Genomic DNA, 288,358 nt, shown 5'->3' with positions numbered 1-288,358 from the left:
CCATCGACCGCTACCTGAGAGTGAAGATCCCCATGAGGTAGGGCCCAAAAGGTGAATCTTGTTTTTGGTTTTTTTCCCCCCCTCCACTTCCTTTTGCGCGCTTTGGAATGACTTGGTTTGGCTTTTTACGCACGGTTCTGTGATCGGCGGTCCCCGGGGGAAAGGGGAACGCTACGGTGCGTAAAAGTTGTGCAGGTCTTATTATCTATAAACTGTGTGGTACAAGAACTTTTATTTTCAGAAAAGTTAAAATTTGAAAAACCCACAGATAAGAGCAATGACAAATCCATTTCAATGTTTTTTGAATGTTAAAGGAATAGGCCACCGTTTTTACATACTGAGATATGTTCTTACCTTAGCTTTGACGAGTTCTTTTGGACCTGTCTGGTCTTCACCCTTCTTTAGGATTTCTGGTAGCTTTTCAGAATGGAATGCATACGTAACCACGGATACGGTTCAATGAGCAGCGAAAACCTTTAAAACAATAGAGTTCGGGAATGTGACATCATATCGCTAAGCATTATGGGATTAGCAGCAATTGTAAACTAATGGAGATTTTAGAAGTTAAAATACTGGAGATATTGTTCACGTTAAAACACTTGGACACCACAGAGTGTTAGATGGATTTACCAGCAGTAACTCAGCAGCTAACGGAGCTGTTCCACGGCTATTCTCTCCACTTTATAAACTGCTTTTAGCTAATGTTAGTCAATGGAAATGTATGTTAACAGCTGCAAAGATGGCCGATCTCCATGGTAACTGTAGACTTTCCCGAACTCTATAGGTAGCGTTCACGATTTAGAATGTGATGATGTCATAATGTCAGATGGAGGGCAGGGCCAATGCAATTCTATGGGAGAAATGCAGTTTTTGGAAGAAATCTCCAAAGCGAAAAATGACAAATGTTTTTCCTCTTCAGTATTTGATCGTGATTGGATTCACAAACCTGTGAGATTATCTTTATGTCTGAAAGTCCTTTCTTTTGGACAGCATCACACTCATGTTTTCGCACATTGTCACCACCTTTTGATGTTTTTCAGAGATAATAATTGGACATTGGCTCATATGTGCCGACAGAGGAGACTATGAACTTTGTGACAGTTTGTGTTTCATGTGGATTCCTCCAGTAATGACTGAGATATGAGCCAAAAAACAAAGGCATAAATACATGCATTTTGTCAGTTACCACAGTTACCATAGTTACCGTCAGTTGCCCTCCACCTCAATGTTAAACTATAGGCTCTTTAGAATGTTGTGATGTCACGTGAACGCCACCTATTGACTGCAAAACTTCAAATCATAACAACGCCGCCCAAGAAGTGACTTCCTGTTTCAATCCAGCGCGCCAAAATAAAAGCACTCAGCTCGTCTCATTGATTAGTTCAGAAGAATATAATTAAATACACGCGTTTTAAGTATTTTGTCTGCTAGCTAGGCAGAAAGAAAGTTGAACTAATGAACTGCGGAAGTCAATTGATCCAGGAGCGTCCTACAGGCCGTCGGGATGGTCGGAAAAGGGTCGATGTAAACCACCAAAGCATCTGCTGGGTCACTGAAAGGTCAACTACGTATTACTATCAACTCCTTTTTTTTAATTTATCATAAAGTTGCATAGGCCAGGCAAGTTTATTTGTAGAGCACAATTCATACACAGGGTAATTCAAAGTGCTTCACAGTTGCATAAAGAAGAAGAAGAAAGCAGATCAAGTCAATCCATAAAACATCAACATGAAAATGAATGAATTAAGAGCGCAGATAAAATATTTAAAGTTGTCATGTGCACGAGTTAAAAGAACTGTTTTCAGCTTGGATTTTGGAGCGAGAGACTCAAGGTGACTGATAACATCAAATTGTAGCCTCTAAAGGTCAGCACCCACTACACGACTGGATTCAGTGTGATTTTCGAACGTCTGGGGGTTCACACTTAACGACTGAGAATCGTAAGAGCGAACACACGATACACGATTCTGACAAACAGCTGATGTTTTATAACACAGCGCGTCTGTCCTCTCTACGGCTTCCAAAACTGACCCCAAATCCACAAAGACAGGCCTTTGTTTGTGAGCGCGGGATAACGTGTGTGTCCCGATTGGTCAACGGTGTCAACAATGTCACAACACCGCAGCGCTAGCTTACTGCTACTACGAAGCTTCAACCTGGCTATAGTTCTGTCAAATGGAGATAAAAGTTGGCAACAGGAAGAAGCGGGACGTATTTCAGTGGATTTAATAAGAAAAGGAGACCTCGGGCGTCAGCTTCGAGATGGAGGAGGTAGCGGAGGAGACGGAGGAGAAAGCGGGGAGAGGCGAGCGGAGAAAGGCTAGCCGAAGCTAAACAGTTCGTCTCCAAACTCAGTAAGAGCCGCTAAACTCTGTTCGTGGTTGAAATGTAGCTTGAAAAGGTGGTTGTCGTGAACTTTTGGTGATATAAAGTTGTGCTGTTTCGTGTGTGGGGCTGTGGCCATGAAATGAGTTGTTTGTGCCGCTGGTTTAACAGAGAAGTGAAAAAAGGAGGCGCGGCGGTGTTTTTCTGTCTTTATATCACTCTGTCATTCACATTTGTGTCGGTAAAATCACCCACGTTTCTCCCGTGCGTCCAAAATCAGGCTTAAAAATCAAACATGCTTGATTTCCTACGACTGAAGTCTAGTCGCGTCTTTCTACCGCCCACACTACACGACCCGACTCTGTGTGACCGCCTTCGACTAGACGCGACTCGATTAGACTCGGCACGACTGAGAATTAGAGCAAAATCGGGCATAAAAGTCGTGTAGTGTGTGCTGACCTTAAGCACTAACACTAGCAACTAATCCTTAACCTTTCATGGGGTAAACTGTTAGATCTCTGTGCAGTTTGTGAACTAGAGCTTCAGCAGCATTTTGAACAATCCGTCCATCCCATAGACTGTAGAAAATAATGGACGTCTTATGCTCACTCCTCCCCGTTTACCAGAATGACCACGGCCGTGGGGCAATTCATGGCGGATTTACAGGCTCCCCCTCCCCAGCTCTGACGAAGCATTTTCCTAAAAAGGACATACGGGCGGGATTTTCACCGTAGACTCGGCCCTTGCGTGACGTGTAGCTCGCGCTGCTCCAATGCTAATAGTCCGAGCCTCGTTAAATACGAGATTTCAAAAAATCATATTACGAAAACCAGCCTGGTTTCATATATTGTTATTAACCCAGCGTTATCTCAGGAGGAAGATCTAGCCTAGTCTAGCGTTGAAACAATTGAAACCAGGCTTTAAAGTAGTTTTTAACGTGTCTAAAGTCCAATGCTTTTCAATGGGGGCCTAGCGGCGATATGGAGGTACTGCAGCAACGGCGGAGCAATGGCGGCCCCCACGTTTGTGGTCAAAAAGCAGGGCAGCCAGCGGCCATTGGTCCATCCTTAAACAGGGGAAAGGGAAGTGACATCACCAACAGCTGTTTTTCTTCTTCTTTAAAGTTATTGGTGGAGTGCAGGCCAAACAAAAGTGCATGTCGCCCCCTACTGTACAGTGTCCAACAACAACAACATAGTGTCTAAACAAAGACATTTAAGGTGGAAAAAAAAATCCAAATGATCCAAACATTTCCCTTTAGTGTTATTTTATTTCAACAGCTGTTTCATAAAGCTACAGCAGCAAATGATCCATGTGGCTTAAGTTTCTACTAAATGAAAACAAAAGCATTTGATCCGTTTACAGAGTTTACTCTTTAACACTGACATGTGACTGAGCTGTGGGGACGACAACATGGATTTTGTCACTTTTAATAATAATAATAATAATGCATTGGTTTTATATAGCGCTTTTCTGGACACTCAAAGACGCTTTACATTGCACTATTCAATCACTCCATACTCGGTGGTGGTAAGCTGCTATTGTAGCCACAGCTGCCCTGGGGTAGACTGACGGAAGCGAGGCAACCAGTCTGCGCCATCGGCCCCTCCGACCACCACTCACTCACTCACTCACGCATTACATTCGCTAGGCTTCCTGGTTTTTTATAAAGTTTGGCTTGTGCAGAGTCTTAATTTGTAATTATTATTATTTTTATTATTAAATGTGCTCCTGTCAATCAACAGTGGTTGCGCATGAATCACTCGAGGGTGGGGGCGAGGGGGGTGGGGGGGTTTGGCGCAGTGGCTTATGGGATGGCACATAGTTCCTAATCACTGGTTAGTTAGCACCAGATGTCCCTATGCTAAAGTGGCTAAGATAGTTAGCATCGAGGCTCCTTTTCCTAACTCCTTCCTATAACTGACAGCCCAATTCGGAAACATCTTGTCATGGCGGACGCTGACGCACATCCGGTTTGGCGTAAGAGCTCTTATCAATCTGCTCGTTTCGGAAGCAGCCTTTGAGTCTGTGGGCCAAAGACAATGATCTCAGTTTAGTTGGAGGAAGTTGTTTTGCATCCACAGACTGATGTGGTGGATGCAGTGACAGAGTTTATCTACAGGCCCATCTTCACCTGCGGTTCAGTGACACATAGATCTGAGTGTCATCTGTGTAGTTGTGGTAGGAAACATTACTGTTGCAAAGTGCATCTTTAATTAGCACTGTAGTTTATAGTTTATAGAAACCTGACGACGGGTTGGCATGTTGCAAACATATATTTTCATCTTTTGATTTTACATAACGCACAAGAGGCTTCACTTGACAGCGGATCTTCTCACAGAAAGGGTCCAGTTTGAATGTTGGCTCTTTCTTTGAAGTAACACCATCTCAGAGTTCGTCTAATGGAGTGAAATCATTTTATGCATTAAGTTTGTTTTGCAAAATTGTGCAACGCCACCCAAACCGCAACACCTGACACTTTGAGCGTGAAGTTGCACCAACATCCCCTTTTTCTAAAATCTGCAGTCGATAAACTTTTAGTACTTCCAAATAAAAGTCAAAGCCGTGATAGAGGCAGAGGCTGGTGTGTGAGGGCTGTTGTGTCCCCTCTCTGCCGGTTTGAATGGAAGTGTGAGGGACTGCATGACTGCCCAATGCCCACTGTCGTGTATTACATCATTTCTGCTCCTTTTCGGAACCTCACTGTTCATTCAGGTTGATACAAAAGAGCTACAGAAGAGGAGCTCGTTGTCGGGATCTCCATGTCTTGAAAAAACACAAAAGTCGAAGATGAGTGCATGTACAAAAAGTGCAGGAAGACCAATTATTAGGAATTTTTAGGACCTGTGAAAACAAAACAAAAACATCTGATTGAGCAGAATAATGGCTTCTACTGGAGAAATACTGACTAATGATGTGTTTTTGTTTTTTGATCTGTTGTTATTTCACAAGGATAGTGACATAAAGTTGCTGTTTCTGCTGTGTTTGTTTGTGGGACTTTGCACAGTTTGGAAGTAGCTCGGTCGTCATGTGCGATGTCACACTCTGTGCATGGGATGTTTCAAAGCAACATGATGCGATACGCAGCAGAGATCATAGAGATATAAAAGAGAAGCGGCGTTCGATCCTAATGTACGCAGAGAGTTAGCAAGTAGGCTAGTCCGAGTCCGTTAGCCTGCTACCAGAAAGCCTTGTATCCCCACTGCTGTCAGACTGTACAATAAGAAGTAACATGTGCAATAATCTCTAATCAGCTCCACTTTATTAACTCTGAATCTTCTTGAACGCCGACTGTAACATGTGAATTTCTCCTTTGTGAGATCAATAAAGGTTTATCTTATCTTATCTTATCTATGTATTTTTGTATAGCAGTTAGCATTAGCCACGAAACATTGCAAAGTTAAAGCCTTGTTAGAAATCATTAATGAATGAAGAGACATTTCGAGATTTTATTGTAGATACAAATTAGTGTCTAAAAGTGTCCTCTGAGCTAAATGCTAACTCAAATTCAGCTAAGTTTCTGCTTTTTGTTTATTCTAATTTATTCTTATGGGACTTGAAACATCCCAAGAATGGCTTAAAAGCCCGGCACCGAAGAGATTTTCTATAAGATGCTTTGACCCATGTGACAACGCTGGGGCAGGTGAAATATTTTCAACCATGCTAGTTTTTGCTTATCAGCCCGAAATTTGGAAGCCTTTTCAGTACATTGATCTGTGGAGGCTCCGCCCACCCCGTGAGTACAGGGCTTCCCGCCTTTTTGCCCTTTTAAGGAACAGGCTGCGTAGGAGGAGACAGAGCGGCCATTAAAGTTCACACACGACTCAGGAATCTTTTTCAATCAATGGGGCTGAATGGGACCAGCTCATCTTTATTATAATGTATCTATGGGTCTGATACACATCCAATTGACCTTCCGCAAAACCACGCCCCAAAACGGTAACTGTCCAATCAGACACATTCTAGCAACCGTTACTATGAAGCTAGGTTCATCATGCCACAGGCCTCTAATGCAAAACAGTAGGACATACCAGCAATGAGCACTGAGCAGATGCACTTTTTTACTGCTAACCACCAAAAACCCTACCAGACAAAGTGGTGAAGCATCTGCCTATGGAGGATGTAAATCGGACACTAGGGACCACAAGAGTGTGTCTGGGGGAGTCCAGTTATTTTCCTTCTCAAAGCCGGAAACACAACCTGAACACTGCCTACAATGGATCAAACAATGTGGGCGGCCGACGCCCAGATAAATGTCTCCAAAACAAACAAGCACACGTCTGCTCTAAGGCAACATCTAGCTACTGACAGTCACATAGCAACAGAAACTAAGGGGGGCGGGGCTTGGCGAAAGGTCATTTGCCACTAGACATAATCTAGTTATATGTTAATCATAAAGAAACCACAGAAATGATATAAATGCCATGAAACAGACACAACTTGCCTTCCCTTTCGTTTGTATTGCGCCTGCCATCCAGATTCTAAAATCAGTTTTTGTACGGTAACATCAGCCTGCCCAGGAACTGCCGGTGGAAACTAGCATTTTTGCTCTAGCCACGTACAATGCATCTTTCCTTTTGGTCAGTGTTACATTGTGCACTGTGACTGTCCCAGTATAAAAACATACCATACCATACCATACCATACCATACCATACCATACCATACAGAATTGTGCACATTTGTAGGAACAGGCTCGGATAGCTAAAGGCATTTCTGTGATTTCTATTGCAGACATCGAGAAAAGAGATAGGAGTCTGCAAGAGATGCTTAAGGCCCAATCTCGATTCTCCCCCTCAGCCCTCCGCTTAGCCCTTTCCCTTCGTTTTGCGCGTTCACGAGAGATGAAGGGGTGTCCCAATTCTATTTTGCGGTGCGGGGTAGGGGTGAGGGAGAGGGCCACATAGCCCTTCAAGAGAGGGTTTTTCAGATGCACACTTCAGACGAAGGGGTAGGAGGAGTTTGACGAAACACTGAAATAAGCTGCGAAATGAATTCACGAACATCATTACTAAGCACTCTTACAACATTTATAAAGTTGCAGAACTCTTCGTTCATGACTTTATTCGCTTTGTGTAACAATTAGAACAGTCTATTGCGTAAAGCAGTACTAAGTAACGTGTTTACCTTAATAAATCCTTTTCCGTAGTCCCTGTGGGGGTAATACAAGTGTTTATGGGATGATTGGAGGGTCTTTCATCTCCCCCTGGTGTCTCTGGACAGAAAACCATGTTTGCAACTTGACTGCCACCGTTCCGGAGAAAGCAATACACACTAATGGAATCACGAAGAAGAGGCTAACATGCTAACGGGCAAAGCTAACAGCGGGCTAACATCACTTTAAACAGTATTTACAGCCAAGTTTGAGTGAAAACAAATATTTCCATTGTATAATTGGATGCACAGTAACCCTCTCTCCCTTCGCCTTTCCTGTCAGCGTAGTATTTACTCTCCAAGACAATTAATAAGTTAAAAAATCGTAACTTGCTACTACACCTGCAGTTGCGCTTATGGCCTCTAGGGGGAAGAGTTACTTAGTACTGCTTTAAACGTGTCAGTTCTACGTTTTACTGTTTGTTTGCTCTGTATTGGCTGACTTTTGCAATTTCTTTCCAAACTTTTGATACGTTGCTATTGACGTGACACACGGGGTTCATCTCTGCTGCGGCCACTGTCTCCCCGATGTCTCCCCGTTCTCTCCTCGCTGTCTCCCCGCGGTCTGTCTACCCGTGCCGCTGTGCTCTGAGGGACAAGTAGGCTTGATTTTTTTGTTTATTTTTTACATAACCTTAATCATCTGTGTTAATAGTAAATGCAGTCAAATGGATTGGCTGTCCCATTTCTTAGGGAGGTCTTTTCAACCCTCGCCCTTCGCCCTTGGTTTCAGGGTGTAGGGAAAGGGCAAGGGCTAGGACTAGGGGAAGGGGTAGGGGTAGAAAAGAGAATTGAGATTGGGCCTAACAGTGCCTTCCCCAACATTAATACTTGTAAACTCGCACAGCTACAAAGGGACAAAGTGGCTTTGAAAAACAAACAAGGTTATAGCCTTCATCGACGGATCCAATATCTCCACCATCAACATACATGAGCAGATGGTACCAATGCTCGTGGCAGGGAGGACTTACACACTTAAGAACTACAAAAAGCTAGAGATAAAAAAAAAAAGAACAACAATAACAAAACAAACTGGGGTAGGACAGTTTCCAGTGGCAGACTCCCTGGTGGAATCTGGAAGAGAGTTGTTCTTTCAGCCTGAGAGGATGCTACCAAATGGAGAGTAGGTGGAGAAGGAACTGGTAACCGTGATTGACAGACTCCGAAAATATCTTCACAGCAAGGTGGGAGGTCAAAACAAATGTTCCCAATCCCATCAGGGAAATACTCCTGGACCATGAGAGGAGACCCTTGAAAGTGACGTTGAAGAGAGGAGGCATATTGATTCCACCGGAGCAGATATGGGCAAAGTTTTTGATGCGAGGGCCACATTGGGTTATTGAACTTTCCACGACGGCCAGACCAGTTGCGAATCAGTCAAGTATATCTTTCTTTATGTCAATGAAAACATTCCTTCATTAGGCAATGCACATCAGGCCCGGTCATGTTTTGAGGGCCGGACTGAAGGGCTCGGTGGGCTGCCTCTGGATCCCAAGTCTCAGTTTGCAAAAAAATGCATAAAACTTGGGACATTCGATGCTAAATGCGAGCAACACCAGTCAGCCATAAAAACTACGAGAGTCGTTTCTGACAGCGCCGCCGCTAACCCCGCTTCACCCAGCACCGGTCGTCAAGCTTCACAATGTCTTCCAGCGCCACGTCCATCAACAGCCGACCTCCGGACCTCGTTTGAGTCTACGCCGAGTCGACTCTAGAGGCAGAGGTGTTGTGGGTTTTGCATGCGGTGACAAAACACCAATCCTACACTTCAAATGAAGACATCGGGGAGCTCTTTGGGAAAATGTTTCCTGACTCAACAATAGCGAGGACTTTTAAATGTGGAAAGCACAAAATATCATAGATAATACGTTTTGGATTAGCTGAATATGTCAAAGCACAAGGACCATTCGTGCTGATGTTGAACGAGAGTCTCAACCACACGGCCAAATCAAAACAGCTTGATGTGCACATGAGACTTTGGGAGGGGGCAAGTGCAGTCCTGACACCTGGGATCTCAAGTCCTGCGCCTGTCACAAAATAAATAAATAAAACGTTTTTTCCTCGTGCATTTTGTGGATCCCCTTACTCAGGCCAAATTCCACTTCTTTTTGACCATGGCCAGGACCTTTCAGCCGTTATTGAAGCAGTACCAATCAGATGAACCAATGATGCCCTTGTGGACTTGGCTGAACTTGTGAAGGTAATATAAATATAATCCAGGTTTTGAGTAGGGATGCACCGATACCACTTTTTCTAAAACCGATACGAGTACGAGTACTTGGATTTAAGTACTCGCCGATACCGAATACCGATACGAGTGCAAGGCATTTTCTTCAACATTCTTACTTTTTTCACAGCAGATTGGTTTGTAATTAGTTAATTTACTCATGTACATTTCCTGAAGTAAAGTAGGCGACACATTTAAGAGCAGTTATATTAGAATTGTGCTGATGCCATTTATTTATTTCTTTTATTTTCATTCAATATAATTTTTAATTTTTATTGCACTGTCCATCAAATGGACAGAAAAGCCCACGTCCAAAAGCTCCTCAATGCCTGTGCTTTATTCATTTATATATTTTTATTTAACAATAGTATTGAGATGTTACTTAAATGGTCTCTTTTCGTCTTTACTTCAGCTCCTGTAGATTTTCTCGTGTGTTTGTAGTAACTTAGCGAGTAGCTACAGCGTTTTCACTGTTCTGCTGCAGCTCATTTTCACTCAATATAAACATGCTGTATGTCTTTAATTTGGAATTTCTGAGGACTTTTTAGTCGCTGGGTTAGTTTTTCAGATGAATAAACCCCTGGGCATAAAACGGCATCAGAATGGCCAAAACTGTTAGCCGCAAGTTAGCATCGTTAGCCTGTATGTTGTAAACACTGCAGACGCTGCAGCACTAACAACATTTAGCTCTGGTTAAATCCAGCTCAGACTCTGGTTTAGAGAGCGCAGTCTGTAATAAAGTCAGCTCTATGTGGAATATTTTATTTACACTAAACAATTCTCCAGTTTGTTGTTTCTTCTCTCCTCAGCTGAGAGCTGCGCCTCGTAGGTGCGCTGGCCACACGTCAAATGGTATCGGTTTCTGGTATCGGGACCTCATGAATGAGTACGAGTATGAGTACAAGCCTGTGGTATCGGCCCGATACCCGATACTGGCATCGGTATCGGTGCATCCCTAGTTTTGAGATTTTAATGTGGAGTGGGGATAAATTGTTGCATTGTCTAATGATGAGATGACAGTAAACTTTAATAAAACAAAAGGATTGTGACACTATTGAATCAAATTTATGTCACAATATTGTTTAAACAAAGGCATTATGAACTAACAAGCAGAAGTACTGTAGGACGAAACGTGAAAGTTATTTTTGACAGATACAAAATAGAAACATTTTAATGAACACAATGTTGACGCACTATTTACATTTCTAAGTTAATTACATTTCAGAGTCTGCAAAGTGATGTTCTTCAGGATGTTACACCATGTCAGTTTACACAACTGGATGTTGCAGACTCAAACAACAGGCTTCCATTGTCACATATTGACATTGGCCTGGGTGCTGAGTCAATACTAAAGCTATGGCACCAAGGGGGTTATTCACAAAGCGTTTGCTCATGTGCAGATTTGGGTCCCCAATACTGTAATTATTGTAGATCACGTGCAAAATGCCAACAAAGTAGCACATTTCATTTTTCAGAAATTGTGTTACTGGGAGAATGCCAAGCTTTAAGTTGCACATACTTTAATTCAAATTTGATCATTGTGTCTAGAGTTGGTGAGCTCAGCATACTTGAGTATAGAAGCGACTGCATGCAGGGCCTATCAGACATCAGAAAAGTGCAGCTGAAGAGTCCACTGAAATACCAGTCAGACACATGGAAGTCCTGGATCGATGTTCAAACAATCAGACAAGAGCAAGACACAGATGAAAAGCATCATCAGTCATTTCTTCAGAACAGACGACTGATGAGAGTTTGTGCTGGTATTCTGAACATATGTCATTTATATTTCCCCGTATCAGACAAGTATTTCATATTAGAGTATGCAAAAAAGGAAAATACAATAATTAAGCTTTTATTATTGCATTGAATCCGTTTCTGCGTCAGCTGAAAGACCCAGAAGTGAAACTTGCTCATTGAGGAAAACAGCACAAATTAAAGTTTTGTACATTGAAGTCTTAAGGCTGTGAGATAAACTCCCTGACAGGCTGTGGCTCAGCGGCCAAACACACTAAAACTTCGTAACGTTCATTGTGTCTACTTGCGTTCTAGAATCACTTTTTAGGTTCGTTTTGTCAGACACTAAGGTTAGAGATGTTAAAGATCTTTTACCTTTACATGTTTCAGCCGCCATCTGCAGGCCGTCATCAGAAGTATCACCGATCGGAAACCAATAAATTCAAACGCTGGAATAAAAGAAGCCATAGAAATCAGGAAACGGAGCACTGACACCATCAACCGTGACGAAGGAGCGTGTCTCCTGTCCCACACCTGGGACACCCTCCTCCAATGATTACGCCCCCTGTCGCCCTGAATCCTGATCTTTTATCATTCTGCAAGACCCTGCCGCTCCTCTGCCATGGACAGGCAACAGTAGAGAGAGATGCTTTTCAGGAAACAAAGCCATTGAAACGGTCAACATGCAAGAAGAAACCATGCCTCATCAAGGTACCGCCTCCATATTGACTCAGAAAGAAGTCAAATCTTATTTACATTTGGATGATCTGGAAAAGAGAAAGACTGGGCAGAAGTTGAACGTCTTTATAAAGATGCAGATTCATTTGCAGAACAAGCTGAGGGCAAATCGGGAAGTTAAATGGCCCAACTGATTGCCAAGTCCAAAGCCCTAAGGAGGTGGCAAAAGGTGAAGCACTTTAATTTAAATGTTAAAAGTGAAGTTTCAGAGTTTCATTTTATGGATTGGATTAAAGATGTGGAATATAGTGTTTAATGGTCTGTGTGTCAAAATGGTACCAATAAACAACAGTTTGACAATTTGATTTTTGTGACTGTGACTTTCTTTACATTCCACTTGTAGTTTTAAGACCTTTAAAAACAGGTCTTAAGAAGTCTTACATTTGACTGTGTCCATTCCTATGTGGCCGTGGAGGAAATGAAGGAAGAAGAAACAGCCGAGGAAAGGAGAGAAGGCCCGGAGAAGGAGGAGTTCGAAGATGGGGATTCCTTTATCTTGTGCAAAGATGGAAAAGTCTTCGAAATAGAGTTAAACAATACAATACAATACAATAGAGTTATTCAAAGACTGGATCTGCTCAAATGAAGATGGCCAGGAGAAGGAGGCCCCTTTTTTTCTCCTATCAGTTAACATTGGACGGGAGGAGTCCAGATAAAATCAGTCACTACAGGAAAACAAAGGCGTTTTTCGGCCGTGCTGAGAAACGGTGCAGTGTTGACATGTCGGTGCAAATGAACACTGGAGATTTTACACAGATCAATCGACTAAACATCAGATTTGAGCGGAGAATATTTTCCCTCATTCTCCGTTAAAATGAACGGGCTTCGCGCTCGACCGGAAGTGTCTGTACATCGGAAGTGCCGAGACAACGCAAAAAGTGGCAAAAGTGGCAAAAGTGGGCGGGGCAGAATAAGGTGAATACGATAGATACAGACGGCATCTCTGGAATTGCCCATATATGGTCATGTTTGAAAACAGTTCAAATCTAAACTTTCTCTAATTATTCTAAAAACGACTTCTGAATTATGAATATAGTTTCAACTAAATAAAGATACAAAGACATGGAGAGGAGCAAAGTGGTTCAACAGCCCAAAAATACATTAAAAAAAACGGAGAATGCTAACATGATGCGACATGTTAGCACAAGCTAGCACTTGCTATGACTGCCGTTTTTTCACTTCTACTGAACAATCTGATGTGAGAAAACATCCATATGGACCCGATTTATACTTTACTTTATTTGTATGTGAAAAATAAGTTAATATTCCACCAGAAAATGGCTAACAAGAGTGAAATATTGTGTTTCCCAAAAGATCCCTGCACCCCCTCCCCCACCCCCCCCCACCCCCCTCGGCGAGGCCACGCCCGCTTCTATAACAAGATGCCGTCTGTATCTATATGTAGCAAATACCATTGAAATATAGAAGAGAAGCAACGTACGTAAGCTAACGTACTCGGACAGTTAGCAAGTAGGCTAGTCCGGGAGAATTTATAGAGTCCGCTAGACTGCTCAGAGTATTGTTCCTTTAGCCGTTAGCATTAGCCATCGAACATCCCAAACAATGAACGATCCAGATGTTGTCAACCCATCGACCACATTTAGGTGAGGTTAAAGCCTCACTACAAATCATTAATGAATGTACATTTTGAGTATCAATCGGTCAAATGATACCACGTCGCCATTGCAAACGCAAGTCATGTGACACCGATATTAGCCTATCAACACACATGACTGATTCAGCGTAGTATCAATTGTGTGTTGGCTAATATCGAACTGGTCTGTACATACTCTAGCTTTAAGAATCAGAGTGAGGCAGAGTTAGAGGCACTAGTCTCCTCCATCTCCTCACTCCTCCTGCATCACACGGGCAGAGTTTGTTGTTCTTTGTATTGGTTGCATTAGTGTCCTATTTGAGAGATTAGAGCCACTTAGGGCTCGTACATCCGTCACTTTGAGATGATTTGCTGAAAGGAATTGGAGAAACTAAATGCAGCCCATACTCCAGAGAAAAGCACAGGCAGGTTTAATAAAGGAGAGGCGAGTCATTTGTATGCAGACAGGAGCTCGATCGCAGCCAAGGCAACGCAAGACAAGCAGCTTTCAACCGTTTCAGCGCAGATCTACGTAAAGGACTTTGATAAAGGCAACAAAATATTACAAACATTATCTAGGGCCCTGGGCAAGAAGGTGTCACAGGGGCCCTTTTCCCACCATTTTCTCATTTTTAATAGAAAATATGCTCCTTCATGAACCCCCAGGGCCCACTGGCCTCTTTGTCCCCGGGCAACTTTGCAAATGAAGAAGAAGATCTTTATTTATATATCGCCTTTCACAGACATGGTCACAAAGCGCTTTACATGAGACAATTGTACATTCACTCCACAATGTACAATTGGTGGTGGTAAACTACGTTTGTAGCTTCAGTTTCCCCTGGGGGAGACTGTCAGAAGCGCTTTTGAGACTACACACGTCTTCGCCAACAGACCGCAGGAAACCTACGCAGACACGGGGAGAACATGCAAACTCCACAAAGAAAGGCCCCGTCCAGGTGGAAATCGAACCCGGACCTTCTAGCTGTGAAGCGCCCAATTTTGTTCCGTGCCGCCCAATTTTGTTCCGTGCCGCCCAATTTTGTTCCATGCCGCCCAATTTTGTTCCGTGACGCCCAATTTTGTTCCGTGCTGCCCAATTTTGTTCCGTGCCGCCCAATTTTGTTCCGTGCCGCCCAATTTTGTTCCGTGCCGCCCAATTTTGTTCCGTGACGCCCAATTTTGTTCCGTGCTGCCCAATTTTGTTCCGTGCCGCTCAATTTTGTTCCGTGCCGCCCAATTTTGTTCCGTGCCGCCCAATTTTGTTCCGTGCCGCCCAATTTTGTTCCGTGCCGCTCAATTTTGTTCCGTGCCGCCCAATTTTGTTCCGTGCCGCCCAATTTTGTTCCGTGCCGCCCACTTTTGTTCCGTGCCGCTCAATTTTGTTCCGTGCCGCCCACTTTTGTTCTCATTTCCTGGAGCCCGACGGCGAAGGATGGTGGCGTACCACTGAAGCCACCAGAGCTACAGGCACCGTCTGCATCACTAACTCATACAGGAAGTGTTAACCCATCTCCCACCCTCACTCACGCAATTCCTTTTCATCTCTCATGTTCGCTCATGTGACATTGACCAATGACTTAAAGGGACTACACGGAGTTTAAAAATGTTAAAACTAAGTATTTTCCTCCCCCTACATGTTCCAGCCATGTCCTAATGTGTAGAATGAGCTCAGACCTGTTCACCACAACTGCCTCTAAAATCCTGTCACTCAAAAAGTTGTTACTTCAGGCCAAAAGTGCCGTCATGAATAGGCTTAATATAGAAGATGCAGTTACACATATGACCTGAGGTGGCAGTAGTGAGTATAAAATGGCCAACTTGCATTTAGTCCTTTTAATATACACATTTGTTGCAGACCTTAGCATCCTTTAACAGTTTTGTTTGGAAGGAGTGTATTTGTGGGCTGGTCCAGAGTGGTTTTATGACAGTAAAGCACAAAGTTGTCTAATCATATCCTATTCTCTGTTACAATCTTTCTCACCAAACTAAAAACTCCTGTCATTATTTTGACAACAGAAAGAAGAAATTGCATGTTTCATTGTTTTTTATAGTATATATCAGAACGAATTGCCTCATGTCATTACTGTGTATAAATAATCATTGTAGCTTTATACATCTGATCAGGATTTTTTACCACAAGAACAAAAAAAAAGGACTAGTTTTGATTAGTCAGGAGAACATATACAAATATGACAGTGATCGATAGATGGCAGTGCCACATGGTCTCGAGTATACAGGTGAAACCCGGAAAATTAGAATATAATGAAAAAGTTACAGTCCATTTTCACAATATTCTTATTTTCTGAGATGGAGTTTTTTTCAAGCTGTGTGGCATAATTCTCAAAATGAAAACAAATAAATGATGCTCTCATGTCATTGTGCTTTGGGTCTATGCATTTTCTAGGTAATAGGTCTAGGTCTGCTGTTTAAATGACGTTATGTAGCTGTTTGCCGTTGAAACTTTGGCCTTGTTGTGTCTGCAGTCATATGTCTCATGCCCTGAGCTCAAGGAAATAGAGTTGTCAGTAATGCTAGTTCCGTGGGTATTTGCTAATATGTGGTTACATGCTTGTTTTTAGTCTGACAAGCAGCAGTAAATGTAGTAGATCTGATATCTGGTATCCGCCCAAACCACAGAATAATGGTGACAACAAAGCACGCGAGATATGGTTTGTGTGGAAGTGATTCAAGATACTCTGATAAGGATTACATACTTCTGTGCTCCAAACCTTTTACATGCAGAAGTGCAATATATGTGCAGCACCACTGACAACAAAATCCCATAGTTTATAGGCCCAAACTACATAATTGGTTGGAATGATTTCGTGGTAAAAAATGGGGTAAATGCGGCAGTATAAGTACAAGGAGTATTTAGGTGTCGATTCGGCTGCAGTAGTTTGTAACTCGCTGTTGTTAAGATCAGCATAGTTTGAAATATCATGTCGACAAAACTTTTAAAAGTGACCTTTGAGAAGAATTCTACAGGAGTTGTGGTAGTAATCAGTGGTATACTACCTGTAGCCAGTGTTTGTATGAAGCATGCAGGACTTTTGAGGGGTGTGTTAACAGTGGTGACGTCATTCAGATGCTGCATTATTGGAAGTGCCACCCGGCAGGAGCGCAGTCACGGGACGATGTGCTCGCTTTGCACAGGAGGAGAAGCTACAACAAGCTCGACTCCGGGAACAGTGCCCCTGGTGTTTGAGCTCTTGCTAGTGTTTGACTGAACTGATTCCAACCAGTGTTATTTTTGACGACTAAAATTGGACTAAAACTAAATTAAAAGTTTTTCTATGACTAAAATGTCCAGAAATTTTAGTCGACTAAAATAAGACTAAATAAAAATGAAAAGGAGAGACTAAAATCATCCAAACGTCTGTTGAGCGTCTGAAAGAGCCTCAGATCATGTAAATTCACTGCCAAAGGATCAGCTCTGAGCTTTGTTCATGTGGAGCAGCTCCATGAAGCAGAGGAACAAGATTATTTATGATTATAATGAATATTATAAATGCAAAGTCGACTAAATTCGTCTTAAATTTAGTCGACTAAATTTACTTGCAATTTTAGTCGACTAAAACTAGACTAAAATCGAATTACATTTTCGTCAAAAGACTAAGACTAAAAGTAAATTTAAATATGTTGTCAAAATTAACACTGGTTCCTACATGACTCTGGAGCAATGTTGAGGCGAGCAGCAGGGTCCAACACTTTCATGTCCCACAGGAGTGGATGGTTGAGGGTTCGTCTGGAGCACTGTTTAAAAGAATTTTCTCACCAATCTAAAAGAGCATTACAGTAATAAAAATAGGCCCACTCCAGCCTATTTTGTCATACGGTCAAAAATGACATAATTATGCAAGTGCTGGGTAATATACTCACTTCTTGTACACCAATGGCCCTGGCTGGTAATGAGGTAGCCCCTATCCTCCCGATCAGCCTGCACATCTCCTCTTCAAGTGTGCACTCTCTGTCATTCTTCCTCTCTCTAAAGTCTTCTTCAGAAAGTGATTGAATATTTGAGAGTTTTACATAGATTTGTAGTCGTAGTTAGTTAGTGGTTAAAGTGATTTATGCAAAATGAATGAATGAGTAACATATGAAAAAAGCCCAAAAAACAGCATTTCCTTCATGAACTCCCACCAAAATGGTTAACCTCTTCCCCTCCACCTATTCTGCATTTCCTTCAGTTCGGCTTTACCCAAATCTAAAAACCTCTCAACTGGAGAATGGTAAAACACCTCATTTGAAAGCTAAGGCTTACAAAACTGATCGTCATCTTTTTGCCGTGCTTTCATAGTTATTTTTCTTTTATGCATTTTTGTTGATTTTTCATTGTTTTCGTTGCTATATTGACACTTTTTTTCCAAGAAGCTTTTAGATTTGGGTAAAGCCAAACCGTAGAAAATGCACTCGGATCAGGCGGGGGTTAAGAGGTTAAAAGAAAAGTCAAGCAAAATGTACCAACATGTACACAGGGTGGTTTAAACTACTACCTGCACTACTACTGCACTTTGAAATACTTCTACTTAGCCCAATTATTTGCACTAATGGTGAAAATACCAACTATACACTATCAAACTATACACACATCAAACTGTAACAAGTCTCTTTTTTACATCGGTTCACATTTTATGCATTTTATTCTATTAAGTAACGTGTTTACCTTAATAAATCCTTTTCGTAGTCCCTGTGGGGGTAATACAAGTGTTTATGGGATGATTGGGGGTCTTTCATCTCCCCCTGGTGTCTCTGGACAGAAAACCATGTTTGCAACTTGTCTGCCACCGGACCGGAGTCACCAATACACACTAATGGAATCACGAAGAAGAAGCTAACATGCAAAGCTAACTGCGGGCTAACGTCACTTTAAACAGTATTTACAGCCAAGTTTGAGTGAAAAAAAATATTTCCATTGTATATTTGGATGCACAGTAACCCTCTCTCCCTTCGCCTTTCCTGTCTGCGTAGTATTTACTCTCCAAGACAATTAATAGGTTAAAAAAATCGTAACTTGCTACTACACCTGCAGTTGCGCTTATGGCCTCTAGGGGGAAGAGTTCCTTAGTACTGCTTTAAATCAATTTTCATTACATCGTTACATCCCTACAGGAAAGCCCATTGTCTCATCATCGTCTCCTTGGTCCAGACTCTGATTATTTGCTGAGCTCAGCAAAGGGAAGGACTTTAGAATTCAATAGAGGCAAGATGGGTGACGGGTCTTGCCCTAGGACATAACAACAGTGTGCGCCTGTGGGATTCAAACCGCCGGTGTACAATCGAAACAGACGGCTTGTCGAGTTGCACTACTTTTCGTTGCTGCGCATGTGCAGAACTATCGAGTCATTTTACATTCAGCCATTGAGTTCCGCTTTTTCAGCAAATAACATGATTTCATAAATTTTACTGTAGAATTAGGCAGTCTATTCTACATGTAATTGATAAATGACGTAGCTGCTAAAGCAATTTGCCTTTAAATATCTGTCTGTTGAAAGTGTAGGCTTTAAAAACAAAAAAAGTACAAGTTTTGTCAATAATCAGAAAGCATGACCGTTTAAATGTAATAAAAGTTGCTGAGGAAAGAGTCGTCTGCTCTTTAGTTACGTAATATTATGCAAGACAAAGCTGTTAATAACTCGTTTTTAATGAGAGACAAAGACATGTGCACATGCGCGTTGATACTGTCAGTGCAGCTTGACAAAGAAGTGCATCTCGACGTTACACTGGCCCTCTGGTCACATGATAACTCTTGATCCTCAATCTGCGCAACCGTCGCCCCATAAGGTAATAGGGTGCCCCAGGGTACTAGAAGTTGCAAGAACGTAGTGTAGATATACTACTATATAATAGGCTGAAGTAAGCGTAAAAGTAAAGGAGCACCATCAAGCAGTTGCAAAAAGTATTAGTAGTGGAAAGAAGTGGTATTATCAGTTATTACAGTATAGAGGCAAAGTATTAGTGACTGCAGTGGTACGAGTCATTTTGTACAATAGTGCATCTCTACATTAGTGTCATCAAGATAAATGCTTTGTCACTTAAGGCCTAAAGTACAAACAAGAAAAGTGTTCCTGTTGGCAAATGCTCTTGAGTCTCCGTTACAGAGATATTCAGAAGTTTATGTCTAACTAAAGTATCTGTGATTTCTCTCCACGGGTTTGTTTGAACCAGCAGCTGTTACATTTATAGTCAGGCATTTCTGCTCATAAAAAAACATACAAGCCTTCTGGATAGTAGCTATGATTCATTTGGGAAAGAGCTGCTGAAAGACTTGCTCATTTAGGAATTGAGTTATTTAAGGTTCCGGTCTGAATACAAATAGACCACCAATGAAATTAAATCAAGTCGTTCAAGCAAAGAGGACTGCTTCTGACCTTAGCAGAGATGTGGTTCCTCAGAGGTTAACCAAGCTACGAATGAAGACATAGGAACTCCCTCCGCAATAAGTCATGGTTGGTCGGTTCCAATTTGATTCAACGAAGTGGGTACATTCAGAGGGAAAGTAACGGCCGTGACTGTCAAAATTCTGACTTGTAGAGGCCATTTCACTGTTGTCTTTTTTGCGATGAGGCTTTGTGAACAATGCAATTTCGATTTGCTGTTGCCAATGTGGTTTACATGTGTTGGAACTGAAGATGTTGCTAACTGCATGGAACGGAGCTGACATTCCTGGTTAAGCTAAGATCAAATGCCTTTGTAGGAAGGGGGGGGAAAAAGCCCTTGGAACATCTGGTCACAACGGGTAAGAAGTCGATGACCTCCGCAGGTGGTTGGACACATCCCCCATCACTATTGGATACAACCAGAGGAAGAGAGCGCCGGCGAGACATGGTGTTCTCTCAAATGTTTTCAAACCTTTGTCAGAAAAGGAGCAGTGAGGTTTTTTAGCTAAGTTCGTTGAGGCCTAATTCTTCTCGTCGGTCTCTTCTTCCCTTACAGTTACAAGCGAGTGGTGACGGCGCGCAGAGCCGGGATCGCCGTGTTCCTGAGCTGGCTGGTGTCCATGGTGGTGGGACTGATCCCGATGTTGGGCTGGAATAACCTCCACCAGCTGAGACTAAACGGTTCTCTCTTGCCCCCCGTGGCCTCTGAGCCCCCCGGCGATGGCGAGCTCTCCAACCCCATGGTGACCTGCGAGTTTGAGACGGTCATCAGCATGGACTACATGGTTTACTTCAACTTCTTCGGCTGGGTGCTGCCCCCCCTGCTGCTAATGCTGGGGATCTACGCCGAGATCTTCTACATGATCCACAAGCAGCTCAACAAGAAGGTCTGTAGTCTTCTTTTACCTTAAAGGAATAGGCCACCGTTTTTACATACTGAGATATGTTCTTACCTTAGCTTTGACGAGTTCTTTAGGACCTGTCTGATCTTCCCCCGTGCCTTCAGTCACGTAAACACAGCGCAGACGGCGTTAGCATTTAGCCTCTCCCTCTCCCTCTCTCATCTATAGCTCCAAAACTGGTCAAGATAGAAGCTACCAAGCTCTTCCACGTGTTCCCTATTTAAATACGGTTACGTGAAGTGTTACGCTACAAAGTATAATTACACAAAATTAACAATGTGGATTTTCTAAGCGGATAAAAGGGGGAACTATATTGCAAGGCGTAATTATACCAGGAGTAGTTCGAAATCCGCGCAGTAATCTTCACTTTACTGTGCAGTAATCTTCACTTTACTGTGCGGATGCCAAATTACTCCTGGTATTATTACGCCTTACAATATAGTCCCCCCTTTTAAGGTAAGCTAAGGTAAGAACATATCTCAGTATGTAAAAACGGTGGCCTATTCCTTTAAAGGTGCACTATGCAACTATGTAAATAAAAGTTGATATTAATACGTATTTGACCTTTCAGTGACCCAGTGGATGCTTGGGTGGTTAGCAAAGCGCCTTCACTTACCATCCCGATGAACCGTATCCATGGTTACATATACATTCCATTTAGAAAAACTACCAGAAACTGAAATAAAATTCTTTGTAGAAAGTTCATACTGTCTTCTTAGGTTAAGTCTATTACAGTTTTGTTTCTTATAGTAAGACAGAAGGCTTAGTTTACCTGCTTGACTAGTTTCGATCACTTCCTGTGATCTTCCTCAGAAGCGACACCTGGTGGCGGAGGTGCCGTGTCATAGGCAGCTTACATGGATTTTCCAGTCAGTAGGGAGAGCTTACGCCCCCTACTGACTGGCGCCAGAGAAGCCATCGAGATCAGGAAACGTGCATCAACATCTATGAACCGGGACGAGGGAGCGTACACCTTATCCCACGCCGTCCTGGAGAAGGCGCAGAGCAGGCTTATGGACTTTTAAAAGTTGCCCAGACTAGCTGACTTGCTAGGATCGAACACCGCTTTCTGTGGGTCCCCACCCAATCCAGAACACAATTGAAGTTTAGCGTCCAGTAAGTAAGGATTAAACAACGAGGAGCCGTGCATTAAACGGTTATAATGCACGACGCGGAGTCAAGAACACCACGACGCGCAGCAGAGTGCATTATAACCGTCTAATGCACGGCTCCGAGTTGTTTAATCCGCTTATACCAGGGTCCCACAAACATAACATTTATAATAAATGTTTTTTTCATTTACTAAACTCACTAAATATGCCAGACCACCGGGACTATTTTCTGTGGGTTATTAGCCGGTCACTGAAGGCTCGTCTCAGAGCGAGTCATTCTCCGCAGCTATTACGAGGATCTCAGTCAGGCTCAACGACACAACATCAGCACAGAATCACAACACAACAGGACTAACCCGGAAACACTTTTCCGTGGAAGTAAACACCGATATGCGGCACTCGTGGGCAGGAGTTATTTCACTTTTACGCTGTTTAACCTGAAGCTAAAGCTAGCTAGGTCAACCAGCTCAACGGTTAATGGAAACAGCTGCGGTGGAGTCGCTCACACCTGGGCCCCCCCAACTGAAACTTTTATGTTTGACTTTACTAATCCAGAAAAACATGCTTAAATGCCGGATCATTTTAGGTACGCCTGAAAATGATGAATAGCCTTAACCGTTTTCAATAGAAATGTAAAGCTCATATTTTATTAACAGTAGCTAACCTAGCTGCTCACTCTCCTCTACTTCACATTTATCAAACGTTTTGTTTTGGCCAAAAACGTTGAAATTAATACAAAATCCATCTCATGCGTTCCTGTCAGTCACTAATTACGCGTTTATCTGATTCAGCTGTGTTGCTATGGCGATGCCCACAGCGGAGTGATATCCCAGTGATTTAACTACCGGACTACGTGTGCAGTTATACGAAAATAATGCACGCTTGTTAGCCCCCACCAGCCAATCAGAATCGAGTATTCACCCAGACCATGGTAGAAAGTGTGAGAAAGTCAAATTGTTGCATTAGTCAATTTAGCTTTTTGTGATTGTGGCAACTGTTACAAATTAACTGTTTTCCCCTTGTCTCCAGGTGATGTCCTGTCACTCAGACCCGCGGCGCTACTTCGGCAAAGAGCTCAAACTGGCCAAGTCCCTGGCTCTGGTCCTGTTTCTGTTCGCCGTGAGCTGGCTGCCCCTCCACATCCTCAACTGCATCACGCTATTCTGCCCGGGCTGCTCCCCGGTCTCCCTCATCTACGTGGCCATCCTGCTCAGCCACGCCAACTCGGCCGTCAACCCCATCGTCTACGCCTTTCGGATCAACAAGTTCCGCACAGCGTTCCGCAAAATCTGGCAACAGTACATCCTGTGCCATGACCCGGTGGGCAGACTGCCGCAGAAAGGCAGCCAGAGGAGCCACTGCAGAGAGACCCGGCTACGGCAGAACGATAACGACGACGACGACGTGTGAGTGTTAGCCACGTTAGCTCGGAACTGCTAATGCTAACGGCTAGCGCTAGTGTTTACATGGGAAATGTACAGACTCCCAGGAGGGCAGAAGAGCTGCGTGCACAGCCGGGCTGGAGATTAACGCCGGATGCCAATCAGTTTGATGAGACAATAAATGGGCTACATTTTGACTTTTGTGGACCCCTGAAAAGGCCCGCTGACATTTGTATTTTTGTTAGAATCTACAATGGGTATGACGCATCAAGATTTGGGTACCAGCCTGATTTTTTTTTTTTTTTTATTGAAGCAGAATTTGTTGTGAAATTGTCAAACTATTGGTCTGCTATATGAGTATACGATGTTTGGTGGCTAGCACAAATATTTCATTGAAAAGGCCTTTTCTATCCAGTTCCAATTCTGTTTACAAACACTGAAAGGGTCTACAGACATATTTGGGAGGAAGATAGTGTTTTTGATGCTATGGTGTGGTTGGTAATGGTACTCAACTGGTATGGTAATGGGGCCCTTTTAAGATCTGGAATTTTACTTTACATTACAATTTCATTTATTATTATTACATTTAATGTCCAACTTTATTCAGGACCTCATTTTTGTTCTGGTTTGTGCTTTGTTCTATAAAGGTAAATTACAAGTTCTGAGCTCAGAGCTTTCCAGCTAAACATAAATGTAAATACATGTAAACAACTTTTCTGATACTAAAACGAGCCGCTAATAGATACAGACAGCAATGCGTTACATACTGGGGCCCAGGGGGAAGAAAGCTTGTTATGGTAATCACAAATATTCACCCTTCATAGACATTTTCTAGTTGACTATAATGTCACGTTCAGACCAAACGCGTCCAATGCCTCCAAACCGTCAAGTTTACATTCAAAATATATAGTGGACATGCTTCAGGGAGCGTCGTTTGCGCGTTTGAGATCAAGCTTTTGATGCACGTCCAACGCTAGAGATGGGATTGTTGAGTTTTTGGAGAAATTTGCAAGCGTCGACTAATCTGGAGCTTTCCCCAACAGTGACGTTGGAGCGGAGCCACCACAGGTGTAAGTAGTCATGGAGGATTAGCTTCATTGTGATGTGAACCGGAGCTGCAGCAGCTCTGGGACTTTTACAAAGACACACATCAGTGCACTTAAACACCCAGGATTAAAAACGGCAACAAGAAATTTCAGTGGCTGGATCTACGCTGGGAATGTGTTTGGGCCTTGATGATGCACTGAGCATTTCCATCGGAGAAGGCCAAAGCTCCGATCGATCATGCGAAAACAAGAAATATGCACAAATAAAGTCAATAAAACCACCGTCTACATAAAGTAACCGTTTAACAATGATCACACACGCTTGTTGATTTTGAAGTTTATTGCAGATGCTTCATCTACAATTGGCCGTTAGCACCCGAGTAGGCTAACTAGCCGCTAGCTTGCATCGATCATGTGAAAAGTAAGCACTAATAAAGCCAATAAAACCACCATCCACATAAAGCAGCCTTTAAGATGATCACACACTGAGCCCGGCTTGTTGATTTTGGAGATTATTGCTCATGTTTCATCTACAATTAGCCATTGCCGATAGTTTATCACCCGGAGTAGGCAAACCAGCACTAGCTCGGTAACCGGTAACTACATAAAGCAATCCTTTATGATCACACACCAAGCGAGGGTTGACACATTTGTGGCTTATTACAGACTTTTCATCAACAATGAGCTATAGGTCATTGTAAGAAGCTAATGACGGAAACTTGGAATAACAATTGTCCACCTGCACAGATAATAACTCTCCAGTGAAGCGTATGGACTGGATAATAGGCTTGAATACTGGGGAGATCCTGGTGTAGGTCATGGGGGTATAGTTAAAGATCCATAAGACAGTAGCAAAGATCCATAAGACAGTAGCAAAGATCCATAAGACAGTAGCAAAGATTCATAAGACAGTAGCAAAGATTCATAAGACAGTAGCAAAGATCCATAAGACAGTAGCAAAGATTCATAAGACAGTAGCAAAGATTCATAAGACAGTAGCAAAGACTCATAAGACAGTAGCAAAGATCCATAAGACAGTAGCAAAGATCCATAAGACAGTAGCAAAGATCCATAAGACAGAAGCAAAGATCCATAAGACAGTAGCAAAGATCCATAAGACAGAAGCAAAGATTCATAAGACAGTAGCAAAGATCCATAAGACAGTAGCAAAGATTCATAAGACAGTAGCAAAGATCCATAAGACAGTAGCAAAGATCCATAAGACAGTAGCAAAGAACCATAAGACAGAAACAAAGAACCATAAGACAGAAGCAAAGATCCATAAGACAGTAGCAAAGATCCATAAGACAGTAGCAAAGATCCATAAGACAGTAGCAAATATTCATAAGACAGTAGCAAAGACTCATAAGACAGTAGCAAAGATCCATAAGACAGTAGCAAAGATCCATAAGACAGTAGCAAAGATTCATAAGACAGTAGCAAAGATCCATAAGACAGTAGCAAAGATCCATAAGACAGTAGCAAAGAACCATAAGACAGAAGCAAAGAACCATAAGACAGAAGCAAAGATCCATAAGACAGTAGCAAAGATCCATAAGACAGTAGCAAAGATCCATAAGACAGTAGCAAAGATCCATAAGACCGTAGCAAAGATCCATAAGACAGTAGCAAAGATCCATAAGACAGTAGCAAAGATTCATAAGACAGTAGCAAAGAACCATAAGACAGTAGCAAAGATCCATAAGACAGTAGCAAAGATCCATAAGACAGTAGCAAAGAACCATAAGACAGTAGCAAAGATCCATAAGACAGTAGCAAAGATTCATAAGACAGTAGCAAAGATCCATAAGACAGTAGCAAAGAACCATAAGACAGTAGCAAAGATCCATAAGACAGTAGCAAAGATTCATAAGACGGTAGCAAAGACTCATAAGACAGTAGCAAAGATCCATAAGACAGTAGAAAAGATCCATAAGACAGTAGCAAAGATCCATAAGACAGTAGCAAAGACTCATAAGACAGTAGCAAAGATCCATAAGACAGTAGCAAAGATTCATAAGACGGTAGCAAAGACTCATAAGACAGTAGCAAAGATCCATAAGACAGTAGCAAAGATCCATAAGACAGTAGCAAAGATCCATAAGACAGTAGCAAAGATTCATAAGACAGTAGCAAAGATTCATAAGCAAGTAGCAAAGATCCATAAGACAGTAGCAAAGATTCATAAGACAGTTGCAAAGATCCATTAGACAGTAGCAAAGATCCATTAGACAGTAGCAAAGATTCATAAGACAGTAGCAAAGATCCATAAGACAGTAGCAAAGATCCATAAGACAGTTGCAAAGATCCATAAGACAGTTGCAAAGATCCATTAGACAGTAGCAAAGATCCATAAGACAGTAGCAAAGATCCATTAGACAGTAGCAAAGATCCATTAGACAGTAGCAAAGATCCATTAGACAGTAGCAAAGATCCATAAGACAATAGCAAAGAGGGACTAGTTTGCTACAAAACAGCAGTTAGAGCTGTTTTGGGGCTCCTTCCACGCCTGAGGGTCTTGACGATCCGTGACAAACAATTGACTTCAATGCATAAGCGTCCAAGGAATGGCTTTGGGTGCAATGTTGACGCCTGAACAGCACGTGGTCTGAACAGAGCATAAGGATATGCAGCACACACAAAGAGTCAGAGTCAAGATCAGGTCATTATAAATGTTTTGTCTCATTCTTGCTTTAGAAAATTACACAGATTGCCCTATAGAAGTGATGAACTGGCACGTTAGAACATTAGCGTTCTCCATTCTTCATGTTTTTTTTTTCTTTCATTTTCAGCACTTGTTAAAGTAATGATGGATTAGTCGGTGAAGTGAGCAGTTGTTCTTCCTGTTTGTTTTCACACTCGTTCCCAGAGATGCCGTCTGTATGAAATGCTAATGAATGTTTCTCTTCAACAATTATAAATGAGTGTGCATACCCTCTATAAAGGTTCTCATTGTGGTCGCTATTGTTGTAGTCTGTCATTATACTACTCATATTAGACCTCGGACCACTTTGATCATCTCCGAGTTTGCAAGTAGAGTTTTTTTTCCCGGGGCATCCGAGTTCCCAGTTTCTTGGAATGCAGTATTAGTCCAGGTTCAAACGTTTTGAGATTCTGCTCAGGAAGGTTATATACTTTAGCTTCAGACCAGGGGGGTCCAGAATTAACTAAGCCTCTTGGATGTAATTCGAAATATCTTTAAGTCCGTGTTTACTCACAGAATCTTGTCTAAAGCCTGGTTTAGTCTTGGTATTAACTTGGTTTATGCCTCTACAAATCGTTTAAAGGTGGAACTTCAAAATGTAAAACTTTTTTTTTACATTGGTGTAAAAGGGCTTCTCTCTGGTGTTTTCCACTGGAGAAAGGTGGACATATCGAGAATGGGCTTTTGGGAAACTAACCTGCAGAACTTGAAACCCGTTGTGGAGAGGGCCACGCGAGTCATTCAGTAACACGATTATTAAAGTGAATGGACTCAATACGTCATATAAGTATGTTCATATATGCCGTGTTTTTGTGGCCTTTATCAAGTTCATTAGTAACTTTAGTAATGACCATTATTAGATTTTGAGTTCAGTGCGGCACGATTTGGGTTTTGAGTTGTGTCCACACCTTTTAGAAGATGGGGTGTTTTATTTGAAGGTTAAATGAATGATCTTCATCTGTTTTGTGACAAACATACGGCCTTTAGCTGTAGCTTGTAGTTGTATAAACTCTTTAAATGTTCTACTCAGGCGCTCACATGATCTACACTGCTGATGTTTGCTGTTTGGGCCTGAACCATTTTGTACATCTCCTTGGCAAGGGCAATTTCAGGGCAAAGGGCAAAGCTCTATGCTCAGTCAGAGACACATTTTTTCCTCATATTTATATATATATCTCCAAACAACGTGTTTTTAAATAATGTTTTTATAGCCGAAGAAGCAGTTGTCACAGTGCCCCCTAGTGTAGCAGGAAAAAACAATGGGACAACATAAGAAAATCCAAATGTTAATTCAGGATTTAAGGAAAGTGTGATATTACTTTTTTGTTTTTTTGCATTTCACCCATACCGACTGGTGCACACTGACTCTCCCTGGATCATAGAGGTATTTAACTGCACTTCTGTGTTTTTCTGCTGTTGTTGTTGCTGTTGTTGTGAATTTATACTGTACTGGAAGACTGTCTGAGTTTGGATCGGCTAAAAGTGTTTAAATGTGTTCACCGCAAAGACAAAGACGATGAAAATTTGTCGAAAGTAGAGCTTATAAGTGTAAATCCAACAACGGATGGATCAATAAAGTAAACACAATTTTAAAAGGTGTTTTGTTGTTTGTGAGCTTGGTGAATAATCCTGGTAATTTAGCTTTGTCCAGCAACAACTGCTCATGAAACTCTTAGCAAAACGGCAAGACAGATGAGTCTTACCTTGGCTTACAAGTGAGCAGGAACCGCTACTGTTTTTTTTTTCTGTTTTCAAAGGGGAAAAAGTTCACTGCATCTGTCAGGAGATCCGGAAAGACATATAGCAACAGCTCCTTCTACATGCAAATGCACAAGGAAAGCATTTTATATGAAAATACAACAAATACACAATAATGCATGATCGAAAGGGAGTGGAAAGAAGTACAACTTATTTGAGCTTCCACCTCATAAATGATGTAATGTATATGTAATACGATACAGTCGCCTTAGCCTTTATAGTTACTGTTCCTCTTTAAGCAAAGTACTAGGGCGAGACAGATTCAGAGATATGAATGTGGAGCTTTACGAGTAAAAAAAAGTACCGGCATAAACAGTTTAGTAAAGCTGAGGTTTTCCAGACGGTTTTTGCGCACCTTCTGCTCTTGCGGAATTTTAAACACCACATTTTTTTGTCTTTTTGGCCCAATCTGCAGTCTTTCTCCCGAGAGGCCTGCGAGTGAAGTTGTCTGAGAAACCACCTGAACTTTGGGTCAGTAAAGCGGCGGCGGAGCACAGATCTGTCAGACGAGATTCTCTTTCCGTCTCAGCACCTGAAAGCCCCGTGGACCTGCCCTCCCCTGACCCCCTCGCCTGGACTTAGCAGCTGTGCAAATGGAGGGAAACAGACTCAGAAAGGGGAGAGTGTGAGTCTGCAGTAACTCTGTAGAAGGCAGGTCTTCTGAAGAAACCTGGCACAGATTTAATCCCCTTTTTTTCAGTTTCACATGTTGGGAAGACCGGGTATGGTTGCAATATGGGAATAGTCAGGGGCGGACTGGCCATATGTCCATTCTGGAAGAGCACAGAAGGGCCACTGGCTCTAGGGCCACCGGTCTTGGCCTCTCACTTTACCTTACCCTTACCCCCGGGCGAAACCGAGCTTTACCCAAATCTAAAAGCTTAAAAGAAAAGCATCCAAAAACAAAAAGGTGCTGGAAAAGCAACAAAAAAGTGATAAAAAAAACACAACAAAATGTGACAAAAACGTGACGACAAAGCAATGAAAAAAGCGATGAAAAAACAACAATAACATGAAAAACCCCCCCCGAAAAACACGAGATGAAAACACAACGAAAAAAAAACATGACAAAAAGCCACAAAAAAGTAATGAAAAAGCAACAAAAACATGACAAAAATGCAGCGACAATGTGACAAAAAGTTACCGTCACTTTTCTAGATTTTAGCTTTCAAATGAGGCGTTACACGTGAGGTAGGTTAGACAGGTTAGAGAAAGAAAGAAAAAAAGAAAGAAAAAAAGAAAGAAAAAAAAGAAAAAAGAAAGAAAAAAAGAAGGAAAAAAAGAAAGAAAGAAAGAAAGAAAGAAAGAAAGAAAGAAAAAAGAAAGAAAGAAAGAAAAAAGAAAAAAGAAAGAAAGAAAAAAGAAAGAAAGAAAAAAAAAGGAAAAAAAAGAGAGAGAGAGAGAAAGAGAGAGAGAGAGAGAGAGAGACATTGTTCTGAATTGTTCTTTTATTGAAATTAACCTCGATTTCTTTTATTTTTTATCTTTATTTGAATTGGGACAGTGCACATTAATCAACATGTGTTTTTTCAACATGTAAATGTGCCGGAGTTAGCCATATATAGGCTATTTTTTAAATTTGAAGCATATCACATGACACGGCCTTTGTTTTTATTTCTTTTGTCTAACTGCTACAACTTACCCCATCATGTGTCATAACCAACCCCGGTAGTGGGGCAGGTTGTAACACATGAACACCATGTATTTGACATCGACTCAGGAGGTCTGTGATATTCTTGCTCCTTTTCGACAGCCAACAGACAAACAAGAGCAATAAAAGAACAAGCGATGCAAGAAAATCTCAAATCAGCCATATCAGACCACTGTAAGAGGGAGAACCACATCATGAATTGGGACAATGCCAGGGTCATCCCTGCCGAAAGGAACAAGCACCACCGCTGGATCAGAGAAGCCATCGAGATCAGGAAACGTGCACCAACATCTATGAACCGGGACGAGGGAGCGTACACCTTATCCCACACCTGGGATGCCGTCCTGGAGAAGGCGCCAGTCAGTAGGGGGCGTAAGCTCTCCCTACAGTAATAGACTGTAATAGACTTAACCTAAGAAGACAGTATGAACCTGAGACCCTGTAACTGTCCGACAAATCACTTTGACTTTTTAGTGCAGAAAGCTTTCACTCCCATCGTTGGGCTGATTCTTGTGTTCATTCGGGGGAGTTCTGGGTAAAAAACTGTTTTTGATCCAGTTCAAACCGTTCACCATAAAGAGCCGCTTGGTCATGAACGTCACATCACTAAATGTCAAACCAAACTATTGCTTTGTGGACATTGGGTCTGGAGATACAAACTGATGAGTGGCTGCTTGTTTTTCCACATCTAAAACCCTCAATTGTCCCACTTTGCCTGGACTCACTTCAGGCAAACTGAGCTGAAATGGTTTAGAAAATATATCAAAACAAAACAAAAGCAAAAAAAAAACCCGAATGCCTCCAAATAATAAAACATGACGACATAAAACCATAGACTGTAAAACTCAGAGCTTTTGCCTAGGTACTCATTCCCGTGCCAACAGCGCCATCTTCTGGACAAAAGCTGTATTTTGCCACAAACATGCCCGTACACTGCAAAAAGTCATCTTGAAATTGACACTCTAATTTCAACTAACCTGTCCATCTTGTATTAAGATAAAACGACTTAAACAGTTTTATTAAGTATATTCAGATTGATCTGGTTTCAGTGCAGAGATGTCTTACTTATTAAACATATTTATATAAGTAGGCTTTAAAGGAATAGGCCACCGTTTTACATACTGAGATATGATCTTACTGTAGCAATAGGAATTGCTTGTTTATGTTTTGTTCCTACCCGGACGGATTAGAGTGTGACACGCACCTGGAGAAATGTGTCTGCCGTATGTTAAAAGGCAACTGTTAAATAAAAGTTCCCTGTGAGTAGGGTAATGCTCAACCGTCCAGTTTGTATAGTCATTGAAGGACAGAACAAGCTGAAACACTTACCTTAGACGAGTTCTTTAGGACCTGTCTGATCTTCACCCGTGCCTTCAGTCACGTAAACACAGCGCAGATGGCGTTAGCATTTAGCCTCTCCCTCTCTCCACTATAGCTCCAAAACAGGTCAAGATAGAAGCTACCAAGCTCTTCCACGTTTTCCCTATTTAAATATGGTTACGTGAAGTGTTCCACTACAAAGTATAATTACACATGACTAAACAATGTGGATTTTCTAAGCGGATAAAAGGGGGGACTATATTGTAAGGCGTAATAATACCAGGAGTAGTTTGAAATCCGCACTGTAATCTTCACTTTACTGTGCGGATGCAAAATTACTCCTGGTATTATTACGCCTTACAACATAGTCCCCCCTTTTACTTTAAAATGTCTCAGTATGTAAAAACGGTGGCCTATTCCTTTAAAGGTTGAGGTAGAAATCCACTTTTGCAGCAACAAAACAGTAAAGCAAACAAAGACTCTTATATTCAAAGTTTATTTAAATAATAGAAAATTACAAAACAGCACATCTTTGTTTTTCCGATTACAAAACGCACTTTCTTCCCGCATGCTGGTGATGGACGAGCACGAAACATTCCCATACATCAAAACACACACACACACGCTCCAATGTGCACAAACATGCATTTGTGTTTCAAGTTACGTAAACATAACACCATTATGTGCTCTCAACTTATAAATACGCCTTGTATTTACACACAGCCATCATTTAAGGGACTTGGAATGACTTGTCAGAATTACATGATTTTAAATAATCATTTGGGCGTAGAAAAAAAAAAAAAAACACATGGGTTCACATGGGTCCACAGTTCATTTAGGGACTATGTTTTTTTTACCTGTGAAATGTTATTTTCTAACATTGTTTTAATAAAATGTGTCACAATTTATTTTGTGTCATTCCATTTCAATATTAAGGCTTTAATAAACCACACAAGGTCTAAACTATAATAATAATAACCAAAACGTTCTATTACACAGGCATCATTTAACGTCTACAATGAGTGACGGCTTTGGAGAGGTCAGTAACCAAGTACAGGGAATAAATGAAACTTCATTTCATCATTTAAGGCGAGACACTGCAGGTGAATAGGGAAAAAAATTATATTTACAGATATCAATTTGAAGCTTTTGCTGTAAATCACTGGCATAAATGTGAGAAAAAAATACATTGCAAGTTTTCTGTCATTTTATCTTTTCATACAAGAACAAGGTGTTTCATGCCTAAAAATGCACCAAATGTCCCATCTTTTCGGCGACGAAATCTGAATAATGGATAGAGCTACATTCAAATTTATGGTTTCATTTTATTGATGAATGAGTTGCCAAGACTTTTTCCGAGGGGATTTTGGATTTCTTGTTTAGTTTTAAAATAAGCTGTTTTTTAGTGGAAAAAATTGTAAAAAATAAATTTTCGCCTTATTTTTTGACATTCAAAACTCAATAAATGGGGCTTAGGGATTAGATAATAAAAATCCTTCTGAAAAAATCTTTCAAATATTGCTCAGTCCAAGGCTTTAGGTCCGACTGACGTGGTCATAGTGTCGCCACAATGACAGAAAAATGTGTTTTGAGAAAAAGGCCCTTGAAATTGCATTCTCCCATATAAGTCTATGGGGGAACATTGAATCAGCGCAATATTTAAACATGTTATTGTGAAGATTAGGCATATTTTCTGTTTCCGGGTGAAAGCTTATATGTTCAGAGACTAATTTGGCCCAAAACCTGAAAACTGAAAAAATTGAGTTTTGCCTGTAGTGTCTCCCCTTAAAGCCACACTGTGGAACATTTCAGGTCATATGTGGGGACACACACATCTCTCATTCAATCCACAGGAAACACAACCAACTCCTTCTCCTATGCTTTTAAGTTCCACTTCGCGAGAGAAAAACACCCAGATTCACGCGACAGTGTTTACAGTTAAACCAATAAGAGGCGTCGACCCCGGCAGGGAGGACGAGGAACACGTTTGAATTGGTTTGCACGAGCTGATAGTCATGCTAAGTCCGTGTGTGCAGTGAAATTGGTCAGGGATTTTTTGTTGTTTTGGAAAAATAGTACCTTGTTGCACATTGCAGTGTGCGATAAAGAGAGAGGTAAAGGTGTGATGGTTGTGGGGCTGAATGAGAAAAACGACAGGTGTATGTGAACACGGTACGGCTACATTTATGACGATTCTGAACTGGGCAGCTACAAAAAAAGGGTCTTCGACTGCTTAATGCATTACAATAAGGGAATGGGTGCTTCATCTTAACTTCTGGGTTGAAAGAAAATAGGTTATCAGCTTTGCCAAAGGTACAATATGAACATATGTGCCTGCGGTTGACATTAGAAAGTGTAAAACAGCGTGATATAGCTCCTTTAAGATGTAATGTGACTTCTCTCTCTGTAATGTGATTGTCATGTATTAAACGCGTCTTTTGCAATAACAAAATCTCTTAAGACTGTGAAAACCCCCCCCGTGTATTCCCAGATGAACGTACCAGACGCGCCCCGCCCAGTAACTATCGGAGCTTGAACTATCGCTCTCAGCAAAGATAAGAGTCACGTCTGAAGAGAAACGAGACACTCGCGGGAAAGACGTGGGTTTGTTTGAGGTACTTTTCATGAAGAAAACCCCCATAGTTACATTAATGCTTGTATTTGATGGTACTTTTTGTGTTGAAAAGCCGCACAGTGTGGCTTTAATGCTACATGTACATGATATCTATGATTCCCCAAAATAAAGCTTAGTTCAGACACAATCAAGTAATGGACATGGTTGAAAATACATAACTATTTAGCATTATATCATGATGAACTTAAAAGGAAGAGTGGGGAAAAGCTGTTGTGGCTGACTTCATAAGTTGTACAAAATCATGGGGCAAGCTGAAACCGCTAATTTAAAGCTGAAAATGACACTTAAATAACACACTGCAAAAAGTAATTAACTAGACTAGTATAAACATCTCAATTTGAGCATAATAATCCAATTTTTTGTTTTTTTGACTAGTTAAGAAGATCTTGGGCATTTGTCCTAGATTATTTCACTTGTTCTGAGATGTTTCTGACTCGTTTCGATACATTTCGTCCTTATTTCAGGTCATTTTCTTTGCCAATGGGGTAAGAAAATTGTTCTTATCTCACTGGCAACTTTACTTTCTTATTTCAAGAGAGATTTACCCTAGAACTGGTCTGAAATGTCCTCAAACAAGCAAAGTAAACTTGGCCCGATCAGGAAAAGTGTCTAAATGAGTGAAAACCGCTCCAAACAAGATACATTTCCTCAATTCCAGTCATTTAAGCCAATGCTTGATATTTACTTTTTGCAGTGCAAACAAACAAAAAAATCAATATTCCTTTTTTTTTTTTTTAAATACAGTGGAAATCAGCCTTTTTTTTCCTTTTTTTTTCCAAATTAAACTTGTTTACTTGTAACAAATGCTTTAGTGAACATGTCAAAACTTGTGTTGAAAGTTCAAATTGTGTTTTTTTTCCTTGCTTTCATCGAGAATGTTACATGAATCCGCTCTGACCCACTCTTGAGCTTTTCACTGTGTCATTACCTCATCTAAAATCACTGGCGTTGTGTTCTGCCTCGTTCACGTACAACTTTTTGCGCATTGTCTTGAGTTCTGAAAACCTGATAAACTATTGCTAAGGTGAAGGACCTTCAACGGGAGAGGTGGGGCTTGAACAGCTGAGGCCTGAGTTTGAACTGAAAGCAGTGTAAAGTCCGCTGAGTCATTTAGGATCCTGAGGTGGTTTCACAGCTGACTCACCCGCGCCTAAAAGAAACGACAAAAATCACAGAGGTATGAAAAGAATACCAAATCAATACCAAAACTTACAGTGTGAATCCGGTCAGTCAGTTATTACCAAAGTGATAGAAAAATGGTTTTAGCCACAACAAGTTATTTTTGTTTTTTTTCAAACATATTATGGGCAAAAAAAAAGGGAAAAATAAAAGTTTGGTGAAGTTGAATTTGTTGCATCTACATGTCTATGTAAAATAATTCTATGGCGGTAACTATGGTGACGGTCAAAATGTTGAACTCTGGACTTGGTTTACGGTTAATATCTCTGTAATGGCTAGACCTATCCCCATGAAACAAACACTGCCACAAAGTTCAATGTCTTTTCTCTCAGCACGTATTAACTGAGGTCAAATCGTTGTCTCAAAAAGGTGTAAAAAAGTGGAGATAATGTTACTATTATATATTGATGTTGACAAAACCATAGGTCTGTATGAGTCAAAAAAATAGGTCTGTATTAGTCAAAACAATAGGTCTGTAATAGTAAAACAATAGGTCTGTAATAGTAAAACAATAGGTCTGTAATAGTAAAACAATAGGTCTGTAATAGTAAAACAATAGGTCCGTAATAGTAAAACAATAGGTCTGTAATAGTAAAACAATAGGTCCATGAAAGTCAAAACAATAGGTCTGAATGAGTCAAAACAATAGGTCTGTAATAGTAAAACAATAGGTCTGTAATAGTAAAACAATAGGTCTGTAATAGTAAAACAATAGGTCTGAATGAGTCAAAACAATAGGTCTGTGATAGTAAAACAATAGGTCCATGAAAGTCAAAACAATAGGTCTGAATGAGTCAAAACAATAGGTCTGTAATAGTAAAACAATAGGTCCATGAAAGTCAAAACAATAGGTCTGAATGAGTCAAAACAATAGGTCTGTGATAGTAAAACAATAGGTCTGTAATAGTAAAACAATAGGTCTGTATTAGTCAAAACAATAGGTCTGTAATAGTAAAACAATAGGTCTGTATTAGTCAAAACAATAGGTCTGTAATAGTAAAACAATAGGTCTGTATTAGTAAAACAATAGGTCTGTATTAGTCAAACCAATAGGTCTGTGATAGTAAAACAATAGGTCTGTGATAGTAAAACAATAGGTCTGTATTAGTCAAAACAATAGGTCTGTAATAGTAAAACAATAGGTCTGTATTAGTCAAAACAATAGGTCTGTAATAGTAAAACAATAGGTCTGTATTAGTCAAAACAATAGGTCTGTAATAGTAAAACAATAGGTCTGTATTAGTCAAAACAATAGGTCTGTAATAGTAAAACAATAGGTCTGTATTAGTCAAACCAATAGGTCTGTGATAGTAAAACAATAGGTCTGTAATAGTCAAAAGAATAGGTCTGTGTGAGTCAAAACAATAGGTCTGTGATAGTGAAACAATAGGTCTGTAATAGTAAAACAATAGGTCTGTGATAGTGAAACAATAGGTCTGTAATAGTCAAACAATAGGTCTGTATTAATCAAAACAATACGTCTGTAATAGTCAAAACAATACGTCTGTAATAGACAAAACAATATGTCTGTAATAGTCAAAACAATAGGTCTGTAATAGTCAAAACAATAGGTCTGTAATAGTCAAAACAATAGGTCTGTAATAGTAAAACAATAGGTCTGTAATAGTAAAACAATACGTCTGTAATAGTCAAAACAATACGTCTGTAATAGTAAAACAATACGTCTGTAATAGTAAAACAATACGTCTGTAATAGTCAAAACAATACGTCTGTAATAGTAAAACAATACGTCTGTAATAGTCAAAACAATACGTCTGTAATAGTAAAACAATAGGTCTGTAATACTCAAAATAATACGTCTGTAATAGACAAAACAATAGGTCGGTAATAGTAAAACAATACGTCTGTAATAGTCAAAACAATAGGTCTGTAATAGTAAAACAATAGGTCTGTAATAGTAAAACAATACGTCTGTAATAGTCAAAACAATACGTCTGTAATAGTAAAACAATACGTCTGTAATAGTCAAAACAATACGTCTGTAATAGTAAAACAATAGGTCTGTAATACTCAAAATAATACGTCTGTAATAGACAAAACAATAGGTCGGTAATAGTAAAACAATACGTCTGTAATAGTCAAAACAATACGTCTGTAATAGTCAAAACAATACGTCTGTAATACTCAAAACAATACGTCTGTAATGGTCGGTAATAGTAAAATAATAGGTCTGTATTAGTCTGCAACAGTCCATCATAGCAATCAGCTCACAAGTATTGAATAAGTAAGCATGTAGTAAGTGAACATTTTCACTCACCCATCCCCCCTGCTGAGTGATCCAGGTGCCCACGTTCTGGTTGAGAAAGTTCCCTATGGCCGACTGCAGCTGGATCCTCATGTTGGGGTAGGTCTTCTTCACGTAGCGACCGAGGGCCATGGAGGCTTGGATGATCTGCAGCTCAGGTGCGACCTCCGCCCTCTGCCCCACCTGAGAATTCACCAGGGACGCGACGCTGGAGCTCACAGCCTTGGCCAGCGCCTAACGGAGACACGAGACGCAAGACACTTCAGTGACAAAAATGACGGGTTAGTGTTTTACTGATTATGGGATGCAGGATGTGAGGTAGAATTTCCTTCACTGTTTCCATGAATACTGCACATGGGTAAAGTGTTCCCTCTTCCTATGTCACTACTGTTTTAATGTAGGTCAGAGGTTCCCAACTGGTTTTGTTTTGTTTTCCCATTGGGCCTTTTCTCAGGTCGGGGGAAGGAAATGTCAAACCCCTGAGTGCATCCTCTAGCCTCCAGATGATTCAGAGAAATATAAGTACAGCCAACAAGGATCAAAACAGTTGATTAAGTACACCAAAAACTGAAATATTGTCAATTCTTTTAAAAATGTACTGGGGAGGACCAGGGGCGGACTGGGACTGAAAAACAGCCCTGGACTCTGGCCAGCCCGGCCCAAATTAGCGTAAATGCGACACTTCCACAAATACATATGTTAACCTCTTACCACCCGCCTTAACCGAGAGCATTTTCTCCAGTTCGGCTTTACCCAAATCCAAAGGCTTCTTGACTGGAGAGCAACACTGTAACGTCTCATTTGAAAGCTAAAATCTAGAAAAGTGACGGTAGCTTTTTGTCACGTTGTCGCTGCATTTTTGTCATGTTTTTGTTGCTTTTTGCTGCTTTTTCATTACTTTTTGGTGGCTTTTTGGCCTGTTTTCGTCACTATTTTGTCTCTTGTTTTTTTGTTTTGTTCATGTTATTGTAGTTTTTTCATCGCTTTTTTCATTGCTTCGTCGTCATCGTCACATTTTCGTCACATTTTGTCGTGTTTTTGTCACTTTTTTATTGCTTTTTCAGCACATTTTTGTTTTAGGATGCTTTTCTTTTAAGCTTTTAGATTTGGGTAAAGCTCGGTTACGCCCGGGGGTAAGGGTAAGGTAAAGTGAGAGGCCAGACCGGTGGCCCTAGAGCCAGTGGCCCTTCTGTGCTTTTCCAGAATGGACTTATGGCCAGTCCGCCCCTGGGGAGGACTCACTGACTCCCTTCTAGGACTATGAGTATGGTAAACTACCATTACTACAGTATACAATAGTAATAGTAATAGCACACCATTACAATACGCCGCTATCTGTTGACAATTGGCCCACAGCTGAACAAAGATGGCTGTCCCTGCCACGTCAAGGTTGCTCCTGATTATTTAGTTAATGATCAGTTAAACTGCTACTTACAAGTAAAAAGATGAGATGTTCAAAGAAAGGTCAAATTCTTTTTACGGTAAAAAATAACAATGTAATACTTTTATGTTCATCCCCTTAAAAGGGTGCATAATGGAACTTTTTATGAGAAAGAAATACATTAATATTAGTGCGTATTTGACCTTTCAGTGACCCAGCGGCTCTATGACGAGTTAGCACGCCGCCGCTCCTGGTGGCCTCCAGGACGCTCCAGAACCAATCGACTTTTTACGTTTGCTGGTAGGTTTTCACTGCTGACGGTTAGTCTTGGAGCGTCTTAGAGGTCATCAGGATGGAAAGCAAAGGTGCCAAGCTAAGCACCCATACAGTCACTGGGCCACTGGGAGGTCAAATTGCTAACAGTCGTAAACGATTAGTCACCTTGCCAGCTCATATCAAGTGACTTCTTTCCAGAACCTTCCTTCAATAAACCACAAGCTAACTCGGAATTTTCATAAAACCGAAACTGAAACCATCTCAAAAGCTGGTTGAAAGGTATTACTATAATTACCTTACAGTCATTAAAACACCTAAGTACGTCTTTGCTCTTTTTTAATTAAAGACTTTAAAAACTTTTGTGTTTGTGACGTAGATCAACAGCTTTTACGTCTTGTTCCAACAAGCTCGATGATGAGTCACACTGGCATCACATTTATAGAAGCAGTTTCTCTTTACTGAGCTATGAACACAATCTGCAAACATTTAGGTCAATTCAGGCACGAATGATGCTCTTCTTCCTGTCGCCATCGAAATGACTAAACTATATTCATCTGAGAGTGATGATTTAACCTGATAATATTTTTGCCAACTGTCCAGGACGTACTTTACCCAAGTCCCATAGCTAGTCAAGAACTCTGATATTGCTTTTGTCAAAGGGGGTACATTTAGGGATTATTCTGCCCAGTCACAACCCACCACCTCCCTTGTATGAACCACGAGCCAGCTCAGCATGTTTTTAGCATAATCAGTCTCATAATAAAAACATAAAAATGTCAGAGACGCCAGTCGGGCTAACAGTTGCGCAATGTCGGCATACAGGTCATTCCTTGGTTTGTTCCAAGCATAAAAATCTAATTCATCTCATGACAGATATGACGCGAAAATGGCCATGACATTATATTAATACATGTGATTGTCTTTGTATGAAGACTGTAGGCCTGTTTTTCCCCCGATGGGGCATTCAAAGAATTAGATGCCGTCACATTTCCCCCTCAACCACTCAATGCTAGATTTAGACAATGTAAAGACCAAATCACTATTGGTTATCCTTATTAGCAGACGGGAAGCCCATGCCAGGTGAGTCCTTTTATAAACCAGCTCAGCTCTATGAAAACTTGGCATCTATTGTTATTTCAAAAGTTTGCTTGATCGTGAGTCTTTTGAACACTGTGGTCTAAAGCGCAGTGGTGTTTTTTCCTCACACAAAATAAGGAAAGAATTGACAGTATTTGAAGTATTTTTTGGAGCAGGTGTGTATGTGTATGCGCTATTACAGCATTTATAACAAGGAACATGAAAAAAAAATACCTCTTGCTTCATCTCTTTCACGGCGGCATCGAGTTCGTCCACTGTGGCCTGGATTTGGGGATCTTTATGAAAACTGTCGGCTATCGCTCTGAGCTTGTCGGCGATCAACACTGGGTCAAAGCTGTCGTCTTCGGCTGGACACAAAACAACACGTTTTCACGATTATTGCCGGCAAATATAGCCACTGAAGATGCTGCCTAAATCAGGAGATCTCAAACGGTGGTGCTCGTGCTCGTGTTTCTCATAATCTAGCTCAATTGAGATCGTCTTCTGACACTTTTCAGACCAGGTTTAGTCCTGCTTTGATCTTGAACGAGGCCCTGTGGAACTGTAAGGTCACACACAGGGAAATGTTTGAGAGCTATACAGGAAATAAGTCTCATTAATCTAATACCTGTATAGCTTTTCCATCTGCTCAAAGTTTACTAGACTACTGAGCTCAGCAATAAAAGACTTGGGTTAGGTTAAGCATGTCAAGCTGCTTCATGTTCGTTAATTTCATTCATAATGATAGATTGATGATCTATGGTTATTTTTGCCTTTCGCATGGCGTTTATTTTGAAATAATGGCCAAGATTGTATCCTTCTGGATCATGGAACATATACCGAAAATCAATCCAGTGTTAATGTAATGAAAACGAAAGCACCTATTGTCACACATAACCCAAATATCCTGATTACACAACGTTATCGAAGATAGCCATAAGCAAAACATGAGAAGGAAATACTCACGACCGTCCGCTTCTATTTCTCCATTGTCAAAGGAGCGACAACCTACGAGGTCATCTTCAAATAAACAATTTAAAACTTGAAAAGTCTGCTGTTCGACCTGCTTCTGATCAGGAGCCATTGTCAAATGAATTGTAAACACGCCGTACAGAGCTCAAGTACAGGGCAGGGCTTCAGGGCTCTCACGCTCTCACGCTCACTTCCGGTATTTACGACACTTACCTGTTTGCGTTGCAGTTGCTTGGTACCATTTCCGGGAAAATAATAATAATGATGATAATGATGATAATGATGATAATAATAATAATAATAATAATAATAATAATAATAATACTAATAATAATAATAATAATAATAATAATAATAATAATAATAATAATAACAATAGCAATTAAGCAGAAGTGGGTACAAAAGCCATATTATTTTCCGAAGCCAGAGTACTGTTACTTAAGTAGCCAGCAAAATATTTTTTTTTTACTGAAATTGAATTGAATTTTTTTTAAGTCGTAGGCATCTAAATCTTTTTGAAAATGTAAAACGTTAAAGACATGTTGGTGTAAGCAAAGACACAGACACACACACTCTCTCTCTCTCTATCCCTCTCTCTCGCTCTCTCTCTCTCTCTCTCGCCCTCTCTTGCTCTCTCTCTCTCTCTCTCTTGCTCTCTCTCTCTCTCTCTCCCTCTCCTGCTCTCTCTCTCTCTCTCTTGCTCTCTCTCTCCCTCTCTTGCTCTCTCTATCCCTCTCTCTCGCTCTCTCTCTCTCTCTCTTCCTCTCTCTCTCTCTCCCTCGCTCTCTCTCTATCCTCCCTATCCCTCTCTCTCTCTCTCTCTTTCTCTTGCTCTCTCTCTCTCCCTCTGTCTCCCTCTCTCTCTCTCTCTCCCTCTCTTGCTCTCTCTCTCTCTCTTGCTCTCTCTCTCTCTCTCTCTCCCTCTCTCTCTCCCTCTCTTGCTCTCTCTCTCCCTCTCTTGCTCTCTCTCCCTCTCTTGCTCTCTCCCTCTCTCTCTCTCTCTCTCTCTATATATATATATATATATGTATATATATATATATATATATATATATATATATATATATATATATATATATATAGCCTTCTTAATAATGGAAGTATTCTGTTTCATTTGTAGGCCTATTGCCTAATAAATGTGTCCCTAAGCCTGACGCTTTTTTATTTTTCCGACTCACATTTCCCTTTGTCAAACTCAAGTCGAAGAGCTGTTTGTGACAACCGAGCCTGATTTTCCCACTTCAGATGAGCTTCCAGAAGATGGCGCCATTTACCAGGGAGTAACTTCGTTTCCTCTTCTCCACAGACGCACCCTCCTCTACATCAGCAACACTTACGTTTTCATCATATTAGATTGCAAAATGTGGTCATATTGGGATGTATCACTGCAGAGTCAAGTTATTTTCTCATTGTTAATTCGTTGTTTTTAAAGTTTGCAAATCGTGTTCAATTTGTCAGAGAAAATAACCTTGTGCAAGCTGGAGTGTCACGATATCTCTATTTTCAGTCTCTTTTAAGGGCCGTGCTGTCGCTATTGGGCTCAGATCCAATGCTAGATCAGATTTAAACCACCTGCATGCTAACTGAGCTACCGCTTTGTTGTTTTGCACTGTAATTCATGGAAGAAAATATATCTACATTTTATGGGATCCTATCGATACCTAATATTTGTTACAGCCCTTTTCAGTACATTGTAAAAGTATGCATTTGTGAAGAACATCTGTGCATCGAAACACTCCAAATAATAGTCACCACCTTGATGCGTACTTGTCTGGTCTTTATGCGTCCCCTCAGTCACACAAAAAGACCAAAGATGTTGTTAGCATTTGGCCTCTCCCAGTATATTCCTATAGCTCCAAACGGGGGTGAAGTTAGAAGCTACCACGCTCTTCCACGGGTGTGCACAAAGACCAGACAGGTACGCATCAACTCGTCTAAGCTCAGGTAAGAACATATCAGTATGGAAAAACGCTGAACTATTCCTTTAAAGCAGTACTAAGTAACTCTTCCCCCTAGAGGCCATAAGCGCAACTGCAGGCGTAGTAGCAAGTTACGATTTTTTTTACTTATTAATTGTCCTGGAGAGTAAATACTACGCCAACAGGAAAGGCGAAGGGAGAGAGGGTTACTGTGCATCCAATTATACAATGGAAATATTTTTTTTCACTCAAACTTGGCTGTAAATACTGTTTAAAGTGACGTTAGCCCGCAGTTAGCTTTGCCCGTTAGCATGTTAGCTTCTTCTTCGTGATTCTATTAGTGTGTTTTCTGGCCAGAGACACCAGGGGGAGATGAAAGACCCTCCAATCATCCCATAAACACTTGTATTACCCCCACAGGGACTACGAAAAGGATTCATTAAGGTAAACACGTTACTTAGTACTGCTTTAACACAAGGCAGGGCCATGTAAATGAGGAAATGAATGTGAGCACCACTCTCAGCGCCGCATGTAATAAACCACACCTCAGTCCTCTCTCTTTGAAAGCGTCTCGCCTGGAAGATGACCACAGCGCTTGAAGCTTGTGCTGTCCTTGCGCCAGGCACACGATCTGGCCCCTAGACTTATTTTCCTGATCTGACCAAGATTACTTTGCTTGTTTGATGATGTTTCACACTAGGTCTAAGGTAATTTTGCTTGAAATGAGAATGTAAAACTGCCAATGGGACAAAGCCCGTTTCTTACCCCGTTGGCAAAGTGGCAAAAATACCTGGAATAAAGACGAAATGTATTGAAACAAGTCAGAAACCTCTCAGAACAAGTAAAGTAATCTTGGTCAAATTTTGTTTGTTTGTTTATTAAGATCCTCATTAGCCATTGCCCTTGACAATGGCTAGTCTTCCTGGGGTACAGATTACAAAATCACATTTTCATACAATGATCACAGATCACAACCGCATAAAAATCTAAATACACAATTACAAGATATTACAATTGTTGCAGTGTGACAACAGAGTCTTTTTAAAAATGTTCATGTCTGCAATGTTAGAAATGTCTTTAGGCAGAGAATTCCAGGATTTCATTCCTCTGAACATAACAGCCTTCTGTCCAGTCTGGGTTTTACATGATGGAAGAGTAAAATGACCATTTAGTGCGTGTCTTGTGTTAAACCTATGTATGGAGCAACTGAATACAAGTACATCATACAAAACCTTAGGGAGTTTTAACACAAGAATCTTTTTAAAGAAGCAAAGAATGGCAAAGTGCAGTCTATTCTTCACCAATGTCCAGCCTAAAGTCTGGTGCAACCTTAGAATATTTGTATATTTTGAGCACCGTAGCGCGAGACGTGCTGCCTTATTTTGCACTAACTGTAGCTTCTCAATATCTCTTTCGGAGGCACTGGACCACACCATTGGGCAGTAATGTAAATGGGACAGAACAATGGTCTTGATCACTAGTGAAAGAACATTTTGGCTTAAATAATTTGAGCATCTTCTGAAAACCGCCAATTCTCTTCCCATGACAGTAACAGTGCGATCAAATGCCCAACGAAATCTCATTATGCTCAAATTGAGACATTTAAACTAATCTCGTTAATAACTTTCTGCAGTGCGACGACCTGAACATCCTGAATGACCAGGTTATTCCACCAATGGATTTCTTCTTCCCTGATGGCACGGGCATAATCCAAGGTGACAATGCCAGGAGTCATGGGGCTCACATTGTGAAAGAGCGGTTCAGGGAGCGTGACATGGATTGGCCGCCACAGAGTCCAGATCTTAAGCCCATTGAGAATCTTAGGGATGTGCTGGTGAAGGCTTTGCACGGTGGTCACACTCTCCCATCATCAATACAAGATCTTGTTGAAAAGGAAAGCAACACTGAATCTTTTGACATCGCAGAAGCTAAATATCGAAGCAACACCACTGCCGTAAAGCTAAAGGCCTCCAAACAAATATCAGAGCGTTTGACTTTTTTTTTTTGTGGTGACTTCTTTGGGCCATTCAGTTTAATTCTAAAACCCTGTCCCCGCAAAGCTGTAGAGACGCTCCTGGGAAAACATGCTAACCACCGTGCATGCCCCGAGCTCCACACTGTCTCTCCGTGTGCTGGTGAAAGAGCTCTAATTAAAGCAAACGCAGCGAGATAAAGGTGCCGTGTCAGGAACGAACCAACCAATTATGAAAATGACAAGAATTAGCGGCGACAAGGCAGCTCCACCGTGAACGAGACCCACGGTGGAGAAAGCAGCTGCACGGGAGAGGGTTGGAAATGCTTTTTTTTTTTATTTCACAGCAGTGAGCGGTTATGACGGACCTGTTAGACCGGTTTGGACCTGGTTTTGGTTCTGTTTAGTTGTGTTTTTTCTCTTCTTTCGAGGCTGGATTACAGGGAGTTTTCATACACACATCAGTGCCCATATGTGGCTTCAGAACAAACGGTGGTCGGCTGACGTACTGGTACATGTTCACACATAAGGGACTCGTGGGGCTGCTCCCTCTGTACTTATGTATGTACCGTCAGCGCGGGACTCATGGACCTTATGTTTTTCGCACTCAGGATGACTGCACACTGACAGAGAGAGGGAGAGTGGCTTTTCAGCATCGTGTGCCTACAATAATACTCCCGATGCTTATGACACCATTCTGAAGGGTCTTTTCTGATTATGACATGAAATACATTTGATTGTTTTTCTGAGACTGCTGCCTCCTTGACCCGGACCTGGATAAAGCGGAAGAAAATGGATGGATTGATTGATGGATGGGTGGGTGGATGGATGGATGGGTGGATGGGTGGGTGGATGGATGGATGGGTGGATGGATGGATGGATGGGTGGATGGATTGATGGATGGATGGATGGATGGATGGGTGGATGGATGGATGGATGGATGGATGGATGGATGGATGGGTGGATGGATGGATGGGTGGATGGATGGATGGATGGATGGATGGATGGATTGATGGATGGATGGATGGATGGATGGGTGGATGGATGGATGGATGGATGGATGGATGGATGGATGGGTGGATGGATTGATGGATGGATGGGTGGATGGATGGATGGATGGATGGATGGGTGGATGGATGGATGGATGGGTGGATGAATTGATGGATGGATGGATGGATGGATGGATGGGTGGATGAATTGATGGATGGATGGATGGGTGGATGGATGGGTGGATGGATGGATGGATGGATGGATGGATGGATGGATGGATGGGTGGATGTTTTTCAGTTTTTTTTATCCAGGGCCTAGTCACGGAGGCAGCAGACTGAGCAGAGATGCCCGGACTTCCCGATCCTCCTCCTCCAGCTGTTCTGGGGGGATCCTGAGGCGACACCTGGACGGCTCAGCTCACCAAGTCCCTCCAGGACACGCTGGAGGGACTTGAGGATCTTCTGCGAGGCCTATAGGACATGCCTGGAGCACCTCCAGAGAGAGGCGTCCACAACAGATCTCCTCCTTTCGATGTGGAGGAGCAGCGGCTCTACTCTGAGCTCCTCCCGGGTGACTGAGCACCTCACCCTATCTCAAAGGGTGCCCCCAGCCACCATGTGAAGTCAACTCATTTCGGTCGTCTGTATCCCTGATTGAACATAGATCGATCGGTAAATCGAGAGCTTTGCCCCCCCGGACTCAGCTCCCTCTTCACCACAACCGATCCGTCTATTGATCTCACGCTCCATCCATCCCTTATTGAGAACAAAACCCCGAGATACTTGAACTCTTGAACACGTGAGGCAAGGACTCTCTCAAGCCACCTTTTCCCCATGGAGAACCATGGCAACCATTTAGAGGCCTCTTTGGGACATTCCTTGTTACATGAAGATTAAAGGGACTATACAGAGTTTCAAAATGTTAAAATTATGTATTTTCCTCCCCCTACATGTTCCAACAATGTCCTACTGTGTCGAATGAGCCCAGATCTGTTCACCACAACTGCCTCTAAAATCCTGCACTGTCACTCAAAAACGTGTCGCTTCAGGTCTGAAGTGCCGCCATGCATGAGCTTAATATATTATAGAAGGTGCAGTTACACGCATGACCTGAGGTGGCAGTAGTGAGTAGTAGTAGTGAGTATTCACCTTATTCCGGGAGTTTGCGTGGGCGCCGCCATGAATTGTGCCCGCCCCTTTTCTCCTATCTGTTAACATGGGGCTGGAGAAGTCCACATAAAATCAGTCGCTACAGGAAAACAAAGCCGTTTTTCGGCTGCGCTGAGAAACGATGCAGGGTGCAAATGAACATTGGCCATTTTACACAAATCAATCGACTAAACATCAGATTTGAGCGAACAAAATGTTCCCTCGTTCTCTGTTTAAATTAACGCACTGTGCGCTCGACCGGAAGTGTCTGTACAACGGAGGTGCCGAGACAAAGCAAAAAGAGACAAAAGTGTGCGGGCGGAATAAGGTGAATAAAATGGCAAACTTGCATCTAGCCCCTTTAAATTAAAATAAATAAAAAAAGAGCACTTGTAACAGTCAGTGAGATTCTAGTTTAGTTTTAGATCAGGTTCAGACTTGATTTAGAGCTGGTTTAACCCTGGTTTAGCTCATGTTTTATTCCTGGGGCTATTTAATAAAACTGGCTAGGCTGGACTTATTTGACCAAGTCTGATTTGTTGTCAGTTTGGTTTTGTTTCATAAACCCGACTCACGGTGAGTCTGGCTCAGTTGCTGTGGTCATTTTGAGTTTCACTCACAAAGAGCTCACACATATTTTTAGAAAGGTCTTGGCTTTCAAATGAGGCATCACGCTGGCAGATAGGCTGTAAGCTCTCCAGTCAATGCGCTTTGAGATTTGGATATGCAGTACATGATTGGAGGAACTCTAACCCTAAGATGGCAGATAACAGATCAACACTGCACTTTTAACACACTCTGAGGATCAAAAACCAAACAAAAAACATTCATTACTGACACTAATGTTTTTTTTACACAGACATGCATTTGTGGCCTGGACTCCTGCTCTATCAAGACAGAAGTCCGGCCATGAGCCTCACTTTTTTGTGCCAGTTTTATGAAACAGCCCTCTGGTTCTAAGCTAGTTTGGTTCAGTTTTGTCGTTTGTTTTAAGTGGAGATCTAGAGTTGATTTTGTCTCGATTTAGAGCTGATTTTGTTGTGTTCAGTTCTGCATGTGTGGGAGCGGGTTTATTCCACCCTTAGCCTTGGTTCAGTCCTGTGTGGTCTTGCGCTGTCACATGTCCATGATTATGACTCATCCTCGGTAAATCCTGAATGCTTCTGCGCAATTCAGAGCTGCACGACTGGACAAGGCCATTTTCATTTCCCTCTCATCGTAAAACCTCGAAATGCAATTTTATATTTGGCTCACTTTGTCTGACAGTTCTGAGGAAAAGCAGCTTCTTGAAATAACGCAGACTTTTTGAATTTTAAAATGAGTTTCTGGGCGGCTTTAAGGACATTTGTTGTTTGTTTTTTTCCCACCTTTTTCAGCTGGAGTTTGACCTTACTGTGCCTGTAAGGAGAACTAGACACAGAAAGCGAACTAGTCTCCACACGGTCTGGGAATCGAACCCCTGGACACGGGCCTTCTTGCTGTGAAGCATGTGTCCTGTGGGTGAATGGGAAGTTTGTGATCTCGCATCATGTCTGTCATTTATCAGAGTGGTTTCGTCTGTGGGCTGTGTCTCCAAACAAGTCATCGCAGGCCTAGCAACAAAAAACGAGAAACAAAATGAGACACAATCATAGGCTATATCCACACGAAGACCAAAAGCTTATATTTCAGAAACTTTCTTTGTAAGCATGAAGCCAGCTTAGTAAATGTGTGCGTCCACATGGGTCGACTCAGGTCTATGAAAACGGCGCAATTCATCTTCCAGGCCTGTGTGAGGCGCTGTGATGCTAACCCAGATAATAGAACAAGATGAGAGGGCGCATTTAGTAAACTTTCGTGGAATGTAAACAGGCCATACCGCCTTTGCTCTGCCCAATCCCGTCAGACCTTGGAAGCTAAGCAGGGAAGGGCCTGGCAGGACGTGGATGGGAGACCGTTTGGGAACACCAGGAAGCCTAGCGAATGTAGTGAGTGAGTGAGCGGTTGGTGGTCGGAGGGGCTGATGGGGCAGACTGGTTGCCTCGCTTCCGTCAGGGCAGCCAGGGCAGCTGTGGCTACAATAGTAGCTTACCACCACCGAGCATGGAGTGAACGAATTGTGCAATGTAAAGCATCTTTGAGTGTCCAGAAAAGCACTATATAAAACCAATGCATTTTTATTATTATTATTATTATTATTATTAAAAATGAAACTGATTCAAACATTTAGGATCTACAGAAGAGATGAGGAGGTGGGTTTATTCTTCAGACGTAACGGGACTAAAGCAGAAAAACCTGTCAGTGACTTTTACTCAGTCCAAAAACACAGACTGACTCCGTGTTTTTCTACTTGTCACCTGTGGCTTGTGGACTGCAGTGGAACAAAGAGGAGCGGAGTAAAACCATCATAGATCCATGAGTAAAACTCATAATAAGGTCAGTAGATCATGGATAACACAGACACCACTCTGGTGCTGTGATGTCATAATTTTACATTGTAACAACGGTGTAACAACGGTGTCACGTAAACAGCGTTTTGAGATCTTTCCACTCTGGGACCTATTTTGGAAAACGTTCGTTTACAGACCCCCAAAACACCCGGCTCGTATGGACGATACACTGGATTGATAAAATATCTTTGCGTTTGGTCCTCAGCTTGACTTCGTATGGACAGGGCCATAACGAACTGAAAGTGTCCCTGGAAACACACACAAAGTCTTAACACAACACAAAATGTCCTGAAGTGTGGCCGTGGCTGTAACAGGGGGGCGATTAGGGGCTGGGTGTTCAGATGCCGAGCCAATCAGAACCAGGAACGAGCAGTGCAACGTGCAATCACTTCTGTGCAAAATCACGTGCAATAACCTCTGTATCAGCGTCACTTTATCAACCACCTGCACTATAGGGGTTGTTTCTCCTTTCAATCGTGCAACATGAAACATGAAACAAATAACACATAACTTAGATGAATAAAAAACTATAAAAGCTTAAAACTATACGACTCTAAGGGCATGTATAAGAAGATTAAAACTTCCAAGCATGATCTAGATTGAGATCAAATCAAGACTGGACTAAAATAAGGTCTAAATCATGTCTTAGCCAGGCAAAAAAACACAGAATGTATTACCAAAGCATTAAACGATTATCATTAAAAGGAACAGGCTTAACATTGCAGACGGACCTCTAAACAAAAACCCCAGTTCTGCTTTTTTTTTCCTCTGTTAATTTCACGCAACATGACCCAAACAATTACAGCTGAAGTGCTTTGCTAACTCCTACCTGAGTTGTGTAGTTTCCTGAGTGTTCCCAGTTCTGACAGTTTCTCCCCGTGGCCTTGTCCTCCCGGATGTTCCGCGCTCTCCTTATGCCCACACACCACAGGGTCATAGTCCAGGCCTTGCGAGGTTAAATTTCGCCCTGGGGCAGTTTGCTCTCTACACCGAGTTTGTTTCTGCCTCCTACATGTTTTATGATATTGAGCTCGACAACGCTCTTCCGCTCTATATCGGCCACAACGCATCGACTTCATGCCACACCTGAGTGAGGAAAATAGATCTTCTTCTTAAATTGGACCATATTTTCCATTGTCAATATACTTTTGTATGTGGTAAATGAAAAACATGCCAGACAAAACGGGCTTCACTCGCTCACACTTTTTGGAACTGTCCTAAAATAACCGTTTACTGGACTAAAATGTTTGAGGAACACAGTGACACCCTGACCATGTGCTTGCACTTTTTGGAGGACCTCCAGTAACTGCTAATCTTATTAACAAGCAGGAAACTGTTATCAAATTGATCTTAGTGGTGTCTAGAACACTGATATTATTAAATTGGAATTAAAAAAAAACTCCAACCTTTATTACTTTGCTACATGATGTAATGAAGTTCAATTGAAAAAAATCTAATTTGAACTAAAAGGGAAGGTAGATGATTTCCAGAGGTGCAGAGCCACCTTATCCAATGGACTAGAAGGGGCTGAAGCCCAGGGGCCTACCAGTCAAGGGCCTATCAGAAAAAAGAAAAAGAAAAAAAGGTAATTTTTTGATTTCCATGTCAGTCACTTCACTTTGCGGCATGACTAACTGTATGAGATGATTGTGCTGCGCTCCTATGTGTGCACCTGGAGTAGACCCACCCTCAATTTAAATGTTTACACCTCTCCTTTTCGAGAAAGATTTAGATCTAATCTAGCGATAGCAGGGCTATCAATTACCTGTACTACAAAGAATATCATTTTTCGACTAAAATGCCCCTGTGGACTTGGCTATGTGTGTAAAACCACACGATCATTCAAAACCCGGATAGTAGAGCACAGGTGTAGCATTCAATAATCAAGATAATGACATCAAGCAATTTCTTTAATGTATCTTTATGTACGAATTATTATAATGGGACTTATTTTATTGTATTTCAATTATGTTTGTCTTCCAATGGACTTTGTCAGTAAACAGCACCTAAAATGTTCTTCTAACGGTTGTAATGGTTTTATGGATGAGCCGACCAATCAGTGGGCAGAAGTTAGCAGCAGAAGTTAGCAGCAGAAGTTAGCAGCAGAAGTTAGCAGCAGAAGCTAGCAGCAGAAGTTAGCAGCAGAAGTTAGCAGCAGAAGTTAGCAGCAGAAGTTAGCAGCAGAAGTAGCAGAAGTTAGCAGCAGAAGATAGCAGCAGAAGCTAGCAGCAGAAGTTCGCAGCAGAAGTTAGCAGCAGAAGTTAGCAGCAGAAGCAGCAGAAGTTAGCAGCAGAAGCAGCAGAAGCTAGCAGCAGAAGTTAGCAGCAGAAGTTAGCAGCAGAAGTTAGCAGCAGAAGTTAGCAGCAGAAGTAGCAGAAGCTAGCAGCAGAAGTTAGCAGCAGAAGTTAGCAGCAGAAGTTGGCAGCAGAAGTAGCAGAAGTTATCAGCAGAAGTTATCAGCAGAAGTTATCAGCAGAAGTAGCAGAAGCTAGCAGCAGAAGTTAGCAGCAGAAGTTAGCAGCAGAAGTTAGCAGCAGAAGTCAGCAGCAGAAGTTATCAGCAGAAGTAGCAGAAGTTAGCAGCAGAAGTTAGCAGCAGACGTAGCAGAAGTTAGCAGCAGAAGCTAGCAGCAGAAGTTAGCAGCAGAAGTTAGCAGCAGAAGTCAGCAGCAGAAGTTATCAGCAGAAGTAGCAGAAGTTAGCAGCAGAAGTTAGCAGCAGACGTAGCAGAAGTTAGCAGCAGAAGCTAGCAGCAGAAGTTAGCAGCAGAAGTTATCAGCAGAAGTTATCAGCAGAAGTAGCAGAAGTTATCAGCAGAAGTTATCAGCAGAAGTAGCAGAAGTTAGCAGTAGGAGTTAGCAGCAGAAGTCAGCAGCAGAAGTCAGCAGCAGAAGCTAGCAGCAGAAGCTAGCAGCAGAAGCTGGCAGCAGAAGTTAGCAGCAGACGTTAGCAGCAGAAGTTAGCAGTGGCATACTCAGTGAAAATATAACCTGAGGATGGAAACGTTGTCTGAATAAATTCAGTTCTATTGGACTTAGTGTTTATAAATACTAAAATATACGTTTTACTCTTGGAAGGCAGTTTATATTTGATTTAAATCAAGCCTAAACACGTTACATTAATAACCTTTTCAATGCCGTCTAGTTGGTCTCTAGACATTTCTCTGACAGTCGGTCCTTGTTTGGCTGTCCCCATTATAATGATGGACAGCGGAGTTGAGCGTTCTAAATGTTGCGTTCGTTAGTTCATTTGTGGAAAAAGCCATGGTTAATTAGTGACGAGGTTTACAGATCCGGACTCTCACCAATTATCCCCGTGTTTCAACACAAAGCAATCCTGGATGTAAAAGTGGGGTAGGCGGTTCTTTGCAGAATCATCTCAACTTAACCTTGGTTGGTCTAAAAAGATATTCCAAAGCACATTCCCCACAAATATGTATCACTGCACCCATATTCAGACCCATGTGTCCCTCTGATGTGACGTGGCCAATAAACGAAGCCCAGGAGTGCCCTTTCTGCGCCGCTCTGTGCCCTTTGGAAATGACAAAACCAAACCTTTTCCAGCTCTGCGTTTGCATTGCGAGGACCGGAGTTGTGTCTTCACCTATAACAAGGAAAACAAGGCAAGAAATCAGATCAACTTGAGCAGAAATGTCTGTGTGTTTATTGCATTTACTCCACAGAAGACCAAAATCGCTTTCTGACCTTTTTAAGAAATCAATATCTGCCCATAATCTCAAAATGAACACTGACTATAAAACATAATGTTGCTTGGATCCGAACTGGGATGAAGGGTGCAGTCTTCACCTCGATGGCTGGACTGAAGAGGCGGTGGGATGGGTGCAGCCATGTCAGACAATTTTTGGATTGATAGGACTCTGTGATCCACCCGGGTTTTGCGTGGGCGATCTACTGGTACTGGATAGTCGCCACTGACGTTGTAGCGGCTATTTTAAACAGATAAACAGCCACAGAGAGCCGGATGTGGAGGTTTCTCAGACTGAAGACCAGGGAGATGTAATCCGTTTAACTCTTTTTATTGGAAAAGGGAATGCAAAAGAACATTCAATTCCCTTTTCAACAAGTAGAAAGTCTGTCAGGTCCCATACCTGATCTCCACTCAAAAACGGCCTCATGACTTCACAGGTGTGCATATAAAGGTTGTGTCAACAAGCAGACTGTATCAATTTTTTATTTGCCTGTTTTTAATCAAAATCTTAAGATCACCTTTCTCCTTTCAGCCCATCCGTCCATTTTCTTCCGCTTTATCCGGGGCCGGGTCGCAGCAGTCTCAGCAGTCTCAGCAGAGATGCCCAGACTTGCCGATCACACCTCCTCATACAGCTGTTCTGGGGGGACCCCGAGGCGACACCAGGCCAGCGCAGAGACATAGTCCCTCCAAAGTGTCCTGGGCCTTCCATGAGGCCTTGTCCCAATGGACATGCCTGGAGCACCTCCAGCAGGAGGCGACCCGGAGGCATCGGAAACAGATGCCCTAGCCACCTCAGCTGGCTCCTCTCGACGTGAAGGAGCAGCGACTCTACTTTAAGCTTAAGATTGTAACCTAGATCACGTTACACGCCTCTACTTGGTCGCTTGAAACGATTGCACTAAACGCAACAATATTACATCAATCCAGCGTATCACAAACACCAACTTGGCGTTTTGGGGGTCTCTAAACAAACATTATCCAAACCCGGTCCCAGAGTGGAAAGATCTCAAAGCGCCGTTTACATGGTTCCATCAATTACATGGCTCCATCGTTTACATGGCTCCATCGTTTACATGGCTCCATCGTTTACATGGCTCCATCGTTTACATGGCTCCATCGTTTACATGGCTCCATCGTTTACATGGCTCCATCGTTATGGCGTCTCCGTGACTTTTAAGCGATGACATCACAGCGGCTTAACCATAATCTACTGAGTCTATAATGACTTTAACTACACAATCTTACTCTGTTCCAACACGAGCCACAGGTGACGCTGAAAAACACCGCAGAGTTAGACTCCATTCAGTCTGTGGTTTTGGACTGACAACGAAAGGCCCGTCACTGACACTGAAATTCACCTCCTTGTCTCTTCTGTAGATTGTTATTCCATGAAGCAGTTCCATTTTCACCACACCGTTACTTTCCAAAACGTTTACTGCGCACCCGCTATCTACTGTCTTGTTCTGTTATCCGTGGTCACAGCGCCACATGCAGGCCTGGTGGATGAATTGTCGCGGTTTTACACATATGACCGGCTTTATGTGGCTACACACATTTACTGAGCTGGCTCCGTGTTTATGGAGAACGTTTTTGAAAGTATAGCTCTTTTGTCTTTGTGTGGATATAGCCTGAGAAAATTCTCTTGGTTTTGCCCAATGTGCTGTTCCTGAGCACGGAGTTGTGAATTCCTGGTTCTTTGTTTGCGCTTTGGTGACAGTAGAATAGTTTCAATATCTTCCTCCACACTCCACACACTATGCAAACCTCGCCCAGCGTCGAACCCTCCTGTCTCTCCCGGAGATCAGTAGATTCACTGTGCGCAACAGAAGGATTTACCATAGCTGCATGGCTGATGGGAGTCAACCATTTGGCACTTGCACATGGAGGGCTGAGGTGCAAAGCTTCAATGGCAGCAGTGATTCTGGTCAGAAGAAGGAGGAGAAATCAAAGAATACGTTGTGAACGAGAATTTGAAACAAGTAAGGGATAGACATACTTGGGATGAAATTGCAGACACCAATCGATTTCCAAGAGATTATCATCATAACCTCCGGCTTCTCTTCATTCCTGGCATCACAATCATTCCAGAAAACTGTTGGTACTGTGGCTTCTTCTTCTTCTCCTGTATATTATCGGAAGTGCTCACAGCTGTGCTAAGAACAATTTACCGTGACCGTACATTTCCACACAATGAAAACACAATGTTTGAAGTCAAGCGTGCATTTCACGCAGCGGCGGCGTTTCCAAGAGTCCTCGGAGCTGTTGATCGCACCCATGTACAACTAATTCCACAAGCAGAGACCGAGCTCAGAAATCGTAAACATAACCGTTCTCTCAACGTTCAAGCTGTTTGTGATGCTACTGGTATAACTACAAATGTCAGGTACCCTGGAGGCAGAGAGCACGAGATGGGAGACTTGTGAAACCCCATTGGATCTCCGCTCTAACATGGCCCACATACAGACCAGGGACATTGTGGACTGAACATTTAGAGTTCTTAAAAGCAGGTTTCTAAGTGATTATATCTAACATTATTTTACATGATATTAAATTGTAAAGGAACAAACAAAGAAACAACTACATGACCCTATATTAAAGGTATAGCGGAGGATGTTCTATTTCCGGGTGGATCATCAAGACGATTGGTCCTCCTAATTGTCAATCATTCGGGTGATATGCTTCGTAAGGCCGTCGTGCGTACTCGCCCCTTGTTAGTTTCTGCGCATGCGCACTTTCAAGCCTCTGTGAGTTACGCTGTTAGCCGTTCATCGCTGCTCGCAGAACGCACCGAGTCATTTGAAAATGGCAGAGGGTCTGTTACGCTCTCTTTGGTCTAGGGTACAAAGGACGGAACACAGTAGATTGAAAACTAAAACTGCAGCTTTTATTCTTACAAAAATAAGGAATAAGGGAACAAAAGGAGGCCCAACGGGTAAAACAAAAATAGTACTAATAAAAACCAAAAGATGAAAACGAACAAAATAAGAACTTCTTAGAAAATTTACCAAACAAAGATTCAAACAACTATTCAAATGAGTTCCTAAAACAAACACAACCTAAGGAACTAATACCAAAAATAGCGTCTTAACTAAAACAAACAAGTCACTAACAAATTGAGGCTAGCCATAGAGACAGAACATAAAGACGCAAAGGCGAACTGGGTTGCTCAACTCCCCAGCCGCCTCGAACAAGGCGAAAGTCCTTGGCTTTAACGGTAGTGGCCTTCCAGGTGCTGAGCCCGATTGGCAAGCCGGTTGACGAGCCTGGTCTGTGGATTTGTCCGCCGTGATGGAGGTTGTCCAATCCGTGACGAGCCGGCGGAACAGGAGCGGACCAATCATGCGGCGGGCCTCGCCAAGCGGTTTCGCATATATTAAAACAAAACAGAGATTTTGAACAGAAATAATGGGAGTGCAACGGGGCTAAAAATCCCCATCCGTAACAGGGTCGCAAGAGAAAAAGTGTCTTCGAAGTGTATGAGAAGAAGAGAAAGGCTTCAGAAGAGAGAAACAAGACCAGAGTGTTTTTGGGAGATTCTTCCTCCTCGGAGGTAGGTAGAGCGTTGCGCATTTTTTTTTAAAAGTGGAGAGGGCGGTTCTTTCCTAAAATTCGGGAAAATCCTCCTGTATACCTTTAAAACGGATTTGACATTGAATTTATTGACTTGATGGACTATTGCCTTACACTACATCTCTGTAGTACAGTCATAACCTTGATTTCCTGACAGATAAAGAAATAGGCAACAGCATGACCCAATATGATATATTAAGACGCTGTTAGACTGTGATTCCCCGTCATGCAAATATTTCTACAGGCACATTTGCAACGCTGTGAGACAGACGTCGTCCCAACCTGCGGCCACTTGTTTATTTTTACATAGCACATGGGCCTATTACCATGAATGGGTATATTTATCTACGGTTGCACATGAGGACACAAGCACAAGTTTGACAATATGAGAACATGCCATTCCTTTGTTGAAAGCCAAGAACTTCAGTCAGTGAGCTAGAGGCTACCGTAGCGCTATAGGATCTGATGGGGACAGGTGCTGAGATCGTGGAAGTCAGTGAGAGTCCCTTTACGTTCATTTCCAAACTGGTTTTGACCATAGGATCAGGCAACCGTATTCTAACCAAAACATTCCAGTTGTCATCAGTAAAATATTTGATTTGGGGACATGTTTGAGCACACGTTTCCAACAAACATTGCAAACCCCACTTTGAGGTCTGTGCGAGTCACACGCAGTTGAGTTCTGTTGTTGCCGAGCTCCCGACACACTGAAGGATGAGTCAAAACAAACTAACCTCGCTTTAAGTCTTTTCGACACGAGTACGAAAAAATGCCAGCTGTGCTTGTCTCCTGTACTTTCCTATATCTGGAACATTTATCCAGTTTGAATAACCCTTTGCGCTTTCATTTCACTTTCCGTTGAATAAAACATACTCATAAAAAATTCATCTCGAAACGTCACCCAAATCTGACTTTCTCCCAGTGCACCTTGTTATTACTGCTGACCTAGAAACAAAAGCAGAGCTCTTTCTGTCTCTCACAGAACAATGATCTTGGTTTAGGACGTTTTTAATGAAGTGACTTATTTACTTGTGAGGCTTGTATCTTATCGTAATCTTATTGTAATCTTATTGTCCTCAGACGTTGCCTTTTTCTGCAGACTGCATTTGTGGTTTCTCTGTTCACACTTTGCTGGATGCTTTGGTACATCTTTGCTGTGTTTTTGTGGCGGCTCGGTGGATTTTTTTGCAGGGAGTCCATGATGGTCGTTGAGAAAGCAGCTTTTTACAAGTAAACAAACAGCTAGCTAACAAGAGGCGCTACAGGAAACAAAAAAGGAACAAGCGAGGATGTGGTGAACGACGGCTGGCTCGTCGCGGTGCGCTCAGGACCAACACCTGGACACAATTTAGTTTTACGCTTGTATAATCACAAATAAACCACTTACTTACTTATGTTTTCGATGTTTTACACTGGTTTCAAGTAATTTGCCAAGGAGTGGGCTCAGAAAATACATCAAAGACCAGACAGGTGCGCATCAACTCGTCTAAGCTCATGTAACAAATCTTAGTATGCAAAAACGGTGGCCTGTTCCTTTAAGTCCAATGAAGACTACAGTGGTAGAAGCACAGGCCCATATCTTTGTCAGCAGCAATATTTCTAGGAAATATGAAAATCATCTTTTGGCCCAACAACAGTGTTGCTCAAATGCAGCCCTCAGACCAATTTTTGGTGGCTGTCCGGCTTCTTCAATTGGCCCACATTGCCAGAGATGGCACCTCAGTGGAAAGTATATACATCCACAGCCTCTAAAACTGACATTTATTGTGAGACAGAGCTAGTGTTGAAGTTCCAAGGCTTATAAATAATAAAGAATAACTGGTCGACTGAGGCCGATAAGAGGTTGATTACGACCCACGACGAGTGCTGGCCTGCTTCCCCTTTCCTCTCGTCTTCTTAACATTAACATCGCGTGCATCTTTTCTCGCAGGACAAACTACAAACTATTTCTCCCACTCTAGATTGAATACCTACAGTGCCTCAAGTGGCAAGACCCCGAGATGCTTGAACTCCTTTCAAGCATCTCGGGGTCTTGTTCACAAGTGAGGGACGGATGGAGCGTGAGATCGACAGATGGATCGGTGCAGCAGTGATGCGGTCACTGTATCGGTCTGTCGTGGTGAAGAGGGAGCTGAGTCGGGGGCAAAGCTCTCGATTTACCGATCCATCTACGTTGAGGAGCTCAGTTACCCGGGAGGAGCTCGGAGTAGAGTCGCTGCTCCTTCACGTCGAAAGGAGCCAGCTGAGGTGGCTCGGGCATCTATTTCGGATCCTAGTCGACACCCACAGGAGGTGTTCCAGGCATGTCCTATTGGGACAAGACCTCGTGGAAGGCCCAGGACACGGTGGTGGGACCATGTCTCTGAGCTGGCCTGGTGTCGCCTCAGGGTCTCCTGAGAACAGCTGGAGGAGGTGTGTGTGGATCGGGAAGTTTGGGCATCTCTGCTGAGGCTGCTGCCCCCGCGACCCGGCCCCGGATAAAGCGGAAGAGAATGGATGGATGGATGGATGGATTGACTACCATGTCCTGAACATATCGTCTCGCTCTAGTACCAGTATTCAACTCCAAACCCCAGAAACGTAAACAAAGCACCAGCATGTGCGCCTCCCCATAGCCTCCACACCCACAGTAGTGGAAAATATTCTACGTAGTACGGTCTGTAGGAGGGAAAGCTTGTGGAGGGACCACTGCTGTGCCTAACATCGCCATGGGAGTCTGTCCAGCCACTTACTGCGCCAGATATGAAGCTGAAGATTTCACAGAGCGCCCCCCGCCTGCGCAAAAGTCTATTCTACAGTCTGCATTTAGAAATACAAGATCGGGCCCATAGACGCAAATTCAGTTGACAAAATGACTCTGATGTTGTTCCCATTGAACTGCTGCTCGGTGCACGTGAGACATATGATAAAAAATGACACACAGTGGTTGTTTTGGGAGATTTTTTTTAGCACAATTTTGATGAGCTGAATCTAAATATCACATTGGTTTTGCTCATTCAGGCCCATGTTTTTACCCCTTCTGTCTATATGTCTTCTGCCCTGGTGCCAGTCTGTCCACAATAGGCTATATGTATCACGAGACTTCCAAGTGGACTCAAAGTAACGTTTGCATATCCTGTCGCAGTTATTTCCATATGAGGTTGTGTCTAGAAAAGTAAATAGCTCAAGATTCCAGACAGGGAGTTACTGCTGAACAGTCTCAGCATCATGTTAAAAACACAATGTTTGTCGATCGTGTCGAGGCTTCGAAGCGTGTGCCGAGTAATCTAGAGGAGTGTCTATCGAAGCGTGTATCGATGCGTGTGTTGATCGCGTGTGTGGTGGCGTTCGAAGCCTCGGGAAGTGGCCGTACCACGTGACTGATTCAGGAAATGATTCGCGGGTTTGAAGCGCGATTCAAAACAAAAGCGACAGCTACATTTTGTGTATTTGGGTTGGACATAAACAAAGTAACACAAGCACATTTTCCATCACAACTCTATAAATTTGCAAATTTAGTCTTTCAGCCCCACCATTTATTGTAAGCACTCAGCGTTATACATGCGGACCTGTCCCTTTTTAAATCCGGATTAAAGACTCATCTTTTCAAACTTGCTTTTAATACTTAGAGCACACTGAATTGTGTCCAGGTTGTAAACATTTGGTGTTTTTTTTTATCTTTCTGTGAAGCACTTTGGTCCTCCTGGTGTTGTTGTAAAGTACTATATAAATAAACTTTTACTGATTGATAAATTTCTACCTTGATGCTTTGAACCATGTGTGATGCAATTGGCTGTGAGGCTTCATCTTGCCATCACTACTGAATCGTACTCTTTGAGCAGCTGCTTCGCCCTCTCCTGGAAACGTCAGAGTGTCGCACAGGAAGAGCCCAACATCTGTCATGCCATGCCTTACGGCCTGATTTCAATTTATAAAACAGCTTTTTCATTATTTCTGCTGTAAGAAAGAAATATATATTTTTTTAAAAGGTCAGTGCTGCCTCTGCCGACAAAACAAACGCACCCCCTGAGCGTCAGAACAGACGTCATGTTTGCACCGAAAGCTGTGAAGAAGGAGCTCTTTCTAACCTGCTCTGGACACGCCTGCTCTTTTTTCTCACCCAACGATAATGTCACGGAGAAAAACGCTACAGAACTTCATTCAACCTGCCAAAGACGAGGCCACTCACCAGTTGGAATTTCTTTTCCGGGATTCAGCGACTATCAGCCAAAATAGTGCTTTTCTGTGACTGTCTCTTGATGGATGCTTGGTGAACTTTCGGCTGAATCAAAGGATCAAATGTAGCCACAATGAGCTACCAGTCTGTGCCATCAGCCCCTCAGACCACCACCAACCTCTCACTAACACTCTGCATTCATCCTGACCTATTGTACATGTTTTTAGTGAAACCGGAGTATACCTGGAGGAATCCTACGCAGACACGGGGAGAACATGCAAACTCCACACAGTGTTTTGAACAGAATGGTAGAAAGTCAAAATCACAGAGATCCGAAAATTGCATAAAAACCTGACATGACACCGAAAAATTTAGGTCATTTTCAGATTCTGCATTGCGAAAATCAATTGTAACATTATAGACGCCTCACAAAAAGTCTTAATATACAGTACCTGAATATTTTAGCTCTCGATTGTTTGAAACAAAACAAAACTTCTTATTATTTTCTTTGTGCAAGTGGGTAAGGACGAATTGAGGCGTATGCTAATTTGATTTGACGATTCAGTGTGGTTTCGCTGGAGTCTTTTTGACAGCTGTTGCCGTCTCTCCTCTACGGACTGCAGACCGAATAAGAAGCTAGAAGGAAAAAGCAGAGAGAGAGAGAACATAGGGAGAAATCGGTGTAAGAGGTAGACACACAAACAGAAAGCGAGGGAGAGAGACTTCCACCAAACTTTCAGCGTCAGCCGCTATCTGCAGACTTCCCTTCCTTATCTCATCCGTCTCGTTCGTCTGCCAGACCCAGATTAGCGATGCACAGTGTCTAAGATTCAGCCTTTACTCTCGACACACTTCCCTTTTGGTATTGTGTTCTCTGTCACTGCTCCGTCTCCCTCTTGTCATATAGAAACATTGCTGCATTCACGTTATATCATGATAACATTTTTTAAAAGGCTTGTGCTCTATTGAAATGGAGCCCAGCAGATACGCGTTTCCTTTGCGCTGAAAAGGAAGCTAATGAAAGTCCGTCTTGTGCAGCACCCGGCGATTCAAAATTTCGTCCGACGTGCGGCAGGATCGCCACGAGGAGGCGGGTTTTGCGTCTTCAGTAAGTCACACAAGTGTTACGTCGTCGTGCAAATCTATCAAAACGCTGACTGCTGTGTCAAAATCTGAAAGAACTTTCGCATTGCACTTTTCATTTCATTGTGGCAGGGAGAAACCATATGACGAGGGGTGTTTAAAACGCATAGGACACATTAAACACAATTCAGCATTTGTTAAAGTAGTTTTGGAATAATTAGAGAAAGTTCAGATTTTCCTCCAAATTGTTTTCCCTCTTGACTGTCTACTTTACTTTCTCTAATTATTCAAAAAATACTCTAACAAATGCTGAATTATGAACATATTGTTTCTACTAAATAAAGATACAAAGACATGGAGAGGAGTAAAGTGGTTCAACGGCCCATAAATACCTTTATTCTGTTTACTAGTTTGTTTAAGACTGTCAACTTACTTAAAAAAATAAAATAAAAAAAATAACAATAATAATGATAAAATAAAATCCTTTTGAATGTCTGATATTATGTTAGAAAGTTTAACAAAAACCTGTGCTGTAAGTTTAAAAAAACAAGGGTAGGCAAAATAAGCATTAGCTTCAGCCTATACCTTTTCGGTCATTTTGTATGTTGTGTTATGAAGAAGTAAACTTAACTGAATGTAAATCTTTTGTCATAAGTTTGACCGAATAAACTGAACTGAACTGAACAGCCCATAAATACATAAATAACGGAAAATGCTAACATGATGCTACATGTTAGCAGCTTGCTAACGCTAGCTACGACTGACATTTTTTCACCTCTACTGAACAATCTGCTGTCAGAAAATATGACATGACAAACTGTAAAAATCGTAGAGAAAAAGGCTTTCCTTTCCGCAGATCTTTAGTCGCCTAAATCCTGCTGTAGCTCGACAGACAGAGCTGCTACGTCTGTGCCACATTTGCTGGTTTTATCACATAAACGTTCGTCTCTGGGGATGTGTTTTAAAGAGGGGGTATTATGCTTTTTTCAATCACATAGCACCAGTCTATATCACACTACAATGATAACAAACCTTCTGTTGGTCTTTAAATGCAGTAAATTAGAATAACTGCCATGTATAAAATGTCTCTCTCAAAATGGCTGTAGCGAATGTCTTGAAATAGGCCTCTGTCTCTTTAAGAACCTCTGGCCCTTTCAGACACGCCCCCTCCACACGCTGTCTGTGGCATCAGTGGGGAGGGGGTTCTGCTGAGGAGCAGTGGTTGGATACTCGGCTGGTGACGAAAGGAGGTGGGGGCGTTCCTAGGAGGACTCAGGAAAACCTATCTCTAAAATGGCCGCCATCAGAGTTTACATTGATTACTCAAAAATACGAGAATGTGCCAAGGCAACACTTCAGGCATGTTTTTAATGAGGGAATGACATAATAACATGATTTTGCATAATACCCCCCCTTTAACCTCTTTTTGAGCAATAATTATGAGTAAAATGCCACTGTCAGAGGTTTTTCATTTTCATCCTGAGTTTGAGATGTTGTTACATGTTGTAGTACTGCATAGTGCTACTTCACTATTCAAAATGGCTGCCGGAACTATGCGTGATGTCACATTATATCATTATAACATTTTTTAAAAGGCTTGTGCTCTATTGAAATGGAGCCCAGTAGAACACTATACATGTAGGATTCCACATGTATAGTGTGGAATCCTATGGGGACTTTACATGTGTCAAAAACAACTTCAATGCCTGGCTCCAAAGAATATTTGATTGACAGGCCCAGAGAACTGCGCTTGATAAAAGTGCTTGTTGATTGAAGCGAATATAAAACTTGCCCACTCGAAGGAATGCTACCATGTGTGAGGCTCATCCCACCAGTTTGACAGATTGAAACAAATCAGAGCGAGCTGCTGAAGATGGCAAAAATGAAATGTTATTTACATGCTAATCTGGTTCAAAAGAACTAAGATGACTTTATTTTGTCATGATGCTATATCTAATGTGTTTCTAAAAAGATTGACGCAAATAATGACCAGGGCAAACCTTTGTGGAATTCTTCTTGTAAACCGTGCTGTCAAAAGACATCTGAGGCACATACCAGATATGTGTAGTTGCTGCCATTACTTTAATGTTTACCAGTGTGGTTGCAGTTTATATTTACATTGTCATTACAAATATAAATACCTTTTTGCTTTTCAACTACGTGTTATTTTTGTGTGAAAAGTTTTGGGAGTATAATCTCACTTGGAGGATTTGGAGACTTTTTTTTAACACGTTGAGTGCATATTTCACGATATTTGTAGCACCACAGCTTATTCTATGTTATAGCTATGGACACATGCTATGGCTCGTTGGAAAGTTGAGACGCTAAGCTCTCAGTTGGTGAAAACAGTTGAATTCTACGTGCCTCGGTTCCTGAGAAATCCTAAGCTAAACAGAGGCTAGTTTTGATCAGTTTTTTAGAAACAGAGATATTGCGTGTTTTATGAAACACAACAGTCTCCCTCATTTCACTCTCTTCACTGGGCTGTGACTGAAAACAGGGGCTAAAGAAAAAAACATCGACTATTGAGAATGTCTGGGCGTGAGTTTCACATTGTTTTAAAGGAACAGGCCACCGTTTTTCCATACTGAGATATGTTCTTACCTGAGCTTAGACGAATTGATACGTACTTGTCTGGTCTTTGTGCCCGGTGAAGAGCTTGGCAGCTTCCAACTTCACCCCCCGTTTGGAGCTGTAGGAATATGCTGGGAGAGGTCAAATGCTAATAACCTCTTTGGTCGTTTGCGTGACTGAGCGCACGCACAAAGACCAGACAGGTACACATGCACTCGTCTAAACTCAGGTAAGAACATTGCTCAGTATGAAAAAAACAGTGGCCTGTTCCTTTATGAGAACATAGACCTGAAATATTGTGACAAGTATGCAGCAGTGACCAGCGGTAAACAGCGCTTTAGTTTTTTGGCGCTCGATGTGTTGCAGGGTTTTAAAAAGCACTAAAAGTAATTAAATTAATTGTGCTAATGTGAAGGCCTTAAATGTCATTAAAAAAGCACTACATTGGATTCCAACTGGTATTAAAGCAGTACTAAGTAACGTGTTTACCTTAATAAATCCTCTTCGTAGTCCCTGTGGGGGTGATACAAGTGTTTATGGGATGATTGGAGGGTCTTTCATCTCCCCCTGGTGTCTCTGGCCAGAAAACAATGCTTGCAACTTGACTGCCATCGGACTGGAGCCACCAATACACACTAATAGAATCACAAAGAAGAAGCTAACAAGCTAATGGGCAAAGCTAACTGCGGGCTAACGTCACTTTAAACATTATTTACAGCCAAGTTTGAGTGACAAAAAAATATTTCCGTCGTATAATTGGATGTACAATATCCCTCTCTCCCTTCGCCTTTCCTGTCAGCATAGTATTTACTCTCCAAGACAATTAATAGCCTACGTTAAAAAAAACCCAACTTGCTACGACACCTGCAGTTGCGCTTATGGCCTCTAGGGGCAAGAGTTACTTAGTACTGCTTTAAATCTAAGTTTTTTTTGGAAAATTATGACGCTGAGTTAATCGATAATACCAATATTATGGTCTAAAAAACATATTCAGTTGCGGTTTTGGCTGAACTTGACCTCGTGTCTTTTGCTCAAAAGTTGCCCGTTTTGTCCAATACTCTTTTCTCTGTTTGATGAAACGTCTGCAAATCTTAAAAAAATTAAATATGTTGCTATTTTTGTTTGTGGCATGTGTACACAGAGGGCCTCGGAGGGTGCTTGACTGCATGGTTCACAAATGAGGCACATATTGCACGGCATCTGCTTTTGTTGTTGTTTTTCTGTTGATGTGCTCACCTACGCCTATTAATTCACGCAGATACATCGTGTCCTATGCTCCAGTAATTAACGGGATTTCTGATTGAACATTTGTCGTATGAGCGGAATATCGAAGTGCCCCAGTGGGACACATATGTATTTGAACCTATGGAATTTTGCTTTTCTGTAAATTGCGTTCTCCTTGATCTACCTCTGTCTTGTGTAAGTCCCAAAGCATTACATTTCCGTACCTAATTAAAACAAACAAACATGAAAGCACAGCCAGAGCGCATTTATAAAAGTAGACATTTTAATTTGTTTTTAAGGCAATCCAATACAAAGCATGTCACAACCATATAACAATTATCATGTACAGTTAAAAACCGTCTGGAACACACAAAAAAAAAAAAGAAAAAAGAAAAAGAAAATGGGCGTCATGCAAATTGGAAAAGAAAACCATAGGAAGAGTGGGGACTCGGCGCGCGCTAACGTAACATGCTAATCGCTACAGTTAGCGCCGCCGCTGTTGTAAAACCAGGCACAAGAGAAGAGAGAGAGAGAGAAACAGTCCACAGTTAGAGCCGTGATGGCCGCCCACATGCACATTACCCACTCGTGCTGATTTTGGAATTTCACAAGAAAAAACATGCAGACCATCGTCAAAAGACCAGCCAGGAGTTTAAAGTTATAGGGACGGACTTACTTCTAATGGAGTGGTACCTTTGAGAGAGTTTTTCATTTCAATTTGGCAATCCATTTCTGAAATTTATGGAGCTCTTTGTAACATTTGGTGGTGGTTAAAGTATTCATTTGTTTCATTCTAGTTGATTTAAGGCCTGAATAATAATAGTTTTGTCCTTCAGTGCATCAAAACAAGACCTTTGTGCAAGGTAACTTTTTATCCATAGAGAATGAGGAGCTCGTTGTTAGAAAAGTTAGGGATAAGTGCAGACCTCAAGTAATGGTTTAAAGATTCACGTGCCCCATCTTTCATTGAAGAAGAAAAAAAAAAGAAAACAGAAAACAGATATAGGGCCTTTAAATGCATGATAGTCTTGTAGCCAATGCTTAAATTTGGCAAGCCACAACTTTTCATTTTCCAGACAAAATGTTCCACTATCAAAGTGTGAATAACGTAAGATAAGACAGGACTTTATTGATCTCACAATGGAGAAATTCACTTGTTACATAGATACAGACGGCATCTCGTCATAGAAGGGGGCGTGGCTTCGCCGAGGGGGAAAATAGAATCTTTAGAGAAACACAATTTTCCACTCTTTTTAGCTATTTTCTGGTGGAATATCAACTTATTTATCACATAAATAAAGTCAAATGTAAATCGGGTCCATACGGATGTTTTCTCACAGCAGATTGTTCTGTAGAAGTGAAAAAACGGCAGTTGTAGTTGGCGCTAGCTAACCGTTATCATTAGCCCGATGCTAACATGTAGCATGAAGTTAGCATTCTCCGTTATTCATGTATGTATGGGCTGTTGAACCACTTTTGCTCCTCCCCATGTCTTTGTTTCTTTATTTAGTAGAAAACTATATTCATAATTCAGCGTTTGTTAATGTAGTTTTTGAATAATTAGACAAAGTTTAGATTTTTTCAAAATTGCTTTCCCCCTTAACTGTTTTCAAAAATGACCATATATGGGCGATTCCAGAAATGCCGTCTGTATCTATCAGCTCTATTATTTTGGCTAAAACTGTTGTGCTGCTCCTCCTGCTCCTTGTTATTTCCCTTTTGAGTTAGTCGCAGCTTTTTGTCCACATAAACAAACAGCTCTAGATCCCATCCATGCACAGCGATGCGAGTGCTAGCATCATGCTAAAAACATTGACTTCACTGGAGGAAACTTCTCATCGTTTTGTCTTTAAGCTAAAGACTGACACTAGCTAAAAAAAAGATTTTGAACGAGTTGCTCAAAAAATAGCGCGCCTGTCTTTAGAATAAATACTGCAGTTGTTTCCTATTTGTGCTGTAGGTATTTTTATGCTAGCTGTTAGCTCTGAGATGAAAACTCCTTATTGATACACGGGCGTTTCCTCCAGTCAAGTATTTACATCCTTCGTAATGTTTATAACACGTCCATGAGTCCGTCATGTTTTCTTCGACTATTTATTGATTTGTGCAAGACACCGAGAGAATTAACTCGGGAGTCACATGTCACTCGCCATTTTCTGAGAGACTACGAACATATTTATCACACACCAATAAAGTCACGACAAAATTGGGTCCGCGTGGATGTTTTTTTCACGGCAAATTGTTCAGTCGTGATGAAAAACGGCCCTTGTGGCTAACGTTAGGTTCCTGGTTAGCACTGTCCATTTTCTAAGTATTTATCAGCTGCTAAACAACGTCAAATATGATCATTCCAATTCCATATTGGTGGGCACTCGTGTTCGAAGCAGCCAGAGGCAATAGAGTTTGGGAAATTCCACAGTTACCATGGAGATCCGCCATCTTTGCAGCTGTTAGCATACATTTCCATTGACTAACATTAGCTAAAAACAGTATAAAAAGTGGGGAAAATAGCAGTGGAACAACTGTTTTAATGTGAACAATAACTTCAGTATTTTAACTTTTAAAATCTCCATAAGTTTACAATTGCTGCTAATTCCATAATGCTTAGCGATATGACGTCACATTCCCGAACTCTGTAAAGAAGGGAAAAACTGAACTTTCTCCTATTTCTCCACCATTGCTTTAACAAATGCTGAATTCTGAATATATTTTTCTACCAAATAAAGAACAAGAGAAATGGAGAGGAGCAAAAAGGTTCAACAACTCATAAATATATAAAAAACCAGGAACCTAACGTTAGCTTCATGCTACTATGCTAGCATTAGCAAAGGGTGCCGTGTTTTGCTTCTACTGAACAATTTGCTGTGAAAAAAAATCCATATAGACCCAATTTTGGCTTGACTTTATTTTTGTGCGATAAATATAGTTTTTTTTAATAGTTTTTATGAAGAAGAGTGAAAAATCGTGATTCCCATGAGAGGCCTTTTCCCCCCTCGGCTAGGCCACGCCCCCTTGTATGACACCGCCGCCATCTCTATCCATTACAGTAGTGATCTTGCAGTTCAGGAATATCTCCCAAGCAATAAAGTCTGTCTGATAATTAATCCATACATTGTTGATAACTGATTACAATAAAGATTCATTAATAAAAAACAAATTCAAATAGATCATTGATTGAGATGAAAATGTGGGCCCAACCCTTATTTGTACCACTCCACTGTAAACAAGTCCAACATCACAGGAGGGGGGGTTAATGGCTTTACTTCATAAACTCTAAAAAATAAAACTTTCCCCAAAAAATACATTTATAAACATACATTTAATATGAGCAAGCTCCTTTTCCCCCCATTAGAACTCTGTTACATTCCACCCCCTCACGTTGCTTTCCATCTTGTCACAATTCTTTCACTTACGGCACTCTCCATTTACAAGCTGGGCACCATTTTGAACTGCGCTTCTGTGCGTTCCCTAATTGCCTGACTCCAATGCTCGGCTGCCTTCGAAACAGGGCTAAATGAGACGGGAGTGGGGCTCTTTTCCTGCCGCATTAGAGATTCATAATGCAGCATTTTACCCACTGGATCGAACATCCTCCGTCTTGTGTTTGCGTCGGTGTGTTTCTGGCACCGCTTTTTCTTTTGGAAGTCAGATTTTTGCGAGTGGAATCTCTTTGACCTAATGTTAAACGGGGCAAAAATATGAAGGCAAAACATATGTGTACAGCCCATCCGAATGCTTGTTTATGAGGTTTTGCCGATTCGAAACAGTACGGGCTTATCATGTGGCTGCTGCGGACATTATCCTCCTGCGTGGCGTGCCAAAAAAAAGTCTGCAGTGCTTTAGATTTTTGCATATGAACAAAAAGGAGATTTTAGCAAAGTTCTTGAGAGTCACGGCGATATTATACTCGAGTGTGGACCTTAACCACAAAGAGAGAAGTGGCGCAAACATGTTGTGGATCGGCTGAGAGTCTTCCAAACTCATGATGAATGGAGGAACGAAAAACAAACTTTGAGTTTGTGCTAGGTTAAGGATTTGGGTCACTGATGTAATGCGAACAAACAGGAAACAGCGCTTAAAGATAAAGTTGATCTGAGGCATCTGTCAGCCCCGCAGTATCTTCATAAGCTAACACTGTGTTCAGATGATGAAATGGCAGAGCAACAAACAAGCTGCCTGCCTCATCTATCCGCACGGATTTGTATATATTCATGAGTGATGTTTTGTTTCTCCTGTACAATTTGCAGATTTCTGCAAAAGGTAAGTATTTACTACTCAATATCACGTCTGAATTGCCTTGAAATGCCATGATCCTAATTTTAAATCCTCGTACCCAACTTTTTCTTTGAAGCAGAGTAGAATTATAATCACTGTCATAGTCCTAATGAATGTGAAAGATGCATGGATGTGGAGAGGGGTTTGCGAGAGCAAGAAACCTGTGGTGGAGCCAGACATAGTAAATCGGGGGTTTAGACACAGCAAACATCTGGGGCTTAATTTTTTCATATACATATAGATAGGCCTTAAGCCAAGCTTGTTGTATTATTGTTTTCCTTTCTATAATAAGCCATAAGAAAACAATCTATTCATGATAAAGTTCGGCATTCAGATTATGCCATTATAGAGTTTTAATGTGTTTTATCAAACAAGCTGCTGTCTGTGATTGACAGCCGTCTCTATGGAGACATATCTCACACGGGGAAAGGAGACACGGTTTTACTTGGTACGAGTCAAAGGAGAACAGACTGTTTCTTTTGAAGAGGAAAACGACATCACGCACAACAACAACACACCATGCGGCTCTTAGCAAAGGTTTGCCGGAGGTAAGTCGCCTGTTGCTGCCCTCACACTGCATTACAAGGGCAACATCAGGAATGCAAGGGAGGAAAAATAAATGGGGGGGACATTGTTAATGACAGTTTCAAGTGTACGTGTACAGCGAACAGTATAGGGAAAAAAATAATTTAGGTGACCCGTAGTTTATGTCCCAGCCTTAGTGAACGGTAGCATTAGAATTCTGCTGCTAGTTGCAGTATTTTGCAATTCTCCAGGTTCAGAGCTTTAAAATGAGGTTAAGTCTCATTTGCGTGATGAAGCAATATGCCTGATGAAGGTCTCAGGACCGAAACGTTGACCTAATCCTAATAAAGTATTTTTGCAAGGTTGGCAGTGTGCGGAAAGTATTATTGTTTTTACTCACGTACGCTGGGATCTCTTACGCACCTGCCTCTAGTAATTGATGTGCGAAGTTTCTCTTCTATATTATGGTGAGAGCCAAAACAGATATCGGTTCAGTATCGGATATTTGGGATAGACACCCAAGACTCGGTGCCTCCCTAGACTTCGAACAGCATCTTAAAACTCCTTTTATAGGGCAAATCAAACACCTCAAGGGAACAGAAATCATTGACTATTTACAAATGTATAAACCCGATTTCACATTTGAATAAAATCATTAAATAATAACACAAAATGTCTAAAAAGCTACAATGATCAAAGATAGTTAAAATGCCTGTGGGAGTCGCCAAGGTGACTTTGCAATTTTAAATTATTAGCCCTTATTAAGATTTTTGCTTACAGTGCTTGCCACAAACTAAAGTCTCATATTGTCACAGTAATTAATTATTATTATTATTATTATTTTTTTGCTGTTGCTATTTTGCATTGGAGTCATTCATTTATTTCCAAATCTCTTTTTTGCCCCAATGGCCAATAACCTTTACAAACTGCTTTAGTGCTACACCCGGCAAATCTCGTTTAATTTATCGCAAACCTAATGATTGTATCGTCAAAATGGTGTCCCAGTCACAAAAGCATGGATTCATTTGAGAGGGGTGTGCCTCGAGTAGCATCTGGCTTAACCAGAAATCAATACAAAAAATCGCAAACAGAGTTGGAGTCAGTCGGATACTTGTTTTGTTCCATAGCAAAAACAAAACGGAGGTCATGGCTACGTTTTCTGAAGCTTTCGCCAGCGTAAGTGAAAATGACTCATACAGAAGTACAAAGATATCAGTTGCATACAAAACCCGGGCTTCCATATAAAACAAGTTTGTGCTTTAGATCCATGGGTGACCAAATTTTCTTGTTTAAAACCAAAAAAGTATTAACAAATGTTAATCAAAAGACGTGCCAGTCCAGTAATATCAGAGATGTAATAGTGAGATATTATGGGGAGTACATACAACATGCCTTTGTAAACACTCAGTAAATGTTTAGAGGAGATTTGTAATAAAAACTGGATTTGTAAACCTTTCTCACTGGGTTTGGGTCACGTTTTGAAAAGCACTTTAGAGTTACTCCACTTAGGAATTGATGACATGGCAGTGTAAAGGTCAGAGAGGCTGCTGGCACAAAACGACAGCCGCGTATTTCATTTGGTCTTCCGTTGATCGTACTTTCCAGATTGTTTTTTCTCAGAGCAGTGTATTTTTGTGCCTTGTTACATCGACACGTAACCACCACACAGGAAATGGAGATAAAATAGTCCAACCAAAAAGACTGGGGTAATGGGAGGGTTTCCAGAATGCAAATGAGGAACACCGATGCGAGAAACAAACATCAACGAGAAGAATGGAAACCTGCTCTCGCTGATCATTGCAAGAAGGAAAATGAACCAGGACGGAGCCAAAATCATTGGAACAGAGGATGCTAGACACCGTCACTGGAAAAAGAGGCTAATGACCGATCAAGTCCAAAAACTAACTGCTCTGAGAAAACACTCTTGAAACCATGTCGAGCTTGGACTGTTGTAGCAGAGACTTATGTTCTGTTTATGTTATGTTCAAGATCTGAGACACAAGTGGTCAAAATGTGTGGACTATGCTTCGCTCTTTGAGTTTCACATGTTTTTATCAATACACATAGCAAATCCAATCTCGTCGATGGATAAAAGAGATTGGATTGTCGCAGGTGTATATGCGAAAGAGGGAGGCCATTCATTGTTTTGATCTCCACACAGTTGAAGCCAAAGAAAGCTAACAGGGCACAGTTGTCACAGGAATATTTGCTTGCTTTAAAGTTATATTGTACAAATGTGATCCGCCCAAAGTGAGCTCTAGTTAGCTCAAACTATCTCCTCGAACTGGTGTGTCGTGAAACGTTCAATGACTGGTTGGTGAGAAGGACGCTCTCTGAGAAGAAGAAGGAACAATGGGCCTCATTCACGACATGTTCTTATGCACACATATTCGCCTTCTTAGGAAGGTTTTTGACATTCACAAAAACAACGTTCCTCTGTAAGAACTAATCCTAAGAAGGACTCTTACGAAACAAAAAAATGATCTGCTCCTGATGGAACCCAAAATTCGGAGTTATGTATATTTGTACATATTAAATCTTAATTAAATCCAGAAAACATGTATATACAATTATGATAAATTACGGATTTCAGAAATATTACTTAGTTTTATTAATGGCCAATGTATATACCAATGCACCAATACCAATGTATTACTGCTAAACACCTTTTAATGCCACCGCTTATAAATAGCACTAAATGTGCACTACATTAACGTTATTTGATGAAGATGAGCATCGGCCTCGATCGTACAACCTTGTGTTGACAAAGTGCATGCTCTCCTCGTTGAGCTACGAGGGCGGAACGTCACACTGCCACACCGATTTAAGCGTCTAACCCGTAATGTACAGTTTACATCTATTTAATCATTTTGTAATGACAGCAAATTTGTGTTCCCAGAGTTTGAGGTGGGTTTTCTGTAATTAGTTTGGTATTAGTTTTGGTATTAGTTTTGTTATGCTAATTGGTCCTCATGTGCACTTGCTTCCAAGTTAGCATTCACCAAACACAAGTGCGAAGGATTTTCCCTACTTAAAAATGTGTTGGGCTAGGGTGAATCTGCCGCAGTTTATTGACACTGCCGTCGTAAGTACGGATTTGAAGAAGTTCTTTAAGATGTTCATGAATGAGGCCCAATGCCTCTGTGGCTTGGGATGCTTTGTAACTCTCCCTAAAGGAGCTGGAGGAAATGTATGCGCTGAAGTAAGTACTGAATGGCCCCCAACAAGTAAATCAAAGACAACAATGCTGTTTGTTTTTTTTTGCTTTCAAAAATGACCCAAAGCGAAGGAGAAGAAGTGTACATGTAGCGTAAACATCACACCTGAAGTCCAAGATACTGTATTTGGGTAAACTTTCAAATATAAAAAACTCCAGATGAGGACAAAGAAGGCGCCTAAAAATGTATCTTACACAGATTTAGGCCACGAGGAGACTGACAGGGAAGGTCAAAGGTCCCGGAACGAAAACGAAAAACAAAACAAACCAAAAAAAAACGGCACAGACGGCACCACACGACCGAAAACAGTCACTGCCTCTGAGTTCGCGCTGTGAACCGGACTCCACAGCAGCCAAAAAATCGTTGGATCAGGGCGGGGCCGTAGGTCTCAAGTGTAGCATTTTTTGCATCCTTGAGTCCTTCACTTGTACGTTTTGAAACTTAATACAAAGCAAACTGCTAAGCGCATATCTCTTTGGGGCCCACACTCAGCCCATCAGGATAAGCTGCAGCCTCCATGAAAATATTCATCCGATTTTTTAAAAGAAAACATTTGGTAGCTTCCTCCAGCAGAGTTTACAGCAGTGGTTCTCAAACTATTTCGCGCCATCTTGAAGCTTTGGGTCTAATATGGTCTAAAATATGGTCTGCTATTGCTTGCTGTTTAGACCCATTTGCCCAGAGCTTAACTTTCTGACTTTTGTAAGTGGACACCATAAACAGTAATATATTTTTGTGGGAATCATATATCTATAATCTCTTGCGGGCATTGAGTCTGTCCATGAACCATTTGACCCAATATTGATCACTCTTTATGTTGTTTGCTTTGAGGGGGCCAGAATTCGGATCAAGAGGGGGTTGTGAATAGCCTAATGAGAAGCCAATTATATACACTAATATCTTATCCATGGAACAAGTACTCAAGGACTCAAGGATGCAAAACAGACTTCTACAGAGACCTAGACCCCCGGACACTCTTCTCCTGTGTGGAAGGTCCTTGCGCCTTGTTGGGTTAGGCCAGTCTGGCTGTGCATGCTCGTTTTGCTTATTTCGCTTGCTTGGCTCTGAGTTCAGATTTGCGTGTGTTGGTGGTGCGTGTGTCCGGTGGGTGTGTATGGCGGCGGCGCGGGGTTGGGTTTGATGCCTCGACTTTTCATGTACGAGATGAACTGATCTGGGATCTCGGCCAGGACGTCCTTCGCCAACCGGGCCATGCTCAAGACGTGGTTCCCGGTGCGGTCCATGTAGTCTCTGAACGGCACAAACTGTGAGGAGAGAGAGAGGAAAGCTGGGTTAGGATAGGGTAAGTGAGTGGGGGTCGAGTGGGTTGCGATCTGAGAAGTTTGGGAACCCCTGGAGTAAGGTGTGGTTTTGAGTAGAACTTTATGGCTGATATTTTTTTCTGGTTATGTCCCCCTCATCATGCTTATGCCTGATTCAATCCTGTTAGGGATACAGGGCCTGATCAAAGGTTGACTGAGGTGTATTGCGTTACAGAGAGCGCAGCTGTCCTTTTGCGGGCTCACATCTTTTCCTTTGCCTCATGGTCTTCTTTTAATATTGCAGTGTTTTAAAAGCTCTCACAGGTCAAACTAAAAACTTTATTTATCCCACCGTGAATCAAACGCTGTCTGTCTCCGGTGTCCCGAGAGAAAGGGAATACACTGCCGGTCCTGCAGTGGTGCGGATTTGCACACGGCTGAAACGCAATCCAGACAAATTGCATGTCTTCAATCCCACTCCCCCACCACCCCTCTCCCTTGCCCTCGTCCCTTACCAGGAGCAGAAAGAGTCGATGGTTCCAGACCTCTACAACTTCATATGGCTTTCAGGCTAACTCGGGAACAGTACATTTAGAGATTCATGGAATAGGATTCCAGTGCCAAGCAGCTGCATCCAAAGGCTTTGGATTGCAACTGGTGAAACTTTGTATCACCAAGTGCCATGCAAAACATCACATGTAGTGGTGTAAAGCAGGCCGCTCGTGGCCTCTAGTGCCGTATGGTGCGTTCTGTGGAGTGACAAATCACACTTTTCTATCTGGCAATCTCATGGACGAGTCTGGATTCACAGGTGAACGGTGCTTGTCTGGCCCCTCAGTTCCAATGAAAGGAACACTGAATACTTCAGAGATTTTGGACAGTTCCAATCGTTTAACTTTGAGGGGACAGTTTGAAATGTCCCCTTCCCATTGCACAAGGCAATATCTATAAAGATATGGATGAGAGTTTGGTGTAGATAGACTTTCCTTGTCTGCACAGAGTCATGACAATAACTCCATAGAACTGACTGAGAGCCAGGCTTCTCGTCCGCCATGCTGAAAATTTGTCCCTGGTTAACCTGGTCAGAGCAGTCACCTGAACAATGTCCCTCTCGGCCAATTTCCCTCTGGAGGACACTCTGATGTCGTCTCCGTCCAACTCCACCATCGCTGCAAAAGAGAAGGAAAAATGTCACACAATATTTCACTAAATTACTGTAATATGTTTTTCAACCATATCGCAAGAAGCCACAATACATCACTGAGCTCGTTTTGATGACAGCCTCTATTTGTGCCCATTGAACAACTATTATCATTTAATACGCTCATGTTGCCTAGCCACTAATTTACGATAATAACATGACGTCTAGAGAGAATCTTTGATGGAAGATCAGACTCTTCCAACTGGGAATATTCCTAAATAGGACCAAAATGCCGTATCTTTGGACCTCCACAGTTCTGACGGACAGGTCAATCAAATCCTCTCCTCATTGATATACCCCAACTTTAAAAATCTACAGCACATAAACCTGTATTGTTCAAAGAAATACGCTCCGCTCAGATTTGTCACAGGAGGAAAATGCTATCTTTAGGAACATTGATCTTCCTTGGAGCCAAGTTTTTAAGATGTTTTTGGTAGGTGTGAAGTGCCCATAGGATTTCATATTGTTCAACGTTTTCTGAAGTTGTACCTTGCCACTAGGGGGTGGTATTGCAGTGATGTCAGCATCCCACCATGAGGGTTATGAAGTGTGATCCTCACCTATTGGTAGGGTTGCCAACTTGAGAACAGAAAAATAGGGGACACTTTTGGGCGACCGGGATGAGGGGCAACGATGACATCAACGACGACTTTAGGGATGGCTATTTGTAATTAAAGATTATTTTTAATTTGCTGTAACCAGGTACAGGTACAGCCTATATGCATTTAAACAATGTTGATGAATTGTTTATTATTATTATACAGGGTTTTGTTTAAGGGGTGCAGCTTTGGGACTGGCTCGGGAGATGAAGAGGTGAGAGGTTGATCTGATTTTCTCTTAACTTGGCGGTGCTATGAACCTGCATTCTTCGATCACACATCCTCATTGCATTTGTTTGCGATGAAGGAAATAAATGCTTGTATAAATCACTCCACTGCCACGCTGTGCACATCTCGGGAGTCGATTTGTGTGCACACTAGGTCATCAGGCAAAATTGACTCTTGAAGATCCATTTTGAGTCATTCTGTGCTGGAGCAGTTAACCACGCCACATCCAACCTGGAAGTTATTTTTTTTAGAAAATTATTCCTATAGATACAGACGGCATTTCGTCATAGAAGGGGGCGTGGCTTCGCCGAGGGTGAAAATAGAATCTTTAGAGAAACACAATTTTCCACTCTTTTTTGCCATTTTCTGGTGGAATATCAACTTATTTATCACATACAAATAAAGTCAAGTGTAAATCGAGTCCATATGGATATTTTCTCACAGCAGATTGTTCAGTAGAAGTGAAAAAACGGCAGTTGTAGCAAGCGCTAGCTAACTGTTAGCATTAGCCCGATGCTAACATGTAGCATCAAGTTAGCATTCTCCGTTATTCATGTATTTATGGGCCGTTGAACCACTTTGCTCCTCTCCATGTCTTTGTATCTTTATTTAGTAGAAACTATGTTCATATTTCAGCATTTGTTACAGTAGTTTTTGAATAATTAGAGAAAATCTACATTTTTTCAAAATTGTTTTCCCCCTTAACTGTTTTAAAAAATGACCATATATGGGCGATTCCAGAGATGCCGTCTGTATCTATAGCTGCCAGCAGGAGGAGCCCCAGTCAACATCTTCACCAGCTCTTTCACCTGCATTTCATTGTTACTATTTAATTCTTACAAAGACATATTTTCTAATTCTAAAATGTAAAATATCAAAGCTGAGGCTCCAAAATTAGGTTTGCAAGTCTAATTTTCGTTAGACCCTCGTCACAGACATACTTGAACTGGAGTAGTATTTGACTTCATTGACACAGTTTTGAGCAATCCCCAAACAATCCTGACAGGGAGCACGTGCAAACTCCACAGAAAGATCTAGTCCAGGAATTGTGCAGTGCGTTTCTTTGAGACACAAATACCCCTGTGCCATAAAGGTCTAATTAACTTTAACAGCCCTCTGCGTGTCTCTATACATAGTGAGCTAATATTACTCTGTGTGTAATTTAAAATGTGCTCCTCTCACAACCACAAACCCCTCATTAACTAGTCCACGATTGTTCCACATTTCACCACCTCAGCTGCTCCTGTCAGACCGTACTGGGATTTACTCTGCAGAGGTTAAGGCTGCAGCGCTAGAACAATGTGAGGTGGTAATTACCGTGCCACATGATTGTTTTAATACGTTTTATTAATACCAAGGGGACAAATTATCGCTCCCGGGGCAGAAACCCTCTGCAGCCACTTACTTGCACTGGTAGGACCAACAAAAAAGTTTACGCACACTCATAGTATTATTTACCTTTCGCAATAAACCTACCACCTTGGCAACACATGGGAAAAGTATGTGTTAGTGGTACAATATCCTCCAGATCAAGTCAAAATGGGTTGTAATGTGCAGTGGAGGAATATATTGCCTTGCCTTGCCTTGCCTAAAATATGCAATGAAGGGGACACTACAACTATTGAGGCTAAAGCACGAGTCTCTTCTGAAACAGGAGAAAATGTGTGGACTAGTCATGCTCTTGCTCTTTTGGATACGCTCTCTTCTCATGGTAATCAAGTTTGATAAAATATGAAAGTCATTGTTCAAGATTTTTCAAGATTTTATATTTGTCAAAGCATGTGAATGGCTTGAAATTATATTTCTCTAATCCCTGATTGTGGAGCGAGGGAAGGGGGTTCAGCTCACCGCTGGCCTTGTGTAATATAAGAAACTGTTCTTCAGTCAACTGGAACTGGCTCGTAGATTCCGCAGTCTCCTTCCTGAAGGCATTGCCTTGAAGAGACTGTGTGATGGGTGCGAAGGGTCCCTGGTGGTTAAGTTAGCCACCTTGCTAAACCTACAGGAGGCAAGCGGCTCACAGACCCCTGATACTGGCTGCAGTGGCTCTGTCTCCCCCACAGCTGTGGTTCATATTCAGCTTGGTCACATATTAGTCATGATTCTTCAGCCGCGACGTCCCGTGTGCTATCAGTGCAAAACAAACACCAACTAAACGCTTCCTGGAGCACTTGGAAAGTAAACGTGGCAGATATTCCAGTGGCAGAAACCACTTTTTTGAAGATGTCCAGCAACGTCAGTTCATGAAACGTTTGGCAAACAGGAAGACGGATGGTAAACCAGTCTTATTGGCAGGTGCTGCTTCTGCTTTTTCCTTTTCTTTTTGTTTGGTGTTTAAAGGGGAAAAACACAGCGCCTTGTTTGACAAGAGATCCGGAGAATGTCAGAATGGTAGCAACGGTTGCTATGATTGGACGTATGATTGGACGATGAGCGTTTTGGGGTGGGGTTTTGGGCACCTCTGCTTTGACAATTTACATTTAACAGTTATTGTGGTGCCTCTATGACTGGAGAAGAGAGAAAAGATCAAAGTGGATTTCTCAAAATTGCGTAAAGGAAGTGACATTCTATTCCAGAGAGCGACATTACGGCATTATTAAAAGCTTTAAAAGTTGATGGTTTTGCGTGGTATGTCCCCTTTACATCAAGATCTCATTTCAGTTTACTTTGCCGTCCGAGCCATGACTAGATACAGCTTATTATGCTGGTGCTGAGTGTGCGGTACACTGCATATTATATTAATAAATCCATGAAATGTAACATTGAGCAGCTAACTTTACCGTCAAACTCAGCCTGGCCCACTCCGACAATGATGATGGACATGGGCAGTTTTGCAGCCTGTGAAAAGACAAACAAAGAGGTAGAACCGTGAGGATGATTATACATCACGACAGCACTCGATGTCTTCTGCACCTACCTGAAGAGATGGTCAGGAAATTCATAAACTTATAAATGTACAGTTTTTAAGGGTTTGAAAGATTATGGGTTGAGTAAGTTTAAGTTAAAGAACTGAATTATTTGCTATAGTAAAGGATCTATGCACACGAGAGACTATGCTCCAGAGGTCTCTGTCCTTCCTTTTCCCAAAAAGGACTAGCAATGTCTGCTCAAATCACTGAAAAGTTAAAATACTTGGATGTAAATACTTGACTGCAGGAAACGTGTTCATTGAGGAGTTTTTATTTCAGAGCTAACTAGCTACCTACACTTATTACATTTTTTTTTTGCATTATAGTGAGGTAGAAAGCATGTGTTTCTCTTTCAACTTAGCACATTCTCAGCAAAATTCCAAGGCAAGTCAAAGTAAAGTAGAGTCTAACGTGCAATCTACTCACACCAGGCCATCGAAGGGCGGGAAAAGTGAAAAATGAACCGTGTCACTGAGCGCTTTTGGATTCCAGGTCAAAATGTCCCTAAAAGAAGTTGCTCCCCATCTACAAAATTCACCCTGGCCTAAGCATTTTTTTGTTTTCATCCGAGACACCAGACAAATGCATTATGGGAAGCCCGAGTGTGACCACATCAACGCGATTATCAGCGAGTACGAGCCGCTGTCAGACTCTCCTCCCACGCTCTCTTTCTTTCTGTCCTCACACACTCCTGCCCTGTTTCTCTCCTCCTTCCTCACTTCTTTATCTCTTTTCCCTTCGGATCATCCTCATCTCCTCTCTCATGCCCTTCCATCTCTCGCTCCTCTGTCTTGTTATCTTGTTTACAGCTGGCAGTAATGGCAGTAGTTTAGATTTTAGATTTTAATTCATGATTGTCTCTGACCGCTCCGGTTGTTCCAAAAGCGCTGTATGTTGACTGTGTGTTGAACATCGTGTTTCTAATCGCAGGCTGTAGACTAGATTTAGACCAGATAGAGCTTCCATAAGATTTCCAATTGAGCTCCCGGCAGCTGTAAGGGACAGTGAGACGACAAGGAAGATCACAGTGAAGTTGCTTAACAACAGATTTAACACACTAGTGGATTTGTCATGACATTTAATACCTACATTTGCTGAAAATGTTTTTTTTGTGTGGCTATTTTTGAGAGGAATTTTGGGAGTCCAGCTTCATTTGACTACAAGGGATACAAAATATGTCACTATTTATTCTGCCTTTACTAGTGTGTCAACTAGCTTCACAGATAGCGAACAGTCTCCAATAAAATACCAGGAAGCGTCTTGCTGTTTTGGTGCAGATTTACTGAAGGACTGTAGAACTGTAACATACAGAAACACAAAGGGTCCATATTACAATCTCATTTGGTGGAAAATATAAAATAAGTAGCTCAGAGATGCTAACATACATGGGAAAACGCATAGGGATGCTAACGAAATTAGCGCCTAATTTATTCTTGGAAATCACGAATTGGAAACTTCTTAAAACTACTAAATTTGGTGTCTAATGGAAGCTAACATCAATATAATCTCAATACTTACAGACAGATATTTTTGTAGAGCCAAATTGAAAAGTACAGGCGGGAACACTGGAGTTTAGAGATACTGCTTTCAATGCTTGGAACATTACTGAACTACGGAAGCATCAAGAGGACAAAATATACAAAACTCAAAACACAAATAACAGTTCCCACAAGGGGGCAGTACACTATTTGTGAATGAATAAGCGCGGGAAAACGGCTGTGCGGCACAATGTGGAAATACTTCTCGGTAATATCCAGCTTGCTTTGCGGATTAAGCGTCATCGTAAAGGCTAAGTTTAATCTTTTTGAGACTGATTAGAAGTTAAGGGAGAAAACTAGCAAAAAATCGTAACATTGACCACTGAAAAATCAAGGTTTCAATTCACCTTTTATGTCTATGCTTTTCATTCCACCTGGTTCTCTGTTTCAGTCAAAAGCATCCCAATGCAATACAAGACCTATAGTATCCATGACCTATTACTAAAGCGTTACATGTTTGTTTTCAAAGTGCTATATAAATAAAGTTGGGTTGGAAGGATCTGCTTTCTGTCTCTCCATCTTCTTCCTCGCTCTCAAAACTCTGTCTCACACCCCCTCTCTCTCTCGCTCTCTCTGTCAGCAGATTCACACGCATGCCGAGACTTCAAACATGGACTAAAAATAAGCGCAGGGCAGCCCTCTCCTCCCTTCTCTGTCACCTCCTTTGACGGCCAACAGAAAGAAGGCCATCGCCGGCTATTTCCAACCAGGAGAGAGGCTTGAAGAGACACAGACGAGTGAGGAGGGATGTGCAGAGCATGGTTAATGGTAGAGAAGAGGAGGAGAGGCTGAGACTGATGGCTCTGTAGATGCGCAGTTTTGAGTGAAGTATTTGTGATTATGGTTGGGTTGGAGAAATGAGCAAACTATAAATATGTATGTAGAACTCTCGGCAGGTCATACCGGATATAATATTTCACAACATTATACCGCTGTTGTTAATTTTGCCTATGATCACATTTAGCCGCTGTTAGTATAACTTTAGCAGGTGCCTTCAGTCATGTGTATTCGAGCGTGCGCACAACATATGTTTTCCTTTTGCAACGGAAACGCAACACGTGAAATTCCGTATCTATGTGAAAACGTGGCTACAGTGTACTTCGGCTTGCCCATTGAAACCCTTCATAGATGGGGGCGACCCGTCCCCCCTGGAGCAGTGGGAAACCGCAGTAATGCAAATGCAGTAGGTCCCGTCTCAAAATCCTGAGCCAGGTTATGCCTTTTGTTTTGCATATTCTAAGCACAGTGGGGGGAAAAAAGTATTTGGTCAGTTCCCCATTAGCCTGGCGTTAGCCATCCGTAAACTCCGGTCAATTATCATTTCCCTACATGTACGTCTGGGTTTGATCTCAGTGGCCGAGTTACATCGGTTGACTTTCTACCCTCCATTCAGCGAGCGGGGGAGGCGGGGCTTGTAGGTGACGTCAGGCATTTGCGCCGATGTAATGGAAGCTCTTCAATCTGTCCTGGCTCGGCTCCCAAATATCCAGAAATTAAATTCTCGTCATAGAAGGGGGCGTGGCTTCGCCAAGGGGGAAAATATAATCTTTTGGGAACGCAATTTTCCACTCTTTTTAGCCATGTTCTGGTGGAATATGAACTTATTTATCACATACAAATAAAGTAAAGTATAAATCGGGCCCATATGGATATTTTCTCACAGCAGATTGTTCTGTAGAAGTGAAAAAACGGCAGTTGTAGCAAGCGCTAGCTAACCGTTAGCATTAGCTCGATGCTAACATGTAGCATCATGTTAGCATTCTCTGTTTTTTCATTTATTTATGGGCTGTTGAACCACTTTGCGCCTCTCCATGTCTTTGTATCTTGATTTAGTAGAAACTATGTTCATATTTCAGCTTTTGTTAAAGTAGTTTTTGAACAATTAAAGAAAGTTTAGATTTTTTTCAAAATTGTTTTCCCCCTTAACTGTTTTCAAACATGACCATATATGGGTGATTCCAGAGATGCTGTCTGAATCTATAGCTGCTTCACTCACTCGGGCGCATTACATACGTCACAACCAAACGCTACCGAAAATCAGATCCAATCGTTTCAAAGGAGTTCACCCCTCCCACCTGATAATGGAGCTCAATTGTGAAAGTTCAGACCCTTGTACGAAATGCAATGAGTAAGAGGGTATGGCAAAACCAGACTAGATCCCCATAGACTTTCTATTGGAAAGACCAGTTCACGTAGGTGCACGCTTTCATTGCACCCTTGAGTAAGCCACTACACCTACCTTGACTAGCTGACTACAGGTCTGACCTAATGGGCTCTGTATAGATTATACCTTGCCTCCAGTGTCTGTGTTCACTGGTGTATGAATGAAAGTGTGAATGGCTGTAAAGCGCTCCGAGTGCCTAATTGAGGTGGAATAAAGCGAGGCCATTTACCATTTATGCACAGGAGAACTTGGAGGAATAACCCCAGACACAGGGAGAACACGCAATCGCCAACGCAAGAAAGGCCCACAGAGTCTGGAAATCAAGGCGCATTGAGTTGCCTTGTGTACGCGATGCGCGGTATAAATAAAGTTGCCTTGCCTTGCCTTGCCAAACCTGAGGTAAGATTGTATTTACATGTGTTATTATGGCACCCCTTTTCATAAAGTAGACATCTGGACTGTGCACCGCAAAAAGTAAATATCAAGCATTGGCTTAAATGACTTGAATTGAGGAAATGCCTCCAGTTTTTGTCGGTTTTCACTCATTTAGACACTTTTCCTGATCGGACCAAGTTTACTTTGCTTGTTTGAGGACATTTCAGACCAGTTCTAAGGTAAACCTCGCTTGAAATAAGAAAGTAAAACTGCCAATGAGATAAGACCAATTTTCTTACCCCATTGGCAAAGAAAATGACCTGAAATAAGGACGAAATGTATCGAAACGAGTCAGAAACATCTCAGAACAAGTGAAATGATCTAGGACAAATGCCCAAGAACTTCTTAACTCGTCAAAACAACTAAAATTTGGATTATTATGCTCAAATTGAGATGTTTATACTGATCTAGTTCATTACTTTTTGCCTCAAGAAGCCTCTCGAGTTCATTAATGTAAAAACTTCTGTTAAAAGTAAGTAAGTAAATCCACTTTCCAGACCACATACACTTCAGAACTGAAGAAGCGTTTTGGCGAGAGGGCAAGGGAATACTCTTTGTGTAGAAGAAGAAGAAGAAGATCTTTATTTATATAGCGCCTTTCACAGACATATAGTCACAAAGCGCTTTACATGAGACAGTTGTACATTCACTCCATACTCGGTGGTGGAAAGCTACGTTTGTAGCTTCAGTTTCCCCTGGGGGAGACTGTCAGAAGCGCTTTCGCGACTACACACGTCTGCACCAACGGACCCTCTGACACCACCATTCACTCACACATCATTCATCCTGGCCTATTGTGCATGTTTTTAGTGGTAGGGGAAACCGGAGTGCCCGGAGGAAACCTACGCAGACACGGGGAGAACATGCAAACTCCACACAGAAAGGCCCCCGTCCCTGGTGGGAATCGAACCCGGACCTTCTAGCTGTGAAGCGAGAGCACTAACCGCTGCGCTACCGTGCCGCCAAGTGTAGCGCTTTTACAGACAGTCACAAAAATGGTCACAGGGATCATTGTTCATTAACTCTCCATTTGGTGGTGGTTCGTTGTGTACAGTCTGATCGCCATGTTCAGTCACACTTCTCTGACTAAGGCCTTGTCCGCACTTAGCAGGGTATTTATAAATCCACCCTCCGTCTAGAAAAAAAGACTTGAGTCCACGCTTTCGTAATCTTCCGTCAGATGAATAGTACAAAGTGCCAGCGACTTTCTTGATCAGACTGACCGGTGATCGCGTAGCCTGAGGATGTAAGAACGACTGCAGCGAGGACCGTGACATTCAGAAATTGTCTCGCCACTTCACTGTGGGAGGACAACTTCCATCTCGAGGTTCTCCAACAGCTGGCAGACCCAAAACCCTGTTGGCGTCTTCGAGGAACATGTCTTGGACGTGGGATGGTTTTTTGGCGTCAAATATCCAACCTTAAAGCGCTCCATCTGCTGCGTTCTTCGACGTGAAGCAAAAAGCGCCTGAACAATCGTTAAAGGAATAGGCCACCGTTTTTACATACTGAGATATGTTCTTACCTTACCTTTGACGAGTTCTTTAGGACCTGTCTGGTCTTCACCCGTGCCTTCAGTCACGTAAACACAGCGCAGACGGCGTTAGCATTTAGCCTTCTTCTTCACTTTACTGCGCAGTAATCTTCACTTTACTGCGCGGATTTCGAACTAGTCCTGGTATCATTACGCCTTACAATATAGTTCCCCCTTTTATCCGCTTAGAAAATCCACATTTTTAAATTTTGTGTAATTATACTTTGTAGTGTAACACTTCACGTAACCATATTTAAATAGGGAAAACGTGGAAGAGCTTGGTAGCTTCTATCTTGACCTGTTTTGGAGCTATAGTGGAGAGAGGGAGAGGCTAAATGCTAACGCCGTCTGCGCTGTGTTTGCGTGACTGAAGGCACGGGTGAAGATCAGACAGGTCCTAAAGAACTCGTCAAAGCTAAGGTAAGAACATATCTCAGTATGTAAAAACGGTGGCCTATTCCTTTAAAACCAACAAAGTTCATGCTGTTTTTGAATGTAAACACAGATCAAGTATGACGTCAGAGTAGATTTTGTCGCAAGCAGTGACGTTCGGCCACACTGAAAACATGACCGGAGTTTTCCATAATCTCTTCTTGGGCTGGAAGTTTTAGAATCCTTTGCTTTTAATGATAGAAATGACAGTGTGGATGACAGGCCAAATTGTAGGAAATTCTTTATATGTGTGGACAAGACTGAATTCACTTATTTCATCCCCTCGAATCTCGTTGAAACCAGACTCACATTATCTGTACAATCTGAAAGATGCACGACTTGCTTGTCTGCAGTTTCCCTCGCAGTCAATGAGAGCTCCACATTGGTGCTTTCCCTCTGGGGTGCCAAATGATATTAGTCAGGTCCAACTCTGCCAGAGTCTGTCAAACCGCTGATTCATCCACTTTGCTTCCACCCGCTCCTGAAACACTTTCCCTCGCCGGCCCCGACTTCTATCCCGCATTACATCCTTACATCACAAAGGGTCCGCGAACAGAGGGGGCCCGGTCAAACAGAATAGTAAAAAACGCTCACAGAGGGCGGCGGATGAAAGGCCCGACGTGAACGGGAGCAGCGGGTTTGTTTCTCTAAAGGTGTGCGTCGTGGATGTTGAATCGTGTTTTAGATGTGCGCGGAGCAGGCGGGAGCGTTTATGAAGTGAAGTCGTGTGGTTTTCGGCGGAGAGATTGACGGGTGAGTGATGCGGAGGAGCAGATTTCAGTGCGTCTTTGATATGTTTCTGTAAAGGGCGAGAGGAGGAGACGATGTGAGAGTGTGAGGATTCCGAACCACTGACACATCGGGATCCGAAAGTTGGCCCAGATCAATCTGCTGGCATAGACTTCACACTCTATAATTTGATCTTTTTGGTAAGTTTCGAGTTCCCCTGGGACCTTGTTCAAAATAAAAGAATCCCATGAAGTTTCTCGGACATTTGCACGGGATTGCTGACTTTTTATCTCCAGAAATGGCAGACAGATCCCACTAACCAGTTTCTTTATACCTGTTGCTCATGCTACTTCTACTTTAGGCCAGGTTCGTTGGCGCGAGCTTTGCAGCACAGCGTCAAAAGTTGTTTCTTACGCATGGCGTCTGTGTCTTGTGTCTGGGATTTTGTTCTTCTCATAAAACAGCTGTAGCCTTTCTCTCTAAGTCCATTCCAGTGTTGTTTTCGTCAACGAAGACGATAACGATATCTTTTCGTTGACGCCCCTTTTTTTAATGACGATAACGTAACGATGACGAGCTAAAATGAGCTCTTTGGGGACGAGAACATGACAAGACGTTTACGAGTTTACGTCAATGAGACGAGACGAGACAAAAATGGGAGAAAGTTTTTCGTCAGATCGTTCACAAACAGAGTTTGTGCGCGGAGTGAGAGAACACACGGTAAGCGTGACACGGAGCGGCGCCGTGCTGCTCATGATGCAGCGGCGCCTCTTTCTCTCTCTCTCTCCCCCCGTGGCGGGCGGTCTCTGCTCGCGTACATCCTCCTCGGAGCGTCTGACATCCAGGTCACAGGGACTTTGTTGTTTCTCAGGACAGTTTTCAATACCGGCGTATGAACGCAGAGAGCACGCTGAGGTCGGCTACGTATGTGCAGACAGCGCTGTTGGTAAAAAAAAAAAAAAAATCTCGAAGCGATCAGAGGACGAGGAGAGCGGGCGCTTTTGGGAAAAGTCCTGTTCACAGTCGGCCGACCACTTCTGCCAGTGCCTATTGTGGTGTCATCTGTTTGTCAAAAGCCAATAGAAGCTATTATTTATCCCAATTTCCAAGACTTATTGAAATTAATTATCACTTCTTATAATGAAACCGACGAAAACTTGACAAAAACCTTTTTAATTTTCGTCTGACTAAAACGTGACTAAAACGATCCCATTTTGAAGTGACTAAAATGTGACTAAACCTAAATGCATTTTCGTCCAAAGGACTAAGACTAAGACTAAAACTAAAAGGGCTGCCAAAAACAACACTGGTCCATTCGCTGTGAAAGTTTCCCAAAGAACCTCCATGTTAGTAGTAGTAGTAGTAGTTTATTCGGTCAGTTCATTCCTTTAAACGTGAAAACATTTCCAATTTTTTTGTGGACAACACGACCGAAAGGGTTTAGGCTGAAGTGAAAACTTATAATGCCTAACCCAGTTTACAGACTTCCACGAGAGAAAAAAAACAAAAACAAAAAAAAACAAAACACACACATTAATAATGAACTATAGACACAGACGGCATCTCGTCATAGAAGGGGGCATGGCTTCGCCGAGGGGGAAAATAGAATCTTTAGAGAAACTCAAGTTTTCACTCTTTTTAGCCATTTCCTGGTGGAATATGAACTTATTTATCACATAAATAAAGTCAAGTGTAAATCGGGCCCATATGGATATTTTCTCACAGCAGATTGTTCAGTAGAAGCAGTTGCTAGCTAATGCTAGTGCTAATGCTAGCTAGCGCTAGCATTAGCCCGATGCTAACATGTAGCATCAAGTTAGCATTCTCCATTATTCATGTATTTATGGGATGTTGAACCACTTTGCTCCTCCCCATGTCTTTGTATCTTTATTTAGTAGAAACTATATTCATGATTCAGCATTTGTTACAGTCGTTTTTGAATAATTAGAGAAAGTTTAGATTTTTTCAAAATTGTTTTCCCCCTTAACTGTTTTCAAACATGACCATATATGGGCGATTCCAGAGATGTCGTCTGTATCTATATCAAGTGTCAAACAGAAGAGAAATAAGCATGTATCTGAAGTTAGTAACATAAATTTTAGGGATGCACCGATACCGATACCAGTATCGGGTATCGGGCCGATACCACAGGCTGGTACTCATACTCGTACTCATTCATGAGGTCCCGATACCAGAAACCGATACCATTTGACGTGCGGTGAGCGCACCTACGAGGCGCAGCTCTCAGCTGAGGAGAGAAGAAGCAACAAACTGGAGAATTCTTTAGTGGAAATACAATATTCCACATAGAGCTGACTATTACAGACTGTTCTCCCTAAATCAGAGTCTGTGCTGGATTTAACCAAAGCTAAATGTTGTTAGTGCTGCAGCGTCTGCAGTGTTTACAACATACAGGCTAACGATGCTAACTCGCGGCTAGCGCAGTTTTGGCCATTCTGACGCCGTTTTATGCCCAGGGGTTTATTCATCTGAAAAACTAACCCAGCGACTAAAAAGTCCTCAGAAAATCCAATTAAAAGAGATACAGCATGTTTATATTGAGCGAAAATGAGCTGCAGCAGAACAATGAAAATGCTGTAGCTACTCGCTAAGTTGCTACAAAACACACGAGAAAATCCACACGGAGCTGAAGTAAAGACGAAAAGAGACCATTTAAGTAACATCTCAATACTATTGTTAAATAAAAATATATGAATAAAGCACAGGCATTGGGGAGCTTTTGGACATGGGCTTTTCTGTCTATGATGGACAGTGCAATAAAAATTAAAAATTATATTGAATGAAAATAAAAATAAATAAATAAATGGCATCAGCACAATTCTAATACAACTGCTCTTAAATGTGTAGCCTACTTAAGGAAATGTAAATGAGTAAATTTGCTAATTACAAACCAATCTGCTGTGGAAAAAAGTAAGAATGTTGAAGAAAATGCCTTGTACTCGTATCGGTATTCGGTATCGGCGAGTACTTGAATCCAAGTACTCGTACTCGTATCGGTTTTAGAAAAAGTGGTATCGGTGCATCCCTAATAAATTTCAATATTCCAACAAATATGTATACATACATTCTTTTATGTTAATTTAGTTGGAAATAAACCATGTCATCATTATTTTTTATTTATTTTTCTTACTTTATTCATCCTAAGCTTATATAATCTTGAATTTTAGTAGCTTTAAACAACTTTTTTGAAAGCTTTGACTGTTTGGGACTGTTTTAACTGATCTTCCAGGTCGTTCCACAGATTAACACCTCTTACAGAAATACATCAACTCTTTTTGTTCTTTTTAGCTTTTGCTTGTTTGAAAATAGCAGTTCCTCGGAGGTTGATACTGACTTTTCCTGTGTTCAAAAAGCTCCTGGATGGGAGGAGGGAGAAGATTATTATATGCTTTGTACACTATTACTAATGTATTTAGATCAACAAGATCATGGATTTTCAGTAGGCTCAGCTCTACAAAGATAGGGTTCGTCGGTGCATAGAAATCTGCTTTAGTGATCATTCTTATTGCCTTTTTTTGGAGTAGGAAAATAGGATGAGTATTGGATTTATAATTGTTTCCCCATATTTCCAGGCCATAATTTAAGTTTTTTTTATCAAGTACAGTTTTCAATTTGCCAATTACAGCAATAGTTTTTGCTAATTTTGTTTTTAGTAGGCTTATATGCGATTTCCATTCAAGTTTACCATCAATGGTAACTCCTAAAAATGTTGCTTGGCTTGTCTAACGATGTCTGCATATCGTAGTTTGTTTCCACCTTCACTATACTTTTCAAAAATGGGGGGTTGTGGTCGCGTTACGCCGAAAGGAAGTGGCGCATGGAGATGTCGTGGCACTCCGGAGGACATTTGAGATGAGGGACGATGATGGATATTTGGATTATCTCAAGCTATGTGGGCAGCACAGTGAGGGAGCAGGAGTTCTGAGACTGAAAGGTGAGATTAATCTGTCTTTTTACACATAAATCCGGCGTTTACTACTTCTTCTGTCAGCAGTTATGGCATGAGCCGTCGTAATTTTACATCTTATGAGTGCAGTTTGGGTCAGTAGTAGTTTTGCCAGGGTTAGTCGATCAAGGATTTTTTGGTTTGGTGGCAGTCCTAATATAGACCTCACTAGTTCTAAAATCCTACTGCACTGAATGTGGAGGCTCTTTGGCAATGTTTGGTGCAAAAATAAGTAAATGGAGGCTGCTGCTTTTTTATGAGAATGACCTGAAAAATATGCTGACGTAAGAAGCGGACACCGTTGCTACTGCACGCACAAATAAACCTTGTTGAAAATAGTCAAATTAGTAAATGACTCTGATTCTTCTCCGGTACGAATGTTCCTAAGAATAACTGATTAATCTTGTGAAGCCGATTTCTTAACTCTCTCACACTTTGTTAACATTTCATTGAATCTTTACACACATTTTCAAACTAATCCCAGCTGACTCACGTCCACGTATTTTGCACTGACTAAGACAGTCTGGCGCTGCTTCCATTGAGCGTGGTTTCAAAGTGGAACATGTTATATTTTTGGAGAACAGCTTTCACAGCTGGTTACTCTTGTCTTTCAAAAACAGACGCTCAGCAGCAAACGATTCGTCTCGGGCCGCCATTTTGAATTTTTTGGTGCAAGGAATTCAGACGCAGGATTTTCCGCGTCTCTAAGCCCCACATCCTGCAACGCTTTCAACAAATACATCAGTGGATCGCACGCTTTCCACCACCAGGACCACTTTTACTTGAGTAGTGGTACTTTGAAGTATTAGCACCACGATCCCAATTGTTGTCACCAATAGGCAAACAAATTTAAAGCTATTTTTGAGAATTTGTTGCAAGACATACACTGCAAAAAGTGGATTCTAAGCAAGTAAAAAATGTCTTACTTTAAGAAATAAGTTCTTATTTTTTCCCTAAAAAGCAATAATGTCTTGCCGAGCAAAGTTTTCTTGAGAAAAAAAAATCTTATTTTAGGAAATAAAATCTAGCCATTTCTTGTTCAGATATATTTGCTAAAAAACATGCTAATTTTTCTTGGAACAAGAAAGAAAAACTTCTTCAGCTTTAGACAGAAGAATATTTTTTCTTATTTTCTTAATTTAAGAACTGATTCTCACAGATAGCTAATACATTCCATTCTTTTAAGTGGGTGGCACAGTGGTTAGAGCCTCAGATTCCCAGCTCGAAGGTCTTGGGTTCGATTCCCACCAGGACGGGGCCTTTCTGTGTGGAGTTTGCATGTTCTCCCCGTGTCTGTGCAGATTTCCCCTACCACGAAAAACATATACAATAGGTGAATCCTCCAGCCAGGTGATTCTGACCATCAGCCTGGCTCCACATCATGGAGATGGGTCTCCGGGCGTGGGCAATACTTTCCTTAAATATTAGTGTTTATTAAGAACATTTTGCTCAAAAATGTGTGTAATTTAGAAAATTTTGCTTAAATCAAGCAACATTTAAGTAAAATACCCCAAAATTTTACACTAAATAAGAATGTTTTCCTTAAATTATTCCATTTTCTGAGGACATTTTGCTTAATTCTATCTATTTATTTGCTTAAATTTAGTGTTTCTTTCTTGTTTTATGATAAGAAAAATATTCTAGAAATAAGAATTCTTAGCAAGAAAAAAATGCTGACCCCATTGGCAGAATTTTTTCCTTAAAACAAGACAAAATGCCTTATTTTAAAATCCCAGCTCCCGCAGGTGCACACTGTCGTTGTGTCCTTGGGCAAGACACTTCACCCACTTTGCCTCCAGTGTCTGTGTACATTGATGCATCAGTGAGAGTGTCAATGGGTGACTGGCTCCTTGCTGGAAAGCGTTTTGGACCTAATGAAGGTTGAAAAGCGCTATATACGAGTCCATTGATGGATAAAGGAGCCAGGGTTTGATTGATGATTTTTCAGAGGTGATTCTGACTGACTGGAAAGACCTTTGGAATCTGTAGGAGCTGCGAAAATGAAGATGTCGCTTCAAGTCACGTCTGCACATATAGATCGCTGACTTTTTTTTGTCATCCCATAAAGAAAGTGACTATAGTTGGATTGCAGCGTCGTCTTGGATACCAAACATGTCAATACATTTGAATCAATACATGTGGGAAAGATGTGATTCGAGTTTTGAGGATACAGTCATAGATACAGACGGCATCTCTGGAATCGCCCATATATGGTCATTTTTGAAAACAGTTAAGGGGAAAACAATTTTGAAAAAATGTAAATTTTATCTAATTATTCAAAAACAACTGTAACAAATGCTGAAATATGAACATAGTTTCTACTAAATAATGATACAAAGACATGGGGAGGAGCAAAGTGGTTCAACATCCCATAAATACATGAATAACGGAGAATGCTAACTTTATGCTACATGTTAGCATCGGGCTAATGCTAACGGTTAGCTAGCGCTTGCTACAACTGCCGTTTTTTCACTTCTACTGAACAATCTGCTGTGATAAAATATCCATATGGGCCCGATTTACACTTGACTTAATTTGTATGTGATAAATAAGTTGATATTCCACCAGAAAATGGCAAAAAAGAGTGGAAAATTGTGTTTCTCTAAAGATTCTATTTTCCCCCTCAGCGAAGCCACGCCCCCTTCTATGATGAGATGCCGAAAACTTGCAATACATTTCCCCCTCATAATTATGTTAGCAATATACAGCCAAAGTTTCAAGTTGATATCCCTCCCTCTTCACCTGCAGTCTCTCGCCTTGAAGAGTCTGAAATTGCAGATGACTCCGAGTATACACATTTTTAAAGCAAGGCGAAAGAGAGAGCGTAAAAAAAAAAACAGTCGACAGCAGCTCCAAAGACGCCGAGAGGCTGAGCAGCAGGCAAGATCTTAAAAGGAAGGTGTGGCTGTTCTGTTCATGTGACTAACAGTCGCAAATTCCCTTTAAACCCAGTCTGCTGAGTTCAGAGCGGAGGAGGAGGAGGCAGAGGAGGAGCTGAAAGTGCAGAGAGGGGAGCAGAGGCGAGCAGGAGGCGAGCTTTTTCTGACAAAACACTCGGAGGGGGAAAACCTTGTATTTTTTTGGGGTTTTATTCATCAAAAACACGTAAATCGTTCACGTTTGCACAGCAGGAAGCAGAGAGCTGGAAGTGAACCCTCAGGACTGCGCAGCTATGAGTGACGGGACTTCAGATGTGGAGAAGTACACATTTAGTTTGGATTTGAAACTTATTTAGAGTCGTTTTTACAAGTAGTTCTTGCTCGAGAATAATTTTACTTCAAGATGCTTCAATAAAGCATATGAATACAGAAAAATTTGCATTTATTTTATGATTTTATTGGTGAATAATCCCTGAGTCTTTACTGTGGGCTCGCTTCTCCTCAGACCTTTATTTGAAGCTATAGTCAACACCCTTGAAATGAGTCAGTGTGTATTCTATTCAAAAGACACGAGCAGCGCCTTCAATTCGATGTAGGGAAGAGTGCAGTGAACAGTGCATGGGAGAAACAAATCAGCCTCTGCACAAGAGGATGCATCAACGCCGGAGGGTTTTACACCTCAGTCTTAAAGCCACAAACCAAACTTTTGATGATAGTGAGATAGTCAAAAGTCTAGCGAGAGAGAAAAGATGCTTTGAGAGATGTGTAAACAAAGAAAGAATGGAATTAATAAATGCATTCAGAGATTTTATGCAAAAGACAGGAAAATTCTGAAACTGTTCTGAACTGTTTCAAGGAATAGTTCACCGTTTTTACATACTGAGATATGTTCTTACCTGATCTTAGACGAGTTGGTGTGTACCTGTCTGGTCATTGTGTGTGCCCTCAGCCATGCAAAACGACCAAAAATCATTTGGCCTCAGTATATTCGTATAGCTCCAAACGGGGTGAAGTTATAAGCTACCAAGCTCTTTCATGGGTTCTTCCACGGGCATGCACAAACACCACACAGGTCCGCATCAACTCGTCTAAGCTCAGGTAAGAACATAATCTCAGCATGGAAAAACGGTGAACTATTCCTTTAAGGCAAGACACGGCAGGTGAACATTTTTCTCGCAGTGATCAATTGCTAGTTTTCTCTCTTAAATGGTCACATTTATATAGCGCCTTTCTACTTGCTTTAGGCACTCAAAGCACTTTATATCAAGGCACCAGTCACCCATTCACTCTGTCATTCGTACACCAGTGTACACAGACACTGGAAGCAAAGCGGGTGTAGTGTCTTGCCCAAGCACACGACGACAGTGTGCACCTGCGGGATTTGAACCACCGACCCTCTGGTCACCGGTGTTGGGTAACGTTACTTTTAAAAGTAACTCGTTACTCCTCTGGAAAAGTAGCTTGTCACGTTACTGCACTACTTTATTATTAAAGGAACAGGCCACCGTTTTTACATACTGAGATATGTTGTTACGTTAGCTTTGACGAGTTCTTTAGGACCTGTCTGATCTTCACCCGTGCCTTCAGTCACGTAAACACAGTGCAGACGGCGTTAGCATTTAGCCTCTCCCCCTCTCCTCTATAGCTCCAAAACAGGTCAAGATAGAAGCTACCAAGCTCTTCCACGTTTTCCCTATTTAAATATGGTTACGTCAAGTGTTCCACTACAAAGTATAATTACACAAAATTAAACAATGTGGATTTTCTAAGCGGAGAAAAGGGGGAACTATATTGTAAGGCGTAATAATACCAGGAGTAGTTCGAAATCCGCGCAGTAATCTTCACTTTACTGCGCAGTAATCTTCACTTTACTGTGCGGATGCCAAATTACTCCTGGTTTACGTGACTGAAGGCACGGGTGAAGATCAGACAGGTCCTACAGAACTCGTCAAAGCTAAGGTAAGAACATATCTCAGTATGTAAAAACGGTGGCCTATTCCTTTAAGGTAGCGCGTTAGAGACTCCTGCATTGATAGAGATGGCATCTCTGGAATCGCCCATATATGGTCGTTTTTGAAAACAGATAAGAGGGAAAACAATTTTGAAAAAATGTAAGTTTTCTCTAATTATTCAAAAACTACTTTAACAAACGCTGAAATATGATTATAGTTTTCTACTAAATAATGATACAAAGACATGGGGAGGAGCAAAGTGGTTCAACAGCCCATAAATACATGAATAACGGAGAATGCTAACTTGATGCTACATGTTAGCATCGGGCTAATGCTAACTGTTGGCTAGCGCTTGCTACAACTGCCGTTTTTTCACTTCTACTGAACAATCTGCTGTGAGAAAATATCCAAATGGGCCCGATTTACATTTGACTTTATTTTTGTGTGATGAATAAGTTGATATTTACCAGAAAATGGCTAAAAAGAGTGGAAAATTGTGTTTCTCTAAAGATTCTATTTTCCCCCTCGGCGAAGCCACGCCCCCTTCTATGACGAGATGCCGTCTGTATCTACTACCCATAATAAATAGCTACATATAGCCTTCATTTATCGATCATTGTTTTCCGATGAAGAATTCTCGCCAATAAAGCTCACTCACGTAAACAGCCCGCTAGCAGTACTTCAATCTGCACAGTACATTCACTTCTGAGCTTTATTTTATATGTGACAATGACAGCTAAAGGCAACAATAATGAGCATGTCGACTTAGCTTAGCTTCGTTCGTAAACAGTTTGGCTCTGTTGGAAACTGCCCGTTTTTCGAAAAGCACGTCTATAAAGGAGCTTCGACGCTTTACAAAGTGCATTGAATTGGTCATAATAAACACACAACATACTCACTCAACTTTCCTCAACCACATAACCGGCTGCGAGTTTGTTGTTTACATTGAAGGGCCGATGCTGCCAAAAGCTACGCGTTGTTGTTTGGGAGGCAGGGGCTAGCATCATCGTGGTTTTGCTCTTTAGCTTCGCCTCCAGCGCTGCCTTTTCTCCAGTAAGTTCATAATGTAAGTAGATCCACAATGAGAACGCGCTCGGGGAAAACTCTGCCATGTTGCTGTGTTGATAAAGTGTTGGAGGACACGGTGTGTGTGAGCGAGCAGCTCTGCAGCCGTGGGAGACGATAGACTGTCATGGTCACATCTGCCCATGGGAGAAAAAAAAGTAACGTTGCGGTGGAAAATAAACAGCATTACGTTGCTGAATTGTAGGTAGCTAACGCGTTACTCTACTTTTTCCCGGAAAAAAGTAGTTTCGTTAGTGTAACGTGTTTTTGTAATTCATACATTTTCTTTTTTCTTTTTTTAAATTGTATTTCTTTATTTGATAGGGACAAGGCATATTGATGAACAGTTGCACATGAGCACTGTAAATATGCCAGATTATAGCGGGGATGCTAGTTTCCATCTGTAGTCCCGAGGCAGGCAGCACATACACAGTTTACAATTAACATAATGTGACAACAATAAATGCAGTAACAACTAAAAGTGTTCACAGGCCTGGTTTTCCTTTAGCCACAGTTTAAAACGTGCTTTAAAAGTGGCCAGAGTTGGAGTCTCTCTGACTGATAAAGGGAGGCTATTCCAGTACTTGGTGCCTTTTACAGAGAGCACAGTCTGTCCAAAGGAGGTTCTCCTGTGTGGAACCTCACAGTGTCCTCGAGCTGATGCCCTGGTGCCCGTGATCACACTAACCGACTTTGGCTTGATGAAATCCTGCAATGGAGGTGGAGCAAGTCGATGCAATACTTTAATTAATGAAGTTTTCAAAATTGAGTAAATGATGCTTCTCTAAAACAGTGCAGTGGTGAAAGGAGAACGGTGTCTTGTCCAAGATTTTTATGGCTTTTTTTAAAAAGAGACTCTATTGGTTTGAGTGTTGTACCAGCAGCAAGTGACCATGTGGTTATACAATACTCTACAATACTCTATATGAGACAGAATCATGGAGTGTAAAAACATTGGGCCGCATACAGAGACATAAAGGGTCTTACCTGTCTAAAATTTGCTACATTAAAATAAACAGTTTTAGTGACCGTTTAACATGTTTCTTAAATGTCAGCGTTGGGTCCAATGTCAGTCCCAGGTATTTGAACTCAGTGACGAGGCTGAGCTCGACTCCATCCAGGAAAACATTGGACTGTTTTAAATCAGTTGCTTTTTTACTGAATTATTTATATTTATTATTTATTGACCTTTATGTGCTAACCGCTGCGCCACCGTGCCGCCTTTTTCAGATACAACTTGTGAAAGTGTAACGCTGTTAAAAGGAAAAACTGGCTCCTGCCCCCCACTGGCCCCTGTGACATCATCACACTCTAGAACCTGCAAGAAAACGGGCTCTAAAGTTCTGTAGCATATGAAGTTCCCCCCCCGCGGCTTTCACAGTTGGTATCTTCCACACCGAGAAGTATTTGGATGACGCAGCTTTGTTTAGGAAGTTGAGGATGCTATAGCTTTGCGAATGGAAAGGCGTGAGAAAAGGCAGAAAGCGGAGATGGTTTACTGATGAAACCCTGAAAGTGCAAGTCGACAAAATGTCCAAAAAAATAAAAACACATCGAAACAAACGTTCAGAACTTCCAAAAGTTTGGGAACCGCCGTGCTGGTCTCTCAGTTGAATCCTCGCCCTTCTCCCGAGTAAACATACAAACTTTCAAACGTACTCAAGCTGCTTTACTTCATTGAAACCGTCACTTTTAGAGACTTGACGATTTGGAAGAGTTTTCATGACAACAACACACTGCCTTGTTTAGGACTGTGACTGGCACTAAACAAACCGTCTGCGGCACCGGAAAAGGGGGGGAAAAAAACAGTCCCTGACATTTCCTCCAAAATATTGTGCAAGAGTAACAGAAGACGCGTTCGAGTTGAGAGCCGGATAAGTGGTTTGCAGACAATGCAAAAACATTCAGAAAGTGCAGTAATTAGAGAGAATAGGACTGCATGATGGAGGCTCACAGCAGCGCTGGTTTTCTAAGCAGTTAATGGGATTTTTATACAGACATGCTAAATGACATCCCCACCACTGGAAAAAGGATTATCCTCATTGTGCTTTATGTTTGCTTCAATATTGCAAAGAAAAGAACCCTCACTTTCCATTAAATTGCATTATTTTCTACTAAATTCGATTCGCTCACAATGTTCAACGATCCATCAGTCGGACATTTTCCAACACTGACAGAAATATTGTGTAGAAAAAAAGTGAGTGAATCTTACGTTGACGATGGCCTCTTTTGTCTGCGCCATGTCGGAAATCACTCCGTCTGTGATGATGAGGAGCACAAAGTACTGGGAACCATCCTGGACGGCTGCTGCATATCTGCAAAAAAACAAAACAAAAAGCACACACAAATACATAAATGATAAAAGCAACGCTTTTCTTCAAATGAAACTGGAATCGTAATTAAAGATGTGTACCGCCTTTTGAGGAAGTTTGCAAAAAAATATTCAGAAATGCCAGGCCAAAAACTGGAGGAGAGAAGCTAGCTAAAAGACAACGTTAGCTAATGTGGCTAATAGGGATGCACCGATACCGGGCCGATACCACAGGCTTGTACTCATACTCGCACTCATTCATGAGGTCCCGATACCAGAAACCGATACCATTTGACGTGTGGCCTGAGGAGAGAAAATAGCAACAAACTGGAGAATTTTTTAGTGTAAATACAATGATCCACATAGAGCTGACTTTATTACAGACTGCGCTCTCTAATCTGAGTCTGAGCTGGATTTAACCAGAGCTAAATGTTGTTAGTGCTGCAGCGTCTGCAGTGTTTACAACATACAGGCTAATGTTGCTAACTCGCGGCTAGCAGTCTTGGCCATTCTGACACCGTTTTATGCCCAGGGGTTTATTCATCTGAAAAACTAACCCAGTGACTAAAAAGTCCTCAAAAAATCCAAAATAAAGAGATACAGCATGTTTATATTGAGCGAAAATGAGCTGCAGCAGAACAATGAAAACGCTGTAGCTTCTCGCTAAGTTGCTACAAACACACGAGAAAATCCACACGGAGCTGAAGTAAAGACGAAAAGAGATCATTTAAGTAACATCTCAATACTATTGTTAAATAAAAATACATAAATGAATAAAGCACAGGCATTGGGGAGCTTTAGGACATGGGCTTTTCTGTCTATGATGGACAGTGCAATAAAAATAAGAATTATATTGAATGAAAATAAAAATAGATACGTAAATAAATGGCATCAGCACAATTCTAATATAACTGCTCTTAAATAAATGTGTTGCCTACTTTACTTAAGGAAATGTAAATGAGTAAATTAACTAATTACAAACCAATCTGCTGTGAAAAAAGTAAGAATGTTGAAGAAAATGCCTTGTACTCGTATCGGTATTCGGTATCGGCGAGTACTTAAATCAAAGTACTCGTACTCGTGTCGGTTTTAGAAAAAGTGGTATCGGTGCATCCCTAGCGGCTAACGTCATGCTAACAGGGGCTAATTGCGATCAAGCGGCAGTCTGTGAAATCACCTCTTGCAACCACAATATGACATAAAACGAAAGAAAAGGGACACATTCAATTCGTCTTTAAATCGGAATTGTATTCTAACTGACAAAAATATTGAGCGTGACCTTTTTCTTGTGCGGCAAACTTTTATTCTGGTCAGGCAGCGGAGTTACAGGGGTTATAGTTGCGAATGTGGATAACAGGATAACTGATCTACCAACCCTACAGCGTAATGGATGGACCGACATGTTCAGCAACTGAGCAGCTGTTGCCCCAATATACGAGTCTACATCATTCACAAAGAAAATACTGAGGAGAAATCAACAGAAACATTGTTCTTGGACATCGGACTGCGCATGATTGAAGGATAAAAGTAATTGTCAAAAGCCCGCTCCACCTGGATGCACCTTTTTATAAGATAAACAACAACACGCTGGGGGTGTTATTATTTGGCTCACAACACACCGGCGGCAGTTGACTCGACTTAGCGGCGAATGACAAAGGCGCGTTGCACAAATCAAATTGAATTTTCGGCTTGGCTCGCGATAAAAGCACAGAGAATTTGGCACTTACCAATTATGGAAGCCGACAAAAGGTAATGAAGATGCACTTTTTCAATTTTTTCAAACAACGCGGTCGCATTGTACCAGCTTAATCACTTGACCTAGAGTTTGCAGACCTGCATAAATAGTGTTGCATGTACCGGCTATGAACGGATGAGATGGAAGGGGCAGATTCTGTCTCTGCAGCCCAGTCCTCAAATGTTGATATAAAACACATTTAGATAAGAGCAGTGGAGATGTAGATATGATGAAAGTGCAGTGGAATGGTGCTCAGAATGGCTTTAATAAATAGATTTTTCCAAAAGATCACTGAGAAGGTTAGTGCCCCCTTTGGGTGAAACAGAAGCCTCCGTTCGTTGAAATGAATAGGCAGAAACCGTCTGAAAACTTGTAATTTACGTCTGAGAAAAGGTTTTATACACTTAAACACAAGTAAGTGATCTGTTGCTTCAGATAATTCAGAGAGGACCGACGCAGGTCAATCAGGAGATTCTCTTTCTCCCAGCCCTGTGTTTAGATCTCAGTAGGCTAAACAAAGTAGCTTGGAGCTGTTTGGAGCACAGTGTTAATTTTGACAACATATTTTATTTTAGTTTTAGTCTTAGTCTTTTGACTAAAATGTAATTTAATTTTAGTCGAGAATTAGTCAAAAAAACTAGTTTTAGTCGACTAAAATTGCATGTCAATTTAGTCGACTGAATTTAAGACTAATTTAGTCGACTTTGCATTGATAATAGTCATTATAATCATATTTAATCAAGGTCCTCGACTTAATGGAGCTGCTCCCACATGAATAAAGCTCAAACCTGTTCATTTGGCAGTGAATTTAAATGATATGAGGCTCTTTCAGACGGTCAATAGAAGTTTGGATGATTTTAGTCTCTCCTTTTCATTTTTATTTTGTCTTATTCTAGTCGACTAAAATATCTGGACATTTTAGTCATAGTTTAAGTCTCATGAGGAACGTTTAATTTAGTTTTAGTTCAATTTTAGTCGGCAAAAATATCACTTTGACTAAAATTAAGACTAAATATTTTAGTCGACAAAATTAACACTGTTGGAGCAATCAATGTTCTTTGTTATTATGTTGAATGAAAGTGTGTTGAAAGTATAGTAACTTTCTAGCTTGCTTGCTAGACTTCCTCAGATTGGCTTGGTTTTCAATGCATTTCTTTGTTGATTCAGATACGATAGGCAGATGCCTGAATAGCAGATGTCCCATAGAGGTTATTTCTTATGACATGAGGTACTTTGTGTGCAGTCCTGACCTGGCCACGTGGTTGATGATAGGAGCGAAGTTGGTGGGTCCATAGAGCTGCACGGTCTTCAGGCTCTGGTGATAGGCCTCCAGGATCCCCTCTATGCCATTGCAGTACGGGTTCTCTATGTTGCCGTTCTGAACAAACACACAGAAAAAACAAGACAGATGTGAAATGCTGTGTTGAACTGGCTCCACTGGCTCTGTGTCAAAGCTCTCTTCTCTGCCTTCTCTTCTTCTTACTGTACCTCCTATGTCTTAAGGCGAGACACTGCAGGTGAATAGGGGAAAAAAAATAAATGATAGAGATATCAATTTGAAACGTTGGCTGAACATTACAGATATAAATATGAGAAAAAAATGTATTGCATCTTTTCTGTCATTTTATGTTTTCACATAAAAATAAGGCATTTTGAGCATTAAAATGGCCAAAATTGCCTATATTTTGGGCAACGAAATCAAAATAATGAATTGAGCCAGATTAAATGTTATGATTTTATTTTATTGACATATTAGCAACTAAGATTTTTTCAGAGGGGATTTTGGATATTTTGTTTAGTTTTTCAATAAACTAATCATCAGTGAAAAAATCTGTAAAAACTCAAATTTCGCCTGTTTTTTTTGTTTCAAAGTTGAATAAATCAGGCTAGGAATTAGATATTAAAAAATCCCTCTGAAAAAACCTTCAAAATATTGTTAGGTCTCAGACTGTAAAGTTTGGAGTCTGTGGGAGCTTCTATAAGGGCTCAGGCTCTGCCCGAGTGCGGCTTCTCTCATTCAGAGAAAACCAGCCCTGAAGTTTTGTAGCGAGTGCGCATGCTCGGCCCGTTCTACGACTTTTCCGCTCCAGCGTCTCGTAGGAGGAAAAATACCATATTTGGGTGAAGGCGTCATCACAGGGCCCCTTAGCAGGACACGTGGATGTAAAATCTGTCAATATTTATGAATGGATACCCGCGGGAAAGACGGACTTTCTACGCGGTGCAGCAGCTACTTCCGGGTTGCCCCCACCTCGCAGACAAAACATCATAAAATAAACATCATGCGGGTGAGTTTTGTCATTTTTATATCTGACATGAAAACTAAGATGTAAAGGGAGGAAAATAGATAAAAATCTCCACTTCGACCACTACGTGAAAAATCAGTACTTTCACCTGCCGTGTCTCGCCTTAATATAATATGTTGCAATATTTGCTTTACTCGTAGTCTCCCTGCTGTTTACATGGTGTTCCTTGGCTTCTGTTTCAGACGCCTGTCCGCTGGCTACTCGAGCGATGACTGACCAATCCCATCAATGTTTAATCAACCTTCTCCCTGTAAAAGTCCTTCGCCATCACCTTAATGACAATAAACATCTACAGACAATAAACATCTTATCGAACCTGAAGCATCAGGAAGGACTGGACGCTAGCTCCACAAACTTCAGCCCGAAATGCAAATGGCCTCCCATCAGCCCTGGGCCAGTCTGGACTTTGAAGTTTTTCTTTGCAGTAGTTGTTTTGTTGTGAACGGGGGGGGGACCAATGACTGGGGAGACCTGGGACGAGCGTCTATTGTACATTTGTTTTTGCCTGTTTCACTGTTCGATGTTTGCTGGTTTCCAAAGTGTTACCACAAAAACTACTGGGCTTGATTTTTGGTTCTGAAGCTGATTATCCAGTCAGAATAAAAAAGTCAGAAAAGTGAGAATGAGTCCCACACCAGATCCTACATCTAAAACAAGTTTGGAAACATCAACAATCCTGTCTTCCAATCCTGACCTGAGCTTGGTGATGACCTGAAGGCACTTAAGGTATCACAATCACAGTTGGAGTTAGTTTTTTTTTTTAAACCACTATTATGTTTTCAGACAGCTTTGCAAATTGCTCAGTGGGACTTCTAAAAATGGACCTTCTATGTTCCCTTTTGACACTGCCTTTGTCGTTCTTCACATGCATTCTGTATTCGTGGTCATACCAGTGGGAACTCGTGTGACACGCGTCCGTCGGGCGGCAGTTTGGCTCCGAAGCCCAGAGCGGGGAACATTTTGTCGCTGTCGTAGTCCTGGATGATCTCTCCCACGGCCTTCAGGGCCATGGCGTAGGCGTTCATCTGGTAAGGGTTCATGTAGTGCAGGGAGGTGGACTGAGACGGGTTACCTGTGGAGGGGAGAGAGGATCACTCATTATCCTGGGTTTTTTTTTAGTCAAGTTTTTGCCTTGGCACCTCGGAATAATTCCATAAACCCCGTCAAAAGAGAGTATCTGTCCACAGTGTTGTCATCACTGTGTTTCGGTCGCGTCGTTAACGTGTATTCCAGTGCTGTGCGTCCGTGGAACTGGGCAAAAGCGTGTTCTCCGGTTTAACGGTGCTAGGTTGAAAAAGGAAGCCCTGTTCAAATCAATGTGAAATTTGAATGGGAGCCACCTCAGCAGTGATCATTTAAAGCAGTACTAAGTAACTTCTTTACCTAAATAAATCCTGTTCGTTGTCCCTCTGGGCATAATACAAGTGTTAACGGGACGATCATCTCCCCCTGGTGTCTCTGGCCAAAAAAACACAATCGTAAGTTCTTGACACCGGGTCGGAGGCCCCAATACACACTAATAGAATTACGAAGAAGAAGCTAACAGGCTAACGGGCAAAGCTAACAGTGGACTAGCGCCACTTAAACAGTATTTACAGCCAAGTTTGACTAAAAAAAAAGATCTCCATTGTGTAATTGGATGTAAAATATGTCTTTTCTGTCAGTGTAGTATTTACTCTCAACTTGACACCTGCAGTGGCGCTTATGGCCTCAAGGGGCATGAGTTACTTAGTACTGCTTTAAGTATTAAGTCAGCATATTAAGTAAGTATTATTATTTTTTTCTTTAACACCCAGGGGCATGTTGGTTTGCATCACAGACTTTGGTTTCCACCACGGGGAATTAAACATGATAAAAACAGTATGCGAGCCTTCGTTTTTTCCCCAACGGCATGTTAACAAAACAATAGCGTCGTGATGCAAGCAGTTTGAGCACAGAATGGTGTCTGGGCTCTCAGAATATTGAGGACACTTTCGGATGCTATGAATGACAAATAAAACAATTAAGGCAAAACAGATGGGAGCGCTTCAGCAGTAGAAGAAGAAACGACGACTCACAAGAACCGGATTACTCCAAACTGTGTGGATGAAGTTAAACAGCGCCTGCTCCTCCAGGCATTTTGTTTTTTTAAAGAAACGTTATGACGATAAAAGTTCCAAAAAGTTCATAGTGCATGAAGTGTACAGTTTCAATAACAGTGTTTTTCCCCTTTCACAAAACTAACCCTATTTTGGCATCGCTGGACCACCTTGAATCATAAAAGAGAGCATAAAAGTATTCATTTCTGTCCCACGCGATATAACAGTTGAATTTTAATGTGAACAAATGAAAGTAGTCTAATGTCACGGCTGTTAGACCTGTTAATTACCCTGAGGCACTGGCCTTATGCATATTAGTGGGATTAGTTAGGCAGATTCAAATCAATTAAATAATTGCCGCAGTAATACGCTCGGAAAGGCTTCGACACAGGGGAGCCCGGGCCTACTCACGCTCCCGTAATTGATTTCAAATAACACTCAGCATGTATGGACCTAAAATCTTTGTCTCGCCAAATGAGCTGCTTCATATTACATTTCTACACTGGACCTCATTCAGGACACATTTTACACACAAATCTTAAAGTTCTTCTCATATGTGTATGTGTATATATAGATTTCTGGCATTCACAAGAAATGGTCTTAGCTCAAAGTGTTCTTCTGGAAGAGCAAATCCTTTGAACAATGAGGAGGACTCGTACACACATAAATACAATAGTAAAATTGTAAGTTTGAGAATATTATCACAGTTGATTGAACCCAAAAATAAACCAATTCCTTTGTAAATGGTCAACATCACATTTGTAAAAAAATAAACAAAAAGGGTAATAAAACCAAAGAGATAATTTTTGATACCTGGTCTAACAGTAAAGTTTGTTTAAGTCTTACCATGATTGACCAGTTTGGCTTTACCCGAATTTAAAAGATTTAGAAAAAAGCATAAATATCGCGATGGGAGAAAAAAGTGACAAAAAGCACACAAAAAAACAACAACGAAAAAACAACAAAAACGTGACAAAAAACACAAAAAAAGAGACAAAAAAAACAAAGCGACAAAAAGCAACAAACAAGTGACAAAAACGTAACAAAAACATGACAAAAACAGACAAAAAAGCAATGAAAAAAAGTTATGAAAAAGCCACAAAGTGACAAAAACAATTTTTGTAGGTCTTTCAAATGGATGCTGTGAACACACAAATCCATTATTCTTTAAATCGAAAACAATGACATTTGTGGACCTAGCTGAATCTAAGATGGCTCAGATCAGGTTCAAAGCCTCATAAATGTCGTTTCCTGAAAGTAAACAAAATATGTTCTGCAAACAAGAAGTCAAGTAGAACTTGAGAGGTCAAATGAGTTTTGATAAACAGCACTCCAGAACTATTTTGAAAAGCATGTGTTGTGTGCCACGAGACGTGATGTAGAAATATGGAATAATCTCGATGAAAACATAAAACGTTGTAAAAACCTGGAACACTTTAAGAAGATTTATAAAGAGTCGATCTTTCTCAAATATGAACAAAACGAAAGTTTGCATTTCTTTTTCTATTGTTCTTGTTCATCTTCGTGATCATAAACGACACAAGAGGTTGTATTATTGACCTGTGCGCAACACGGAACGTGACATCGCGTGGAACATGAAAACGCGCGGAACGTGACAATGCAAGTAATGTGCTTCGTGCGGAACGTGACATTGCGCGGAACGCGACATCGTCTGGAACGCGACTTCGCGCGTAACGCGACATCGGAACACGACATTGCATGGAATGCAACATCGCGCGGAACGCGACATCGCGCGGAACACGACATTGCATGGAACGCAACATCACGCGGAACACGGCATCGCGCAGAACACGACATCGCACGGAACACGTCATCGCGCGGAACACGTCATCGCGCGGAACACGACATCGCGTGGAACGCAACATTGCACAGAACGCGACTTCGCGCAGAACACGACATCGCGCAGAACACGACATTGCATGGAACGCGACATCGCGTGGAACGCGACATTGCGCGGAACGCGACAAATCCAACAATGAGGAGGACTCGTACACACATAAATACAATAGTAATATTGTCAGTTTGAGAATATTATCACAGTTAATTGAACCCAAAAATAAACCAATTCCTTTGTAAATGGTCAACATCACATTTGTAAAAAAATAAACAAAAAGGGTAATAAAACCAAAGAGATAATTTTTGATACCTGGTCTAACAGTAAAGTTTGTTTAAGTCTTACCATGATTGACCAGTTTGGCTTTACCCGAATTTAAAAGATTTAGAAAAAAGCATAAATATCGCGATGGGAGAAAAAAGTGACAAAAAGCACACAAAAAAACAACAACGAAAAAACAACAAAAACGTGACAAAAAACACAAAAAAGAGACAAAAAAAACAAAGCGACAAAAAGCAACAAACAAGTGACAAAAACGTAACAAAAACATGACAAAAACAGACAAAAAAGCAATGAAAAAAAGTTATGAAAAAGCCACAAAGTGACAAAAACAATTTTTGTAGGTCTTTCAAATGGATGCTGTGAACACACAAATCCATTATTCTTTAAATCGAAAACAATGACATTTGTGGACCTAGCTGAATCTAAGATGGCTCAGATCAGGTTCAAAGCCTCATAAATGTCGTTTCCTGAAAGTAAACAAAATATGTTCTGCAAACAAGAAGTCAAGTAGAACTTGAGAGGTCAAATGAGTTTTGATAAACAGCACTCCAGAACTATTTTGAAAAGCATGTGTTGTGTGCCACGAGACGTGATGTAGAAATATGGAATAATCTCGATGAAAACATAAAACGTTGTAAAAACCTGGAACACTTTAAGAAGATTTATAAAGAGTCGATCTTTCTCAAATATGAACAAAACGAAAGTTTGCATTTCTTTTTCTATTGTTCTTGTTCATCTTCGTGATCATAAACGACACAAGAGGTTGTATTATTGACCTGTGCGCAACACGGAACGTGACATCGCGTGGAACATGAAAACGCGCGGAACGTGACAATGCAAGTAATGTGCTTCGTGCGGAACGTGACATTGCGCGGAACGCGACATCGTCTGGAACGCGACTTCGCGCGTAACGCGACATCGGAACACGACATTGCATGGAATGCAACATCGCGCGGAACGCGACATCGCGCGGAACACGACATTGCATGGAACGCAACATCACGCGGAACACGGCATCGCGCAGAACACGACATCGCACGGAACACGTCATCGCGCGGAACACGTCATCGCGCAGAACACGACATCGCGTGGAACGCAACATTGCACAGAACGCGACTTCGCGCAGAACACGACATCGCGCAGAACACGACATTGCATGGAACGCGACATCGCGTGGAACGCGACATTGCGCGGAACGCGACAAATCCAACAATGAGGAGGACTCGTACACACATAAATACAATAGTAATATTGTCAGTTTGAGAATATTATCACAGTTAATTGAACCCAAAAATAAACCAATTCCTTTGTAAATGGTCAACATCACATTTGTAAAAAAATAAACAAAAAGGGTAATAAAACCAAAGAGATAATTTTTGATACCTGGTCTAACAGTAAAGTTTGTTTAAGTCTTACCATGATTGACCAGTTTGGCTTTACCCGAATTTAAAAGATTTAGAAAAAAGCATAAATATCGCGATGGGAGAAAAAAGTGACAAAAAGCACACAAAAAAAACTACAACGAAAAAACAACAAAAACATGACAAAAAACACAAAAAAGAGACAAAAAAAACAAAGCGACAAAAAGCAACAAACAAGTGACAAAAACGTAACAAAAACATGACAAAAACAGACAAAAAAGCAATGAAAAAAAGTTATGAAAAAGCCACAAAGTGACAAAAACAATTTTTGTAGGTCTTTCAAATGGATGCTGTGAACACACAAATCCATTATTCTTTAAATCAAAAACAATGACATTTGTGGACCGAGCTGAATTTAAGATGGCTCAGATCAGGTTCAAAGCCTCATAAATGTCGTTTCCTGAAAGTAAACAAAATATGTTCTGCAAACAAGAATTCAAGTAGAACTTGAGAGGTCAAATGAGTTTTGATAAACAGTACTCCAGAACTATTTTGAAAAGCATGTGTTGTGTGTCACGAGACGTGGTGTAGAAATATGGAATAATCTAGATGAAAACATAAAATGTTGTAAAAACCTGGCACACTTTAAGAAGATTCGATCTTTCTCAAATATGAACAAAACGAAAGTTTGCATTTCTTTTTCTATTGTTCTTGTTCATCTTCGTGATCATAAACGACACAAGAGGTGGTATTGTTGACCTGTGCGCAACACGGAACGTGACATCGCGTGGAACATGAAAACGCGCGGAACGTGACAATGCAAGTAATGTGCCATCGTGCGGAAAGTGATATCGCATGGAACGTGACAACGCATGGAACGTGACATTGCATGGAACACGACATTGCATGGAACACGACATTGCATGGAACATGACATCGCGCGGAACGCGACATTGCATGGAACGCGACATCGCGCGAAACGAGACATCGCGCGGAACGCAACATTGCATGGAATGCGACATTGCGCGGGACGCGACATCGCGCGGAACACGACATTGCATGGAACGCGACATTGCATGGAACGCGACATTGCATGGAGCGCGGCATTGCATGGAACGCGACATTGCATGGAACGCGACATTGCATGGAACGCGACATTGCATGGAACGCGACATTGCATGGAACGCGACATTGCATGGAGCGCGGCATTGCATGGAACGCGACATTGCATGGAACGCGACATTGCATGGAGCGCGACATTGCATGGAACGCGACATTGCATGGAACGCGACATTGCATGGAACGCGACATTGCATGGAGCGCGGCATTGCATGGAACGCGACATTGCATGGAGCGCGACATTGCATGGAACGCGACATTGCATGGAACGCGACATTGCATGGAACGCAACATTGCATGGAACGCGACATTGCATGGAACGCGACATTGCATGGAACGCGACATTGCATGGAACGCGACATTGCATGGAACGCGACATTGCATGGAGCGCGGCATTGCATGGAACGCGACATTGCATGGAACGCGACATTGCGCGGGACGCGACATTGCATGGAACGCGACATTGCGCGGAACGCGACATTGCATGGAACGCGACATTGCATGGAACGCGACATTGCATGGAACGCGACATTGCATGGAGCGCGACATTGCATGGAACGCGACATTGCGCGGGACGCGACATTGCATGGAACGCGACATTGCGCGGAACGCGACATCACACGGAACGCGACATCGCACGGAACGCGACATCTCATGGAGCGCGACATTGCGCGGAACGCGACATCGCACGGAACGCGACATCGCACGGAACGCGACATCTCGTGGAGCGCGACATTGCATGGAACGCGACATAGCGCGGAACACGACATTGCATGGAACGTCACATTGCATGGAACGTCACATTGCATGGAACCTGACATCACACGGAACGCGACATTGCATGGAACATGACAACGCTAGGAACGTGACATCGTATTGAACGTGACAACGCGAGGAACGTGACATTGCATGGAACGTAACAACACGTGGAACGTGACAACGTATTGAACGTAACAACACGTGGAACGTGACATCGCACGGAACATGACATGCAAAGTTGGTTTCTTAGTTTTTGGCTAATATCTCATCATCAACACTGGGACAATCCACATGAAACAAAAACAATAGCAATGCTCTGTGTCTTCTCTCTCAGCACGTATGAACTGAGGTCACATGAGTCAATCACATGAGTCATTCAAAATGATGTGCTTGATGCTGGTCAAATGTAAGGACTTTCAGCCATAAGATGAGATTGAACGAGAGTTTGTGAATCCAAACACTTCCAAACGATGTCAAGTTCAACATTTGTAAAAAAAAAAAAAATATATATATATATATATATAGTCCTTTGATTTTTAAAGGGGCTCAAAACTTTTGAATACAACTTTTATTTTAGATTCTAATTGAGCAATGATTGTGATATCATTATTGATTGACTGCGGAATTCTTCCGCAGTCAATTATTGGTTTTCATGTTCTTTATTATTATTCCTCTTCCATCTTTTTCCCGATTTTCTAGAGCTTTCAGCACCTTCATGCTTTGTGCAATTTATGCAAGTTATGCATCAAAACGTTCCGCATGTTGAGGAGAAGGGTGCTATTACTTTTGGGACTTCTGCAACTTACGGTTTTTCCGCAATCGGCCAAAATGTCGGAGATTTTTCCCATTGACTTATAATGGGGCTGCCGCAAATCCATGCTTTCCTGCACTTTTTTCTGCATTTTATGCAATTTCTGCACTTTGTGCATGTTCAGCTTCTGCAACTTGTGGGTTTTGAGAAAAAAATGTCCTTCTGCAGTTTTCCAGTTTTTTTATACGGGAGTTTGAAATGTTTGCATTGGTGTGTATGGGGGAATCCAGCCAATGGGGAGACTCCAGGACTTTCAGCCATTTGTGCAGCTTCTGCCAATCAAGCACTGAGGCCATTTCAACAGTTTGACCAGTTTATGGAATATAAAGTTTATGCAATATTAACAATTTATGCAAAGTAACCACTTTATGGAATTTAACCAGTTAATGCATTTTAAAGCGTTTATGCAACTTAAGAGTTTATGCCATTTAGGATTTATGAATTTTAAAGAGTTTATGCAATTTACATAATTTATGCAAATTAACCCATTCATGCATTTCACCCCTTTTGCAGTTTAAACAGTTTATGCAACATGACATTTTATGCATTTTACCAGTTTATGCAAATTAGATTATGCAATTTGAAGAGTTTATGCAATTTTCTGCATTCGCTTCCCGCATTTCCGCAGTCAATCGCAATGGCGCAGTTTTATTTAGATTTTATATGTCAGTGGCCATTGACCTCTGAAAGAAATCTGACCCAGTAAATGTAATAGCCCTGGTGTATGCAGTGAGCACCTGTGGTAGTATAAACAGATGAACACAACTCAGGGCTCTGCTGAAGACCGGTGTTGTCTCATAAAGTTGTTCTACAGCTATAAACGGACGTGCCTAGGAATTTACTTTGTTTAAGATTGTACACTCCAGTAAAGTTTATTTCTAAAGCGCTTTCATAAAGTGTACCAACTTGGCCGCTACACTTTATGACATCCACCTACTCTAAAACAGACTAGACTTGGAAACAAGTTTGTAAAGAGTGGCTTAGGCATTGTCAGCAGGCAAAACTTGTTTTACTGTTTGGTTCCACTATAGTAAACACTACCTGCCTTCATCCCATTTCTTCCTCTGGTGGAAGTCAAACATTTATATGGAAACATCTCTTAGTACATCTAACTGATTTGAAACCGGACACCCACACGTTACTACTGCGTGTCACTCACCGTTGGACGCCGTGAAGTCGATGGCCACGGTGAAATTGATCTGTGTTCTGTGGATGAGAAAGAGACAGGAGAAAATCAACCACGAATGGCTTCAAAGACAGAAGTGTCACTGCGCGTTACGAGACGCTGGACTCATCCTGCGTCTAAGATCATTCACATTACATCATTTTTACTCAATTGCTTTGGTTCACTGGCATCAACGCAATATGGACTTCAAAATAGGCGGTGTGAGTGAAGTAATGGAATGCGTTTAATTGTCTTCTGGGATGGTATTTTGATGGAATGTAAGTCACATATTTTTCCTAAAGTCTCTTCCTGATCTCAGCAACTATAAAAAAGATTAATATTCGTGAGTCAGCGCAGCGCCTTTACTTTTCATCCCCATGGCCTCTAGAACACTCCAGGACTAATTGTTTATCGAGGTTTTCTGGTAGGTTTTCACTTGCCAGTCCACTCCTGCTTCTTTATCTGTTCAAAACCGTCTGGAACTTTGCAAACAGCCAATCAAATCTCAAAATATTTTATACTGATCCAATCATAGAACATTTTGTAATGACACGAACTGAATTAACCACTAGTAAAACATTCTTGTTCTTGTTGCTGTCTATCAAAACTATTTTTGTCCTGTTTCTGATTTGAATCGAGTTGCTAATGACTCTTTGTATCCTTTAGCTTTTGTGGCAAAAACGACATAGATGGTTCACATAAGGCTCTTCTGGCCGAAGCTTCACAATACAAGTGTGAACCATTGTTACTACACTCCCGGGCTTTTGTAACCTGGCTAACGCCAGACTGCTGTGTGCGCTCGAATCATTTTGAACTGCACAGCAGCCTGGGGACCATGGCCGGAATTTTCGCATGGATTTGGGACCCAATCACAGAACGAGGAGGGACGGCAAGATGATGACGAGCTATTCGATATACGGACGCTTGTAGTTTATTTACGGATTTAAAAAAAAAGAAGTTTATTTACGGATCCAACATGACAGCAGCAACATATTCTAATCCGGAAAGATAGGACACAACATTGTACATTTTATGCAAAATTATGTTCAATCTGAGCATTTATCATTTCTTGAAATCTGGAAACATTAGATCAAGCAGAGGCCAGGATTTTTATTTTAATAGACACAATTTCGTCAATACATACAGTTGAATTTGCTTTTTATCATACTTCTTGTATGCCTGCTTGAAACAACTGCAATGCTTTCCAGTGGTATTTAAAGAGTTACTAACCCCCCCTTCCAGAGCCTCAGCCTCAGATTTGAAAAACTCAACAGAAAAGGGCGTTGCCTGGAGGACTAAGGGGCACACGGGAGGAGTGAGGGGTGGGAGGGGCCTGGGTCTGGGTCTGTGATTGACAGGCTTGAGGCTTCTGACTTCGACGCTGCACCTGCAGCGTTCCTCGTAAACAAAGTCTGAGCATGGAGAACACTAAAAAGTAATGCTAACAAAATTCCTGGGCTAAATTCAGCTAACTAATCGAACAATAAAAGCAACTACTAAAACTACAATATTCAACAACAACAACGCTATTAACACTGCACAATTATCTCTAATACAAAAAGCTATGCCAAAAAAATCGACCTAAATGCTATAACTAATCGCGAACCTGACAATCGATGAAAATACTCTCTCGCTATTCCTTCTCCAACTCGCTACGGGGGCGTGTGCGAGACTGGGACGCTTTTATACCCCAGAGCGGCAGAGCCACTGACGTCAGGCTTCACCGCTGACACGTCAGGCTTCACCGCTGACACGTCAGGCTTCACCGCTGACACGTCAGGCTTCACCGCTGACACGTCAGGCTTCTCGCCTGCGCAAATTCAAAATTCAGATGTAGTAAATACAGGTCGCCTGCAGATGGCGACTCACTGACGGTTTTAGGCAGAAAGTTGATCTTTCAACTAATTTGTACTTAAGTGCCAAAATTATGACCAGGATATGTAGACAACACTATTGGACACTCATTTATACCGTTTATCAGCAAAAAAAAGTGGATTTGAGGGAGAGTTTATCTTTAAGGCCTTATTTTAAACTGGTGGATAATTTGTCAATCTCTATGTGAGTCTAACTTAATTGAAAAAGTGGGACATTGGCTAAACAGTTGGGATGGGGGGACAGATGGTCACTCTACATGGAACTTCTCTGTTGGGATTTCAGCTTCGGCCTGTACAATTTTGCCCAAGACTCTGTCACTTCCGTCGACAAATACGAGTCAAGCAGAATGGCCAATGCTTCGCTCTAAACGTCGACCTTATGGACAGTCCAGCCAGCCCCATTTCAGCTGGTGTCTGGATTGAAAACATGTGGCAACGTCACGGTTACCTATTTATCCTCTTACAGCTGAAATCGAGTTCAGTTCATTTAGACCCAGATAAGCGTTCTTTTTTTCTTGTTTTCTTACTAGGAACGCCGTTAGATTTTTGTGGGATTGTTATCCATTTCATCTCCTGCTTTAATTCGTCCTTGCGGAACAAAAACCGCGATAAAGACACAACTTTACAACCATCGAGTTTCCGCGTATCCTCCTGAACAGCCAAAGCGGAGGCGATGAAGTGCAGTCGCAGTGAGCACCGTCGGGCTGATTATTTCACTTTCACACAATTGCCTCCAAACACACGCCTCCTCGTGAACTGCTCTCACTCCTTCACTTGCAGCAATAAGAGTGGTCTCCGGGGGTTTTCGACGAGACCTGGCCTATTATCGACGGAAGTAGATAGAAATGACTTCCATTACTTCAGTTCGGTGCAAGAAGAACTTTTCTATTTCACTTTACTTTGATACGTCATTTGAAAGGGAAAACTCTTACGTGAGGACATTGACATTTTCTCTTTGTTCAAAAAAAACAACAGAAGAACCAGAGAAACCAGTAAAAAATTGTCAAGAAAAAGGATCATTTTCCATTGTTCTTCCGCATCCTTCATCATGTCATCCTTCATCCGTCATCCCTTCATCACATCTCGACGAATAATGATCGCACCCATCTTAAAAGCAATGTTTACACCTGGTATGAGTAGACTTTGTGAAGGAACTTGCTGGGAGAGGCCAGGCCGGTTGCAGTTTGGTACGTTTCAATGCACAATAATCTCAAATAGACTGCCATCATGTTAGCATTGTCCGTTATTTATGTAATCATGGGCTATTGAACCACTTTGCTCCTCTCCCTATCTTTGTATCTTTATTTAGAAGAAAACTATATTCAGAATTCAGCATTTGTTGAAGTAGTTTTGGAATAACTGGGGAAAGTTCATATTTTTCTCCTCTTTGTTTTTTCCCCCTCAACTGCTTCAAATATGACCATGTATGGGCGATTCCAGAGATGCCGTCTGCATCGATTCTGTAGTTGTTGACAAGTAACATGGCGGGTGTTTAGTTGACCCCTGTATTTGAACTGAAGTGTACAAAAGAATTATGCTACAGCCTAAATACTATAGTTTTCTGTCCTTCTTCAGAGTCACATGTGCGGTTGTTGTGGTCGGACCTCGTTTCTGCAGCTGGACAGAAGGGTTTGGAACACAGGAAGCGTTGAGTTTCCTTTCGCGGAATCTTGATATCTGAACAATGAATGGTTTCCCCAGTTTGGATCACGCAACCCACGGTCAAGACAAGACTTGGCAGTGGATTTGCTTACACGGTCTTGGAAGGTCTTGGAGCCTCTGGGACTTACGTTAACCCCAGACTGGCCATAAAAGTTACTAATTCTAAGTGGTCACTGGTCGGAAAGCGGTGGTTGCAACTTCCAGATATAATGGCTGGTGTACATTTTTTGTCTTAAAGGATTTCTAGATCAGCAGGCCCAGGACACGCTGGTGGGACTATGTCTCCGAGCTGGCCTGGTGTCGCCTCGGGGTCCCCCCAGAACAGCTGGAGGAGGTGTGTGTGGATCGGGAGGTCTGGGCATCTCTGCTGAGACTCCTGCCCCCGCGATCTGGCCCCGGATAAAGCGGAAGAAAATGGATGGATGGATGAATTTGTAGATGTCACATTGCACGACGTGGGGATTGTAAAATCGTGCACTGCACTCGTCTCCACTGTGTGATGGTTCAAAGAGATAATCGTAGCTACAACCAAAGTTTATCGGAGCAAATATCATGCTACAGAAGGCATGTGTTTAGTTGAGGCAAGTGCCGCATCAGGTCCCTCCCTCTGGGGACAAAGAGGGCGACCTCCACTTTCCTCCCGACCTCCATCCGCCTGCTGAATAAATAATTGTGTGGACCTTGGTCTATCAAAGGCCCATCATTTTTTTTTTTTTTTTAAATGTATTTATTGTTGCTGTATGTTGTTGAATGTCTGTGGATGTATTGTTTTTATCGGGCCCGTACTGGCACTTCTCCTGCAAATGAAGTTCCCAACGGATAAATAAAGTGAATTTGAATTTGAATGCTAGCTGTGTTTATTTCCGTGGAAAAGTGCAGGGAAAGTCCTGTAAAATGCAGAGCCAGACCCACATTTTACCTGCACTTGACCCCAGATCATTGTTGAGCCAGAAAACTGTATAACTCTCAACTGTATAAGAGTGTAGTTCAGCTTGATATCCAAAGAGCGTATGATGGTCTCCTTCAGCACGGACAATCAAACATATAAAAAACATCACATACAAGTGCCAGGCACCACTGGAGCCTTCAGGCTTTCTTCAGCTCTTCTCTGACTCCCTTTCTCATGGTCTTTTTTCCCGATGTTGCAATCACTTGGTATTGTTATATCAACCACAATGGTTTTCCTCTTCTCTTTGTCCACCACCACCACACAGTCCGGTTGGTTGGCCATTACCATTCTGTCCCACAGAATCTTGACTCGGATATTCTTTAGCACTTTTGGAGGAGTTTCCCACTTTGTCTTTGGGGTTTCCAGTCCGTACTCTGCACAATCTCAAAGGCGTGTAATTTCTGGCAGCTCTATCCATCTCTGATAAGCAACGAGCCAAAGTGGGGAGAAAAAATAAGCCAGAAGTAATCTTCACATTAACCTTTCCGAGCTGAACGAGCCACTGAATATGCCGCGACCTGACCCGACTGCTCCTGAATTAATCAGGACTTGCGCAGTACCGGGGGTAGGGGCCCTTACTGCGTGGAGGTCAGGCCTATGTGTTTACATTTGCATACGAAGCGAGAGGAATTTCCAGTAATTGGCATCATTTATGTGAAGAAAACCACCTAATAATAAGTCAACTGTACATGTAAATGCACTGAACTGGAACATAGTGAGGAAGTTCACCTGATTTTATGTTAATTTTTGGGAGATCTTCGGCTAAAAATCCTTCAGTCCTCTCACGGACGATTGCAGATTGGTCACTAATGATCAGCAGCAGGTTGAATGCGTCTTGAATGGAATATTCTGGCTTCATTTTTCATCCAAGTACTTTGCAGAATACAGGAAGACGTGCATTGTTTTACTAGCAACTTCTTAGGAGCAACAAACGGCCTTGCATATTGTAACCGGTTGGGCTTTCCATTTAGATAAGTGAAATAATTATTATCCATAGTTTGTTCCTGACGTCACCACATTCTGAAGCTGGAATTTGAAAAAGGTGGCGTTCACGTTCTAGAATTTGATTATGTCATAATATTCAATATTTTGAATATCGATACCACTTTTGGATGCCTGAAAATAAGGCGTCTCCAGATAGTCTTGGTGAAAATGAACATGTTCTATTGACAGTTGACTGTTTGGAGACTTTCACAAGTCTCTATGCAGTCTCTGTGTGGTCTCCGAGAGGTCTCAAGCAGTTGTGTCGCAAATACTATTTGGTGTCTTCAACCTGTGACGTCCCTGCAATGTCTCCGAGACCCGTCAGAGATCTCAAAGACACGTAACGGTGACCACGCAAAGAAGTCATGGAAACATCTACGCAACTGAGAAGACGCCCTGATGCGGGTCAGGTTGGCCCACAATGACAGCGCGGCTCAGTCGCTCAGTCATTTAGTCCAGTTAACGGAAATGTTCTTGTACATAACATTCACAAATGGTAAAGCGAATATGGCTTTTCTTACTATAGCACAATAGTCTTTTTATTTGAATAGCAAAAGCCTGTGTCCACTCACCCTCCTTTGATGTAGTCCAAGAAGGTGAACTCTGATTCCACTGAGAACGACAGGAGGGTCACCTGGAATCAGAAAAAAAGGAATGATGTGAACATTGAAACTTTTCGAGTTGTTGATCCAGTTGTTATTGCATATCCATATTAAATATCACTTGATTTCATGTTAGTTTTGCACTTTTACATCAACACTAAAACTATTAATTACTCAAGTAGTGTTTTCAGCAAGTACTTAATTCTGTAAGAAAATCACACTCACTGTTCCGGAGTTGACATACTTCTTTTTCTTCATTTTCTTCTTTGTGTTTATGACCTGGAATGAAAAACAACAAAAACATATTTGATCAGCTTAAACTCACCCAGATAGTCAAAAACATGCCCTTTCATTCCAGACAGCTCATGCAGAGAAGAAGAGCTGCTTATTTGTGCAGATTATGTGTCCAACAAGAAAACAGCTAGCACTGGCTGGCTACATATCCACAGATTTCTTCTTCTCAAACACCAAAGAGGCACCAAGAGCCCCCCACACCGGCAGCACAGTGGAGGCGTCACAAGAGGCAAGAAGGAGAGAAAGAGCAAGAGGAGGCATCCCGCAAAAAGGAAGGAGCTGACCAGTGCAGGACACCACGCTCTGGACCAGGGACAAACTCAGGACACAGTTTCAGAGCAGCATTGAAGGCAGTCAGCCAGGTCCACCTCCAAAAACATGCTCATCAGGTCGGCCCACAATGGCGGCGCGCAGTCGCAATGACAAGGATAAATAAAGCACTTACTTAGTCCGTCAGAAAACAGTTAAAAATAGTGAAATATTGTGATTCCTATGAGAGGTTTACTTCCCCCTCAGCTAGGCCACGCCCCCTTGTGTGATGCGTTGCCGTCTGTATCCAATGGCCTCTGGCTGCTCTGCTTTGTGACAACGACACTAGGGCCACCATTGCTGTTGTACCTCCATATAGCCGCTTGTTCCCATCGGAAAGCGTTGCACTTTAGACACATTAAAAACAACTTTAAAGCCTGGTTTCTAATTTTCCTTAACTTTCTACAGCTAGATATTCCTCCTGTGATAACGCTGGGTTACTTACAATTAAAGAAACCAGGCTTCGTAAGAAAACATTTAGAAAGGTGGTATACTAATGAGGGCCGGACTGTTAGCATTGGAGCTGCGTGACTATAACCGAACTACACGTCACGCAAGGGCCGAGTCTACATTGAGAAGACAAGATCCCTTCTAGGAGCCTAAAGGGGCCGACCAGCTCTCTCCCCATGATTCCAGGCCAAAACATGATTCCGCCCCCTCCTCACAGACGTCACAGCTTTGTTGGGACATGGTGGACATTCACCAACTATCCACTACTCCATTGATCTGACCATCAAGGGTTACACGGCCTCATCAGTGAACAAGACTGTTTGAAAATGAGTCTTCATGTATTTCTGAGCCACTGCAGCCGTTTCTGTTCATCAGCTTCAATTAACAGTTTAGGGGAGGCCGGATAGAAGGTTTATGCACAACTGCAGCCTCTGGAGGGTCCTACACCTTGATGTTCGGGGGACTCCTGAGGCACCAGCAGCTTCAAATACTTGTATGCTGCTTTGTAGCATCTGTTTTCTTAATCTGATGTGTTTGTCTGGCAGAAACCGTCCATATTGTGCCTTTATCTGCACAAACCCATTCGCGCTCTGAATAAGTCACAAATCTCTTAACAGTACGATGATTATGCCTGATCTTTCATGAAATATCGAAGGTTTTCATACCTAGACCAAGGCATTGAACTATTTCGCACTTTTCATCAGCAGAGAGATCCTTTCTCTTTCCCATATTGCTTGAAAATGATGATCTGCTTAATAAAGTGGAACCTCCCTTTTCAGTAGTTTTTCCCTTAACTGGGTTTAACCTGAAAACTAATCATTCCAGGTCTCTGTGATTAATGTCAGTGATTCAAAGAGCCCCGAGACACGATACCATCCATGAGTTTCATTGAAAAAGCTTTTTTAATTTACCTTTTTGACACTGAAATACAATTTGCATAATGATTTGGAACGCTGTGCATGTCTATGCTTAAAGCTCGTGACTTTTTGTAGCTGCTGCTTTTCTACAATAATCGAGTTTTTGTCCTGTTCCCCACACTAAAGTCCACTTTGAGAAGAAGCGGTGTCTGTGGTGGAAGTCTCTCACCCGCTGATGGCCTTTTGTAGCGTAAAGAGAGACCTGACTTGGTAGCAGACTCCGGCGCAGCAGCTGTGTTGTCAGTCCCACGTCCTGAGCGGCACAGATGTCTGTTCTAACACGGGCTTAAAGACTGCCATTTCCTCCCATTTAAAAACATGTCATTTGGAGCCACAGTGGATGTGTCCTCTGCTCCACTGGACCAGCAGCCTGTGATTATCCCGCTCCTCAGTCCAGCTCGTCCTTCACGCGAAAACGACACTTCGAAAGACCCCCATTTGGAGACTTTTAATTTACTACTGTAGCCGAGGAACGTTGAATCGGCGTTTGAGCGCTGAGTGAGACGAAGAAATGCCACGACCTGACCTTTCCGCAGCAGAATTGAAATTACATTTTCAAGCGGCTGCCTTGAATAAGATCACATGAAGAACGCATTTCATTAGGACATATTAAAGTCACGTTGCGCTCCATTCCACACTTAAAGTACAACCATTTGCAGGCAAAAATAACTGGTTCGGGACGTCGCCAGCTCAACTTCATGGAGGTGTTACAGCTTTGCTTTGGTCGTCTTCATAATGAGATAGAATTATTGGGGCTTGTGATCTCCTTTTTAAGTCAGCATGACGATAGATATAGATACGTAGAAGTCGAGCGTATCGTTCCCTGCTGTTTTACCGTCACATGATTGGTGTGAACAATACTGTTGACACTTTCTGGCAAGGGGTTGGGAAACGTTTAACCTCTGAGCCGGGCACATTTTCTCAAGTTTGGAGCGTCTTGAAAGAAGTGAAAAGAAAAACGAGGTTGAAAATGCAATAAAAAAAAAAGTGACCCCCAAAAAGGAAAAAATGAGCGACAAAAACATGATTAAAAAATCACAAAACAGCAACAAAAATGTGCCAGAAAAGCAACAATAGCATAATAAAATAGCGACGAAAACACAACGGCAAAGCAAAAAGCAAAGAAAAAACATATTTTGGTTGAGTTTCTGTCACGTTTTTGTTGTATATTTTTGCTCTTTTGCTGCATTTTCAGACTCATTTTCTTCTCGTTTTTGTCGATGATTTTTATCAAGAAGCTTTTAGATTTGGGTAATGCCAAACTGGAGAAAATGTGCTCGCTTCAGGTGGTGGTTAAGACTTTAACCGAGCAGATTTACTCCCGTTCTGGAAACTTACAGCCTATAGGCCAGAGCAGATCTACAAAACTGATCTCAACGTTTTCATTTTTTTTTTTTCATCTTATTTTTACCTGTTTCTTGTCGCTCATTTGTTGCTTTTTTGAGGCATTTTTGTCAATTTTGTCAGAGTTTTTGTTACTTTTTTACTGCACTTTCATCGCTTTTTCGTCACTTTTTCATGGCTTGTACTTTTATTTTTTGGTCACATTTTGGGGTCAACAGTTTTAGAGGTTACCACCTTTAACAACAGCCAAGCTACGTGGTGATACAGTAACTGCAGTGACAGGCCGTGGGGTTTCAGTCAGGGCCTTCAATAGCAAAAATCGCAGAAATATTTTTCCTAGGATAGTTGGTAAACGGTGGACATTCATCATCCAATCAGAGACTAACTTAAAGGGGCTAGATGCAAGTTAGCCATTTTATACTCACCACTGCCACCTCAGGTCATACATGTAACTGCACCTTCTATATTAAGCTCGTGCATGACGGCAATTCGGACCCTAATTAACACCGTTTTTAGTGACAGTGCAGGATTTTAGAGGCAGTTGTGGTGATCAGGTCTGGGCTCATTCTACACACTAGGACATTGTTGGTACATGTGGGGGGAGGAAAATACTTAATTTTAACATTTTTAAACTCTGTATAGTCCCTTTAAGATTAGGCACCAGCCCACTATCCTTACGGTTAGTGGCTAGGGCAGGGTCAGGGTTAAGGTGATTGGTTGATATATGTGTGACGTTTCACTCTCATGACTTGTGACTGGTTGATCTACCAACTGTCCTAGGAAAAATATACTTGCGTCCGGGTCACTTCTGATTTCCTGGAACGTCTTGCCCATGCGCGGCTACATTAGCGGTTTTCCCAGGCAAAGAAAACGTAGTGGAAACTTCTGAGCTTGGCCCTGTCAATGTACATCGAATTCTGCGCAAGGAACGTGACATTGCATGGAACACGACATCACGCGGAACGTGACATTGCATGGAACGCGACATCGTGCGGAACGCGACATCGCGCAGAACGCGACATCGTGCGGAACGAGACATCGCATGGAATGCGACATCGCGCAGAACGCGACATCGTGCGGAACATGACATTGTATGGAACGCGACATCGTGCGGAACGCGACATCGTGCGGAACGCGACATTGTATGGAACGCGACATCGTGCGGAACGCGACATCGTGCGGAACGCGACATCGTGCGGAACGCGACATTGCGCGGAACGCGACATCGCGCAGAACGCAACATCACGCGACATCACGCGGAACGAGACATCGCATGGAACGCGACATCGCGCAGAACGCGACATCGTGCGGAACGTGACATCGCGCGGAACGCGACATCGCATGGAACGCGACATCGCATGGAACGCGACATCGTGCGGAACGTGACATTGCATGGAACGCGACATCGTGCGGAACGTGACATTGCATGGAACGCGACATCTCCACTATAGCTCCAAAACAGGTCAAGATAGAAGCTACCAAGCTCTTCCACGTTTTCCCTACCATACCAGGAGTAGTTCGAAATCCGCACAGTAAAGTGAAGATTACTGCGCGGATTTCCAACTACTCCTGGTATTATTATGCCTTACAATATAGTTCCCCCTTTTATCCGCTTAGAAAATCCACATCGTTTAATTTTGTGTAATTATACTTTGTAGTGTAACACTTCACGTAACCATATTTAAATAGGGAAAACGTGGAAGAGCTTGGTAGCTTCTATCTTGACCTGTTTTGGAGCTATAGAGGAGAGGGGGAGAGGCTAAATGCTAATGCCGTCTGCGCTGTGTTTACGTGACTGAAGGCACGGGGGAAGATCAGACAGGTCCTAAAGAACTCGTCAAAGCTAAGGTAACAACTTATCTCAGTATGTAAAAACGGTGGCCTATTCCTTTAAGGTTAAGCTTAGAAAAATAGTTTGTTATGTTTATTTAGTCCGATTCAACTACATTTAACAATCACACTCTTTGGTTTTGCCTGAGGGCGCTCAGATGAGACTTGACCCAAAGACCTAACATTAACCATTCTAAATGTGTAATGTGCCATGACTCTCATTCAGCTTCCATTACTCTGCTGTGACACCATCTGCATGCGTATCCTCCATCGGCTGCTCTTATTACGGCGCAGAACCCCCTGGATTCTTTAAATAACATTCCTAATGTGCGACTGAAGGGACTGTGTATTTTGACCCGCACAAAGCCGTTTCTGCGGCTCACATCCGCTGAAGGGTCTATAGCTCTCATCAGATGCATTTCTCAGCGCGGCGTACGAAACAGTGGCGGCTGCCGTCGCTCCCCGTGGCGGCGGAAACAGAGGAGCGTCAGGCTGAAGATGCCGCGGCTCATTAGGCACATTTTCTGTCGCCGCGAGCAACAAGTGACAGCCCCTAATTTAAAAAGAGATGCGGAAATTTAGGTGGCACTGCGAACAATGGAAGAAGAGGAGGAGCAGGGGAAGATAGATGAAGGGATGTAGAGAGAGAGATAGCGAAACAAAGATAGCTGTGAAATACACTGTGCATATAAACTTTCATTTGGAAAATCAACGAATGACCTCATCTTCACAATAAGGCGTTTAAATATCGCACTGCTTCAACGTTCTACCACGGATTTATATGAGGAGCTGACGATTCAGTGGAAATGTTTTCTCACATTGTTGCATCACTATCTTGACTTGAAGTGGCACCTGCAGAGTCTCCGGTCTTCAACTTAACCTCTTATCCCTCACCTGTTTGGCTTTACCCAAATCTAAAAGCCTCTTGAAAAAAAGTGTCAACATAGCGACAAAAATTAGGATGAAAACGGGGATGAAAATTCAACAAAGGAGCAACAAAAAGTGAGTTTAGATGAGTTTTGTAGGTCTTAGCTTTCAAATGAGGCGTTACATGGCCTATAGGCTGTGATACATAGGCGGTCTCATAAAGACCCAAACTTTGTAATAGACTTAAATCTGTGACATGTGCGACTGACCTCGTAGACGTTGAACTGGCTCTGTCCGCGGGCCAGTTCTCTGTAGCTGGTGGTGAAGTCCCCGATGAAGTCGTGGCTGAAACAGAGACAGGAAACAGGAAAAGTGTAACTGGCTGAGGCCAAATCGTACATACAAAACAACATTACGGGCAGTGATGTCCTGGACTGACCTGCCATCCCGGTCCCAGTCGTACACCTCCACTTTGATTGTTCTGAGGGAGATAAAGACAAAACAAAGAAACAACAGATTTATTCACAGGAGGATGTATCAGCACCGTAGAGAGAGTTTGAACGAACAAAAACTACAGCTTTGGCATCCCTGACCACAACGCAATCCTTCGGCGTCTGCATTCATGACCTTTTTCTCAACTCCCTCACCCCCCGGTGCTGTGCAGGTGGGCCTGACGTTGCCTAATCCTGCCCCAGGGTCTGGCATTCCCAGCTTACATGAGGAGGAAAATACAAACATAAGCTGAGAATCTAACAAACAAAATAGAGATTAGGGGGGTTTGGCATTCAATGTGTGTATCCAAAAGGTTTCTCTTTGCAGGAGGGTTCTCAATCTGTCCGTACCCCTAGGGTCCTGTGGGATGCATTCAATGACCATGGCTCTTAGACTCGTAGGGCTACTATGTCCGGCTTGCTTATACTGTTTAGCCATAGGGTTATTGAGGTTTTGAGTTCGAATGGCGTATTTGTGCTCTGCAACCCTTTCATTGGCTGTTTCTCAATTGCGAGGATCCGTCCACAGTTTGGCCACTTCGTTGACGTCCTCGGTGGCGGCTCCTCCAAAACGTCCTCTCACCGCCGCCTTTGAGCTCAAATGGAACGGCCTCCGGAGTGGCTGCGTCAGGTCACGTTTCAAATCATATAATCAAATGTGAATCAATGCTTACAAAAATAACTCTTTTATTAATAACAGAGGCCAGGAAACTGTTTATATATTGGTTTTGATTGGATGTTTTACTGTTGGAACATTTTGGCCTGAATAAAATGATAACATTTCTGCCAGGATTTGTAAGAAATTCAATTCAAATATTTATATATATTTATTTAGCAGGTCCAGTTATCGGCCATAGCTAGCCTACTATTTTCTCAGTAAGGTCTATTTACTAGGCCTTTCATTAACTTTAAATAAACCTTTTTTTTCTTTTTACATCTTTACTAGCTTACAACTTCCAGGTGAAATGGAACACCACTTGGCGGCGCCGTGATGACGTCATTTACGTCCGAAGTGGTCGAGACGCCGAGGATCCTGGCAACTGGGAAACAGCCATTGAGTTTTTGTTCCGTTCGGCCTGTGTAGAAGCAGCCACACTCGCATTGGAGTCTGTATACTACAAAAGTGGAGTTGCAATTGGCAAAGTTAGTGCATACATAGGACTTGTTAGTAAAGATGTCAATAAATGTGTCGGTTCTGATGGTGTTTTCACAGTGGTTGGGGTCCCCGCAACTGCAACTAATTTAAGAGACAGGTGGTTGGAGGGGATTGGCAGCCACCATTCCATCATTTGGTCCCAGTGGCAGCGATGGCCTCAAGTAACATAACCCCCCCACCTCCCAAGAGTGAAGCAACAGCACAGAACAGACTAGTACTATTCACTCCGCCACATGCAATGCTTGGCTCAAAGACATCCGGGAAGCTTATGCCACTTTTTGTCAAACGCCGGCGAAAACACCGTGTCCCTAAAGAAAAAACAGGGAAATTCACATCTGTCACCGCTGTCTCCCCTTCATCTCTTCCAACACCGACACATGAGAGGGTTTCTCCTAAAAATACGCCGGGAAGACAGATCAGAACCAGGCGCCCAGTCTTCCACAAGCTCCGCAGCCCACCGCAGCTGCTCCGACGCTGGGGTAATCTTCAGACAAACGCAGCCGTCATGGAGGAGGGGAGACGAGCGAAGGAGGCAGGTAAAAAGGCTTTGAAATGTAAAGGAACGAAATGTGTGGGAGTTTTATCTGCAACCGAGCCGTGAGGAAATATGCAGCAGCAAAAAATTCTACATTCAAGTGGTTTGCGAAATAATGTAGGTAGAGGAGCAGAACGTCAACAATGTAAAAGCACGTTCTGTTAAAGTGGCGGATGATGCTTGGTGATCATTTCAAGCACATCTTTGATCACAGATGTGTTGATTCCAAGGGGAGTAAACCATCACTGCATTTATGATTGTAAAGATTGATACAAAATGAAAATGACAAAGATTTTGAGCCATATAGAGACATTCAGCTGGTCGTCAGAGTTGGGAACCTCTCCACCACTGACTGTGTCTTCATCAATGCTCTTAATCACTGGTCATAAGATGCTCATGACCATCAAAAGAAGCTCGTAGTGTCAGAATCAGAAGAAGAACATGCATTAACCAAGCTTCGATGGATGTTTTTGCCACTCACTGCTCTAGGGAGGACCAGTGAGATGTGCATTTTTACTTGTAATGTATGTCTGTCTTTTTGGAAAATAAATCCTGAGACAAATAGCCGACCGATTGATTTACTTACAGTTCTTATTAAACTACTGGAAACACATGCACAGGTATATTCTTATTTTAAAGATAATAGATAGTTTATCAACATAACTAAATGTCACCAGTGCAAATTCTTTCAGTCTTAGTGCAGGTAGAGTGACATAGGTACAGAGATTAAAATTATGTTTAATGCAGAGATTATTGCAGGTGATCTTTGCATAGTCCCGTGCAGTTTGTGGGAGGTGTTGTCCATGATGGAGGTGAGCTTTGCTAACACCCTCCTGTTACTCACCTCCTCCACAGAGTCCAGGGGGCAGCCCAGTACGGAGCTGGCCCTCCTGACCAGCTTGTTCAGTCTCTGTGCTGCCCGGGGCCCAGCACACGGCAGCGTAGTGGAGAGCAGAGGCCACCACAGAGTCATAAACAGTCCTGAGCAGAGGCCTGCTCACTCCGAATGACCTCAGTCTCCTCAGAAGGTGGAGGCGACTTTGGCCCTTCTTGTACAGGGCGTTGGTTCAGTTTATAGTTGAGGTGAAAACCCAGGTACTTGAAACTAGAGGTTAGATTTTAGGCCCGAGCCCAAGCCCGGCCCGAGCCCGACCCGACATTCGGGCCGGGCCGGGCCGAGATTTCCCGCATGAGAGTCGGGCTCGGGCCGGGTCGGGCTCAAGTTTTTTTTATTTTTTTTATTATTTTTTTTAATTAATGTCATCATAATCTCTAATAAAAATCCATGCAATAGGCGGAGTCTATTGGATACAAAATGTGGCAATACGCAAAATAAAATAGAGGAGTCCGGGAGGGAGGTGGTGCAGGTGCGGGGGGCGGGCGCACGTGCTGCTGTGTTGTCACGTTTAAGCAGCATGGTCAGGCTGTGATACCGGCGCCACACAGAGAACATCACTCTTCACTCTTTCTCTCAGGACAGCGTTTCATTAACAGTGGATAAATAAGCAGTTTGGTTCCTGTTACTGCGTAAAAAGTAGCTTTTGTAGAGCGCCATGTTTATGAAACATGACGGAGGAGGAGAGAGAGATAGGCTACGGAAAAGAGGAGACAGACACATTGAGCTGCGGCGCTGGCTGCTCCGCGCCGCGTGCGTCTCTGCCCCCCCAGGTATGTGCGCTACTGCTGCGTGCACGTATGCCGTGCGCGTAGCCACGTACCTCGCAAACATGGTGCTGCTGTGCAGATGCATCTATTTGAGCCTTAAATAAATAATTATTTACGTCGGGTTTGTTTCGGGTTCGTGCTGACAATTCACGTTAATTGCTCGGGCTGGGTCGGGTCGGGTCGGGCTTTATAACCGTGGGGGCGGGTCGGGCTTGATTTTTTGGGCCCGATCTAATCTCTACTTGAAACTGAAGTCATTTTGCCTTGTAACCATGGAAACGTCTTGTAATTGAAGAGATTCCCATGGTTACAAGGCAAAAATGACTTCATTTTGTTCAAGTTTCCTTGCAGCTCTCGGTGTAAGAATAAAGTTCTTGCGTCTTCTGAAGTATTGTTTGGGTCGTGACTTGTCTTCCCAGGGTGATTGCGGGTCCCGGCGCCTGAGAACCACTCATCTAAACAACATTGTAGGAGTTGTATTAAAAAAAAGTAGAATGCTAAAGGCTTTACTGATCCTACAGTGCAGATTACTACAAGTTATGTATGTGATAGGAAACAACTAGTTAAATGGCTTTAGTGAACTAATGAAAAACTTAAGCAGGCATCACAGCGCATTGAATAGTTGCTGCAAACGATTCAAAGATCACTTAAACATGCATGCAGGTCGGTTTCTGATGAGCTAACGTGGTAGAAAGCCCCCAAAAACCCTCACTCTGAAATGTGTGCTGCACTGTGTGAGGCAAACGGTGGAACATCAGACAATGGCTGCTTTTCTGACCCCCCAGGCCCTTCAATAAAGCAAAAATGAACATTTCCTATTTCTGAATTTTTATTGTAGACAGCCTCAGGCACACCTGTGCAATATTAAAGCGGTCTAATCAGCACCTTGATGTGCCACGGCGGCGAGAGGGGATGGAGTCTCTGACAAAGGGGAAGTTCACAGGTTTCAGACAGATTTGAAAATGAGATGGTTCATCTCAACGGAGCTATCCTTCAAGTAAAATTGAAAAATGGGTCTATCGCGTGTGTGGAAAATGCCTTTGAGTTCAGCGCATGAAAAATGGGAGAAGAAACAGAAGTGAAATATCTTCCAAAGATTTGCGAACACATGTTTAAGCTATAATGAAAACACGTGACGTATAGAGTTCAGATATGTGTGTGATTTGTTTGCTGACAGCAGGTCCACTCTTTGACCTTTCACAACGTGCTTAGAAACTCCACTATCCTCAGATGATCGGTGAACTCATGTCTACAAGTGCAGGAGAGTTTGACTGAACCGTCTTCAGCGAGTCCAATACTGAAAAGGCAGTGGGGACGTGTGGGTGGAGGTCAGTCAATGCGGGGTCCTGACCGTGGCGATACCTTTACAGTCAGCGGCCACTCTCTGACCTGAACTCAACCCCGTTATTTGACTGATGCCTTTACACACGACTCTCTCTTATCGAAAGAGCTTTGATTTTTGTGTGTTTTCTTCAGTTACACTGTCTGATCTCCCTCCTCCTCTTCTCCGTTTTGGTGCCAGCGCCAGGCCCTGTATTTGTGGATTGAATGTTGGGTCTGATGGAGACTCGGGCCTCGGGGACAGAACTGGATCCTCTGGTTTTTTTTGAAGGGCGTTGGAAGTTTGGAAAGTCAGCCAGGTTTTCACCTTGTGGCACAAAACAAGAGGGAGCTAAAACAAGCTCGCCGATAATTCGAGAGTTATGAACAAATTGTTTTTGTTATTTGTGACTAGCGCCATTCTAGACACAAAACTTGACCCTGCGTAACGACTAATGGTTATTTTGGTTAGCTCATGAAAACAGACTTCTTTATACAAGCCCAAGTTTCATGACACAAACAGGACATACAGTACCTTGTTTGAAAGCTACGTTTTCAGTGACTAACTAGGACCAGTTAGAACTTGATGGGGGGCAGGCACAGGGGTTGTGGAAGTGGGAGACAATGATTTGATTACTGAAATAGTTGCTGACTTTTCCAAAGATTGATAAGTTGTTTCAGGAAAAGTAAGTAAGTAAGTAAGTAAAAATCGTTACGGTGAAGAGCAGGCAGAGGCTTCTTCTTGATTTGTCGAAGCTGTGCTGGACAGAAGTCTACACAGCGAAGAGACTGGACTTCTTAATTTCCTGAGAAGAGCAGGCAGCCGTGGACCCCGCTTTGCGACGCAAAGTGTGGGCTCAACACATCGATAGGGACGACGGTTCAATGTGCCTCCTCAATGACGGCGTTTACCAACAGAAACTAATCTACCGTAAATTCTCTAATACTGGCCTGTATTCCATTAGCGGCCGGGTCTCTAACAGAGGCCGGGTTCGCGGCTGGCGGAGGCAAATTAAAGCCGGTCTCTAAAACAGGCCGGGGCTGTTATTAGAAACTATAGCGGTAGAAATATTCCCCATGTTAGGAATTTGTCTCATACTCGTGTAAATGAAAACTCACGTGCAGGAAGTAAACAAACGGGAACCGGGCCGAGGGGGCGGGCGCTGCGGAGGAGCTGATTCGAGCGTAACTTTGACACAGATTTAGCCACTTTTCAGACCTCCTGTGACTATATTTGGAAACAGGGCAAACAACAAATGTTGTGTGACCCTCCAGGGTTTTAATAAAGTCTCCATCGCATCTTCAAAGCACGTCCAGCTGCTCCGTGTGCAGGTCAGTCCCACGCCTCAAAATAACTCCTCCCATCAGCACGAGCGTCTCGTCTTTTCTCGGGTCAGTCTCATGATCGATCACAAACCCAAACGCTCCGTCTAAACTCGCCTTTTACACAAGATAACAACAAATAATCCGGTCCGCGGTAAAAACGAAACAGAAACCTGCAGTGACACTGATGTCAAAGCTCCGCTAACAGCAACGAAACACTTCCTGTTGTCCCGACAAAAATAAAAGGCGTCAATGTTCCAGCCACTGGGAGAGGGTTTGAAATGTTAATTAATAAATTAACCTAATATTTTAGGTGCAAATGGACACAAATCTCGTTTTTCTTCATTTTCCTGGTCGTCAGCTTTGCTCAAATAGAAATAAAGGCCTGTCTCTAATTGTGGTCTGGTTCCAATAAAGGCCTGGTCCTAGATGCCCTTGAGTAAATAAAGGCCCCGGCCTATATTAGAGCATTTACGGTATGTCTAAAAGCAGTCTTCTCAAGCTTTTAGTCACTTGTTTGAGCCACATTTTAAGCCACCCAGCCCCACCTGGAACCGCCACCTTAGTTTGGTGGAGGGGTTTGAGCATCGGAATGATCCTGCAGCTCTGTTGTCGGGGGCTTCGTGCCCCTGGTAGGGTCTCCCACGGCAAACAGGTCCTAGGTGACGGGTCAGACAAAGAGCGGTTCAGAAGCCCCCTATGAGAGACCAACAAGCTTGAGAATCGTGAGGCCGTCTTTCCATGGACCCACCACCTGCAGGAGGAGCCATGAGGGGCTGGTGCAATGTGATTCGGGCAGCTAGAAATGGCTGCCCCCACGACCCGACAGCGGAAAAGTGGAAGAAAATGGATGGATGGATGAAGCCACCCAGATCGATAACGCTCCAGAAATGGATCCTGGCTACGACCGGCAGCTAACACAGGGAGGCGAGTACAGGGGGTTACGCACCTCGCGCCTCTTTTCAGTGTCAAACCTTTCTGCTTCATTTGATTTCCACAAGCTCCACTGAGGCGTGCATGTGTCAATGGCTCACGTCAACACCGACGCGCCATCCTGAAAAGAATAATCAATATTCCGGAAAACGCTAACAGCACAAATGACATTCTACGTTTCTCTGTTCCTTTTATTCCATTCGTTGCGCCTTCTTTTCGGTTTAAAGGCGTCTTCGAGAAAGACGTTCGGTTTTAACCAAGCGTGGCCACTTTGACAGAAGCAATAAAACTGTCACGCCCGGGAACCACGGCTGATAAGAGACACGCCATGCACACTGGAAGAACACGGGAGTATGCCACACACTGAAACATGCAAGGTAAATGAACACATTTTGTTTCTTTGTTTCTAGAAGACGTCTCTGTTGCTCTGCCTCTCAGTCATGCCCATCGGAACGAGATCTGACCATAGGACGAGATCTCTTACAAGTCTGTACAGAGTAGGACATAGATAACCGGACTGCCAGGCTATAGGTCAAACCTGGACTGAGCCATAGCAAGTTAGTTCCAAACTAGAGCTGCATCTGAAAAGTGTAAATAAGCTTATCTGGACCTGTGTCATCGTCTGCCATGACAAGGAGCATCCAAATGTGTCAGTGCAGAGAGGAGGGGGTGATGTTTCTTTTAATCCCTCCTTTAGCAGAGGAACCTCAGGATGTTCCTCCTCAGCCCATGGGAACAATCCCACCAGTCACTGCGCTGCCACTGAAGGTTTCCGAACTCTCTGATCTCCGCACGAGTGTGAAATGATGGACAGTTTTGCTGCTGAAAATATGAGAGCTATAAATGAGCTGTAAAGCAGGTCATGCAGAGCCACAGCAGCATCTCAAAGCTTTATTATAGGAAAAAAAGTTTGACTCATTTCCCATAGATACAGACGGCATCTCGTCATAGAAGGGGGCGTGGCCTCGCCAAGGGGGAAACAGAATCTTTTTCACTCTTTTTAGCCATTTTCTGGCGAAATATAAACTTATTTATCACATACAAATAAAGTAAAGTCTAAATTGGGTCCATATGGATATTTTCTCACAGCAGATTGTTCAGTAGAAGCGAAAAAACAGCAGTCGTAGCAAGCGCTAGCTAGCGTTCGCATTAGCAGGCTGCTAACATGTAGCATCATGTTAGCATTCTCCTTTTTTACCTATTTGTGGGCTGTTCAACCACTTTGCTCCTCTCTATGTCTTTTTACCTTTATTAAGTAAAAAAGCTTCAGCAATAATTAGAGAAAGTTTAGATTTTTCTCAAAATTGTTTCCCCCCTTAAAGGGGCTGGATGCAAGCTAGTCATTTCATGCTCACTACTGCCACCTCAGGTCATACGTGTAACTGCAGCTTCTATATTAAGCTCGTGCATGACGGCACTTCAGACCCGAATAAACAACTTTTTGAGTGACAGTGCAGGATTTTAGAGGCAGTTGTGGTGAACAGGTCTGAGCTCATTCTACACATGAGGACATGGCTGGAACATGTAGGGGGAGGAAAATACTTAGTTTTAACATTTTTAAACTCCGTATAGTCCCTTTAACTGTTTTCAAACGTGACCATATATGGGCGATTCCAGAGCTGCCATCTTGACATAATATGGTCGGCATGGCAACAGTTTGAAATAGCTTGTTCAATGTCACTTCCTGACAGTGTCCAATAAAGAAGTGAAACTCGTCAAACATGACGACAAAAATGGTCAAACTGAAGAAAGATCTAAATAACGTTAATGTTAAAATGAATCTAAAGTGTGACATGCTCTGTAGGCCACACTGAGCTCATCATCAGTCTGTGTAGCTTCACATCGCTGTGGTGCAGTGCAGTTTATAAAGAGTTTATTTAGTGCAGGTGCTCAGATTATAATGTCCAGTTGGCAAATGTCATTAAGGCGAGACACTGCAGGTGAATAGGGACAAAATAAATGTAGAGATATCAATTTGAAACTTTTGCTGAACATCACAGATAGAAATATGAGAAAAAAAATGTATTGCATTTTTTCTGTCATTTTATGTTTTCACAAAAAAATAAGGCATTTTGAGCATTAAAATGGCCAAAATTGCCTATATTTTGGGCAACGAAATCAAAATAATGAATTGAGCCAGATTCAAATTTATGGTTTTATTTTATTGACATATTAGTAACTAAGATTTTTTTGGGATATTTTTTTTAGTTTTTAATAAACTAATCATCAGTGGAAAAAATCTGTAAAAACTCAAATTCCGCCTGTTTTTTTGGTTTCAAATCTGAATAAATCAGGCTAGGAATTAGATATTAAAAAATCCCTCTGAAAAAACCTTCAAAATATTGTTAGGTCTCAGACTGGAAAGTTTGGAGTCTGTGGGAGCTTCTATAAGGGCTCAGGCTCTGCCCGAGTGCGGCTTCTCTCATTCAGAGAAAACCAGCCCTGAAATTTTGTAGCGAGTGCTCATGCTCGGCCCGTTCTTCCACTTTTCCGCACCAGCGTCTCGTAGGAGGAAAAATACCATATTTGGGTGAAAGCGTCATCACGGGGCCCCTTAGCAGGACACGTGGATGTAAAATCTGTCAATATTTATGAATGAAAACCCGCTTGAAAGACGGACTTTCTACGCAGCGCAGCGGCTACTTCCAGGTTGTCGCCACCTCGCAGACAAAACATCATAAAATAAACATCATGCGGGTGAGTTTTGTCATTTTTATATCTGACATGAAAACTAAGATGTAAAGGGAGGATAATAGATACAAATCTCCACTTCGACCACTGCGTGAAAAATCAATACTTTCACCTGCCGTGTCTCGCCTCAAATTTGTTCGAGTTCCTCACTGGAAAACGGTTCCTCATGACGCGGACCTCAATGGAACAGAAAGAAGGAGAAGGAACTATTTTTACACTTTTTTCGAAGCCGCCCAATGAGAAGGGCATAAACAGACCACCAGCGTCACCAACCTAAAGATGTTTGCCGAACACCGCCCCGCTCAAGTGGAAACATCGAGTTTTCCCTGCACTTATTTAAAAGGTCAGTGGTCTGTCAGCGCGATCACACAGAAGGCATCACCATCGCGCGGCAAAATGCGGCGTCTGAACCGGAGACGGGGGGAAGAAAGTAACGCAGAGTGACACGCGGCGCTCCGAGCTGCGGCGAGCAGGTCCGGGCCGGTGCGTGGGCAGGCGGGCCGCTTCGGATTCCACGTTCCAGGCAATTACGAATCCACGCGCTGCTGAATATAAAGGAGTCGGCGAGAGACACGCGGGACGGAAAGGAGACGGGTTTGTGCCAAGTTTTATAGCCGCGAATGTGTTTGTCGGGCCGTCTGATACAAGACACTGAAGGAAGAGCATGTGTCATGTGTCCAGGCGCTGTCCAAATACGTTTCCCTTCCTTTCCTCTTCCAACTCGATGCTTCATTTCCACAACAAAGGGGGTCATTTACTCGGCCAGGAGCTCAATTGCGAGTGGGCGCGTGTTGCTCCTGATTTACTGTGAGAAACTGTGCGTATTATTAGTGCAGCAAATGTGATGTGCAGATGTCCACAATCGCATTAATCACAAAAAGAATTCATTTAATTATCCTATTTCAACAGAAAATATTTAAATTTTGTCCTTGTATTCTACTCCATGAACCTAAAAGTTTGCAGTTTCTGTCCAAAAGGTTCAGCACAAAAGAAAATGTCTCTGAAAAGTGAGTTATCAATCCCGGGTTCTTCAGAAATGGCTGAAGATCCCGGTTATCAGCTGTTGGGATTTTCACATAAATATGAAACTCAATGAAATGTGCACTAAATAGAAGAATGCACATAGCCTCCTATGTGCCAATGCAGTGATGTGTTTCTCCTTGTTGTTCTTTTCAACACACTGAGTCCTGTTTAGGGATGGGCACCGTTAAACGGTTCCTACTTGGAACCGACCGAAAAGCTCCGGTCGGGGGCGGTATCGAAAATTTTTAATTCTTTTGGTGCCAACTTTCGGTTCTTTTTCTCTCCAGACGTCAATATGTGACCCGCTGTGAGTCTCAAAAAAGCTACATGAACGTGTGCGCAGATACTGACCCGCTTCAGCGCAAATGGAGCGAAGCAAAGATATATTTTATAGATGTAACTTTTAGCGAAGCAAAACTTGCTAAACTTTTGTAATAGAGATGACAGAGCCGCGGTCTGCGTCAGGACTGAGACAGGACGTGGACTACACCGGTTGTAAAACCCAGAGCTAAACAAAACCAGTTGTAAACCAGGACTAAACCAGGACTGAATAAGAAACTTGAGCTTTAGTCAAAGTGAAAAGCAAAAGAGAGCAGTGACAATAAGAAAGACGTCTTTACCTTTAGTGACAGACCCGGAGGCTGAGCTTACGGCTGCAGCGACAGGAATATCGAAGATGGTTTGTTGTTTGTTGAAAGCGAGCGCTCACTCTATATTAGACATTGTTGGTCCAGTTTTGGTAAATTGTCAGTGGCAGAGTGAGGCTCACACCATATGAGGATCTTTGACGTGTGAAGTTGCTTTCGCTTCGTCGAACAGCGCAGTGTGTTTAGAAAAGTTTAGCTGAAAGAAAACCGTGTCCTGATGTGGATCTGTCCTGTCTCTGCAGCTTTAGAGGTAATAACGTCCTTTCTTTCTTTTTATTACTGCTTAAGTGGAAATTGTGCTCAAAACACGAAGTCACAGGCGACGCTGCTGCTCCTGTGTAGCTTCTGCTGTGCCGTTTTAGGATTTTGTCCTGAACTATACTTTTTTATACACGTCATTTTTATTGAATTAAAATAACATTGGTATCGAAAAAAGTACCGTTAAGGCACCGGAACCGAAAAGCAGGTATCGTTAAAGTACTTGGTATCGAAAAAAAATGAACGGTACCCATCCCTAGTCCTGTTTGGTCCTGGTTTAGTCCAGGTTCAGACCTACTCGATGCCGATGGGGGGGTGAAAAAGTGCCAAGGAGCTCAGGGGCAGCAGTTTCTTTTTCTGTACATCTGGACTGTCGTTATATAGATTATATTATATACTGCTCTGGTGCAGAGACAGAGGGACGGAGAGAGTTCGGATCCAAGGTTCGGGTCCGGACGGGTTGGCGCATGAATCCGAATCCGTTCAGTGACCTCTGTTCTGAAGCATCTGTCCATGTGTAATTCCTAACCCGCCCAAAACAAGTTGTCATTTGAGTTTTTGTCTGTTTATCTGTAAAAACTTGTCCAAAACGTAAAAAAGTACCACCCAAAATCCTCTGAGAGAATCTTTGTACCGACTATTTCATCAATTCAAACCCGGATCCATCCATTACTTGCATTTCATCCAACATTAAATGAAAGAACACGTTTTTACCTCACATTTATGTCAGTAATAAACTGGAGAAGTTTCAACATGTCTCAATTTTCTCCTGCAGCGCCTCGTCTCGATGAGATTTATTGCTCTGTAATGGAGGTTGAACAAGGCCGGATCATTTTGAATGGATTTTTGTCCTGTAGATTTGAGGCATTGGAGAGGATAGAAGGGCAGAGAAATGCAGCAGATTCAACCTCGAGCACAGGCGAGTTTCTTGTGATTGGTTCAATAAAGCAGGTAAAACCGAGCTGATCTGAGAACTAGTCACCCACACTTACTATACCATCTGAAAACCTGTGCAAATAAGATACAACTGCAACAGTAATCACCTCATCACTAACTTCCGACGTCAAGCAGAAATGGGGAAAAGAACTCAACAGTCAACCACCTCTTCCAGAATAACTACAGTGAAATATGAGTTCAACCTTGCTGGAGAGAATGTGGAGAGGTCAGTGTAAATGGAAATGTCCATAACTTACCATACATCAGAAAAAAATGATAGATATTTATTGAAAAAAAAAACAGCTAGCAGCCTGGATAGAGGTTATTACCAAAAAATGGTACAGAATAGAACAACCAACAACTAAAAATTGGCTATAAATTGTGAATGGAATGGAGATTTTGATCCACAGACTCAAGAAGAAAGACGAGCAGTGGGAAAATCGTAAGTAATTAAGTGCTTTGTTTGTCATTGTACAAGCGTACGATGAAATAGTGTTCAGGTGTTAGTCCTGAGTCACTGCGACTGTGCCGCACCGCCACTGTGAGCCAACCTGACCAGCATGTTTTTAGAGGTAGAGGAAACCCAAGAACTGTCTTCAGTGTCTGGAACAGTGCAGTGCCTCCAGGGTTTGTCTCTGTTTCAGAGCGTGGTGTCCTGCACTGGTCAGTGCAGCTCCTCCTCCTGCGCAGCTCCCTCCGCTCCACAACATTTTCCCCCCTTAAATGTCTGTCGCCATCTTCTGGGAAGAGCTTAGAAGTTCATCTGTTTTTATTCTCCAGTGAACGTCCATTAGCCAGAACAATGGAAGGCATGTGTGGCTTAGCTGTGAGTCTTGCCTAGATACCTCCTCGTTTGTCCCTTCCTTGTTTCCTGTAGCAGCTCTTGTGACGCCTCCACTGTGCTGCAGGTGTGGGGGGCTCTTAGTGCCTCTTCAGTGTCTCAGAAGAAGAAATCTGCAGGTCTCAAATGTCTTTAGCTCATAAGCTAGCTTTTTGTTTACTTTTGAAAAGCTGCTTTCTTCAGGACCATTATGGACTCTCTACAGTAAAAAAACAACAATGAACCCCACAAAAACAGAGCAAAGAGAAAAGTATCCAGTAAAACAATGTGGATCACAGAAACCACAAATGCCGTTTGCAGAAAAAGTTTAAAAAAAATGCAGCTGCACCAAGAGAGAGGGAGGTTGCTGCTTGTTTACACGTCGCCATGACCCACCTCCTCACTGATCTCGTATATAGTTTGCTGTTATGCATTGTAGATGTCACTGAACAGCATGACACAAAGGAAAAAGAGATCACACTCTTCCCCCCCCAGTGAAAATCCATTCAAAGAGCAGAAAGCCGTTCAAATGATCCGACCTGGTCATGCACGTACTGCCTTTACGATGTGCCCCCAGGGTGAATATTCACTCAGCGAGTTCATGACCCTGAATTTGCCACCGCTGAAGTCAAAGTTCACTTGTCCCGCTCTGTTCTTAACTACACGGGGGCTCTTTGTCCCGCTCATAACCGGACACCATAATTCAGCGGTCAACTCCCAGGACGCAGAGCCCAGACCGCCTCACCGGGTGATCCAGTCAGAGGGCGGCCGCTTTTAAGGCACTGGGCTGAGTTTGAAAGGGAAAACGATGCGCTCGCTGTAGCATGAAGATCACAGTTCAGAGATAGCGGCACTTCAATTACAAAAGCAGCTGGGTCACTTTAAGCGGTCAACCAGACAACCAGTCTTTTCTTTATAAGATCGTAGTCTGGGATCTGAGGTGGAGACGAGTGAGACGAGTTCCAGATCAAAAGGAAAAAGAGTGCCTTTAGGATGTGGAATGCTACGCAAAATAGAATTGAATTTGTCATACATAATGCACAATGATATATTATCCTTTCAAATGATTGTAGAACAGACCGAGAGTCGAAATGTTCAATCTTGATCGTGCGACAAAGACACTGACCATTCGCAATATTTAATCACAATAACCTTTTCCTTTTCCTTTCAATAATTGCATCAAATGTAATGGTTTTACTCCTCACCGACATTGAAATAAATTCATAGTAAATAAACTGACATTTTCTGCTGTTCTGCTCTGACTGGGACAGCATTTAATTGATTTATTAACTCTATGATTATTTTTTAATGCTGTAGTCAGTATGTTTGTTTGTGGGGCCCTCGTTAGAGCTCATCTTTGATCATTTCCCCATTTTGATCTTGTTCTGTGGTTATGAGCCCACATTTCATCAAATAAAGAGCGATCAGACACTTGAGAAGCACAGAAGCTGATCCCAGTGCCACGATCTGACGGTTCTTTCAGCTGCGTCCGGCTTTGAGTGAGATATACGGACTCTCATCCGTGTCTGTGGAGATGGGAAACACGGTCTGCAGGACTACGGTTGGATTTTTGATCAAAATTCTTAAAGACTGTAATAGTTTATCGGAAATATGCGCCAATTCTTATGCAAAGACTCCGGCTGCGTCTGAAACCATCAAATTATAGCCTCGAAGTACAAACACTAGCAACTAATCCTTAACCTTTCATGGGGTCAACTGTTAGTGAAATAGTGCTTCAGAGCAATTTTCCCAATTTGACCGTCCTTACCCAGGGGAAGGGGAAGTGACATCACCAACAGCTGTTTTTCTTCTTCTTTAAAGTTATTGGTGGAGTGTAGGCCAAACAAAAGCGCATGTCGCCCCCTACTGTACAAGAACCAACAACAACATAGTGTCCAAACAAAGACATTTAAGGAGAAATAAAATCCAAATGATCTTTCACATTTCCCTCCAGTGTTGTTTTATCTCAACAACTGTTTCGTAAAGCAAAAGCATAAACGCACAAACTGCCTTAAACACACTGACATGTGACTAAGCTGTGGTTTGCGCTGAGGGGGGTGGGGCCAACAATTCAGTTTAAGCCCCGGGACCTACGGGTACATTAAGGTGGGCCTGCTTAATAGGGATTTTCGCATTTGTAAAGCAGTATAATGCAACTTTAATGTTTGAGTTTATGCCATTTAGGACTTATGAATTTTAAAGAGTTTATGCACTTTACATAATTTATGCAAATTAACCCATTCATGGATTTGACCACTTTATGCAGTTTATACAGTTTATGCAACATGACATTTTCTGCATTTTACCAGTTTACGCAAATTTGATTATGCAATTTGAAGAGTTTTTCTGCATTCGCTTCCCGCATTTCCGCAGTCAACCGCAATGGCACAGCAGTTATTATTATAATTTTATTTTACTATTTTTATTATTAAATGTGCTCCTGTCAATCAACTGCGGTTCAGCATGAATCACTCGAGGGCGGGGCCGAGAGGGGTGGGGGGGGGGGCGATTGGCGCAGTGGCTTATGGGATGGCACATAGCTCCTAATCACCGGTTAGTTAGCATCAGAGGTCCCTATGCTAAAGTGGCCATGATAGTTAGCATTGAGGCTTCTTTTCCTAACTCCTTCCTAGCTGTAACGGCGTTTGGCAAGGGCCCGCTCACGCCTTCTCTCCGCTCCATATATTCTGATCTCGTTGTGCCTTATTTGATGTTAAAGCAGTACTAAGTAACTCTTCCCCCTAGAGGCCATAAGCGCAACTGCAGGTGTAGTAGCAAGTTACGATTTTTTAACTTATTAATTGTCTTGGAGAGTAGACAGGAAAGGCGAAGGGAGAGAGGGTTACTGTGCATCCAATTATACAATGGAAATATTTTTTTTCACTCAAACTTGGCTGTAAATACTGTTTAAAGTGACGTTTGCCCGCAGTTAGCTTTGCCCGTTAGCATGTTAGCTTCTTCTTCGTGATTACATTAGTGTGTATTGCTTGCTCCGCACCGGTGGCAGTCAAGTTTCTGGCCAGAGACACCAGGGGGAGATGAAAGACCCTCCAATCATCCCATAAACACTTGTATCACCCCCACAGGGACTACGAAAAGGATTTATTAAGGTAAACCTGTTACTTAGTACTGCTTTAATGCTGCTGTTGGAGTCCTCGTCTCGGATTGGTGGATTGGTTTCCTTCCCTGATGGTGGTTCGTTGATCTTCTCCGGATGTCTGATTGGTACAGCGCCTCCACGCCTCTCCAATCACCTGCCTCCACCCCACAACACGGAGGACCAGTAAAAGTGCCGCTCATCTGTGGTTCAAGGCGGCTGGGACTTAGCAATGCAGCTCGCCTTAGACGTGGTTGTGTCTCGTGTGTGTGTATCCATATATTGAAATATTGTGAGACATTAGATTGGTGAACTCGTTGTATCTGTTTGTTTTTCGTTTGTACTATTTTTGAACTCCATTCAGAGCCTACTTTTGTTATTATTATTTGCCTTACATACCTAAAATAAAATGTGAACTTTCTTTTACCCACCAACATCTTGGGTTTTACGTTACTTCCCTTCGCCCTAGAGAAGCAGGTCGTAATACTAACTGACAGCCCAATTCGGAGGCTTCTTGTCATGGCGGACGCTGACGCACATCTGGTTTTGGCGTAAGACCTCTTACCGATTTACTGGTTTTGGAAGGGAGGCCTCCGACTGGCCACGCCTGCTGTAGAATAATAAACCTAGTGATCGGAAATGGTAGTAAATGCGTTTTACAGCAAGGAACCATTCACCACTCCCCCACTAGGTCCCACTTGTGGCTCCTGACCTACCCGTTGAGAAACACGGGTCTAGATTTTTAAAGACGAGGATTACCCAAACATGCCTGACACATGTAGCAGGGTTTATAGCTTTAGTTTCTGTCAAAAGTTTCTCTTGGTTACAGAGAATTGCCCTCAGTACATCTGTTGCTGCGATCCTCACCTCAAACGCCCCTCTCCGCATCGCGCCTTTATGAGGCATCTAAACACTATTCCAGGCGCTATCTTGGGATTTTCTTCCGCTTTCTCATTGTCAGTAATTACAGTTTTGACGGGAGCGCGGAGAGGATGCTTGTCTGCGGAGGGAGCCTAATAAAGAGGAGGGAGACACGATGAAGTATTTCCACCACAAAAGCTACCGTCTGTCACCAGATTTTTTTTTTTCTCCAGCAGAATCCGGCTCCTCTGCGTTTCCTCCACATAACAGTTTCTTCTGCATTCTGTTGTAAATGGGAGCGGGTTCATAAAGGAGGTGTAAATGGATCATCCTCTGTGAAGCGACCTGTCAACCCCGATAAGCTGCGAAAACAACCAGCAAACGTGATTTGAGATAATTAGATTTTGTCACAAGTCAAACTTTCAGCTCAAGGCAAAAACTTTTTGGTGACAGTTCGGTTTTCAGAGATTCTTTAGAGTTCTTCGCAGTTCTGATTATGAAATGTTTCTTCTAAAATCAAATATTGTTTTTTCTGTTTTTTTTCTGAGATATCCATCAGCTACAGTAATAACAACACTTTACAAGTTAACTTACAAATAGAACTACAGGAATTATAATCCCAGCAACTGCCTGGTGGAGCGGAAATTTTCTTCAGAAACGGAAAATGTAATGGATACAATCAGAGGTTTCCATTTCAAACTTGTTGTGGATTACTGATTACATAAATGGAAAAAACAAAATGTTTTGTGTTAGCAACATTTTCCTTTGGAAGTAAGATATTTTATGCATAAAAATGAGCAGATGAACAAAATACACATTTGGAAAGACTTATTAGAATTAGATACATATGTATTCAGAGCAGGGGTGTCGGACTGGGGGGGTAAAGGGTACTGTGTACTCAGGGCCCAGAGCAGGGTGGGGGCCCTAAAAAGTGCTGCAAAAAGCGTTCTGTGTTGTACTTTCTAAGTTTCCTCATAATTGATACTATAAGAATTGAACAACCGGGCTGAAATACAACGGTTGCTTGACAGAATTTTGCACAAACAATAATAATGGATGAATTTAAAAATGTGCCAAATGGTTCAGCCGGCTTCAAATATGGTGCGAGACCAAATGAGGCTGAAGCCCTTGAGCTTTTTTGTTCATGAGACAACATATAGTATAATATTTCTTTTTTGCAATATAGCATTTTAATGCCTACTTTAAAGTCACACATTTGTTATTCCCAGCACAAATATCCCATGTCCCTGGTGCAGTCGTCCTGTTTAATGTGGTCTGATAATAATCATTATGCAGAATATTCCACCACCAATTTAAATATCTATATGACTACCGGGATTGAAGGTTATTCAATGTCTGTAACTGAAGCCAATCCAGATGAAATTTCAAGTCAAACATCGAGTACACAACAAACAAAAACAAAACAATGAACTAAGTATCCAGGACTAATCTAGATTTTTAGGTCGCTGTGTATAATAAAGTTATAATAGAAAATAAATCAGCTGCACTGTCGAACCACTGTTATGTGGTTAAAGAACAAGAAATATGAGGGGGGTCCAAAAAGATGGTTTGTACCTCGGGCCCAGAATTTGGTGCTACGCCCCTGATTCAGAGGGGTTTGAGAGAAAACTATACATACTGCATACCTCATCTTCTATATCATATTTAACTTGTACTTGCTGTTCCCTCTGATCAGGGGGTTCGGGTTAGGTTTGGGGATCGGAAGAGCAAATGTGATGTAAGTACTGTTTCACTCACACAGGTCTTCTACAAGAAACTAGAAGGTCTTGGCTTTCAAATGAGGCATTACGCTGGCATATCGGCTGCAAGCTCTCCTGTCAATACACTTTGAGATTTGGTTATGCATGATCGGAGGAAATACTGTAACGCTAACCCTAAGTGGGCAGATAATGAGACTAGAAATTTGGAGTCTGTAGGCGAAACGGCCTTTGAAGTGAGTGAGCACAATCCAGCTCCTCTATGTTTGGGAACATTTGCCCTTTTTTGTCCCCAAGTGAAAGTGTTGAACAACATGAGATGATATCAACACTGTGGGAGTAGTGGACCCCTGTCTTTCTCCATCGGCTCCTCAAGCCACCAACAGACCAACCGCATTCCCACAGGCGAGGAGTTGAAGTGTCTTGCACACATGAGAGTAAGCACCAATTCAAAACGCTAACCTTTAGATCTAGTGGACAAATACTCTATCCACTGAGCCACTGTCGCCTCTCAAGCCCTTATTGGCCATTGTTTTATTGACCGCTTCGCTCCGCTCGCACTAGCAGGAGTGGTGGCTGCAGAAACAGTGGCGTGGTGGCCTTTCACTGTGATATCAGCCATCTTTTAACCCGCAGCCGTCACAATGACAGCCGCGAGGAGCCTTTGTGTCAGAGCCAGAATCTAACGCTGACCTTAGCCACGTGTGTTCTGTTAAACAATGTGACAGACAGCAGAAGGACGGGGCTACGGCAGACACTGTGAAGAGGCATCGATCTGACCGGGGCCACAATCAATCAGGATCCATGGTGTGGTAAAGCCTGCCGACTAGAAACTCTGAGACAAGAGGTTAAAAGAGCGAGGCAAAGAGAAAACAATGAAGTCATCGCAATCTGCTGCTTGGTGGAGAAAAAGAATAAGTCCCTGGATAGGAGTCAGATAGGAGCAGTTTTCTTAGATCTTAAAAAGGCTTTTCGAAGCTATCAGTCACAGCCTGCTTTTATCTAAAATGTCATCCTTTGACATCTCTTCTGTGGCAGTGGGCTGGTTTACATCAGATCTTATTGCATGGGGGGCAGTGTTGGCAAAGTGGCCCAGGATATTTCCTCATTCTTAAATATTCAAAAGGGCATACCACAGGGCTCTATACTGGGACCCAAACTGTTTATTTTCATTATAAATGACTTACATTGTGGTAAGGCAATAGATACAGACGACAACTCTGGAATTGCCCATATATGGTTGTGTTTCATGCAGCCAGAGGGATAACAAAGAAGGAGGGGGGGAACAAATCCCATTAATTCATCATTACTTTAACAAATGTTGAATTATGAATACATTTTGCTACTCAGTGAAGATACATGGGGAGGAGCAAAGTAGTTTAACAGCCCATGAATACTTAAAAAATGGGCAACGCTAACCAGGAAGCTACGCTAGCTTCACGCTACCAATAGATACAGATGGCATCGCGTCATTGAAGGGGGCGTGGCCTCGCCGTGGGGAAAAACAGAATCTTTTAGGAAACACAATATTTCACTCTATTAAGCCATTTTTTGGCTTATGTATCATAAAGTCAAGTCTAAATCAGGTCCATATGGATGTTTATTCACAGCAAATTGTTCAGTAGAAGCGAAAAAACGGCAGTCGTAGCTAGAGCTAGCTAGGCGTTAACATGAAGCATCATGCAGCATTCTGTCATGATTCGTCTTTTGTTCGTATGTTTTCTTGTGTTTGGTCTTGTCCTGTGTTTTATTTTGACATGTGTTCTGTTCTTGTGATTTTGCTTTACTCCTCTCGTTATTGCCTGCCCCGCCCTGATGTGTTTCACCTGTGCCCCATTTCCTCTTGTATTCATACCCCTGTGTTTCCCTTGTCCTTTGTCGCGTCATTGTGTATGTCAGCCCCGGTTTTTGGTTATGTCTGGATTTTGTTATTTTGGTTTTCGTCCATTAAACGTCACCAGTTTTGTTGCAGTCCTGCATTTTGGGTTTTTATTTTTCTTCGCACCACCTCACACCATGACACATTCTCCTTTCCATGTCTTTGTATCTTTATTTAGTAGAAAACTATATTCATAATTTAGCATTTGTTAAAATCGTTTTTGAAACTGTGTTCAAACATGACCATATATGGGCGATTCCAGAAAGGCCGTCTGTATCTATGGTAACTTTATCAAAGAGTGCTGTTCTACTGAACTATTCACAGATGCTTTGAGAAAACATCCATATGGACCCGATATTGGCTTCACTTTATCAGTGTGTGATAAATATGTTTATAGTCCACCAGAAAATGGCTAAAAAGAGTGAAAATTGTGATTCCACCTCCCCTTGTATGACACGTCTGTGACTATGGCTCAATCAAAATCAGCGCAAAGTCATACCAAAACTGTTTTTCAATCCTTTCATTTCAATTTCTATCTTGTGTTTCTAAAGACAGGACGTAGACTAGACTTTGTGAAATCTTTCAGCTCCAGACGTGACGCGGTAAGTGGGCTGGACGTTGAGCTGGACAGACACTCGAGGCGAATGGCCATGTTCACTTGAAATGTGGTCCCCAAACTTTATAGCATAAATGCTGAATGAAGTACATGAGGCTGTAGCACGATCAATGATCAGACACCGCCAGGTTAGGGGTGAACACTGGTGTGGGCCCGTATCATTAACAATAGGGATGGTCCGATATGAAAATGTTCTGCCGATACCGATATCCGATATTTGCCTCACTGGTGTGGCCGATATCCGATATTTGCCGATATTTATTTCAACGTTAAAAATCAATAGAAAGGCTTACTCAAATGTGGTAAAGTTTGTAAATTGTTCCATTATTGGAATGTCTTATGCTTATGCCTGGGACACGTCTCACACACCAGGATGAAACAATCCTTTTTATTAGAAAAATATTAAAAAGACCAAATGCAATGTTGGAGTGAAATGTCATTTTGTTTTTGGCTAAATATTTACTCAGACCTACTTATCATTATACTTTCACCCATGTCCTCTATTAATGGGAAACACTGACACTGGGAATATGCTAGGCTACTATTTATTGTATTTTTTATTAAAACATGTAGCCAACCATGTTGTTTAAGCTACATGTTTTAACTTTAAACAAATCTGATAAAGGACACACAGCTCTGCATGAAGCTTTGGAATTGGAAATATCATAATGTCACTTTAACAGCAACTTATATATTTATGAGGCCAGACTGAATATTTAGAGTTGGTTTAGAGCTGGCAAAAAGCAAACAGTAGATTTACAGGATTAGCATGAGCTTTGATCTGCTTTGTTTACAATGATAAATGCGCTAACGATCGCAAATGCGTCTAATTAAATATGCGCGAAAATGCGACATGACATAATGCCTCGTTTTCACGGGTCATTAACATGACAAAGGTGGGCAGAGTAAACGTGAATACAGACATTATCATCACTGTAGTTAGACCTATATGATGACAGAAAGGTCGTGTTTACATGTCGTAGCCTTTAGCCTGTTAGCAGCTATGCTAGCCCAAACAAAGTTATAAATCTGGCGTCAGGACGGAGAAACCTTTGCAAAACTCACCTCAGATGTAGCAACAAATAATCCATCAGAAAATGATTCCTGTTAATCCTGACTCAGAATCATGTCCATAGAGCCAGATTTAGTCCAGTTTGTTGCAGCAGTAACTTGTGGCTCTGCATCTCTGTGGTGTCCAAGTGTCCGCTCCACTTTGTTTAAGCTTAGTAGAAACATATTTTCTTTTGGAGACGTGTGAATTTATGCTGGAGGTTCTTTATTTTTAGGAGCCACTGTTTATTTTAGATAATTTTAATAAATTGTTGCCCCAGTCTGGTCAGTGCAGCCCATCTACACTGCTGCTGCTTTCAGGTGCGCTATGACATTACGGTGTAGTAAATAATTAAAAGAAAAAAAAAAATCGGCCGATATTTTCCCATATCGGACCGATATGTGAAAAAAGGACAAATATCGGCCGATGATATTGGCGCCGCCGATATATCGGCCATCCCTAATTAACAATGAGTTAGTCGGACCATTTCGGATTGGAATCAAAAGTTCCAAACTTACTGCCACCCTCCTCAGCTGACCTAAACCCAGTCGAGTCCAACACATTTTCATAATTGCTGAAAAAAGTCATGTGCGATGAGCACTTTCTTGATGTTCCTTGAGCTGCATAATCATTTTGCACACTATTCATTGGCAACTGAGACTTCCAAAGATGACTTTTTTAAATAAAGTGCTTTATTTTTGTCATTGTACGCTGTATTTAACCATCCTTGGACGCCGCTGGGACGACCCGTCATCTCCAGACTTTAATACAATGTCTTCTCTCCCTTCATCCAAGTGACATTTCTTATCCAATCAACAAACTACTTCCCGTTCTCATTAATCTGTCTCCCTGTAGAAATAATGTCCTCATTTAAGCCACGATGGACAAAGTAACCAGATAATGGGGGTGTTGTTTACCTGTCGAAGTCCCCGTTGCAGAGCGCTCGCACCGGGATGGCGAACTCCTTCCACACTGGGTTCAGCGTGTTCTTCACCACCTCCGTTTTATGGCAGATCGTAAACCTGGAACACAAGGACACGCGGAGGTCAGGGGGAATGATGTCTTTAATATGTAATTAGAGCAATGCGCACGCACAAGCTGTAAAACACAATGACGGCTGTGACAAAAGGCCATTCTTTTATTTCCTCTCCTTTGCTCATTCTAGGCTAATTTCGGGCGATTTTTTCTTTGGACGATGTGGGTTTTTGGGAGCAAAAATACAAAGTGATGATTCTTTTCATTTGTCACATAAATCGTAACGCTGACCCCATTGTGAACTTTTTTTTTATGTTGCTTTGTCTGGTTATTTCATTTGCATTCACTGTTTGTCATTATGGCTGTCTTGTTCCCGGTATTGACGGACAGATCATAACTCTGACTGATGACAACAATCTCTTTACTCATTGGTGTTACTAGCGCCGCAGGATTTATAACAATACTCTGCGGTGACGACTGTCTTGGGAGAGGCTTATCTGTGCTTTGCTGCAGCGACAAAAGCCGATGCATCTGTTATGAATCTGGGATGTTGTAGTTGCTGTTTGCTCTGATACAACCTCCTCGGCGTAAACTTAAACCCAGACTAGGGTTTCTGTTCGCAGGCGACTTTTGGCCGATGTGAAAAGCAAATGTCTGATAAATAGAATATAGACAGAAAACATAAATAATATAAATAATTCATTCAATTCATTCAATTATAAAAACATGTACAATAGATACAGACGGCATCTCGTCATAGAAGGGGGCGTGGCTTCGCCGGGGGGGAAAATAGAATCTTTAGAGAAAAACAATTTTCAACTCTTTTTTGCCATTTTCTGGTGGAATATCAACTTATTTGTCACACATAAATAAAGTCAGGTGTAAATCGGGCCCATATGGATATTTTCTCACAGCAGATTGTCCAGTAGAAGTGAAAAAACGGCAGTTGTAGCAAGCGCTAGCTAACCGTTAGCATTAGCCCGATGCTAACATGTAGCATCAAGTTAGCATTCTCCGTTATTCATGTATTTATGGGCTGTTGAACCACTTTGCTCCTCCCCATGTCTTTGTATCATTATTTAGTAGAAACTATGTTCATATTTCAGCATTTGTTAGTAGTTTTTGAATAATTAGAGAAAATTTACATTTTTTTCAAAATTGTTTTCCCCCTTAACTTTTCCCCCTTAACTGTTTTCAAAAATGACCATATATGGGCGATTCCAAAGATGCCGTCTGTATCTATAGGTAGCATTCACGGTTTAGAATGTGATGATGTCATAATGTCAGGTGGAGGGCAGGGCCTAAATGAGAAATGCAGTTTTTGTAAGAAATCTCCAAAACGAAAATTGACAAATGTTTTTCCTCTTCAGTATTTGATCGTGATTGGATTCACAAACCTGTGATATTATTTTTATGTGAAAGTCCTTTCTATTGGACAACATCACGGTCATGTTTTCGCATATTGGCCCTCATTTATCAACATAGATACAGACGGCATCGCTGGAATCGGCCATATATGGTCATTTTTGAAAACAGTTAAGGGGGAAAAGAATTTTGAAAAAATCTAAACTTTGTCTAATTATTCAAAAACTACTTTAACAAATGCTGAATTATGAATATAGTTTTCTACTAAATAAAGAAACAAAGACATGGGGAGGAGCAAAGTGGTTCAACAGCCCATAAATACATGAATAACGGAGAATGCTAACTTCATGCTACATGTTAGCATCGGGCTAATGCTAACGGCTAGCTAGCGCTTGCTACAACTGCCGTTTTTTCACTTCTACTGAACAATCTGCTGTGAGAAAATATCCGTATGGACCCGATTTACACTTGACTTTATTTAGGTGTGATAAATAAGTTAATATTCCACCAGAAAATGGCTAAAAAGAGGGAAAATTGTGTTTCTCTAAAGATTCTATTTTCCCCCTCGGCGAAGCCACGCCCCCTTCTATGACGAGATGCCGTCTGTATCTATTGCGTACAAAAACAGTGTATGTGTATTTGCGATATACGCCAGAGTGCGCGTGGCATTTATGAACCCGTGCTTTACGCTCAGATCTTTCCGTACGCCCCAAAAATATTCATAATCAGGAGGCCTCACCCACGGGTTTTACACATACGAAACACGTATGTAATCATTTTTCCTCTATATAATAGTATAGGCCTTTAGAATGCTGTGATGTCATAGACGATTATATAGAGGAAAAATTGTTTTTGAGGAAATTTCTGGTGTTGTACAGAGAAATCACGGACCCAGAGACTGATATTAATGATAGTTTTTTTTTATTCATACATTTTCTTTTTAGCTACGACTTGTGAAAGTGTAATGCTTTTAATAGTAAAAACTGTCTCCTGCCCCCCGTTGGGTCCGATGACATCATCATATTCTAGAACCTGCAGCTCAGCAATTGATGGGTTGCAGGTGACATCACAGCGTTCTAAAGGCCTATACTATTATATAGAGGAAAAATTATTTTGTTTTTGAGGACATTTTTGGTCTTGTGCAGAGAGATCATGGACCCAATGACTGATATTAATGATATTTTGTCTAATTCATACATTTTCTTTTTAGCTATGACTTGTAAATGTGTAATGCTGTTAATAGGAAAAACAGGCTCCTGCCCCCCGCTGGGTCCAGTGACATCATCACATTCTAGAACCTGCAACCCAGCAATAGGTTAATCCTCCGGCCAGGTGTTTCTGACCATTACTGGCTCCACATCATGGAGATGGGTCCTCGAAGGCCGTACCACGCTGGCAGCTCACTGCTCCTACAGGTCGCCCCAGCGGCATTGAGGACGGGTCAAAACTTTAAGGTATACTTTAAAGTTAGAGGTATACCTTAACCTAACCATGAGAACTTAAGAGCTAATATACTCCATTAGGTTATTCTTTAAACATGCACGTGATCAGCCAAACTAAAGCGCAGTCTCACACTTTGGGAACCACTGGTGTAGACTACAGCACATGGGTTCATTTTATTCCTGCCTTTTGGTTTGTTTTGCTTTTCAAAACCGTATTAAAAAGGCAAAAAAGCCCATGTGAAATGGGGGTTAGGGAGCAGACAAACGACTCCACATCAGCCATCGGATTATATTTGTGAAATGGCCTTTGATTCATGTTTACAGGCGCTGCCAATGACATGTTAAGTCCCTCTTCCTGTGACCAAAGCAGCCGTGATCTCACACTGCAACACTCCAGCAGACCGCGGTCAGCTGGGTCGATATCATGATCTGACCTTCTGACCTGCATGAGTGCACATGGACCCGAGTGCGCCTCCTCTCTCACCTCCCTGCTTGACCTGATCGTGCTTATTTCTGTCACGAAACCGAAACTGACAGCGCATGAATATAAAATAAAGTAACGGGCCTGTTTAGAAGATGTAAGAAGTAGCAAGTACAGATGCTTGTTTTTTGAAGTAATACATCACCAGAAAAATAAATACCCTTCCACTTAGGCATAGTAAGGCACAAGTACTTACCGTAAATTCTCTAATATCAGCCGGGGCCTTTATATTTACTCAAAGGCATCTATGACCAGGCCGTTATTGGAACCAGGCCACAATTAGAGACAGGCCTTTATTCCTATTTGAGCAAAACGGACGACCAGGAAAATGAAGAAAAACCGGGGGGGAGCATGTAGGTTGTGAATAGTGTGGGGCCGAGTACCGACCCCTGTGGGACCCCAAACTGGGTTTCCTCTGGACTTGCATGTCGCCAATTGGACAGACTCGGTTCTGTCAGATAGGTACGACTGGAACCAAAGCTGTACCTGACAGTCCACTGTCACTGCAAGGGTAAGTAGCCATTATGGCATCATAAACTGCTATAACTAGGCTGTAAGCTAGCAGCAGAAATAGCGACAGTTTTACAGATGATTTTTGTTATAGGTAAATCTCTCACAATGATTAAATGATCCCTCCCTGAAACCATGGGCATGGCGTAGTGCTCGGTGCGATTTGTGTCCATTTGAACCTAAAATATTTGTTTTTTTAATTAATTTACTTTGCAAACACTCTTCCAGCGGCTGGAACATGACGCCTTTTATTTTGTAGTGACAACAGGAAGCATTTCGTTGCTATAGCTATAGCAGAACATTGACATCAATGTCACTGCAGGTTTCCGTTTCGTTTTTACCGCGGACCTGATTATTTGTTATCTCATGTAAAGGCGAGTTTCGACGGAGCGTTTGTGTTTGTGATCGATCATAAAACAGCCCCGAGAGAAGACGAGAGTTATCATTTGCTCTAGTATGAGACAAATTCCTAATATGGGGAATATTTCTACTGATATAGTTTCTAATAAAAGCCCCGGCCTGTTTTAGAGACCGGCTTTAATTTGCCTCCGCCAGCCGCGAACCCGGCCACTGCTAGAGACCCGACCGCTAATGGAATACTGGCCAGTATTAGAGAATCTACGGTAGTTACTTCCCGTCCCTCCGAAGTAGCTCGTACTTCAGATCTTGAACATACGGGCAATGATCACTAAATAAGGAGGTAAAATTAAAAGTTTCACTCCTCATAACTGGGTCTGCATTTCCACTTGCGCCGCGCTACATCCTGGACACGCGTTACTTCCCACCTCGAGAGACTGGCGGCCTCTCCACTCGCTTTAATAACCCCCAAACTACGATCCCAACTTCATTTTCCTCCATATTTCATCGACACGTTTTTTTCCCCGGCAGATTCCGAGGCGTATATTGTTGCTGCTCGAGGGGGGGATGGGGATGGAAAGTGCACGGATTAAAGCGGCTAAATTAGTCTTCGAGCTAAAATGAAAAAAAAAAAAAAAAAAAAAGTGGGTCTAGAAATGTTTGATTAAAAACGGGGGCGTTTGGCTTTCCCGAAGCCGCCAGACGATCGGAGTGGATGACACGGGGCTGAGATACGGCCGCATTTGCATATCCGGATGACAGCGTTGATGAATGGGCGTGACGCGAGGGAGCCAGACTGTTTGGGGTAAATGGTCCCAAACACAATAAAACAGTCAGAGCGACGAGGTAAACAAAGCATTATTTCCCTCCACAATCGGCCCCACAAATGGAATAAATCATTTTTCATCTTCACTTATGGAGGTAGACATGTCTCAAAAAACATTTATTAAAGCGGAACATGAGATTTATGAACAATGAGGGATGTTTGTTTGAGACGCTGCAGGTGAAAAGGGGAAATATTTTTAATTACAGGAATCACTTCAAACTTTTGCCGGACATTACTGAAATTGTGGCAAAAATGTTACAAAAATGAACAAAAAAGGAAAAAGTTTTTAAAAAAAGTGACGACAACGCAAGGAAAAAGATCTGTTTAAGTGAGTTTCGTAGGTCTTAGCTTTCAAATGAGGCGCTACATTGGCCTATAGGCTGCAACCCTGAGGATTTGGGCAAAGCAGAACTGGAAAAAATGAACCTGGTGAAGGCAGGGGTGAAGAGGTTACACTTATGGTTTTATTTTGTTGTTCGTAACAAGGGTTTTTTTTTCAGTGAGGATTTTTTTTGGATCTTGTTTTTGTATAAGTGAAAACAAAAATCTAATTTCGCCTTCACTGCAAAAAGTAAATATCAAGCATTGGCTTAAATGACTTGAATTGAGGAAATGTATCTTGTTTTGAGCGGTTTTCACTCATTTAGACACTTTTCCTGATCGGACCAAGTTCACTTTGCTTGTTTGAGGACATTTCAGACCAGTTCTAGGGTAAATCTCGCTTGAAATAAGAAAGTAAAATTGCCAATGAGATAAGACCAATTTTCTTACCCCATTGGCAAAGAAAATGACCTGAAATAAGGACGAAATGTATCGAAACGAGTCAGAAACATCTCAGAACAAGTGAAATGATCTAGGACAAATGCCCAAGAACTTCTTAACTAGTCAAAACAACTAAAATTTGGATTATTATGCTCAAATTGAGATGTTTATACTGATCTAGTTAATTAGTTTTTGCAGTGTTGTTATTTTGTGTTCAAAGCTCATTAAATCAGGTTAGGAATTAGATATATATAATCCCTCTGAAAAAAAAAAAAACATTAGGCATTTTCTTTTGAAATGGGAAAAAATAGGGGGAAAACCCTCTCCCGCCCTCTCCTGGAAAACCACTGAGTTGTGTCACTGTAATGTAATGCCTTATGGCCTGATTTTAATTTATAAAGCAGTTTTTCCCCCCATTATTTCTGTTGTAATAAAAAAATAAAAAAAGGAAGTGCCCGAGGCGTCTGCGCTGCCCCTGCGGACAAAACAAACTGAGCGCCTGAACAGATGTCATGTTTGCACCTGTGAAGAAGAAGCTCTTTCTAACCTGCTCTGGACACGCCTGTTCTTTTTTCTTACTTAACGATAATGTCACGGAGAAAGGCGCGTTTGGCTGCGAGGGGTACAGGACTTTATTCAACCTTCCTAAAGAAGAGGCCACTCGCCAGAAGTCGGAATTTCCTTCCGTGATTCGGCGACTATCAGCCAAAATAGTGTTTTTCTGTGAATGTCTCTGATGGATGTTTGGTGAACCTTGGCCTGAATCAAAGTGGATTCACTTTAATATCCAACGCGACACCCGATGGAGCGGCCAGGACAGAGCGGTGAGTCAAAACGCGTGTTAGATTGTGTGTGTTAGCGTGTGTTAGCTGTGTCAACTCCTTATAACTGCATTGTGATGTAACTTCACTTATTGCTGTGATATTTATATTTCTACTACTGCGAATGTTGCATGGGCAGATTAGCTCAGAGAGAGGGGGCGGAGTTAACTGAATCGAAGCGTCGTGTCTTCCGGGTTTGAAAAATACTACAATCTATCATATAAATGCCTATACTTTACTTTGGAATGGCTAAAATAGCATGATACAGTTCCTGTAATAAATAAATCTGGACCAAAAATATTTATTTGAGCTGGACCAACAGCATCACAACTTGGATCTAAAGGATTTTAGTTTTCGATACTTTCATTTTTTCGATACCGGACTGGTATGGTTTCAAGGCACTAGATGCAAGTTGGTCATTTTATACTCACTACTGCCACCTCAGGTCTTATGCGTAAGACCCGAAGTTACACCTTTTTTTAGTGCAGGATTTTAGAGGCAGTTGTGGTGAACAGGTCTGGGTTCATTCTACACATTAGGACACGGCTGGAACATGTAGGGGGAAGAAAAGACATAATTTTACGGTACCCAGCCCTAGTTGAAAACCAGGAGGCCACTGGCAAGAACTATGCGTGTGTTTCTGCGATTCTTTATAACTGCTATATGAAAAAATAAAAGTTTCCACAGTATATTTATGAGACGTGCCAACACTCACATGTTGATAGAGGAGATTCTGCTCCAGTTGTAAATTTGTGGACATAAAATCAATATATAGTGCATGTAGAAATGAAGCCTGCTCTTGCCAGATGTGCGGCGCCCTCAGGCGTTTCGAGTTCTGCATTTCAAAGCAGTAAAATCGCAAAATTCTGATCTGAAAACATGTGTCATAAATAAAATGTGTCCTTCACGAGAGAGCACTCTAGGTCACCGCCTTGTTCGCGCCTGTCCCCGAATCGGCCTTGGGTCTCTAAGAGGAGGTGAAATATTTATTATTTGATGCTGCCTTCGCCAAATGTTAATTCTGTAGTTCACTGCTAACTCTGTGCGTATAAAAGCAGTCCGGTTTGAGACATTTTCAAAGACTAGACTCACGTCCCGTCCTCGTTGCTCCTGAAGAACACCATGAACGGGTCCGACTTCCCGAAGAAGTCCTTCTTGTCCAGTTTGTTGGCGCAGAACTGCATCATGGCACTGTCCTGGAGGAGAAACACATCACTATTACACTCCGTCCATGAATTTACAAGTGTTATTCTTTGCAAACAGTGCTGAACTCAACTCATTGACCGCCAGCCATTTTCAAATCAGAGAGCTCCCCACTGCCAGAGGTTTTCAGGATTTGTACTGTGTTTTTTCAAGACCCACAGAAAATTTAGGTCTAGGTCTATGTCAACCCGAAACCCACCAAAAGAAAGATTAGACTCTCTTCTTTCATCTAAAAAAGTTTGTTTCCATTTTCTAGTAATCGTCCATAGAAAATAGCTGAAATCACCCAAAATACTTTTTTTTAAAAGCTTTTTTTAATCAAGCAGCAGTGACTGTGATCGCATCCAAAGAGCAATGCTGCCAACTAGTGACTTAATAAAAGAACTACAACTAAGATTTTAACACCAGATATGCGCAAGGCTTTGCTGCAGCCGTTCCCATTAAAAAACCCAATTGACATCTATAGACGTCATTGGCACTCAATGAGTTAAAGACCATATCGTTAGCCACATAGCATAATTGCCTAACTCATTTTTGTTTTGATTTTGGAAAACATGTAAAAAGACGTTCTATAGGAAACACTTTGTTTTTCTCTTATTGCCATTTTAACAATACAAAATGACATAGGCAGTTATGCTACGATATGACATATTTGTAGTTATGACTTAGATGGATAACCTCTGTTGCAAGTAATAATAATCATTTTATTTCAGTGAACCAACAATTTAATGAAAAAAAGTTGAGAAGAAAAGTTATTTTTATTAGAAAAGTTAAGTCACAGCCGGACATACACATTTTTGGCCGTGCGATTTTTGGCGTTTCCCAAATCACTGTGTTAATTTTTTTGCTTGTGGAGAACAAAGTTGTGGTGTAGGATCACCGCGCACCCAACGTACAACCTTTATGTCGAACGTACGCCACACGGCGGCTGCTGGCTTCATTCGTACAGCCAAAGCACAGAAGCTGTTAGATCAACCGTGCAGGCTTCGTATGAAATTTGCAAGAACTGCAAACGATCTGTTTGTTATGTGTACCAACGCCGCCCATTTGTCGCAGAGATTACCCGGCAATTTGGAGGGGTTTGTGTCAGCCTACTTTGACCACATTCTCCCTGTGACAATGGCGATATCTGCTGAAAGAATATGAAACACTCCTGGTCTGCTGGCCTCTGTCAGGGTCTTAATTCTCTTCAGGCACTTTCTGTCTTCCCTCCTCACTGCCACCCTTTCTCCCTGCTCACTCTCTGACACCTGTTCTCTCTTCACCTTCCCTCTTCCCCTCGGCATATTACCAAAACTTTGTACAAATGGCTGCAGGCACATGCGAAGGAACTTGCCTTGTTGGACCGTGAGAGGGAACAAAGACACGAACTATGGCTCCAGTCTGCTGTAGTTCGTGTCTTTGTTCCCTCTCACGGTCCAACAAGGCAAGTTCCTCTTCTGTGTGTTCTGGCTCAAAAAGATACGGCTCTGGATCCGCTGTAAGCCATTCCTCCTCATCAACAAAGTCCGCCATCGCAAATTATTCATTTCAGTTATCTCACTAAAACTTGATGCTTCCTCAACTGTACTCAAACTAGCTAGCCGATAGCTCTCTGATACTACTGCACGTACTACAAGTCACGCAGCTTCTATTGACGGAAGTGAGCGGGGGGAAGTCTTTAGGAGTTACTGCGCGGACGTTGTTCTCCTCGTATCTTTACGCCTCACAATATAGTCCCCCTTTTTATCTGCTTATAAAATCGACATGCTACATTTTTGTGTAAATATACTTCGCATGAAAACACTTCACATAACTTTATTTAAATAAGGAACACGTGGAAGAGCTTGGTAGCTTCTATCGTGAGCTTTTTTGGAGCTATATGTGGGAGAGGCTGCGTATGTGCTCCGTTTGCGTGACAGAGCGCACGGACAAAGACCAGACGGGTATATATTAACTCGTCTAAGGTTAGGTAAGAACATATATCAGTATGTAAAAACGGTGGCCTATACTTTTAAGCTTTGAACAGCAGCACGCATTGACCGTGGCATTGTTTTGTAACCTTGCCAACAAGCTGAACGATCATGGTATTTGCGGAAAGTTTTCTTTAGCGATTTAAATGGGAGCTATCGACGGGTTAATTGCTTCGATAACCTTCTGCAATGTGACAGCATTTATTTTTCTGTCTAGTGTCGCATTCTTTTCTTCCCCCACCGAGATCTTGTGTTGACGGTGGGAAAGTGTGACCGCTGCGAAACATCCCAAAGACTCTCAATGGGGTTAAGATCTGGACTGTTTCATCACTTCCAAATCGTATCAGTTGCTCACCCATTATTACGCAATCACATTTATTCAAGGAGCTTTGAGTGCCATCCCCCAAGGACACAACGGGCAGTGTGCAATGATGGAACCACAAACTTACTGGTTTGTGTATGAACATTCCTATCCGTGCAAAAATGCTGTAGAAGCATAGTGCCGACGCCTCTCTCGACGAATGCTTTTATTCCAGACACTTTGGCGAGCGTATGGAGCACACAGGTCTTGATGGAGAGTCCGCTTCCTCCCATAGGAGCGCACAGTAGCCCTTTATGAGTTATTTTATTAGATTCACGGCGGCAGTGATGGATGGATTCGGTCGGCGAGAGCCCCTGTGCATATTCCGCATATCTCCAAGCTTATACAACATGGCATGACCCCGCGTCGCTCAACCGTATACACACGAACCCGTAGCAATGAAAAATGCATCACAGGCTATTCTCGAACTCCACTGGGTCAAAAGGGGGTCTCGTCTTCAGCGCTATACTTGCTATACCACTCAGTGTTTGTTTACCGTTTGCTTTTTGATGGGATTTTGTTCTTTGTTGAATATTGGATCCATATCACGGCAAGTTCCACTTATTTTAAAAATGGACCTCTCCAACCAACACATATAAACTAAGTGCATTGGGCTGTACTGGGACCAGAAGAGACCTGAAGCTGAGTGATGAGCTCCCCCACCTATAGTGCACTCCCGACTATAGTGCACCCCAAACAAGTGAATATGTGAATGAATAAGTGTAGGAAAAGTCGCGCTGTTGTAGTGTTTTGTCATTGTAAAGGGTGAGTTTGGTGTATTTTTTTTACTGGCATTAGAACGTAGATGTTGACTGAGAAAATTGGCTAAAAATCTCTGCGTGAAAAAGCAATGTTTTCCCTTGTTCCTACAAAAGATTACGAACTGTGAAACCATCTGACACAAGCTCTGTTGCACATAAAAGCCTCATGATATGCCCCTTTGTTTTATTCCAATATCATCAGGGAACCGTCAGTTCAATCTTGCCTTTGGCTACAGCGGCTAAAAATCTTAACGCACCACCGGGAGTCTTATGAGGTGTTCAAAGGGTGTGGGATATAAAACTTTAAAACAACACAGACTCGAATGGCTGCTGTAGTTTGCTGTAGCAAATAAATATAAGTAATTTGTTTACTTTGCCACATATCTCATTCCGCTGGCTGCACATAAGTTAAACAAGTTTTACATTTCCCTTTGAAAGCATCTTTATGGTTATCTAGCTACTTCTATGCCACCTAAAACCTTCAGACCAACCATAAACTTTCAACTTTTTTGACAGGTGTTACTTTTGAATTAAGACATCGTAATGTAAAAGTAAATAAGATGGGGTCAAAGTCAAATCCCTGTGGTACACCAATGTTTTAACACTGGGTTTATGAGATATAGAAGACCATAAACAAACCTTTTTGATAACGTATTCTTTACCAAAAATGTGTTTACTTTGCCACATATCTTATTCCGCTGGCTGCACTTAAGTTAAACGAGTTTTCCATTTCCCTTTGAAAGCATCTTCAGGGCACCTACACCTAACACCTACTCAAACTAATAACAAAGAAAAATCTAAGAGAATAGTTTATGGGAGCTTTAAAAGGTTTATACTTGATATTATTAATATATTTAATTCCCCGGATTGTTCCCGTGGTCATTTTGGGGTCCTACTCAGAAAGGGTTGGGAAATCCTGAACACCTTGTAGAACTATTGCACTGCCCTGTGTTAATCACAAATGCACTTTATGGTTATCTAGTTACTTCTATGCCACTAAAAACCTTCAGACCAACCATAAACTTTCAACTTTTTTGACAGGTGTTACTTTTGAATTAAGATATCGTAATGTAAAAGTAAATAAGATGGGGTCAAAGTCAAATCCCTGTGGTACACCAATGTTTTAACACTGGGTTTATGAGATATAGAAGACCATAAATAAACCTTTTTGAAAACGTATTCTTTACCAAAAAATTGTTTACTTTGCCACATATCTTTTTCCGCTGGCTGCACATAAGTTAAACGAGTTTTCCATTTCCCTTTGAAAGCATCTTCAGGGCACCTACAGCCGACACCTACTGACACTAAAAACAAATAAAAATCTAAGAGAATAGTTTATGGGAGCTTTAAAAGGTTTATGCTTGATATTATCAATACATTTAATTCCCCGGATTGTTCCCGTGGTCATTTTGGGGTCCTACTCAGAAAGGGTTGGGAGATCCTGAACACCTTGTGGAACTATTGCACTGCCCTGTGTTGATCACAAATGCACTTTATGGTTATCTAGTTACTTCTATGCCACCTAAAACCTTCAGACCAACCATAAACTTTCAACTTTTTTGACAGGTGTTACTTTTGAATTAAGATATCGTAATGTAAAAGTAAATAAGATGGGGTCAAAGTCAAATCCCTGTGGTACACCAATGTTTTGACACTGGGTTTATGAGATATAGAAGACCATAAACAAACCTTTTTGAAAACATATTCTTTGCCAAAAACAATGCAACATATTCCAGCACATGTTGAGAAGCTTTAAGAAATGTATAAAGTCAACAAGTTTGAGACGGACACATCAGAGTTGCTTTAAAGAACAGTCTCGTCCCTGATTCACTTTAACATTAAATATAAAAGGATGAATGATTGTCAGAGAGAGCGGAGTGACCAAAGAGCAGTGCGGTTCAAGCAAGTTCAGCTACAAGTAAATATTTAAAACAGCTTTTCTTCTTACGTACCAATGTCATGAGCTGCTGCTAAAGTAATTGGTTTCTTTGGGAATGTTTACTACAGTGTCTGTTTCAAAAGGATAAGTCACTACCTCTGACACAGAAGCCACAATTTTTATGTTTGATGAGGTAGTTTATAACAAAGCAAAGTTACTAAATTTAAGTACTTGAGTTCAATTTACAAATGTTTTGTGAAGGACGTATCCGTTTTCATCCACCATTTGAAATGCAAATACAATACTTTTTACTGCGCTACTTTACTTATCAAAGCTTTGAAATCAAAGGGATAAAAGAGAGTTTTGTCAGGACACAGGTTCCTAAGCCATCGTCTGTGATCTCAGTCTTGGACGTTTCGCTTCTCATCAAAGACGTTTTTCGTAAGCAGAATAAATGGTTTGAGTTTTGGTCAGCAGAAATATAAGAGGAGTTTAACTTTTTCATGAACTGCTACTCTCACCTTGTTCAGAGACAAGAGTGCGAAGAAAATCCTATGAAAGAAAAAGAAAAACACTCCAGTTCCCCGCTCATTAGCAAAACTCACCACTACATTCTCTAAAAACATAAAAAGGCGAAACAAATAGCTTTTATAAAATGGGCAAATCATCGAAAACTGACTTTATTGAGCTTTTAACCATGTACTAACGTATACCTGCAGTAGTATTTCACTTCTTTCACACAGTTTTGAGCAATCCTAAAGTTGTTTAATTGGGTGTTTTCTTCTACTATGGTTTCACCTCTTACTTCGTGCTGTACTTCCTGGGAACTGTTGTGTATGGAGATTGCAAAAATCAGATGAAAATAAAAAGTTTCTTATTCCTCCACCTAAAACTCAAAACTGAACCAGTCGACAGGAATAGGTTTTTATCAGCAACATCCACTCCCTACACCCGGAACCCAACCATTTGTGATGTGTCACCGTTAAACTACTAAACCACATTTTTAAAGCCAGTAATCCAGCATAGGGTTGGTTTATCAGGACACCATGAATCACCTGTCCACTCAGAACATCATCACTGAAAGTCACTCTTTTACAAGTGATTTCCAGTTTGGATTTACGATGTGGTTTACGGCTTCAGCACGGCCCGAAAAACACACCTTGAGCGCAAAATGGCCCAGAACCAATAATAGTGTTGGATCATGTGCTTCCGTAATGTGGAGGACTATGGCGTCAGATAACTATATTTAAGTTGAGGGCGCAAATACAACATCAACGCGCGCATTACACAGGGATCGAGGGCGCATGCACTAAAAGTGAGCACAAAAACTATAACAGAGCGCTTATGTGTCTTCATAGGCCCGGGGTTTGCATTTCAGCAGCTCTTTCCAGCCACAGCGCCCTCTCTCTAACAAAGTTTGACTGCTCGGTTTTCTTCTTCATTCAACAAGTCATCAGAATAAGGCTGACCAGTCGATCACAGATATAGTAAACAACAGTACAGTCTGTTCCGAACACATATATTTGACCTAATACGTTGCCTCAAAATATAAAAGTAGTTAATAAATATTATAAATAAAATGTGTAAAACTACTACTACTACTACTAGAAATAATAATACAAATAATGATAATAAATGATGATGACGATGAAAACGATGATGAAAAAGGAAGTCCATGTTCTGCAGTCTGATTGGCCAGTGCGAGCAGAGCCATGTGATTGAACAGATTTGCTCAAACATATATAATATTATAAGGATTAAAGATTAAAATGAAATATTCTTTACTCCTCCTCGGCTTCAATACGTAGTTGTTGGAATGTAATAAAGCCTTTTTTGTAAGTAAAAAATCCAGTATGTTCGCGTGTTCAGTCCATAGACTGTATCTGCATTGTATATCTGTGATCGACTGGTCAGCCTTATTCTGATTACATAACGTGCTGAATGAAGAAGAAAACCGAGCGGTCAAACTTTGGAAGAGAGAGGGCGCAGTGGGCAGAAAACAGCAGCTGAAATGCAAACACCGGGCGTATGAGACACATCAGCCTCTGTTATAGTTTTTGTGCTCACTTTTAGTGCATGCGCCCTTGATCCCTGTGTAATGTTGATGTTGTATTTGCGCCCTCAACTTAAAGATAGTTATCTGACGCCATAGAGGACAGCTTTAGGTTCAACAGTGACGTAATTGTATCATGGAGGTACAGAATGAAGTGTACAGATGACGACTTAGGAACCTGTGTCTCAGTGCAGCAGAATTAAGGCCGTTGTTTTTATTTAGTGTCCTCCCCTGCTACCTCGGCTCCTCTCTGGCTCCCACGTCTGTCACTCTGTCCTGGATATTCCACTTCTGTCACCGTGCCCCGGATATTCCACTTCTGTCATACTGTCCTGGATGTTGTGAGTTCGCGACACATCTCTCTCTCCCTCCTCTGGCTTTGGGCCCACGAAGCTCTCAGCCTTATCTCCCTCACTCCGCTGCAGCCTGCCGTTCCCGTCCTCACGGCTCCAGCGCATTGTTCACTCTCGCCATTAGAACCAGCCGCTTCGCCGGGCTGTGCCAAAACTGCACATTCACAATGCGCTCTGATGGGAGATGGGCGTTTAGGAAGCCGGTGAATGTTGGGGAGGGAAGCAGTTGGACTGTGGACATTCACCTCATTCCTCTGGCCACTGAATGAAAGGCTGATAAGGTTGATTTACTTTTAAAGCTTGACTGCTTAACGTTTCACCCAAAGCAAATAAACGTGTTTCCATTATGGGTGTTTTTGTTGGTGAAAAATATGCAAACAGTGAATATCAAGCATTGGCTTAAATGACGTAAATTGAGGAAATGTATCTTGTTTTTAGCGGTTTTCACTCATTTAGACACTTTTCCTGATCGGACCAAGTTTATTTTGCTTGTTTGAGGACATTTCAGACCAGTTCTAAGGTAAATCTCGCTTGAAATAAGAAAGTAAAATTGCCAATGAGATAAGACCAATTTTCTTACCCCATTGGCAAAAAAAATGTCCTGAAATAAGGACGAAATGTATCGAAACGAGTCAGAAACATCTCAGAACAAGTGAAATAATCTAGGACAAATGTCCAAGAACTTCTTAACTAGTTAAAACAGCTAAAATTTGGATTATTGTGCTCAAATTGAGATGTTTATACTGATCTAGTTAATTACATTTTGCAGTGTGGACTTGTCTCTTCTCAGGCCTGACTATGGAAGCCAAACATGAGTTTTAAACACATTTACAAATGTTTTAGGCTGAGTTGTTTTTCATAGTTTTCAGTCTAGTTCCTCAAAGTGTGAGTGGTCATAGTCTATTCTGCATTCTGCATTGGGGCGGGAGCATCACTCTGGAGGATAGGAATTGGGCAAACAAACTTGTTAAAAAGACGGGCTCAGAGGTCGGCCTGAGCCTGGATTCAGTGGACAAAAAGATGCGGACCAAAATACAAATTCTTCTGTCCTTGAAGGCAGTGTTGTTTTTGTAAACAAAGATGATGATGAAATTATTTCATTGACAGCCTTTTGTTCAGGACAACACCTTTGTACAACACCTTGTAGAACTATTGCACTGCCCAGTGTTAACCACAAATGCGCTTTATGGTTGTCTATTTACTTCTATGCCACTTAAACCTTTAGACCAGGGGTGTCCAAACTTTTTTCATGGGGGGCCGCATATTGAAGCGTACACGGGGTGAAGGGCCGTAGATCAGTAGTTAGTGCCGCAAAACCTTCGACAAGCAGAGGTTTAAATTGTGCCCCATACCTCTATTTAAGCTTAAAACCTTCATGCCAGCTCTGTCTCACAATAAAATGTTAGTTGTTAGGTTAGAATTGTATAGAATTATTACATTTCAAATAAAAAGGTCCATCTCTGGTGATGTGTACCGATACAGCAAGAGGCCGAGGGCCACCATAAATTGGTCTGAGGGCCGCATTTGGCCCCCGGGCCGCACTTTGGACACCCCTGCTTTAGACCTACCATAAACTTTGCAACATTTCTGACAGGTGTTACTTTTGCATTAAGATATCGTAATGTAAAAGTAAATAAGATGGGGTCAAAGTCAAATCCCTGTGGTACACCAATGTTTTAACACTGGGTTTATGAGATATAGACGACCATAAACAAACCTTTTGCAAAACTTTTTGAAAAAGTATTCTGAGCCAAAAACAATGTAAAATATTTCGGCACACTTTAAGAAATGTATATAGTCAACAAGTTTGAGACGGACACATCAGAGTTGCTTTAAAGAACAGTCTCGTCCCAGATTCACTTTAACATTAAATATGAAAGGATGAATGATAGTCAAAGAGAGCGGAGTGACCAAAGAGCAATACGTGTTAAGATGAACTTTAAGCCAAGTTCAGCTTGAAGTAAAACATCTTTTCTTCTTGTACCAATGTCATGAGCTGCTTCCAAAGTAATTGGTTTCTTTGGGAATGTTTACACTCATAGAAATGACTAAAATGTTGCAAAGACTTCAAAGCATTTTTGCCAAGAAGACTTTTTCACACCGGCTCTGGTGAGGTCGACTTAAAAGGGCTCTGACCTGAACCAACTTTGAAGTAAATACAATTGACCTAAGGAGGCTGCCAAAATCAACACTATACGCAGTTGACTGAAATGAAAAGTTCTTCCAGAGAGCCGATTGTGATGCCCCGAAAATGCAGTTGAACATGGGTAGATGGGCACTGTGCCACGTGGGTTTTGCAAGTGGAAACATATATAGTCATTTTCCCAACCATTTCCTAAACCACCATTCCTAATACACCATTGTAAATATGCCAGATAGCAAAAGAACCTGCTCTATCTGCTGTCCTAAGGTTATTATTCATTCCTACTCCCCCTTTATCGTATCGTCTAAATATAAATCTCTGTTCTATTTCATGTTGCCCCCCGTGTTCTAGCCCCGGGGGGTGGAAAGTGACTCTTATCTTTGACACATGCCATGCTAGCGGTAATCTCCTGGCTCCTTTACAGTACGCAAGTGTGACGAAGCGCTCAGGGCAGCATGCACTCCCACACCAGCAGAGCGGCACCACTAATGATAAACTGATGGCTTTTTAATGCTACTTCTCTGGCTCTGGGCCCAGCGGCGCATCGGGACAGAAGAACGGCGACGGAACTTGGACCGAAGGAGCTTCCCGAGTTTTTATCTTCGATGGAGTTGGTGTTGTTTCCAAGACGTGATGCTCATGCGATCAATCAAGATGCGATGTTTAGGTGATCAATGAAGAGGAAGGCGACAGTTCCTTTCACGGAATGAAAACAGAAGTATGTTGTGGGTAAAAACAAAATATTTTAGTTCAGTTATGGGCATTGGAGTGAGGTCGCTTAAAAATCAATCATGCTAAGGTTACATATCTGTCCATCCATTCGTCCGTCCATTTGCTTCCAGGGTCAGGTCACAGAGGCAGCAGTCTCAGCAGAAGCCCAGACTTCCCTATCCACGGACACTCTCCCTCCCTCCTGAAATCTTGTACCTGAAAAAGTTCTAAAGCATTAATTACCGCCAACTTCAAAGGTCCTATCTGTGTCTTATTCGGAAACTCCTTTGAACGCACCAGCCTGTATACAGTACAAATAGAACATACCTCCACGACTTAGTTGTTGTGAAACGTATGTATCTGAGTACCAAAGGCAAGTTGAGCTCTCGCATAATGATCCATGAACCATCATCAACACGCCGTCCCCGCGGATTTCGCAAGGATTAAGGACTTTAAAAGGACGGATGTGGGACAGACTCGTGGAGCCTTTATAATTTGTGGAGCCTTTTGTTTGGACTGTTCCGAGCCAAGAAAACAAGGTCGCAGGTAACGCGTACTTTCTTTATAAACCCGCACATCATTAAAACAACCCAATAATTATTTTATCTTTGTAAATGAGCCAGATGCAAACTCTTGTAAACGTTTAGAACACCACATTGGTTCACAAACTGCACATATTCATTTCTTACGCCGTTTTAATTCACACAGTCGAAATAAATACTTCCTTTCCTTGCCTCAGATTTTGCGCACTGTGGCAAAATTACATTCGTTTGCATATTCACGAGGACCCATGCGCTAAGTTTGCTCCACGCTCTAGACCAAACTGGGGAAGAGGAAACAGTGTCTAGCCATATATCTACAGCAGAAATCGCACAAGACTAATAGTGGCGCTCACCAGTGTCTCACCAGTGACTGAGACAATTTATCTTTCACCATTCTCACGACCCCCTCCTGGAACCGCCACCTTAACGTGGTGGAGGGGTTTGAGAGCCCGAATGATCCTGGGAGCTCTGTTGTGGGGGGCATCGTGCCCCTGGTAGGGTCTCCCATGGCCAACTGGTCCTAGGTGACGGGTCAGACAAAGAGAGGTTCAGAAGCCCCTTATGAGAGACCAACAGGCCTGGTTAGAACCATGAGGCCGTCCTTCTGTGGACCCACCACCTGCAGGAGGAGCCATAAGGGGCTGGTGCAATGTGATTTGGGCAACTCGATCGGTTGCCCCCATGACCCGGCAACGGACAAGTGGAAGAAAATGGATGGATAGCATCCTCACGACCGTAGCAGCCTGCTGCGGCTTTATTCAGTCGCAATCGACCGCCGCTGAATTTTGTGCATGCATGACATTCAGCTGCGACACATAATCCAACTGCGATTCACACCTTTTCATGCGGTCAATAGCGGTCGCTCGTGCAGACGCCAGTGCGCCAAAAGAGAGTGTTCGCACGACCTTCATATTCTGAGGCCGCAAATGATCGCATTGTGCCCGTACGCCAATTGTGACAGGCCCCTTAGTTAATCTGTTTGGACTTGGAAGTGAGGATGGACACTCTTCCATAATCCCGTAATGCCAGCACTGAGCCGCCACCTTTGGGCCGGGGGGGCTGAACACCTCTGTGCTTCTAATGGCTTGTTTACCAAATGTTTTGAAGTTTTGAAGACAGACACCACATGAAATTATTCACATAATTACGGCACAAAAGACTAAATGTCAAAGATATGTCTGTTGATGGCAAAAGGGCTTCGAAGGGCGAGCCACAACCCGCACATATCATTTTGGTAAACCAACAATCGCTCTGGTAACCTCCCGTGAGGGGGGAGTATAGCACTATTGAACACCATCAAAATGACAACAAAAGTCAGATCTGTAACTTCTTCTTCATCCTTTACAATAACTATGAGGCGGAGTCAAATAAAGACTGTGTTTAGTAGGAGGTTCGTGGAATAGATTTTAGTGACTTGTCCTTCTCAGCCAGTGTATGTGCACGTTTTTTTCCTGTCTAAACTAGCGACACAGCGTTTTTCCACACTGTCCCTTCGTGCTGCTGCTGTCACTCAATGCAGATCCACCCTGACAGTAACTCCCAGAGGTGCGACAGTAACTCCGGGTCTCTGAGGAGTCTATGATCAAACACTGCTTTCATGAACGTGTCATTCCGAAAGACAGACGGTGACGAGCTGTGAGGGGTTGCTCAAGTAGAGGCATGTTGGCATGATTTCAACGATAATCCGAACGATCATCAACCTTACAATTCCCAGAAAAGAAGAACAATCTCGATAACTGATCTCACGCCTAAGCTTGAGGATTTCCACTAATAACAAGCAGCTTTTATTTCTTCATTTCTGGCAGAAACCAGGATGTGTCGCCTTCTCAGGAGACACAGGATTTCACGAACGACTGGCTCCGTTCAGAAATGCTTGATTCGTTCCAAAACAACTCAAAAGTAAAACCACAAGTAATAAGCAATAGAGCACAATGAACGGATCACACATGGGCAGCACCCATGGCTTCTCGGGTGTGGTGGAAAGAGGAACATATGAAAAAGGCAGAAGCAAATGCATTTTTGATAAGCTCCACATCACCACATTTTATCTGTCGCTCCACTCACATTCAGAGAAAGAACAAAACCAAACTTAAGGAAAGAAAAAGAGCAGGAAAAGTTGATGGGTAGTCATTTTTCAACACGTTTTGGACTATATCATTTTCCAAATCCAGCACCCTGAGACCGTACGCTAGCCGTAAGGAAGAAGGCTCGAGACTAGAGAGCGTGAGCATCCAAGATCCCTAAGTGCACCAACGAAAAGGCTCCAGGTGATGTCTCGGACAATGGGGAACAGAGGATGAGGTGCTGGAGGTTCTGTCTTGGGAGGACAACCCCCTACATGGGATGTACCGCTGAAACCTATCTGAAGTGGCGGCAGGGGCGTTGCTGGGATATCATTTCGGCGCGGGAGTTTTCTGCCTTAAAATGGGCCAGGCCTCTACAGACTTGTGGCGCACCTCGTAGAGCGTCAGGCTAGAGTACGGTTAGTTTGTCGGATCGATTCTAACTCTTTTCAAATTGGCCGCTACACACATAAAGCACTTTTTATACATTGATCCCTTGATTCTTTCTTTTTTGCCTCACTTGCCTTTGTTCTGTCCACTTATTTACTCACTTCTGCGTTATCTCAGCTGGACTGCGCCAACTTAAACTGACCGCAGGGGTGTTCAACTTAACGACAGAGGAAAGCCGTTGGGGCTGACATTGCAATACCAAGTGATTGCAACACTCAGGAACATGGAACAGGAGAATCTAGAGAAATATCAGGGGCTCAGAGAAAAGCAGAACCCTAAAGCTGCCAGGTCTCTGTAAGAGGAACCAAGCTTGGAAATCTGAGACAACCCACGGAGGGTTAGAAGAGGTTCAAATTATAAACATTCTAAACATTTTTGTGGTACTTTAAGAGGTTAGCTATTGCCCTGAACTGGGATGAAAGTACGAGGCTTGGTTCATTTGCATCACCAAGGTCCTGCAATTTTTGTGAAGAGAAGACACACAATATATCATCCCCCCCCATTCTGTTCATTAAAGGATTAGGCAATTTACAAACATAAGCAGTGTAAATGAGTTCACCCCAAGAGTAAATGAACAGTTCAATGGGAGGAAAAGCAGCCTCTTCATATGAGAATATACCAGCATTGCAGAGAGAACAACAGTTGCCCGCCTCTTCAACTTACACTCCTGATGTCATTGCAGCTTTCGCTTCCTTTAGTTCAGTTTTGTACTTTTCTCTGAAGGACACCGATCCCCACTGAACAGACAGGCAGATAAAAGCGACATGTGGCGATGTGGCGCTGATTAAAAATGCATTTGCCGCTGTCTCATTCGTATTCCGCCCTACAAACGCCGCGCTGACGAGCCTTGTGATCACGCGACGCCAGATAATCGAGGGAGTCGCGCGGTTTGAAATGTTAATTTTCAACCACGCGGGCGAGGGGACGGAGGGATGGGCCGCAACCTCGAGGGAGTCACCGGGAAGTGGCAGTGACAGAGTGGAAAGGCAGCCGTAATTATAACGCAACAGGTCAGGAACAGGCGCATGAATTATACAACAAACCCGGGCAGCTTTAGGGCAGTTTGGGGACTGCCATGACCAATTATCGCCTCGTAAGTATTTAATCGATGCGCTGGTAAAGGCAAGAGAAGGACACAATTACCTATTTTCTGTGCATTTCGGAAAATTTTGGTCGAGGGAAGTTAAGCTCAATCAAAAGGCCTTGATTTTCTGGGTTACAAACCATAAAACAGGAAGTGAATGAAGTTTGTGTCGTTCATTGTGGTACATACTCATTCCTGGCTTTATCAATCAACTCCAGACAGGAGTAAATCAGGTATATGTGAGAAGGCCTGATTCAATTTAAACTGTAGGCTCTTTAGAATGTTGTGATGTCACATGAACGGAACCTATGGTGAACTCTTCGAGGAAGCAGATGGCTTTAGTTACCTCTTCGGGGGAAAAAAAACAATGCAAAGTGCACATCAATTGCAACTGTGTCCTTTTTTGTTACCTGTTGCTTTTGGAATAGATTCAAGATTTAATGTCTTCATGGATCTGCTTCTGAGTATCTCTCTGAGCTTTTGTCCGTTTATGCCCCAGTCAGATCAGTAAGGTCTGCGAACCAGCTGTCTTTGAACGTGCCCAGATCCCGTTTAAAGACGCGAGGAGATGGAGCGTTTAGTGTGGCTGCTGCCAAACTCTGGAACTGTCTCCCCCTAATTGTCAGAGCTGCTCCAACCATAGAAACCTTTAAGACTGCCCTTAAAACACATCTGTTTGCGTTGGCGTTCAATTCAAGTTGAGCTGTATTATAACTCTATTGTGTGTGCTTCTCTTGTTGTTTTGTACTGTAATTTTATATTGTGTACCTGTATGTGAAGCACTTTGGGCACCTAGTGTTGTTGTAACCGTGCTATACAAATAAAGTTGACATTGACAAACCTTTTATCACTTGATTTCAAATCCATCGATCCATAAATTGCTGGACCAGTATTTGCAAAACTGTCCGAGGTCTTGATGGAAAAGCAGGGCAAGGTCAAGGTCAACTTTATTTCTATAGCACATTTACAACAACCACGGCTGCCCAAAGTGCTTCACAATAAAAACAGGGCAGACAGAGCCTTTGCCCCAAACTGTGGAACTGCCTCCCTCGGAATGTTACATTGGCCACTTACATTTTTGCCTGGCCTGCCATACATTTCTCCTTTCGGTTCAAAAGAAGAACCGTCTGGGCAGCTGCTCGCAGTCAATCATTTCACTGTTTTACCCACATCGGTCCAATCAGCCGTCACCCGTAACCACCACGCACTCTTCCAAAACATTAAAGATGGTGGTGCGGCGACTGATACACGTTTTTCTTCTGCTCTTCCGTCTGTTTTAAATCATTTGGACAATACTAAATCCCTAAAACCGGAGCAAGAAACAGCGTTGGAAGCGTTCCTCGTAAACAAGGACGTTTTTGGAAAGACTTCTGCCGCTTGTTACTGCGACGTATCTAGCGTTTCTCTCATTGGTTGATGCCGTCTGTCAATCACGCCCACCGGGAAATCGTTGAGATCATGCTTGCTCCCAGACTATATGTCTTTGAAATATCTATGAAAAAGCATGTGGTTTGGCAGGCCAGGCAACTTCAATTTATCCATTCATGTGTTCATTCGGTTGAGGGCGGCGCACGTCAAAGAACGCACCACAGTCTTTGGTTAACTTCTGACAAAACCGAGACACTAATCATTGCCTCTGACCGTGCTATCCCTGGCATTAGACAGTACGAAGTTGAGTTATCTTTGATGAGGGGGAGGTCTCAAGCGCAGCAATCAAAAAATGTAATCAAGAGCTGCTTCTTTCGACTGCGTGACTAACGGTTTCCCAGGATGAGTTGGAGACAATTTCCTGGTCCTTGGATTCTGTAGAGCACAATTGTAGAGCAGCTATATTTATGCAACAGAAAAAAATCAGAGATTCACTTCTGATTTTAAGACAGGTGTGCAATGTTGCTACTCTCGCCCAAGAGAGTTAGTAGCCAATGTCTTGGGTTTTCCTTATTTCTCCTTGGGTTTTCCTTTCCTTATCCTTATACTTCACTTTATTGACTCAAATGTTTGCAGATTGACCCAATCAGCATGTTCAGAACTAAAGGGAAATGCCTCTAAAATGTGAATCATCAGGCGAATGTGGGAATGTAGAAGGTCTTTGGCGAGCTTCCTAGGAAGGGCTGGAGCTGCTGGTTGGAGATCTCTGCTGTAGAGACTTAAGGCCTTTTCATACTCCACAAAATGACGTCATGTTGTTCTTGCATCTCTTGTTCGGCAGTTCTTGCAGGTTGCTCATGACACCCAGCTGAGCAGAACACTTTGCTGTGATTGGCTGGATTTTTTTGTGGGTGGGTGGTAATTTGCCAGAAACCGGGAACACTTCGCTGAAGCATTACAAGGACACACAAATGTAAAAAAAAAATCCTGGTGAGAAATCGCGTTTTGTGCAAGGACGAAGACGAATGCAGAGGAGACAAGCGTTATCTGCGTGACAAGTTCTCCAAGGCAAAGAATGTCAACCAACATGTTCACTGAAGGTTCTTGGATGGACAATGCCTGTACTGAGACGTCAAACAACGTGATTTTACTGAGTGACACGGAGGTAAGCTTTTAATGTTAACGTTTTCTCACATAATAAACCAGCGGGAGATGTGCACTAAACATAAAGTCAATCTTCAAAATGTTTGCAATATCGTGACTGATACATTTTATAATAGTTTGAACTCAAATGGCTCGTTTTGTTTCTGTCATTTCGTGTTAGTTTTGGCTGCTGAAAAAGGGGGGGTGGCAGTTCGGCAGAAACACGCATTGTGGAGTATGAATAGGCCTTTAGGGAACAACTTAATACTTTACTTTTCAAACGTGCTTTTTAGAGGCAAAAGTCGGCCTTTATTGACAGTTTATGTATTTTACTGTTATGTATTTTGTTGTGTTTCTCCATGTAGAGCACTTTGTGGCCCCTGGCTGTCAAAAGCGCTGCACAAGTACAGTTTACTTACAGACTGTAGCCTCGAGTGAACTACATCTGTTGTCTTACAGTTGGACTATTGAGCACACGTTCATTTATCCTTCATTTTTATTCTGGGTTTATTAGTTAAAGAGGGGGTATTATGCTTTTTTCAGCCACATAGCACCAGTCTATAGCACACTACAATGATGACGAAACCTTCTGTTGGTCTGTAAATGCAGTAAATTAGAATAACTGCCTTGTATAAAATTGCTCTTTCAAAATGGCGTTAGCAAATGACTTGAAATAGGCCCCTGTCTCTTTAAGAACCTCTGACCCTTTCCGACACGCCCCCTCCACACGCTGTCTGTGGCATGACAACAACACTGCGCTCGTTGTCTCAACTGTATTGAAACTACGATCGGTGCATTTTAATTTTTATTGTTGGAAAGGAGCTACTGTTTATCACTTTGTGAACAATGGCCACACAGGATATTATTTGGAGACAAACCTTCCACACCGGACGCTTGGAAGGGGCTCTTGCCTGAAAAATAACTGCTGTTTGGAGGCTATCTCTTTGCATCTGCCATGCCCTATGGATCTCTAACTATACCCCCATGGACGACACCAGGATCTGCAGGAGCCCATACGATTCAAAGACGGACATTATCTGTGCAGGTGGACAGTGGTTTTTCGAGGTTACCCGTTAGCTTGTTATAATCGACTACAGCTCATTGTTGATGAAAAGTCTGCAATAAACCACAAATGTGTAAAGCCAGGCTCATTGTGTGATCATCGTAAAGGCTGCTTCGAGTAGTTGCTGCTTTATTGACGTTATCTGTGCATAATATGCTGCCTGTTTTCAATGAATGTTGTGAAGGTGAAGGTTGTTAGCTTGTCGCGGCTAATAGTGCCTTAGCTCCGGGACAAACCACTCGGCTACGACTCACTGTAGATGAAATGTGAGCAATAAACTACGAAATCAACAAGCCCGGCTCCGTGTGTGATCATCATAAAGGCTGCTTCAAGCAGTTGCCTGTTTTAGTGACGTTTTCAATGCATAATATGCTGCTTGTATTCAGTGAATTTTCCCGTTAGCTTGTCGCGGCTAGCTTGTTAGCTCCGGGGAAAAGCCACTCGGCTATGACCCATTGTAGATGAAATGTGAGCAATAAACTTCCAAATCAACAAGGCAGGCTCTGTGTGTGATCATTGTTAAACGGTTCTTTATGTGTGTGGTGGTTTTATTGACTTTATTTGTGCATATTTCTCGTTTTCACGTGATGACTCGAGGTTTAGCTTAGCATTAGCTTTCTCCGGAGGCTCTGTGCATCATCAAGGCCCAGCGCAGAACCAGACACTGAAATAAGCGTTCTTGTCACCGGTTTTAATCCTGGGTGTTTCGGTAACAGAAACACTGATGTGTGTCTTTGTAAAAGTCTGCTGTGGCTCCGGTTCACAACACATGAAGCTAATCCTCCATAATGACTCTGTTTACATCTTAGGGCTAGACACTGCGGGGAGGGGGTTCTGCTAAGGGGCAGTGGTTGGTTACTCGGCTGGTGACGAAAGGTCGGAGGCGTATCCTGGAGGTCGGAGGCGTTTCCTGAAGGAATCAGGCGTTTTATCCCTAAAATGGCTGCCATCGGAGTTTTTACAGATTACTCGAAAATACGTGAATGTGCTAAGGCAACACTTCAGGCATGTTTTTAATGAGGGAATGACTTAATAACATGATGTAAAGCTTGAAAAAGTCGATTTTGCATAATACCCCCCCTTTAAAGTTAGTCATCAATGGACTGTACTCAGAACCTTTGCAGCACTTTGGAGGCATTGATATCCGTTTGTAAATGAGCTTTATATCTAAGACCAGGTCTGGTGGGACCACAAGAGTGAGTGAGGGAAAATTCAAAATTGTTAGTTAGTTTTTTCTTTGTTAATCTCCCAGAGGAAAAATGTGTTTTGGAACAGGGCAGCAGCTCAAAGTTACACGATCACCATAGAACACCACTGTCTAGGGCTGCAACTAACGATTATTTTGTAATCGATTAATCCATCGATTATTTTTACGATTAAGAGTGAATGGTGTAGGAACATTTTATTTTTTCAATTTTTTCATCACATTATAGCTGAAGTGGCGCTGTTTGAGGATGTTTTGATGTAGGGAAATGTTTTTTTGAAGGCTCTATTAATGAAATTTACAATGTACAAAACACGACAGACCCTGAATATAAAATCAAAGTAGGTTTTCATCAGAAATACTACATTTTTATGTCATTTTTGCTCCATTTTATTCTGTGTGAACCAGAAAACGATTAATCGGTTACTAAAATAGTTGTTGACTATTTCAATAATCGATTAGTCGTCGATTAATCGATTAGTCGTTTCAGCCCTACCACTCCAACTCACTATTTAGGAGTTACACAGAGGTAGGAATGAGACAGTTCTTACACCTGTTATGTTTACATAGAAATGTCCTGTACCGTCAGAGTTTAGGAGCTGACACTACCAGCAGTGCACACGTGGGTTTATACGGTTTAATAACCAGTAAAAAATCCGAAGAGAATCCTAAAGGGAAACACTTTCTGACAGCCTAAACTGAAACGACTCCAGCTAAAGTGTGTTAGCAACTGTCAACTCCAGCTGAAGCACATTAAAAACAGTGAAAAACAGTCATTATAGCGCAACAGGTCAGTGGTCTGGGCCAATGAATTATGTACGGCTCTGGGCCGCTGGATGGCAGTTCAGGGACGGTCGGAACCAATTACCAGGTAATAATAATTTAATCACTGCGCTTGGTTAGAATAAAAATAGAATAAAAATGAAGCAATTTGAAATGTAATTGAGGAGATGGGAAAAGAGAAAGGCAATCATTTTTTTAGCGATGAGATTGATGGCTCTTTAGTGGAGCAGAGTGGTTTTATCAGTATGTTTCCATTCATTTCCCCCATAGACTTTTAAACATCCCTCAAGTGAATATTAACTATAAAACAAAATTACAGCTGTGCCTTCAAACACTTAAAGGGGCTATGTCCGACTTTTCTCCAGCAATGGATTTTTTTTTTTTTTTTTACTTTGCATTGTGAACAATTCTAAAGCCTTTAATTGATGGGTTTATTCATGACACGTCTGTTCTTGAAGCCTTCATTGGAAGAATTTTATTCAGTTCTATATGTTCTTCTCAAGAAAAAAGAAACTTTACACATTTCTGTCATGTTTATGTAGTAATATTACTAACTAAGTGCTGAGTATTCTTGTAAATTCTGATATTTCAAAAGACTAGAAATCAAAAAGATAATCCTTAGGGCGACTAAGGTTTAAGAAAATGAAACTGAAATTATTGTTTTATAGTTTTTGGAAAAATCAAATTTAAATTAATACAACTGAATACATTTCCTACGTCACCATGAAGTTTTTGTCACACGTTTACTTTTATTCAAGTAGGAAGTACTGACTCCAAGTACAGTTTCTCCAGGTGCATGTACTTGAGTAGGAACAAATCTGGCTCAACAACTCGAAACGAACAAACTAGGTTCAAAACTTAAAGCTAAAAAAAGAAAAAAGATTAGTGCTTCGTTGACCTTTCAGTGACCAAGTGTCTGTTTGGGTGGTCAGCAAGACGCCTTTATTTTCCATCACAGTGGCATTTCTGGATGGAATGCATGCATGTAGATGGCATCTCTGGAATCGCCCATATATGGTCATGTTTGAAAACAGTTAAGGGGGAAAACAATTTGGAGAAAAATCTAAACTTTCTCTAATTATTCAAAAACTTAACAAACGTTGAATTATGAATATAGTTTCTACTAAATAAAGATACAAAGACATGGAGAGGAGCAAAGTGGTTCAACAGCCCATAAATATATAAATAATGGAGAATGCTAACGCTAGCTATGACTTCCATTTTTTTGCTTCTACTGAACAATCTGCTGGGAAAAAATATCCACATGAGTTAGACTTGGCCACGTCCCCTTCTATGACGCGATAGATACAGACGACATCTCATCTTAGAAGGGGACGTGGCTTCGCCAACGGAGAAAACAGAATCTTTTGTGAAACACAATCTTTCACTCTTTTTAACCATTTTCTGGCAAAATATAAACTTTTTTATCACATACAAATAAAGTCAAGTCTCAATCGGGTCCATATGGATGTTTATTCAGTGCAGATTGTTCAGTAGAAGTGAAAAAACGGCAGTGGTAGCTAGCACTAGCTAGCGTTAGCATCAGCAAAATGCTAACATGTAGCATCATATTAGCATTCTCTGCTTTTTATGCATTTATGGGCTGTTGAACCACTTTGCTCCTCTCCATGTCTTTGTATCTTTTTTTAGTAGAAAACTCTATTCATAATTAAGCATTTGTAAGTTTTTGAATCATTAGAAAAAGTTGAGATTTTTCTCCAAATTGTTTTCCCCCTTAACTGTTTTCAAACATGACCATATATGGGCGATTCCAGAGATGCCGTCTGTATCTATAAGCTGTGAAAACCTATACCATAAACCCTAAAAGCAACTGGTCCTGCAGTGTTGCAGAGGTCACCCTAGTGCAAAGTAAAGGCCACATGCTGACCACTCATACACTCACTGATAGGTCAAATACGCACTAACATCAACTTTTTCCTCTACATAACTCACCTTTAAAGGTGCTTTATGTTGAGAAAGAAACACAACGTTCTATTAGTGTGTGTTTGAGCTTTTAGTCGCCAGTGTATAAGTCATTAGCGTGGCACCTTTACTTTCCATCACAGCGGCTCCAGGGTCAATTGTAAGAGTTTCTTCTGGTCTTTTTCTGCTGATGGACCCTCTCACCAGAAAACCTACAAAACAATTTCCTGGAACGTTGTAAAGGCCATTGTGATCGTAAGAAAAAGCGCTATGTTGACCACCCATACAGCCACGGAAAGTCACAAAAAGGTCAATTACGCACAAATATCAACTTATTTTTTCATATTAAAAGTTGCATAATGCACCTTTAAGAAAGCCTGCATGAGTGAGGCCCAATATCTGCGCGCTGTAGCAAGACAGGCAACTTGAGCATTGAAAGTTATAAGTGCATGTGTGAAAGAGTACACAGAGCTGAGGAGAATACAGTTCCTTTAACAAGCCCTGATGGAAAAGTAAAACAACATAACTACACTGACGAAAACTAGACTTCATCAATGCCCAATTCAAACACGCCCACGGTATCTCCACACACAGCGGGCCCTCCTGGTCAAACGTGCGCTCTCTGGACCTGCCCCCCCCCCTCTCGCTGCAGGGACCGGATTAATTAACTGCCGCCGCCGCCTCCCACAGTCTGCACCCGGTGGGGGAGAGGGAAGTCCTGAATGATCCGCTATCGATCTGCGGCGCCCCCGGTCTCCGCTCGAACGCGCAGTTTTATCCCCGGGAGCCTTTCATTTGAATCTCGTCTCCTTTGTTCCGTATCTGCACACGATTCTTCACGCCATGTTGGCTCTTTGGTGCCCCTGCAGCAGACTAATGAGGAGCTGAGCAGTACTTCTGCTATCACCCATTCATCTAAACGGGTGACTTTGCTGCCTCTGTGTTGGCATTTGACCCGTCCTTCTATACAGCGGGCCAGGGATCGATTTTTTTTTTTTCAATTATACATTTAGTTTTATTCAAATTTTGTGTCTTCTGTGATCCTGACGGGTCGATGCGAGAGCCGGATCCGGGCCGAGGTCCGCCATTCTGTGACCTCTGTTGAACGATAACGCTTTTTCTTTACACTTTTCCCTCAATTTGTGAAGAGTTGTGCTTAAATTGTTTCTTCAACCCATTCCAGAGCCTGACCCGTGCTGACCACTCATACAGCCACTGGGTCACTGAAAGAGCAAGCGAAAGGTTGCAAAGTGAAAGGACAAGATCGCGAATACAAGCGGCCGAAATGAGTTTCCTTCGCAGGCTGGCTGGGCGCACCCTTCGAGATCGGGTGAGGAGCTCAGTTACTCGGGAGGAGCTCAGAGTAGAGTTGCTGCTCCTTCACGTCAAAAGGAGCAGCTGAGGTGGCTCGGGCATCTGTTGCGGATGCCTCCTGGTCGCCTCCTGCGGGAGGTGTTCCAGGCATGTCCTAGTGGGACAAGGCCTTGTGGAAGACCCAGGACACGCTGGTGGGACTATGTCTCCGAGCTGGCCTGGTGTCGCCTCGGGGTCAGAACAGCTGGAGGAAGTGTGTGTGGATCGGGAAGTTTGGGCATCTCTGCTGAGACTGCTGCCCCCGCGACCCGGCCCCGGATAAAGCGGAAGAAATGGATGGATGGATGAACAACAACATTAGAAGGAAAGTCTGCTTTGAGCGTTTTTGATGCTAAAACATAAGAATACAAATTGAAATCACAGGTTCAGAGCGTGACTCTTTTTGTTTTATTGATTTGCGTTAGTTAGGCTGTACGGCTCACAAGGTCCGACCTGAAGCACTGGGCTCATCTTTCAAGATACGTCTTTCTAATAGGGAGGAACTTCCGCGGAGATGGGAATATGATGATGATCCTCCGAGATAGATTGGACCTATAGCGCTTTAGCTACAATTACGCGAGGCGCTAACTACAGTGGTAACACGACCTGGGGCAAATAACTCGTGCACTTCCTGAGCTCCTCCCTCCTCCACTACTCGCATGAAACACCTGGTGCGTCGTCTTCCGCGCTAGGATTTCCCATCAAACACCAGTGCTCCTCTGGGCCGTAGCCAAAACAGTCCTTAAAGGGACTATACGGAGTTTAAAAATGTTAAAACAAAGTATTTTCCTCCCCCTACATGTTCAAACCATGTCCTAAGGCAGTGGTTCTCAACCTTTTGGAGCCGCGACCCCCATTATAACAGGTAAAGGGGTTTGTGACCCCCCCGCCTGGGTCATACAGTGAGAAATAGGAACACTAGCCTACATAATTCTTAAAAAACAAAGAAAAAAAACAAATAGCTGAAATAAAATTCATGAAACTACGAACAAATAATGTCACTCTGGTACAATAGCAAACACATGCTACAATAAAACATTAGATTAGTTGCAAATGAAAATATGTATATTTTATCTAAATGATCTGGCGACCCCCTAAATTTGTCTCGCGACCCCCATGGGGGTCCCGACCCCCAGGTTGAGAACCACTGTCCTAAGGTGTAGTATGAACCCAGACCTGTTCACCACAACTGCCTCTAAAAATCCTGCACTGTCACTCAAAAAGGTGTTACTTCGGGTCCGAAGTGCCGTCACGCACGAGCTTAATATAGAAGGTGTAGTTACACATATGACCTGAGGTGGCAGTAGTGAGTATAAAATGGCCAACTTGCATCTAGTCCCTTTAAAGCCACAGTAAGAAGCTGCTCTGAGGGCTTTCAATGGATTTCAATCATGGCGGAGGACGTAAGCACAAAGCGCAGGTCCCTTTGATTGGTTCGCTGTATCGTTAGCCCCGCCTCCAGTCTCAATTTGGAAATTCCGTCCTATTACCACAATTTCAGACTGTCTTTTTATGTATTTCTAAATACATGAATAAAGTCAGTCTGGCTTTATGCTGGGCAAGACATCTGCCATCGCTCAGGATGTAGTGAGAAAAACATTTCAATACACCTGCGCAGATGCACCATCAATACGAGACGCCGGGATCTGTTGTTTGATCATAAACACCATATGCCCAAAACCGCCATAGCCTGAATACAGTTATAACCGGGATACTCAGGCAGGGGCGTCGGACTGAGGGGGTAAAGGGTACTGAGTACCCAGGGCCCGGAGCAGGGGAGGGGCCCTCAAAAATGCTGCAAAAAGTGTTCTGTATTGTACTTTCTTCTTTTCCTCATAATTGATACTATAAGAACTGAACAACCGGGCTGAAATACAATGGTTGCTACACAGAATTTTGCACAAACAATAATGATTGTTAATTATCTCAGGGCCCTGACACCCCTTTAAAAATGTGCCAATGGTTCAGCCCACACACCGGTGTTCAGCACTGTGCGCTTCAGCTCAGCAGTGACTTGATGAGGTGGACTCTGTGATGTAATGACAGATATTAGTCTGGCCTCGCTCTAATGTGCTTTTATTTAACACTAGCCTGTTCTAGCGGACCTTAAAGGCAACTTTCTTGTCATAAATGACAGTTAAACATGAGGTGAGGCGAGTCCTGCCTCTGCCTGCGCTGAGAAGTGATGGTGCAGAGTCAGAGACTGAGCTCCTTCTCTCCTCGTTTTAACCTCTAAAGTTTCTCTTTCCTCATATTTATTATAATTGAGCCATCAGGACAATACAGTGACAAAAGCCACAGGACGCGCACACCGTTTTTGCCAAATTAATTATGCTAATTATTTGTCTTCCGAACAGTCGAGTCGAGCTCCATGGCTGCTCCTACATACAGACTTTAAAGAAACTCTGACTCACTGCGTGGAAATACAAGGCAGTTTCATTGATTTTTTTTGGGGGGGTGAATCTTTTATACCTTTCAGTTCATGCGTGTTTGGAATGCGCTATTTCATTACTGCAGGGTGTATTGTGTTTACCCTTACACAAGGCCAAGAGCCAAATCCAACACTGCTCTGCCTCATTATTGATGACAGACTACGCAGACCGACTGCCGCTCGCATTAACCTTGACAAAGCAACTCGAAAAGACTTGTACAAACATAAGGAAAGCTTAACTAGCACATGCCTGGCCTTGGTTACCCGCGGATACTAAAGGGGCAAGTAGAGCTTCTTCAAAACATCTGAGTCTTATCCCTCGCCTTAACCAAGTGCTTTTTTCTCCAGTTCGGCTTTACCCAAATCTAAAAGCTGACAGCCTGTAGGCCAGTCTCATTTGAACGGCTCATTTGAAAGCAAAGACCTACAAAAATGATCTCAATGGATCTTTATCCATTTATTGTTGCTGCGTTGTCATCGGATTTTTGCCACTTCTTTCATTGATTTTTTTATCGGTCTTTTGTTGGTCACTTTTTTTTGCATTTTCGTCGTTTTTTTGTCATTTTTTGTGGCGCTTTCATCCTCGTTTCCCTCCATTCTCATCCTTTCGTTTTGTCGTGATTTTGACACCTTTTTAGAGAAGCTTTTTAATTTAGGTAAAGCCAAATTGGGAATTGAGATAATTTGAAAAAAGTGGGGTGAACTTTGGACACAAATTGACAAAAAATGGCAAAATAGGGGGGACATTTGAAACAGGATAATTTCGGGGGATAATTTGGAAACAAAATGGAAAAAAAAACTTTTTTTCTGTCCTCCCATAGTCTGTTGAGGACAATCATCTTTTTGAGCCACAAAGCAAAGTAAATGACCTTTAATTGTTTTAATTGGTGGGGACAGTGCATCTTAATGATCCAGCGACACCGGATTGTAGCCTTGGGCTAAGGCATAGCTTGCCATAAGGCAAGGCAGGCAGCTGCCTGTTCATCCCCATCCTGCTGCTGCTTTAGTGAGTCATGGTTCCCTAATGTTAACTTATAATGAGCAGCGGACAGACTTTTTTACTCATGGCTCCACCAGATTATATTTCTAATAGTGAAGCCAGTTTATTGTAGCACTCGACCTAAAGAACCTCAGCCTTCTGTTCTGAGGGAAACTTATGCAGGGAACTGCATTATGGGAGTTGTCAGGTGACCTGCTCCTGCCCAAATGACATCCTCTCTCCCAGTGCGCAGTACACCAAGCAGCCACCAGAGGCCCTCCTACCAACATTCTTGCTTGGGGCCCCTTGGTACCTTTGCTACACCACTGCTGGACTATTGTACATGTTTTTAGTGGTTGAGGAAACCGGAGTACCCGGAGGAAACCGGAGTACCCGGAGGAAACCGGAGTACCCGGAGGAAACCGGAGTACCCGGAGGAAACCTCCGCAAACACGGGTGAAAATGCAAACTCCACAGAAAGGCCCATCCAAGTGGGAATCAAACCCGGGACCTTCGAGCTGTGAAGCATGTGCTACTGTGCCGCCTTACGAGGTTTGCAGTGCATTTTTAAATATTTCTGATGGTTTGTAAAAATATCGCTTCATCATTGCTATCGAGAAAGTCCCCTAAAATATTGAGATATTTGTTTTTGTCAACATCGCCCAGCCCTGGCTCATAGATTACTCAAACGTGCACAAATGGAACGACCAAGGATGTTTTCAGTGAGGAAACTTACTGCAGAAAATCAGACGATAGAGCAGTGACAAAGTGTTCTTCCACGTTTCAACTCCCCGTCATAAAACTATCCCAAACGTCACACAATCTGTATAGGTCTATAATCCGCCGTCTGCTCCCCACTGCCCCCTGGTCCCAGCCCAGAGCCGCAGAGCTGATGGGGAAGTCCAAGTCGCTGCAGATACGCTGATGTGTCCAGTATCTGTCATGTTTATGAGGGTCCTGATGGTCCAAGACTCACATTCAACCATCTGACTCATTCTGGGGGGTCTGGCAGTGACACAGATCTTTCACGGAAAACGGAAAGTGTATGGTCTCGCATCATGTCTTGCATTTATCTGAGTCGTTTAGGCCAGCGGTTCTCAACTGGTATAGCGTCAGGACCCACTATCACCATATACTACATATACTACAAAATATTATGCTAAATATTGTCTTTTCCTCAAAAATGTGTTGAATAAGCATTAAATGAAAACTAACTAAATTAAAACAGCTGAAATGATGATCAAAACAATCCGAAAGAAAGGCTGGCGACCCACTGAAAACAGTTCTGCGACCCACTTTTGGATCCCAACCCAACAGTTGAGAACCACTGTTTAGTCTGTGGCTTCATACCAGTGTTTGTGTTTGGTTTGTGCAGTTTGGACCAGGTTTTAGACTCGGAAAAGATTTTAAAACCCTCCAGTCAAGTGCAGCGATACCCGACTGGTGGGTCGGGACCAAAAAGTGGGTCGTGTAACCATTTCCTGTGGGTTTGCGAGCCTATTCCAGAGGACTCTTTTTCTGAAACGACATGAAAACACTACCGGAGTCTGTGAAAATGAATGTTATTGTGTTGTTTCTATCATGATTTCAGTCTTAAAAGTGCATTATGGAACTTTTCATGTGACAAAAAAAACATGAAATTTGTGTGTAATTGACCTTTCAGGCGTGGCATCGCCGAAAGGTAAACAAAATCTTTGGAGAATCACCATTTTTCACTATTTTTAGCCATTTTCTGGTGAAAAACAAACTTACTTATGACACACAAATAAAGTCAAGTCTAAATCGGGTCCACATGGATATTTATTCACAGAAGATTGTTCAGTAGAAGTGAAAAAAACTGCAGTCGTAGCTAGCATTAGCATTAGCATTAGCACGATGCTAGCATGTAGCCTGATGTTTTGTGATTCTCCATTATTTGTATTTATGGGCTGTTGAACCATTTTGCTCCTCTCCATGTCTTTGTATCTTTACTTAGTAGAAAACTATATTCGTAATTCAGCATTTGTTAAAGTAGTTTCTGAATAATTAGAGAAAGTTGAGATTTTTCTGCATATTGTTTTCCCCTTTAACTGTTTTGAAACATGACCATATATGGCCGATTGCAGAGATAGATACAGACGGCATCTCGTCATAGAAGGGGGCGTGGCTTCGCCGAGGGGGAAAATAGAATCTGTAGAGAAACACAATTTTCCCTATTTTTAGCCATTTTCTGGTGGAATATCAACTTATTTATCACATAAATAAAGTCAAGTGTAAATCGGGCCCATATGGATATTTTCTCACAGCTGATTGTGCAGTAGAAGTGAAAAAACGGCAGTTGTAGCAAGCACTAGCTAACCGTTAGCATTAGCCCGATGCTAACATGTAGCATCAAGTTAGCATTCTCCGTTATTCATGTATTTATGGGCTGTTGAACCACTTTGCTCCACCCCATGTCTTTATATCATTATTTAGTAGAAACTATATTCATAATTCAGCATTTGTTACAGTAGTTTTGGAATAATTAGAGAAAATTTACATTTTTGCAAAATTTTCCCCCTTAACTATTTTCAAAAATGACCATATATGGGCGATTCCAGAGATGCAGTCTGTATCTAGGAGTGGTTATCATGGCAACTTCACTTTCCATAATGGAGGCCTCTACAACGCTCCAGGATCAATTGTTATGTAAGTCAAGACCTACCAGAAACTTTATAAACAATTGGTTCTGGAGCCATGGTGGAAGTGAAAGGCACCATGCTCCTCCCATACAGCCATTGGCTCACTAAAAGGTTAATAAATGTGTTAAAAAAAAGAAAGAAATTACAACACAAAAAGTTCCATAATGTACAGCGGATAATGTACAGAATAGTTGTGACTTTGATGGTGATGACAGTTATTATTATCATCACAAACTTCACGCAATGCAGAAGCACGCGTGAATGAAACACACCGCCAGAGGTGAGCAAAAGAGTAGTATTTTCCCGTGATGCAATTATTTATTTCAGGCCATTCTGTGCCGGGCGTGCTACATTTATCCCGCTCTGGCAGACAGCTGCGTGTGACGGTTTGACTCACTCGACAGTTGCTGAGCTCCTCCGCTGTCAGGATGATGGTGCCACACTTCTTCCCCGGAATCCCACTGTGGAGGAGAGAGAACAACACGTCAGCACTCGGGGAAAAAATAAACCGCATTTTAAAAAACACTTTGCGAAGACCTTCCTTTGTTTTGATGGCTCAGACCTTTTCTTCTTTGCTTTCACTCTTTCGCGAACTGTTTAGATACGTGGAATAATGATGACAGTCCCAGTATTTAGTTAGTCAGTTAAGATTACTGGGAAAAAAGTGGGGGCATAAAGCTTCTCGATCTTAAATCTTTTGAGTTCTTTCTACATTCATCTGTGTATTGTCAACAAATGGAAAATTCCCAAGTATTTTTTAAACGCCCATGCTCACGCTGGCCCGCAGGTCAGTTTCAACTTGGGCACCCACTGGGGAAAAGCAAAGATCGGCGCCTCGTAGGAAACAACATGGTTAAAAGCTCTTAATGGGTTTAGGAGAGCCTTTAACAGCTTTATTCCGCCAGGGGACGACGGAAACACACAAAAATCTAGAGGTTTTTTTTGTAAAAATGCTCGAACTTCTAAAGCCCACTACACCAGGTACTGCTGACAACCGTAGAGTGCAGACAGCAGGGGCCCAGGCAGGGTCAATGCTTTATTCCGCCAGGGGACGGCGGAAACACACAGAAAAATCTAGATGTTTTTTTGTAAAAAATGCTCCAACTTCTAAAGCCCACTACACCAGGTACTGCTGACAACCGTAGAGTGCAGACAGCAGGGGCCCAGGCAGGGTCAATGCTTTATTCCGCCAGGGGACGACGGAAACACACAGAAAAATCTAGATGTTTTTTTGTAAAAAATGCTCCAACTTCTAAAGCCCACTACACCAGGTACTGCTGACAACCGTAGAGTGCAGACAGCAGGGGCCCAGGCAGGGTCAATGCTGGCAACGGTTCCCCCTTGCTCTGGGCAAGGGGGAACCCTTGCCTTGGCTCCAACTCAGGCTTTTACCACCTTCTCAACCTGGACACAAATCCATTCCTGCACTGCAGAAACTGAGGTGCTTTAGATTACAGCGTGCCAGTTCCAAATGTAAGTACAGGAAAAAGAACACAATTACACACGTCAACACAGGTCCATTTGAGTGACAGTACAGGTGGAATAAAAGTGTTGCAAAGAGTAACAAAAGTGTTCAAAGAGCAACAAAGGTGTACAAAGAGTAACAAAGGTGTCCAAAGAGTAACAAAGGTGTACAAAGAGTAGCAAAGGTGTACAAAGAGTAAGAGATGTATAAAGAGTAACAAAGGTGTACAAAGAGTAACAAAGGTGTACAAAGAGTAACAAAGGTGTACGAAGAGTAACAAAGGTGTACAAAGAGAAACAAAGGTGTACAAAGAGTAACAAAGGTGTTCAAAGAGTGACAAAGGTGTACGAAGAGTAACAAAGGTGTTCAAAGAGTGACAAAGGTGTACGAAGAGTAACAAAGGTGTTCAAAGAGTGACAAAGGTGTACGAAGAGTAACAAAGGTGTTCAAAGAGTGACAAAGGTGTACGAAGAGTAACAAAGGTGTACAAAGAGAAACAAAGGTGTATAAAGAGTAACAAAGGTGTTCAAAGAGTGACAAAGGTGTACGAAGAGTAACAAAGGTGTACGAAGAGTAACAAAGGTGTACGAAGAGTAACAAAGGTGTTCAAAGAGTAACAAAGGTGTACAAAGAGTAAGAGGTGTATAAAGAGTAACAAAGGTGTACAAAGAGTAAGAGATGTACAAAGAGTAACAAAGGTGTACAAAGAGTAAGAGGTGTATAAAGAGTAACAAAGGTGTACAAAGAGTAAGAGATGTACAAAGAGTAACAAAGGTGTACAAAGAGTAAGAGGTGTATAAAGAGTAACAACGGTGTACAAAAAGTAACAAAGGTGTCCAAAGAGTAACAAAGGTGTACAAAGAGTAAGAGATGTACAAAGAGTAACAAAGGTGTCCAAAGAGTAAGAGGTGTATAAAGAGTAACAAAGGTGTACAAAGAGTAAGAGATGTATAAAGAGTAACAAAGGTGTACAAAGAGTAAGAGGTGTATAAAGAGTAACAATGGTGTCCAAAGAGTAACAAAAGTGTACAAAGAGCAACAAAGGTGTACAAAGAGTAACAATGGTGTCCAAAGAGTAACAAAAGTGTACAAAAAGTAACAAAGGTGTCCAAAGAGTAACAAAAGTGTACAAAGAGCAACAAAGGTGTACAAAGAGTAACAAAGGTGTCCAAAAAGTAACAAAGGTGTACAAAGAGTAACAAAGGTGTAGAAAGAGTAACAAAGGTGTACGAAGAGTAACAAAGGTGTTCGAAGAGTAACAAAGGTGTACGAAGAGTAACAAAGGTGTTCGAAGAGTAACAAAGGTGTAGAAAGAGTAACAAAGGTGTACGAAGAGTAACAAAGGTGTTCGAAGAGTAACAAAGGTGTACGAAGAGTAAGAAAGGTGTTCGAAGAGTAACAAAGGTGTTCGAAGAGTAACAAAGGTGTACGAAGAGTAACAAAGGTGTTCGAAGAGTAACAAAGGTGTACGAAGACTAACAAAGGTGTACAAAGAGTAACAAAGGTGTACGAAGAGTAAAAAAGGTGTACGAAGAGCAAGAAAGGTGTACGAAAAGTAACAAAGGTGTATGAAGAGGAAAAAAAGGTGTTCAAAGAGTAACAAAGGTGTATGAAGTGTAACAAAGGTGTACATACTTCTGGATTTAAACTCTTATGAGGGTTTTTAGATGGTTTCTTGTATTTTTAGGCTCTCCCAGTGTCTCCTCTGAAGGGGCCCTCTGACTCGGGAGCAGTGATAGGCCGTGGCTGCGTGGGTGCTCAAGTGGAGGTGTGGTGTCTCTGTCCTGTGGGTGCTCAGTTGGAGGTGTGGGTGCTAAATTTATATGTCTATAAAGCGCTTAATAAATAAAGTTTGATTCAATTTGAAATGTTAATATTTACTTGTTACTATGGAGCTTTTATAGAAATGTAATGGAGTAGAAAGTATAAGTATCTTTCAAATGTAGTGGAGTAACAATAAGTTCTCAGATACACTACCGCTGCTACTGCATTCTATACTATCTGACAACTACAACGGCTACAATCACGGCTACTACTTCTACTTCTACTGTATTCCCACTGCTGATGGACTGTTACTGAAGTACTCCCTCCAGTTGGAGCTGAAGCTTTTAACAGAGAGCTGACTTTCGGAGGTTGCGCTCCCGCCGCCCCAGCTCCTCGTGAACCCAATCGATCCTGAAGCCGGTGAAAGGCGGGAGCTGCAGCCGACGGAGCTGCGCAGGGCGAGGCGAGAGGGAAAGTGCTCATAGATTTGTTTCCAATGGAGCCTTGCACGTCGGAGCGCAGCGGAGTTCAGGCACACGAGGAATCAAAAATGTATGGGTGTGCGTGTGTTAGGAATTTGAGTATGGAAGTTGAGAAAATGTGTTTTAGAAATCTGTTTCTTTAGGAGAGTTTGAGGATAGCGGTGAACTTTGTTAGTTTATTCATCGTGCCTGGAAAATGTACTATTTAGGTGAATAGGGGAAAATCTTACTAAGAGATATCGATTTGAAACATTTGCTTTAGATTACTGACACAAACATGAGAAAACAAGTACATTGCAAATTTTCTGTCATTTTAGGTTTTCAAATAAAAATGGCAAAAATGTATTTCATGAATAAAAATGACCTATATTTTCAGCGACAAAATCTAAATAATCTAATCCAAAAACTGATATATATATATAGCCCTATATAAACAGTACATATATAGGGCTATACAGTATATATATAGGGCTGGGACAAGATATTGGATCAGATTCTAATACTTTTTGCTGCAATATCAAGTATTGTAATACTTGGAGGCATTTTTATCACTCACTCCATTGTTTTCCAGTAACAACATTTTGTGTTAATGCACTTTTCAATCTTAACACTTCAACACTTCAATAAATGTCAAATTTGGTTGAATAACTTTGGACATTTTTTAAAGAGGGGGTATTATGCTTTTTTCAATCACATAGCACCAGTCTATACCACACTACAATGATGACCAAACCTGTTGGTCTGTAAATGCAGTAAATTAGAATAACTGCCTTGTATAAAATTGCTCAAAATGGCTGTAGTGAATGTCTTGAAATAGGCCTCTGTCTCTTTAAGAACCTCTGACCCTTTCAGACACGCCCCCTCCACACGCTGTCTGTGGCATCAGTGGGGAGGGGGTTCTGCTGAGGAGCAGTGGTTGGTTACTCGGCTGGTGACGAAAGCTCGGAGGCGTCTCCAGGAGGTGGGGGCGTTCCTAGGAGGACTCAGGCAAACCTATCCCTAAAATGGCCGCCATCAGAGTTTTTACAGATTACTCAAAAATACGTGAATGTGCCAAGGCAACACTTCAGGCATGTTTTTAATGAGGGAATGACATAATAACATGATGTAAAGCTTGAAAAAGTCGACTTTGCATAATACCCCCCCTTTAAAGGTAAACATATTACTCATCATAATTACTTAATGTATCGCACAGTAAAGAAAACTGCAAGTAGTAGTGAATGGGTGGGTATTCCCTTGGTGTATCCTGTGCTTTACGCCATTATGAGTTACTCTTCTGATCATTCGATACGTCTCATCCACATATTTTTATCTCCAATCTCCCTCAGCTCGTTTTGATCCGCGCTGACACCGACACCTCCCTCATTACTGCCAGAAATATGGAAAGAGAAATAAATTACAAGGGAAAGATATCACCCGCGCTGGTCCATGGATTTGAGAAATTACAAAGTCGCTAGAAATCTGTTTTTTTTTAGTCTCATAATGAAGAGCGGCGAATAAGGCAGATGCGTCACGCTGCAGGCCTTATTAGGGAAATGATAGGAAGAGTAATTGGAGGAATAAATACAGGATCAGAGCGGGTTTTGTGCACAGCGTTAATTACGACAGATTTGGATAATTATTTTTGAAGGCTAGTATGTGGTTTCAGTCGGAAAATGTGTTAGAAGTTGATGGACGGCCAATTCAAAGAAGTCGCTGTCAAATGTAGGGAAGTAAGATATTAGGGCTTAATTAATGAATCGATGCATTCAATAAGCAAGACTTTTGTGGCTATGGCCGCCATTTTGGAGACCTCTGCCTAGTACATCACATCAAACTATGTAGCTGAAGTCTTTAGGCCCTACTGACGTGGACATAGGCTGCGTCCGAAATGGGCAGATTGCTAAGAGCTCTTACGCCAAACCGGATGTGCGTCAGCGTCCGCCATGGCAAGTTGCCTCCGAATTGGTAAGTCAGTTAGGAAGTAGTTAGGAAAAGGAGCCTTGATGCTAACTATCATGGCCACTTTAGCATAGGGACCTCTGATGCTAACTAACCAGTGATTAGGAGCTATGTACCATCCCACAAGCCACTGCGCCAAATCCCCCCACCCCCCTCGCCCCACCCTGGAGTGATTCATGCGCAACCACTGTTGATTGACAGGAGCACATTTAATAATACAAATAATAATAATTAAAAATTAAGATTCTGCACAAGCCAAACTTTATAAAAGTGATAAATCCATGTTGTCGTCCCCACAGCTCAGTCACATGTCAGTGTTAAAGAGGAAACTCAGTAAACAGATTAAATGCTTTTGTTTTCATTTAGTAGAAACTTAAGCCACATGGATCATTTGCTGCTGTAGCTTTATGAAACAGCTGCTGAAATAAAATAACACTAAAGGGAAATGTTTGGATCATTTGGATTTATTTTTCTCCTCAAATGTCTTTGTTTGGACACTATGTTGTTGTTGTACACTAGGGGGCGACATGCACTTTTGTTTGGCCTGCACTCCACCAATAACTTTAAAGAAGAAGAAAAGTGGCTGTTGGTGATGTCACTTCCCTTTCCCCTGTTTAAGGACGGATGGATTGTTCAAATGCTGCTGAAGGTCTAGCTCACTAACTGCATAGAGGTCTAACAGTTGACCCCATGAAAGGTTAAGGAGTTAGTTGCTAGTGTTAGTGCTTAGAGGCTACAATTTGATGGTTTCGGATTGAGCCACAGTGTTGCCACAATGACAGAAAAATGTGTTTTGAGAAAAAGGCCCTTGAAATTGCATTGTCCCATATAAGTCTATGGGCAAACATTGAATCAGCGCAATATTTAAACATGTCATTGTGAAGATTAGGCATATTTTCTGTTCCCGGGTGAAAGCTTGTATGTTCAGAGACCAATTTGGCCCAAAACCTGAAAACTGAAAAAAATGAGTTTTGCCTGTAGTGTCTCCCCTTAACACATTGAGTGCCAAAAACTGATTTTTTTTCTTCTTTTAATTACGAAACTAGACACTGTAATATACCTTATGGTGATTTTGGTAGCTCTGTGATGAAGAGAGTGAAATAAATGACGCTCAAAAACAATCTGGACATTTTATATATATTATGTTATCTTTTCTCTTTTTTTTTTAGTCCAAGGGGGAGTCGCCATAAACCCGACATTTCTCTCTCGCTCTCTGGAGTGCGTTTGACAAAGCAGCTTCCCCTGTACAGACCGAAACAGCTGAGATTTTAACATTTCTCTGAGTTTTTAAATGGTCAAAATCGGTCCAAGGACGGCTGAGAAACATCCTGTTAAAGTCTTCAATCCCAGAACCAGGCTGTTTAAAAGCACACGCGATAAAAGTGATCGATAACACGCGGTGTTTCAAAACGTGTCAACAATATTGTCGTTGAAAATTGACTTGAAGCTGAGACATTTAGGCATTTTTCTCTTCCCATAACGTTAGTGTTATGGGAAGTGGATAGAAGAGGAGAGAGGAGTTAATCAGAAATGAGAGTGTTGCATAAAACAACAATTATCTCAGAATCTAGAAAACATTGATTTTGATCCAAACTTGCCTCTGTTTAGGTTTGGATTTCTCAGGAACCCAGGCACGTAGAATTAAACCGTTTTCACCTACGGAGAGCTTAGATTCTTGTCTTTCAAACGAGCCACAGCATATGTCCATGGCTATAACACAGAATACGCTGTGGTGCTACAAATATCATGAAAAACGGTCTGGATTGTTGGCACTCTACAGCTAAATCCCCAAAACAGCGCGGCGCTCAATGTGTTAATGTGTTGAGGCTAAATGCTAACCGTGGTAGATGCTAATGCCTTAAGCAGCTTAAACACTGACTCTGACTGAAGCTCTTGTTGACGCGACAAACTGCGAAATGCATAAAGAACGATTTTCTGTTTGCTCTTCGACGTGTTCATTTAGTCTGAGGAGTGGAAGCAGATCTTTGGTAAATCCTGCTGTAGCTGGACTGACAGCGCTGTGACATCTTCTCCTTATAAACACAACCACATGCTGGTTTGTTTCCACAAACGTGCGCTCTCTGGGGCCGTCTTTTCACACTCATCTTCTTGAGCAAGGATTACGATTACAGACAAAATGCTGCAGTCAATCAGTTGTCCTTCATTTTCATGAGAGATACTGTTGCATGTTGTCGTACAGCATAACTTCAAAATTGTGTGACGTCATTAGAAACACATGTATGAAAAAATACAAATACGATGACTTGTCTTTCCAAAAATGACAGGAGGGATAGTTAGCCAATTGATACCAGCTGTCCTTATTCTGCATCTGTAGGCACTATGCTGTTAACAGGGGATTCAAATAAAGATGGCTAATGTTGAGAATGTCTGGGCCAGAGCAGTGGGAAGATGTTTTAGTTAGGGGGTGCTGAGGGACAAAATTTACCCCCAAATTTTCTCACTTTTTTGTCAAATTTTTATAAATTTTTTGTCACTTTTTCGTCAATGTTTTCTCCCTTTTTTCACATTTCCATCCTTGTTTTCGTCTGTTTTGTTGCTATTTTCACACCTTTTTTCCAGAAGCTTTTGGACTGGGGTAAAGTGCTCGGTTCAGGTGGGAGTTAAGGGGTTAATATTGCCTGCAGTTCACAAACTATCCACCAGGGGGTGCTGCGGCGCCCTCAGCACCCTGGGTTCCCACGGCCTTGGTCTGGGCTGACGTTGTTTTGAAGAGAACACAGCTGAGATGATGAAAAATGTGTCATACGCAGCTTTCAATGTGTTAGGCTTATTTTTAGATGGTGCAAGTCTGCCAGCTTTCTAAACTCTTGGTTCATTGCCACGAAACATATCTCTCATATGGGGCAAGAGATGCTGGGATTGCCTGTATGCGCCCAGGGATCAATCGGACATTCTTTCCATATTGTGCAGTCCTACGAGGATCGCATGAGAAGAACAAAGCACTCCTTCCAGTCGGCCTCATGTTACAGCCGCTGTTCACTCTAATGAGACATGTTCCTGTGTTCGACTGTCGTCACCTTCAGTCCAGCAAAGACATCATTATTCATGTCCCATTATGAGTCCAACTCAGACACATGTTCTCATCTGTACAGATCTGTACAGCGCTGACATTCACGCGGCCTGAACACGGTCTGACAATGAGCTCCCTTTAAACCACCCTCATTGTTACGAGGCATGTTAGGAGAACAAGTACGTCGTGCTGTAGAGAAGCTCGCAAAGCAAAAGAAGCGTGCAGACGCATGATAGACTTTTTTTTTCTTTCGTATCGCCCTATAAATGACTATGGACTATCGTAAACCACGACTCTCCAACGAGAAAATGAATTGGTGGTCCCCAGACTAAACATCACTTGTGATTTTAGTCTGGTGTTAGCCAGGCTAAGTTCCCGTGACTTCGGGCAAAAAATGCAACAGTTCAGGCCTTTCAAACCAATGTAGACGGTTTAAACACAGTAAACATGAACTGGTTCAACTTGTCACTGTCACTAAGTCCAGAACAACCTCAGGCTTTTGGACAAATATCTCACCAAACAGCAGGTTCCTAAGATGATCGGGAAAAGGGACACAAAACACGACATTTGTTTAACTTTCCATGTCTCCAAAAGCTGGGGACACAGACGAATCTTGACAGAATATGGTCTAACATCATCTGTTGCATTTATCAGAATCGCTTAGTCTGTGGCTTCATATTATTGAGTGATTGTGGAAAAGTGTCCTGATGTGTAAGGCAAGATATTCTATAATCCTCTGTATCTCAGGCACTACTTACATAGTCCACATGATCCACAAGGCCGCAGGAAAGATCTTTAGCTACCTGTCAACTTTGCTTTGACATAAAACGGTCTCAAAAATATCCTTCATTTGAAGATATACAACAAGTAAAATAGTTTAGAACGCCCCAATAGAGAGAGTCAATTCCTTTGACTCACCAAAGCAGCAGCCTGAAGACGCTCAAGGCACTCTTTCTAGAATGGAAATTAAATATTCTTTCTTTCCAACTCTGCTGCAGACGTTTCCATAAACTAGGCTGACTCGCTCTCACTCGTCATCACAAACCAGCTTCACGTAGACTGTGGTGCTTCTCCATGTTTTCAAGCTCAACATCTTCCTTTTTCTCTCTGTAGTTCTGACCAATGGCCGCTGGCTGCTCTGCTTTATGCCCCCAGAGGCCGCCATTGCTGTAGTACCTCCATTTAGCCGCTAGTCTCCCATTGAAAAGCATTGGACTTTAGACACGTAAAAAAAAAAAAAAAAAAACTTAATCGCCTGGTTTCTATTTTTTAAACACTAGACTAGGCTAGATATTCCTCCTGAGAATTTTAGAAATCTCGTGCTTGATGAGGGTCGGACTGTTAGCATTGGAGCTGCGCGAGCTACACGTCACACAAGGGCGGAGTCTATAGCGAAGATCCCGCCTTTATGCCCTTTTTAGGAACATGCTTGGTCAGAGCTGGGGAGGAGGAGTCTGTAAATCAGCCATGATTTCCCCCTCGTGCGTGGGCATTATGGTAAACGGGGAGGAGTGAGCAGAAGCTGTCCATTATATATACAGTCTATGCTTCTGACACAGCTTGGACTTGTGTTTTGGGTCACATGTCTGTGTTAATGTTTTCATTTAGTTTAAGTCTTTTGATGACAATGTAATTTCATTTTAGTCGAGATTTAGTCAAATAATTCTCTTGAGTTTTAGACTAGTTTTAGTTGACTGACATTGCATGTAAATTTAGTCGACTAAATCTAAGATTAATTCAGTCAACTTTGCATTTTTAAATTTATTATAATCATATTCAGTGAAGCTCCTCTTCTTCATGTTTGTTCAAGCTCAGAGCTGTTTCTTTGGCAGGGAACTGAAATGATAAGAGTCTCTTTCAATCAATAGAATAGAAAGTATGGTGATTTTAGTCTCTTCTCTTAATCTTTATTTAGTCATATTTTAGTTGAATATCTGGACATTTTAGTCACAGTTTTACTCTAATGAAAACCTTTTGATTAAGTTTTAGTCCAATTTCAGTTCTGATTAAATATTTTAGTCGACGAAATGAACACTGTCACATGTGTGTATGTATGTATGTATGTATGTATGTATGTATGTATGTATGTATGTATGTATGTATGTATGTATGTATGTATGTATGTATGTATGTATGTACAGTGGGGAAAAAAAGTATTTGGCCAAAATCCAATACAATGTCTATGTCTATGTCTATACTCTAATAAAAACCTTTTGATTAAGTTTTAGTCCAATTTCAGTTCTGATGAAATATTTTAGTCGACGAAATGAACACTGTCACATGTATGTATGTATGTATGTATGTATGTATGTATGTATGTATGTATGTATGTATGCATGTACAGTATATATATAATTCAAATTATCTTTAGTCAAAAGACTTTCTGCTACGTTTTGTTCTAAAAGATCTGTGTCCCTTTAAGATCATCACAATTTCCAGTGTTGCCTCAAAGTGAAACAGAAGTGAAATTATCTTCTAAGTTTAAGTGTCATCTGCTACGTAGTGAAGAAGCAATCAAAAAGAAGTAAAACTACTAGCACTACGGAAATTCAGCAGGGTCTTCGCCTGAGTTTGTAAAAGGAAGAGAAATCAGTCTAATCTCATACCATTGTGAACCGTTTTACCCGAACAAAACAAGCGTTTTTTAAATGCGTCAGTTTCCATCTTCCCTGCAAACGTCTGCTGTGCCTCTCCTCCCCAGTCAGTCCCGCTCTGCACTTGTCCAAAACCATTTCACAATTGTCACTTCCCCCCCCCGGTCCCTGAAGCGCACACTCTGCACCAGTCCATCCACTGCTATAGTGAAAGGCAGTGAGTCCCGTCAGCCGCTCCTCACTGTACAACACTGGGCCTGACAAAGGCGACGCATCAGCCTGACAACAGCTGCTGCGGAGCTCCGGGGGAAGAACTCATTTTTACCGGCATCTGTCGCGCAGAATTACCAGCCCCTGAATGTCCGGTCCGCGCTGTTTCATTTGGTCTATGCTAAATTAATGAATAATAAAAAATGAACATTATCCAGAACTTGCACTGCTTGTTGTCATTTGTATTACTTGAGCCAGAGTACATTTTAAACCTCTTAACATTGCCTTAACCGAGTGCATTTCCTCCAGTGTCACCTTTTAGTTCCATAAAGTCACAGCTTGTAGGCCAGTGTAACGCCTCATTTGAAAGCTAAGACCTACAAAACTCATCGAAATTGACCTTCTTCCTTGTTTTTCCATTTCTTTCATGTCCGGGTTTCATCACATTGTTGCCACATTTTCATCGCTTTTTGTTGCTCTTAAATCATGTCACTTTTTCGTCACATCTTCACTCTTTTTTTTGCTTTTTTTTGCTGCGTTTTCAGCCTCGTTTTTGTCTCATTTTGACACGTTTTTTCAAGAAGCTTCAAGATTTGGGTAAAGCTGAACCGGAGAAAATGTGCTCAGAAGCTAAATAAACGGTACATGTTTTTAATGCTAATGATGTCCAAGGGGGGGGGGAGCTCCTGGAACCACCACATTGGATGGATGGATGGATGGATGGTTGGATGGATGGATGGATGGATGGATGGACGGACGGACGGACGGACGAACGGACGGACGGACGGACGGACGGACGGACGGATGGTTGGATGAATGGATGGTTGGATGGATGGATGGATGGATGGATGGATGGATGGATGGATGGATGGATGGATGGATGGATGGATGGATGGTTGGATGGATGGATGGATGGATGGATGGATGGTTGGATGGATGGATGGATGGATGGATGGATGGATGGATAGATGGATGGATGGATGGATGGATGGATGGTTGGATGGATGGATGGATGGATGGATGGATGGTTGGATGGATGGATGGTGTCCAAACAGAGGTAGGAGTATAAAAGAGGATAAAAGTTGCTCTATTTAAAGGGGGGGTATTATGCAAAATCGACTTTTTCAAGCCTTACATCATGTTATTAAGTCATTCCCTCATTAAAACCATGCCTGAAGTGTTGCCTTGGCACATTCACGTATTTTCGAGTAATCTGTAGAAACTCTGATGGCGGCCATTTTAGGGATAAAACGCCTGATTCCTTCAGGAAACGCCCTCGACCTCCAGGATACGCCTCCGACCTTTCGTCACCAGCCGAGTAACCAACCACTGCTCCTCAGCAGAACCCCCTCCCCGCAGTGTCTAGCCCTAAGATGTAAACAGAGTCATCATGGAGGATTAGCTTCATGTGTTGTGAACCGGAGCCACAGCAGACTTTTACAAAGACACACATCAGTGTTTCTGTTACCGAAACACCCAGGATTCAAAACGGTGACAAGAACGCTTATTTCAGTGTCTGGTTCTGCGCTGGGCCTTGATGATGCACAGAGCCTCCGGAGAAAGCTAATGCTAAGCTAAACCTCGAGTCATCACGTGAAAACGAGAGATATGCACAAATAAAGTCAATAAAACCACCACACACATAAAGAAACGTTTAACAATGATCACACACGGAGCCAGGCTTGTTGATTTGGAAGTTTATTGCTCACATTTCATCTACAATGGGTCATAGCCGAGTGGTTTTCTCCCGGAGCTAACAAGCTAGCCGCGACAAGCTAACGGGAAAATTCACTGAATACAAGCAGCATATTATGCATTGAAAACGTCACTAAAACAGGCAACTGCTTGAAGCAGCCTTTATGATGATCACACACTGAGCCGGGCTTGTTGATTTCGTAGTTTATTGCTCACATTTCATCTACAGTGAGTCGTAGCCGAGTGGTTTTCTCCCGGAGCTAACAAGCTAGCCGCGATAAGCTAACGGGAAAATTCACTGAATACAAGCAGCATATTATGCATTGAAAACGTCACTAAAACAGGCAACTGCTTGAAGCAGCCTTTATGATGATGACACACGGAGCCTGGCTTGTTGAGTGTGTAGTTTATTGCTCACATTTCATCTACAGTGAGTCGTAGCCGAGTGGTTTTCTCCCGGAGCTAAGGCACTATTAGCCGCGACAAGCTAACAACCTTCACCTTCACAACATTCATTGAAAACAGGCAGCATATTATGCACAAATAACGTCAATAAAGCAGCAACTACTCGAAGCAGCCGTTACGATGATCACACAATGAGCCTGGCTTTACACATTTGTGGTTTATTACAGACTTTTCATCAACAATGAGCTGTAGTCGATTATACCAAGCTAACGGGTAACCTCGAAAAACCACTGTCCACCTGCACAGATAATGTCCGTCTTTGAATCGTATGGGCTCCTGCAGATCCTGGTGTCGTCCATGGGGGTATAGTTAGAGATCCATAGGGCATGGCAGATGCAAAGAGATAGCCTCCAAACAGCAGTTATTTTTCAGGCAAGAGCCCCTTCCAAGCGTCCGGTGTGGAAGGTTCGTCTCCAAATAATATCCTGTGTGGCCATTGTTCACAAAGTGATAAACAGTAGCTCCTTTCCAACAATAAAAATTAAAATGCACCGATCGTAGTTTCAATACTGTTGAGACAACGAGCGCAGTGTTGTTGTGATGCCACAGACAGCGTGTGGAGGGGGCGTGTCGCAAAGGGTCAGAGGTTTTTAAAGAGACAGGGGCCTATTTCAAGTCATTTGCTAACGCCATTTTGAAAGAGCAATTTTATACAAGGCAGTTATTCTAATTTACTGCATTGACAGACCAACAGAAGGTTTCGTCATCATTGTAGTGTGCTAGAGACTGGTGCTATGTGGCTGAAAAAAGCATAATACCCCCTCTTTAATTAGGATAAACCTATGTCATAAGAATTATATCTGAAGTGTGGAGACAATACATTATGCACAATAGTTTCTTTTTTTGATAATTACTGGACTTGAATGACTGACTTAAATATTCTTTTTGTCATGTTTGTTTCTTTTTTTGATGGCCAACGCTGTAAAATAAGAACTAAATTAATTATTTTCATTTATTTGATAGGCCATATCTGTTGCAGTGTGTTACTTGTTAATTGTTCAACGTGTGGGTTTTTGAACTTTCCAAAAGGACCAGATCAGTTGTGAATTTGGTTGTTTCAAACTATTATAATTATAAAATAGATTGTAATTGCCTAAACACATTAAAAGAGCAACAGCATAGTAACATTTGCACATTATCTTTCTTGATGTCAATGAAAATATTAGTGTTTTCTCCCTTATTAGGCAATATATATTGGGCTTGATCATGTTTTGAGGGCCGGATTGAAGGGCGAGGTGGGTCGCATCTGGCCCCCGGGCTTTGGTTTGCCCATGCCTCCCTTGAAAGGACTATGAAGGAAATAATATAATATGAAGAGAGAGAAAGGGGGTAGATATTAGGGTGATTTTTGTTTTGTTTCGATTACTTCTTGTTCTCTCGATTTCTTTTTTTGAATGATAAAAAAATAATATGACCCTTAAATAAAAACAATATTTTTGTGAATATTTAAATTCGCCTTCAAGCTTTTTCCCCACAGGATGGACAAATGAACACGTTTGAAGTGAGGAAGCCCTTTAGAAAAGAGGTGAAGCATCTTTAAAACAGATGACTACTTAAAATAACTTTTTATTCCACACAAATTCTTGCACATTAAGACTGGGCTTTGTGTGGAAATGTTTGCGGGACGGTCGCTGTTTCACACCAGCGACGTCTGACCATGATTAGTGATAAAAAACAAAACAAATAGAGCCCAAAACAAACTCCAAAGAAACTCACAGACCTATACTGGAGAAAGCCTATGCATTCCCCATTGACGCACTTTCCCTCGACTGTTGCATCAGCCTCTGTTTAATGCATCAGCTCCTTTATATTCTCCCTGACTGTTTCCTGCAGCACCTCTCACCCATCGCTCCCTCAAGCACTCTCCGCTCAAGTTCCAGGCTCAGTTCAAACCCGTGTGATGGGTTTATTAGAAACTTTACTCGAAACTCGGATTTTTCACCACCGATTGACCAACAACATAGGGCTTCGCTCACAGGGTTACTTTCCTGTCCCTCTGAACACAAATAACAGGTCGTAGCCACTGGATTGTCATCACCAGACTGGGTTACAATCCGGTTCAAAGTGTAAGGAAAGATGCCACTTGCCATGGTTGAATAATAAACGTAACAATCTGTTGTCAAATCTAACGTCTTCATTCAGTGATCGTGGTCTGTCTGTCTGCAGGATCAAAAATTGAAAAGCCCTTGATGCAATCTGGCCTCTATGCCGATCTCTTGAAAGAATAGAGTGATCCTCGTGCATGTCCTGTCCCTCATCTCCTTCAGGGTTCTATTGACCCAACAGATTTTAACATCGAGTGCTAAAACTGACATGTTCAACTTCTGTTGGGCCCCTGCAGAGTTATTGCCTCGTAGCCTCAATATGCCAACCATTAAAGCTTTAAACACTTTTCTAGGCTGACAAGAGTATTTTCAATGCTAGTTCGAATGCTAGTAGGAATTTTTGCCTTTTCTTCCCGTCAAAAATCTTCCAGGACTAAGACATTTCCGAGCTGTTTTGCATGCACTGTTGTTTGGAGGTCCATCCACAGATCTTTGATAATATTTTCGGTGAGGAGACTGTTTTTATGGGTAGAACAAAGAATTGATTTAATTCAATTCCAACAATCTCTGTAGGAAAATGTATCACGATCTGAGAAAAAGCTGAAGTTAAAAAGCAAATGGCTTCAGTTAATGACCCTAAACACAGCTCAAAAGCTCAGCTCAGTCCCAAGCTGCTGAGGACCTGTGCAGATTAACTCTCTGAGGTCCTTAGCCACATCTACAACCTGAGCCTCAGCCTAGAGAAGGTCCCTGCCTTGTGGAAGACCTCCTGTGTGAGCCTGGTTCTTGGACCATCGACTACCTCATGGACCGACCACAGTACGTACAGCTCCGGGGCCCCTCAGGGCACCGTCCTCTCGCCGTTTCTCTTCACCATCTACAGAACCACCTGTGCTGGAACACCAGTAGGATGAAGGAGATGGTGATTGACTTCAGGAGGAAGTCGTCTTCAGGAGGAAATTTCAAGTACCTGGGTGTTCACCTCAACAATAAACTGGACTGGTCCCACAACACCAACGGGGGACCAAGAAGGGCCAAAGTCGCCTCCACCTTCTGAGGAGACTGAGGTCCTTCAGAGTGAGCAGGCCTCAGGCTCAGGACTTTTTATGACTCTGTGGTAGCCTCTGCTCTCCACTACGCTGCCGTGTGCTGGGCCCCGGGCAGCACAGAGCGGGACAAGAACAGACTGAACAAGCTGGTCAGGAGGGCCAGCTCCGTCCTGGGCTGCCCCTTGGGCTCTGTGGAGGAGGCGAGGGACAGGAGGGTGTTAGCCAAGCTCACCTCCATCATGGACAACACCTCCCACTGTAGAGGAGCTAAACAGCTCTTTCAGTAGTCGACTGAGACACCCTCAGTGCAAGAAGGCGGTAGCGCTCAGACCCATAAATCCACCGACGGTGTGGTGTTTGCCAACAGAAAACCGATAAAGACTTGCTTTTTAAGAGTCCCTGTGTCGGGGGTGTCTTTTAAGACTCGAAGAAAGCCTTTGACACCGTAAAGCATCAGGCATTTTTATCCACTGACTCACTTTAACAACTCCCAAGTGCTTTATAGTTTATATCTTATTTGTCCCAAGGGAAACATTATGTCATTGTAGACAGTGTCAAATGTCCCTGTTAAGAATGAAGTTGGTGTCCCACAGGGGTCTTTACTTGGGCCGGTTATATTCTCACCCTCTATCTACCAACCTAACTCATGTCTAAAAGTCTTCTCACAGATTATGCAGATGACGATCTACACTCAATTAAAAAAAAGGGAAAAAAAAGAACACCCAACAAGCTGCTGCTAACTTCACAGCTGCTCTACTGTCTGTGCATAACTGGCTCAACTTCTCTGGTCACAGGTCAGCAGGCCAAGACGCTCCTCATTAGGGTCATCAGCTTGAACCACCCAAGTGAAATGTTTTAGTAGAGCTTGACCTAGTCTCAAATAGCTTACTTTTAGATCCAATTCTATCATTCAAAAGACCTATAAGAGTGGTACAAGTAGTCAAATTCAACACTCAAAATGTCTATCATATCAGTAATAATTCAATAATTAAATGTCAGATGTACCTCTAGGAATGATTATTTCTGATTATTAATTATTGTTTGACTACTTGGTCACTTGTTTGCCCCACAACTCTTAAAACCATAGAAAGTCTTAAAAAAAAAAGAGGGAATAAACACACCACTATACCATCACCATTGCCATATTTTGAAAAAGAAAAAAGCAATAAAAACATAGATAATACGATTTACAAAACATCATCAATCTAAAAACAGCCAGTTTGACATTGAAGGTTTTCCACTCCACCACCAAAAGAATTTATCGAATGTAGAGATAACTCACAAAGCGCCACGCAAGCGATCAGCAGAGACGAGGGTCCTGTCTTTCCGAGTTGGGAACCTGTGGAATAGTCTACCATGAGTGTTTGGCGTACAATTCTGTAAAAGCCCATTTGAAAAATTGGGCACGATCAAACCGAGGCTGCACACATGAGTGGTTTGCAGCCTTGTATGGACTGAGATGGTAGAATCTGGACAAACTGCTCTCCATCATGGACAATCCTGCTCACCCACTCCACCGGACTGTAGAGGGGATTGTAGAGGAGACTGTAGACGAGAATGTAGATGGGACTGTAGTGAGGACTGTAGAGGAGACAGTAGAGGAGAATGTAGATGGGACTGTAGTGAGGACTGTAGAGGAGACTGTGGAGGAGACTGTAGAGGAGACTGTAGATGGGACTGTAGTGAGGACTGTAGAAGAGACTCTAGAAGAGACTGTAGACAAGACTGTAGATGAGAACGAAGATAGGACTGTAGTGAGGACTGTAGAGGAGACTGTAGAGGAGACAGTAGAAGAGACTGTAGGGGAGACTGTAGAGAGGACTGTAGATGGGACTGTAGTGAGGACTGTAGAGGAGACTGTAGAGAGGACTGTATAGGAAACTGTAGAGGAGACTGTAGAAGAGACTGTAGAGAGGACTGTAGAGGAAACTGTAGAGGAGACTGTAGAAGAGACTGCAGAGGAGACTGTAGAAGAGACTGTAGAGGAGACTGTAGAGGAGACAGTAGAAGAGACTGTAGGGGAGACTGTAGAGAGGACTGTAGAGGAGACTGTAGAGCGGACTGTAGAGGAGACTGTAGAAGAGACTGTAGAGGAGACTGTAGAGAGGACTGTAGAAGAGACTGTAGAAGAGACTCTAGAAGATACTATAGAAGAGACTGTAGAGGAGACTGTAGAGGGGACTGTAGAGGAGACTGTAGATGGGACTGTAAAGGAGACTGTAGAAGAGACTGTAGAGAGGACTGTAGAAGAGACTGTAGAAGAGACTGTAGAGGAGACTGTAGAGAAGACTGTAGAGGAGACTGTAGAAGAGACTGTAGAAGAGACTGTAGAAGAGACTCTAGAAGATACTGTAGAAGAGACTGTAGAGGAGATAGTAGAGGGGACTGTAGAAGAGACTGTAGAGGAGACTGTAGATGGGACTGTGGAGGAGACTGTAGAAGAGACTGTAGAGAGGACTGTAGAAGAGACTGTAGAGGAGACTGTAGAGGGGACTGTAGAAGAGACTGTAGAGGAGACTGTAGATGGGACTGTGGAGGAACTGTAGAGGAGACTGTAGAAGAGACTGTAGAGAGGACTGTAGAGGAGACTGTAGAGGAGACTGTAAAGGGGACTGTAGAAGAGACTGTAGAGAGGACTGTAGAAGAGACTGTAGAAGAGACTGTAGAGGAGACTGTAAAGGGGACTGTAGAAGAGACTGTAGAGGAGACTGTAAAGGGGACTGTAGAAGAGACTGTAGAGAAGACTGTAGATGGGACTGTAGAAGAGACTGTAGAGGAGACTGTAGATGGGACTGTGGAGGAACTGTAGAGGAGACTGTAGAAGAGACTGTAGAGGGGTCTGTAGAAGAGACTGTAGAGGAGACTGTAGAAGAGACTGTAGAGGAGACTGTAGAAGAGACTGTAGAGAGGACTGTAGAAGAGACTGTAGAAGAGACTGTAGAGGAGACTGTAAAGGGGACTGTAGAAGAGACTGTAGAGGAGACTGTAAAGGGGACTGTAGAAGAGACTGTAGAGAAGACTGTAGATGGGACTGTAGAAGAGACTGTAGAGGAGACTGTAGAAGAGACTGTAGATGGGACTGTAGATGGGACTGTAGAAGAGACTGTAGAGGAGACTGTAGAGAAGACTGTAGAGGAGACTGTAGAAGAGACTGTAGAAGAGACTCTAGAAGATACTGTAGAAGAGACTGTAGAGGAGATAGTAGAGGGGACTGTAGAAGAGACTGTAGAGGAGACTGTAGATGGGACTGTGGAGGAGACTGTAGAAGAGACTGTAGAGAGGACTGTAGAAGAGACTGTAGAGGGGACTGTAGAAGAGACTGTAGAGGAGACTGTAGATGGGACTGTGGAGGAACTGTAGAGGAGACTGTAGAAGAGACTGTAGAGAGGACTGTAGAGGAGACTGTAGAGGAGACTGTAAAGGGGACTGTAGAAGAGACTGTAGAGAGGACTGTAGAAGAGACTGTAGAGGAGACTGTAAAGGGGACTGTAGAAGAGACTGTAGAGGAGACTGTAAAGGGGACTGTAGAAGAGACTGTAGAGAAGACTGTAGATGGGACTGTAGAAGAGACTGTAGAGGAGACTGTAGATGGGACTGTGGAGGAACTGTAGAGGAGACTGTAGAAGAGACTGTAGAGGGGTCTGTAGAAGAGACTGTAGAGGAGACTGTAGAAGAGACTGTAGAGGAGACTGTAGAAGAGACTGTAGAGGAGACTGTAAAGGGGACTGTAGAAGAGACTGTAGAGGAGACTGTAAAGGGGACTGTAGAAGAGACTGTAGAGAAGACTGTAGATGGGACTGTAGAAGAGACTGTAGAGGAGACTGTAGATGGGACTGTGTAGGAACTGTAGAGGAGACTGTAGAAGAGACTGTAGAGGGGTCTGTAGAAGAGACTGTAGAGGAGACTGTAGATGGGACTGTAGAGGAGACTGTAGAAGAGACTGTAGAGAGGACTGTAGAAGAGACTGTAGAAGAGACTGTAGAGGAGACTGTAAAGGGGACTGTAGAAGAGACTGTAGAGGAGACTGTAGATGGGACTGTAGAAGAGACTGTAGAGGAGACTGTAAAGGGGACTGTAGAAGAGACTGTAGAGGAGACTGTAAAGGGGACTGTAGAAGAGACTGTAGAGGAGACTGTAAAGGGGACTGTAGAAGAGACTGTAGAGAAGACTGTAGATGGGACTGTAGAAGAGACTGTAGAGGAGACTGTAGATGGGACTGTGGAGGAACTGTAGAGGAGACTGTAGAAGAGACTGTAGAGGGGTCTGTAGAAGAGACTGTAGAGGAGACTGTAGAAGAGACTGTAGAGGAGACTGTAGAAGAGACTGTAGAAGAGACTGTAGAGGGGACTGTAGAAGAGACTGTAGAAGAGACTGTAGAGGAGACTGTAGAGGAGACTGTAGAGGAGACTGTAGAGAAGACTGTAGAGAGGACTGTAGAAGAGACTCTAGAAGAGACTGTAGAAGAGACTGTAGAGCGGACTGTAGAGGGGACTGTAGAAGAGACTGTAGAAGAGACTGTAGAGGGGACTGTAGAAGAGACTGTAGAGGAGACTGTAGAAGCGACTGTAGAGGAGACTGTAGATGAGACTGTAGAAGAGACTGTAGAGGGGACTGTAGAAGAGACTGTAGAGGGGGCAGTTTTTTTTAAACAACAGAAAACTCTGATATACTGTTGGTTGTGTTTGTCCAACAGAGAACTTGGTAATGTGTCGCCTAAATGAACATATTCATCATATTTCAGGTAAAAACAACTAACTTATTCAAACAAGATACAGTGAATGAATGTGGCCAAAAAAAAGCTTGCACCAGTCAAAACATACATTCATAGGCAACCAACGTCCATCAGTTGTATAAACTCTTTGTTGGACATTTGCTTCTAGTATGCACATTCATCATGCAAAATGTTGATAAGTGTGCATGTCACTTTGAGGGAACTGCAGTTTTCCTGTGTTTTGGCAAAGTGCTCCCATACTGATAAGCCCTCCTTCCACTTCTCTCATCGATCATTCTCTCTCCTCCATCTGTTAACTTAATCTCCCAATCCCTCTACACTTTTGAGTACACTGACAGAGCGGGGGCGGGGAGATCTGACATTTTTGTGCAATATCATCAAATAATTAGTAAAAAGATCCCCCGCCGGGCACTCCCAAACCCTGCAAATCCACCTAAACTTTGGTGGACAAATATGCTTTGACTTTCCTCCAAAACAGATTAGGACCGGGAGGTTTGTAGACAGCGTTACACCGGCAGCCTCTCGGAGAATAATTACCCACAATACCATTTGGACCAGAGAGAAAAGCAATTCATTCCTCTTGCTGTCTGTGGATGGCATCGTTTTGATTTACAAAGCTACGGCAATTAGCCTAATGTGCAATTAAGGCCAGACACTACATGTGAACAGGAAACAGAAAAATATATACTTGGGTTAGACTACAAAACAGAACGACAAAATACTTATCATTATTGCAGTTTATAATGTACAGCATAAATGTTATCAAAGGTTTGGACCAGGGATGTCACGGTTACCGGTGTAGCGGTAAACCCTGGTAAAAATGTTAACGCTAATAATTACCGTCTTGTTTTTGAAAAAATATTTTAGCGCGCCCACGGTGTCGGCAAAGTGAGCCTTATGAGACACTGTCTCATCTGCTGAAGTTGCCGCGCAGGCGCACTCTGTGGCTTACAACCAAAACAAAACTTTCTCGAAGCTGGAATCATGTCCGAGACGACAGCGCTCAGACCAAAACAATATGCCGTAGTTTTACTTGTTGTAGCCATTTGTTAGCCAATGACTTCCTGCGCTATCCCCATACAAAGGGTTTGTTCCAGGTGGAATGTTTCCCACTTGAAAATTACGACTAGCATTCCAGCTGAATAAATCCGTATGTAAACAAAACAGCTAATGCTACAACAGTTAGCCAACCCAACACTTCAACGCAATTTCGTTGTACAATACAATGACAAATAAAGCACTTACTTATATGTTATATTAAAGGCTTCACTTCACATCACTGGTGCAGTGGTTTTGTTAAAGTTTTATCGTTGGCTACACTTTTCCACTGGGGGCCACCATTGCTGTCTTCATCTGGAATCTGAACTTGGATTGGTCATCTGAGTTTACATGTTGTAATGACCACTTGGAGCGGCATTCCAAGGCCTTTTTCTAAGGTTGTATAGATACAGACGGCATCTCTGGAATCGCCCATATATGGTCATTTTTAAAAACAGTTAAGGGGGAAAACAATTTTGAAAAAATGTATATTTTCTCTAATTATTCAAAAACTACTCTAACAAATGCTGAAATATGAACATAGTTTCTACTAAATAATGACACAAAGACATGGGGAGGATCAAAGTGGTTCAACAGCCCATAAATACATAAATAACGGAGAATGCTAACTTTTAGCATCGGGCTAATGCTAACGGTTAGCACGCGCTAGCTACAACTGCCGCTTTTTCACTTCTACTGAACAATCTGTTGTGAGAAAGTATCCATATGGGCCCGATTTACACTGGACTTTATTTGTGTGATAAATAAGTTGATATTCCACCAGAAAATGGCAAAAAAGAGAGAAAAATTGTGTTTCTCTAAAGATTCTATTTTCCCCCTCGGCGAAGCCACGCCCCCTTCTATGACGAGATGCCGTCTGTATCTATACATTTGACATATTATGATATTTAGTGGCCGTTGGATGTGTTTCAGACCCAACAAAAAGCAAATACTTAATATGATTTAGCATTTAGCTCAGAGGACGCTGCTTTTTATCTAAAGTACCTTCAACGATTTCCAACTACATCACCTACGTAAATGTGATTGATGGGTTGACAGCAGCTGGAAACACTTTTAATTTCTCACTGTGAGGCGAGAGTGCTACTGCTACAGCCGCCCTAGCTTTGAAGTCTGGAAGAGTGCTTATGACGCACAGCTCCAGAAGAAAGATGGCTAACCCACTATCCTTCTCCAATTGTAATTACTGTGACACGAGCCTCTGTAAGTGAAGGATTGTGGGTAATGTGGGATGCTCCCTGATCGTGTTACGGCCTTCTCCGCCCACTGCACAGGTTTAGAGGTCAGCCATGCGGAAGACGTCTCCTTCCAAAGCACATCGCCTCGAGTTAGGCTAATCTCCGAAACAAGACGCAGGGAGCGGGCCTAATTGAAATTTTGTGATGCATACAGCTTCATCGCCGTCGACAACCGGGGATTCGGGAAAAAGGAGAGAGAGACAAGCCCACAGTCGAGCCGGGTGAATCATTCAGAAGAGTAAGTCCAGAGGCAGCCGGATAGTTTGTGAGGAGATGAAATCAGGAGTCTCACCCACAGCCTCCGCTGCAGAACTCTTGAACAGGCGAGCTACATGTGTACGCCATTTCTTTCGATTTCTATGACTGGTTTATTAACAGATCAAGATAAAGACCAGCGGCAAGTGTTAAAGAGTTGAACGAGATATTAAAGAGATATAGATTCAATAAGATATGTTTGAAACTTTTGCTATTTATTTTACTTGTTTAGTTTTGGAATAAGCTTTTATAAGTGAAACAGACCTTCAGGCAGAACCTAGATATTAAGATCCTTCTGAAAAAACCTTCAAAATAAAATAAAAGTCGAAAACAGTTAAGGGGGAAAACAAGGGAAAATCTAAACTTTCTCTATTTACTCAAAAAATACTTCAACAAACGCAACAAATTCTGAACATTTTATACTTAATAAAGATACAAAGACATGGGGAGGAGCAAAGTGGTTCAACAGCCCATAAATCCATAATTAAAGGAGAGTGCTAACATCGTTCTAATGCTAACGCTAGCTAGCGCTAGCTACAACACTTCACTTCTACTGAATTGCGTTTCTGAAGATTTCTGTTCTCATTCAGTTATTTAAAGACATATCGCTGTCAGCTGTTTTCCAACTCTCGCGATGCATTGTGTGTCTATAAGGATCTATCTCACTGGTTGGAGACTAATTGGAGACTCAAGTTGCCGCTGGTCACGGAGATGTCTTCGAGACGTCCCCTGAAGACAAGAAGAAAGTCTCCAGGCAGTCTCAGTGAAAACAAACGGAGACTGCACAGAGACTTTTTCAAGACTCCATGCAGTCTCCGTGTGGTCATTGACAGGCCCTGGAGACTGGTTGGAGACTTGAGCTGCCGCTGGTCACGCAGATGTCTCTGCACCGTCCCCTGGAGATAAGGCCCCAGGTTGTCTTGGTGAAAACTAACAGGTTTGATTTCAGACTTTTTCAAGTCTCTGACCCTTCTTGGAGACATTGCAGGGATGTCACAGAAATGTCTCACAGGTTGTGTGAAATTTTATGCAATTTATTATGCAGTTTATGCAACGTTGCCACAACTGCTTGAGACCTCTCGAATGGTACAGCCTATGCGAACGTAGAAAGTCATTCAAACAACACTATAAAACGTTGTGACGACTGTAGAAGTGAATAGTGCGGACGTGCGAATGCAGCTCCGCTCTGTCCGCCCGGGCCTGCGCTCCTCGCTATCACTCGGGTGGTAAATAAAAAACACTGTGCCAGAGGAAAGTGGTTCAGGAGGTTTGCAATAATCTAAATGTCAATCACTTACACAATACGAACAGCACAAAAACAATCATGTCTTCCGCCTCAAATGCCACTCTCTCTGTCTCCCCCCCCCCCATCGCCCATCTCCTCTCTCATCTATAATGGAACAAACCCCGTCGTAACACAGTCGACTTCTGAGGGAAGAGTCTGGGGAGAGGGAAGCCCAAACCTCTCCGCTCCTTTGCAACCAGATCAAAGACGAGGAGGATATTTTAGAGTTATGCCTCATGGCGCGGTTGAAAGCACAGTTGAGGCGCAAATGAAAATAGAAATGAAGAATATCACAGAATGCGCTAAATCTAGTGGTGGGCCGGGAGGGGCAGCAAGGCCTTCTGTGCTATAATAAAATAAAATAAAATGTGTAAAAAAGTCTTAATAGTGTTGAATATAGCAATAGTTTGTAATTTATTGGTGTAATATACAGTTCGTGTTTAACATATTTATTGAATTTTAACAATAAAACACACATAATATAAAAACCCACCCACTTAAAACGAACTTCCCCACTGTCATTCACGGGAAAGATAGTCCAGAATACCGCACAGATAATGACTCTTGTACCGTTGTTGATGGTTGGAAAGTCAGAAACGGCCTCCACACCTGATGGAACTTATTTTAAAGCCCTTCATCACAAAACAAATTGTTTCCACTTGAAGATAAACAGAACATCTTCAATCCAATGCGATACTGCGAGTGGGGCAGCGTCCTTGCATTTGAAAAGGATCGGACGCTGTGCCAACAATGTTGAGAAGGCAAGAAGTTTCTGACCCCAGAAGGTAGTCCTAGTAATAAACAGTGACGGATTCAAAGTTAAGGTAATTCCTAAAACACAAGAAAGTGCTTCATGTATGACCTCCCAATATTACATATGTGTTAAAGGGGGGTATTATGCAAAATCGACTTTTTCAAGGTTTACATCATGTTATTATGTCATTTCCTCATTAAAAACATGCCTGAAGTGTTGCCTTGGCACATTCACGTACTTTTGAGTAATCTGTAAAAACTCTGATGGCGGCCATTTTAGGGATAGGTTTGCCTGAGTCCTCCTAGGAACGCCCCCACCTCCTGGAGACGCCTCCGAGCTTTCGTCACCAGCCGAGTAACCAACCACTGCTCCTCAGCAGAACCCCCTCCCCACTGATGCCACAGACAGCGTGTGGAGGGGGCGTGTCGGAAAGGGTCAGAGGTTCTTAAAGAGACAGAGGCCTATTTCAAGACATTCACTACAGCCATTTTGAGAGAGCAATTTTACACAAGGCAGTTATTCTAATTTACTGCATTTACAGACCAACAGAAGGTTTGCTCATCATTGTAGTGTGATATAGATGTGATTGAAAAAAGCATAATACCCCCTCTTTAAAGCGCCCGCTGCCATTTTACATCGGTCACACGTTGGATCTATGTGAGGATAAAGCCTGGTCAGCTTGGATGTGGAATATATAGTTGCTGGTATTGGTAAAGTTGTGGTTTAACTGTAATTTCCGATTTAAAAAGATGAAGAAGAAGTTAAAGAAGTACAAAAAAAAGTGTCAAAAAGTGCCCTTTGTAGAGCAAAACAGGTTTTAGATCGTTATATATTCTTTACTGTTCACTGGTTTTGCCATATCTCACAAACTGCACAGAAGTATGAGGAAATAATTATAAAACCAATCTGCAGTCATTAGTCATACTTCAAAAGAGAGCGATACGCCATGTACATAAAGCAAGATATTTAGATCATACCAACCCATTGTTTAAGTCAAGATTTTAGTTTCCTCTCAAACATCACAAGTGGTGTTTAAGGCCAGCAATAAATTGCTACCAGGAAATATGCAAAAGCTTTTTATTGAAAATGAAGGAGTTTATAAACTAAAAAATAAAATGTCCTTCAAGTCTGTGTCTATACAGACAGCAAGAAGAAGCTTTTCTGTCTCGGTATCTGGACTAAGATTATGGAATAAGTTGCCTGTGGAAATCAAGGAGTGTGATGATATCAAAACATTTAAAAGGGAATATACAGAAAATGTAAAAGTCATTACAATGAATGTTTGATTTATTTATTGCTGATTTATTGTAAGGAATTCAAATTTCTAATTGAAAGACTTCAATTGGGTACCACGAAGTCTGCTTGTTGTAACACATTTATCTGCTGCTGTTGCTCTTTGCTAAAACTACTCAAACTAAACAACAGTAACTTAGTGTAGGCGAGACATGGATCTGTGGGCGAGGAGTCCTCCCCTCACTCACAAACACGTACAGGTATATATATATATAGTTGTGTTTCGAAACCGACACAGAATGCTCAGGAAGGATTGTTTATCTGATGTAAATGTAAAAGTAGTGTCTAACTGTAACATCAGGAAATGCAAATGTAATTTACATGACCAAGGGGGAGGCACTTATAAGCTTCTTGCTTCAGTCTACTTCCTGTGAGCTTCCATTAACGGCATGATTGTGAAAAAGACGCGCCCAGATTCTGCTTCTCTTATTTTGTAAGGCCACATATTCGAGTGATGAGACTGAAAAATTGAAGTGCTTGAACTATTGGGATTTGTGCTGGAGTATTACTGCCAATGGGACAACCTTTGACTCCTATTCCAACTGGTTTTGTCTCATCTTAAGTTAATTTCTCCAATTGGAAGCGAAGACCATTGGCAATCGTATTTCAAGACAGTCCAAACCCACTCCAAATCAGCACAAATTGTCTTTATTCAAGCACTTTAAAGGCAATTGATCGATCACTTATTATTGTCCAATAGGTGTGTGAAAGCAGAAAAGCCCCCTCATCCCGGTTCACTCTCCCGGGGTCACATTTCCCAGTTTCCCATTGTCGCCTTTCTAAGTCATTTCAGCTCAATCCCAGTCTATTAAATGGGTTTCCCTTTCACAATGGTTCAAAATAAAGCTAAAAATGAAAAGACAACCATGTTGACTTTTGCGCTGGCCTTTTAATGAGCCCTCAAACTATATAATCCCTCTTTTAGTTTATCTTTTTTTTTTGCAGACAGGTCAGCGGCACTTTGTTCATAATTGGCCCCGTTCACATTATCTCGAGCAGGCACTTCCCCCCGCGCTTTTTAATTGAAGATGAACCGCGGCGTATTTACCAGAGCCTTATGTTAAACGAGAACGCCGAGTCCAACAGAAGCAAATTAAAATGAGCAGCCAAACAGGAAAAAAAAAAAAAAAGTTGCAAGTCTTATCACAGTCCATTTAAAAGTCTGCGGTGAATCGTGTTCGTTAACTTCTCTTGTAAACAAACGTTACGGCAAAACCCCCAGCGGATCTGATCGGAATGGGGATTACTCAGCAGCCCTTTACTAAAGCGGTGCAAGTCATTTTCTCCCCTTTTTTGAAAGAGGAGGGAGTTGAGAATAAGCCGTAAGCTGCTTCGACTCGTTTCTAGCTCGTGGATGATTGTAGTAATTGTAGTTCTAAAAAAGTGTCTTCAACTGAACTTGGTTTGCTCAAAGGTCTCTGGGAACATGCATCCTCATTTGAAAGCTACCAGATGTGCGTCAGCGTCCGCCATGATAAGAAGCCTCCGAATTGGGCTGTCAGTTAGGAAGGAGTTAGGAAAGGGAGCCTCGATGCTAACTATCATAGCCATTTTAGCATAAAGACCTCTGATGCTAACCGGTGATTAGGAGCTATGTGCCATCCCAGAAGCCACCGTGCTGCCAAGGTTTGCCTGCAGTCTGCCAATAACCTTGAAGAAGAAGAACAGCAGCCGTTGGTGATGTCACTTCCCCTTCCCCTGGGTAAGGACGGTCAAATTGGGCAAATGCTGCTGAAGCAAAAGTTCGCTAACTGCATAGAGATCTAACAGTTGACCCCATGAAAGGTTAAGGATCAGGGGCTAGGGTTAGGACATAGAGGCTATAATTTGATGATTTCGGATGCAGCCTGGGACTTTAGCGGGCGGACAAGGACGTGGGATTGAGGAAGTTTATTTCTGGCAACAATAAAAGTGGAACTCAATTTTCATGTAATTTTTCATCTTTTTGTACACCGAAAAACGAGTAGTGGACTAGTCGTGTGTTAATCTCTCCTTAACATTAATGTCAAGGTGAAGCCCCTTTACCGTGTTTCAGTGGGACAATAAATTGTGTTGTTTTTGCCGGTTGGCTCTACATAGACTTTGCACGTGCCTCTTCGGGACATATTCAGCCGATACGAGCGAGCTGAATCCTGGACTGTCTCTCCATCTCACTGCACGGCTTTTACCGTAAATTCTCTAATACTGGCCTGTATTCCATTAGCGGCCGGGTCTCTAACAGAGGCCGGGTTCGTGGCTGGCGGAGGTAAATTAAAGCTGGTCTCTTAAACAGGCTGGGGCTATTAATAGAAACTAGTGGTAGAAATATTCCCCATGTTAGGAATTTGTCTCATACTCGTGTAAATGAAAACTCACGTGCAGGAAGTAACAAACGGGAACCCGGGCCGAGGGGGGCGCTGCGGAGGAGCTGATCCGAGCTTAACTTTGACACAGATTTAGCCACTTTTCAAACCTCCTGTGACTATATTTGGAAACAGGGCAAACAACAAATGTTGTGTGACCCTCCAGGGTTTTAATAAAGTCACCATTGCGTCTTCAAAGCACGTCCAGCTGCTCCGTGTGCAGGTCAGTCCCACGCCTCAAAATAACTCCTCCGATCAGCGCGAGCATCTCGTCTTCTCTCGGGTCAGTCTCATGATCGATCACGAACACAAACGCTCCGTCTAAACTCGCCTTTTACACAAGATAACAACAAATAATCCGGTCCACGGTAAAAACGAAACAGAAACCTGCAGTGACACTGATGTCAAAGCTCCGCTAACAGCAACGAAACACTTCCTGTTGTCCCGACAAAATAAAAGGCGTCAATGTTCCAGCCGCTGGGAGAGGGTTTGAAATGTTAATTTTTTCTTCGTTTTCCTGGTCGTCCGCTTTGCTCAAATACAAATAAAGGCCTGTCTCTAATTGTGGCCTGGTTCCAATAAAGGCCTGGTCCTAGATGCCCTTGAGTAAATAAAGGCCCGGGCCTATATTAGAGCATTTACGGTAACTGTTTTCTCACACGGACTCATTCACATGTAATCAGCTATGATCTAACACTCCGGGACCAAACGCTTGTTTACTTCAGACCTTGGATTTACAATGATAATGATCCTAACAGAACAGAGGAAGCAAATGAGGCCAGGAGGAGAGCAAGACAAACAGAGGGGGAGAGGAGAGAAGAGAGAGGATGTGGATCTGCCATGTTTCTGGAGACGCAGGTAACACTGAGCATTGGCTAAAAATGAAGTTAAAGCCTTGGAAATGGTAATAAACCACAATATTGCGCATTAACTCAGAAAATAAGATGCAAAACCTTCTTACATGTGAGCCTGCATTATAACATGATGGTTTTGGACATGGACTTAATGTACTCAATGTTATTTCTCCACTGTTAATATGATGACATCACCACATGACTCAACTTCGTCTATTTAGTCGCCCTGTACAAATCAGTTGTCGTAAATGCCCTATTGTGAACTATTTCCATAATTCATTAGTCAATCAATCTAGTGGTTCCCAAATGTTTTGTCTTGTGTACCCCAATACCACATGTGTCAAGGTCAAGGTCTGATTTAGTGTGGCCCTTTCAGGAGCATGAATTCCTGAGCATGTAAAAAAAAAAGGAAGTCTCGAGCCCATTCCTGAGCAGAGTTGTGGATTTAAAAAAAAACAAAAAACAGTTTGCTCACTCCATCCACTAGGGGGCAGCTTAAATTAAAAAAAGAGTTCCACACGTGTCCAGCAGAGGGCACTGACATAAAAAGAGATCAGGATATAAACAACACATTATAGCCACGTGGTAAATGGTCAGCCTGTCCCAGGGCGGCTGTGGCTACAATAGTAACTTACTGCGATCGAGTGTGGAGTGAATGAAAAATGACTTTGTGTACAATATTTTACTGCAAATTATTATTGTAAAGACACTTTCTTTAATATAATATTGAAACACTGTTCAGTTTCACTCTCCTTTTAGATCTGACATATTTCCGAGTACCCCCTGCAAAGTCCTCGCGTACCCCCCGGGGTCCCCGTACCACTGGTTGAGAAACACTGGATTAATCGAGTAGTTGTTTCAGCCCTTTTCACAAATGCAAACCTTTTCACTGAGAAGTATTAAAATGAACTTTGATTTTCAAGTAACATTGAAACACTTCTTCACTTTAAAGAAAATCTATGTGGGTTCTGGATTTGTGTTGAGCCTGGTTTTAAGGCAGCGGGCTTAAAAAACTTCACGAGTAAAGTTCACACTTCTTGGCAAGTTTTAGAGCATCCCCGAAGGAGCAGGGCCGGAAAAATCATGAGGCAGACCGGGGCTCAGGCTGGGGCCCCTCGGATGTGCATGGGGGATTCAATAATAAAGTAAAGTAGATCGCTATGGGCAATTCACTGTTTTGTGGAAAATTCTAGCAGCAAAGTTGTTCATCAGACGTCTCACTTTAGATGCGTAGGTCTGTTTTTTGTGCATATTTTGACGAGCCATGTCAATTTTTCTTTTTTCTCGCCCGGCTCTGAGCAGACGGAGCAGTCACGGTCCATCTGTGCAAGACAAGACAGTTTGATTATGACCAGAGGAAACGCCGCAGCTCAGTTTAAGCGCACGAGCCTCGGGGAGATGTGTGGAATAACTTGATTTGTGATGAAGATTGATAGCATAACTTTGTAACAGTCTGCAATAAGGACAATGAGTTTTGGGTCCAGATATTGCTGGTTTACTATGACGGGATGAACAAATGGATGAAATCTCTTCACATGTGTCTGGTCAAATGTTTACTTGGAGCAGAGGCCTGAATCGATGTAAAAGTGTGTGTGAATATAATGAGGAGTAAGTCTTTGTAGTGTTTTAAATGCTCTGCGCAGGCTGCTAGAGCTAACATGGGGCTGGCTCAGAGCTAGCTTAGCTGTGGAGTTTTGTGCTTCTGCGACCTGAGCTATTTCATGTTACCATCTGCAACTAAAGATCCTAAAGATGCTTTGCTTTGGCCTGCCATTTTGTCAAGATGGCGTTTGTCGTCCATGCTTGATGCTATGCTACCGCTAGCTCTAGCAACATTAGCTGATGCTAATCCTTTTGATCCTTTTGGTTTGCCTGCTGTCTGCCAATAACCTTAAAGAAGAAGAACAGCAGCTGTTGGTGTTGTTGATGTCACTTCCCCTTCCCCTGGGTAAGGACGGTCGAATTGGGCAAATGCTGCTGAAGCAAAAGTTCACTAACTAGCTCAGGTTAGCTTAGCTGTGGAGTTTTGTGCTTCTGCGACCTGATCGGTCGGCAATTAAATGTTATATATCAATTTCAGACAAATCTTCTAAAAATTGGACTCAACAATGATGGTACTGTTTCTTTTCTCCTTTTTGTGGGATAAAAAAACACACACCAAACCCTTCTCCAGAGAAACTTGTGCGCCGCCATGTTTGATTCTGTCGCTCTGCCGTCATCACGCCCTCTGATTGGCTACGAGTCAAAAGTTCCCGCCGCTGCTTCGCACAGACGGCTCTCTGTCCCAAATTGTGCTTTTCCCAGCTCTCAAAGCCCCTTCACATTTTAGTGTTCAGTCTGAAAATCATTCACACTGGGGTATTACTGTGTACCGTTTAGCTAGTTTCTTCTTTCTGTTTGTTGTAGCTTCTTTTTTACCTACTTTCTGCAGCCTCCTTCAGAAGTGTCAGGCGAAAGGTAGAGTGTTGGTAGAATTGGTTCGCTGTTAGAGTTTGCTTGCAGACATAGTCAGTAATCATGGCACATGCACACAATAAAAAAAGAAGAAAAATCACTTGTAGCCACAGCTGCCCTGGGTTGGATTGATGAGGCCTCTAATCTGCAATGTCGTACCACTTTCAGCCCCTGCATTTCTCCATGTTCTGTTAAGGTATAGGCCACTACTGGGTAATCGATATACAGCGGTCTCTCGCCAGAACGCGGTTCACCTTTCGCGGTCTCGCTCTTTAGCGGATTTATTTTTAGCACAATTTGTGTTCTGCGTCCTGACTGGCTTGTCGCAGAGTGAGCCTCTCGTTGCATAGAGGATCTTTGTTTGCCCCGTCAACACATCAGTGCACACACTGCACGTAGCTACGATTGTCTCTTGGTTTGAACAAACGCACAGCGGAGACGAGAGCAGCTCACGATGTTTCCATCCCCACGTCTGTAATGTAAATCTAAAAATCTTATTGCACCAAACCCGTGTGAACTGGTGAGAAAAGTGTATGAAGTGTGTGATGAGGAGTTTTTCAGCCTTAAAACATATATAATAATTGTAAAAATAAAAATAAAGCTGACTACTTCACGGATTTTGTCTATTGTGGGTTATTTTTGGAACGGAATCCCCACGATGAACGAGGGACCTCTGTATACATCGATATGTTATGTCTGCGATCCGCTACATCGATCAACGCTCGGCTCGTTTGCAGCGATCCTGGCCACACATCGATGTGCCTTGCTTCTCATTCATAATTATCGATTGTATCGAGATATTGGAGAAAACAAACAATTAAAATCAAATTACATTATTTTACTTTTTTCAACTTGTAACCTGTTTTTGGTCATGTTGTATCATCAGCGTTTATTTGTGCAAGAAACATGATAATCATCAGACGACAGCTTGCAGTTGATAGACTGTGTAAATGCACAGCAGCATCACAGTCGGGCATTTACAAGAGCCTCCACATCGGCAGCATCGATGGAAAGTAGACCAGCGAAAAGCTAACCACAGCAGGTGAGAGAAGAAGTTCTGTTTTGGGTCTACAGCTGGGTGTACACTGCTTTAGTCCCCATAAGATAACGTTCTATCACTGTTTGCATTGGCACTAGTGATGGCCGAGTGAAGCCGTGTAGCACTTTGAGGCTTTCCTGCAAAAAAGTGTTGTATGCTTCAAAGTCTCTGAGCCGTTTCATTCTGTTTGAACACTGACCTCTCGTGGACAAACGTTTATTATCACGACTTCTCATAAACACGACTGAAGCACCAACACAATCATGTGGAAGAGAAGCTTCAAACAGACGTGGGATGTTTGAATGATCAAATCAATCATAGGCCGATAAAGTCATTTTCTTTGTAATGTGGGTCTGTGCTTCACGGAGCTCCAGTGGGCGGGGCCTCAGTGGGCGGGGCCTCAGTCACCTGCGGCTCTGCTGCTAAAGGCAGGACATCAATGCGCGATCTTTTTTCTTCATTCAGTCAGAGCTCATGTTGGCACTATTTGCTGTAGATGGAGCTCCTTGCGTTTCCCTCGCCTGATCAGCTCCACGCCTGCTTTAGTATCTGTTCAAAACCAGGACTTTGTAAAGAATAAGAAAATACTAAATGTATTCTGGCCCACAGCCACTTTCTCCACATGAACAGAGTTAAATGGAGAATGGGGGAAATACAGCACATTTATTTATCTATGACTAATGATTTACATCACTATATGTTTAAGTTTAAGTTTAATGGTTTTGTATAGCCCAATATCACAACAGAAGTCGCCTCACAGGGCTGCACCAAACATTATGGCAATAAAACAGAGCAATAAATATGACAATTTAAAGTTCAGGTGAATCCAGGCAAATATAAGGTAGCGACGAGCGGCGTGGGCGTCCCCCGTCCTTAGACTCTCCAGCACGGCAAGGAAAAACTCAAAAACCCGGCAGGAGAAAAGAGAAACCTTGGGGAGAACCACAGAAGGAGAGATCCACTCCCATGGACGGACAGGCTATAGACCCAGGGCCGAAGGATCCCTCATGGACGAGGAAACATCCGCTGTTTAGCGCCTCGTCGATAAAGGCAGCTCAGTGAGCAGATGACCCGCTCTGACACACGATACACAACTCACAGAATGAAGCAGTTTTCGAGACAGTCACGTGACCAGGTGTTACTGAAAGAGGCTCCGACGCAGTGCAATTACAAGCTCCGGAGCACCCAGTTTTTTGGCTATTGCTAATTGGCACACATTTCTCTTTTCTCATTGTTTCTCATTGGCTGTGTTTGGTCAGCCGCATAAACAAAACAGTGGCGTAGAAACTGTACAGCACCATTCAATTCAATCACCATAGTCCTTCCGATTGCCGAATTGCCGCCCAAACCACAACGAAGCTCTGTCGCTGTGGTTTGTGTCAGAGCGATTCAAGATACTCCGATCAGGATGACTGAAAGGAGTTCCATCCAATTCGTGAAACCAAAGCGTGACATCGGGAAATCAAAAAGGACACGTACATCTGTGCCGATGTACCGTGCGCCGCTACCGATTCATTTCATAACCTATGAAAATTCTTCCACGTTACATTATGTGGGATACGATCGCGCATGTGTTTCAAAAAGCCAGATCAGGCTGTGAACATCCGACCGCCTCACTATCTCTGCCGATAATGAATATAAACAAAACCCCAAGTGACCCGATGAAGACACCAATTACTCAGCAACTTCTGACGCCCGGCTTCAAAAAACACGAGACGAACCCCCGTAGCCCCTCGTATCGGATTTAATTGAACGAGCGGCGTAAAGCAAACATCAAAAAGTCCATCTACCCCCCCTCCCACGTTCTCCGCAGTTCAGACTACTTCACTTTGTGCTTTCCAGAACTTTTATCAGGCAATCACATATTTAACGATTTCCTTTATTTTTTTTCTCCCTCAACTTTTAGAGCTATCAACGGTTTAACCCTCTTCAAACACAGACGTGGAGTTGCGTCTCTTCACGCGAGTTTGAGTAATTCTGCGCACGGCCGGGCTTACTCGTTGTCAAGAGGCCCAATTTCAGCAATCAAACAGTCTCAGATTGGACTGGCTTTCGAAAAAGAATCCAATAAAAAAAAATGAGCCGGTGTTTTTGTCCAAAAAAAAAAAAAAAATCTTTAAAAGGCAAGACGCTGCAGGTGAAGAGGAGAAAACAAGTTGAAACCTTTGCTGCAGATGACGGACATAAATGTTTTCATTTGAACATAAGGAATTTTATGCATAGAAATGGACAGAACTTTTTCAGGGGCGAAATAATGGATGGAGCCAGGTTTAATTTAGCGCTGTCAGCCGGTAAAAATATTTCATTGCGATTAATCTTAGAAATGTCATAGTTAACTCTTGATTAATTGCAAATGAATCACCTATTTTATCTATTCTAAATGTCCCTTTTATTGTCATTTTAATGCTGTAAGGGGTCATATTCTCCTCACTCTAATAATGTACTACATGCATCATCAAATGATAGATTAAGTGTAACTTTCCTGTAAAAATTCAAATTTTATTCAACAGCTCAATAAATCTGGCAGAAATGAGATATTGAAAAATCCCTCTGTAATATCCATCTGTTTTCTTCCGCTTTATCCGAGGCCGGGTCGCGGAGGCAGCAGTCTGAGCAGAGATGCCTAGACTTCCTGATCCAGCTGTTCTGGGGAGACCCTGACATGACACCAGGAGACTTAGTCCCACCAGCGTGTCCTGGGTCTTCCACGAGGCCTCCTCCCAATAGCACATGTCCAGAACATGGCTGGCCACGAGGGGTTGGAATGGGCAGGCAGACTTAACAAAGTTAGAGTTCTCACCAGACATTTATTGCTCACGCAAACGGAACTTCTCTGACACACCGATACAAAATGGCCCCCATGACTAGAAGCAGTCAGGTTTTATACTTCCTCCTAATGGGAAAGGACCTCCCACCAGAAAGTACCATTAGCTCAATGGGTAAGTTCTACATGACAGTTCAGCAGGTAAGTTATTAACATTTTACGTAAAATGAAATGGTGTTCAAATCAGAACAAAGACAAAATACAAATCAAACATAAACAAAAGGAAACACAAAGCAAAGTTAAACCGGTTTCCCCCTGCCACATGGTCCAGCCTAAGATTTTAAAATGGCCGACAAAGACCACGCCCCTTCCTTTCTCACCAGGTGGTACAGGTAAATGTCTGAGTAAATGAATAAACAAAGTTGTAAATGGATAATTATTAACTTAAACATGAATCTGAGGGTTATTGTTGGCTGGTGGATATTGCAAACGAAGCAAAATAACAAAAACACACAATGGGACAAACCCACTTTGTCACACGTTCGAAGCAGCTCTTCTCAACGTGAAGGAGCAGCGGCTCTACTTCGAGCTCTTCCAGGGTGACTGAGCTCCTCACACTATCTCTAATGGTGCGCCAAGACACCCAGGCCGCCTGTATCTGCAATATACTCCTTTCGCTTATTACCCCTTAAAATCCTTCTAGTAATAATGTGAAGTACTGCTAGACTGGAAAGTTCGGACTTTGCAGGAGCTACTGCAGTGGAGATGTTGTTGCAAAAGTGTAAATATAACCTGATGCAGAGAAAACTAAGTTTTGTAACGTCTGCACATTCACATGTACATTTCTCCCGATTTCAGCGATTTCCGCTGTCTCCCAGAAAGGAAATGATCATATTTGGAGCACAGCGTACTCTCTCAGTACACGTGGATACCAAGACATGTTAATATTTGTGAATGAAAAAGCGCTGGGAAAAACAAAGGAACGTTGTTGAAGCAATTCTCAACAAAACATCGCTAAAAAATCATCAATCAAATCAAAGGGTGAGTTTGGTCTTTTTTACGTTGAAGAGGTAAGAAAACAAGCTACATGTAACAAAAAACTGCAGAGTAATTGAAATCACAGAGGGAAAAAAAGGACACACACACACACACACACACACACACACACCTACAAATATTTACAACATATATAAAGTACAATAGTATACACAATTGGATTCAGACATGCCTTGCGGAGAAAGCGAAGCGTGTGTAAAACAAGTAAGAAAACACAAGATGACTGAAGTTGCTGAAGTTAAAGACTAAATGTGTGAACCCCACTCAAATACATGTGTCATTCAGTGCACTGAATACACTATGACATTGTAAAATAGAAAAGGGACACAATGTCCAAGCAGAAACCACAGATATATTAATCAATTCAATAAATAACTGATTAATTAGGTACATGAAGTGTGTTGGAAGTTTTTGGTGAAGTTTTAGATAGGTATTGAAAAGTAAAAAAAATATATTCATTTTTAAATTAAAATTGAAATTTGAAAATTGGTTACCCTCAGCTTCAGAAGTCGCCATCAAGCATTGATCCTTTTTCCCTTCAGTGGATATTGAGGAATGTGATCATACATCTAAATACTGGTTGAAATACTAAATATTGTCCATTCATTTTGTCCAGGGCCGGGTTGTGGAAAATATTGACAACTAGCCGGGGGAGGGCCCCAAGACCCCCTGTCTATGAGGGACAACACTCGTTTTTTGTACAAAGCAGTTTCTCTTTTTCTCTTCTTATAAAGCAAAGCTCGAGTTTGCGCCGCTGTGATGAGACTCAGCCCCCGATCTTTCGACTGAGAAAAAGATCAGGCCCGTCAAAGCCAGATCGGTCTGGGCCATTTTCCCATAAACCCCTCTGAAATGCAAAACCTCTAGCGGTGGCCCCTAACATCAAACCACACTCAACTCCACCACCCATCCACACTGCTAACTAAATATTCCTTAAGAGGGCTCCAACTCACAGACAAATGTGTGCTCTGTGTGGTTGTGATAACTGGATATGAATGGCAAATAGTACTAAAACAGTGTGCAAACGGCCCCCAAAACACTAAAACCACCGCTGCGGAGCCACAAATCTATCACTTAACAAACCTGCGTCCAAAATCGAATCACTCGCTAGCCCAGCAGGTTATTTGTAATTCCAACTGACCACACGGGCCTCATGAATTCAACATGGAAAACTCAGCCGCCGCTCCTCTCTCTCCATCACGATCCGCTCAATAACACTCGAGCATTCGGTCAGCGTTTGTGCCCCCGAGCTCCTTTCACTTCACCTGTTCGCACATTCTCTCTGCGCCGTTCACTTCCACACAGCCAGGGGGCGCACACGTCACCTCACATTACAAACACAGAGTCACAGTCGCCGCAAAAAAATACTGGACGACGTGCCCGGAACAACGCTAACGCACGTCAGACTGCTCGGTTAAGCTGCATGCGACGACAAAAGGCACAAGATACGCTATTCACCTGATTCGGGAGCTCGCAGTGGGCGGCGCCATCTTGATATTTCATTGTACAATTGTGTAATGACAAATAAAACACTTAACGGCTTCCTACTTGAACTGACATTGGCTTTGAATACTGTTATTGAGGTAACATGTAGCATTTCCGACATACCGCTGCGTAACATCGCTTCTTTAGAGCCAAAACATCGACGCAGAGTGAAAGAAAGCAAGTCAATATGTCAATGAAAACAAAATATTTTTCTTGTCATCTTCCCACTTCGGCCTGTGGGTCTGGCGCGCTTTGCTTTTGGACCGGTTTGGGGTGGCGGGAAAAGACACAGTGCTATGCCATGATTATGTAATGCTAAGCTAATACGGTTAGCCAAACCAAGATATCTTAGCAGCAGCTGTGTCCCGTTTCCTGATAGTTGCTTCGAGAAAATAACTACCGTAAATGCTCTAATATAGGGCATCGGACGACCAGGAAAACGAAGAAAAACGAGATTTGTGTCCATTTGCACCTAAAATATTAGGTTCATTAGGTTCATTTTCTCCCAGCGGCTGGAACATTGACGCCTTTTATTTTGTCGGGACAACAGGAAGTGTTTCGTTGCTGATAGCGGAGCTTTGACATCAATGTGACTGCAGGTTTCTGTTTCGTTTTTACCGCGGACCGGATTATTTGTTGTTATCTTGTGTAAAAGGCGAGTTTAGACGGAGCGTTTGTGTTTGTGATCGATCATGAGATTGACCCGAGAGAAGACGAGACGCTCGCGCTGATGGGAGGAGTTATTTTGAGGCGTGGGACTGACCTGCACACGGAGCAGCTTTTTCAAGCTTTACATCATGTTATTATGTCATTCCCTCATTAAAAACATGCCTTAAGTGTTGCCTTGGCACATTCACGTATTTTTGAGTAATCTGTAAAAACTCTGATGGCGGCCATTTTAGGGATAGGTTTGCCTGAGTCCTCCTAGGAACGCCCCCACCTCCTGGAGACGCCTCCGAGCTTTCGTCACCAGCCGAGTGACCAACCACTGGTCCTCAGCAGAACCCCCTCCCCACTGATGCCACAGACAGCGTGTGGAGGGGGCGTGTCGGAAAGGCTCAGAGGTTCTTAAAGAGACAGAGGCCTATTTCAAGACATTCACTACAGCCATTTTGAGAGAGCGATTTTATACAAGGCAGTTATTCTAATTTACTGCATTTACAGACCAACAGAAGGTTTCGTCATCATTGTAGTGTGATATAGACTGGTGCTGTGTGATTGAAAAAAGCATAATACCCCCTCTTTAAGGAACACATTAACAAACTTCACAAAATTACAAATGCATTATGGACATTTCGACATTATGTACATTGTAACTTTGTTCACCATGGGAAAGAAATGTCACTAGCAACGTTTTCTTGAGTTCTTTCTCTCTGTGAATGAAGGAACGGACTTATTACTCATATCAGATGTTTGAGATTCAGTCTTTAGTCCAATTCGAAGGCCAATAAAGATCCTCATCTCTGGTGGTGAGATACAAAAGTCAGGATAATCGCAGTCTTCATTGTCCTCAACTGTGTTTGTTAGTTCTGACTGATCAGTCATTCACAGGCAGGACAGGAAGTTAAAGAGTTTCCGGCGCCACCAAATGGTGTAGGTCTTGGAGAGGGGGTTTGGCTCATCTCTTGGTATGTGGTTACCATGGCAATTGGGCGCAGGTCAAACATCACACACTTCACAGCTTTTATGTTTATTTATTGTAGGGCTCATTCTGCTTTAAAGAACCAACAAGTTGTCATAATATCCCCTTTACAATCATTACTAGCTAATCCAATATTTGATTTGACATAAAGTGAGTGAAAACGGCATGAATTGCGCTTCTATCTGTCTTTCCTCTGAACCGCCAGCTCGGGGCTGTTTTGGGAAATCCTCCTTCGTTCGGAGAAACCGGAGCAGATTTGCATTTCAAAGATTAAACTATAATTAAAACTATTGGCAACAAATCAGAAAGGAAGACGTGATGACACTCGTCCAAAACCCCCCACAGAGGTACGGTGGCCCGGGAGGGACAGAAATAGCACAGAGGTCTTGTACTGAAACATATGGCACGGCAAAGGAGCAGCACAAGTTGATCCTGAGACGACGACGCAGGGGAAACGAGCTTTGCAACAGTGTGTGCCAACTGATCCAAGCTGCGAAAGAGTTTTCAATATCCCAGGAACGGCAGGTGATAAAACAGTATTTTAAAAAAAGCTTTCATTTGTAGCTAACGGCATGCTAGCAAATCATTGGTGCTTTGATGAACACACTTTGAGCGTAGCGTGAACACACTTTGGTGATGGATTATGGGTTTTAAAAATATTGAGGCCGGTTTGGTGTTCAGTGTATTACACAAAGTATATTTTGGTTGCATGGTTTAGAAGAGACACTGCAGGTGAATAGGACAAAGTAATTCAATTCAGAGATATGACTTTTGTAAGGATTGTAAGGACATCTGCCTTTGACTCATGCTTTGCTTACATGCTACAGAATAAGAAGACCATGTCAGTGAGATAAGCTGATCGACAACGGTCAACACCATAATCATTATGTATAGGTAATATACAAACACATGGACACAAACAGCTGACACACAGATAGGCAGTCGTCCTCTCTGTGCAGAGGTGTGCAACAGGATAAAAGGAGACTGTCAGCGGAGTTTGGGATTTCACTTCTCTCTCTCTGAAGTCATCAGCTGGTTTTGCTTCTTTGTGACTAGGAACAATGGCGATAAACGCCTTATCTTTGAGACGACTTCTATCTCCAGTGTTTGCTTTGGCCTTTTCCAAATATCTCGCATGATACAAAAGACCCGGGTCATAACAATTGGTGCCGTGACCCGGATATCTTCGCAAGAAGAATTGCAGGATCGCTGTTACTGTAAGCCGAATGCCCATCTCGGGTTGCCCGTTGCATTATGGGTAATGAAATCTCTTTCGGCTACCAAACAGTATTGATAGTTAGCGTAAAGCAATGAAGAAAGCTCTGATTTGGACCGTTTTAACCGCTAGAAAGTTGATGATATAAAGTGCTTTTGTCGTCACTGTGGAGCTTGTTAAAATATTAGCATAAAGTCTATTTTTACAACCTCGTCTGCGTACGGAGATAGTCAGAAACTGAAAGAACTGAACGGCCGTTCATATGTATAGATGCTGTCAAAGTGACGACCAGTCCTTGTTCACATAGTTGGAAAAAGTATATGAGAAAAACATTTCTGACCCTTGAAGGCGACTGTTGGACAAAGTCCAGGGTCTGAAACTGTGACCTCATGTCGCCCATATTCATTACATTTAAACTGGAATGAGAAATAAACACGTAGGCTAGGCTTTTTTGTCAACAAGGAGGTGGACAGTATACAAAATCTATTTTTAATTATTATTATTGTGACTTTATTTGTATTTTTTACGAGTGATCTGATGGTGTACAGCATAGCTAATCGATCACTAATTTGACAGATGGAAATGTACCCACTATATTTAACATCATCACCGTTTTAAAACTTTTCCCTGCGATTTCAAGACAAATTTAAATGATTTAAAAAGTGGCGGTGTCTGCGTCGGGCAGATCCCAGGTCCTGTCGTCCCCCTGTCCACTATGGTCCACTATGGTCCACTGTGGTCCACTATGGTCCACTATGGTCCACTATGGTCCACTGTGGTCCACTATGGTCCACTATGGTCCACTATGGTCCACTATGGTCCACTATGGTCCACAATGATCCACTCCTGCCTACGGAGCCACCGTCCTTACTTTTCCCTCGCTTTCAAGGTATTGACAACATAAATATTTGCAAGGAATGTCACTTGAGACCTATAGTCTTTAAACAAATGCCCGTCAGCCTTATAATTCACGTTTATGGCTCAATACACTTCAGTGTTCCCGCTCCTCTACCTGAAATCGCTCACACATTTCAATGGCGAAGTGGGTTGTTTGGTAGCAGAACTTAGGAGCCTGATTTACCCACACATGCGCAGTCGAGATGGGCATTGGGCTTATTGCTCATTTTATTGTTAATTTTTTTTTCCTCTCAAACTGAGCCTCAGACGAGATGACATGCCGATACCCGTTATTGGACAGAGCAAACATTTGCAGATGTGGGAGACAAAGCCTGAGGATGAGACCTCTCAAAGCGGAAAGAGGCCTCAGAACAGGATTACTGACATAAACGTCAGGGGAAAATGTGTTGAAAGTTTTCTGTGATTTCATGTTAAAATTAGGCATTTTATTTGTAAAAATTGCTCAAATTGTCTCTTCCAGGAATATCTTAAAGGGGCTAGATGCAAGTTCGTGATTTTATACTCACTACTGCCATGTCAGGCCTTATGAGTAACTGCAGCTTCTATATTAAGCTTGTGCATGACGGCACTTCAGACCCGAATTAACACCTTTTTGAGTGACAGTGCAGGATTTTAGAGGCAGTTTTGGCTAAAAGGTCTGGGCTCATTCTCCAATTAGGACATGGCTGGAACATGTAGGGGGAGGAAAATACTTAATTTTAACATTTTTGAACTCCGTATAGTCCCTTTAATAAGGGACAGAGCAAGCCTATTCTTATTAAGGGGAGACACTACAGGCAAAACTCAATTTTTTCAGTTTTCAGGTTTTGGGCCAAATTGGTCTCTGAACATACAAGCTTTCACCCGGAAACAGAAAATATGACCAATCTTCACAATAACACGTTTAAATATTGCGCTGATTCAATGTTCCCCCATAGGCTTATATGGGAGAATGCAATTTCAAGGGCCTTTTTCTCAAAACACATTTTTCTGTCATTGTGGCGACACTATGTCCACGTCAGTCGGACCTAAAGACTTCAAATTTTCCAGCCTTGGACTGAACAATATTTGGAAGATTTTTTCAGATGGATTTTTTATTATTTAATCCCTAAGCCCCATTTATTGAGTTTTGAATGTCAAAAAATAAGGCGAAAAATTACATTTTTACAAATTTTTCCACTAAAAAAACAGCTTATTTTAAAACTAAATAAGATATCCAAAATCCCCTCTGAAAAAGTCTTGGCAACTCATTCATCAATAAAATGAAAGCATAAATTTGAATGTAGCTCTATCCATTATTCAGATCTCGTTGCCGAAAATATGAGAAATTTGGGGCATTTTTAGGCATAAAACACCTTGTTCTTATATGAAAAGATAAAATGACAGAAAACTTGCAATGCATTTTTTTCTCACATTTATGCCAGTGATCTACAGCAAAAGTTTCAAATTGATATCTGTAAAAAAAAAATGCTTTCCCTATTCACCTGCAGTGTCTCGCCTTAAGTGGAGAAAAGATAATAGTAAAAAAAATACATACAAAAAATGGCCTTGTTTTTAAGGGTTTAAAACTTTCAAAATTGCCCCAAAAATGGATTTCACATGACGAGTCTCCTTTCGATTCCTGTCAGACACATCACCTCTCGTGTATTTTTCTGTGGGCGCACCTACAGGGCCTGCCACAGCGAATACATCACAGCGAATTGGCAGGTTCCTTCTCCAGATGTCATTCTCGCTGCAACGCAGTGAAACACCAGTGACTGGAGCGGGAACGGAAGTGCGAAGTGCCGCGCCCAAGGACACACCGGCAGTACATGCATGCACTTGACCGAGCAGAAGTGTAATCGCTGACCTTCCGGGTGGTGGAACAGCCTCCCGGACCTTGGCGTGAAGAAAGTAACTGACCCAAGATTTGTAACCTGCTCTTGCTCAGAGGCGATGGCGTCAACCACAGAGCTCTCCAGTGGTTAGTGCTAGATCGTCTGCTCCGGAGGGACAGTCTGCTGTGAAAACGTGAGATATCATGACACAAATTAAAGTTAGGGCCAGGGAAATGGTTAATCTCTTAACTCCCGTCATCAGATTTTTTTTCCAACATTTTTTTGTTGGGTGTTCAACTCATTTTTGTAACTTGTTTGTAATTTTTTTATCAAATTTTTCGTCAATTTTTAATCAATTTTTTGTCACATATTTTGTCACTTTTTGTATTTTTTTATGTGATTTTTTATCACATTTTTGTAATTTTTTTGTCACATTTTGTCACATTTTGGTCATTTTTTCGTCCATTTTTCTGCTGTGAAAACGTGAGATATCATGACACAAATTAAAGTTAGGGCCAGGGAAATGGTTAATCTCTTAACTACCGTCATCAGATTTTTTTTCCAACATTTTTTTGTTGGGTGTTCAACTCATTTTTGTAACTTTTTTGTAATTTTTTATCACATTTTTCGTCAATTTTTAATCAATTTTTTGTCACATTTTTTGTCACTTTTTTGTATTTTTTTATGTGATTTTTTATCACATTTTTTGTAATTTTTTTGTCACATTTTGTCACTTTTTTGTCATTTTTTCGTCCATTTTTCTGCTGTGAAAACGTGAGATATCATGACACAAATTAAAGTTAGGGCCAGGGAAATGGTTAATCTCTTAACTCCCGCCTGAACCGAGAGGATCTTTTTCCTCACGTCAGCAGATTTTTTTTCCAACATTTTTTTGTTGGGTGTTCAACTCATTTTTGTAACTTTTTTGTAATTTTTCATCACATTTTTCGTCAATTTTTAATCAATTTTTTGTCACTTTTTTTGTCACTTTTTGTATTTTTTTATGTGATTTTTTATCACATTTTTGTAATTTTTTTGTCACATTTTGTCACATTTTTGTCATTTTTTCGTCCATTTTTCTGCTGTGAAAACGTGAGATATCATGACACAAATTAAGGTTAGGGCCAGGGAAATGGTTAATCTTTTAACTCCCGTCATCAGATTTTTTTTCCAACATTTTTTTGTTGGGTGTTCAACTCATTTTTGTAACTTTTTTGTAATTTTTTATCACATTTTTCGTCAATTTTTAATCAATTTTTTGTCACTTTTTTTGGCACTTTTTTGTATTTTTTATGTGATTTTTTATCACATTTTTGTAATTTTTTTGTCACATTTTGTCACATTTTTGTCATTTTTTCGTCCATTTTTCTGCTGTGAAAACTTGAGATATCATGACACAAATTAAGGTTAGGGCCAGGGAAATGGTTAATCTCTTAACTCCCGTCATCAGATTTTTTTTCCAACATTTTTTTGTTGGGTGTTCAACTCATTTTTGTAACTTTTTTGTAATTTTTTATCACATTTTTCGTCAATTTTTAATCAATTTTTTGTCACTTTTTTGTATTTTTTTATGTGATTTTTTATCACATTTTGGTCATTTTTTCGTCAATTTTTCTGCTGTGAAAACGTGAGATATCATGACACAAATTAAAGTTAGGGCCAGGGAAATGGTTAATCTCTTAACTCCTGTCATCAGATTTTTTTTCCAACATTTTTTTGTTGGGTGTTCGACTCATTTTTGTAACTTTTTTGTAATTTTTTATCACATTTTTCGTCAATTTTTAATCAATTTTTTGTCACTTTTTTTGTCACTTTTTTGTATCTTTTTATGTGATTTTTTTATCACATTTTTGTAATCTTTTTTGTCACATTTTGTCACATTTTTGTCATTTTTTCGTCCATTTTTTATAAATTTTTTGTCAATTTCTTGTGACATTTTTGCCACTTTTTCATAAATTTTTGCCACTTTTTTGTCAATGTTTTCTCACTTTTTGGTCTCATTTCCATCATTGTTTTATCGCTATTTTCACAGCTTTCTTCCAGAAGCTTTTGGACTGGGGTAAAGCCAAACTGGAGAAAATGTGCTCGGTTCAGGTGGGAGTTAAGGGGTTAACCTTAAGGATTAGGGTTAGGATTAGGATTATTTGTATTTTTAGACAAACCAACTCATAGATCTATACAAACTCACAGCAGACGTCCCTCCGGAGCATACGATCTAGCACTAACCCTCTCCAATGGTTCATTCCCTTTGGTGTTCCCTGTGCGTGGAAATAAAGTGCGCAGCGATGTGTGTATTCTGTCGATAATGGCACAACCAGCTTCGGGTTACTTTGACCAATTTGGTAACAAAATTAAAAAAGATGATTGTTTTTTGTAAAGATGGGTTGGCACTGCGAGCAACACGCCCGAACCTTCAAGTGTGCACGAACCATCTCCAAGTGATGAATCTCTTTTCTTTTTAATCAAAAGAAAAAGATTGGAGAAAAGAGTGAAATATGAAATGCTAAACTGCAGAGGTGGGAGTAAGTCACTAAATGCAAGTCTCGAGTCGAGTCCAAGTCGTGAAGGTCCAAGTCCCAAGCAAGTCCAAGTCTATCGGTCACGGGGTCAAGTCAAATTGAGTCGTAGCTTTTGTCAAGTCAAGTCTTTCATTAACCGGCAAGTCAGTTTAAGTCACAAACTTCAGCGTTAAGCCTAATGATTCTTTTTATAATGTGTTGAATCTACTTGAAAATATTATATATGCTTTCTCAAGATTTTGCGATTCTAAAAAATTAAGCTAAAATCAAACTTTTTAAAGTCTAAGGGATTTGGATTTAAAGTCTAATTCATATTCAAATAGCTACACAATTTAAAATATATATATTTTAAATGCTCTAGTCTACGCACAAAATTAATGGGACAGCATTTTAAGGCGAGACACTGCAGGTGAATAGGGAAAAAAAATTATATTTACAGATATCAATTTGCTGTAAATCACTGGCATAAATGTGAGAAAAAAATAAATTGCAAGTTTTCTGTCATTTCATCTTTTCATATAAGAACAAGGTGTTTTATGCCTAAAAATGGCCCAAATTTTCCATCTTTTCGGCGGCGAAATCTGAATAATGGATAGAGCTACATTCAAATTTATGGTTTCATTTTATTGATGAATGAGTTGCCAAGACTTTCTCAGAGGGGATTTTGGATTTCTTGTTTAGTTTAAAAATAAGCTGTTTTTTAGAGGAAAAATTTGTAAAAAATTAAATTTTTGCCTTATTTGTTGACATTCAAAACTCAATAAATGGGGCTTAGGAATTAAATAATAAAAAATCCATCTGAAAAAATCTTCCAAGTATTGCTCAGTCCAAGGCTGGAAAATTTGAAGTCTTTAGGTCCGACTGACGTGGACATAGTGTCGCCACAATGACAGAAAAATGTGTTTTGAGAAAAAGGCCCTTGAAATTGGATTCTCCCATATAAGTCTATGGGGGAACATTGAATCAGCGCAATATTTAAACATGTTATTGTGAAGATTAGGTATATTTTTTGTTTCCGGGTGAAAGCTTTTATGTTCAGAGACCAATTTGGCCCAAAACCAGAAAACTGAAAAAATTGAGTTTTGCCTGTAGTGTCTCCCCTTAAGGAAAGGGGGCCCGGGGAAACAGAGTCTTTTAAACATGAGCTGCTTTTCCCTGCAGTCTGAAAGATAAATATAAAATATTATTTTTAGTTTAGTTTAGTTTCTGGCAGTGTTTCTGTCAGTGGTTCCCCTGTAATGCCCCAGCCCCTGTATACTCGGATTCGCCCCTGCTCAAAGTAGATTCCCCACCGCCTTCAGTCCCGCTGATTTCTCTCATTAATCCAGCTCCTATGCATCATCGTTCTGGAGGCTCCTTTCAACAGTTTCACTCAAATAAATAATAACTATAAAGTCAAAGCAAGTCATTGAGAGTCATTGGCCTCAAATCCAAGTTAAGTCTCAAGTCACAAACAGCAAGTCCCAAATCAAGTCAAGTCTTTTTGGGGCTTTGGGCAAGTAAGTCTCAAGTCCCGAAAATTGCGACTCGAGTCTCCCACCTCTGCTAAACCGATGCAAAAATGGCCCGCATTTCAGAATATGTTCGTCGAGTGGGTCTCCAAATGTCGTTGGGTTTGGGAACGCGAGACGCTGTACTGGGGATACCGAGCCCCAACCTCCAAAAAAGTGTCCACTTGGATTGAACAGTTCTGATCTGGGGTTGCTGCAGTAAGTCAGGTCAGAGCGTGAGATCGTCTGAATGACCAGGCTATTCGTTCCATGGATTTCTTCTCCCCCCTGATGGCACGGGCATATTCCAGGATGACAATGCCAGGATTCATCGAGCTCACTGCCTGTCACTAAACAAGAATCGTCTGCCAATTCGTTTCAGGCACACGTTGCTTGCCAAATCAGTGGCTCTCTCTGTTTTTCGTGATGATTTGAATTCCCTTTTCACGCAAAGACCTTCGATCCGCCAAGTGTTGTAGTAAAGTGCTCTTGAAATAAACGGATTGATTGATTAATATTCTTCTGGTTTAGACATGGTTCAAATCCAGTTTCCTTCAGTCCAATTTAGGTCTATTTTCAACCTGATTGAGCCGTGATTTGATCTTGACCCATGGGCCTGGTGATGTTTGGAACATCCAGTATTTTATGGGGTCGTACTTGGCCTGATGATTTTGAGAACCAATGCCCCAAAAACCATCGGAGTTCTTGCGATTTGCGAGATGAGACAATTTCAATATCGTTTGTCGTCTCCCCCTCTCTTCATTAAATAACCGGCACTTTACCGCTCCCAAAGGATCTATTCAGAGCACGGTGTTCAGGTCCCACTCGCCAACACGAAACCAGCCGGGGACCAAAAGAAGGACGGAGAGGAACTGCTTGTATCGTCTTCAAATAATATAAAACACGAACAAAAGTACTATCAGGGCCTTGACCGAACCAGAAGAGCGGCTTGAGAAGGTGTGGAGTTCTCGGGAGATACGAAATGCTCACAAAATCACAAACTGTCAACTTCCCTTATTGGGTAACACTTTACATTACGGGCCGGTAAGTCCTTGGTTCTTACAGAGGTAATTCTACTTCTACTTATTGTGGTACTTACGGTGGTACTTACAGTGACACAGTGGTAATTCTAGGTATTTACTGTGGTACTTAAAGGATACTGTAGTGAGAATTACAAGGTATGTACTTCTAGATACAGTGGTAACTCTTAGTAATGAAGGTTGTACTTCTTGTTTTCTCTATTACTGTTTTATGTTGTTTTATAGTCACAAAATCCTAGAAATTATGTCTGTTTGTAGAAGCACCACATTTACTACCTATGAATTGCTGCTGTAGTATCCTTGAATTACCAGTAAGTACCACAGATGTATCACTGTAACTACTAGAAACTATCACTTAAAGTACCAAAGTAAATAGAAGTACAACCTTCATTACTAAGAGTTACCACAGTATCTCTTAGTAATGAGAGATACAGCGGTGACTCTGTGTCTCCCTAACCCTAATCCTAACCCCTAACCCTAATTACTAGTAATTACCACCTTTAGTACCACAATAAGTACCTAGAATTACCACTGTAAATGCTAGTACTTACAACTTTAAGTACCACAATAAGTACCTAGAATTACCACTGTAAATGCTAGTACTTACAACTTTAAGTACCACAATAAGTACCTAGAATTACCACTGTAAATGCTAGTACTTACAACTTTAAGTACCACAATAAGTACCTAGAATTCCCACTGTACATGATAGTACTTACAACTTTAAGTACCACAATAAGTACCTAGAAGTACCACTGTAAATGCTAGTACTTACAACTTTAAGTACCACAATAAGTACCTAGAATTACCACTGTAAATGCTAGTACTTACAACTTTAAGTACCACAATAAGTACCTCGAAGTACCACTGTAAATGCTAGTACTTACAACTTTAAGTACCACAATAAGTACCTAGAAGTACCACTGTAAATGCAAGTATTTACCACTGTAAGTACCACAATAAGTACCTAGAATTACCACTGTAAATGCTAGTATTTACCACTGTAAGTACCACAATAAGTACCTAGAAGTACCACTGTAAATGCTAGTACTTACAACTTTATGTACCACAATAAGTACCTAGAAGTACCACTGTAAATGCTAGTATTAACCACTGTAAGTAACACAATAAGTACCTAGAATTACCACTGTAAATGCTAGTACTTACCACTGTAAGTACCACAATAAGTACCTAGAAGTACCACTGTAAATGCTAGTATTTACCACTTTAAGTACCAAAATAAGTACCTAGAAGTACCACTGTAATTACCACTATAAGTACCACAATAAGTACCTAGAAGTACCACTATAAATGCTAGTATTTACCACTGTAAGTACCACAATAAGTACCTAGAATTACCACTGTAAATGCTAGTATTTACCACTTTAAGTACCACAATAAGTACCTAGAATTACCACTGTAAATGCTAGTATTTACCACTGTAAGTACCACAATAAGTACCTAGAAGTACCACTGTAAATGCTAGTATTTACCACTTTAAGTACCACAATAAGTACCTAGAAGTACCACTGTAAGTACCACAATAAGTACCACTGTCATTACTAGTACTTACCACTGTAAGTACCACGGATTTACAGGCCCGTAATGTAAAGTGTTACCGCAGCAGTAGTAGTAGTAGTAGTAGTATTGTAGTGACAGTACAGTGGCAGTAGTAGGAGTTCATTTGCACCACAGGTCATTTATCATGTGCGATGGTGAGAACCCCTGAGGAAAAAACATCTCGTTACTGCGCCCTCTCTGTCCACAATCAAAGCGCACACTACACCAGCGCAGGACAATAACTCCCCGAGGAGAGGCACGGGGCAGCCGCAGTGACCCGGCCCACCACCAGGGGTCCCCAGAGAGGAAGGAGAGAGATGTGTGCGCAGACGAGAAGCACACCGGAAAGCATTGCTGCGCGTTTGGCAGTGGGCAATGTGGATATTTTTAGCTAGTTTTCTCCTATACCATCTTAGTGTTAATGTCGGAGTAAGAAATGGACCAAACTCAGTCTTTGTGATGCTTATTTTATGGCTACTGGATACTTTTTTTTTTCTGAAGGATTCGCGAATGTCAAATGAAAAAGAGCGTGGAAAAGTGCCGACGACAAGGCGACAACGTGAGGAAAAAGATCCGTTGACATCAGTTTTTCCAGGTCTTAGCTTTCAAATGAGGCGTTTCACTGGCCTATAGGCTGTAAGCTCCAGTCGAGAAGCTTTTTGATTTTGGGTACAGCCGAACTGGAGAAAATGGACTTAGTAAAAGGTTGTATTGTTCATATTCAACCCCAAAAACAAGGCAGAATTTGAATTTAACAGATTCTTTTTCCAATAATGACCTTTCAAAAAGATCCGAAATCCCCTTGGAAATGTTTTTATACTAATATATCAACGATGTTTTAGGCATAAAATGACAGAAAACTTGGAATTCATTATTTTCGCTCGCATTTATGTTAGTAATCTACAGGAGAGGTTTAATGTTGATATTTCTCTGTTTTCCCGTTTCACCTGCAGCATCTCTAAAAGCATGTCTTGTTAAAAGCCGGTGCACTTTGCCAGACAGAGTTTATCCCTCTCCAAGGTCTATACGGTAAGACGCTTTTCCTAATTTGACTTTTCAAATTGTGTCAAAACAAGATTCAGAACAGGCTTAACCAGGGTGTCAGCATGATGTTTCTTAGAGCTGATGTGAGCACCTCCAGACTCTAGAGCAGAGGTCCCCAACATGTGGCCCTATGTTAAAGTATGTCAAAAAACACAGGCTGCTTCTGAATTCCTCTAATGATAGCTCCTATGTCCTGATCCTAGCTCCTAAGCTCAACTGTTAGATCCCTATGCAGTTTGGAACTAGAGCTTCAATCCGACCGTCCTCACCCAGCGGCGGAAACAAAAGAGGAAGTGACATCACCAACAACTGTTTCACAAGACTACAGTACATCACCATATAGTATTGGATTACAGCTTGCCACTGACTTTGACCGTGGTGCAGTGGTTTGTGCTTTTGCTTTACAGCTAGAACTCCCAGGTTCGATTCCCACCTGGACGGGGCCTTTCTGTATGGAATTCGCATTATTCCTCCCTTGTCAGTGTCACCCTCCTCAGCCTCCCCGGTAAGGTCTACTCCGGGGTGCTGGAGAGGAGGATCCGGCCGATGTTGAACCTCGGATCCAGGAGGAACAATGCGGTTTTCGTCCTGGTCGTGGCACACTGGACCAGCTCTATACCCTTCATCGGGTGCTCGAGGGTTCGTGGGAGTTCGCCCAACCAGTCCACATGTGTTTTGTGGATCTGGAGAAAGCGTTCGACCGTGTCCCTCGTGGTGCCCTGTGGGGGGTGCTCCGGGAGTATGGGTTCCGGGGCCCTCTGCTAAGGGCTGTCCGTTCCCTGTATGACCGCAGCAGGAGCTTGGTTCGCATTGCCGGCAGTAAGTCAGACCTGTTCCCGGTGCGTGTTGGTCTCCGCCAAGGCTGCCCTTTGTCACCGGTTCTGTTCATTACTTTTATGGACAGAATTTCTAGGCGCAGCCAGGGGCCGGAGGGTGTCCGGTTTGGGAGCCTCAGGATCTCATCTCTGCTGTTTGCAGATGATGTTGTTCTGATGGCTTCAACGAACCAGGACCTTCAGCACGCTCTGGGGCGGTTTGCAGCCGAGTGTGAAGCGGCCGGGATGAGGATCAGCACCTCCAAATCTGAGGCCATGGTTCTCCACCGGAAAAAGGTGGTTTCCCCTCTACAGGTCGGTGGGGAGTCCTTACCTCAAGTGGAGGAGTTCAAGTATCTCGGGGTCTTGTTCACGAGTGGGGGACGGATGGAGCGTGAGATCGACAGACGGATCGGTGCGGCGTCAGCAGTGATGCGGTCGCTGTATCGGTCTGTCGTGGTGAAGAGGGAGCTGAGTCGGAGCAAAGCTCTCGATTTACCGATCGATCTACGTTCCCACCCTCACCTATGGTCATGAGATTTGGGTAATGACCGAAAGGACAAGATCGCGAATACAAGCGGCCGAAATGAGTTTCCTTCGCAGGGTGGCTGGGCGCACCCTTCGAGATCGGGTGAGGAGCTCAGTTACCCGGGAGGAGCTCGGAGTAGAGTCGTTGCTCCTTCACGTCGAAAGGAGCCAGCTGAGGTGGCTAGGGCATCTGTTCCGGATGCCCTCTGGTCGCCTAAAAAATAAAAATACTGAAGCGGAGATGTGACTGTGCTGTAGTGACTTTTGTAAAGTTTGGCTCGTGCAAAATCTTTTTTTTTAAATTAAATTCGATGTGTGCCTGTCAATCAACAGTGGTTGCGCATGAATGGGGGATTTGCAGAACGGTGGCTTATGGGATGGCACATAGCTCCTAACCACTGGTGAGGAACCACCAAAGGTCCCTATGCTAAAGGAGATATGACAGGAAGCACATAGGCTTCTTTTCCAACCTCCTTCCTCACTGACAGCCCTATTCGGACGCTTCCTATCATGGCGGACGCTGATGCACACATTTTTTAAAGAAATAACCAGAATGTTCATTCCAGCCACTAGGGGGAGCTTATATTTAAAAAAGGAAAGAATTCCATGTGTGTCCAGCAGAGGGCAGTGACACAAGAGATCAGGATATAAATAACACATTATAGCCACGTGGTAAATGGAGAGTCTGCCCCAGTGCGGCTGTGACTACAATAGTAGCTTACCACCACCAAAATGAGGCGGTGGCACTATTCATTCAATGTGGGCTTGTTTCCGGCCAATTTACCAAACATGGTGTAAATCTAAGGGTGTATTCAGACCTGCACCGTTTGGTCCACTTTAAATGGATCAGGGTTCGTTTTGAACGCTGGTCCGGATTTTTTATTCAGGTGTGAAAACAACAAACTAATCCTGTTGCGGATCAAAGAACCGGACCGAGACCCACTTTTTCAGGTGGTCTCGGTCCGGCTTCCAAACAGACTCTGGTCCAGTTTGCTCCAGGTGTTAATATAAACCACTGTTGATCCGAAACAACTGCGGGATACATGCGCCCTTTTGGGCTTAACAAGCCACCGTAGCGAAGCACCGTGAGAAAAGTTATCCCATCGCGGCTGCTAACGCTAATATTGGATGGATGCTACAAACAATGAGCCGTGGACAGACCTGGAGCCTCCTGGATATTTGGGCAGATGCACTAACCCAACTGCGTTCGTGTTTAGCGAGAAAATGACGGAGAAACTTCGAGCGTCTCCTGAACAGCCGTGGTCGTCGCAGCGCGGTGTCAAAGTGGAAAAAACTTCGCCAAACTTAAATGAAAGTACGAGACGCATTAAAGAAAAGTGGAGGCTCAAGACCAACAGTTTGTCCCGTGGACATAATGGAAACAAACAGCTCAGCAGACGACCCTTCATCCACACAAAACACCTCTTCCACCAGCTGCTCCGGTGAAGCTGAGGTTAATGGTCAGTGGTTTAGCCTCTCACGTTTCTTTTATTATCATAGTAAGCGTCAAATTTTCATTTTTATTTCATTTGTTGTGGTCCTTGCCGTCCAATGGGAGCCTCGATCGTCACACGTGTATGTGTTTACAAAATATAGTTCTCTTGCAAAAAGTACAGTCTGAACACGAACTGCACCAAACGAAAAAGAAAAGTCTGCTTCTGATCTGGAACAAACAAGCGGAGCAAAGGACTTTTCTGGTCTGAACACACCCTAAGACCTCAGTGACATATTATGGCTTCTTCCGATATGGATAACTATAATTTTGCAATATATTGTGCAGCCCTAGTTTTAATAGCGATAGTAAACGTGCAGCAGCAGCATTTACGGCAGCGCAAACAAGATGAAGAGCGTCCAAACTAAAGCTGGTGAGTAACTGTATTGATGTAAGGCAGTATGCATACACAAGCGCAGGGATTTAGAGACTGCCACAAGACACAAACACGGCGCTCCATTCATGTTTTATTCAGACGCCGGGTTTGGGGGACGAGGTGCCCGAGACGAGACGTGATTCATGATTGAGAGACTGAGAAAAGCAAAGACTGCGAGGCTTTGCGACGGCTTCAGATCTTCACAGCTTCATCGTAGGACCGAGACCGAAAGATGAGAGTAACCAACGGGAAGCAATGTGAGAATTTAGATGATGGGTTTTTGTACTTCCTGTGTCTCCTGGATTTCGTTGCATCACAGAAGTGAGGGAGCAACTTGTAGACTTCGGACTGCCCCCTCTTTGGGTGAAGACAAAATGAGGGATTCAGGGCCTTTATAAGATAGTAGAGGCAGTGATAGGAACGAGATACTCTCACGTTTGAATGTATTTGGCCCCAGTTTGATGGAATATGTCGCTTTTTAATGGAACCAGACGGAGATCCTCAGTAGAAAGAGTAAAGTTAATATCAGTCAAACCAAGGGGCGTGTCCTATCTGAGAGGGAATCACATTTTTCCACTATTGTTTTAACATTTTCCCGCGGACTATAAACATATTGATCATACACAAAGTAAAGTCAAGTACAAATTGGATGGATGTGGATGTTTGTCGACAGCAAATTGTTCAGGACAGGCGAAAAACCGGCACCTAAGCTAGTGTTAGCAAAAGTAGCATGCAGCTAACGTCAGATTTCTCCGTTATTTAGCCTACTAGCTGAGACCCGGCCTTTGGCCGGGCCTCGCTAGTCTCCACATTTGATATTCTGAGATTATGAGTGATTACAAAGAAATGTCCAACCCGTCACACAGTTCAGCTGTAGAACAGTGGTTCCCAACCCATTCCAAAAACTATGGCCACGACAAATGTTTAAAATAATGAAGGCAAAAAATAATTTCAAACAAACAGCAATTGGAGAGTTTGATGCACCCGTGCTCCTTTCTTATTAACTACAACGACAATATGCTATGTTATATGCTAAACTCAGGGAATAGAATTCAAGAGACAGTGGAATAATTATGGATAAATATGAGGGGTTGAGCTCTAACGGTTTGGGTCACAGTGCAGGACCCGTGGCTTGGTGCATCACGGTAGTGTACAATAAAACAAATAATGAGTAGGTTTAGAACTGAAATAGCCTAATGATAGTTGTTAGACAGTATTTATAACCTTACACTAAAATGGGCAAGGCTTTCAAAGCTGCTTTAGAATAAAATGTACCTCTGGGCTGACAATACGTGAAAGCAAAATAGAAAACAAATGGTCCAGCAGCAAAGGAAAAAAAAAGAAAAAAACTACGCAGTGCAGGCCATGCGCTCGTTAAGTTGTAGTTTCATTTTCGCTTTCACTCACACGGAGGATAAATCAGTCGGAGCAGCGCGTTTGATTAGAGGCTCGTGTTGGAGCAGGTTTTGGGCAGGAGAGACTTAAACAAAGACACGCAGATGTGTTTTGGAGGATGTACCTGTACCTGTGCGGAGCGTCTACAGCTGCAGTTTAGGGTGAGTGACGATGGCACACAGCGGCCTGTTTGGATGCGCGCGCGCACACACATACACGCCTGCGCACGCACACACACACACACACACGCACGCACGCACGCACGCGCACACAGCCCTGTTTGGATGCACGCGCGCACACATACACGCACGGACGCTCACACGCGCACACACACAAACGCGCGCGCACACACACAGCGCCCTGGTTGAATGCGCGCACACGCACGGCAGTCAGATCTCGTGCACTCGCGTTTTTGTGACGGTGGGTTGTCCTCGGACAGCAGCACCGCAGCACCGCGGCTTTCTGGTGTTCCCAAACGGTCTCCCATCCCAGTCCTAACCAGGCCCGTCCCTGCTTAGCTTCAAAGTCGGTATGGGAAATAAACATGGCGGCGCCCAGGCGGCGGCCATTGAGATAGCGTTTTCTATAATAGATGTCTTTTGTCTTTTTTATGTTGAACATCTTTGCCCTCTTTGTTTTCCTCCTCTGGCAGTTTCGACCATTTACGGGTGATTCCAGACATTCTGCCTGCACTTATATGTTTGTTCAGTGATGACGTCACCCCTCTACTTCTTAGTCCTATTCATTATAATGGGATTTAGCTGATTGTAACCTGCTGTAGAGCGGACTACAAGGCTTTTGAACATCTGATCACACAGAAACAATGCACTTCCTCTGGATTTTCTTTAGTCATGTTTTCTGGCATTAATCATCTAGTTATTTTATAATTATAAAATCTTCATTTTGCCTGCAGAAATGGTGAGATATATTATTCGAATAAGGCGTAAAACAGTTTTGGGCCTTTTATCTATTGTTATTTCAGCAGGAGATTCAGATGAAGTTTTTTGCGGTTTATCTTTGGAACTGTCAACAGTTTGGACCCAGAAGTAATTTATTATTGTGTGATGTCACAACAATAAACGTATAGATACAGAGGGCATCTCGTCATAGAAGGGGGCGTGGCCTGGCCGAGGGGGAAAACAGAATCTTTTGGGAAACACAATTTTTCACTCATTTTAGCCACTTTCTGGTGAAATATAAACTTATTTATCACATACAAACAAAGTCAAGTCTAAATCGGGTCCATATGGATGTTTATTCACAGCAGATTGTTCAGTAGAAGCGAATAAAATGGCAGTTGGAGCTAGCACTAGCTAGCGTTAGCATTAGCATGCATTCTCTGTTATTTATGTATTTATGGAACCCCTTTGCTCTTTTACTTTGTATCTTTATTTAGTAGAAAACTATATTCATCATTCATTTGTTAAAGTAGTTTTTGAATAATTACAGAAAGTTTAGATATTTCTCAATTGTTTTCCCCCTTAACTGTTTTCAAACATGACCATATATGGACGATTCCAGAGAGGCTCACATCCTTCTAGAATGTCATGTCACCATTTCAAATGGATTCTATGTGGAAAATGGAATCCATGTGAAATGGTGACATGACATTCTAGTCTACTACTACTTTCTACTTTGCACCAAACGCATCCAAACTTTCCCTCAGAGCCTCCAAGGTTGGTCTGTCTAATGTTGCCATGACAACGTAACATTATACTGTATGTAACATTATAGTTTTTCTCTTTTACACTTTTTAAATGGATTAAAAATAAAACAACCGCTTTCAAAACACTGTTTTGAATCAATGTTTCCCTAAATACTACATTGGTTAAGAACGTTCCGACCTCCAACATGTTGATTCACAAAGGACTAGAATTACCTGGGGACCTCGGAGTTTGCAGAATTACCCAAGGTAAAAATCGGATGAATTTTACCCTCCAAATTATTGGCAGATTTGCATGGGCATAGAAACTCTAAGGATGTCAGTCATTTTTACTTTTTACCTGAGATCCAGGTAGTTCTAATCCCGTGTGAATAGGGCTATAGGCTGTTTAGAATGTTACGTGCAAAAGCAATAGTTCTCACTTAGCTTGTAGTATAAAGCACCATTGAGTAAAACGATCACTGATACTATAATACAATAGTTGTTTTCACCTAGAAAGTGCAGCCAAATTGTCCAGATGTTGCTCCCATGTCGATCTAGTTCTGAGTGCAAACTACATTCATCGCAGAGCCATGGATTCTGCTTGGTAAACATGGAGGTGTTTTTAAGCATGTTTAATTCACCATCCTGCCAGTGGAGGGCGCTCACACCGAACTTTGAGTCAGAAACCCACAGCGCCTTGGGGATAGAAGTTTACTTTCCGTACATAGAAACTGTTTCAAGTGATAATACCTAAGCTCACTGCGGCGGCGCCCTAAAGGGAGTTAGTGAGCCACAATAACGTGTGATCTGTCCACTTTAATAGTCGTACTACGATCAGCTTAGCTACTGCAGCTAAGACCCTCATTGTAAGTTCCACTCTAATGCAAAAAAATAAACAAGCTTTTTGCTCATTTGTGATGCAGCCGAGACCAGTAGGAGGTGAGTTCCTGAATTATTTATCTGTGTACACTCCGCAGTTGAAGTAGGTGCATCCGTTTGCTCCTGTCCTGTACTTCCCGGAGCCCCATTGTCTATCCAAATGCATGCACAGAGCGACCTGCAACTGCCTTCCACGAGCTACTCCACGATCAGTTTCTGTTCGGCAGAGTACCCGTAGCACCAAGAGGCTGCTCAAAGGGTGCTCCAAATAAATTGTCGGGGACTGTTCGCGTTGAAGTGCGCCACACAAACAAAGGAAGGTCGTTGTTTTGTGTTCACACGGCAGTCGTAAATGACGTGACTTCCCGTAGAGGCTTATTTGGAGAGGGAAATTGGAAATAATTTGCCTGCGTAAAGTATCGGGGATGAAAGCGGTTGTCACCACTGCAAGTCCTCTTTTTAAAACAAAAACAAAATTAGGATAGCGCTGTTGGTGCAGACTGTGACTCGGGTCGATTCTATTGAGGTTTCTGGCCTTCTATGGGTGAGTCTTTGTTTAGAACAGCTTGAGACATGGTTTAGTCCTATTTTAGATCTGACTGAGCACTAGTTTTCGAACCTGGCCTGGTTTCTAAGTGGTACTGTAGTGCAACTAAAGACCAAACCAACTTTACTCTGCTGTTTTAGAGTATTGTCTGCAGTTCCCTTTTCAGTTTTTTGCTGTTTTAGTGCAAACTAGTGTATCTTGCACCTGCGTAGTTCACAACAGTCTAAGGCCCTGTCCATACAAAGTCAAGCTGAGGTCCAAACGCAAATATATTTTATCAATCCACTGTATCATCCAAACGAGCCCGGCGTTTTGGGGGTCGGTAAACAAACGTTTTCCAAACGAGGTCCCAGTGTGGAAAGATCTCAAAACGCCGTTTACGTGGCACCGTTTTTACAACATCTCCGCAACTTTTGCTAAAACGATGACATCACAGCTCCAAAGCAGTGGACATATTTTATTTTAGTTTGAGTCTCAGTCTTTTGACTAAAATGTAATTTAATTTTAGTCGAGATTTAGTTAAAAAAAAAGTTTTAAATTTTAGTCTAGTTTTAGTCAACTAAAATTGCATGTCAAGACTAATTTAGTCGACATTGCATTTATAATATTCATTATAATCATATTTAATCAAGGTCCTCGACTTCATGGAGCTGCTTCCACTTGAATAAAGCTCAAACATGTTCATTTGGCATTGAATTTAAATGATCTGAGACTCTTTCAGACGGTCAATAGAACTTTGGATGATGTCTCTCCTTTTCATTTTTATTTAGTCTTATTTTAGTCGACTAAAATATCAGGACATTTTAGTCATAGTTTTAGTCACATGAAAAACGTTTAATTTAGTTTTAGTTCAATTTTAGTCGTCAAAAACATCACTTTGACTAAAATTAAGACTAAATATTTTCGTCGACGAAATTAACACTGCTCCAGAGTGGTGTCTGTTATCCATAATCTTCTGACCTCATAATGAGTTTTCCTCATGGATCTATGATGGTTTTACTCCGCTCCTCTTTGCTGCACTGCAGTCCATAAGCCACAGGTGACAAGTAGAAAAACACGCCGAGTCAGTCTGTGTTTTTGGACTGACAGTAAAAGTCCGGTCACTTTTATTTTATTGTATTATTTTATTTGAACAGGGACAATGCACATTAATCAACATCACTGTAAATGTGCCAGTTTTAGCTCTAAAGCTAGTTTTCTACTGGAGTCCCTGGGCAAGATGAAGATAACCAACTGTAAACAATATACAACAATAACAACAATCATTATGAACCTATGAAATGATCAAACAATTCATTAGGAAGATCTCACACACAACCTATGTTAACACTGACAGCTTCTACTCTACGTCTGAAGAATAAACTCGCCTCCTCATCTCTTTTGTTGACCGTAAATCCTTGAATCAGTTTCATTTTCACTCTTTACATTCCACTTAAGTTTACTGCACATGACCCTCATATTGTTCTATTATCTGTGTTAGCGTCACAGCGCCTCACACAGGCCTGGAAGATGAATTGCGCCGTCGACCCATGTGGACGCACACATTTACTCGTGCTTACAAAGAAAGTTTCTGAAAATATAACCGTTTTGTCTTCGTGTGGATTTAGTCTAAAACCTTGTGTCGGAGGAAGTCTCTGTGAAATGATCACACAGAGATCTGATATGCAGATCATTCCCCAAGGAAGCGCTGGTGTAAAGGTTTTCAGTATTTCCTCCACAATACGTCAGGTGCATGTGTCATAGCCCTCAAAAGTCAGCTGTATAGGCGCATGGCGTGACCATTTTCTGTATTTATCCAACGCTGCAACGCCGCCGTTCCCCAAAACACGGCCGGAGTTTGGTCTCTCGTGCCACTTTAAGAACTGCTACTCTTGTGGAATTTTCGAGCCAAGTCAGTGCCTCTCAAACTGCCGATCATGTCCCGCTGGTGGTGCTTAAGACGTTAACGACTCTGGCCTTCGCTGAGTCTTTGGGCAAACTCCCCGTTAGTGCTCCACAAATATTCTCACCTCCCAAGTCCTTGGTCTCCTGTGCGCCTCGGTTGGAACTAGGTCAGGTTTAAACGCTCGAAACGCTGACGCAAAACTCTGCAAAACCGAACCACTTATTTTTCAAAGAGATCATTGTGTTAAAAAAAAAAAAAAGAAGAAGAAAGTTGCTGAGGAGACGGTGCATTTTAACAAGGCTGTAGGTAGCGTTTTCATATCTTATCCAAACGATTTTATGCTAAAAAGTGAGAAGTAATTTACAAGTTTTTTTGAGACGCTGCAGTACAGGAGGGGTGAGGTGAGGACGACACAATCTCCTCCTCTCATCCATTCTCCTTATCGATCCGGTGCTTCAGCGGTACGCATGGACAAACATGGGTAATGAATATTAAAATCAAAGATCATGTTCCTTTAATGTCATTCACAGGCTGTTGGTTAAATCTTTCTAGCTTGAGGTTGGGTAGAAGCACAGTTCCACACACCAACGCGACTCTTCAGCACCGATAAGAGGACCTGAAGGCTGGAGCTTATCATTTCAGGTGGACCGGGGCTGTTATGACACCTGGTTTCTGCTTCCATCCCTACTCAGACTGTTCCCAAAGTGAGCGCTGGACCCCCATGCTGAAATCTTTGCACTGGATTTAATTTTCCAGCCCTACATGGTCAGGCTCCTACATACATTTCTACAGCTCAGCTCGGAGCCAGAGGTCGTCTGGACGGCACTTACTGATGGTTTCTTGTACCTGCTTTAAAACTCGGGAAGAAGAAGACCTTTATTTATATAGCGCCTTTCACAGATAGAGTCACAAGGCGCTTTACATGGGACAGTTGTACATTCACTCCATGCTCAGTGGTGATGAGCTCAGTTTGTAGCTTCAGACTGACAGAAGCGCTGTCATCATTCATCCTTGTCTATTGTACATGTTTCTAGTGGTAGGTGAACCCGGAGTACCCGGAGAAAACACGGGGAGAACATGCAAACCAGTGTTAATTTCGTCGACTAAAATGTTTAGTCTTAATTTTAGTCAAAGGGATTTTTTTGCCGACTAAAATTGGACTAAAACTAAATTAAAAGTTTCTCATGAGACTAAAACTATGACTAAAATGTCCAGATATTTTAGTCGACTAAAATTAGACTACATAAAAATGAAAAGAATAGACTAAATTCAGCCAAACTTCTATTGAGGTCTGAAAAAGCCTCAGATCATTAAAAATCACTGCCAAATGAACACGTCTGAGCTTTATCATGTGGAAGCAGCTCCATGAAGCAGAGGAACAAGATTAAATATGATTATAATGAATATTATAAATGCAAAGTCGACTAAATTAGTCTTCATTAGCTAGAAGCTCTCGCTTCTAGCTGTGAAGCGAGAGCGCTAACCGCTGCGCTACCGTGCCGCTGCGCTACCGTGCCGCCCTGATCTTGATCTTTCAAAGCCGACCTGTGCTCTCTGGACACAGTAGATGCCTTCAGGAAGCACCTCTATATACTGTTTTGAATATGTTTTACTACTGTGAAACACTTTGTGAAATCGACTCTGTGCATAACTTCAAATCATAACAACGCCGACCCACGAAGTGACTTCCTGTTTCAGTCCAGCACGCCAAAATAAAAGCACACAGCTCGTCTCATCGATTCGTTCAGTTGAACTAATGAATAAGATAAGATGAATAAGATGGTGCTTTTATTTTAGTGTGCTGGATCGAAACAGGAAATCACTTCTTGGGCGGGGTTGTTATGCTTTGAAGTTACGCACAGAGTCAATTGTCTGTGAAAAGCGCTATACAAACAAGTGTATTTACTTTCTTACTTCTGGATGTTGCGTTTTATGTCATTTTTGCTGCTAAATAATAACTAATTAATTTGAATCTTTTAATAGAGAAAATTATTATCATTTGGGGACCCCGTGAGAATTTTGCATCGACATGGGGGCAGCGATGTCCTGGACTTTGAGAATAGCTTTTCAAATGAAAGTATATAAAACAAATAGAAAGTTAGCTGGTATTAGCATAGCATATGAACGTAGCTTACCCTCACAGTTCGTGTTTTAGCTGCTTCTTTCCTCTAATTTCTGCCTTGGCTTATCTGAATAACTTCATGAACTCCACCAAAAGGCAGTATTCGTCCACAGTGTTTCATTCATCGTGTCTCATGAAACTTTCTTTGCCATTCCATCAAAGGCTCGTGGCAAATAAGAGTCGAGAGAGCAGTTTTCCTTCTAGTGTCGCATTCAGACCGAACACATTTACATGTTATCCCTATGCCAGGGTGCGCTAAGGAGCGAATGAACGGCTGGCGGTGCGATTGATGAGAGTAGAGCGTGGTGATGAGGGCGAGCAGAATGACTGGAACGGAACGAATGTGGGGAAGGGGCGTTTGGCTCGCGAATCGGTAAAGTGACTCTGCAATTTCGCCTCATCGCTTGAGTTGAAAAATCCAAACTTTTTGATAAATTCGCGGCACGTTGACCAATCAAAAGACAGAGCTCTTTTTGTGACGTGAGCACAACATGCCGATCAGAGCGGCCAGGGAGCGGGAGGATGAGGGGGGAAGTCCCCAGACGGGGTTTTGATCTACGGGCGCCGCTCCTCTCTGTGTGTAAACCACAGCACTCATATCCCCGACATCTTCTGTATGTAACCTCAAATTACCCAGATTCTGATAGAGGAAAGTGCATTGATGAATGTCTGTAAACCAGAAAAAACTCAAAGACTGGGATTATAATACCATCGCCTTATTTATTGACATGGCTGGATGTTTTCACGTTGAAAATACAGACACGATAAAGCTGTATTGGGCAGAGAGAGAGAATCAGAGGCTGTCAGTGCTCATGAGATGGGGCTGAGGGCCGCTTTTTACTGTAGTCTCCCCCAGGGAGAGCTCACAGACACCGGGGGCAGCGGTTAGCCGGGAAAGCTGAGCTGCATGTCCAGAGAAACTAGCCGGTACAAGAGGCTTCAGTGTCCGGAGAAGCAAGGACGCCTGCACCGGAGCTGGAGGCTGCAGAGCGGGTAGTGTGTGGCTGAGTGTCCGCTGAAGGCAGGAGGGGAAGCGGGAAGACACAAGCGCCAACGGTAGGGAGTCGGAGCAGTTAAAGTTTTATATTTATCAGCTACACAACTTTTCTAGTGCTAGATCAACGAGCATTAAGGGGAGACACTACAGGCAAAACTAAATTTTTTCAGTTTTCAGGTTTTGGGCCAAATTGGTCTCTGAACATACAAGCTTTCACCCGGAAACAGAAAACATGCCTAATCTTCACAATAACATGTTTAAATATTGCGCTGATTCAATGTTTGCCCATAGACTTATATGGGAGAACACAATTTCATGGGCCTTTTTCTCAGAACACATTTTTCTGTCATTGTGGCGACACTATGTCCACGTCAGTCGGACCTAAAGACTTCACATTTTCCAGCCTTGGACTGAACAATATTTGGAAGATTTTTTCAGAGGGATTTTTTATTATTTAATCCCTAAGCCCCATTTATTGAGTTTTGAATGTCAAAAAATAAGGCGAAAATTACATTTTTACACATTTTTCCACTAAAAAACAGCTTATTTTAAAACTAAACAAGAAATCCAAAATCCCCTCTGAAAAAGTCCCTCCTAACCCTCTGATACAGTCTTGGCAACTCATTTATCAATAAAATTAAACCATACATTTGAATGTAGCTCTATCCATTATTCAGATTTCGTCGCCGAAAAGATGTGAAATTTGGGGCATTTTTAGGCATAAAACACCTTGTTCTTATATGAAAAGATAAAATAACAGAAAACTTGCAATGTATTTTTTTTCTCGCATTCATGCCAGTGATCTACAGCATAAGTTTCAAATTGATATCTGTAAATATACATTTTTTCCCCTATTCACCTGCAGTGTCTCGCCTTAAACAATAATCTGAACAAAATAAGCGAGAGCAGCCTATTCAGCACTTGACCCTGAATGTGGAGGAAATAAATAAATCGGTAATTGAACTGCGCAGGCGTAGTCGATGCCTAGAGGCGCAGTGGAGGCGAATTTAGTCTGGTGACAGGAGCGGGTAATCCCTGCGATAGAAGCGAGTGACCCGAGTGAGTGATGCGATTTTTTTGCCTCCATCATAAGCAAAAGCCCCTCAATATTGAGATTTGAAGGCAAAACTTGTTGCTAGACTCAAAACGGCATTTTCGCTGAATCTGAAACTCCCTGTGAGCCCAAAAAGCACCCGTCGCACCGTCTGACAAATGTCACCAGCCGGATTTGTTGCAGCCTCCATTCCCCCAGAAGTCATTCTCCGTCACATGCGAGCGCGACAATGGGGCCAGTTGGAAGTAGCCGGTCTCCCGCTGAAGGCCTCTGTCACAGGAGGAGGGTCGCTGAGAGGGGCGTTTGGTGGATGGTAGATGACAGAGGGAGAAAACGGAGCTGCACCTGGGCTTGCAGATTGGCTAAATTGAATCTTTGAGGGGATATCATTTGGGATTTTCTTGTGTTGTTCGGCGCTTGGTGAAGACGGCGGGGGACGGGAGCGTTCTGCTGACACACGCTCGGTCAGATTCAAGCGTGGAAAGTGGTTTAGGGAAGTCCAACTGGGGATGCTGAGATATTGGTTTGGGAAATTAAATAAAGAAATGGCGGAAAATATGTTTGTCAAATTTGAGATTTGCTGAATGAAGCTGAAATGTAACTTTTACATGACTGACAGGGGAAATGGAGGCGAGATGCTGCAGGTGGTTAGGGAGAAAAGCAAATGGCCAATATTGCCCATACTTTCAGCGACGAAATCTAAATGGACATAGCCAGGATTAAATTAATGGTTTTATTTTGTTGATTTGGATGATATTTGGATCTTAGTTTTTGAATCAGCTATTTGTAAGGGGAAACAAAATCTAAATTCACCTTGTTTTTGGGGTTAAAAGCTCAATACAGGGTCGGCCCTGGGCATTGGTGACCTAGGCGACACCATCTGCTGGAAGGGGTGCTGAAATTTGCTTTCATTTTCTCAATCTCATGAGGTCCTACTCCTTCTACAACTTCACTGACTTTCAGACATAACTTTGGAACAGAAATGGATCAAGACTGTTGGTCTGTTTGTGCCAAAAAACAAGAAAGTTTAAGCTTGACATGGCCTCCCTGATCCTCCTACACCTCCAGGGAGCTATAAGCAATATCGTGGTGAAAATTCACACATTTGCATGAGAAGTGAAGGCTCTTCTGTTAAAGGAATAGGCCACCGTTTTTACATACTAAGATATGTTCTTACCTTACTTTAGACGTGTTAATATATCCCCGTCTGGTCTTTGTCCGTGCGCTCTGCCAGGCAAACGGAGCACATACGCAGCCTCTCCCACATGTCATATAGCTCCGAAAAAGCTCACGATAGAAGCTACCAAGCTCGTTTTACTCCTCGTATCATTACGCCTCACAATATAGTCCCCCTTTTTCTTTGCTTATAAAATCGACATGTTACATTTCTGTGTAAATATACTTCGCATGAAAACACTTCACGTAACTTTATTTAAATAGGGAACACGTGGAAGAGCTTGGTAGCTTCTATCGTGAGCTTTTTTGGAGCTATATGACATGTGGGAGAGGCTGCGTATGTGCTCCGTTTGCGTGACAGAGCGCACGGACAAAGACCAGACGGGGATATATTAACTCGACTAAAGTGAGGTAAGAACATATTTTAGTATGTAAAAACGGTGGCCTATTCCTTTAAGCCACAGCGGTAACCAAATATTCACATACACTTCATAAAAAGACACATTTGCATTTTTGTCTCACTGTTTGACATGAAGAAAGAATTAACTTATATTTTCTTTAGGTCAATAAGAATTTTACAAATTATGTCTATTTGTCAAATGCCAGAAAAATGCGGTATACCTTTTTTTAAGAAATGTTTTTGTTACTTTTTACAAAGTCAGAAGTTTACACTAAGATTACTATAACTTTATAGAATTTGGGAAAGCCCAGATGTCATGACCTTGGAAGCTCAAGTCTGGTTGCAATTTCAAGACAGTTGAAGATGCCAGGTACATTAGTTCAAACTATGATGTAAATGTCCAGTCATCACACAGATCAGAAAGAAGGCGGGTTCTGTGTCCCTGAGAGGAACGTGCTGTGTCTGAAATGTGAATATCAACCCAAGAACAAAAGCAAAAGAACTGGTGAAGATGCTGAACCTGGTAAGAGTTTGTCATTATCCAGAGTGAAACAAGTCCTGTACCGACATGGGCGGAAAGGGGACTCTGCCAGGAAGAAGCTCTTATTCCAAAAGAAACATCAAAAAGACAGTCTGGAGTTTGCAAAAGCACACATAAAGACTATGGATAAAGGCTTTATTTTTTGGAGACGCATGATGTGGTCTGAGAGGGGAAAAAATGTAATTGTTTGGCCATAATGTCCATTGTCACGTTTGGAGGAAACATCATCCCAACTGTGAAATACAGGGGGGCAGCATCATGCTGTGGGGTTGTTTTGCTGCGGGAGGGACTGGTGCACTTCACAAAATAGATGACATCATGAAGAAAGAACTCTATGTGGAAATATTGGAGCAACATCTCAGGACATCAGCCAGGACGGTAAAGCTTGGGCACAGATGGGTCTTCCAAATGGACAATGACCCAAAGCACATGGCCAATACTGGTTACAAAGTGGCTTAAGGAAAACTAAAGTGGTCATGAAAAAGTCCTGATCTCAATCCAGTTGAAAATGTATGGGCAGAGCTAAAAGGAGATGTGTTTAGGAGTCGCACTAATTCAACATCTCTCCACACATTGTTAGGGGACGTTGTGACTTCAAAGGCCGCTTTTTCCCGAAATGCTAAATTCTCATTCTGTGGCTCTGGGAAACAAAGAAAACCTGAACGAAATCCCACAAAACAATAAGAAAAAACTCTCTCTGAAGTACAAAGAAATCCACTGACATCACACGCAATTATCTTCACTGCACTGTTCTGTTGGGGGAAATAAGCCACTTTTTTTTTTTCCTCCAGATTGCTTAAAATAACAACTTTTTATTTTGCTTTCTGACAGTTCATTTCGAACGTGTTACCCGCAGTAATTTGGTCTTACCTCATGCGAGAGCCCGGGTAAACAAACGCCAATTACACCAGATTTGAATGGTTACACTTTTCGCAGAACTGTCACAAGCCTTAATCACGACAGACTCTGGGCTTTTGAGATTTTCCCCGCGGTGAATACATTATCATCGTTGAAAAATATTTACCATAAAATCGCTTGTGTTGCTGTGGCAGAGAAAAGAAATGCGTAGAACCACAGCACTGTTCGATAATCAACCCCCAAAACGATGAGATTTATTTTTTCCCATTAATGATATTGGAGCTGTTCCATAGGCCTGTAAAGCAATAATATGTATGCTAATGTACGACGAAGTCTCGTTTACAGCCAAACAAACCGCCCTTCAACCCTTTGGGCCAATAAATATTCAGCAAACCTGTTAGAGAACGGCCCAAAAGCCTGCTACAAATCTGATTCATTTCTCACACCAGCGGCTAACAGCGCATTTTACGCTGCTGTGTCAACAATCAGACAAACACAGGGGGAGCATACCGAATCCAAACACCAAATCCCGAAGCGCGCGCATATGCTCGGCCCGTTAAGGCAAAGACGTGCGGAAATCCTGCTGAAATGTGTCAAAATTGTTTACGAGCGAACATCTGGCCACGCACGCCATACTGCCGCGACTACGGTGGAGCAGACGTGAGCGGGTTTGTGAATGCTGTTTAGGCGTTCTAGCTTATTTAGGTCCCGATCTGACATGATTTTTAAGAGTATAGTATGCTATTGTACATAAAATAACTTGGCGTGATAATATATTGTAGACCTATTGCATACTACAGTACTAAAACCAACTTCAGTCTATTACAGGCCTTTCTATAAACACGTAAATACATTTTAGAAGGTACCGTTTTTACATACTGAGATATGTTCTTACCTTAGCTTTGACAAGTTCTTTAGGACCTGTCTGATCTTCACCCGTGCCTTCAGTCACGTAAACACAGCGCAGACGGCGTTAGCATTTAGCCTCTCCCTCTCTCCACTATAGCTTCAAAACAGGTCAAGATAGAAGCTAACAAGCTCTTCCACGTTTTCCCTATTTAAATATGGTTACGTGAAGTGTTCCACTACAAAGTATAATTACACAAAATTAAACAATGTGGATTTTCTAAGCGGATAAAAGGGGGGACTGTATTGTAAGGCGTAATACAATACAAACTACTAATACCAGGAGTAGTTTGGCATCCGAGCTGTAAAGTGAAGATATTACTGCGCGGATTTCGGTCTTAAAGAACTCGTCAAAGCTAAGGCAAGAACATATCTCAGTATGTAAAAACGGTGGCCTATTCCTTTAAGGCTAAAATAGACCAATAAGTTCTAGAATTGCAGCCTTTTAAGTCCTTCAAAATCGACAGATGAAGAGGCACCAAGAGCCCCCCCACACCTGCAGCACAGTGGAGGCGTCACAAGGGGAGCAAAAGGAAACGAAAAAGGCATAAATCCTACTATTGTCCTGGCTGATGGGAGAATAAAACAGACTGTTGTGGAGCGGAGGGAGCTGCGCAGGAGGAAGAGGAAGGAGGAGGGGGAGGAGCTGACCAGTGCGGGACCTCCACCAGGCGGTGCACCGTTTCAGAGGATCAGAGGAGACTGAAGGCGGCCAGCCCGGTTTCCTGCTACGGTTTCCCCGACCTCCAAAAACATGCTGGTCAGGTTGGCTCACAGTGGCGGCGCGGCTCAGTCGCAGTGGCTCAGGACTAACACCTGAACACTATTTCGTTGTACGGTTGTAGGGAGGTAAAGCTTGAAATCAATGTGTGCTTGTATTACAAGTACAAATAAGGTATTAATCAGTGTTAATTTTGACAACATATTTTAATTTAGTTTTAGTCTTAGTCTTTTGACGAAAATGTAATTCGATTTTAGTCAAGTTTTAGTCAAAAAAATATCTTCAATTTCAAAGTTCGACTAAAACTTCAAAGTTTTAGTCGACTAAAATTGCAAGTAAATTTAGTCGACTAAATTTAAGACGAATTTAGTCGACTTTGCATTTATAATATTCATTATAATCATATTTAATCTTGTTCCTCTGCTTCATGGAGCTGCTCCACATGAACAAAGCTCAGAGCTGATCCTTTAGCAGTGAATTTAAATGATCTGAGGCTCTTTCAGAGATAAAAGGTTGGATGATTTTAGTCTCTCCCTTTCATTTTTATTTAGTCTTATTTTTGTCGACTAAAATATCTGGACATTATAGTCACAGTTTTAGTCTCATGAGGAACTTTTAATTTAGTTTTAGTCCAATTTTAGTCGTCAAAAATATCACTTTGACTAAAATCAAGATTAAATATTTTGGTCGACGAAATTAACACTGTTATTAATACGCATTAGTAGGCGCATTGAGTTGCTTTATGTGCGAAATGCGCAGTATAAATAAACATGCCTTTCTTATAATTAATAGGCCATGACTAATATGCTTTTATAGATATTAATAAGCTGCTTATTATACTATTATGTATCAACATACTGATAGGCCATTATTAATGTGTATATTCATTGCCTACCCTAATACTAACCTTAACCCTAACCTTAAACAGATTACTAATACACCTTAATAAAAATACCATAATACAACATACAAACATTATGCTGTTTCATTGTGATGGGAGCAGGTGCACGTTGGGGATGATAATGTAGTGGGCTAAGCATTCGTCTAGGAGCCAGAGGGTGGACAGTTTCAATCCCACCCAGGTACACTCAGAACACCGGGGACACCAATATGGGTGTGAGTACTCCTATAAAATTTTGTGGGTGTGACTTAATATTCCTTCCTTCATCACACTGTACGGCTCGTGAACAAAAAGACTAGATCCGAGTGGTCAGAATGAGTTTCCTCCGAAGTGTGGCCAGAGGAGCCAATCAAATTTGGATTCAATTGAAAAATTCCTCTGAAAACAACTCCCAAAATACTGTGATGTACAAAACTGGAGAAGTTGGTGCCTGTGGGTGCAACTAAAGTATAGATGATGTTGCAAGAGTGTAATAAAAACAAACTGTGCTCCAAAGTTTTGCAATATCTGGTGCACTAGTGAAGATCCCCCCACGGACTATGGCAGTTAGTATCGATACACTCATATGCATTTTAAATGTGCTTTATAAATAAAATTGACATTGACATTGACAAAGACAGTTTGGAGTTTGCAAAAGCACACATAAAGACAATGGATAAAGACTTTATGTGTGGTCTGACAGGGAAAATCGTCACGGTTGGAGGAAGAAGCCTGAGAAAACCACCCCGACTGTGAAATACAGGGGGGCAGCATCATGCTGTGGGGTTGTTTTGCTGTGGGAGGGATTGGTGCACTTCACAAAATAGATGACATCATGAAAAAAGAACTCTATGTGGAAATATTGGAGCAACATCTCAGGACATCAGCCAGGACGGTAAAGCTTGGGCACAGATGGGTCTTCCAAATGGACAATGACCCAAAGCACATGGCCAATACTGGTTACAAAGTGGCTTAAGGAAAACAAAGTCAATGTTTTGAAGTGGTCATCACAAAGTCCTGATCTCAATCCAGTTGAAAATGTATGGGTAGAGCTGAAAAGGAGATGTGAAGTGAAGATACACCGATTATGCACCGTTGTTTAGGAAGTGGAGGCTACGGTGTTCTGAACAGGTGTGAGAAAAGGCGATGTTGTCGTGATTTCCAGACAAAATCCGAACGTGGGACCATGGGCTTAGTCTTTACTTTGGCTACATTTGTCAAAACCGCTGTTTCTTCTTCAGATCGGGGCTGTGATGTGCTCGTTCTTTCCCCTTGCATTCTCCATTCAGGAGGAACTGCGGGATGAAAACACGCGGCGTTTGAAGCCGGATAAAACAGAAGAAGCCTGTGTTTCCTCAGGATCAAACGTGAACACCTCTCGCTCTGGCACAAGGGGACTGCCATTCCCACGTTTGGGGCACAGAGGGAGGAGAATGGAAGACCGGAGAATGAAACAAACACGGACAAATGAGACAAAGGCCTTACGTTTTTTCCTTTTTGTTTTAGAGTGATTGATTGAACAGTGTTTGGTGTTTTGTCTTACTCGTCTCTCGGTGTGCACAAAGCTCCCATTTTGACAACTGAGGGGTTCAAGACATGCACGAAATAGTGAGTGCAAGCTGGAAAAAAAAATACTATTTTGGGGTCATTGTGCACCTAATGTACCATTTGAAATTGCTTGTATGACAGTGTAAGGGCCCCAAGTCTGTGTAAATGTTGCTGCCGATCCACTTTTGCACATGAGGAAATGCTTGGTTAATGACCCCCAAAGTGTGCTCCCGACCTGAGAGTCTTTGAGAATCTAACAAACAAACAAGCAAACAAATGCATGGAGAGTTTAGGAGGATGTTTCAAACAAGAAAAAGTGTAGAACTGAATAAGATGTTTTCAGAGGGGATTTTGGATCTTACTCTTTGTTTTTTTAATCTATCTTAAAGGGGCTAGATGCAAGTTCACCATTTTATACTCACTACTGCCACCTCAGGTCATACGTGTAACAGCACCTTCTATATTAAGGTGGTGCATGACGGACCCGAATTAACACCTTTTTGAGTGACAGTGCAGGATTTTAGAGGCAGTTGTGGTGAACAGCTCATTCTACACATTAGGACATGGTTGGAACATGTAGGGGGAGGAAAATACATTATTTTAACATTTTTAAACTCCATATAGTCCCTTTAATGTAACGTCAGTGCATTCGCGTGTATGTTTCTCCAGTCTCTCGCAAATGTCTCCCATAAAGGAAATGACCATATTTGGATTGCGGCGTCATCTTGGTCGCCTTTCATGCTAAACGTGCATACAAAACATGTCAATATTTGTGAATGAATGACCGTGGGAAATTCTTGGAAATCTCTGGCTGGTTAGCAACAAAACGTCCTCTTCTGTTCTCTGAGGTTAAAACTAAGTTGTTATGGGAGGCGACTGGTGGGGTTTGGCGATGGCAGTTGACGATGTTAACAGTGAATCATTGTGATGGACGATGATATCGGGGGGTTTGATGCGTGCTGAGAATTAATGGTATTGGCATTCGTATTTTTTTTTGGCCCTTTGTGACCGTATATGATCTTTCGCAATGCGACATCAGTCTGAATGGCCAGGTTGCATTTATCTGACATAAACGGGAGCGCACGGGGAAACTACACGTGCACTGAATGATGAACTCAGTGTGTGTGAAGCCGCTCACCTCCCCCTCTTCACGGCTGAAATCCAAAGCAGCATGTTTCTCGTTAAAGACATTGCCGTCTCTGCTCCACAAAAGTCCACAGTCCATAAAACTGTCTCTCTTCCTTCTCAAAATGATTCGGTTATTGATGTCCTCGCTCCATTAGCTTCCTAAAACTTTTACATTGCCAGATCCGCTGCGCTTCTTTCTGTTTACTTCCTCAAACAGCAGAGCGTGAACGACCATTCAAAATATATATAGATCAATATACAGTAAGGGACTATATAGAGTTTAAAAATGTTAAAATTATGTATTTTCCTTCCCCTACATGTTCCAACCATGTCCTAATGAGTAGAATGAGCCGAAGTGCCGTCATGCCCAAGCTTAATATAGAAGCTGCAGTTACGCATAAGACCTGAGGTGGCAGTAGTGAGCATAAAACAACCAACTTGCATCTAGCCCCTTTAAGCCTATCTGCAGGGCAATCCCTGTTTTTAGATTTACAAGGCCTACAGAAGATCAGTGCGTGGCATCTAGGGCTGAAACGACTAATCGATTAATCGACGACTAATCGATTATTGAAAGAGTCGACAACTATTTTAGTAATCGATTAATCGTTTTCTGGCTCACACAGACTAAAATGGAGCAAAAATGACCAAAAAAATGTAGTATTTTTGATGAAAACCTACTTTGATTTTATATTTAGGGTCTTTAGTGTAGTTTGTACAATGTCAATTTCATGAATAGAGCCTTCAAAAAACATTTCCCTTTAGTTTACTCCATCAGCACTTCCTTAACCCCCGCCTGAACCGAGAGGATCTTTTTCCTCACGTCATCAGATTTTTTTTCCATCATTTTTTTGTTGGGTATTCAACTCATTTTTGTAACTTTTTTGTCATTTTTTTTGGTCATTTTTTTGTCATTTTTTTGTCAATTTTTTATCACATTTTTGTCAATTTTTTTGTCTTTTTTTGTCAATTTTTTATCACATTTTTGTCATTTTTTTGTCACATTTTTTTTCATTTTTTCGTCAATTTTTTATCAAATTTTTGTCATTTTTTGTCATTTTTTGTCACATTTTGTCATTTTTTTGTCACATTTTTTTCATTTTTTCGTCAATTTTTTATCAAATTTTTGTAATTTTTTTGTCACATTTTTTTAATTTTTTCGTCATTTTTTTATCAATTTTTTGTCATTTTTTTGTCACATTTTGTCACATTTTTTCGTAAATTTTTTGTCAATTTCTTTTGACACTTTTGACACTTTTCCATCAATTTTTCATCACTTTTTTGTCAACGTCTTCTCACTTTTTTGTCACATTTCCATCATTGTCTCAGTTTTGTTGCTATTTTCACAGCTTTTTTTCCAGAAGCTTTTGGACTGGGGTAAAGCCAAACTGGAGAAACTGTGCTTGGTTCAGGTGGGAGTTAAGGGGTTTCAACAGTGCGACTTAAGCTATAATGTGATTAAAAAAAAAAAAATGAAAAAATGAAACTTTACTACACCATTCACAGCCAAGCAATTAATCGATTAATCGTAAAAATGATCGTTAGTTGCAGCCCTAGTGGCATCCCAATGGTGGCTCTCCGTATGGATGACTAATAAAAATCTCAACATTGTCCATTGCATGAAAAGTCAGAGTTTTCACCTGCTGCGCCTCGCCTTGAAGAATTCCATTCTCCTCCTTAAAGTCCGACAGAAAGAACTCTCTGTAGACACATCGCGTCTCCTTTGTCCAGCACCGGCGCTTGTGTGTTGCTCTCTTTCTTATGTAAATGCCCGTGTTGTACCTGTAATGAGCCTCCCCCCTCTTTCATGCCGCTCGCTGGCCTCCTCTGTGACTGCCTCGCCGACGATTAGGAGCAAAATGTTTTATGGAGATTAAAGGCAAAACAAATTAGCTTTGAGAAAACAGGGCGGAAATCATTATTGGGCTTTTATGTGTCATCTGCTAACGATGATGTATGTAATTATGGGCTATTACTGCAAACAACAAAAGCGTTCTTTATTAGAATGACAGACAGCGCGGACATAAACAATATTACAGCGAGAAGGTCTTTGGTTTGATTCCCATATTGTGTGGCGGCTTTCTGTGTGTATATTGCATGTCGGCATGGGTCTTGTTTACAGATAGACCTAAACCATGTAGAGTAGATTGACCCCACAGCTACGTTAGAGTACTCAGATGCGCTTTACATTGTCCTATCTCACGGACAGGACATACTTTGTTGAAATTGGGAGCGAAATGGCAGTTTCGCTCCCAATTTCTTGTGGAGTCCCCCAGGTGTCAATCCTCGGACCGCTCTTATTCAATCTTTATATGCCTCCATTGGGCCGGGACCTGAACCATTTTCTCCAATTTTGACTTCACCAAATGTAAAAGCTTCTTGACTGGAGCTTACAGCCTATAGGTCAGTGCAACGTCTCATTTGAAAGCTAAGACCTACAAAACTGATCTAACATTTTTCCACTTTTTTGCCGCTTGTTTGTCTTTTCAGCATTCGTTGCTTTTTTTTTTTGCTATATTTTTGACTGGGGGTTTTGTGACCATTTTGTTGCTTTTTCATAATTTCTTGTCACTTTTTTGTTGCACTTTCAATCTCATTTACATCTCGTTTTTTTCACTCTTTTAACACATTATTCAAGAAGCTTTTAGATTTGGGTAAAGTCAAAATGTGCTCGGTTGAGGCGGGGGTTAAGAGGTTAAACAGGCCACATCAAAGCAATAACATCACCAGCTTTTGATCATCGGAAAGACACTGCCAAGATCAGAGGTATAATGAAAATACCAGACTTCAGAGCGATTAACCCAAGCGTTTGCTTCCAGCAGATTAGACTACTGTCATGTCCTGTTTACTGTTAAAGACAGCTGCAGCACATCCAGAACGCTGCAGCTCAATTCCGGAATACAAACAGGAAATACAACCATATTAGTCCAGTGCTCCGGTCTCTGCACTAGCTTCCTGTCGCTTTAAAACAGCTCTGCTTGCTACAAGTCTCTCCATGGTCTAGCACCAGGGGTTAAAGTGGGCGGGAACAGTCGGGATGGTATTCCCGCACCTTCGCGGGAAAAAAAACAACACATACAAATGTCTGCCTGTGAGATCAATCAATACAATTAAAATACTTGGTCGGGCCAGGGGTAGGAACAGCATTCCAGCCAAAAATCAAACAAACTGAGGCACTCCAAAAGTATAAATATTAAAAAGCCTTTAATTAAACATGGCTGGATTAGCATTTCAGCCCTTTGGGTAGTTTTTCATTGTTAATTTGCTAAAGCTGCTCTGGAGAGAAGTCCACTCTTCAGAGAGAAACTGGAGAAATAATCATAAGATCATCAACAGCTCAGTCCACCTCATGCACACGGGTTTAATGCACCTCAATATAACAGCATTTATCATGAAATTGAAATCATGAACTTTATGGACATAAAGGAATCCATAAATGGAGTCTACTCTTCCCAAGTTTCACCCCGCTTTTCATTTCATATCAATCAGACTCATACTTTTGGTTTTAGAGATTAATTTAGGAAGCATAATGAAGAGAAACATGTTATAAAACGGTTACAAAGTATTTCCTCTGATCCACTGAATCTGTTCCAGTTTAAAACTAACAAGAGAATCATGAATCCAGGCTGTAGTTGAGTCTTTAGAGTCGTCTGGAACCTGTGTCTCCTCCTCACGGCTCAGCGTGATGAGCAGCTACAGACGGAGGAAGAACAGGGGCGGAGCTGACACGGGCAGCAGACGGACTGGGGCCCCACAGCAGAGGGGCCACACAGGGAAACACTTACACAGGATTTTGACAGTACATAAAAACAATAAATAAATTGATTAAATAATATAAGTAGTTTAATTGCAGCTATGAAAATCAGTGTTGCTTTATTCTTTTCTTTTCTTTTTTTTAAGGAAGGCAATCATAATGTAGACAGTTTTGATGTTCACCACTAAGGCTAATTAAAACAGCATATGTTTTGCCTAAAATACACCAGATTGCACTAAATTGTATGTAATTATTCAAACAATTTCACGGGGGAGGACTGGCTGTTGCTCTAACTTTCTGGGAGTATCTCAAACAAGAGCACTTACTTATTTTTAAAATAAATAAATAAAAAGTAATATAAAACACATTCCGTTAGCTACATGTAATATGCACACAGCCTTTCATATATCGACCTAATGTAGCGTTCTGAGTTTTCGAGATTAGAGTTCCACCACCTCACAAAGTCCACTTTGAGCACACATCTCTGACATGTTAGAGCCACATGAACCATCAGCTCTGAGAACTTCCTTACCACACGTACTGCTGTAATGTTTACACGCTCAATGAAATTCAATCATTTTTTCCCCCCAGATCTGTTGAATGATTGAACAAATCTCCAAAGCAATAGAGATATCAAGGAGGCGCGGCAGTCGACGGTTTGATCAATCTGAGCGGCAACAAATGCGCTGACATTTCCGAGCCGTGGAAAATCATTCATCAGTCTTATTATAAACAAACTGAAAACGGCTCCCACTGTGCAAGGGCCTCACCCAAAAGACGAGACCAACAGACTGAATAAACATCCGCGCGGCAGGAGGCGCCATCTACAGCTCATTTAAGCGGTAATGACTTCAATATGTAAATGGTTATTTCAGTCATCGGGACCGGGCATTTCTCATAGTGTATTTACAAGGAAAGGTTCAGACAAACTGCTTGACACTTCATGGCCACAAAACATCTCTATCCAACTAAACTAACTATGAATTGAAAAAAGAAACATTGTCAGAACTCCTGCTTCAGTCTGAGCAGGGAAACTCCCATCTGTCGCCAGCTTGTTATTAACCTGCAAAAAAAGAACCGTGTTTGCTCTTGGAGCTTTGACCAAACATGCAGACGACCTCACGCTGACAGAACTTGTGATGGGCTCAATGCCTGGTCTGATGCAGAGGGCTCTGGACTGTGGATGAGTGGGGTCAGGAGTTTGCCCTGGCAGTCAGACTAAGGACATGCTGGTCGGTGCTAGGAGAGAGTCTAGCATCCCCTGCCCTGAAGTCGGTGGTCAGGCAGTAAGCAGAGTCACCACCTTCAAGCTGACGTAACCTGGGCGTTATTTTTGACAGCGGTATGATCTTTGACAAGCAGATAGGTGCAGTTTGGAAAGCGAGCTTTTACCAGCTAAGGCTCCTCAGTAAGATCAAGTCTTTCTTGTCCCGAGCTGACCTTGAAAAGGCCATCCATGCCTTCATCAGCTCGAGGATAGACGACTGTAACGCCCTCTACACTGGACTTAACCAATCACTCCTCAATCGGCTTCAACTGGTACAAAACGCAGCGGCTCGTCTCCTCTCCAACACCTCCAGACGCTCACACATCAGCCCAGTCCGCTCTCTCCACTGGCTCCCGGTGGTGTTTAAGGTGAACTTTAAGGTCCTGATGTTTGTGTTCAAGGCCATCAATGGTCTGGCCCCGGCCGACCTCGCCGAATCAGTAACGGTCTACGAACCAGCCAGAACTCTGCGCTCCTCTGAACACACCTCCCTCGTCACTCCCAAGTTCAAATACAAAAAGTTTGGAGACCGGTCATTTGCCGCGCAAGGCCCAAAGCTGTGGAACGCACTTCCGGTACAGCTTCGAAACATCACAGAGTTGAGTGTTTTTAAATCACAGTTGAAGACACATCTTTTCAGAAAAGCTTTCGATACAAAGCCACCGACTCCACTGCTGTTTTATGTGTTTTTGTATTTATTGTTGTCTACTGTGATTCTTGTTTTAATCCTGGAAAGCGCTCTGGGCACCTTCTGGTTGTTGTTGGGCGCTATACAAATAAAATTTGATTGACTGATTGATTGCTTGGTGTCCAGATATCATCTGACCTCTCCTGGGATGCTCATGTATGATACATGCTTTCTAAAACACGAACCTGAGAGTGGCCAGAAGAGCTGGACTTCCCTCTGATGTCCTCAAAATGATCTATCTGACTTTCATCAGACCTGTGCTGGAGTATGAGAGTCTTGCGTGGGGCGGTCTCTCTAAGAGCCTGTCCGTGGAACTGGAGCTGGTGCAGAAAAGGTGCTGCAGGATTATTGGCATCCCACCATCCTCCATCCAATCTCTGAGTGAGAGGCGGGACATGGCCGCAGTGTTGTTTTCGTCAACGAAGACGATAACGATATCTTTTCGTTGACGCTCCTTTTTTTAGTGACGATAACGTAACAATGACGAGCTAAAATAAGCTCTTTGGGGACTAGAACATGACGAGACGTTTACGAGTTTACGTCAATGAGACGAGACAAAAATGGGAGAACGTTTTTCGTCAGATCGTTCACAAACAGAGTTTGTGCCGTGCCAATACCGTGGCGTCTGAACGCAGAAAGCACGTTGATGTAGGCTACGTATGTGCAGACAGCGCTGTTGGTAAAAAATAAATAAATCTCGAAGCGATCAGAGGACGAGGAGAGCGGGCGCTTTTGGGAAAAGTCCTGTTCACAGTCGGCCTACCACTTCTGCCAGTGCGTATCGTGGTGTCATCTGTTTGTCAAAAGCTATAGAAAGCCAATAGAAGCTATTATTTATCCCAATTTCCATGACTTATCGAAATTAATTATAACTTCTTATAATGAAACAGACGAAAACTTGACAAAAACCTTTTTAATTTTCGTCTGACTAAAACGTGACTAAAACGATCACATTTTGAAATGACTAAAATGTGACTAAACCTAAATGCATTTTCGACCAAAAGACTAAGACTAAGACTAAAACTAAAAGGGCTGCCAAAAACAACACTGCATGGCCGCACTGCAGACCCTCCAGCATATCCTGAAGGACAGTTCCTCTCCTCTGCACACCTTCATAACTCAGACCCCCTCCATTGAAGACCAGCTCAGGCACCATATGCAGCCATTCCTCGAGCTTTAACGTTGTTTTATGAATCTGATTTATAGACGTTTTGATTTATTTTTTGTATATTGCTGTTTTGATTCTATTGTAATTGACACATTTCAGGTTAAACACTTTGTTCTTTCCTGCTATATCAAAGCTTAATAAACCTAATCCTAAACATTTCCTATTTCATCAATGAGCGATGGAGAAACCCTGCCTTTAAAGCAGCCCACGGTTTGAGAAAAGCTGCGTCGCGCTCCAGTGTGCGATGGACGAGCGTCGGATTACCACTTTGGTGCACGCTGGCCTTTTGTCTCTCCGTCTTTGTCGTACCCGCCGGTCTCATGTGTGTTCATTAACATGCACTGCCACCACCAAAGAAAGAAATCAAAATGTACATCAAGTCTAAACCAGGCCAAACAACAAAGACTCTTGGACACCAGAATCTGCCTACGCACCATGAGATGACCAGAACCAGTTTGAACTAAACGTCTTTCCCACATGCTAAAAAGGAACACCAAGGAGCGTTCTTATTGACTCTTTGTCTTCCAATTTTCACTAACAAAACCAATTCCTGAGCTAAAACGTGTCTCTGTCTGTGTCAGATTAATTCGTCCTCAATCACCAACCAACCGCCAACAATCCGCAGACTTCCAATTCGCATCCCGGTGCCCTCCCATCCACGCTTTGACTTCGAGCGATCGACAAATTAGTGAGAATTAAAGACCTTGGACGTCATAAACGGCGTGAAACGTTTGAAATTTGGAACAAAGCCAAGTGTGGGAAGCTTTGAGGATGTTCCGAGAGAACGGTGGAGGAGGATTTCCTGGACCTCTGTCAAACATGACCGTCTCATCAAAAACGGCTCTTGTTCATCTGCCAAAAAAGCGCAAATTACCTTGAATCAAGCATATTCTGGAGGTTGGAGGAATCCTGTCGAAAACCCTTTTCTCCTGTGAGCTACTTCTACAAAATTAAACGGAGATGACTATAGAAACTTTATATATTTTCCCGTATGTTGGTTGCTCAGATGCTTCCGTGACTTGATAGACTTTTTCACCAAGACGGTCATCAAAACTGACCCATAAAGCTTCTGTAGAATGTTAAAAGCCTATGGGGAAACTACTTTTGGAAGGTCTACAGAGCTGGGTACTCGGAGATACAGGTTGGAGATATCCCGCCATGTGCCAAACTAACAAATCCCCCCCAAAAATGTCACATATTTTGCTCGTAGTCCAAAAAAGAAAAAACCCAAACCCTCGAGGTCTGAATTGGTAACAAAGCCAGCTGTGGTGAGAAATGAGAGCAGATAAACATGGTCTTTACCCGAGAGGTTTCTCCAGGCGACTGGCCGGAGAGCCCACGATCTCCCCCAGAGTGCAGAACATCTGTCCCAGGAAGTCCTGCAGAGGCACGGGAGAACACACAGGGATTACCAGACGGGAAACATTGAACAAGTATTACAAATAATGCAATGTGATGTACTTTGACATACTATTGACAAGCTGCTCGAAGTGGTGATTACGACATATAAACTGGGAGACGAGGAGAATTGTCCAAGTTCAGTTATGAGATGCAGACGGCAATGACGGCCCGCAGTGGAGAAGTGCAGCAAATAATGACTAACAAAACCATTGCATCAGTGACGTAAACGTTGCTGGTTCACGGACATCATTAAAGCACATAAAAAAAAAACACAAATAATATCTGGCGTGAAGAAACGTCCATATATATATAACCATAGAAATCACAGAAATACCTTTAGCCATCTAAGCTTGTTCCTGCAATCATCTGTTAGCCAACAGCTCCCGAACCAGATTTAAATTGAGTGTTCAATACAAATGAATAGGGAAGCTTGGCGTCCATGGTAGCAAATGGTGAGGTATGTTTTGTCCTTTTTATGCTATTTTTACATTATTTCTGTGGTTACTTTATCAGGGAACGATGACTACAAGCCTATTGTGTTAACTTTGAATGTAGACAAGACAGCGGAGAAAATCATAGTGAAAAGGCTTAGTGACTCATTTAACTTTAAAACATTTAGAGAATACATGTGCATATGCTCGACTGGTATAGATTTTAGCTCTGTGTTTAATACGCTTCAATCGGACATCCTTTTGCGTAGGTTAGCTGTGTTAGCCCAGCTTGTTAACACATTGAGTGTCGCGCGGTTTTGGGGATTTAGCTGTAAAGCGCCAACAATCCAGACCACTTTTCATAATATTTGTAGCACCACAGCGTGTTCTATGTTTTAGCTATGAACACATGCTATGGCTCGTTTGAAATGTGAGACTCAAAGCTCTCACAGTTTAATTCTACGTGCCTTGGTTCCTGAGAAATCTGAGCTAAACAGAGGCTAGTTTTGATCAAAATCACAGATTTTTTTCTAGAACCGTAGATAACGGGGGCTTTATGCAACACTCTCCCTTCTGATTAACTCCTCTCTCCTCTCTGGACTGACACTAACGTTATGGGAAGAGGCAAATCCCTAAATATCTCCATTTCAGGACAATTTTCAACAACAACATTGTTGACACCTTTTGAAACACCGCGCGTTATCGATCACTCATTATCGCTTGTGTATTTAAACAGCCTGGTTCTGGGATTGGAGACTTTAACAGGATGTTTCTCAGTCGTCCTTGGACCGATTTTGACCATTTAAAAACTCCCATGGGAAACCGCTTTGCTTTGTCAAACATGCTCCAGAGAGCGCGAGAGAAGTGTCGGGTTTACAGCTGTTCGCTATGCAACACCACGCCCCCTCGAAAAAAAAAGAGAAAAAAAAGAAGAAAAGAAAAGCAATAATATATATTAAATGTCCAGGTCGTGACTTTTCACAAGTTTTTGATCGTAATGTATTTCCCTTCTGTTCATCACAGAGCTACCAAAATCACACATAAGAGGTATTAGAGTGTCTAGTTTCGTAATAAAAATAAATAAATAAATAAACTTTTACCATTTTTGGCACTCAATGTGTTAATTCGGTGGTACTTTTCCTTTCTATCAAAATGAACTCAAAAAGCCAGACTAAACTCTGTACTCTCCGAAGAAACGACGTGCAGCACAGGAGTGACGCATGGCTCTGTCAGCTCATCACTTCTATGTACGCTGTGTGCTAACAACTGCACCAGCTCACAGCCAGATCAATACATGATTAAGTTTTCAGATAACATGAAGATAATAAGTCTGCTCACAAGCATCAGCAGCCACACCTGTGGAGTGGACGGCTTTATGAAATTGTGTGATCTAAGTTATATAAAACAAAGGAAATAATCATGGACCTGAGATACTGATACATAATGAAGACATAGAACAAATCGCCACCTATAATTACTTAGCAGTGCAAGTGGACGATAAAATGAGCTGGCATGAACAACAACAATGTGCGCGAATATATATCAGCGGTTATATTTTCTGAGGAGAGCCTGTAGAAACTGTGCTAAGGTATGGAATTGTTAACTGGTTGTAACCCGGGAGTCAAATCCTGTCAAAACCCAGTATTATCCTTCATCATTCTCATAACTGCGTGCTTACCTATACATATTTTGTCACACAGCCATGTGACCGGGACCGAGCGCCGTACGTGTGGTATAAAACCGAAAGTCTTTGCTTACCGGTAAGAGCGAGAGGGGCACGCGTGGGGTGAGCGTTTGCTGCAGGTACAGGTATTATTTTCCGCTTATTTTAACATTTAGAATCCTCAAACTAAATGCATTCAATCTTGAACTATTGGAGCCGACGACCGGGGCTGTGAGCAGTCGAAGGGAGCGCTGGGTGCGTTTAAGTCGCACTCTCATGTAGCATTCATTCATTCTAGCAGCTTAGCCTAGCTTAGCCGCTCCATTGGTTTTGGATATCGACAGTTAGCATGGTCTTTGCTGCCCGGTTTCTCGTAATATTAACCACAACAAGAATAATAATTAATGTGAACAATTTGTCATGTCTTTAACTCATTGACTGCCAGTCATTTTCAAATCAGAGAGCTCTCCACTGTCAGAGGTTTTTCAGGATTTTGACTGTTTTTTCAAGACCCACAAAAAAAATGTTGGTCTAGGTCTATGTCAACACAAAGAAACCACACCACCCACCACAAGAAAGATTAGACTCTCTTCTTTCATCTAAAAAAAAGGTTCGTTTGTACCTCTTTCCATTCTTTAGTAATTGTCCATAGAAAATAGGTGAAATCACCCAAAATGCAGTTTTCTGACCAAAAAGCTGAGAAAACGAAAGAGCAATGCTGCCACCTAGTGACTCAATAAAAGAACTTATAGTTCTTTATTGAGTCACTAGGTGGCAGCATTAGGCAGCACAACTAAGATTTTAACACCAGACATGCTCAAGGCTTTGCTGCAGCTGTTCCCATTGAAAATCCTAATTGACGTCTATAGACGTCATTGGCAGTTAATGATTATGTTGTGTGTTTAAATGCTCTTTGTGACCGGTTTAAAGCCCAGTTTTGATGGATTAGTTCTAAGCATCCAAGGCACTTTATTCAGTCTAGTTGTGTGATTGATACTTAAATAATTGAATATGCCAGTTATTATATTTATTCAATTAGAATTTATATATAGAACTATTTATATTGTACAATATGGAATTTTGATACTGTTATTTATACTAATGATATAGCATTGATGGTTCGATTTATTGTGTGCGCTTGATTAGTAATTAGTCCTGTTTGATGCAGGCCAGGTTTTGAGGACGAGCTGAAGCCGACGAACTCATGGTTGACACAACCTGATGAGTTCTTCGTCTGGACCCCAATCTAACTACAGAACCTCCTCCGTTGGTCAGGCCAGTAGGAGGCTCCTGTAGGCAGCGGCCCCCCGTTCTTTCTTCTGGCTTCCCTTGCGAGTCCACAGCCCGTATTCACTCGCATTCGAAAATAGCCCTGTGGAAAATATTGGGCTTGTGGGCCTTTTCCCTCACTCTACATCCCAGACAAGGGAAACCCAGGACTATTTGCATTTCGAATCGCGCCTTTGTTACACGGGGGTTTGAATTAATTATTTGGTGACTGTACAAAACTTTTTTTGTGAATATCTATTATCCAATGGCCAATTACTACTTATTCATGTGTTTTGTCTGTTGCACAATAATAATAATATAAGGTACCTATTATTAAACCTTAGTTCATGGTTCAGTCTCCTTTATCTATTCTCCGCTCCTCGAGTCGAACGTAGATCTTCTGACTAGTCCAATTGATAGTTACATTAGTATTTATACAGTACTATTCCGAGTGTAACGTATAGGTTACAATATCATTTACAATTTTGGGAATGAAGCTGCTCTACAGGCTAAATAAAATGGACTTGAGTAGTAGCATGTCGGATAATGCACGTTCAAAAGTGTTTGTATCACCGCATTGCTGCAATTGCTTCCACTTGTGCAGATGCGGGAGCACCGTATCCCCATGTTTTTTTTCCCCTCTCACATAAACAGGCTGTAAGACGCAGGGGTAAATTGGTGGAGATGAACGAAATGCCAGCGCTCTGCACCACCACCACCAGCACCAACTGAGTCTGATCCTCCATAATGAGCCCGGGGATGGGGCGCGATGAAGGCGCGATGAAGGCCCTCGGAGCCGTATGAAAAATGAGGACAATTCGGACGCGCTGTTATTTATGTATTTATGCGCTTCCAGTAATTGTGTGCCTCTTTTCTTGATATCTTAATGGATTGCGTGTAATATTATCGGCGCAATATTCTGAATGCGCGCTTGAAAAGCACAGTTAGGTGGATATTGCGGTAATTGAATTCCCGCAGGCGTTTGAAACTGAAGTGCAAAAAGCAGCCTTTTTAATCAGGTTTCTATGCTAAGTGTGAAGACAACATCATAGGCTAGCTGAGGCAATAAACAATTTGCCTGTGGGTATTGCAATAAGATCTACATTTCATATGTAAATACACGAACAACTGCACTCCTGACCACTCCTGTTTTGCAGCTATTCTTATTATTTTGTGTGCGATTTTTAATCAGGCCAATGGTTTTCATATTCTGCTTAGAGTGCTCACTTGCTGCAGCCTTCCTCAGCACGAGTTATTTTGGCACAGTTTTCCTACCAGGGAAAGGGTGTTGGTAGACATGGGCAAACAAACCCGGCGCTCCGGAGCTCGTGTCGCTCTTGAAGCAGATTGCTTTGAAGCACTGTGCCGGAGCCTGTTTAGGCAACAGCTGGTCGCAAGACCAAAGTGTCAATTGTCTCAAAAAGTGCTTCATTCTGCGAGGCGTAGGGCTTGGTACCGCTAAACAATACCAGTATGCAGGGGCGTAGCATCAAATTCTGGGCCCTGGGTACAAACTATCTTGGTGGACCCCCCCCCCCCCCCCATATGAAATTCACTTTTCCTATTCTATGTTCTTTGACCACATAACAGTGGTTTGGTGGTTTGACAGTGCAGTTCATTTATATTCTATTATAACTTTATTATATATACCTTAACTAAGTGAAAAAATGGGTTGGCCAAAAAAGTGCAATTTTGACTTGTAATTGCATCTGATTTGGAGTCAGTTACAGAAATTGAATAACCTTTAATCCTGTAATGACATAGATATTTAGATTAGGGTGGAATATTCTGCTTTTATTGGGCCAATTGAAATGGCTAGTTTTAGGTAGAGCATAATGATTATCAGACCACATTAAACAGGAGGACTGCACCAGGGACATGGGATATTTGTGCTGAGAATAACACGACTTTAAAATATGCATTATAATGCTATTTTACAAAAAATATGATACTATATGATGTCTCTGTGGCCACAGGCCTGAACACAAAACTCAAGCGCTTCAGCCTCATTTAGTCTCACCATATTTGAAGCCTTTACCTTTAAGTGTATTGTCAGTAAATTGTTGTTGTAAAAAGTTACGCTGGAATAGGCTAAATGGCACGAGCTCCACCGTTTCAGTAGAACGACGTCAACTCGTCTCCAAAGCTGCGCATTTATAATGCGCAATTTCAAATGCGCGCGGCTAATTAGCATAATTAATTCGGCGAAAACGGCGTGCGCGACCTGTGGCTTTTCTCACTGTATTGGCCTGATGGCTCAATTATAATAAACATGAGGAAAGAGAAACTTCAGAGGTTAAAACGAGGAGAGAAGGAGCTCTGACTCTGACTCAGCACAGGCAGAGGCAGGACTCGCCTCACTTCATGTTTAAGTGTCATTTATGACAAGAAAGTTTCCTCTAAGGTCCGCTAGAACAGGCTAGCGAGGTAAGACAAATATCCGTCTTTCCCAGCTCTGTGTCATTACATTACAGAGTCCACCTCATCAAAGTCACTGCTGAGCTGAAGCGCACGGTGCTGAACACCGGTGTGTGGGCTGAACCATTTGGCACATTTTTGAAGGGGTGTCAGGGCCCTGAGATAATTAACAATCATTATTGTTTGTGCAAAATTCTGTGTAGCAACTATTGTAGTTCTTATAGTATCAATTATGAGGAAACTTAGAAACTACAATACATAACGCGTTTTGCAGCATTTTGCATTTTTGAGGGCCCCTACCCTGCTCTGGGCCCTGGGTACTCAGTACCCTTTACTCCCCCAGTTCGACGCCCCTGCCAGTATGGTATCGGAAAAACAGTTGAGGCACCAATGGTATCGAAAAAATACAAGCATCGAAAGCAGGTACAGAAAAACAATATATCTTTAGATGCAAAGTTTTGATGTCTTTTGTGCCCAGGACAGCATTAGTAAGTTACTTGGATGTTTCATCTTAAATAAATGATGCAAATTGAAAACAAATTGAATAAATTAACAATACTGTTCTGTTTTCTTGTTCTATTTGGCGAATATTTTAGTATTGGTATCTAAAAATAATATTGTTCAGGTATCGGTATTGAAAACCATGTATCTTTAAAGGAATAGGCCACTGTTTTTACATACTGAGATATGTTCTTACCTAACCTTAGACGAGTTAATATATACCCGTCTGGTCTTTGTCTGTGCGCTCTGTCACGCAAACGGAGCACATACGCAGCCTCTCCCACATGTCTTATAGCTCCAAAAAAGCTCACGATAGAAGCTCTTCCACGTGTTCCCTATTTAAATAAAGTTACGTGAAGTGTTTTCAAGCGAAGTATATTTAAACAGAAATGTAACATGTCGATTTTATAAGCAGATAAAAAGGGGGACTATATTGTGAGGCGTAATGATACGAGGAGCACAGCGTCCGTGCAGTAACTCCTAAAGGTTATTGACGGAAGTGAGCGGGGGGAAGTCTTTAAGGTTAGGTAAGAACATATCTCAGTATGTAAAAACGGTGGCCTATTCCTTTAAAGGTCATCATCATATATCACGCAAAATCAACTTTTTGGGGCTTTGAACCATGTTGTTACGCAATTACCTCCTGTTCTTTGGCTTCATTCATACAGTTCTAAGCAATCCTACTGAATCCTGCTCTCTGAGTTGTGCTACTTTTTTAGGTCATGGTGTCAAACTGGAAGTGCCCTACGTCTGTAATGATGCCTTACAGCCTGATTTTAATTTGTAAAACAGCATTTTCATCATTTCTGTTGTAAGAAGAAAAAAAAAAAGGAAGTGCTGGACGTGGCTGCGCTGTCCCTGCAGGGAAAACAAACACACCCTCTGAGCGTCTGAACAGATGTCATGTTTGCACCGAACGTTGTGAAGAAGGAGCTCTTTCTAACCTACTCTGGACACGCCAGTTCTTTTTTCTTACTCAACGATAATGTGGCGAAAATGTGCGTTTTTCAACCTTCCTAAAGAAGAGGCCACTCGCCAGAAGTTGCCATTTCTCTCCGGGACTCAGCGACTATCACCAAAATAGTGTTTTCCTGTGACTGTCCAGAATCCAAGTGGATTAACTCTTGATTGACTCACCGCTCTGGTCCATCGGGTGTTTACGTTATGGGACTCGCGTTGGTTATAAAACGTGTGCTAGCTTGTGTGTTAGCTTGTGTGCTAGCTTGTGTGTTAGCTTGTGTGTTTGCTTGTGTGTTAGCTTGTGTGTTAGCGTGCGTGTTAGCGTGCGTGTTAGCTTGCGTGTTAGCTTGTGTGTTTGCTTGTGTGTTTGCTTGTGTGTTTGCTTGTGTGTTAGCTTGTGTGTTAGCTTGTGTGTTGGCTTGTGTGTTAGCTTGTGTGTTGGCTAGTGTGTTAGCTTGTGTGTTAGCTTGTGTGTTAGCTTGTGTGTTGGCTTGTGTGTTGGCTTGTGTGTTGGCTTGCGTGTTGGCTTGCGTGTTGGCTTGCGTGTTGGCTTGCGTGTTAGCTTGCGTGTTAGCTTGCGTGCTAGCTTGTGTGTTAGCATGTGTGTTAGCTTGTGTGTTAGCTTGTGTGCTAGCTTGTGTGTTAGCTTGTGTGTTAGCTTGTGGGTTAGCTTGTGTGCTAGCTTGTGTGTTAGCTTGTGTGTTTGCTTGTGTGTTAGCTTGTGTGTTAGCGTGCGTGTTAGCTTGCGTGTTAGCTTGCGTGTTTGCTTGCGTGTTTGCTTGTGTGTTAGCTTGTGTGTTAGCTTGTGTGTTGGCTTGTGTGTTGGCTTGTGTGTTGGCTTGTGTGTTGGCTTGTGTGCTAGCTTGTGTGCTAGCTTGTGTGTAAGCTTGTGTGTTAGCTTGTGTGCTAGCTTGTGTGTTAGCTTGTGTGCTAGCTTGTATGTTAGCTTGTGTGCTAGCTTGTGTGTTAGCTTGTGTGCTAGCTTGTGTGTTAGCTTGTGTGTTAGCTTGTGTGCTTGCTTGTGTGTTAGCTTGTGTGTTAGCTTGTGTGCTAGCTTGTGTGTTAGCTTGTGTGTTAGTTTGTGTGTTAGCTTGTGTGCTAGCTTGTGTGTTAGCTTGTGTGCTAGCTTGTGTGTTAGCTTGTGTGCTAGCTTGTGTGTTAGCTTGTGTTAGCTTGTGTGCTAGCTTGTGTGTTAGCTTGTGTGTTTGCTTGTGTGTTAGCTTGTGTGTTAGCTTGTGTGCTAGCTTGTGTGTTAGCATGTGTGTTAGCTTGTGTGTTAGCTTGTGTGCTAGCGTGTGTGTTAGCTTGTGTGTTAGCTTGTGTGTTAGCTTGTGTGCTAGCTTGTGTTAGCTTGTGTGCTAGCTTGTGTGCTAGCTTGTGTGCTAGCTTGTGTGTTAGCGTGTGTGCTAGCTTGTGTTAGCTTGTGTGTTAGCTTGTGTGTTAGCTTGTGTGCTAGCTTGTGTGCTAGCTTGTGTGTTAGCTTGTGTGTGTGTTAGCCATTTATGAAGCTGTGTTGCAAATGTCAACTCCTTATAACTGTATTGTGAATTAACTTCACTTATTGCTGGGATATTTATATTTCTTTTACTGCTAATGTCGCATGAGCGGAGAGAGGGGGGCGGGGTTAACTGAATCGAAGCATCTTGACTTCCGGGTTTGAAAAATCCTTATATTTCTCACAAAAATAAGTACTTCATAGTGGTAGAGGTACGATATGCCATATAAATGCCTATAGTTTACTGTGGCATGGCTAAAACAGCATGATACAGGTCCTTTAAAGCACCGGTATAGAAAATAACAACAACAATGGTATCCAGCCCCAGCAAGACGTCAAAGTGGCTCATTGGCTCAGGGCATTTCAGCGAGTTGCTAAACCATACATGTTTTCTGGTCCATTCTTTGGCACTTTCATAAACCGAGTTATACTTTCTACTTTAAGCTTTTCAAGTGGCTCAAAAAAAAAAAAAAAGAGCGTTGGTACTGTCTCAGTTTGTGGGTAATGAAGTCTCAGCGGGAAGAAGTAGCAAGTCCTAAGCGGCAGACAGGGCAGCACAGAAGTGAAAGGGCGTTTGTGTGTATTCCAGGACACTGCCAGCACGTTCTGGGCTCTGGACTCAGAGAAGTCGCCATAGGAATGGGTATTGTTAAGGTTTTATCGATGCTACTCCTCGTGGAAGCTCACACTGGTGAGCGCGTCCACCCCTTTGTGGGGAAATAGACTCCTCCTAAAAGTCTGATGTGGACGAGTCCTTACAACACGCGGAGGTCATACGGGGTTTATACAGGCAGAAGCAAGTTAAACTGACTGCTTTTTGATGCCATTTTAATTCCCAAATACTATATTTTAATGCTACAAATGCAAAATTAAAATGTGCATATTTCATTTCTTAAAATTTGCAAACATCTCATCGAAAAGAGGAACGAGAATTGGACAAACCCGGCAACTTTTGAGCAAAACGAGATTTGGGGTACTCAAGGACTTAGCAGGAGATACTTGGAACTCATTCGGATCGAAAGGGAAGGTAAATACTATTTGAACATAATTTTGAGAGGAAAAGCTAGATATTTGCTATGGGTTTATTTTGAACACAAAATTGTCATTTTACAAACAAATAGTACTTTTAAGTGGTGCCTTTCTAAATAAACTGCTACACCCTTGAGATGGGGGGTAAGTGGATTACCACTGAAGGGTCTAAGCCAGGGGTGGCCAAAGTGGGGCCCCCATTATTGTTGGTCCGCCAGTGGTTGACCCACTTTTAACAACCCACTGGATGTAGCATCACCTTCGCGGGTTTAACCAGACCAAGATGGAGCAGGATAGGCAGTGGCATACAGGCAGAAGGCATTTTAAACCAGCATGGGAGGATTTTTTTTTTTTTTCCCCAGACATTGATTCTACGGCAGTCTGTCTCGTCTGCAATCAGCCTGTGGATGTACGAAAGGAGTACAACACACGAGACGAAACCTACAGCCTTTTCTAAGTACCAAGGAGAGGCGCGAAGGAAGAACTCCAGCCTCCTGCTAGCTAAACTTCCTCTAGCACGGCCCTCAGCTGTACAGGACAGCGCGGCACAGGCCAGCATTAATCGCTACGACTAGAAAATCGTTCACAATGGGGGATTTTGGTAAAGCAGTGTCTGTCCAAAGCGGCGTAATAATGAGCCCGTCCCAGGCAAGAGCCTTGTGTCAAATCAGCCTGTCCCGCAAAACACAGCCACCCGCCATGTCGAGAACATTAAGGAACAACTCAAAGCCAATTTACAGGATTTACAGGATCGACTGCTTTTTCACTGGCGTGGGACGAGAGTGTGGACATTTCTGACTCCGCACAGCTTTTAATTGTTATTCGAGGAGTGAGTGACACTATGGGAATCACGAAAGAGCTGGCTGGAGTAAAGACACTGCATGGAGCTACGAAAAGCACGGACTTACACGGAGCTGCCGGACGAGCACTGGACAGGTACAATTTGAGTTGGGAGAAATTGGTCGAGATAACCACGGACGGTGCACCCACAATGATTGGCAAAAGAACTCGTTTTACATACGCACAGCTTGTCAAATATTCTCCCAACCCTTCAATGTGACTCCTGACTCTGTCCCAGACCACATTCAGATCTAAAGAGTAAATTCAGTCACTGCATCGGAAGGCTTTTAAGGGGAGACACTACAGGCAAAACTAATTTTTTTCAGTTTTCAGCTTTTGGGCCAAATTGGTCTCTGAACATATAAGCTTTCACCCGGAAACAGAAAATATGCCTAATCTTCACAATAACATGTTTAAATATTGCGCTGATTCAATGTTCCCCCATAGACTTATATGGGAGAATGCAATTTCAAGGGCCTTTTTCTCAAAACACATTTTTCTGTCATTGTGGCGACACTATGTCCACGTCAGTCGCACCTAAAGACTTCACATTTTCCAGCCTTGGACTGAACATTATTTGAAAGATTTTTTCAGAGGGATTTTTTATTATTTAATACCTAAGTCCCATTTATTGAGTTTTGAATGTCAAAAAATAAGGCGAAAATTAATTTTTTACCAATTTTTCCACTAAAAAACAGCTTATTATAAAACTAAACAAGAAATCCTAAATCCCCTCTGAAAACGTCTTGGCAACTCATTCATCAATAAAATGAAACCATAAATTTGAATGTAGCTCTATCCATTATTCAGATTTTGTCGCCGAAAAGATGGGAAATTTGGGGCATATTTAGGCATAAAACGCCTTGTTCTTATAGGAAAAGATAAAATGACAGAAAACTTGCAATGTATTTTTTTCTCACATTTATGCCAGTGATGGACAGCAACAGATTCAAATTGATATCTGTAAATTTACATTTTTTCCCTATTCACCTGCAGTGTCTCGCCTTAATACACAGGTCTCACTAGAAAGGTATTAAGAAGCATGTACAGGTGATGCGTTCACTGTTTGGTAGCACTTATATCTGTGAGCAGACTTTTAGTGTCATGACCCTCAATAAGTCCAGACTCAGAGGTCACTGACTGACTCACGAGTCAACTGACACATTAATAATAATGTTCAAAGACCAGCTTCATGTCTCTCACTAAAGAGTTTGTACTGTTGAAGATGCAAGGTTTATTGTTGTTTACATTCTGCACTATATTGCTGCAATTTTGTGATAAAATAAATAATAATAAAAGATTCCTCTGCCTCTCCAAGCTGAACTCTGCCTCTATGTTACAAATACCGCCTGCAGTGACCTGGGAGGCCGTTGACACGAGATTCGCACAGCTGTCAAGTGTCCCATTTTGGCTGGCTGACCGTGTTTTACCCCGTCTTGGAGCTTGGTTGTGGCGATGGGACGGCTCGCTATTTCCCTTATTTTCAAATCCAAAACTTGACAGGTATGATAGCGGGTTAGCTAGTAACTCGTGCGCTTCCGAAAAGTAAAGTGGGTAATCCACAGAGCGTAATCGAACTTCCTCCAACTCCTTTAGCTCAATCCTTTTGTTTGGTTCTTCTGCCAAACAAGTTGATAAATATTACTAATGAACAAATGCTCTGAGGACGGATCATGTTGATGAACTAATCAGATACAGGGAAATGCCCAAGAGTGGGGAGAGCCTTTTTTAAAGTGCGGATTTAGCCACACGACATTAGCGTGACTCTTCAGCACCGCTAAGAGGACCATGAGAGCCCCGGTGCCGTTTAGTGCCGGGTTTTAGTACCCATTACATGTGGCGGTGCACACTTAAAGTATTGCCCAAGTATTACTGCAACAAATACTTAAGTACTTTAACTTGAATCATAATTTGATCCAGCGACGTTCTCTAAATGCACAAATAAAAAAATTAGAGGTCGACTGATATATCGGAATTTTAAAATATCAACTAGGGCTGTGCAATTAAACGAAATTCGATTACGATTTCGATTCTTACACTAAACGATGACAAAATTAGCATAATCGATTTTTGTTTTTTCATTTTTTTCTGGCAAGGCAGACTTGCATTATTTCATGGCGCTGGGACTATTTTCCCTTCACATTTCATGCGCCATGGCTCATGCTTTTGTCTGACATAAAAACAAACGGCGCTGTGTGATGATGTCATCAGGCCGCGCTGCTCAGTTTGCTTGCGCAGGTGCGAGGGCTGGCCAGCAGGGGACAGGTGTGAAACAGAGACCTCTTCTTAATCGAGGCAAACTTCAAATCATTTGTACTTTTATGACTGTTCAGAAAACAGAAAATATTCAGCATAGGTTTTTGTTTTAATAAGAAGATCTTTATTTATGACAAAAATAATCGTGAGTATTATTTTTTCAATAATCGAGCAGCCCTAATATCAAGATCTAGCACCAATAAAGGGTTATATCTGTATTGGGAAAAGTCAGGGCTTTAAAACGAGTCCTCCCACAGCGCTGTAGGCCTCAGGGGAACTGAGAAACATGGCAATCAAAGTTGGTCAGCTACATGATTGCTAATGCTAACGGCAACTAATTACGACTGGGACAGAAACTGTGATTGGAAAAATCGACCAATAAAAATTCCCGAAAATCAGTATTGGCCTGAGTGAAACCCATATCGGCCGACCTCTAAAAAATATATTTTTAAAAAAAAACGAAGCTAATGTTTCACAGCATAAAAGCCCTGGAGTGTCTTTAGAGCTGGTTCAAACAGACCAGAGGAAACACACCGAGTTATAAATAAATCGTGATGAAACAGATGATGAAATATTCAGATACTGTCCACACTCATCAAATAAACATGAGCCAGGAGTACTGCGGTATTACAATGACTCTGGCCGCATTATGAATGAAGTAAATACAACACAAGCTTTTTAAATCGATCATTGTTAAACTGGGTTAGATGTGAATTTTTACTCACGTCTCCATTGGCTACAGTACTAGCTTTGATAAGCTTTTTTTTTGTTTTTGTTTTTTTTTTTATTGCCAATCTCAATGTCAATATTAAAACATTTGCATTATAACACATATGGAGCTTTGTATTTGTATGTAAGGAATAGACAATGACTCACAAAATACTTACTGTGGATGTCTTAAAGGTACTTAATAATAACAATAATAATGATACATTAGTCTTACATAGCGATTTTCCAGACTCCCAAAGTCGTGCACTATTCATCCACTCCATACTCGGTGATGGTGAGCTGCCCTGGGGTAGACTGACGGAAGCGAGCCTACCAGACTGTGCCATCGGCCCCTCCGACCACCACCAACTACTCACTCACAACATTCACCCAGGCTTCCTGGTGTTACCAAACGGTCTCCCATCCGAGTACCAACCAGGCCTGGTCTGACGGGATCGGGCAGAGCAAAGGACGGAGGGCCTGAAACATTTAGTTGATAGATACCCACCAATTTCTATATAGTATTGTTGTGCACTTGAAAAAATATATTTAGATGAAAATATGTTATACTGTTCTGTAAAAATGTTTCATTATGATAAATTACCGTAGATTCTCTAATACTGGCCTGTATTCCATTAGCGGCCGGGTCTCTAACAGTGGCCGGGTTCGCGCCTGGCGGAGGCAAATTAAAGCCGGTCTCTAAAACAGGCCGGAGCTTTTATTAGAAACTATAGTGGTAGAAATATTCCCCATGTTAGGAATTTGTCTCATACTGGTGTAAATGAAAACTCACGTGCAGGAAGTAAACAAACGGGAACCCGGGCCGAGGGGGGCGCTGCGGAGGAGCTGATCCGAGCGTAACTTGGACACAGATTTAGTGACTTTTCAAACCTCCTGTGACGATATTTGGAAACAGGGCAACAAATGTTGTGTGACCCTCCAGGGTTTTAATAAAGTCTCCATCGCGTCTTCAAAGCACGTCCAGCTGCTCCGTGTGCAGGTCAGTCCCACGCCTCAAAATAACTCCTCCGATCAGCGCGAGCGTCTCGTCTTCTCTTGGGTCAGTCTCATGATCGATCACAAATACAAACGCTCCGTGTAAACTCGCCTTTTACGCAAGATAACAACAAATAATCCGGTCCGCGGTAAAAACGAAACAGAAACCTGCAGTGACATTGATGTCAAAGCTCCGCTAACAGCAACGAAACACTTCCTGTTGTCCCGACAAAATAAAAGGCGTCAATGTTCCAGCCGCTGGGAGAGGGTTTGAAATGTTGATTAATAAATGAACCTAATATTTTAGGTTCAAATGGAAAATAGAAATAAAGGCCTGTCTCTAATTGTGGCCTGGTCCTAGATGCCCTTGAGTAAATAAAGGCCCCGGCCTATATTAGAGCATTTACGGTATGTCAAAATCTCGTCTTGTTTCGTACGTGTGAACCCGATGTCAAGTCTCGTCTCGTGAAATTTATATCTCGACCACCCATAATAGGTTGGAGTAGAAAACCTATACTGTTGCCATCAGTACAAAACATGCTCCTAATGAGCAGCTCGACAGAGAAAATACTATTTTTGCAGTGAGTAATCAAAGAATGGATTTGAATGAGGATATAACCTGTTTAAATCTAAAATTCTGCTGACTTTAATCACATCTCCATGGAGACGAGCCGGAGACATACCCACTCCTGGTAAAGTTACAGTCATGTCTTAGGAGAGCTGCATTTATAAGGTATTTTTCAATGATGACAATATCTGTTGTGAAATAAATGCTTGTATTTCAAGATTATGTATTGGGTAAAATGTTACGCGGTGTAGCTTTAAGGGTATGTCGGAAAAACTGATAACCAATGTCAAAAGATCCAGTGTTGCATTCACTTCTCACCGAGACCTTGCATCGACGATGGGAGAGGGCGACCACTGTGCAAAGCCTTCTCCAGCACGTCCCAAAAATTCTCAACAGGGTTCTGAGGTGACCATTTTTCCACAAGAAAGGACACTTTATTCGGCTCAGAAGAAAAACGAAAGCACTCACATGTTTGGAGAGGTCCGGGCTTTTGGAGTCCACGTCGTATCTGCGAAAAAAGGAACACAAGAGCATTTATGAAACAGCAGACCGTGAGGCGCATTTCACTGACCGAAAAGGAACAGGAGATGTGATTTCCTAATAGACCTGAACTCATCAAAGCCAAGTACAGAGGCGCGCGGGGGATCTGAGACGTGCTCCGTTTATAGTAATAATATCTTTAATGTTGATGGGGCATTTCCATCTGAATACGGGGGCTGTGAATGGAGGAGGAAGAGCCGGCTTTGTGATGTGCAGATCAAACAGAGAGGGGGGAAAGTGGTTTGTTCTGGACACAAGACACGAGGCGTGAGGGGCGAGAGAATAAAAGCCCAAAGTGGACATGTATATTATCGGAATAAACTGAGCTTTTTAACCGTCGGGTCTACAGCCTCCTGTGGCAGTAACCGCTCCTGGGTTAGGTATTACAGGGGCGGACTGGCCATATGTCCACTCTGGAAGAGCACAGAAGGGCCACCGGCTCTAGGGCCGCCGGTCCCGCCTTAACCGAGCTTTATCCAAATCTAAAAGCGAAAAAGAAAAGCATCAAAATAGCGAGAAAAAGAGGATGAAAAGAAAACAAAAATGTTCAGGAAAAGCAACACAAAAAGTGACGAAAAATGTGATGAAAAGTCAACAGAAACACGACAACAAAGCGAGGAAAAAAAGCAAACAAAAACGTGACAAAAACACAACAAAAAAATGTGACAAAAAATGTGACAAAAACGTAATAAAAATGTGACAAAAACGCAATAAAAATGTGACAAAAACGCAATAAAAAATGATAGAAAAAATGTGACAAAAACACAATAAAAAGTGACAAAAACACAAGAAAAAATGATAGAAAAAATGTGACAAAAACACAATAAAAAATGATAGAAAAAATGTGACAAAAATGTGACAAAAATGCAATAAAAATGTGACAAAAACGCAATAAAAAAGTGACAAAAATGCAATAAAAATGTGACAAAAACACAACAAAAAGTGACAAAAACACAACAAAAAATGATAGAAAAAATGTGACAAAAACACAACAAAAAGTGACAAAAACACAATAAAAAGTGACAAAAACACAACAAAAAATGATAGAAAAAATGTGACAAAAACACAATAAAAAGTGACAAAAACACAATAAAAAGTGACAAAAACACAATACAAAGTGACAAAAACACAACAAAAAATGATAGAAAAAATGTGACAAAAACACAACAAAAAGTGACAAAAACACAATAAAAAGTGACAAAAACACAACAAAAAATGATAGAAAAAATGTGACAAAAACACAATAAAAAATGATAGAAAAAATGTGACAAAAACACAATAAAAAGTGACAAAAACACAATAAAAAGTGACAAAAACACAACAAAAAATGATAGAAAAAATGTGACAAAAACACAATAAAAAATGATAGAAAAAATGTGACAAAAATGTGACAATAATGCAATAAAAAAGTGACAAAAATGCAATAAAAATGTGACAAAAACGCAATAAAATGTGACAAAAACACAACAAAAAGTGACAAAAACACAACAAAAAATGATAGAAAAAATGTGACAAAAACACAACAAAAAGTGACAAAAACACAATAAAAAATGATAGAAAAAATGTGACAAAAACACAATAAAAAGTGACAAAAACACAACAAAAAGTGACAAAAACACAATAAAAAGTGACAAAAACACAACAAAAAATGATAGAAAAAATGTGACAAAAACACAATAAAAAGTGACAAAAACACAATAAAAAGTGACAAAAACACAATAAAAAGTGACAAAAACACAACAAAAAATGATAGAAAAAATGTGACAAAAACGCAATAAAAAAGTGACAAAAACGCAATAAAAAAATGTGACAAAAACACAATAAAAAAGTGACAAAAACACAACAAAAAATGATAGAAAAAATGTGACAAAAACGCAATAAAAAAGTGACAAAAATGCAATAAAAATGTGACAAAAAACACAACAAAAAGTGACAAAAACACAACAAAAAATGATAGAAAAAATGTGACAAAAACACAACAAAAAGTGACAAAAACACAATAAAAAGTGACAAAAACACAACAAAAAATGATAGAAAAAATGTGACAAAAACACAATAAAAAGTGACAAAAACACAATAAAAAGTGACAAAAACACAATACAAAGTGACAAAAACACAACAAAAAATGATAGAAAAAATGTGACAAAAACACAACAAAAAGTGACAAAAACACAATAAAAAGTGACAAAAACACAACAAAAAATGATAGAAAAAATGTGACAAAAACACAATAAAAAATGATAGAAAAAATGTGACAAAAACACAATAAAAAGTGACAAAAACACAATAAAAAGTGACAAAAACACAACAAAAAATGATAGAAAAAATGTGACAAAAACACAATAAAAAAATGATAGAAAAAATGTGACAAAAATGTGACAATAATGCAATAAAAAAGTGACAAAAATGCAATAAAAATGTGACAAAAACGCAATAAAATGTGACAAAAACACAACAAAAAGTGACAAAAACACAACAAAAAATGATAGAAAAAATGTGACAAAAACACAACAAAAAGTGACAAAAACACAATAAAAAATGATAGAAAAAATGTGACAAAAACACAATAAAAAGTGACAAAAACACAACAAAAAGTGACAAAAACACAATAAAAAGTGACAAAAACACAACAAAAAATGATAGAAAAAATGTGACAAAAACACAATAAAAAGTGACAAAAACACAATAAAAAGTGACAAAAACACAATAAAAAGTGACAAAAACACAACAAAAAATGATAGAAAAAATGTGACAAAAACGCAATAAAAAAGTGACAAAAACGCAATAAAAAAATGTGACAAAAACACAATAAAAAAGTGACAAAAACACAACAAAAAATGATAGAAAAAATGTGACAAAAACGCAATAAAAAAGTGACAAAAACGCAATAAAAAAATGTGACAAAAACACAATAAAAAAGTGACAAAAACACAACAAAAAATGATAGAAAAAATGTGACAAAAACACAATAAAAAGCCACAAAAAAAGTAATGAAAAAACAACAAAAATATGACAAAATGTTACAATCACTTTTTCAGGTCTTCGCTTTCAAATGAGCCGTTACATTGTTGCCCTCCAGCCGAGAAGCTTTTAGATTTGGGTAAAGCCGAACTGGAGAAAATGCTGCTCCGTTAAGGCGGGTGGTGAGTGCACATTTACGCTAATTTGGGCCAGGCTGGTCAGAGTCCAGGGCTGTTTTTCAGTCCCAGTCCGCCCCTGTGTATGTGTGTTTATTGCGGACTGTAAAATGACAGTTTATTTGATTCATCTTTTCCCCAGTGCTTGAAAATGCGTATTAATAATCTAAGAGTGGGCATGGTATATATAGATAGGCACAAATGGAAGAAAAGGCTTCATTGCGACACGTTACAACTCAAGAAGGCGGTTTCAGATGAGAACCCAGAGACACTTGGACTAAAGGGCAAGATCATTAAAACGACACAGATGAAATTGTAAGGACGCCAGTGGCACAAAGGCGAGCGTGTTTTTAAAGGCTGTGGGATCTACTCCGCTGTACACGATAAAGCCGCACCGCAGGAAGCGACAAGCCGTGAGTTTCTCC

General features: G+C 42.0%; 3 protein-coding genes across 3 annotated transcripts in view; 1 reads left to right on the top strand and 2 right to left on the bottom strand.

Annotated features, from left to right (window-relative positions):
* The window catches only part of LOC306982309 (adenosine receptor A1-like), a 24,541-nt gene extending 700 nt beyond the window's left edge, over positions 1-23,841 (top strand). The window contains exons 1-3 of the mRNA XM_079582222.1: positions 1-37; positions 20,705-21,035; positions 23,192-23,841. The exon at positions 1-37 is cut by the window's left edge and continues 700 nt beyond it. Coding sequence (XP_079438348.1) covers positions 1-37; positions 20,705-21,035; positions 23,192-23,572 — 749 coding nt within the window. The 3' untranslated portion in view covers positions 23,573-23,841. The remainder of the gene's footprint in view (positions 38-20,704; positions 21,036-23,191) is intronic.
* An 11,823-nt stretch (positions 23,842-35,664) lies between these two features.
* Positions 35,665-41,967, bottom strand: LOC306982343 (uncharacterized protein). The gene is made up of 4 exons (XM_079582256.1): positions 41,804-41,967; positions 41,072-41,205; positions 38,116-38,337; positions 35,665-35,808 (listed from the first exon to the last, which is right to left on the bottom strand). Exons 1-4 carry the CDS (start codon positions 41,919-41,921, stop codon positions 35,788-35,790), a joined length of 495 nt encoding a protein of 164 aa, XP_079438382.1. The 5' UTR covers positions 41,922-41,967; the 3' UTR covers positions 35,665-35,787.
* A 33,502-nt stretch (positions 41,968-75,469) lies between these two features.
* LOC306982296 (copine-8-like) lies at positions 75,470-284,805 on the bottom strand. The gene is made up of 16 exons (XM_079582198.1): positions 284,725-284,805; positions 269,024-269,100; positions 186,779-186,842; positions 157,012-157,115; positions 149,298-149,402; positions 125,800-125,841; positions 125,630-125,705; positions 119,575-119,628; positions 119,320-119,381; positions 113,273-113,319; positions 104,739-104,920; positions 102,793-102,920; positions 99,709-99,811; positions 80,673-80,730; positions 76,960-77,033; positions 75,470-75,867 (listed from the first exon to the last, which is right to left on the bottom strand). The coding sequence occupies exons 1-16, from the start codon at positions 284,788-284,790 to the stop codon at positions 75,673-75,675; spliced, it is 1,437 nt and encodes a 478-aa protein (XP_079438324.1). The 5' UTR covers positions 284,791-284,805; the 3' UTR covers positions 75,470-75,672.
* Between the last annotated feature and the right edge of the window lie 3,553 nt (positions 284,806-288,358).

This window comes from Gobius niger, assembly GCF_951799975.1.
Source record: "Gobius niger genome assembly, chromosome: 24".
Classification (NCBI taxonomy): domain Eukaryota; kingdom Metazoa; phylum Chordata; class Actinopteri; order Gobiiformes; family Gobiidae; genus Gobius; species Gobius niger.
The sequence above is the reverse complement of the archived record's forward strand: the minus strand, read 5'-3'. Positions and strand labels throughout refer to the sequence as shown.

Bases quoted from the DNA above. Each gene is read 5' to 3' on its own strand.
- LOC306982343 (XM_079582256.1), bottom strand. From the start codon at position 41,921: ATGGCTCCTGATCAGAAGCAGGTCGAACAGCAGACTTTTCAAGTTTTA. The intron at 41,206-41,803 runs GTGAGTATTTCC...TTTTGTGTCCAG, and splicing joins AGAAATAGAAGCGGACGGTC to CCGAAGACGACAGCTTTGAC. The intron at 38,338-41,071 runs GTATTTTTTTTT...TGTCTCCGTTAG, and splicing joins TGAAAGAGATGAAGCAAGAG to GCGCTGGCCAAGGCTGTGAG.
- LOC306982296 (XM_079582198.1), bottom strand. From the start codon at position 284,790: ATGCTCTTGTGTTCCTTTTTTCGCAGATACGACGTGGACTCCAAAAGC. The intron at 269,101-284,724 runs GTGAGTGCTTTC...GTGCCTCTGCAG, and splicing joins GCCCGGACCTCTCCAAACAT to GACTTCCTGGGACAGATGTT. The intron at 157,116-186,778 runs GTGAGTCAAACC...TTTCTCCTCCAG, and splicing joins AGGAGCTCAGCAACTGTCGA to GACAGTGCCATGATGCAGTT.